The following is a 288358-nucleotide window of genomic DNA, read 5'->3' as shown; positions in this document are numbered from 1 at the left end:
AGAGGTTTTATCGAAATAGTTAGGAACCAGTTGCTCAAGAGAAATTTTATTTCATTTCCGTAGTGCCTGTATAAAAATGGTATAAAGAAACCAAACAACAAGTGTACCTGTTGTTTTCCTTCTTTATGCCAGTTTTGGAAAGGTATTGTGAACCACGTGGCAACGCGTGAATACGCCTGGAAAGACAACGTCGATTTTGATCCGATGACGACATATGCCACCTGGAGGATAGTAGATGTAACGATAATGGTTTCACCGTCGTCCGCCAACAGATAGCGTAGTAGCATAGCTACCAGAGCGCCATCTGCTTGTACCCTTTAATAGGGAATGCTCACGACCAGAAGGCTCAGTGTGGTGCAAGCGTGTGAAGCAAGCAGGCAACCATACCATGGAGACGCGACCGTGCTTCCCAAGCCAACTGAGAGAGTCTGAAACGGGTCAAATTGTGGCCTTCCGCGTGGCGAGATGGTCCTTCCGGAGCATTGCGACAAGTTAGAAGTGGTTCAAAAATGGTTCAAATGGCTCTGAGCACTATGGGACTAAACATGTGAGGTCATCAGTTCCCAGACTTAGAACTACTTAAACATAACTAACGTAAGGACATCACAAATATCCATGCCCGAGGCAGGATTCGAACCTGCGACCGTAGCAGCAGCGCGGTTCCGGACTGAAGCGCCTAGAACCGCTCGGCCACAACGGCCAGCTGGACGTGGTTCGTCAGTTGGACAACGATGCTGGTATCAGTGGTCACGTGAACATTCTGACACCCGTGGACGAGGTCCTGGACGTCCACGTAGCTCAGACGCCCACCAGAGTGTTGTATTGTAAGGGTAGCAATGAAAGATCTTACAGTTATCACAGCACAAGTAAGAGAGCTTTGAGATCCCCTGCTACACCCGCAGGACAGGACAGAGAGTTTAATTTGTGCAAAGGGGCCAAAATGAGTGGCTGTCAGTTGCACTCGAACATACTACTTTATTCATTTGACAAACATTACAAGAGTAAATAAAACATTAAAAACAGAGCAAACTAAACACTAATTTTAGAACTTAATTCCCGCCCAAATGCGCCATTCAATCTCACGCCTCAAGCGCAAAACAAATTTAATTTAAAACCGGCTGAAGGGCAATCACTTAAGACTCAAAAACAAGAATTTGAATTTTAAAAGGCACAACGCCTCACCTTAAAACATTTCTCTAAATTAGGCTGAAGGACCAAACAATCTCACGCATTAAGGGCAAAACAACTTTAATTTAAAATCGGCTAGAAGCCATATATAAACAAACAACAAGGACAAATAAGAAAAGGCAGCACATCAAACGGCGCTCAGAAGTTTCCAAGGGTCGGCCTGGAATTCAAATATTAACCCTCGCTTAGGTGAGACAGGCAGTCGGCCCAACAATTCTCAATCCGACGGCAACCCAACTGGCAGACAGTCAACGGACCAAGTGACAGGATTACTTCGCTTCACCCGACGAGCACACAACGGGGAGTTCAATGAAACAGTGCAGAAGGTATCGAGGCCCACAACGAATTACACATTCGGCTGTGAAACTACACGCCGTGCTGGACAGCCACAACACGACGAGGAAAATACACTGCCTGAATTTACGTCAACGGCCAGGGCGGGTAACCGGAACGTTAACGGCCATTAGGCAGAAGATTCCACTGGTGCGCTTCAGTTCAAAAATAATCAAGTTAAGTTAAACTCCACAGGAGGGCGGCTACAATTTCGCCAACTTGAAAACACACGTTGCTGCTCGTGGGAATGTCCCAACAGCCCACAACGAAATTCAAACGACACAGTGTGAACAGTTGGGGCTGGCTAGTAGATTAAGTAAAGACTCAACTTTCGCGTCCGGGATCGGTGAGCCACGGATCTCGTAGCGATGGGAACAGCACCCCACACTGCGACCGCGCGTGGACGCTGCCAGCAGGCCCGGCCAGACGTGCGCCACGGAGACTTCCTCGCTGCTCCACGCCAATCGACCAACTGCCCACACACAGCACAGCCGGAAACTATAAGCGCGAGGCCAAAGATAGTACAAGAGTGTGAATATCGATAGACGCTGCTGCTGCGACTCGCGGAGAGAGAGGATATCAGCATAATCGCGATAACCATGGGAGACTAATGACAGAATAGCAACCAAGGTTTAATGCAAAGCATAACACGAGCCAGTCACGGCTCAGGTCTTGTGAGCCCAGACGTGTCAACACGAACTGTTGCGAACCGGTTATTAGCAGTGGGACTACGGGCACGCACACCTCTAGCCCGTTTTCCAATCACGCCACAGCATCGATGGGCGCGGCTCGACTGATACTGTCGTAGCATCACTTGAAAGATCGGATGGCGCGCCATGGTCTTGAACTATGAAAGTAGGTTCTGCCTGCATGCAAGTGATGGTCGTTTCTGCGTGCGACGAAGAGCTAGTGAGTGCTGTCTCCTAAAGTGCATTCGTCCAAGACACACTGGCCCCACCCCGGACTTCACTGCCTGGGCTGCGATAAGTTACAACTCTGGTTCACGTCTAGTGTTTCTGGACGAGACGCTGACAAATGTTTGGTAGGTGCGGAATGTTGTTAGACCCGTTCTATTGCCGTTCTTGCAACAGGAAGGTGATCTGTTGTTCCAGCAGGATAATGCTCGCCCACACACTGCCCGTGAAGCTCAATTGCTCTGCAAGACGCGCAGCAACTTCCCTGGCCAGCACAATCTCCTGATTGTCTCCAATCAAGCACGTGTGGGATATAATGGGACGAGAAGTGACTCGTGCTTCGTCAACAGACAACTCTAATAGGCATAAATGAACAGGTCGAGCAGGAGTGGCATAACGTATCCCAGGACAGTATCTGTCATCTTTACGATCGAATGGATGCCAGAGTCAGCGACTGCGTTGCCGCCTGTGGAGGCACTAATATGGGTGTTACAACATGGCTCGATACCTGGCACCTTAGAGCCTCTTGTGCTAATGATTTGTAAAAGCAATCATTTCATATGCTCTATATGCACTGTTGAAACAAGAAGTCTTGAGTTAATTGGAAACCCCTAAAAGGGTGTACTATTTTTTTTTTCGGCAGTATATGTTGGACTTAGTGCGTTCTGTGTTTAGGATTCTGTACCTCAATCGACGAAGCCGGCCGCTGTGGCCGAGCGGTTCTAGGCGCTTCAGTCCGCAGCTCGTGATCGTGCTGTAGCGTTCTCGCTTCCCACGCACGGGTTCCCGGGTTCGATTCCCGGCGGGGTCAGGGATTTTCTCTGCCTCGTGATTACTGGGTGTTGTGTGATGTCCTTAGGTTAGTTAGGTTTAAGTAGTTCTAAGTTCTAGGGGACTGATGACCATAGATGTTAAGTCCCATAGTGCCCAAAACCATTTGAACCATTTTTTTAGGCGCTTCAGTCCGGAACCGCGCGGCTGCTACGGTCACGAGTTCGAATCCTACCTCGGGCATGGATGAGTGTGATGTCCTTAGGTTAGTTAGGTTTACGTAGTTCTAAGTCTAGGGGACTGATGACCTCAGATGTTAAGTCCCATAGTGCTTAGAGCTATTTGAACCATCCCAATTGACGAAAACGGAACCCTTATACAATCACTTTGCTGTCCGTTTGTCTGTCTCTGACCGACTGTTAAAACTGCTTTTTCTCAGGAACGGGTGGACGTGCCAAGCTGACATTTATGTCATATAATGTTTACAAAACGTCCTCGTTCCTGGATTAGAACCCCGCCACCGCTTACATTTTGGATAAAAATCATCAGCGTTGCGGCCGAAGACTTCCGGCATAAGAAATCATCCTCATTCTGCCAACGGCCTCGTCAAAGAGGGCGGAGGAGTGGAGAGAGAGACAGGGCACACTCCTGCCGTAGTGGTAGGAAACTGCCCCTAAAGCCGGAAGAATAAGCAATGATAAACGGCATGAGCATTCAGAAGGCAATGGAAACATCTACACCACAGACACATAATTTGTATCCACAGGACATATTGCCTGTAACTAAAAAAGTGTCATGATGGGTTGGGTTGATTTTGGGGAGGAGACCAAACAGCGAGGTTCAAATGCTTCAGATGGCTCTGACCACTATGGGACTTAACTTCTGAGGTCGTCAGTCCCCTAGAACTTAGTACTACTAAACATCTACACCACAGACACATAATTTGTATCCACAGGACATATTGCCTGTAATTGAAAAAGTGTCATGATGGGTTGGGTTGATTTTGGGGAGGAGACCAAACAGCGAGGTTCAAATGCTTCAGATGGCTCTGACCACTGTGGGACTTAACTTCTGAGGTTGTCAGTCCCCTAGAACTTAGTACTACTAAAACCTAACTAACCTAAGGATATCACACCCATCCATGCCCGAGGCAGGATTCGAACCTACGACCGTACCGGTCGCGCGGGTCCAGACTGTAGCGCCTAGAACCGCTCGGACACTTCGGCCGGCAACAGCTAGGTCATCGGTCTCATCTGATTAGGGAAGGATGGGGAAGGAAGTCGGCGGTGCCCTTTCAAAGGAACCATACCGGCATTTGCCTGAAGCGATTTAGGGAAAACACGGAAAACCTAAATCAGGATGACCGGACGCTGGATTGAACCGTCGTCCTCCCGAATGCGAGTCCAGTGTGCTAACCACTGCGCCAACTCGCTCGGTAGTGTTATGATGATGTCTCCACTGGCAAAAGAGTCCGGAACAGTCCCCCCATTTAGATCTCCGGGAGTGGACGGCTAAGGAAGAGGTGACCATGAGAAAAAGATTGAATGACCAACGAAAGGGTAACGTTCTACGAGTCGGGCCGAGGAAAGTCAGAAATTTAAACGTGGTAGGGAATCTAGGAAAGCTGTAAAGGGCAACGCAAAATCTCAGCCAGATATAGTGTGTGTCAGTGAAGTGACATGGAAAGAAGACAACGATTTCTGGTTAGATGGCTATAGAGTAATATCAGTATCAGCATAAAATGGTAGAACGGAGTAGGATGCGTTATGAATATTGTTGTGTGTTTATCACTGGAATCTTCCACCATAGAGTCTCGTTACATCTGGGGTGGATCCTGTTACACTTATTTCAACCGTTCTTGAGTCAAAAAATGGATTTCTGATCCGCAATGAAATGCGCTATTCTTGCACCAGATAAAGCACCTTCGACTTGTAGGGCAAAGATTGAGTTACTGCGAACAGTTTAGTGATAGAGTTGTTCCCGTCAGGGTCGACAGCAAACCAATACTGACAACGGTTGTTCAGGTATACATGACGAAGTCACAAGCTGAAGATGAAGAGGTAGAGAAAATATATGAGGATACTGAGCGGGTGATTCAGAACGTAAACGGAGATGAACATCTAATAGTCATGGGGGACCGGAATGCGGTCGAATTAGAAGGAGAAGAAAAGGTTCCGGGAGAATATGTGCTCTGTAGTAGGAATGAGATAGGAGAGAGACTAATTCAGTTCTGCAATAAATTTCAGCTAGTAATAGCGAATACTCTGTTCAAGATTCACAAGAGGAGGAGGTATACTTGGAAAAGACAGGGAGATACGAGACAATTTCAGTTAGATTACATCATGGTCAGACAGATTCCGATATCAGACACTGGATTGTAAGGCATACCCGGAAGCTTGAACTCTGGTAGGGACACTTTCAGTGAGGTGTGTGAATGTCTGTGGAGCTCCGAATTTGCCGAAAAGTTTCAACAGTTTTAGGGTACGTTATGGTCGCCATTGTCGAATATATCATCCGTTCTGTCAGACTGGCTCTAGAGTTTTAAGTAGAGCAGCGGCCCTGCAAGTCGACGACTCAAGAACGGTTGAAATAAGTGTAACAGGATCCACCCAGATGTAACGAGACTCTATGGTGGAAGATTCCAGTGATAAACACACAGCAATATTATATGGCCAAACAAAACGCAATAACAGCTTTAGAAAGAAGGGCAGGGGAAAATGGAGCGGCTAGGCAAGGTTCAAGTAAAACATCTTTCACCCTTTATTGTACATACTTTATGTAAATCAGACCCAAGATTTTTCAGTTAAAAAGATTCCCAGTTTTTTAATAAATATAATTTAAATAAAAAGACGTAGCATAACGCACAGCCTAACTCAAGCGCTTGAGAAAGATTCACAATTACCCAATTCTTAAGAAAAATGTTAACCATCAAAATTCACTTTTCTGTCAGTTAAAAGCAACATTTAAAAAAAAGTTTTAATCATTTAAGAAAAACAACCATTTAAGGGACACAGCCAACACACTTTCAAGGCAAGCTACGAATTACGTATGATTGCTTAAAAATATTAAAGTCTACATGATACCACCATACTTGATAAAATCTTACAATTTCTTTCAGTTAAGAAGCAACAAGAAAACTCTTAAAGTATCAATGATTTGAGAAAAGAGAAAATATATTTGAGAGCCCCTGCCCAAGGTGCACCTTCAAGGCAAGGTTTCCATTACGTATAATTGCTTTACGCAACTCTTGATTCCGTGAGCCGTCTGCCCAGAACGGCGTCCCTCGGTTGCCGCAGGTCCGGCCGTCCTTCCACGCCGTCAGACCGGCGTCGTCTTCTACAAGGCGTGGCCCTCACGCCGGAAAAACTACAACACACTAAGGCATGTGTCAACGGCAGTTTGCATACCACTAGTTGAGAAATAGTTTCAATAAGCACGCAGGGGAGAGAAATATAAGTCGAGTGCGAAACAACACAGTGCCTTTGTAAAGACACAGTCAAGATGGAAACGCCGAACTACCAGGGGCTCAAAAGGCAACGGGCAGAAACCAAGGCCTGCGATTCAACACGGCCGTATTGAACCAAAACATCAGAGAGTTTTTATGGAGATCCAGAACAACTCAAGAGGTGGCTGACAGCTGCAGAAGTTAAAACAAACAGCCGCCCAACTTAGGTCAACTCGGAGGAGGCAGCAACTTGCTGGAGTTACTGATACACACCCACTATCCCAGAGATGTCGGGAAGCATCTGGAGTAGAACACCGAGTGGGCCTTCAGGTTAACTGGATAAATATAACACAACCGCTAGCAAAGCGACACTATACAGGCTCATTCTTTCAGGAATTTACATAAGCAAACAGCTAAGCCGTGAGTCAGAATTTGTAACAAGGATCAAAATTCCGTCCGGGGTCACAGCACTACAGCCAGTCCAGCAGATAACGAAAGTTAAAGAAGATCGCTAAGTAACAGAAAAACGGCCGGCCGGAGTGGCCGAGCGGTTAAAGGCGCTACAGTCTGAAACCGCACGACCACTACGGTCGCAGGTTCGAATCCTGCCTCGGGCATGGATGTGTGTGATGTCCTTAGGTTAGTTAGGTTTAATTAGTTCTAAGTTCTAGGGGACTTATGACCACAGCAGTTGAGTCCCATAGTGCTCAGAGCCATTTGAACAGAAAAACGACCAGGGCGGGCGATGATCCCCTTCAAACGGACGCAAACACCTGTGGCCCTCTTGTCCTGGAAAACGATGGGGCTGTCTTCTGTCTGTTTTGGAGGTCGCCTCCTAACTGCTGCTGCCTCTTCCCTCCGTCCACAACCGCTCCACCAGACTGCCCTGCATCGATCCTTCCATCCGCCGTACTGCCTCGATCGCGCCCTCTCTCGGCCACCGTCGCTGAAATCGAGACGAGAGCTACCACCAGAACAAGAACATCTCAGAAGCGAAAAACAGAAAACAGAAAGCCACCGGGAATCCGAAGGAATCTGAGGCGCACGGCTCAGAATACACAATACATTTATACCAAATAATCAACCACATACAACTGAAACACAGTATGAGAACAAAACTATATGTATACAAAGTAAGCTGAATCATATTGTCTGTATGATTTTCTTTTAAGTTGCTAATTCAGAGCAATACCGTTGTAGGCGCCAACAGTAGTCTCGCATCAATCTCGTCAGTCAGTCCCAGCTACCTTGGTACCTTCTCTCCATAACTTTTATGTCCACGTGGAACCTCTCGCCTTATTCCTCACTGTTATCACACAGGTTCTCAGGAAATCTGTCAAGCTGGCTGTGGAGAAAGTGTACTTTGATGCTCATATTGCAACCCAAATTTTTAAAGTGCAATAACATGATGTGCAGCAATAATTATTTGCTTGCCTGTTATCCAATAAGTTTCTGACAACCGCAACGAATGCACACCAGACAGAAACTTTAACTTCACTCATAGATCGTGTGAAATTTGAATCTTTTACACGTCTCCAAATTTGAAGACCATCAAAGATATCAGCCTTTTGTATTGCTTACACCAGTGTATGATTTACAAATGTATCTGAAGCAAAATTAGAATTATATATTAATACCTTCAGCAGCTGACGGGCGTTGTAACACATCAACGGGGACAGGTGAAAATGTGTGCCCCGACTGGGACTCGAACCCGGGATCTCCTGCTTACATGGTAGACGCTCTATCCATATTTTCTTTTTTTTAATCTCATTTTGTTCGTTTCATCTGCACGGGGCGGACGTCGCAAGACCCCCGTTTCAGTTCGTCGTTGATCCATTAACTCAGCAGCTAACCCTCTGACAGAACACGCTGAGCTGGTAAAGCAGTGAAACAGTAACAGTGACAGTGGCCGTGACAACTCAATATATAGTGTTTGACAGTGATGAAGATGATTAAAAGGAAAATGTATAAGTGGTTGCAGATGACAAACTGTGCAACAAAACGGTCACTGTAGAAACACAACACATCAGAAAAACCACACCATGTGCTAAAAAGCAAAGAACACTCTTTATCTTTAACAGATGGAAAATAAAAGCCCACTGAAGATGCTGCAACTGCAGCGAAACATGTTTGGGTTAAAAAACAAAATTGTGTTTTGCTAAAGGCGGACCCTATCCAAAACCATACGTATGATTAAAAACTGCTTCGTCACTCCTAACTTGATATGAAGAGCTGGGAGAATAAGGTAACTTCTGTCAACTAATGGCTCGTTGATGATGTTCCCTGCAACCACAGTTATATTTTCCCTTGAGGGCTACGTCACTTTCTCCCAGCGATCTTGGGTTGCCCTGCTATCCAATACGCAGATGATACAAAGGATTTTGTGTGTGTGATAAAATTTACCATCTTGAGGTCAACGCACCTACACCACTGCTGCTCCTGGTAACAGAGTTTCTTCGGGACCATGTCGATGTTTTCATATGTTTAGTAAGTATTGTTGAGTGTGCAATTGCCACAGACGCAGTAAAACGTATTTTAACCTTGTGGTGGACCTATCTATAACAAGTTGCCCATGTTCCGGTCGATACTCCAGTAATCTCAATAGGTGGAGAAGTTCCGAAATATTATTCCAGAATAAAAGTTCGTCGTCTTGGCCGAAGTACTGCACACGTTGCAGACGTTGCTCTTCTCTTGTCCGACAAGCTGTTATCTTAACGTCTTGTTTCAGACAGTCCTTTTCTTTTAGGCTTGAAGTTAACACTTCAGCTGCTTGCTTTGACAGACTGAGGTCTCGTACCAACTAGTTCAGTTCTTGCTAGCAGAAAGCAGAGGTGTTACACATTCGTCACATTCACTTCCACCGATCCCATATGTGTATTGCATTTATTCACTGCCCGATAGGGGTACAAAAGTGCAGTAAACAGTAGTACAGGAACATCTTCGCTGTGTGTTGTCTTGCTGATTCCTATATGGATATTCCCACATATGTTTTTTGTACCTGTTGAAACCTTTCACTATAACTGCATAAAAATAAATCTTCGTGGCTGTCTGTGGGTTCTTTCCACACCATAAGACCACCAAAATGTAAACCACTTTTTGCTAGATTTTTATACTGTCGCAAACACCCCTCACACATTTTTCATGCCTTATGGGAAGACCACTGCTTGTCTTGGCCCCTATTCTGTATACTTAAATAAGCGAGATATGCCTGTTTGAGTCACATATGGTTTTCTTGCGCTTTTGCATTTTGTTGTATATGTAACAGAAGGCATCTGGGGGCTTTACGCAGGCTCTGCGGGACGATCTCATTTTTTACCTCCGCAAAGAAGACAACACTAATTTGTGTTTATTTCTATGTGTGTATTTTCTAATGAAAAGTACAATAAACAATCACATACACTTTACATGATAAAAATATCAGTGCTGATGAGTATATAGACAGAAAACGCCTTCTTGTCATATGTCTGCGCCTACACACAACACTAAAGGGATGCTAAATCAAATCTCACAAACCAGAGCTAATTAGATAAAACTAACGTCGCATTTGGATTCAGCTGCCACAGAATACCCTTAAAGTGTTGAAAACTGCAGGCAAAGGAAAAAAAATCATTTGTTGACCAGCTTTTCACTTCTTGCATTACTTTGACGTTCGTAATTTTTGTGCTAAGCAAGTAGTTGTCCTCCTCTCTGCTATTCTTTGTCAGCTTCGTGTTTGCTTTACCTTTATCCTTAAGGCATATTACAAGCTATGTATGTTGTCCATGTCCTTTAGCAGTTCCAGTTCTTCCTCGTACATGGCCAGAATAACAATTTCGTCTGTGAACCTTAACGTTGGTGTCTGTTACCGAAATTTTCTTTCAATTACTGTATTGTCTTCGACAAATTGAAGAGCAGTAGTGATAAGGTGGGTTTTCGGATGTGTCTTTCTATCCTCGGTTCATGCGTGCAGGCACCATCTACAAATTCTTAAGTTTTATTCATATCATTTTGTAACGTCACCTGCAGGCTGATTCAGAAGTATCTCTAGGGTTTCACAAAACAGACACACATTTCAGTGGTTGGAGCATCTCTCCTCCAAGTTTCTAATTCACATTACAGGTGTTCGGTATGGGCACCGTTTGTGACGCGGTAACGACAGTACAGGCTGAAGAGAACCAGCGTGTAGTTCACTGAAGTCGCACCGAAAGCATCCCGCTTTTGAAATCTGTTCGTTGGGTTGCCTATCTGCAGAAGCAAACTACACTACTGGCCATTAAAATTGCTACACCACGAAGATGACGTGCTACAGACGCGAAATTTGGCCGACGGAAAGAAGATGCTGTGATATGCAAATGATTAGCTTTTCAGAGCATTCACACAAGGTTGGCGCCGGTGGCGACACCTACAACGTGTTGACATGAGAAAGTTTCCAACCGATTTCTCATACACAAACAGCAGTTGACCGGCGTTGCCTGGTGAAACGTTGTTGTGATGCCTCGTGTAAGGAGGAGAAATGCGTATCATCACGTTTCCGACTTTGATAAAGGTCGGATTGTAGCCTATCGCGATGGCGGTTTATCGTATCGTGACATTGGTGCTCGCGATGGTCGAGATCCTGACCTAAGTCTTCACTTTCTGTGTTAAGTTCCTTCTTAGCGTAGTTCCTGCGATCTCTACTAGAACTTTCCCTTCCACATAACGCTACTTCGTTTTCTAAAGAAATAAATTGCTTCTCAGTGCCATTCCCCTCTGCCTTTCTGATTTCATTATCATTACATTCAATACATTGTTTAGTAGGTGCATTCTTTACAAAGGGCGTTGCTACCGGCTTTAGTCTGTACGGTTTCAATCTGTAAACGCTAGCGTCCTCACACAACGCTACGCGTTTCCCTGCCGTGCGAGGTCGTTGCCTCTGATGTTTCTATCACCAGACAACTGACGCTCATCCATTATGTCATCGGCTCGCAGCTGATTGCAATCAAAATACTGTACTCTGTTATTGTACCTGCCTCCAGCAGTACCTCCTCTTCCACTGTACCTACCCCGGTAACCATTACCTCTTTGTATGTCTATTCTATTCACATTGACCTTCGTTCTTTGTCAATGGGTCTAGCGGGAGGCCTATATTCTCTCCTGTTACTTTCCTCCTCTTTCAGAATGTTTTCTACTCTTTCTAAATAATGGACAAACCGGTCAATGTCATCCTTGAAAGCAGAAATGATCTTTTTTCGCCAATATAATGGCAACTTGTTTTCTGTTCCCATAATTATAAGCTCGGTTTCTACTTCAGAGTTCAAATACGACGAAGTTGTAACCCACTTTTACACAAACTTTTTAATGCTATCTTTCTTAGGGTCATACCTCTCCCCAGATCAAAACTTATTCAGAACCTCCATCTGCTTCCTCTTTCCCCAGTATTCTTCGAAAAAAACCTGTTTGAAATCTACTAGTCTATCGTATTTTTTTGAAGCTAAATTACCCCAGATTCTAGCTTCACCCATTAGATTCGAGGTTATGAATCCAATCTTTTGTTTGTCACTCCACACTTTAGGTAAAACGTCTTCAAAGTCACTCCAGAATTCTTTCGGATGAACGTTCTTATTTGGATCAAATTTCAGAAATTGACGATGCGTAACATAGGCAATTTTTGAAGATTCCACAACTCCATTAGACACTACACAAACGTTATTGTTATTACCATTTTGTTCAACTTTTGTTAGTCTACTTTCATGGTTACACAGTTGCTCATTCACACTAGTACTAAATTGCTGGATATTAGTTCCAACGTTAGTAATCTTACTAGCAGCTTGCATACCAAACTTATCACACACATCTTAAACTTTTTTGATTTTATTTTCTAATACAATGTGACTTTCCTCACAGCAATTTTCTATCTTGTGAATCTGTTCCTGAACTTTACTTATTTCTGAATGTAATTGTTGCTCTACCTGCTGGTTGTTCTCAGAAACTTGCCCAATTTGTGAAGTTAGTTCACTTTTCACTGTTACAATAGCAGCACTACATTCGATTTTTACTTGATTAATTTCTTCTTTAATATTATTACAAAACAAAGTCAGGTCATTTTTCCACGAATCCCTCAAATTCGAAATTTTACTTTCCATTTTGGATTCCATTTCGACAACTTCAGTGTGTAACTCGTTTATTTCCAACCCTAAATTATTCATTTTAGCATCAAGGTTAGTACCCATTTTATTTATTTTATCGTCAGTATCAGAACTTAATGACGTTTTAATTTCGGAACCCAAACTATACATCTTACTATCAATATCCGACTCCATTTTACACATGTTAGCATTTATTTGTCCCATATGTTGCAAGATATTTGCCGACACATCTGACACATTGTCCTTCTGATCCCTAGCAGCTGACATTGGCTCCTGCTTTATTTCTTTAACATTACCAGGTGTAATTGGTTCCGATATATTGTGCTCACTATCCGTTCCATAATTAGCATACATTGAATCTGTCAAACTGTTAATCGTATTAGCTTGTGACACATCAAAACTCAAATATATGTGACATTGATTATGTACCCGTCTTCTATTTCACGTAGATCTGCATTACATTACCTTAAGTTTCACTACATCCGACTCGTGGCATTGCCAATGTTTTTCTTGTACTAGTGTATGTATTGCCAACATACAGATAGATGTCACTCGTTAACACTGTATGTCTGATCGAAAAATTACTATTACTTACATTTTAATTATGAGCATGGTGTGTGGCCTCCTCACTGGTCAATTAATAATGTGACTTGACCTTGACACGATTTGAATGACTGGAAATTTTTCTAATTGCTGGCATGGATTGGCTTTTGGTTTTGTGTGTGTGTGAAATCTTATGGGACTTAACGGCTAACGTCATCAGTCCCTTTTTGGTTTTAATGCCATCGAAAGACGGAAGTGTGTACTAGTTACAATGCATTCATTCATAACTATATATTTCATTTTTCAGTTAGTTCCTCGTGATAACTTATGTTTAACACACATGAGTACTTTTCAAGCGGTGTGCTACTCAGTAAGCTGTTCTGGTTTCTTGCATGTATGAATATGTACTGTTGTCATCTTTCATGAGACACTGCATCCTTGCGGGCTACTTAATATCCCTGTGTGTGATTGTTTCATGGCAATACATGATGTACGATGCATTCGCATATGAATATTTGCATCATGAACAGTTTCCTTGTGGGTATGTTTCATACGTTCTATGTATGTGGCTCCTAAATTCGGTTTATACCACGTCCCGGAAAAAAATGGCTCTGAGCACTATGGGACTCAACATCTTAGGTCATAAGTCCCCTAGAACTTAGAAATACTTAAATCTAACTAACCTAAGGACATCACACACATCCATGCCCGAGGCAGGATTCGAACCTGCGACCGTAGCAGTCCCGCGGTTCCGGACTGCAGCGCCAGAACCGCACGGCCACCGCGGTCGGCCACGTCTCGGACGTTCATTTTATAGATATGACATAGTGTATGCCCCTCATTTGTGTACACTTAAGCATTTGATACTTTGACACGACACATAGGTCATGTTCCTTCTTTTTAATTCTGTGTGAGGTACTGTTTCCTTCCATTCATCATCTTTTACAATTATTTTGTCTTACAGTAAGTTATTTCAAGGTTGTGCAGATAATGGGTGTTCGACTGTCAAATAAAAATCATGAATAGTATTTAAAGAAGTTTTAATAAATAGTATAATTGTACAATGTATTGAGTGGAAATTCGTGATGGTACATTTTAGATATGTGACAATGGGTGTATCCGTTCTTTCTGTCAAAACGTTCGGCGTAAATTCAGAGTCTTGCCTTTTGTTCTCATTCCATTTTAATCTGCTTCTATGTAACTTGACCGATAAGTTGATAGTGCTGTCTTTAATGTTTTATGCATACAGGCCTGAAGATGATGCAATGAAGCGTCGAAACTGGTAGCGACAAAATAAAATAAAATCAGAATGACGGCTGTAGGTGTTCTTATTTTTTGTCAAGATAGTAAACGGCCGTCGTCCCAGAGACGTCCTGCTAAAAGGATGAACACACAAAAGCTTTTTACTGTCTTGTGTGAGGTGATAGCGAGGAAAAGTTTCGAAAATTATGGGAACGTTTGTTGCAAATCGCTCTCATTCTTTATTTTTGGATGAATACATTCTGGGTAATTTTCACACTGACAAGGGAACCTCCCCATCGCACCCCCTCAGATTTAGTTATAAGTTGGCACAGTGGATAGGCCTTGAAAAACTGAACACACATCAATCGAGAAAACAGGAAGAAGTTGTGTGGAACCATGAAAAAAATAAGCAAAATATACAAACTGAGTAGTCCATGTGCAACATAGGCAACATCAAGGATAATGTGAGCTCAGGAGCGCCTTGGTCGCGTGGCTAGCGTGAACAGCTGCGGAACGGTCGCAAAACACAGGCACTAAACTTATTACAGTGAACAGAGACGTCAATGAACGAACGGACAGATCATAACTTTGCCGAAATAAAGCAAGTAAACATATAACTCGAGGGAAGACTTGAACCAAGGACCTCTCGTTTCGCAGCTGCTCACGCTAACCACGGGACCACGGCGCTCCTGAGCTCAGATTCTCCTTGATGTTGCCTATCTTGCGCATGGACTACTCAGTTTGTATATTTTGCTTATTTTTTTCATAGTTCCACACAACTTCTTCCTGTTTTCTCGATTGATCTGTGTTCAGTTTTTCAAGGCCTATCCACTGTGCCAACGTATAACTAAATCTGAGGGGGGTGCGATCGGAAGGTTCCCTTGTGAGCTACGCTGATTCAAGCTATATACAGTTTCTAACGATAATACACGTTTCATTTTGTTAAACCTTTACTGTAATATTATACCCCTTAATAAGCAGGTTATGACAGCGTTTTAAATTTGTAAATTCGGTCAATCATATGAAACTCTCTAAATCCTTTTTTTCCCTTGGAAGTCTTTAGATTGGCAACCAGCAACGGGCACAGTCCTCCGTGTACTGCCTTAGCTGTTTGGTGATACAGATTATGGTCAAAATGTTTATCTGGACGAGCTATGGACGCCGCCTGTGACCAAACAGGCAGCTGCTGCGTGGCGGTTGGAACAACTTCCTGGTTCGTATTAGCAGTACACGAAGGATACGTGCAAGTAAAACTGTGTCGTAGTTGCTTGTCGATAGAAGCCAAGTAGCGCTACCAACCAAACCCAGAGGAAGTACAGCGTTTCCAAAGTTATGATCCTCTTTTGCTTGGTTCACTGCTGAAACTTTTCGTGTATTTTGCAACGAATATGATGTGCTTAGATGAAGCATTTCCAAGAAATCTGTATAACAATCATTTAGTTTTATCTTCTTTCGGCTTGTTTTACGGTAGTAGTAGTGATAGATATTGATTTGTGTGAAAACCGGTACAGAACTTTTCAGTTCCTTTCAGAATTATCTGTACTTCATTAGATATTCAGATTCACCCTGTATACAGTACTTTGTGCTCTATCACTAATTTTCCGTCATAGCAACTGAGAAATATAGTTTGAAAGTTAAGAGTAACGTAATCAGCCTAGGAGAACGGGAATAAGGGCAAGTAAAAAACAAATCTTATTTTATATAGATAATATATTTCAGTTCAAGTCCTTAATACAAAATTTGTGGTGATAAACCTCATGCAGATTTAAATACTCAATCGTATGCGGTCGGCAGATCCATGTACAGTGCAGACTGGTTGTCATGTCCTGAACAAGATGGCGACGGAAGCGCGCCACTTTAGCTAGCTGAGTTCCTTTGGTCCCTTCTGAAGCTCACTCGTATTTGCTACATAAAGCTTATCAAGTCTCTCGTGCTGAAACGATTCGCTGATATCATGTAGCTAACGCCTCCGAGAAGCGATTACTGTACAATTTCTAGTAGTACAGTACGAAAAAATGATTGTGCGTCGATTTTGTTATATTATGAAGTTAATACTGGATATGTTCGTTGTTGGGACGACGTGTTTTCTGTTGTTAAGCGGCAACAGCATTGTCAGTTGAGGTGACTTTCTGTAAAGAAACAAAACAAAAACAGTTAAGCTAGAGCATTACAACAGCTCATGAGTCTTATTGTAAGTTCTGATATGTGAGTATTAAACGCAGCTGTCCGTGATGAATGCAAGAATAGTGAATGACGAGGACGTCAGGTGTGGCTCCAGAACTACTCTGAACAGAAATGATTTTACACAGTACAACAAAACGATGCTAACAAACTTGGAGGAGTTTGGTGAGTAGCTTGAGGAACAAACTGAGAACGTGAACTCATCTCAAGAGTTGTCATCAACGGCGTAATACGTCGACGAAGTTACAGACGTCAGTGAGTTCCTTCATAAATTTGAACGTTGACGCCTCCGCACTTAGAAGTCTCTACAGTGCCTTTGTGATAACTGTGGACATGTTTAAGGCCATTAACGTCCTGAATGCTGTGATACTCATTTGGAGGATTTCACCTGCAGTGCGTGAGTCTACAAGCTTGCTTGTCCTACTAAAGGGCGACCTACCGACAGGTACTGATCCCTACAACTCTGAAGAATTGTAATGTCTTTCGATGAGATTTTCGAAGCAATAGCATGGTGACCAGACTGGGGTTTCCGTCCTCCATTTGTTCCTCTATATACTGTTTGTAACCCTTCTAAGTTTCTAGGTATCGTTTTTATTTTACACCCTGTGTTATCAAATGCTCTGTTTCCACCGGCTGCAGATAACAAGTACCTGCGAGTGTCTGTAACGTGCGGCTACACTTGTGCTCTTCTGATACATGACGTGACGTGACGCGGGTGAGTTGTGACACAGGGGAGCATGACTCACAATGAAGTAGCGACTGGAGCTGTCTGCTAGGTAGCAGACGGCACTTCGACCTCTCCAGTTCGCGGAACGAGAGGCTGCGAAGTAAGTCGGCTAACAGAAGGATAGCAGGTGCTCTGCCGAGTTACTTCGAGTCGGGTTTGTTCCGTGCACTTATCTGTTACTGGACGCTTCTGGGGTGAGGTGCCACGTGGTCAGAGGCCAAAAATTCATTCCACGGCCACGAAATACAGAAAGACCGTAAAATAAAAATGGGACAAGGAAGAGCGTCTAAACCTCCATTCTGTAGACAGACTTATGCTTATTATATTGAAGATGTAAGATTTGAAAATACCTATTGTCTTAAGGAATATGTAACTTCTAAACTTCTTAAGCGATTTTAAAGGACCAATTATCCCCTCCCCGCAGATAGCGCTTGAACTGCACTATCGAAATACAGTTTCAAAATGTTTATTAATAATATACGTTTCGAACTATGAGCCAGAATGTTAATTCAGAGAATTAAAAAACTTATTTTAATGCGAAACAAATTATCAAACCTTTAAATGTAGCGACAGTGTGAATAAGTAGACTGCCATAGCTATCTGTAGTTGGCTCTGAGCACTACGGGACTCAACATCTGAGCTCATCAGTCCCCTAGAACTTAGAACTACTTAAACCTAACTAAGGACATCACACACATCCATGCCCGAGGCAGGATTCGAACCTGCGACTGTAGCGGTCGCGCGGTTCCAGACTGTAGCGCCTAGAACCGCTCGGCCACTCCGGCCGGCTATCTGTAGTTCTCCAACTTTCATTATGTTTAATAATAAGTAATAGCAGGTAATGCTATCTCACTGAAAAAAAATGTAAACAGTAAGGAAAAAATCTAATGACACCACGGGAAAGCTGGAAAAATTCGTGCCGGCCGAAGTGGCCGTGCGGTTAAAGGCGCTGCAGTCTGGAACCGCAAGACCGCTACGGTCGCAGGTTCGAATCCTGCCTCGGGCATGGATGTTTGTGATGTCCTTAGGTTAGTTAGGTCTAACTAGTTCTAAGTTCTAGGGGACTAATGACCTCAGCAGTTGAGTCCCATAGTGCTCAGAGCCATTTTAACCATTTTTGGAAAAATTCGTCTAAATTCGCATGTCATATTTGTAATGGAATAAGTTGAATGTAAATCTGAGAATTTCGCAACAACAGGTCTCGTCTATTTAAGGGCGGCGGCCACATTTTCTGGGGACAAATTCCTTTGAGAGCTATACAAGGACGGGCGTCTGACTGAATGAGCGGTGTGTCATTTCAGCCGCTGAGAATTTTTCCGGGTTGTGTGGTCGTGGTCCATGGAACTCTTCAATCCCTGACGTTTCGTCCAAGGCTACGTTGGACATCTTCGGAGGTGCTCCTGATTGTGCTGAGTGTTGCACAACCAGGAGCACCCCCGACGATGTCCAACGTAGCCTTGGACGAAACTTCAGGGATTGAAGAGTTCCATGGACCACGGCCATTCAACCCGGAAAAATTCACAGCAGCTGAAACATCCGGTCGTGAAAGCCTTCATTGTATGGTGTGTCATTTGTTTTTGCTAGTGAGTCGAACTTTTGAGGCAAAAGTTTCGCGGCCGTGTGTAAAAATTTGTGCAGGAGTTCTGAAAACAGTTTCGGCAGTTGGTTTCATGGATGAACTCTAAACAGAATCGCACTTGTAAAATTTTATGATAGTTACCTGCATGATATTAACTTTAAGCAGAACCGGATTTTGGCTTGTGAACTTTTTACAGTTAGCCTCAGGAACTTGAACTCTGAACAGTGCGATAGCGTGCCGGAATCATCACTTTCGTAATATCGTTCGGGTGAACCAATAGGCATCAACGTAGCCAACAAGCACTACATCGGTCACGCACTTAATCCTTTTACTTGGGAAAACGCTGAAGGTTTTAGGACAGGCAAGTATGTGGCAAATGGATACGGAGTAGCTGATGATAACAGTGCTAAATATTACGAATTCTTATGTAACGTGGAGCCTGGAGAGACTTGGAAAACGAAAGAGCAGCTACAGGAACCACCCAGCTTTGGCCCATCAGGTAAAACCATGGTTGTAGACATCACACTTAACCGCTACAACTGGAAATTGCGATCAACAGGCTGTTACCGCCGAGACTCCAGGCTGACTGCATACGTACCGTGACGGTGACCTTCGGTGACTTGACACCGACCCAGAATTCGGAATAGCTCTTCACGAATGTGGCCCTGTAACAGAAGGAAGATGACGTGAAGAACATCCGAATAACTACTATACCACACTATAATGAGTGGCAACACACTGAAAGTTGGGTCTGAGTAAAAAATGTATCCACAGCAGTAATACTCTCTCTTCTTAGACGCACATCATAACTTAAAACTGTGCGAAAGCATATCTTCGCTTATTCGCCATTCACTTGCTCTTTACTCCCATAGTCAAACAATAAAAACCAAAGAGCGTGGAAAGAAATCGAACTTCCTGTTATGTTGCTGCGTAGCATGTCTTACGGTATTAAAAAGTAGAATGAAGAAACTAAAAAAATATTAGAATATAAGAAGCTTGATTCTACCTCTTTGCGAACAAGCCGCTACGCGTAACATATATTTCATTTTGAATGGTCATGCACCGTATTTATTCGACACTGCCAAGCAGACTAACGTGAACTACGTTTAAATTTTCCTGCAAGCAGGAAAGCAAATTAGGACCTGTCATTAGTTTTACTGTTAAGCTGCACAGTTGTTGTCGTTTCAAGATTTTGGAGGAGGGAGGGAGGGGTTTTAGATAATTTTTTTAAGAAGTGGCAACATAACAGTTAGTCAGTGGTTACATTCACTCCACGTCCATGTCCGTCACGTTTAAATTGTATCATTACCGATAGGGAGGCCTCAGCCACTTTCATTAAGAAAAATGCAACTTGGGTGACGTAGTCCAGCGACGTCTCTATTTAGAGAAAAAAATGTGTAACTACAAAGTTGAATTTCTTCTCAAGCTAATCACGTCTCCGTCCTCGTAAATTTATGAATCTTATTTACGGTTAGTTCAACAGTTGTTGTCATCTGTACTACGAAAAAGTGTGCAGCGCAATAAATCATGTCGCACCTCATTTGCTTCTTGTATGGAATGGAAACGAGGCAACAGCACAGAACTGTCTCGTGCTTGGTTCCGGGAGCCGCCGTGAGTAACGCTGTAACCAGATGGGCCTTATTCACAATTCACTAGTCGCATCAGCAGATCGGCTTACGTTCTGCGCTACCGTCTATGAACGCGTTTAACGACCAGTGAATCAACAGTTACAACAGACATACAGAACCCGGATGTGTAGACGCTACTTCCCCATACGCCAGGATTATTTATTACGTACAACAATCAACGAGAGAATCCAGGCATCTATACATATAAAGAATAGTTTCTGTTTGTTTGTAATTCATGCAAATCTACAGTTTTATTCCGATCTTGATGAAATTTAGCACATTTTACCTTCAAGACAAGAGAAAGGTCACTGTCTATATACGACTTCGTAATCTAACTTGATACATATATGTATGTAAGATATAAAGGGGGAAGATTATGACCAAACGTCTCCAAAAGTTCTTGGCTGATTTACGTCATATTTCTAAACGATCCTCTAATGAACATTTGGGCGTATGATTTACTTCAAAATTCCTGGTCGATTTACTTCCAATGAAGAAAATAAACAAAAATTAAATGCCTAACAAACGAAACGTATCGTGATCAACTGACTGTAATTCCTATCGGAGATTAAATTACAGTGGAAATGCCCGTCTTGCTGATAGTATGATCAGACGTCACTAGTTCACTGGACTAGCGAAAGTTCGAGAATCTGACAGAAACACGATTGAAAACTTTTATGTATTGATTAGTTACCGTTGTTACATACGCAGTGGAACAAGGCTGGCTGTGAAGAACCTATTGCCAAACGTAACAGAGGCCACCATCATCACGGGTTACGCAGCAGGCGAAGACATATTCATTCCCCGCATTCCGCTGATAACGTGACTTAAATATGTCCTTACATTTGAAGATGTTAAACATGCCGGGCACTGCAGCTGCTCTCGAAAAATTTTGTACTGCCACAATGCTCGTAAATTTTCTTCAGTAACTTGAAATTGCAGTTAATATCTGTATATCATTTATCTTCATGAATCATTAGAGTAGGATAAACATTACAAGACCAGGATTACCCGAACAGGGACATTCGCTTCCTAACTGTGATGCGGATATGTAGTAACAGCAAAGCAAGTGTTGTTCCCAGTCGGCTACTAAAGCTACCGGAAAACTTACGTGAAAACTATTTCACCGCCGTCGTTTGGTGCCTTCCAGTCGATATCCAGCGTGCTGAGTGGGGTCGTGTACGAGATGTACGAGTAGGCGTTCTGAAACAACAAAAGCAAAGAGTTACACAGCGGCGCACGCTATTTATCTGGTGAAGTTCTCAGAGCAATTTACAGTGTTTAGTACACGTACGAAGTGTATTTAGCACAACGGACCATTTGTGGAGCAAGGACCAAAGTATAGAAAGAACAGTACATACGGATTGCCATTTTGTCTGGGGTTTCGAGAAAGCTGTTTCAACAAAATCTTTTCTAACAACTCTTGAGAAGGAAATCGTATATTCAACCAGTGTTAGCAAGATGAAGAGATGTACCAGTACCGGTATTAGCAGTACGCGTCAGCGCTACAGTTGCGTACACTCCATGAGGAAGGATAGTTCAGACCTGAAAGAGGAGACACCTAGGAGGAAACTACCGTCTGCAGTTCACAAGGAAGTTTTCAGATCCCTAAACTGAAAAAAAGCTATGGAGCAATATGTGTTACTGAAACATTTTTGAAGGTTCTATGCTCTTTCCCTCAACTGCAGTCAAACCTTTTCAGTAACGAACAGAACAACTGTGGACAATTCTTAAAGGCCATTTGAAAATCAGTTATAATAAGACTAACCTATTGTCGATTGAGCACATCAAAAATAAGATAGTTGGGGAGAGTATTCTACCAAGAGTGTAGTGTACCTAGGAACACAAGATGTTGCCAAGTCGGTATTCAGTCTAGTGAATGATTTTAATATCACATGAAAGAATGCGCAGTAGAGACTACCGCATCCATTGTCTGGCACTTTGTACCGTTATTGTATCTGTGGGATATGAGATCGTCATTTGAGCAGCCGTTGCAAGTATTTTTACTTCTACACATTCTAATCAAGTATAACATCCCAGAATGAAAAATGCTCCTATATAGCCCAAAAAGGCGACTATGTCCTTGGCAGAGTTAGGGACGTAAAATAAGGGAATTAGCTTGTCGACTTATCTAGTAGCTTCAAAGACATTGAAAACATTTTAACATATTCGTGCATTTTTACTTGTTGGTATTGGTATCCAAGACATGTAATATAGTGTATCGTGTCAAGTAAAGTAAAATAATACATGATTTCATGTCTTATAACATAACATATGTCATTATGTCATCCAATATGACATTTGTCACGCCGTTTCATTAAAGTTTAGACTGCGAGCATCCACACTCTGGGATATTTCATATTACAGATGCGCCCTTACTCTCTGATACTTATTGTAGATGCATCCCGCTGTCTAGAAGCATACCATTTTGTGCCTTTTGGTTCTTACCTCCCTCACCACACATGTAATACGGGGGGAGGGGAGATCAATCCTCCCGAACCACAAATCAAAAAGTTAAATTGCTCAAGCGTCCCACCAGGAACTTCTTTTAGCTATTGTATGATATTATACATTGTTTATTACAGAATTTCTTCTTCATGTAGAAGACAACCCGGCGAAGACTGCTCGAAATATTGCCCATGTCATGGCACATTGTCACCGCTGTTCGTAGCGTGAAGCGGGAGACATGAAAAAGCGATCCGATTTGCAAATCTATTTTACATCTTGACGTGCTAAGTCCACTCTACAACTCCTACAAGTCTATAAAGGGAATTGTATAACACACTGCATAGGGTGACTTTTCAATTGTGCAGTTATGTCACCTGCAAAAAGAACGGATAATTTACAGACTGAAATTCCAGCCATTTTTCCGTTTTGCCATCCGTAGCCAGTAACTCACATTACAGTTATTTGTATACAAGAATAATTGTCAGAAACTTCTTGTAGTGGAAACAGGCAGCAGTTGTTGGAACAAGTGTCCGTAAGGATGACTGCAAGATAAATTATGTTACACTTGCTCGGCGGACCTCGCCAAGTGGTTCTGCTTACCAAGTCCAGATAAAGTACCGGTACTTTTTTCCCAAAGTTAGTACCATCTTTTGATTCAGCTGCAACTGAAACTTTTCGTGCGTTTTGCGATCAGTGTGCAACGTTTAGGTGAAGCAGCTCCACGAATCTGAATAATGTGATCACTTTACGTGTGGATTCTTCTTCTTGTTTACGAGTATGGCAGAAGAAAAATACCGATAGGTCCGTGTGTATTGGACTGCGTGAAAAATGTTACATAACTTTACCATTTGTTTAAACATTATCTGTAGGTCGTTTGTTTCTCGAAGCTTGAATAAATCACCTGTGTGTATCCACCTGCCTCGGTCCAAAAAGGCAATACTCACTTTGTGTCCGGGCGGGCAGTCGGTCAGGGCGATTTCCTTAGTTTCGCCGCTGGGCAGCACGAACTCGCCTACCGGCTCCTCTCCTCGACGAGCCTGCAGGTAGACGCCTAAGAACTCATCGACGCCCGATATGTGCACTGCAAGAAAAATATTGACGGTAACCAAATGTAACAAAAACTGCAGCAAATCACTTACAGAATAAGGATGTTGTGTCGAGTGGCAAAGAAGCCAAGCACAAACGCAAGGTGTATGTGAAGCATGTTAGCGGCAAGAAACAATCAATGTCTTCTCTGCACGATAGCAATGGAGACACTATCGAAGATAGTGCTGCCAAAGCAGAGTTACTAAACACAGCCTTCCGAAATGCATTCACAAAAGAAGACGAAGTAAATATTCCAGAATTCGAATCGAGAACAGCTGCCAACATGAGCAACGTAGAAGTAAATATCCTCGGAGTAGTGAACTAACTTAAATCACTTAACAAAAGCAAGTCTTCTGGTATAATGTATACCAATTCGGTTCCTTTCGGAGTATGCTGATACATTAGGTCTATACTTAACAATTATACACAACCGTTCGCTCGACGAAAGATCCGTACCCAAAGACTGGAAAGTTGCACAGGTCACACCAATATTCAAGAAAGGTAGTGGGAGTAATCCACTAAATTACAGGCCCATATCGTTAACGTCGATATGCAGCAGCCGGCCGAAGTGGCCGTGCGGTTAAAGGCGCTGCAGTCTGGAACCGCAAGACCGCTACGGTTGCAGGTTCGAATCCTGCCTCGGGCATGGATGTTTGTGATGTCCTTAGGTTAGTTAGGTTTAACTAGTTCTAAGTTGTAGGGGACTAATGACCTCAGCAGTTGAGTCCCATAGTGCTCAGAGCCATTTGAACCATTTGATATGCAGCAGGATTTTAGAACATATATCGTGTTCGAAAATTATGAATTAGCTCGGAGAAAACGGTCTATTGACACACAGTCAACATGGGTTTAGAAAACATCGTTCCTGTGAAACACAACTATCTCTTTATTCACATGAAGTGTTGAGTGCTATTGACAAGGGATTTCAGATGGATTCCGTATTTCTGGATTTCCGGAAGGCTTTTGACACTGTACCACACAAGCGGCTCGTAGAGAAATTGCGTGCTTATGGAATATCGTCTCAGTTATGTGACTGGATTTGTGGTTTCTTGTCAGAGAGGTCACAGTTGGTAGTAATTGACGGAAAGTCATAGAGTAAAACAGAAGTGATTTCAGGCGTTCTTCAAGGTAGTGTTATAGGCCATTTGCAGTTCCCTGTCTATATAAACGATTTTGTAGACAATCTGAGCAGCCGTCTTCGGTTGTTTGCAGATGATGCTGTCGTTTACCGACTAATAAAGTCATCAGAAGACCAATACAAACTGCAAAACGATTTAGAAAAGATATCTGAATGGTGCGAAAAGTGGCAGTTGACCATAAATAACGAAAAGTGTGAGGTCGTCCACATGAGTGTTAAACGGAGCTCGTTAAACTTCGGTTACACGATAAATCAGTCTAATCTAAAAGCCGTAAATTCAACTAAATACCTAAGTATAGGAGAGTGTGTCACTGACATTATACAGGATTTGGGGTGGACACCATTAAAACAATGGCGTTTTTCGTTGCGGCGGAATCTTCTCACGAAATTCCAATCACCAAATTTCTCCTCCGAATGCGAAAATATTTTGTTGACACCGACCTACATAGGGAGGAACGATCACCAAGATAAAATAAGGGAAGTCAGAGCTCGCACGGAAAGATACAGGTGTTCATTCTTTCCGCGCGCTATACGGGATTGCAATAACAGAGAATTGTGAAGGTGGTTCGATGAACCTCTGCCAGGCATTTAAATGTGATCTGCAGAGTATCCATATAGATGTAGATGTAGAAGGTGCATAATTGTAAAAAAAAAAGGAAGATTAGGTTTTGGCGTCGCGTAGACGACGAAGTCATTAGAGGTGGAGCACGTGCCATTTACAGAAAACGTTGTGAAGCCAAATCTTGATGGTAGACGGGGCTTGAACCGCTGTCCTTCTGAATGGGGTCCAGTGTCTTAGAACTTCGCCACTTCGATCGTGCATTAACTGCAGTCAATGCTGTTTGGTTGTTAATAGGGTTCAGTGAGAGAAAGTATCTCTTAATAACGTCCGAATCCGTACAGGGGTTGGACAAAAATAAGGAAACATCGGCAGAAATGCATGTTTAAACATGAAAGCAGATGTGCTGTTGAACTGACGACGAATGGTACTTCTGTAATGGGCTTCAATACGTTGCAAGTGTCATTCGTGGTCAGAACAGTGTTCTGCGTAATTGTGAGTGTATTTTGTCACAGCTAAGTGAATTCGAACGTGGGAAAATTGCTGGTGTTCGTATGGTGCTTCCGTAAACGAGGACACGGAAGTGTTTGGTGTTTCAAGAGGCAACGTATCGAAGATTTGTACAGATTTGGACAGCCATATAATGGAATTCCACGGTACCTATTGTTACTTTGCAAGGTCGCATACTGCCAAGGATTACATGAGTATTTCTGCTGACCGGGTCCATCCTATGGTGGAATGTTTATTCGCCAACGGTGATGCTGTGCCCCAAGATGACACGGCCCCTCCTGACACAGCCCGCATCATTCAGGACTGGTTTTGTGAGCTCGAGGATTAATTTTCGTATCTTCCCTGGCCACCACGGCCACCAGAGCTCAATATTACTGAGCCGTTTTCGTCTACTTCGTAGAGGAGGGCGATTGATTGCTATTCATCTCCGTTACACGAATGTGCCACTATTTTGCGGGAAGAATGGTTTAATAGTTGCTTGAAAAGCACATAGGACTCTTATTTATCCATCCTGAGATGAGTGGAAGCTCTTCTGACTGCCAACAGGTTTCCTACACCGCCCTACGCATAGTAATGCGTTCCGTTTTTGGTGTTTCCATAATTTTGTCTAACTCTTATACATTTGGTTACTGACTCGTCAGGGAGGAGAACGTTCATCTGGAAAAGGTGCTGACATGCCATCCAGAGTGGATTCTTTGCGGCCGGCCGGTGTGGCCGAGCGGTTCTAGGCGCTTCAGTCTGGAACCGCGCGACCGCTACGGTCGCAGGTTCGAATCCTGCCTCGGGCATGGATGTGTCTGATGTCCTTAGGTTGGTTAGGTTTAAGTAGTTCTAAGTTCTAGGTGACTGATGACCTGAGATGTTAAGTCCCATAGTGCTCAGAGCCATTTGAACCATTTGATTCTTTGCGATGGTCGACGTCAGAATTGTGGTTCAAATGGCTCTGGGCGGACTTAACTGCTGAGGTCATCAGTCCCCTAGAACTTAGAACTACTTAAACCTATCTAACCTAAGGACAACACACACGTCCATGCCCGAGGCAGGATTCGAACCTGCGACCGTAGCAGTCGCGCGGCTCCAGACTGCAGCGCCTAGAACCGCTCGGCCACTCCGGCCGGCATCAGAATTATCTTCAGTTGCGATCTTATTAAAAAAAAAAAAACGCCGGTGAACCAAAACCACCGCTGTAGCAGTTTCGTAAACTACATAGGGTGTCGTACGATGTACTCATAAATGCAGCAAGATTGCGAAACGATGAAGTAATTTCAACAATGGCAGAAATTCTAGTGTGTGTAAGAAAACTTGAAAACAAACATGGCATTTTGCTACAGAATAACAACATTATTGAAATCTCGGACGGGTGTGATTACTTATTAAGTAAACGTGACGATAAATAAATTAAAATGCTAAACGTAATATTAACTAACGTAACGTGTTAACATGTAAGCGCTCGACATTTTCGGCTTTGTCGGATTAGAAACAATTGTAGCTTCAGCAGAACCTACACAGTCGCTCCAGTCGCAATACAGTCACATGCGTTACACATGTGCAGCGTTAGAAAAGCTTATAGTGCTTCAAGGTATCAAACATTGAAAACGTGGTTTACGACAGAGTCGATATAAACACAGTCTAAAGCACGAGGAAATGGTGAATACCTAAAGCGCGACTTCACTGTTGATGTATTAAGTGAATTGTAAATACTTATCTCTCCGGTTCCAACACAAATGAGCCTACATGTTCAGCCAACTCTACATATTTTATTCACTCAATAAGCTTCGACTCCCCCCTGTTCTAATGTTTAAAATATTTTGTGGCTGGAAAAGGTTTTCAGTCGAATGAAGGGGTTTTCGTGGTCGCAGATGGGTATTTTGCATACCTTCGAGAATTGCTTCAAACGACAGCGAAACTACCCACTTTTTATATAAATTTAATGATGGCAAGAAACATTTCGGGATTTCGCCTATCTTCAGTTGGAATAATATAGTTCGGTCTTCATCATTATTATATTTATGTCGACTGCATTTTGAAGAACGCTACAGCTTCCTTTACCAAAGTTCCTACTTCATATGTATATTTATATGAAATTTGCAGTTAGAAGCACTTCATTCTGTATTATAAATGTACGACTTGGAAAATGGAATAGATAAAGGGAACGAAGTTTTGTAAACGCCTTCTGCAATGTTAGTTATATAGTCAAGCACAATTATGATAATAATCGTGTTGCACCAATTGTAGACAGACGAAATCACAAAGCCTTTATTGGCGTAAATTAAGTCATAAGTATCTCCAGCGTTTGAGAGTACGATTGCGTGAAAACTGAAAGTCATACAGAAAGTAGGAACATATCGCTGGATAGAGCATCCCTCCAAGTTTTTAATGCTTACTACAGGTGTTCAGTTTGGACACCATTGGTCACGCGGTAAACGTCAGCACTTGAGTGAAATTCATTTAAGTCGCTGACATGAAATGCCCGGAAAAGTGAGACAGCAAACCGCTTTGGAGCGCTATTCACTGGCCTGCTTATCTGTAGGCGCAAGCTAATTCGATACGACAATAAGGGGAGGATTATTTGTCTACATGTTCTGTCTCGCTTGTCACCTGTGCAGCTGTGCCAGGAGGCGTATTACAAACCGAAACTAGGAGAAATTCTCTCCTCTTATATTTGTCATTTTTCGGTGTGTCTTTCAGTTTTCACGAAGTGGTGTTCTACAGCCAGTATGTACTGATCAGTACCACGTGTGTCTGCTTTCTTAGCTGAGTGGTCAGAGTATCTGACCAATCAAAACGGCCCAAGTTCGATTCCCGGCCGGGTCAGAGGTTCCTGCACTCGGAAGCCGAGTGTTATCATCGACAAGCAAGTCGCCCAATGTTGCGTCAACTGCAAAGACATGCAACTCGGCGGCCGAACTTCCTCGGCGAGGAAATCGTTAGGGAATTCAATATTCTGAGATCCACAGTGTCAGGTGGGGACTCCCGATCATCAGTTCCACCGATCAATTCATTTTTTCAGTAGCACTCTATAAAAGTGAATGGTTGGTTGCTATATTTCTGCACGTAACAGGTAATTCAATCCACAGCCACGGAGGTTCGCCACAAGTATGACGGATAAATTAATCATTCCAGAACTGCGTTACAGACACGGAGTATATTAGAGGAATAAAATGGGCGGATTGAATTTACCTGAAACAGGAACTACGTTGAACATGAGCGGATATTTTAACTCTTTCTCTGTCAGGGTGAAAAATTAGGTCTTTGTGCTTCTGGAGCACACACAGTAAAATATGGCGTGGGAGTGTCACAATACCAACTTCTTTAGGAACTGCTGCGTCTTACCTTTGACGGTGTCTCCGCCATTGACAGATGTCGGCGCCGCCGTGATGGTGTAGGGTGAAGGGTCTGTGCTGGGCTGCGCGTTGCCGTGGAGAGGCGTCATGGTTTGGCACACGCTGGGCAGTACAGGCCGGTGGTCAAACCGCGGAGTTGCAGGAGCGGCCAACGCCGCCGACGCCATCAGGAGTACAGTAGCCACCACCAGCTTCATCCTGCTGGAACCACATGCAAACGTTTCAGTGTACGCTGCTCTGCTAGCCCTGCGCGCCTACACTGAGGTGCAAAGCGATATGCACGTATACAAAGGGCGCTAGTGTCGTGTACGCAAGGTATAAAAGGGCAGTGCATTGGCGCAGCTGTCATTTGTACACAAGTGATTACTGTGAAAAGGTTTTGGACTTGATTCTGGCCCCAAGACGGGAATTAACAAATTCTGAACGTGGAGTGGTAGTTGGAGCTACATGAATGGGACATTCTATTTCGGAAATCGTTAGTGAATTCAATATTCCGAAATCCACAGGGTCAAGAGCGTGCTGAGAATACCAAAAATACCTCTCATCACGTGGCCGATATCCTTCACTTAACGACCGAGAGCAGCGACGTTCGCGTAGCGTTGTCAGTGCAAACAGACAAGCAACGATCAATGTTGAATTTTCGACGAACGTATCTGTTAGGAGAGTGCAGCGAAATTTGGGCTTTAAGGGGTATGGCGACAGACCACCGACGCGATTGTCTTTGCTAACAGCACTATATCACCAGCAGCGCTTTCCCTGCGTTCGTGACCATATCGGCTGGACCCTGGACGAGTGGAAAATCGTGGTCTGATCAAATGGGTTCCGATTTCAGATGATAAGAGCTGATAGTAGGGATTGAACCTGGCTCAGACCCCACGAAGCCATTGACTCAAGCTGGTGGTGGCTCCATAACGTTGTGGACTGTGTTTACATGGAATGGACTGAGTCCTCTGATCCAACTCAACTGACCATTCACTGTAAACGGTTATCTTGGGCTACTTGGAGATCATTTGCAGCCATTCGTGGACTTCATGTTCTCAAACGACGATGAAATTTCTATGGGTGCCAAATCGCCATGTCACCGGGCCCCAGGTGTTCGTGATTTTTATGGACAGTTCGAGAGAATGAACGGACACCTCCCAGATCATCCGACATGGATCCCATCGAACATTTATGGGACCTAATCGAGAGATGAGTTCGAGCATAAAATCCTTTATCGGAAACACTTTAGCAATTGTGGACGGCTATGGAGGAAGTGTGGCACAATATTTCTGCAGGTGACTTGCAACGACTTGTTGAGACCATACCATGTCGAGTCGCTGCACTAAGCCGGGCGAAAGGAGGTCCGACACGATATTAGCAGATATCCCATGACTTTTGTCACGTCAGTGCAAAGCGCACTGCTTCTCTGGCACGAACAACCGAGACGTCTGCCGTAATAACTGAACCTATTTTAAGGAAATTAGAGGTGTACCGTTTCATTTTGTGGCAGTCCTCTCCCGTCGCTTTCTGGATGATGTTAATTAAGTCCATGGTTCATTAACCACTTTGACGACTGTGCCTGCGTAGCTCATTCGGATGAATGGACGACAGACGGTCGTCAGGATTAATGTTGCTCGGCGGTTCCTCGGCAAGTGTAACAGCTCACATTACTCAAGATATTGTTAGTCGTTATCGGTTCGATCCTACTTGCAGGTTTGAACAGCAATATGGTGACAGTTGAGGGATTCCATAGCTGCAAGATGGTTGAGGATAGCACCACACAATGTTATTTGCGGTGATTGCGGAAAAGACTTTTTGAACATACGAATCCTGGAAATAACTGGGTAATTAGTTAGTTACACGTTCCACAAATCATTTGAACGATTCATTTATCAAAGCGTTGTGTAACGAGTCTATGTACAGGATATGTGTACTTCATTAGTGTTAACATTAACGAACATATTTTTTAGTCCTACTCATGCACACTACTAGTTTTTAAACAAAAATTTATCCATAGAATGGAAGGAGCTCTCTAGAATAAATGATTTAAAGTGCGATTCTAAACTTATTTTGCTGTCAGAACACGTTGTTGGACATAAGATGAACAAAAAATTTGTTGCTACATATTGAACACCATTCAGAGCCACTGACGGATTTAATAATGGGTAGTAAAGGTCATTTTTTCCTCAAGTGGTGTAGGTAGGTACGGACACTACTATTCTCAAATTTTGATGGATTTTTGTGACTAATTTCATTATCGACTATAGGTATTGTGATGGTACAGTTAAAATGTATGACTACCGCTGGTAAATACCGCATACTATTCTTACTGCTCGCTTTTGTTCAATCATTACCTTCTTTATAAGTAATCAGTTACCTCAGAAAATTATTCCAGAAGACACTACTGAGTGAAAATAAGCAAAATAAGTCAGAGATTGATTCGTTTGTTTCCAAGACTACCAGTTGTGCGGAGAGCAAAAGTAAATGAACTGAACTGTTTTAGCAGCTAAGTAATAGGCTTTTTCTGGTTAACTTTTCATCAATAGCTACACTAAAAAACTTGAAGCATTCTGCCCTGTTTACTAACTCCTGTTTATGTGCTATATCAATTGTTGGTATGACTTTATTTGTCCTACACAACAGAATACAGTGTGTTTTCTCCAAAATTCGTAATGATTCTCTTATGAACACACTGTGACGAAAAAGACTGAATATAATTCAGTTGGTTCTAACGTCACACTCTTCTAGCCTTTGCAGATGACTTAAAAATATTTTCGGAAACATCGCTACAGCAGTTGAGCAAATCAACGTGTTGAAAGATGCCGTAGAAAAAGCTGGATTGCAGATCTTTCCAAGGGAATAGAATTCCTAAAGAGCATTAAAAAGGCTCCAAAATTCATAAGCACAAGATATGGTAGAATTAAGAAAGTGAATAAATTTAACTACCTGGGGAAAACAGTAAATCCAAACGGTATAGGTAGAGAAGTGGACAAAAGTGGGGCGCAAATAATGGAAATAACTTGTCAATTAACGAAGAAAATTTATTATAAAAATCACCCTTAGCAAAAAAAAAACAAAAAAAAACGTACAATGCTTTCATAAAACCGGAGTGCCTTTATGCAGCGCAATGCTGACTCCTCAACAAAAGGGGAGAAATTGAAGAGTTGGTGATAAATTAAAGGAATTTACTGTGGAAAATACTTGGGTTAAGAAAAGGTGGGAGCACATGAGCCATGAGTGAGAAGAAGTAATGAAGAGTTCTACATGGAAACTGAAAAACTATGTGCTGCTCTCAGGAAAAGGAGAATTTCATGTTACGGTCTCTTGGTTCCAATGAGCCGGGGAAGACTGACTAAAGAAATATTTGACAAAAACCGCAAAACGCAAGTCAGTTGGTTCTGAAAATTGGAAGAGGAATCGGAAAAAATTAACGTTACGAAAGCAGAAATTCTAGACAGGCCAACTTTTCGAAACAAGGTTAGGAAGTCAAAGGCTTTTTAGGAAACGGCCAGAAAGCGTTTCATTGAATGGACAGATGAAATAAGAAAAGGTGGAAGAATGAAGAAATACTGAAAAGATAGAATCAGCAAAGAAGACAAGTTCATGAGGACGCAGTGTGGTCCATAGACGGCTGAAATCGAAGAAAGAAGAATATAAGAACGGCCACAGCCAGCCTTAAGTCGATTGCAAGCACGCAAAAACTGGTTGACGCACGAAGTTTTGCAACCAGAAATAGTGATTTCTGACCGCGATACAAGATCAAGCCATAGAGACGAGGAATTGCCAGAAGTCTTGCTGCAGAAGCAAGTAATAGATGACAACTGCGGGAAGTGTGGGACTCAGAAGAGACCATATCACACATTACATTTGTTTGTAAATCTCTGGCAACCACGGAATATTTGTTAAGGCAGGATGAGTCACCAAAATAATGGGACAGAAATACTACTTAATGAAAGGCTTTCTCGCATGCTACGGACATGATCCTCTCACTGTTCTAGAAAATTACAGTACTAACTGGAACCACAGAACAGCATCTGATAAGGCGATCACATGCAGTTGATCTGACGTAAAAATGATCTTGAAAGCTGAACAAGATGCCTTCCTCATAATGCAGTCAGACGTTGCCCAATTGTATCTGGCAGAAGAGATAAAAGGCATGTGGGAAAAGAAGTCAGTGGACATCGTTCCACTGCTAAATTGAACACCAGTGTTATCCCAAATGAACTGTGAACCGTCTACAGGGTCTAAAAATGCATCCTTCGCTCTGAGGGCAGCTGCAAAAGTACAGTTCTACTGAATACCTGCAGAATATTTCGTCGGGTTCTGGGAGTACACAGTCAAACCACTGAAAACTTATTTTTAAGTCATCATCATTAGGTCAGTACAGTGTAAAAATGATTTAGGCAATAAATAATAACATTAATATAAAAACATAAAACTTTTACATGCATTTTAAAGTGTAAGAGTAACCTATAAGCTCGTCGGGATAGAGATACTTGAAAGATGGCTTATTAAAAAAGTTCAAAATGTTCAAATGTGTGTGGAATCTTATGGGACTTAACTGCGAAGGTCATCAGTCCCTAAACTTACACACTATTTAACCTAAATTATCCTAAGGACAAACACACACACCCATGCCCGAGGGAGGACTCAAACCTCCGCCGGGACCAGCCGCACAGTCCACGACTGCAGCGCCCCGACCGCTCGGCTAATCCCGCGCGGCATTAAAAAAGTAATTGGTGCAATACAAACTAAATATGTTTGGAAGATGAGAAGTAACGAGGAGATATACAGAAAATATTCGAAACAGTGGCAAAGCGAAGGTTAATCTGCTTTGCGCACCTCTACAGAATAAAGGAGAACAGCTTAACGAAATTGATATTCCTGCAGTTTAGGAAAAAGATGTCAGCGACAGCGTTGATTACAGGAAAGGAACTAGAAAGAAACAGTATCGTCAGAAATAAGAGAAACTTCTTTTAACACTAAAATACGAAATGTAAAAGCTTTCAAGAAAGAAAAAAAGTAAGAAATAAGGAAGAATGAGTGTGGAAGAAAGGTTAAGCTATGGAAAGGCGACGAAGTGTAGACCAGAAACAGGAGAAGAAAACACGGGAAAACGCTGGAGTACTGGAAACAACGGAGATAGGAGTAGCAAGTAGCAGCAGTTTAGTGATCCCATCAAATAATTATAGTTCACTTCGGCAATTCATGCACAGATATAGTGACCTTCCACGTTACTAAAACATAACGCATTGTAAAACTCTAAATCGTGGAGTGGCCCTGAACTAGGAAACATTGATCCTCAAGTGAAATTCTAAGCTGTTGAAAAAAGTGACATACTATGCTGCTGAAAAAAGAAGAAAACGTACATAAGACATGCGGAAAGAAAAACTACGCTCAAGCAATAAGTGCCCAGTACGTGGACCAGAATGGCACGAAGCTCAGCCAGCAGAACAGCAGCGGGGACTGACCTGTTAGCGAGTGAGTCGAGTGCGTAGTGCGAACAGAGGCAGATGGTGCAGCCGGTGTGCATGCTGTCCGCTGCGGCGGCGGGGCTTTTATACAGCGCGAGGGCCTCCGGTACTTCCTCGGTGACCCACACGCACCGCTCCGCTGACTTCGCCGATAACAGCCTACCCCCTCCGTCCGCTACTTCCCCCCCCCCCCTCCCAGCTCGCCTTCCGCAGTGTGACCCTGTCAGTCTCTGAATCGCCTCTCGTGAACTTCTCATTACAGTTGCGGCAGTACGCGCTGCAACATTCGGATAAGCCACTTTGCGTGGAAAGTGCCAACCGCTGAAGATTTGATTTCGGCCACATTTAATCAATATGGTGGAGAAACAGTACGGTACCAGTTTAACGTGCTATTCTGTTTGAGGGCGGCTTGGTCAACGGCGATGTATCATTTCTTATTGGGTTACCAGTAGGCTTTTTGTAGAATACTACCTCCATGTCTCCTGCGTTAAAAAAATGGCTCTGAGCACTATGGGACTTAACTTCGAAGGTCATCAGTCCCCTAGAACCTAGAACTACTTCAACCTAACTAACCTAAGGACATCACACACATCCGTGCCTGAGGCAGCATTCGAACCTGCGACCGTAGCGGTCGCGCGGTTCCAGACTGTAGCGCCTAGAACCGCTCGGCAATTCCGGCCGGCTCCTGTTTTACATTTTCGTCTAGTTTACGAATTCCTCTCCTGTGCCAGCCTCTTCGAGTAGCACTTTCAACCAACACCCACAATTATTTGCTGGATGTAATCTCTGTTTTCCACTACTACAGTTTTTACCCTCTAAATCTGCCCCAAGTACCATGGAAGTCGTTCAAAATAGTTCAAATGGCTCCACTATGGGACTTAACATCTGAGGTCGTCAGTCCCCTAGACTTAGAACCACTTAAACCTAACTAACCTAAGGACATCACACCCACCCATGCCCGAGGCAGGATTCGAACCTGCGAGCGTAGCAGCAGCGCGGTTCCAGACTGAAGCGCCTAGAACCGCTCGGTCACAGCGGCCGGCGGAAGTCATTCCCAGACGTCTTAACAGACGTCCTAACCAATTCTCCGGAGAATCTCGTCATTCCTTACCTTATCAGCCCACCTAATTTTCAACACTCTTCTGTAGCATCACATGTCAATTGCTTCGATTCTCTTCTTTTCTGTGTTTCCCTCAGTTCATGTTTCACTACCATACAATGCTGTGGTCCAAACTAACGTTGTCAGACATTTGTTCCTCAAATTAAGCTCTATGTTTGATACTAGCAAACTTCTCTTGTCTTGTAATGTCCTTTCTGCCAGTGCTAGTCTGCTTGTTATGTCCTCTTTGTTCCATCCATCATGGGTTATTTAGCTGTCTAGAAGAAGAATTCCTTAACTTCATCTACTTCGTGATCACCAATCCTGAAGTTAAGTTTTTCACTGGTATTTCTGCAAATCTCGTTATTTCCGTCTTTCCTCCACTTACTCCCAGTCTTCATTCTGTACTCATTAGACTGTTCATTCCATTTTCTTCAGCATCGCTATTACCTTGATATTTTAAGAGTAAGTCCTTCTACAATGTTGAGCATCTCTCATACAATTTCGGTCCACTTATACAAGCATGTAACGTATTTTGCAGCTCTTCTCCCTTACAAAACCTACGGTACTATAAACATCTGCTACTTTCCATGCGACAGGCAGAGAAATACGCAGTTAGAAGGATGGACATATTATTATGCCTGATCAATGTATAAAACTGTGTGAGATAGTAAAATTTTGATATACGAGTAATTTGCTGCTAAAGAAAAGGCTGGTAAATGAATATTACAAGTTTTGTCATTCTAGTGTAAAATACACAATGTGATCAATAGTATCCGGACACCCCCAAAAACATACGTTTTTCATATTAGGTGTATTGTGCTGCCACCTACTGCCAGGTACTCCATATCATGAAAGTAGTCATTAGACGTCGTGACAGAGCAGAATGGGGGGCTCCGCGGAACTCATAGACTTCGAACGTGGTCAGGTGACTGGGTGTCACTTGTGTCATACGGCTGTACGCGAGAATTCCACGCTCCTAAACATCCCTAGGTCCACTGTTTCCGATTTGATATTGAAGTGGAAACGTGAAAGGACACGTACAGCACAAAAGCGTACAGGCAAACCCCGTCTGTTGACTGACAGACCGCCGACAGTTGAAGAGAGTCGTAATGTGTAATAGGCAGACATCTAGCCAGATCATTACAAAGGAATTCCAAACTGCATCAGGATCCACTGCAAGTACTATGGAAGTTAGGCGGGAGGTTGCTCATAAGCCACACATCACGCTGGGAATTGCTAAATGACTCGTCGCTTGGTGTAAGGAGCGTAAACATTCGACGATCGAACAGTGGAAAAACAATGCGTAGAGTGATGAATCACGGCACACAATGTGGCGATGCGATGGCAGGGTGTCGGTATGGCGAATGCCCGGTGAACGTCATCTGCCAGCGTGTGTAGTGCCAACAGTAAAATTCGGAGGCGGTGGTGTTATGGTGTGGTCGGGTTTTTCGTGAAGGGGGCTTGCACCCCTTGTTGTTCTGCGTGGCACCATCACAGCACCGGCCTACATTGAAGTTTTAAGCACCTTCTTGCTTCCCACTGTTGAAGTGCAATTCGGGGATGGCGATTGCATCTTTCAACACCATCGGGCACCAGTTCATAATGCACGGCCTGTGGCGGAGTGGTTACATGACAATAACACCTCTGTAACGGACTGACCTGTACAGAGTCCTGACCTTAATCCTATAGAACATCTCTGGCATTTTTTCGAACGCCGACTTCGTGCCAGGCCTCACCGACCGACATCGATACCGCTCCTCAGTACATCACTCCGTGAAGAATGTGCTATCATTCCACAAAAAACCTTATAGCACCTGATTGAACGTATGCCTGCGAGAGTCTAAGCTCTCATTAAGGCTAAGAGTGGGCCGAAGCCATATTGAATTCCGGCATTACCGATGAAGGGCGCCACGAACCTGTAAGTCATTTTCAGCCAGGTTTCCGGATACTTTTGATCACATAGTGTACGCTGGTCAATGCCAATACTGTCACAGTATGGCTAATACTGAATAATTCTTTGCAGAAGGAGTCAGGATCAAATGCTGATGAAACCATACTGAGGTTTTCCAAGTTTTGAATAAATTTGCGCTTAGAAACAAAGCGTCTCTTACTGCAGTATCTGCCAAATGACTCCAGTTGCGTTTCGTCTTTTATGTGAAACTGATCTGCACTGGATGGTCTGAAGTGCTACGCAGCTTTACATATCGGTAATTAATCATAGGTCTAAAACTGTGTGTTATTCCAGATAACCCTCTGCAGAAGCCTTTCATGTGAAAGGCTAAACGCGTCTGAGAAATCAGATACCAATCTCGCAGCAAGAGAAAAGAGTTTTCTTTATAAATGAACATCTATACAGGGTGTTACAGAAAGGTACGGCCAAACTTTCAGGAAACATTCCTTACACACAAAGAAAGAAAATATGTTATGTGCACATGTGTCCGGAAACGCTTACTTTCTATGTTAGAGCTCATTTTATTACTTCTCTTCAAATCACATTAATCATGGAATGGAAACACACAGCAACAGAACGTACCAGCGTGACTTCAAACACTTTGTTACAGGAAATGTTCAAAATGTCCTCCGTTAGCGAGGATACATGCATCCACCCTCCGTCGCATGGAATCCCTGATGCGCTGATGCAGCCCTGGAGAATGGCGTATTGTATCACAGCCGTCCACTATACGAGCACGAAGAGTCTCTACATTTAGTACCGGGGCTGCGTAGACTAGAGCTTTCAAATGCCCCCATAAATGAAAGTCAAGAGGGTTGAGGTCAAGAGAGCGTGGAGGCCATAGAATTGGTCCGCCTCTACCAATCCATCGGTCACCGAATCTATTGTTGAGAAACGTACGAACACTTCGACTGAAATGTGCAGGAGCTCCATCGTGCATGAACCACATGTTGTGTCGTACTTGTAAAGGCACATGTTCTAGCAGCACAGGTAGAGTATCCCGTATGAAATCATGATAACGTGCTCCATTGAGCGTAGGTGGAAGAACATGGGGCCCAATCAACACATCACCAACAATGCCTGCCCAAACGTTCACAGAAAATCTGTGTTGATGACGTGATTGCACAATTGCGTGCGGATTCTCGTCAGCCCACACATGTTGATTGTGAAAATTTACAATTTGATCACGTTGGAATGAAGCCTCATCCGTAAAGACAACATCTGCACGAAAATGAGGATTGACACATTGTTGGATGAACCATTCGCAGAAGTGTACCCGTGGAGGCCAATCAGCTGCTGATAGTGCCTGCACACGCTGTACATGGTACGGAAACAACTGGTTCTCCCGTAGCACTCTCCATACAGTGACGTGGTCAACGTTACCTTGTACAGCAGCAACTTCTCTGACGCTGACATTAGGGTTATCGTCAACTGCACGAAGAATTGCCTCGTCCATTGCAGGTGTCCTCGTCGTTCTAGGTCTTCCCCAGTCGCGAGTCATAGGCTGGAATGTACCGTGCTCCCTAAGACGCCGACCAATTGCTTCGAACGTCTTCCTGTCGGGGCACCTTCTTTCTGGAAATCTGTCTCGATACAAACGTACCGCGCCACGGCTATTGCCCCGTGCTAATCCATACATCAAATGGGCATCTGCCAACTCCGCATTTGTAAACATTGCACTGACTGCAAAACCATTTTCGTGATGAACACTAACCTGTTGATGCTACGTACTGATGTGCTTGATGCTAGTACTGTAGAGCAATGAGTCGCATGTCAACACAAGCACCGAAGTCAACATTACCTTCCTTCAATTGGGCCAACTGGCGGTGAATCGAGGAAGTACACTACATACTGACGAAACTAAAATGAGCTCTAACATGGAAATTAAGCGTTTCCGGATACATGTCCACATAATATCTTTTCTTTATTTGTGTGTGAGGAATGTTTCCTGAAAGTTTGGCCGTACCTTTTTCTAACACCCTGTGTAGTTCCCACAGAAAATACCCATGTAAAAATAATTGTTTAGCGAAATTGCTCTATCGGTGCTAACTTTTCTTCGTTATTGGCACTGCCAATACATTCTCTTAATCTGAACTGTGTGGATAGACGTCTTTTTACGGGATACACGATTCTCAGCAAAACTGACGAATTTACGATAGTTATAATGAAATTATGCACAAGCCCTTTAGAGCACTTAATGTTCGTGATTCGCGAAGCTTCATACTGGCTTAGATCCTGTTCAGAACACAGAGAGTAATACGAGTTGAATGTTCCGTAAGGCAAGCCCTTTTTTCGTTCATTTGTAAACGGATCTTTTGTAAGAGAACAGAGTGAGGGAAGGTAGTGCAAAGATATTACATACCTATTCTGAAGTCCGCCCCCGGTAGCTGAGTGGTCAGTGCGACAGAATGTCAGTCCTAAGGGCCGGGGTTCGATTTCCGGCCGCGTCGGAGATTTTCTCCGGTCAGGGACTGGGTGTTGTGTTGTCCTGATCATTATCATTTCATCCCCATCAACGCTAAATTCGCCGAAGTAGCGTCAAATCGAAAGACTTGACCCCGGCGAACGGTCTACCCGAAGGGAGGCCCTAGTCACACGACATTTACGTTTATTTACCTATTCTGGAGAAGTAAGTCTAGATCTGACCATCCGAGTCAAGATTTGCCAATGTCCGTGACTCAACTACAGCTATGTTCAAAACAGTTTCTTCATCGATGTCGCAGCCAGCTCTTCCTAACATTGTCTTCCGTGTATGACTGTCTTCCGCCTTTAACAGACTGACCCCTGAAAGTCTAGCTGTAAAGCCCATGCTAGCAACAGCGAGGTCGCGGTTTCGAGTCTCGGTCGTTCAACGGGTTTTCCAGTTTCCGTTTTAACCTAGCCTTCACCTCTCAACGCTGTGAGGCGTCGTCAGAAACGGCACGTGGTTCGTTTTCCACGTTAAACTGTAGGTCCTCTTTCTCTAGTTGGAAAGATGGCGCAAGTTCGAGACATGCAAGTCGCCGAAGTGGGGTCCAACAGAAAGATTTACACTGGGCTACTGAGCCACACGAAATTGTTATTGTGACTGACTCGTCAACGCGACATCAAACCTCAGCAAAGAAACGATTTTGTTAGTGCCATTAAACTCTTTCTGTATTATTTGCGCAGACGATATGCAAATGGTTTCGATTGATTTTCACGCTGTAATAGACTATACGCGTCCATCCAAGGGATATTTACGTACATTTAGCTTTCAAACATATTGCTCGTCCACATAAGATTTTAAAGCGACGAACACGTGTTTTACGTGCTCGTAGCTTTTTGCAAGTCGCCTTTGTAGAGCAGATTACCAGCGCAGTTAAATGATTGCCCATATACAGCCAGCACTCCAATAAATTTTCGTCATTGCTATTTGATCGGCTGGGGAAGGAATGTAGCGACGTCTAGTACTTGCTCCTCTAGGACTTGATCGCTCTAGTACTTGATCACCAGGCAGGAAACGCTAAATCCCGAATTAAATTAGAGCATGTTGATCTGTTTGCAGTGATGCCTACGATGAATGGTTACTTTGAATAATGCAGCCCGTTTGGTACTATCCAGCCAGATCATACACTGGCACCAGTATTCGTCATGACATTCTCCCACCACCATCACCAGCTCTACGGACTTGCCATCGTAATCTGTCCACACCAGTGAAAGTCATGCAATTTTGAACACTTGGACACGTCATTGACGTCTTTTCACGAAAGATTTTTGAGTCGCGATAGAGTGAAAACTGTTGCAGCGCGGTGTCCTGTCACCAAAGAGATTGTCTCATAACTCTTTGTCTTGCCAACATGTAGATCGTGCGAGCAATCAGCATTTCAAAACGATTTCGGCGATATGCAAGTAAATTATATTTGTCTATCGATTTTAAGCAGCTAAAAAAACAACGCATATCATGGAAGTGGCACGTCAGCGAAATGCCGTTCATGCAAAATTTCAGACAAGTGAAGTAACATCTACTAAGAGAAGGAGTTCCTGTCACTGTTCATAGTATAAAAATTCTCGTTCTCGAACAACAGTGAACCAAAACACGTGAAGTTTTAGAGCGCCAGTGGAGGTAGCGTTAAGGATGTTCAGCGATCATTCGAAAGATTCGTCCGGAAGTCACAATGTATACTTACTTACTAACGCCCCCACTTCTGAATTCACGTGCCGACCTGTTTGTATGTCACACACATATATTTTTTATTTTATTATGATGATGATCGTTTCTCCCTATTTAGATCGGCGTCAACAATTTTCCAATTTGGAGGAGAAAGTTGGTGATTGAAATTTTGTGAGAAGATTCTGCCGCAACGAAAAACGCCTTTGTTTTAATGGTGTCCACCCCAAATCCTGTATAATGTCAGTGACACTCTCTCCCATATTTCACGATAATACAAAACGTACTGCTCTTCTTTGAACTTTCTCGATGTACTCCGTTAATCCTATCTGATAAGGATCCAAGACCGCGCAGCAGTAATCCAAAAGAGGACGGACAAGCGTAGTGCAGGCAGTCTCTTTAGCAGATCTGTTACATTTTCTAAGTGTCCTGCCAGTAAAACGCAGTCTTCGGTTAGCCTTCCCCACAAAATTTTCTATTTGTTCCTTCCAAATCAAATTGCTCATAATTGTAATTCCTAGGTATTTAGCTGAATTTACCGTCTTTCGATTAGACTAATTTATCATGTAACCGAAGTTAACCGGATTCCTTTTAACACTCATGTGGATGGCCTCACACTTGTCATTATTTATGGTCAATTGCCAATATTCACACCATTCAGATGTCTTTTCTAAATCGTTTTTCAATTTTTTTTGAACATCTGATGAGTTTACTGGACGATAAACAACACCATCATCCGCAAACAACCTAAGACGGCTGTTCAAATTGTCTCCTAAATCGTTTATATAGACAAGGAACAGCAGATGGCATATAACACTACCTTGTGGCACGCCAGAAATCACTCGATGACTTTCCTTCAATTACTACGAAATGTGGCCTCTCTGACAGGATATCAAGAATCCAGTCACATAACTCAGACGAACTACAAGCCACTTGTGTGGTACAGTGTCAAAAGCCTTCTGGAAATCTAGAAACATGGAATCAGTTTCAAAACCCTTGTCAATAGCACTTAGTACTTCGTGTGTCTAAAGAACTAGTTGTGTTTCACAATAACGACATTTTCTAAATCCGTGTTGACTGTGTGTCAATAGACCGTTCTTCTCGAGGTGTGTTCACCTTTCGCCTTCATTCGGCTTGAACTCTGCTGGGAACACTTTCAATGAGGTATCTGAATGTCTACGTAGGAATGGTAGCCCATTCTCCCTCAAGAGCCTAAACCAAAGAAATTAGTGATGTTGGACCCTGTTCCATGTCATCCCAAGGACGTTCCGTTGGGTGCAGGACTCTAGATAGGTCAGTCCATTTCAGAAATGTTACTGTTCACAAACCATTGTTTCGCAGCTGTTGCTTCATGACAGGGAGCATCGTCATAAAAATGCAAATAATCGTGTCCGACCTGTTTCGCTACTGTACACAGTACACAATGTTCCACTCGATAGCTGAGTGGTCAACGCGGCACTGTGCTCTAGCCAAGGGGCCCGGGTTCGATTCCCGGCTGGGTCGGAGATTTTCTCCGCTCGGGAAGTGGATGTTGTGTTGTCTTCATCGTCATTTCGTCCTTATCGACACCCAGGTCGCCGCAGAGGCGTCACCTAAAAAAGACCTGCACCAGGCGACTTGTCTACTTGACGGGAGGCCTTCGCCACACGACATTTCATTTCATTTCAGTACAGAATGCTGTAACTTGTGTTCAAAATCTTCCGCATTTAGCAATTTCTTAAGAACAGATTAATCGCAGTTGGCACTGAGGCAGTTAAACAGTATTTCCCTTGCGCTCCATACGTGAATGGAACCGGAAGAAGTCCTAATTAATGGCGCAATAGAAAGTACCCTTCGCCATGTACTTCACAGTGGTTTGTGTAGTATGGATGTATATGTAGTAGATTTAGATAAGAGACAACAAACATGATGTGACGATCAACGTTCTTCGTAGCTGCTATATTACTATCTCGAACAACAAAGTAAATTTTCATTTAAAAATTTATTCACCATATGTCATTATAGATTGTAGTCACATACGCACTATTAGCTCTCATTAGTCAAACGCGGAACGTATCTATCTCTTAGACATCCTTGGAATCAATTACAGTCGTTTGACCTGGGTCCCTCGCTCGTAACGTTCAGACAACGGTCCGTCTGCACAAGTGCCCGCCACTCCGACGTCGTTTAAGTAGTTATTAACATCCCATTTTGATATCAGCTTGTTATTCGAAAGCAACTATCCAGACATTGTATCAACGTCGTTGAAGTTAATTGCATAAATCAGGAGGAAATTACGAAAGCGAATAACGTAGAAAATATGAATAACTGAGAGCTTACACATCCCTCAAGGCTAGCTACTACAGGGAACTTCAACTGTGGACGCGTATTTCACATATAATTTTCTTGTCATCAAGCCGATGGCGTAATTTTGTAATACACCGCTGAATTTTTAGCCCCAATCATACATTTATGCCGAATGTTCAAGAAAAAGAAGAGTCTGATCTTCAGTTGTGTCACTTTCGGAAATCTCTCGCGTATTCGCACTAATATACACACACATTTTTTAGCTTTCCGCCAGGTAACCCTTGTTGGGACCCTTACTGTTCACGCTGCATCTTAATGAACCTACGGTCAATATTAATAGTAACCTCGAACTTTTTGCAGATGACGACGTTATCTACACTCCTGGAAATTGAAATAAGAACACCGTGAATTCATTGTCCCAGGAAGGGGAAACTTTATTGACACATTCCTGGGGTCAGATACATCACATGATCACACTGACAGAACCACAGGCACATAGACACAGGCAACAGAGCATGCACAATGTCGGCACTAGTACAGTGTATATCCACCTTTCGCAGCAATGCAGGCTGCTATTCTCCCATGGAGACGATCGTAGAGATGCTGGATGTAGTCCTGTGGAACGGCTTGCCATGCCATTTCCACCTGGCGCCTCAGTTGGACCAGCGTTCGTGCTGAACGTGCAGACCGCGTGAGACGACGCTTCATCCAGTCCCAAACATGCTCAATGGGGGACAGATCCCGAGATCTTGCTGGCCAGGGTAGTTGACTTACACCTTCTAGAGCACGTTGGGTGGCACGGGATACATGCGGACGTGCATTGTCCTGTTGGAACAGCAAGTTCCCTTGCCGGTCTAGGAATGGTAGAACGATGGGTTCGATGACGGTTTGGATGTACCGTGCACTATTCAGTGTCCCCTCGACGATCACCAGTGGTGTACGGCCAGTGTAGGAGATCGCTCCCCACACCATGATGCCGGGTGTTGGCCCTGTGTGCCTCGGTCGTATGCAGTCCTGATTGTGGCACTCACCTGCACGGCGCCAAACACGCATACGACCATCATTGGCACCAAGGCAGAAGCGACTCTCATCGCTGAAGACGACACGTCTCCATTCGTCCCTCCATTCACGCCTGTCGCGACACCACTGGAGGCGGGCTGCACGATGTTGGGGCGTGAGCGGAAGACGGCCTAACGGTGTGCGGGACCGTAGCCCAGCTTCATGGAGACGGTTGCGAATGGTCCTCGCCGATACCCCAGGAGCAACAGTGTCCCTAATTTGCTGGGAAGTGGCGGTGCGGTCCCCTACGGCACTGCGTAGGATCCTACGGTCTTGGCGTGCATCCGTGCGTCGCTGCGGTCCGGTCCCAGGTCGACGGGCACGTGCACCTTCCGCCGACCACTGGCGACAACATCGATGTACTGTGGAGACCTCACGCCCCACGTGTTGAGCAATTCGGCGGTACGTCCACCCGGCCTCCCGCATGCCCACTATACGCCCTCGCTCAAAGTCCGTCAACTGCACATACGGTTCACGTCCACGCTGTCGCGGCATGCTACCAGTGTTAAAGACTGCGATGGAGCTCCGTATGCCACGGCAAACTGGCTGATACTGACGGCGGCGGTGCACAAATGCTGCGCACCTAGCGCCATTCGACGGCCAACACCGCGGTTCCTGGTGTGTCCGCTGTGCCGTGCGTATGATCATTGCTTGTACAGCCCTCTCTCAGTGTCCGGAGCAAGTATGGTGGGTCTGACACACCGGTGTCAATGTGTTCTTTTTTCCATTTCCAGGAGTGTATAATGGAGTAGCGTCTGAATAAAGGTGCACAGGTATACAGTCATATCTTGATAAGATTTAGAAGTGACGCAAAGAATGGCAACTTGCTTTAAATGTTCAAAATTATAAAATTATGCACTTCACACGTTGAACAATTGTACTGGCCTATGACTACGATATCAACGAGCCGCAATTGGAACCGGACAACGTATACAATTACCTGGGTGTCAAATCGAACGATATGCTTCTGCTCAGCGTCTTCACTGAAACCATTAAAAAAATACTATACTATAACAAAATATTCAGCTACATTAGTAGTAATAAAAGGGTCAGTCCTTTTCTGTAATACTCACCAGGATATAAGATCTTTTTATTCTTATTTAATCTGCATGCTGGAAACAGCGACTTACTAGTGAGTAGAAAAATTTCCGACTTAGCAGTATAATGTTTTAAAAGATAATGATACTAATTTTGGTCTTCCTCTGTGAGACTGAAGTGAGTGAGTAAAAGTATATGCGGTGGCAGAGATTTAAATTACCCGCATTTTCTCTCTTGTGTAGCTAGGATACATTGCCAGACCAGAGACACAGTTTACTTTCTCATAAAATACTGTGTTTAAAATACTGTTTGAGACGCTAATTACACGCGTTTGGATTCCCGCGCAACACCGTTCACAGCGGTTTCGTTGTAAGTGAAAGACGCTGTCCGTGTTCATTTCTCATCTGAAAGGTAAACTATGTTTGCACCGATGTGAATGGCAGCTATCTAATGGTTACGTTTTATTTATAGCTGATTCAGTTCTGGTTAAGCTAAATGACAGCTCATCTTTTAATCTCATGATCTGTTTCAAAACTTTGGTTCAAGGACCGGGGGTAAAGGGGGGAGCAAAACAGAATATAGTAATATAGAGACATAGTCTGACAACAGTTTTTAATATACACATACTAGCAACAAAATGGCAACACTATGAGCAGAATTAGTCGACTCATGCACACCTAGTGGAAAATAGTTAATTGGCACTGCCCAAGTCACGGGAAAGCAAAATAGCCTTTCGTCTTCCAGTTTACACAGTTATTGTTCATCGTGACAATGAAACAAGGAATTGGGAAAAGGCTATTGTCACCCGTTCACTTCTTCCAAAGCGAGCAAATGAAAGTGTTTCACGACCTGTCCTCATGTTGTCATCTTGTTCAGAAACCGGTGCTGTCCTCGTCTTTTGGTAATGGAAGTGTGCCATTACCTCATTACCGTAATTAATGTCCCGAAGAGAAACGAATTAGTCATAAACGAGAGAGTGCGACCCAAATGTAGGGTCAGCAGACATGAAAGCTTCTCTCGCTGACATTATCCTTTCACAAACCCAAAGCTGTTCCAAATAATACAAGGTTTGGCCAGTACAGTGCTGCAGCGGATCAAAGATTTGTCTACATTTGCAAATTTATCCCCAACCCCTATACAGCGGACCGCGGAGGGTATATCGGACCAGTATTATCGACTGCTTTCTATTCCACTGGAGTATTCACTGGAGTATTAAAGGAGGGAAAAATAATTTTCCATATGCCTCTGCACGTCCCTTATTCCTCTGGTCTTGACCTCGTTGTCAACAGGCGAGATATACGATGGTGGCACAGAACAGTCGCAAAATGGCCTTCGAATACAGGTTCTCTAAATTAACCCAGCATGGTTCCGCGAGCACTACGTCGTACACTGAAGCACCAAAGACACTGGTATAGGCATGCGTATTCAAATACAGAGATCTGTATACAGGCAGAATACGGCGCTGCGGTCGGCAACGCCTATATAAGACAGCAAGTGTCTAGCACAGTTGTTAGATCGGCTACGACTGCTACAATGGCAGGTTATCAAGATTTAAGTGAGTTTGAACGAGGTGTTATAGTCGGTGCATTAGCGATGGGACACAGTATCTTCGAGGTGGCGATAAAGTGGGGAATTTTCCCGTACGACCATTTTACGAGTCTACATCAAATCTCCGACATCGCTGCGGCCGGAAAATGATACTGCAAGAACGGGACCAACGACGATTGAAGAGAATCGGTCAGCATGACAGAAGTGCAACCCTTCCACAAATTGCTGCAGATTTCAATGCTGAGCCATCAACAAGAGTCATCGTGCGAACCACTCAACGAAACATCATCGATATGGGCTTTCGGAGCAGAAGGCAAACTCGTGTACCCTTGATGACTGCACGACACAAAGCTTTACCTCACGCCTGGGCCCGCCAACACTGACATTGGACCGTCGATGACTGGAAACAAGTTGTCTGGTCAGACGAGACTAATTTCAGATTGTATCGAGCGGATGTACTTGTGCAGGTACGGAGACATTCTCACGAATCCATGGACCCTGGCTTCAACTGATGGAGGCTCTGTAACAGTGTGAGGCGTGTGCAGTTGGAGTGATATGGGACGCCTGATACGTCTAGATAGGACTTACACATTTGTAAGAATCCTGTCTGATCACCTGCAACCATTCATGTCCATTGTGCATTCCGACGGACTTGGACAATTCCAGCAGGACAATGCGACATCCCACACGTCCAAAATTGCTACAGAGTGGCTCCAGGCACACTCTTCTAAGTTTAAACACTTCGCTGGCCACCAGAATTCCCAGACATGAGCATTATTGAGCATATCTTGGATGCCTTGCAACGTGCTGTTCAGAAGAGATCTCCACCACTCGTACGCTTACGGATTTATAGACAACCCTGCAGCACTACTTTAGACATTAGTTGAGTTTATGCTGCGCCGTCCTGTGGCAGTTCTGCGTGCAAGCTGGGACCCTACAAGACATTAGGCAGGTGTACCAGTTTCTTTGGCTCTTCAGTGTATTTCTTCCAAGGATTCCCATTTAATCTGCTCGATGATTTCTTTTACTCTTCTATATAGGCTGCGGCTATCGTAACATCGTGTACCTGAATACGTTCGATGCCTGTTGTCATACCTTCTGTTAAATACTCCGAACAATGGTGTTATACTCGAACATTTCTTATACGATTTCGTTTGCATCTGCATTGCATTTTCTCAGGATCCCAACCAATCCAAGTCTACCATTCGACTTCGGTCACACTCATTTTACGTGCTGGTCCCATTCCAATTGTCCGCCTCGTAGCTGACTACCAAATGGGGCACCCGGGTTCGATCCAGCTTTTGCCAGGGATTTTTCCCTGGTAGGAGTTCTGGAAGGGGCCAGTTGAGGAGCTTCTCGATCCAACAGTGGTGGTAGTAGTAGCTGTTGTTGGTGGTGGTGGTGTTGTAGCAGCAGCAATTCCAAGGTCAAAAAATCCACAATGACCGGGAGAGCGGTGTGCTGACCACATGTCTCTCCGTACCGCATGCAATGACGCCTATGTCAACTGGGGATCGGTCAGGCCACGGGACTTTATCTTACCCATTTCATATCTCTTGTTAGCACTCCCCATAAATACGTAACGTGCTCAAGACGTTCATCACACACTAAATACTACTGTATTCGTTCTCATTGTCATACGCAATATTTGACACTGAACCACATGTAAATGGGAGCTGCAATTCATTAAATCAAGGAAAATTTTTTCCGTGTGTTTCTGCAATTCTTAAACATTGTCCAACGACGATGCTATCCTGTACACTTCCTCTGACGACATAACTGTAATATATCCAGTTTTTGTATTCACCAAATACTTTGGCGCCAAACAGAAAGGTAGCAGGAAGCGACTCTCTACCACAGGAAAGTATTTCCTGTATTGACGTGGCATGATTGCATGCGGCAGTTAGCAGTGTTCTAAAACACACATTACTTGACGACATTATGAGAAACAATTAACAAACTTACATTAAAAGCTCTTTAGTTTGATGAGAACGCTTGGCACTGAAGTACAAGTTCTAAGCACTGGTCTGACCTAACTCAGTGAATGATAGCTGACTAATCTAATAGAATTTCAGTCTGGACAGCTGTGGGCGACAGTGTCTAAGTACATGTTGGTAATAGAATACGCTTCAACACTCAGCTTGGCCGTTCAATAGCTGCTGATGGTAGTTCGTTGGTAACTGTGGGGAACCGCTGGATGGTAACTGACCAAGTGAAGGCGTGCGGCCACTTGAATCTGAAGTGGAGGGAAGAATTTTCATCTGTGAACAATTTGGCAAATGAAGGAAGTAGTCCCTGGTATCAGCGCCGTCTGTGGCAACAGACATAACTATAAGCAGATACAGGCACTGGACGACAGTATGGAAACATTAGAAAAACACAACACATTACCATGTCTAATACGGTGTAGGAAACCTGTTGGCATTCATAACACATTTCAATCGTCTCGCAACTGGCAAATACTGGTCCAGTATGTTTTTTCAAGAGAACTGTTGTGGACTGACAAGGCAGCCAGTCCACAGTGACGGGTAGCCGAAAGGGCACACGTACACACACGCCGACTGGCGCGAAGTCTGGAACAGGATTCGTAATGAATGCAATAAAGAAAAGAACGTAGCTACTAGAACACTTAACTTTTATATCGTCCTTTGGTATACAGCATTCTTGATAATACAAGTGAGACTATCTTGAGATAGATGCAATGGTACAAATGGCGCCTTGCTAGGTCGTAGCCATTAACTTAGCTGAAGGCTATTCTAACTGTCTCTCGGCAAATGAGAGAAAGGCTTCGTCAGTGTAGTCGCTAGAAACGTCGTCGTACAACTGGGGCGAGTGCTAGTAAGTCTCTCGAGACCTGCCGTGTGGTGGCGCTCGGTCTGCGATCACTCAGTGGCGACACGCGGGTCCGACATGTACTAATGGACCGCGGCCGATTTAAGCTACCACCTAGCAAGTGTGGTGTCTGGCGGTGACACCACAAGAACAGTCGTTCTTCCTGCAAAGTAGTGGCAATTTCAGGCTACGACGATGGAGGTGAATAGCGGTCATGCACCCTTTGTGGTGTATAAGATATAAAAAGTTGTGGTAAGATGTTTGAGATGATAGACGTGCAGAGTCGGTGTTGTGCTGTATGCGTTGTTCGTATTAATGTCGCCTGCAAGTTGTGAAAATTCGCAGTAATGTCAAACTAACAGACTAAATCGTTCTTACTTGTTAGCATCTAATAAAAAAAATCACTTGACATACGCGTGTTCTGTGAGTAGGGTGTCACAAAAAGGTACGGCCAAACTTTCAGGAAACATTCCTCACACACAAAGAAAGAAAATATGTTATGTGGACATGTGTCCGGAAACGCTTACTTTCCATGTTACAGCTCATTTTATTACTTCTCTTCAAATCACATTAATCATGGAATGGAAACACACAGGAACAGAACGTACCAGCGTGACTGCAAACACTTTGTTACAGGAAATGTTCAAAATGTCCTCCGTTAGCGAGGATACATGCATCCACCCTCCGTCGCATGGAATCCCTGATGCGCTGCTGCAGCCCTGGAGAATGGCGTATTGTATCACAGCCGTCCACTATACGAGCACGAAGAGTCTCTACATTTGGTACCGGGGTTGCGTAGACAAGAGCTTTCAAATGCCCCCGTAAATGAAAGTCAAGAGGGTTGAGGTCAGGAGAGCGTGGAGGCCATGGAATTGGTCGGCCTCTACCAGTCCATCGGTCACCGAATCTGTTGTTGAGAAGCGTCGGGATACCTTCGTTCTGGAAATCTGTCTCGATACAAACGTACCGCGCCACGGCTATTGCCCCGTGCTTATCCATACATCAAATGGGCATCTGCCAACTCCGCATTTGTAAACATTGCAGTGACTGCAAAACCACGTTCGTGATGAACACTAACCTGTTGATGCTACGTACTGATGTGCTTGATGCTAGTACTGTAGAGCAATGAGTCGCATGTCAACACAAGCACCGAAGTCAACATTACCTTCCTTCAATTGGGCCAACTGGCGGTGAATCGAGGAAGTACACTACATACTGACGAAACTAAAATGAGCTCTAACATGGAAATTATGCGTTTCCGGACACATGTCCGCATAACATCTTTTCTTTATTTGTGTGTGAGGAATGTTTCCTGAAAGTTTGGCCGTACCTTTTTGTAACACCCTGTATATATATATATATATATATATATATATATATATATATATATATATATATATATATATATCACCACAAAACATATCTACTTATGAGACAATAAAATGATTTTCAAGAAATGTCGTAAAATGAATCACTCCTTACTACCAGTACACTTGGAAATTCAATGTCAATTACTTATTCAGTTTCATACAGTCAAGCTAGGATAGTACATTTTACCTTTTCTCCTGGTATTTAAAACAAAGTTTTTGTATTTAAGAACTCGCCAGAATAATTTATTCCATAATTTAAGCATTTGTTGCGCTTTTGAGTGCGCTGTTGGTTTTAAATATTCTGAAATTTAAAAAGTCCTCGTAATGGCGGGTCAAATGACGGTCAGCGATAATACATAATTAAATTCATTCCGCTGTAAACATTGCCTAATAGGTTAAGATTGTAGAGCTTGATGTGCTGATCCTAAACAATCTGTTTTTCTGTAGGTTTTCATGAATAGAAGTCAGTGTATTTGAAATGAATCAAACTTCACTGGTAAACACATTTCTGCTTTTAAATATTTTTTTAAAAGTCGTATATCATTTTATTTATTATCATCCGGAAGATCTGATTTTCGTCAAAGTTAAATGATGATGCAGTTTCTATTGACCTGAAACTGCATAGGATTTTTTAAATCCCCACTGCAATTTTCTTCGTAGGACACGCGCAGGCCTTAAGACACAGGGTTCCGTCTGCCTCGATAGCTGAGCGGTCAGCGCGGTGGTTTGCTAGCCTGGAATCGATTCCCGGCCGGGTCGAGGATTTTCTCCGCTCGCGGACTGGGTGTTGCGTTGTCCTCACGTTCGTATCGTCGTCGTTGATATTCCACAAATTAGATGGCTGTATCGCCACGTCCTGAAAACCAACAACAAAAAATAAAAATTGGCGTTCAAAGGCCGTACAGTCCGGAATCGGTATACCAATGAGGCACAGTCACCGTGGGCACCACGTTGAAGATACCCCTTGGGTATACCATCGTGTCTTGCTACGTTAAGAAGTCGGAAGTACCTGCTGCACATCCCTTCAAGGCGCTTTTTTAGGGACGGATGGGGTGATAATCGCATGGGCAGAGATCAGGACTGTGGGGGCGGGTGCTCGAGTGTTTCCCACTTACTTTTGCATCACGACATTTGCGATATGAGGACGTGCGTTACCATGAAGGCCGCGCGGGATTAGCAGAGCGGTCTAAGGCGATGCAGTCATGGACTGTGCGGCTGGTCCTTGCGGAGGTTCGAGTCCTCCCTCGGGCATGGGTGTGTGTGTTTGTGCTTAGGATAAGTGGTGTGTAAGCTTAGGGACTGATGACCTTAGCAGTTCAGTCCCATAAGATTTCACACACATTTTAACATTTGTTACCATGAAGCAGCAGTACCTCTTGTCGCAGATTTCCCGGACGTTTCGTCTTAATTGCAAGCCGTAATTTCCCCCCAGTGAAGACACCACGTTCTTTGAAATGAATAAGCAATGGGTCCCGGCAGTCAAAGAACAGGGTGAGCAACACATTTCCATTAGATGGCTGGCCCTTGAACTTCTTAGGAGAGGGCACATTCCACAACGGTGATTTTGGACAGACATGCTGCCCCATACACATTCTTCATCCTCCAGTGAATGTCTACCGGTGCTTTTACTTCGGCAGTTAAGAATAACACCACGTTGATCCTGTTTGGATGTATTTGGTAATGACGTCGCCATAATTCACGTTTACACATTTACCTCAAGCACGTCGGGAAGCCACGAATGCCACACTTATCTCTTTCCTACACGTCTGTACTTACAGACCCGCATCGGAGTTGCGCTGGGTTGCACACAAGCTGCAGCAATGCTATCAAACGGAAACTTTCTGATCACCCTTTATTGGAACGGAGACTATTCTTTTTCGTACCGCCGGAAAAAATTTGTAAAACTGTGTGTTCCACTCACACGGGACTTCTAGGAAACCACCTCTACGAAGTGGTACACCAGCTGAGATGGCTTCGCTGTTTAGTAAGTCTTACTTTGCTATGTTGTTAGTTTTAATGAACTGTAAAAAACTTCATTACTTTGGCGTTTTTGCACTGTAAGTGCATGGATTCCCTCGCGTGCCTGGCACGTTCTAATCCCTGTGCGAGGTCGCGACGTAATGAGCTACGATAGCACCATGCTGCGGAAGGTTATTACGACGAGTCGTTCCGAGTAAATGGTAAGTTAAAGAGTCCCGCCCGCAGACCCCCCGCAGGCGGCCATTTGTGGTTACCGGCAGTGACCGCGGTTACAGCTGAGCCACAGAAGACACTGCAAGCACGTAAACAGATTCCAAAGCGTCTCACTACAACATTTCGTGTGTGTATGTTGAGGATTCACCGAGAGACTCTGAGGAAGCGTCGCTGTTTGTACGAGAATAGCTTACAGAACCATATGACAGAGAGTGAACAAAGTTAGAGTACACGTAATTTTTGCTCCAATAGATCCATAGTGACGACATCCTCCAGAATGTAGAACGTGTACAGGAAACAAGAAAGCACAATAAGTAAGAAAACAATATATGCTAATATACACTACAGGCCATTAAAATAGCAGATGATAAACGGGTATTCATTGGATAAATATATCATACTAGAACTAACATGTGATTACATTTTCACGCAATTTGGTTGCATAGATCCTGAGAAATCAGTACCTAGAACAACCACCTCTGGCCGTAATAACGGCCTTGATACGCCTGGGTATTGAGTCAAACAGAGCTTGGATGGCGTGTACAGGTACATGCAGCTTCAACACGATACCACAGTTCATCAATAGTAGTGACTGGCGTATTGCGACGAGCCAGTTGCTCGGCCTCCATTCACCAGACGTTTTCAGTTGGTGAGAGATCTGCACAATGTGCTGGTCAGGGCAGCAGTCGAACATTTTCTGCATCCAGAAAGGCCCTCACAGGACCTGCAATATGCGGTCGTGCGTTATCCTGCTGAAATTTAGGGTTTCGCAGGGATCGAATGAAGGGTAGAGCCGCGGGTCGTAACACATCTGAAATGTAACGTCCACTGTTCAAAGTGCCGTCAATGCGAACAAGAGGTGACCGAGACGTGTAACCAATGGCACCCCATACCATCACGCCAGGTGATACGCCAGTGTCACGATGACGATTACACGCTTCCAATGTGCGTTCACCGCGATGTCGCCAAACACGGATCGACCATCATGATACTGTAAACAGAACCTGTATTCATCTGGAAAAATGACGTTTTACCATTCTTGCACCCAGGTTCGTCGTTGAGTACACCATCGCAGGCGCTCCTGTCTGTGATGCACCGTCAAGGGTAACCGCAGCCATGGTCTCCGAGCTGATAATCCACGCTGTTGCAAACGTCGTCGAACTGTTCGTGCAGATGGTTGTTGTCTTGCAAACGTCCCCATCTGTTGACTCAGGGATCGAGACGTGGCTGCACGATCCGTTACAGCCATGCGGATAAGATGCCTCTCATCTCGACTGCTAGTGATACGAGGCCATTGGGATCCAGCATGGCGTTCCGTATTACCTTCCTACACCGACCGATTCCATATTCTGCTAACAGTCATTGGATCTCGACCAACGCGAGCAGCAATGTCGCGATACAATAAACCGCAATCTCGATAGGCTAAATCCGACCTTTATCAAAGTCGGAAACGTGATGGTACGCATTTCTCCTCCTTACACGAGGCATCACAAGAATGTTTCACCAGGCAACGCCGGTCAACTGCTGTTTGTGTATGAGAAATCGGTTGGAAACTTTCCTCATGTCAGCACGTTGTAGGTGTCGCCACCGGCGCCAACCTTGTGTGAATGCTCTGAAACGCTAATCATTTGCATATCACAGCATAATCTTCCTGTCGGTTAAATTTCGAGTCTGTAGCACGTCATCTTCGTGGTGTAGCAATTTTAATGGCCAGTAGTGTACCTTCCACAAAGTCTAAGTGAAATGGTCCACATGAATGTGGAATCGGGCGAAAAAATCTTAAATGTGTATTCGTTTAGAAGGTAATAAATAAATTGTCACAAACGATAAATGTTCAATACACTGAGGTGCTTATGATAATTCGTAGACTGCTGTAGTCCCTTGGTGGCTAAGAGCTCCAGGCGCCATGTTTTTTTACCTGTATTGTTTGCTTCTGCCAGTGTAATGCATGACCTGCTTCTGTAGCAGGCTCGCCTTTTAAGTTTTCAGTCACGCAGGTTCTAAATTCTCCACTTGTTACTCTTCAAAAACTTTAGTTTGTTTACAGGGCTGTGAGCACTAACGTTCCCCTCCTCCCCCATCCACCCCACTGATGAAGTTGGGTCAGCTAATCCAACCCTATAATTCATAAAACACTACACACACAATTTTCACCAACAAGATTATAAAATGAAGATGTTGTTTTCAGATGATCAAGGTACTTCATCTGGGGACGCCACATGTTCAACATTTCTCATCGACTTTTAGGGTATTCCCCGACATCTGCGACCCGATGTATCTTATATTAAATTACGTGTCTCGGCGTCATGTAAGTCACTTTAGAGGTTTTTAAACGTTAATGAGAATCACCCTGTACAGCACGCCAATATCAATGCGAAAAGAAACAAAAGCCATTGCATTCTGTAGGAAAATCTTAGTAAGGACAAAAATAGTAGTCGAAAACAAGATCACATAGCAACTAGATACATTTAAAATTTTGTGGACCATAATAACGTACAGAGGAGACTTAGATCAAAAAGAAAATTGAGAAGTTCAATTACGTAAACAGTTCTATTAGAAGATCGCTCCAAAAGCAACTAAGAAGTGAAAATTAGAATTTTAAAAAGTTATGTCAGTACCAATATTGCTACAGGGGAGTGAACCTCAAGTAACGAAGATAAAATACACTGAAGCGCCAAAGAAACTGGTATAGACATACGTATTCAAATACAGAAAAATGCAAACAGGCAGAATAGGGCGCTGCGGTCGGCAACGCCTATATAAGACAACGAGTGTTGCAGTTTGGTTACTGCTGGTACAATGGCAGGTTATTAAGATTTAAGTGAGTCTGAACGTGGAGTTATAGTCGGCGCACGTGCGGTGGGGCACAGCATCTCCGGGGTAGCGATGAAGTGGAGATATTACCGTACGACCATTTCACGAGGAATATCAGGAATTCGGTAAAACGTCAAATCTCCGAGATTGCTGCGGCCGGAAGAAGATCCTGCAAGAACGGGATCAACGATGGCTGAAGAGAATTGTTCAGCGTGACAGAAGTGCAACCCTTTTGCAAATTGCTGCATATTTCAGTGGTGGGCCATCAACAAGTGTCAGCGTGCGAACCAGTCAACGAAACATAATCGATATGGGCTTTCGGAGCCGAAGGCCCACTCTTTTACCCTTGATGGCTGCACGACACGCCTGGACCCATCGACACCGACAATGGACTGTTGATGACTGGAAACATGTTGCCTGGTCGGACGAGTCTCGTTTCAAATTGTGTCGAGCGGATGGACGTGTACGGGTACGGAGACAACCTCATGAATCCAAGGACGCTGCATGTCAGCAGGGGACTGTTCAAGCTGGTGGAGGCTCTGTAATGGTGTGGGGCATGCGCAATTGGAGTGATATATGACCCCTGACTCATCTAGATACGACTGTGACAGGTGACACGTATGTAAGCATACTGTCTGATCACCTGCATCCATTCAGTCTCTGTCGGTCCATTATGGCCTGGGGGACATCGACTGGTACGTAATTCTTGATTCAAAAAACTTTACCAACAGCCGTATGTTTTGTTTTATTTTATTTTACATCTCAGACGCCACCAGTTTCGGCAACTAAATCTTGCCATCTTCAGGCCCCTTACGGTATTATCGTATTAACAATCTTATCGAATGGTGCCAAAAAAGTGGAATAGTAAATCTTATCGTTGTGTAACAGATTCCAGGAATCTGCATTGCCCCCGCATCCCTCTCAAGTGACCATATAACCTTCAAGCTGGCGCCCGGGTGTGGTGCACCCCTTGCACGGCTGAGTTCTCATACCGTCTGTATTTAGAGTGTGCATTTAAGGAACCAGAAAGTTTTCATTGCATAATTCTTTTCCGTCATCTTCAGGTGAACTGTCACCTGACGGTGACGAGCAGAATATTTGATCAATTAAATTCGACGAGAAAGCCTAGGATCCCAATTTTCACCGTTTCCGTGAAAGCCTAAGTCAACAATAATACCTCTGTGAATTTAGTGACAGTCGACCAAAATCGGTTGCTGTTCCAAAAACATCGATGCTGCGCGGAGCGTGATGGAGAATATTTGTACGTTACTTGTGGTGGGCCGGCCGGTGTGGCCGAGCGGTTCTAGGCGCTACAGTCTGGTACCGCGCGACAGCTACGGTCGCAGGTTCGAATCCTGCCTCGGGCATGGATGTGTGTGATGCCCTTAGGTTAGTTAGGTTTAAGTAGTTCTAAGTTCTAGGGGACTGGTGACCTCAGAAGTTAAGTGCTCAGAGCCATTTGAACCATTTGAACTTGTCGTGGGATAGAGGCTTCCTTAGCCATGTCGAAGATTGAGCTATATTCGTTTCGGCATGAATGTTTCTCTACAGAAAACACCTGCTCTCGATGGATTCCGTACAATTTAATCGAAGGTGAGCAACAGACTCGTGTCAATAGTCTTCGTATATGGATCCACGGCCGCTGTGAAATTCTTGAAGTGAAATCATTTTCCTGCGTAGGCTTTTTTATTTTGAAATAATCACTTTATTTCGTGATTTAGCTATATATAAATTCGACACTGTTGACATTATAATCCTCCTCTGTTACTTGCAACATAGTAAAAAACTGTAAGCGTATACCGTCTTATATTCTACGCAACTGTCTGGAGGAAGCAACATGTGACTGCGACCTTAATGACGGTTTCTCACAATCATGGTAGCTAAGAGCACAACTCTGTCATACGTGATGTTCGTGTGTTAACAAAGAAAACTACAACCCTTACGCGAGTTTTGTTACTGACCACCGGACAACACATTTAAATACGTTAGCGCACCATTTAAAATTAAACTACCTATTTTAAGACGTTGACCTCGAGATGTGCATTTTCATTATAATGTTGCGCTAACTGATTTCAATTTGTTTAACGGTGGCACAGTGACAAAACTTTCAAAAGGATCGTAATTTTCTCCTTTAACATACGAACTTCACATATGAGATAGCTGTGCCAGTAACTACCATGACTGTGAGGAACCGTCGTTAACGACGCTACCGGATGTTGAGTCCTCCACACAGATGTGTGGAATATAAAATGCTACGAGCTGACAATTTTTAGCTGTGATTCAAAATCTCAAGGGGGTGAAATTAGCCAGTAGCTAAATCGTGAAATAAATTAAGTAAAGTCGTACGACGTTGGTGGTTGGTAACACCGAAGGGGAGGCTCAGCAGCCTAACTGTAAAGATGTTTCTGTCCTTCGGGCACAGTGGCCCTTCTACGCCGTGTGTAAGAGTTCTGTGCTTTTAAGTGTTCCTGATAAGTGTAGGTGAGTGTAACTGTTGCGCGTAGTGTGGTGTCATATTTGCGTTTTATGGTGATGAGAGAAGGGAGAGGATGAATCCCGGCGCCTACTTCTGTCGACGGACACCATGCTCCCATGACCTCATTTCTTGAGACACTACGGAGAGGTTTGGAATTTAATACAGGACAATGGCGCAAAGTCTCGTGGTTAGGAACATTACGCCGCCACCCGTCCTCCCCTTTCCCCTAATGGCAAAGAGAAAGCACCCAACAGCACCTGGCGTACCCAGGCTGTTGCCCACCCAAGTACTGACCACGCCCGATGCCGCTTAACTCCAGTTACCTGCAAGCGTCGCTGTTTGCAAGTAGACAAGGCCACTGACAATAAAGGGATTATTTCGAAATAAAATAGCCTACGCAGGAAAATGAATTCCTTCAAAGTGCTCGAGTCTCTTGCTTAAGGAAATGCTCAAAAAAATTGACTGGGTGAAAGGAAAATCTGTATTACACATTGTTAGAGGAAAAGATACTCGAATGTATTCGTACGAGTTGGAAACTAAGCAGCAGTCAACTGTTTGGGTGTTCCAACACGAATTCAAGCCAGCGAAAGTGCCTCGTTAGCGAAGCATTTCCAAGAAAATGATCGTCTGTTTGTTTGGTTACAGAGGACACGTCGCGACCATTACTTCAATAGAACGAATAATACTTAATTTTAAATGATATACACCAATTTCTTTGTCAGAAATCTTCCATGAAATCAGGGTAAACAACCGAAAACGCAGCTGTATTCTTCATAATGGCAATGTTAGCTGTCACACAGCACATCAAACTGTTAGCTGCTTGACGAAGAAAAACATAGAATTGATCTCTCATTGCCGTATTCACCTGGCTTATCGTCAAACAACTTGTTTGTATTCTCTTTTGTCAGATAAAAATTGCGCGAACAGTGATTTTCAATACCTCAAGAAGCTACTGAATATTTAGAAAACAGGTTTTTGTGGTACCACGATGATTTACTGCTTATATTTAATATGGATTACGTAATTATGAACTAATATTCAGTCCCACGTCACGTTTCTCCACCGTTGGCTTTAAACCTACATTATGACGTCATAATCTAGTGTTTCCAGGAACTAAAAACGTAGACCATAGACAACGGTAGTTAACCGGGTACACGGAAATGGTATAGCCGCACCGTGGAAAAAGAGAAGTAGTTACTTTCTGCATTAAGTAAGTATTTCGTCCTGTGATGTGGCATTTCTAATGTCCAACCTATAATACACACTAGGACGAAAAAATAACGACGTACTACGAAGGTATTATCTGAAAGGGACGAGAATCTGTAGATATTATGTACACGTAGAGACAAACAAATGATTACAATTTCAGATAAATTGGATGGTTTGGGAGCATTACGAGCACGGCCTTCTAGCCATCACGGAATTTTGACGATCTAACGCTCCAGTTACACAGAATTTGACTCAATATCCCTCAGTAGGATATCCAACAACAACTTTCAACCAATGCCAAGCCGAATAACTGCTTGCGTAAGGGCCAGAGGTGAAACAACGCGTTGTTGATTTGCACAGTTTGTGAAGCCCTTTCTCTTAATTAATCAAATGGTTCAAATGGCTCTGAGCACTATGGGACTCAACAGCTGTGGTTATCAGTCCCCTAGAACTCAGAACTACTTAAACCTAACCAACCTAAGGACATCACACACATCCATGCCCGAGGCAGGATTCGAACCTGCGACCGTAGCAGTCGCACGGTTCCGGACTGCGCGCCTAGAACCGCGAGACCACCGCAGCCGGCTCTTAATTAATCACCCAGTCTTTCTGAAATTGTAATAATTTGTTTTTCTGTACATGTACATCACATCTACTGATTTCCGTTCCATTCGGATAATTCCTTAGTGGTGCGTCTTTCTTTTTCCTATCCCATAGACGGCATTTCCTAGTGTCTGTTGTTCAATAACTTGTTAGAACTGCAGTATACAAATTTCATATTCTTAATAGAAGAACAAACAGCGTTACATATTTTTACTAGCCAACAGTCGTCATACTGTAAGCTCATTGAGTACCCAGGTCGTTAAAATCATTTCTCATTTACTACATAGCGTACTACAGCCCACGGGTAATGCTATGCTGCACAATATTGCAAATCGACCTTAGTTAGTTTTTCTATGGACAATATGTTAACATTAGTTAAATTCCTATAGCTCAAGGAAGGAAAGAAATATCAAGTCGACATAAAGGACGTAAGGACAGAATGATGTTAGTAGTCACCTGAAGTGATTTAGATCGTTTATTTATTGTACTCGCACCTATGACAAGCAAAAGAAGTCACGCTGATACAATCATCTACATCGTCCTAGCTCGCGAAAACGAGATATCCCTCACCGCGCAGCTATAAATATTTCCGGACTCGCTCCACTCATAATATTAATAATGACATTCGTGAACTACATGGACTTTCCCGCACTCATGTACTAAATTGGATATAACTGAAACCAAAACACATATGCACTACATGTACAAATGTCAGTGAGAATAGCCGAGACATGTTTAATAGTTTAGGCCCTGCCTGTGGGACTATAGATCAGAAGAGTGCAAAACCCGTATTCCATTCCGAAGCGATATTCGACGACGGCCGTGATGGGTCGCCAATGCCCTGATTCAATTACCCACTCCTCACATTTGCTTCGACTACTTCAGTTTTACATTTTTCGTTACTGTTCTTCATAATAAATGTTAGTATTCATGCAAAGTACGTATTCTAATATGTAAAACATATTAACCACAAAATGCTACGTCAGTTTGAGTTTTGACTGAAGTAGTGGTGTCGATAAGGTGTGGGAGAGGAGCAAGACACTAGTTCCGTGTAAGGTGGAGGAAAAATAGGCAAAATTTTTTACAAAATAAAATTTAAATTTATTGAAAAACTGTGTTTATTAATCAGTAACCATAGTAATGTTAACTGGGAGAGCCTAGTTTGCTTGAGATTTGCTCATATTTTTTTGCTATCAAATAGGTAACGTTGCGATACAAGCGAATACTTTCTGCATTTACGCTTGTGGTACATTTTCACATTGGACAGTAAAACAAGAGAAAACATAGCGAGTTCGATGTAAAATACTGCTGGAAGCCTTTAGAACCCACAGCCATCTGGCATTTTGAATTCTGAGATTTTATGCAAAGTAACTCTGGATACTTGCTGCTAACTTCAAGTATTTACTGAACTGATACGTCTTTCTGTGAGCCAGAACAAGATTTGGGTTCCTTGCGAAGATCAAATGGCTCTGAGCACATGGGACTTAATTTCTGAGGTCCTCTGTCCCCTAGAACTTAAAACTACTCAAACCTAACTAACCTAAGGACATCACACACACCCATGCCAGAGGCAGGATTCGAACCTGCGACCGTAGCGGTCGCGCGGTTCCAGACTGTAGCGCCTAGAACCGCTCGGCCACACCGGCCGGCTTGCGAAGATCCTAACTATTGTTTCTGCACCCTCACTGCGAATGCCCTTGTGCTTAGGTGCAACTGAATATTTTTTAAGCACGATCTGTGTTAGTTGATGGTAAACTACGTGTAAATGCTAGCAAAATAAATCTACAGATGACGGAAAATGTCTGAATGGACATTTGATCCTAAATCCTCTCTCATACGAGTCCGCTATCTTAACTGCTGCGTCATCTTCCTGGATGCGAAAGAAAAAGATCTACGTTCTAATCCCGAACAGCGTAAGTGTCAAATCCGGCAGTAGCGTTCATTGCAACGTACATTTCACTGGTGGCTGGAAGGTTTCCTTTCACTCCTTCCAGAATGCTTTTCCTGTCGGACCCGTCACTAGTTGGCCTCATGTAGTCCGCCCAGATAGATGCGGGGTCAGTGTGGTAGATGTCTTAACTGCAGGGGCCTGGGTTTGATCCCGGTCGGATCGGATTTTTTTTTTTTTTTTTTTTGCGCTCTGGAATTGGGTGCTGCGTTGTTTTTATCTTCGTTTCGTCATAACTGGCACGAAAATCTCCAGCAAGGTGCCACATGATGTGTTAAAACGTATTTAACTTCGAACGAGGATACGGCTTAACCTCACTGAATCTTCTGAGGTGTTGCAACACCCTTTCGTATCTTCTTTCCACTGTTGTGATGGCTGTATAGGTATGTCCTGAAAGCAACTTTTTTTATATTAAAAAAAGCCTGATATAGGTAAAACAGAGTGCGATAGTGATCTGTGATTCGTGTAAGCTTTGCTCTGACAATCTTGGATGCTTAGTGCTCCAAAGCTTCCTTTTGTTAAAAGACTTCTTAATGTACGTCACGAACTGCATTTAAATATTTAATTGTCAGATCGGTGCTGGGGCGTGGAGCCCAGTGTCAGTGGCATGTATTAAGTACGTCCTTACAAAACTCTATGACGCCAAAACTGATGTGGTCGTCAGAGTACAGAGGTTGTCGTGGGTGCATGCTACCGCTTCCAAATGCTATACGGTCACACCTCCTTGTCACACCGGATAATTACTGTCAAGGAAGTGTGGCCGTTAAGAGTTTGAGGCTGTAACATGTACTCACGACGACCTGTGTACTGTGAGGTCCGCTTCAATTTTCACATCACAGAAATTTTATAACAGATACCCATGTTATTTGACACAGAGGTGTATAATACAGGGTGTCAAAAAGTTATTTCGTATTCTGAGACGTGTTGGTATGAATGAAAACAACATAAAAATGTCCAATAAATATGGATCTAAAATGCATATCTTATTCATCTTCCCTACTGTGAAACATCTCTTCCGCTGCAAGCTCTTTGCTGTCATGAAAGACCTACAGAATCCAGTACAGAAATGAGGACGTATTCCTCTATTATTTTCCATAGATATAGCATATAGCAAACATCCGTTAGCATTGTTACCGTAAACCGTACCCAGGGTTCTGGGTGAGTAGAAGAGATGTTTTTCACAATAACGAAGACGAATACGTGTTGCCCTTAAGGTATGCAATTTATAAACCATGTTTGTTGGACTTTTTTCTTGTTTGCTCTACCTCTCAAAATATGGAATACTGTTTTCTAACATGTATATGCCATTGATGATGGGCTTTGTTGTGAATTGGCCAGAGCCAATTCACGGGGTTTGGAGGAAGCCGAAGGGCACGCGTTTAAGCTCACGCAGGCTGGCGTGAGGTCTGGAACAGGTAAAGTAATTATACTATCAAGAAAAGTACGTAGCTGCTGGAAGACTTAACTTTAATCCATAATTGGTGAACATCGATCTGACGGTACAGGCATCACAATATAAATAGCAAATGATAATGACGCCTTGCTAGGTCGTAGCAAATGACGTAGCTGAAGGCTATGCTAACTATCGTCTCGGCTAATGAGAGCGTAATTTGTCAGTGAACCATTGCTAGCAAAGTCGGCTGTACAACTGGGGCGAGTGCTAGGACGTCTCTCTAGACCTGCCGTGTGGCGGCGCTCGGTCTGCAATCACTGATAGTGGCGACACGCGGGTCCGACGTATATTAGCGGACCGCGGCCGATTTAAAGGCTACCACCTAGCAAGTGTGGTGCCTGGCGGTGACACCACAGGCTTCATGTCCAAATACCAGTCGGCCAATTGAATATCATAAATGCAGCTCATGGTGCACAGCAATATGTCTTAACAAACCTTGTTTGGCCGGCCAGGGTGGCCGAGCGGTTCTAGGCGCTACAGTCTGGAACCGCGCGACCGCTCCGGTCGCCGGTTCGAATCCGGCCTCGGGCATGGATGTGTGTGATGTCCTTAGGTTAGTTAGGTTTAAGTAGTTCTAAGTTCTAGGGGACTAATGACCTCAGAAGTTAAGTCCCATAGTGCTCAGACCCATTTGAACCATTTTTTGAAACCTTGTTTTGTTTTTCATTGTACGAGGCACTTTCAGAAGGTAAGTGTGCTAGATTCACATCTTTTTTTTAAGAGTATTTGGGAAAAAATAGAGGATGATGTTCAAACACTTGGTGACTATTTTTCCACATGATAACCAACCCGTTCAATGCACTGGTGAGTCGTGGCACAAGCTTCTTTACTCCCTCCTCGGAGAACTCTCCCGCCAGCTTGTTCCTCCTCTTCAGAACCTCTTTCTGCACCTGCTCATCGATTGAAAATTTAATTCGATTCATGTGTGCCTTCAACCAGGTGAAGAGACTGTAATATGAAGCCCCCAAGTAGGGGGAATGCGGGAAAGGTCCAAAACATCCCACGCCTGTGTGGCTAAAGCTGTGTGGGGAACGGCTTTGCCATGCAATAAGCACACGTCTCTCGTCAGCATTCCCCTCCTCTTGCTTTGCACATGCGTTTTCAGTTTTTTTACGATCTCTCAGTAACGTAGTGCATTGATAGTCTCCTGAGTCAGAAATTCGAGCCCAATGATGCCTTTTCGGTCCCAAAACACTGAGGCCATGATTTTTTGCCTGAAATTGTATTTTTCAATTTTTGGCAGATAGAGAATTGATGTGACCCCACTGTGACGATTGTCTTTTTGCCTCAGGCGTGTTATGAGTCACCTACTTTTCTTCTCCAGTCACAAGAGTGTTCATAAAATCCCCACATTCCCCCAAAGTCGCCCAAGAAACACGCGGATGCTATTAACCAGATTTTTCTTGTGTTGCTCCGTCAGCTGTTCTGGGACCCATCTTGCTCACAGTTTCCGGTCCCCCAGAGTTTCTCTGAGCAACTCGTATAAAATAGTTCTGCGGAGCTGTGGAAAAATCGTTGAAATTTCTTTCACAGTCTATCGGCGGTTTTCGCGAACAGTTCCCTCGACGTTTATCACCAACTCATCAATCAAAACGGAACGTCTTCCACTCCGCTGTTCCTCATGAACATTTGTTCTACCTCCACTAAACTCCCTACCCCCACTTAAATACACTCGTTCTGTTCGTAATAAATTCATCGTTACGGTTTTGTTTCGCGAGAAAATTTCAGTAAATGTTATTCCTTACGCGACTAGAAAGCGGATCACAGCACGTGGCTTACACATGGCGGGATTTCTTACCGCCGTCTTTCACCCAACTGCACACTGCAGTGAGAGTTTACGTGCTATCGTATTCCTGCGATACCCATTATGGTCACGGCATCCCCTCTATAACTCAGTGTGGCCAACCCTCAAAACACAAGGAAACCACAGTCCATTAAGGTCACAGTACACTGACTTTCTGAACATATCTCACATTTTAATTGTTAGTGTATCGCATTTTATGAGGCGAAAATTGAGTTCCAGCCCAGAATTTCCCTCAACGAGCTTGGAAAACCACCTAAAGACCACGCTGAATCCGGCCGCTGTGGCCGAGCGATTCTAGGTGCTTCAGTCTGAAACCGCGCGACCGCTACGATCGCAGGTTCGAATCCTGCCTCGTGCATGGATGTGTGTGACGTCCTTAGGTTAGTTAGGTTTAATTAGTTCTAAGTTCTAGGGGACTGATGACCTCCAATATTAAGTCCCATAGTGCTCGGAGACATTTGAACCACGCTGAAAACGAACGGTGCACAAGACCAACGGTCGTTAATCAAAGGGCTCTGAGCACTATGGGACTCAACATCTGTCATCAGTCCCCTAGAACTTAGAACTACTTAAACCTAACTAACCTAAGGACATCACACACATCCATGCCCGAGGCAGGATTCGAACCTGCGAACGTAGCGGTCGCGCGGAAGGTATCACTGTTCACTGTTTGTGCAGGTGACTTCCAACGATTTGTTGAGTCTATGCCAAGTCGAGTTGCTGTCTAGGCCGGGTAAAAGCAGGTCCGAGGCGATGTTAGTAGGTATCTCATGACTTTTGTCACCTCACAACGAAACTCCCCCTCCCATTCTCCTCAGATTTAGTGGTAAGAGGGTCCAATGCACAGTCCGTCAAAAACTGAACGCAGATCACGCAAGGAAACAGAAAGAAGGTGTACTGAACTGTAAATAAAAGCAAAATAGAAACAGTCAACGGTGCAAGCACAGGAAGTGCACCATAAAGAAAGCTGAAACAACCAAGGCCTCGTGGTTAAGTAGCTGGCACGTTAGCTCAGTGTGTTCGGTCAGAGGGTTATTTGTCGTCTGTAACAAAAAAAGCTGAGTGAACCGATCAACGATGAACTTAAGCGGTTGTCACGGGACGTCCGCCCCGAACGAATGCGACGAACAATATCAGACCAACAAAAAATAAATAAATAAATAAAACAGTGCTCACGGTGTTTGACTACAAAGCGTACGAGCCGTGTTCTGTTTGTTGTATTCACATTTGTGTCTGCGTCGTGCTGTAATGTCCGTTTGCAAGAACGGGGCGTAAGGAAGGGACCTATAATGAAAGCTGATTCTGCACAACTACTGTATTAGCAGCGGAAAGGAAGTGGCTTTCGAACGGGAAACGCAAACGTTTGATGACAAGGCGACAAAACCGAATCCTCCACTGGGAAACACGTCTGTTGTGTTATACACGCCAACGTGTGTCTTCTGATAGGAATCTCTTTAGACGCACCTAATTTGCACGCCTGGTGAGTGAGGTGTGCCTCCTTGCCCGAATTAGGTGTTCGTATGAATGTGAATGTGAACACTACGAAGGAAATGATGAACACATGATAGTTTGTCACATAAGCTGCAACAAATAAACGTATCAGTTTCACAATCACAGTCTCTCTATGCTCTGTCAAATCAGATGTTTTTGACGTTTTTGAAGTTGCCTTCTGTTTTGGAAGTTTTGACTCTTGAATTCCTTTGTTGTAACACAATTCACACCCGTTTATTTGTTGTTTTCATTTCTGTGACACGTCTATGTGATATGTCGCCCGCTCTCACTATTCAACACATTTACTAGCGACGGTAACGTATTCTTACCACATGACTCATAGTCTATAACCAATGCCTAGTATTACAACTGCCAAAACTACAGAAAGAAAGCATACATATCAATGATCTGACGGGCAGTTCATAGTGTTGTGAAAAAAAATTCAACTAAGTGACAGCGGGGAGCTTAGAACACAACTCGTCTGTTTTGTAATCCAACGCCGTGATCACTTAACCACGACGCCATTGCTCTTCCATTGCACTCGATCTACATCTACATCTACATGTACATGATTACTCTGCTATTCACAATAAAGTGCCTGGCAGAGGGTTCAATGAACCACTTTCATGCTGTCTCTCTACCGTTCCACTCTCGAACGGCACGCGGGAAAAACGAGCATTTAAATTTTTCCGTGCGAGCCTTGATTTATTTTATTTTATCGTGATGATCATTCCTCCCTACGTAGGTAGGTGCGAACAGAATGTTTTTGTAGTCGGAGGAGAAAACGGGTGATTGAAATTCCATGAGAAGATCCCGTCGCAAAAAAAAAAAAAAAAAAAAAAAAACGCCTTTGTTTTAATGTTTGCCACTCGAATTCACGTATCTGTGGCACTATCTCCCCTATTTCGCGATAATACAAAACGAGCTGCCCTTCTTTGTACTTTTTCGATGTCATCCGCCAGTCCCACCTGAAGCGGATCCCACACCGCACAGCAGTACTCCAGAATAGGGCGGACAAGCGTAGTGTAAGCAGACTCTTTGGTAGACCTGTTGCACCTTCTAAGTGTTCTGCCAATGATTCGCAGTCTTTGGTTTGCTCTACCCACAATATTATCTATGTCGTCGTTCCAATTTAGGTTATTTTTAATTGTAATCCCTAAGTATTTAGTTGAATTTACAGCCCTCAGATTTGTGTGACTTATCGCGTAATCGAAATTTAGCTGATTTCTTTTAGTAGTCACGTGAATAACTTCGCACTTTTTTTTATTCAGGGTCAATTGCCACTTTTCGCACCATACAGACATCTTATCTAAATCACTTTGCAAGTCGTTTTGATCATCTGATGACTTTACAAGACGGTAAATGACAGCATGATCTGCAAACAATCTAAGACGGCTACTCAGATTGTCTCCTATGTCGTTAATATAGATCAGGAACAATAGAGGGCCTATAACACTTCCTTGGGGAACGCCGGATATTACTTCTGTTTTACTCGATGACTTTCCGTCTATTACTCCGAACTGTGACCTTTCTGACAGGAAATCACTAATCCAGTCGCACAACTGAGGCGATACTCCGTAGGCACGCTTGTGAGGAACGGTGTCGAAAGCCTTCAGGAAATCTAAAAATATGGAATCAATTTGACATCCCCTGTCGATAGCACTTGTTACTTCCTGAGTAAAAAGAGCTAGTTGTGTCTCACAAGAACGATATTTTCTGAACCCGTGCTGACTCTGTGTCAATAAATCGTTTTCTTCGAGGTACTTCATAATGTTCGAATACAGTATATGTTCTAAAACCCTACTGCAAATCGACATTCGTGATGTAGGCCTGTAATTCAGCGGATTACTCCTACTTCCCTTTTTGGGTATTGGTGTGACTTGAGCAATTTTCCAGTCGTTAGGTACGTATCTTTCTGTGAGCGAGTGGTTGTATATAATTGCTAAATATGGAGCTATTTTATCAGCATACTCTGAGAGGAACCTGACTGGTATACAGTCTGGACCGGAGGCCTTGCCTTTATTAAGCGATTTAAGCTGTTTTGTTACACCGAGGATGTTCCACTTGTTAACGCTGGACCGTTCACTGTCTCTATTTTGCATTCTTTTTCGCAGTTCAGTTCACCTGCTTACCAATAAATCTAAGGGGGGGGGGGGGAGGGGTGCAATGGGCAGATTTCCTTGTCAGTGTATGATGAGAGCTCCCGAGCGGGCTGTGTGCTGATGTGAATGTAGTACCTAACAGAGAGCACTTCGATCGCAGTTTCTTTGTTCCACGAGTGCTCGTCGTATGGAAACGATGGACTGGGTGCCGTGCTGAGATAGCGGGTTCTGCGAAGCCGGCCCTCTGCTGGCGGCCAGCGCCGCGGGGAAGCACTGCGGGCAGAAGGTGTGACGCAAGCGGGCGGTGATGCGGCCGTCGCGAGGTCAGCAGCCGCGGGGGCCCGCATCCAACGTACGGCCGCTGGACCTTTCCTCGTGTGGCGCACGGGGAACAAGAGCAGGGCAGTACACGCAGATTTCGACACCGCTGAGACTATGACGCAACCTCGCTGACCAGGGCACTCGCTGACTACGCTGCGCAGGGCTCTGCTTACAGTACCCTCACTTTGTACGAGGTCGTTTCCTGCTAGACGCCGAAAACGCACCATCGTGTTTACAAACCGGTATCTGGAAGGCGAGGTATTTTGCGGCAAAGCGGACTGAATGTATGACCAGGGTTTATGCCCGAGTTACTTGCTCCACTTCACCACTCCTGATCTGGTGTTTGATATTGATTTTACATCTCTCCGGGCGAATATTTTGCAGGTTAGACATCGAGGGAGACACAGCGTACACTCACTTGTGCAGAGTGATACCGTGATGATGTTACAAACTTAAAAACTTTCAGGTTCAAGTGGCTCTGATCACTATGGGACTTAACAGCTGAGGTCATCAGCCCCCTAGAACTTAGAACTACTTAAACCTAACTAACCTAAGAACATCACACACATCCATTCCCCAGGCAGGATTCGAACCTGCGACGGTAGCGGGCGCGCGGTTCCAGACTGAAGCGCCTAGAACCGCTCGGCCACTCCGGCCGGCAGAAACTTTCAGGGATGATTTAGAAGATAAATGTATCGATTTGAGATAAGGGACTCTGGTGCAGAAACGACTGAGTTGGAAGTTACACCCTAAGACAAAAGAGAAAACGACGCACCACGAAGGAGCTATGCAGATTGGTCACAAACCAATATTCATACAAATATCGACAACTCTGGTAGCCGATGGATGCCGCAATTTCACCGCGCAGCTGGCAAGGATAGTAAAGAGGGGACACGGAGAAACCAGGGTATAAAGTCTCCGCGAACTTCATTCCGTGTACTCAGTTGGACAACATCCATGCCTCGCAGACAGGCACGGGAACCATATACGCAGATGTCAGCATTTGAGAGAGGACGCGCAGCTGGTCTCAAAGAAGCTGTTTGGAGTAATCGGCCAATCGTTCGACATTTGAACAGGTGTGTTGTCATTATTCAACGATGTTGGCAATAATGAGTGAAACATCGCCGAATACAGCGTCAAGGAAGAGGTAGACCTAGTGAGTGGTTCAACTGGCTCTGAGGACTATGGGACTTAACATCTGAGGTCATCAGTCCCCTATAACTTAGAACTACTTAAACCGAACTAACCTAAGGACATCACACACATCCATGCCCGAGGCAGGATTCGAACCTGCGACCGTAGCAGTCGCGCAGTTCCGGATCTGAAGCGCCTAGAACCGCTCGGCCACAACGGCCGGTGGTAGACCTAGAGAGAAGACAGGAAGTGATGACCAAGTTATCGTTAGAGAGGCAATAAGAGCCCCAGATTCGTCATTATCTTCGATCCGACGTGCTACTGGTGCTTCAGTGACCGTAAGGACCATTAATAGGCGACTCACAGAAAGGAGGCTGAGCTCACGGTGCCCCTTGCCACCGACTACCATTCACCTCTGTGTACTAACAAGCCTGTTTGCAGTGGTGTCGGGCACAGTCGGCCTGTAATCTCATTGACTGGAAAAGAATTGTCTTCAGTGATGAGTTTCGCTTCGAAGCGAGCCCCCAGGACCAGCGAAGACATGTCTGGAGACTCCCCGGTCAGCAGTGGGATACCAACCTGATTGTCGCTCACCATACTGCCCGACAACCAATAGTGAGTGACTGGGGTGCCATTTCATTTCATAGCAGGACGCCCTCGGTTGTCATCTGTGGCACTCTTACATCGCAACGGCAAGTTGACGATATTCTACGCACCGTTTTGTTGCCCTTCGTGGCAAGCCAGCCTAGGCTTACATTTCAGCAACATAGTGCCCGCCCGCACATGGTGCGAGTTTCTGCTGCTTGTCTTCGCGCTTGCAGACCCTACCTTCGCCAGCAAGGTCTCCGGATCTCTCCCCAATTGAGAAAATTTGGAGCATTATGGACAGGGTCCTCTCACCAGACTGGGATTTTGAGGCTCTAATGCGACGATTGGACAGAATTTGGAAAGATATCCCGCAGAAGGGCATTCAGCAAGTCTGTCAATCAATGCTAAGCCGAATAACTGCTTGCACAAGGCCCAGATGCGGATAACGCGTGCGCGTTATGACTTGCTCAGTTCATGAAACACTTTCTCTTGAATAAATCACTCAATTTACGTAAACTGTTTGACTGTACAGGTACATCACGTCTACCGATTTCGCTCCATTCGGACAATTCCTTTGTGGTGCGTCTATTTGTTTACCTTGGAGTGTATAAGTGAAAATCGTTCTGATACCTCTGACAGTAAAATACATGCCTTAAGAGGTGTGAACACTTGTTGATCTTCGCTACAGCAAAATATCTCTTCGACTGAACAACTGCTCAGAGCTTTTAAGGTATGCATTTTAGATTCCATCTTTACTATACTTTTTTTCTTTTTTTTGTCCGTAATGCCACCTCTGAAAGCTGCCTACCCCAGAATCTTGGCAACAACAGCAGCGGTACATACACTCCACTGTCAGTGGTATCACAATGATTTCCCCTTGCAATTTTCGAGGCTGTTGCTTCTGGACCAAGATACCTTACCTTAAAAATTGATACAATTACTCTTCTCCATCACCTCTGAAAGTTAATAACATGACCACTGAATCACCCTGTACTTGTAAGGGTACGCTGTCACACTCTGCACCTCTAGAGACCAAATGCCCTGCATAGCAACAATTAATTGTTGACAGGCACTCTGACAGCATTTATTTACCTCTATGACTCCATGTTTATCTAAATTTAATGCCCTTTTTGCAGCTATGTCGTATCGTTCGCACCCATGACGTTTTGTGACACCTTTTAAAACTTCGAGATAACAAAGTGCACTACTTTGGATTGGCACCTGGATGTACCTAGTCGCGTGAATAAGTCACTTCCCGCCACACCCGGGCCTGTCTACGGTGCGCCTTGTCGATTGACAACACAGGTTATATTCATTACGTTCCAAGTTACGAAATTTCTGTTAACCAGAGTTCCTATTGTCTGCGCGGCAGCGACCTTTCGCTCTCAGCGCTTATTGTTCTCTCTGCTGCCAGCCTGTTGTTCGTTATCCATTAGCTAATGAATGAATGAAATATTAAAGATTCTGTATCGATTCATGCTAAATTTGGCCACGGAGTTAGCCATACAGACTTGTGGAATATAGTTGAAGATACCAATATAACTACATACCTGCTACTGGTAAGACTTCAACCTGCTTTACAGTGAATTTATTCTTAGATTGGCTGATTACCTCATTTTTCTCCTTTCAAAAATAAATTGTGTTTTGTGGTTGATACTGGCAGTTCATGGTGCGGCGGTATAAAGAGACTGCAGTTCGCTCACAAGATAATCCCATTATTACTACAAATTATTTCGAAATTTTATCCACGCCAATCATTACCTGCACAATCAAGCGAACATTGTACTACAAGCCGATACATGCAAGACATTCAAAAGCAATAAATTAATCAAGATAATAAATATAATTTCAATGTTCAAAGTACAAAGAAAGTTCCCTTAACTTCAAGTCAAAGTATTATTCTGTATTGCTGACAAAATATTGTTAATATTCTTTAATAGTCACGAGGAGTCGGCTGTATCATTTAGGTTCTCCGTGGGTTTCCTAACTCATTTTGTATCAATGCTGGGAACGTGCTTTCTACCAGACGGTAGTATATTCGCACCTTCATTCTTTTCCAAATCAGCAAGTGATCCATCTATAACGACCCCGATATCGATTTGGAGCGACATCGGTGTAGCTCTGTCGTTTATCAGCTACAGTAACAAAAAATGTTCAAATGTGTGTGAAATCTTATGGGACTTAACTACTAAGGTCATCAGTCCCTAAGCTTACACACTACTTAACCTAAATTATCCTAAGGATAAACACACACACCCATGCCCGAGGAGAAGGAGGAGGAGGATATTAGTGTTTAACGTCCCGTCGACAACGAGGTCATTAGAGACGGAGCGCAAGCTCGGGTGAGGGAAGGATGGGGAAGGAAATCGGCCATGCCCTTTCAAAGGAACCATCCCGGCAATTGCCTGAAGCGATTTAGGGAAATCACGGAAAACCTAAATCAGGATGGCCGGAGACGGGATTGAACCGTCGTCCTCCCGAATGCGAGTCCCCATGCCCGAGAGAGGAACCTCCGCCGGGACCAGTCGCACAGTCCACAACCACAGCGCTTAGACCGTACAATAACAAACAGACGCTATCAAATTATGGAAAAACTGTTACTAAGTAAAAAGAAATAGCCGTTATATCCCTAAAGACAACTTGATTTCTAAATTTGTACTTATTCTTAATATCATACATATTGTTTCACAAGTCAGCCTCCTGTTTTCGTCAACGCATACTAATCGTACAAGGATGAATGACATATCGTTATAAAGTTTTTTTTAACCGATGCGCTTTGTCGAGTGACAACACAGATTATATTAATTATATTCCAAGTTACGATATTTGGATACCGATTTTGCGCTAAAACTCAAGATTTGTGGAAACTTTTAACATAAAACAGACTTAAAACTATCAACAAGCAAAAGGGTGTCTTTGATGCCCGGCTTCATATCTGTATCGTATGAAGATAACTTATTAATCACGAATAAGAGAGACCCTTTTCGTATTATCGCCAACACCATTTTATTTGTTTTAATGTACTTACTAACTGGATAATTTGTATTCAGCATTGTCATAGGCAATAACTGTGACAACTTTGACAGTCGATTATCTCTCCCCTGTCCCTTAAAGAAAATAAGTGCTTTGGTTGCATAAAAGTGCATAAGTTGGGCGATCAGAAATTTTTATTACTTATAAAATGCAATTTATATTATGTAAGGACATAAAACACGCAATCAATGATATACGGTTCTAATTATGTGCAAAACAAACAAACAAAGAAAAGTCGTCGGCTACCAGTTTCTCTGTTGCACACTCATTTAAGTTTCTTTCCCTAGCAACGCTAAGAATACAACCGGCAATCCTACTATTTACTACGCCATTTCCGTACTCTACCAAAACTACTGAACCGTAGATTTTGTTCAGCGGAACTCTATTCTAGAGGAATAGTCTACGCGCTAGCGCCCGTTCACTCCTCTTGCTGTTCTCAGCAATACTATCACTGCAGTCAGTACGAATCTAGCTAGGCCCCACTAATTTTGAACTCTACATCAGATCATCTTTAGACCGAATTCCTGTAAGAGCTTGTGTACCACAAACAGTAGGTACTCATATTCATGTCATGTATAACGAGACATTACTTGGCCTACAGTCTGAGACACACTAAACTTACGGACACTGAGTCTGAAGACGATCCGCTGTTCGGATCGTCCCTAGTTATCAACTGTAGTGATCTAGACTGAAATAAATTCAAGAAATGCAGTGATCGGTATTTCACTATGACATTAAGACTTAATTTGACGTGTAGGTTATCCCCACTGAGCTGTTAGTCACTATGCCATAGTCCACACATTTAAATGGTAAAGTGATGATAAAAGCACAAATTAGGCGGCTGAAATATCCTCTTCGTCTCCCATCGACGTGCGGCAACCGTCTCTGTATGATTTGTGTACAATATCCTTTGCTTTCGTCGATGCATTCGATAGGCAATGAAAGTTTTCTCTTCTTATGTAAGTTTTATATATTTTGTTGTCCTTTTCTTTTGTTGTTTAGATATAAGTGAAAACGAAGAAGAATGGCACTCAAAATGTGTAACTGGTATATGGTGCAGCTAAGTACTTATTTTTACATCCAACTAGAAACGTTATTCGAGTTTTTAATGTATTCGAAGTGTACGAAGAGCACAAAGCAAACCATACCAACCGGCTCGCTCAAAACTATTACTACAACAGAAACTATTACTACAATCTGCAATCCGACAAATTCTCGAAGAAAGACGCAGGTGCCCTCATAAAATTTTCTTTCAAAGTACAGAAACATGAATGCGACGGAGGGAGCTATGTACCTTACGCGTCGCGTATGCTGTGTAACACAAGATGCATCATAACTCTCGAGGAAGAATTTAAATGGAAGTTCCAAAAACAGGAGAGTTTTATTATTTTGCTGTATACGACAGAACGTCTAAAAGGATTTCAGTTTTATGCATCTCAATAGTACAAACAATGTCACAGTGTTTGCAATCTCCAGTGTTTTTATTTGTCGGCACAGTTTCATCTCCGAACCAAAAATACTTAAGTATCCGAATATTTTTACACCTCTGAATCTGTGAATGTGTCCTTGGTACGTGTTGTCGGATAAGTAACTCTCAGAATCTTGCTGTTACTCCTAAAAGAATGAGACGCTGGTGATAACTTCTGTTTTTTAAAGGTAGTAAACAAATCTTACGAAATGCCTTTCGTGGAAGAGACTCTTGCGTAGCTCAACCTTATGAGTCGCTCTCAGAATCCACACAGCGTGTACAATTCCTCAAACCGACAGCAGCGAATCCGGAATAAGGAAATGTGGGCCAGCACTGTCTTAGCCTTCGAGAGCGGTGGCTTAGCAGGCCGATGTGTACAGCAAACAGAGCTACAAAAGACAAAAGAGCTCGCAAAGCCACTTGCGTGATTCACTTGCGGGAGCACGCCAGCTACTTCCTTAGAGTGTTGTGACAGCCTTTCAAGCCACGAGTCTCGTGGTATGTGTTGCAACACGGCTGATTCCAGCGAGACTATGACAAACCGTGTCACGCACCTGCACTACTCGGAAGGTTGCAAACTTTTTTCTTTTCAGTTATTTAAGCTTCATTCTTCGTATTCTGTCGAAGAGGTGCATTTGGCGACAATAATATCAAAATACTTAGGCGGACGAAAGTAACTATCACAAGATCTTTCACTGCCAAGTAACATACGGGGGTTGCCCAGAAGGCAACGCACTGCATTTTTTTTTCTCAGCCGAAAACAATGCTACGAATGCGAAACGTTACGTATGTATTATTTGAAGTCTCCTGAATGAGCGAGCCAAGTATCCGTCACTTCCGACAAATAGAGTAACTCCACGACAGTTTCAAAATGGCGTCTGTAGGTGATGTACATTACAAGCAACGTGCCGTCATTGAATTTCTCACTGTAGAGAAACAAACTGTGGGGAATATTCACAAACGCTTGTGAAAAATCTATGGAACATCTACAGTTAATCACTGGGCACGGAGGGTTGGGTCATCAGAAGGCGGTTCGGCGGAGCTCCACGATTTGCAGCGGTAGAGGAGACCATCCACGGCTGTCACACCTGCATGTCGCAGCGAGTTGATGTTGTCATTCCCGAGGACAGACGCATCACGACTCGGCAGTCGGCACTACATCCGTCAATCAACAAAGGAAGTGTGGATGCAATTATTCGCACTCTTGGATGTTCAAAATTGTGTGCAAGATGGGTCCTGCGGTATCTAACGGTGGATCACAAATCGTACAGAAAAACATTTTTCTTGATTTGTTGCAACGTTTTGAAGCCTGGAGGGAGGGGGGAGGGGGGGGAGGCTTTCTTGTGCAGGACTGTGACAGGTGATAAAACCGGAGTTCTCTATTTTTAACCCGAAACAAAACGACAATCGATAGAATGGCGCCATTCCCACTCCCCACAGATGAAAAAATACAAAGCAACTGCTTCGGCGGTACGGTCGTGATCACCGTGTTCTGGGACTGTGAGGGTGGGATTCTCATTGATGTGATGCCAAGAGGCGGTACCATTAATTCAGAAGCGTATGTCAACACATTAAAAAAACTCAAGATGCGTTTCTATCGACTTCGGGGCCACAGCAACCCAGGAGACGTTTTGCTGCAACACGATAACTCTCTGCACCAAACACGTCTAGCCGGCCCCTGTGGCCGAGCGGTTCTAGGCACTTTAGTCGGAACCGCGCTGTTGCTACGGTCGCAGGTTCGAATCCTGCCTCGGGCATGGATTTGTGTCATGTCCTTACGTTAGTTAGGTTTAAGTAGTTCTACGTCTAGGGGACTGATGATCTGAGATATTAAGTCCCATAATGCTTAGAGCCATTTGAACCAAACAAGTCTGAGGACTGCTGAACACATCGCAAAACAGGGTTGGAAACAAAACAGGGCTGGATGGGGTAGCATCCACCCTACAGCCCTGACCTAGCTCCCTCGGACTTCCACTTGTTTGGGCCATTAAAGGATGCCATTCGCGGAAGACATTTTGAGGGCGATGAGGAGGTGATTCATACAGTGAAGCACTGGCTCCGCCACCTGGACAAGGATTGGTGCCGACAGGGCATACACATCCTTGCTTCGCACTGGAGAAAGGCAATGCAACGGGATGGAGATTACGTGGAAAGGTAGGGTGTGTAGATAACACTATTCTTTTGTGTATGTAATTCTCATTATGTTCAATAATGAATTGTTGAAACAAGAATTCGGTGCATTACTTTCTGGGCAACCCTCGTACACCCGTGAAACGTTGACCGTAGAGAAGAGCAACTGCTACAGTATATTACAGAAGGTAACAAAGAATACGCCATGATAAGACCAGAAATTACGCTATAATCAAAGACAATAATTACACTGAAGTCACCACGATTCGTGATGATCCCCTGGACATGGTTCTTAATAGGGTGTGTGTTCACCACGGTCGGCAACGCATGCTCTTCAAAGTGCTTCCATGCTAGCCACAAGATTTGAAGAGTTTGTGGCCAGGTGTCCTTCCATCAGCGCTCTTAAGAACTGCTGGATGGTCGTTGCTGCATGTGGATGTGCTACAACACGAGTCCACAACGTGTTCCAAACGGGCTCGGTGGAATTTAAGTCGGGGGAATGGACAGGCCAGTTCATTCACCGAATATCCTCTCATTCCAAGAGCTGCTCCACCTGCACTGTTCGATGCGATAGCGCATTGCCCTCCATAAAAATGAAGTCCACCCCAGAAAAGACACACATGTGGAAGGAGTACAGTGTCACAGTGATGCTGACCAGGGAGTGCACCGTGTTCAAAGGTTTGGAGGTCAGTGAGCCCATGCAACATTATGCCTCCCCACACTATAAAACCTGGACTACCAAAACAATCGTATTCGACAATGGTCCTGCATGCACTACATACTCTTATGTGACGAGAGGGGGGAACATGCGGTGCACACAGGAGCATTGTGCATCATAATCTTGTTTGCACTGCCGTCCGTGGTGAACACATACCCTATTAAAACCCCGGTAATGTCTAGGGGACCATGAAGAGTCGTGGTGACTTCAGGTAGTTATTATTTTTCAATAAAAGTGTCATTTCTGTTTGTCTCATTGCGTATTTCCTTCATTTATCTTCTGCAGTATACCGTAGCATTTCTTTCTACGTATGGTCCAAGTTTCATCGAGTTATGATACTTGGCAGTGACTTACCATGTGAAAGTTACTTTCGTCCTTTAGTTTCGCAGACTAGTCGAAGATACGATCATAAGTCTTCGCAACTTTGTGATGGCTTGAGAAAAAAACAGAATCCATAGAAACATAGGTACAGAGAAGGTATCTGCGAAGAAACGATGGTTGACAGAAGGAATACTTCAGCTGATGGCGAAAGAAGGAATTACAAAAATGTTCAGGGAATTCGGAAATACAGAAATATAAGTCAGTTAGGAACGAAATAAACAAAGTGCAGGTAAGCAAAGGCGAAATGGCCGCATGAGAAATGTAAAGAAATCGAAAAAGAAATGATCGTCGGAAGGACTGATTCAGCATGCAAAATTGGTTCAAATGGCTCTGAGCACTATGGGACTTATCATCTGAGGTCATCAGTCACCTAGAACTTAGAACTACTTAAACCTAACTAACCTAAGGACATCACACACATCCATGCCCAAGGCAGGATTCGAACCTGCGACCGAAGCGGTCGCGCGGTTCCAGACTGAAGCGCCTAGAACTGCTCTGCCACAGCGGCCGGCCTCAGCATGCAGAAAAGTCAAAACAACTGTTGGTGAAAATAATAGCAATGGCGTTAACATTAAGAGTGCAATGGGAATTCCATTGTTAAATCAAGATGAGAGAGCTGACAAGTGGAAAGAGTACACGGAAGGCCTCTATTGGATGGAGGACTTGTCTGATGCCTTGGTCGAAGAAGAAACGGAAGTTTACTGGGCAGTGACAGTAGATTCAGTATTAGAATCAGAATTTAAAAGAACTTTGGACGACTTAAGGTCAAATAAGGCAGAACAGATTGATAACATTCTATGGAAATTTCTAAAAATTTTTAGTGAAGTGGTAACAAGACTATTCACATTGGTGTGTACAACACATTTTCGGAAAAAATCACCCACACAATTCCCAAGATAGCAACAGGTGCGAGAATTGTCGCACTATCGGCTTAACAGCTCTTGTATCCAAGTTACTGACAAGAGCAATATACAGAACAATGGAAAACGAAACTAAGGATGTGTTCGACGGCGATCAGTTCGGCTTCAGGAAAGTTAAAGGCACCAGAGGGGAAGTTATGACGTTGCGGTTGGTAAAGGAAGCAAGACTAAAAAAAATTGCTATCCTCAGTGAAAGTGAAGAGAATTACAGGATCTGTTGAACGGTATGAGCAGTCTAATGAGCACAAACACTGACTGAGAGTAAAAGGAAGAAAGACGAAAGTAATCAGAAGTAGCAGAAATGAGAACAGCAAGAAACTTAATTGGCATTCACGAAGTAGATGAAGTTAAGGAATTCTGCTACCTAGGTAGCAAAGTAAGCTATGACGCACGGAACAGTGATGACTACCACTGGCAAAGAGGTCACTCCTGTCCAAGAGTTGTCTAATAGTATCAAACAAAGGCCTTAATCTGAGAAAGAAATTTCTGCTACAGCATTGTATGGTAGTGAAACATGGACTGTGGGAGAACGTATCAGAAGAGAATCGAAGCATATGAGATGTTCTACGTAATGAATGAGAAGGTTCTCCGCAGAATCGATGAGAAAAAGAAGATATGGAAAACACCGACAAGAAGAAGGGACAGGCTGATCAGACATCTGTTAAGACGTCAGGGAATAACAAAGGGCAAGATGTTGAGAGTAAAAAAAAATGGCTCTAAGCATTATGGGAATTAACTTCTGAGGTCATCAGTCCCCTAGAACTTAGAACTACGAGGTGCATTCAAGTTCTAAGGCCTCCGATTTTTTTTTTCTCCGGACTGGAAAGAGATAGAAACATGCGCATTGTTTTAAAATGAGGCCGCGTTCATTGTCAATACGTCCCAGAGATGGCAGCACTGTACGGCAGATGGAATTTTACCGCCAGCGGCGAGAATGAGAACTGTTTTAAATACTTAAAATGGCGACGTTTTCCTTACTTGAACAGCTTGCAATCATTCGTTTTCTGAATTTGCGTGGTGTGAAACCAATTGAAATTCATCGACAGTTGAAGGAGACATGTGGTGATGGAGTTATGGATGTGTCAAAAGTGCGTTCGTGGGTGCGACAGTTTAATGAAGGCAGAACATCGTGTGACAACAAACCGAAACAACCTCGGGCTCACACAAGCCGGTCTGACGACATGATCGAGAAAGTGGAGAGAATTGTTTTGGGGGATCGCCGAATGACTGTTGAACAGATCGCCTCCAGAGTTGGCATTTCTGTGGGTTCTGTGCACACAATCCTGCATGACGACCTGAAAATGCGAAAAGTGTCATCCAGGTGGGTGCCACGAATGGTGACGGACGACCACATGGCTGCTCGTGTGGCATGTTGACGCGCAACGACAGCATGAATGGGACTTTCTTTTCGTCGGTTCTGACAATGGATGAGACGTGGATGCCATTTTTCAATCCAGAAACAAAGCGCCAGTCAGCTCAATGGAAGCACACATATTCACCGCCACCAAAAAAATTTCGGGTAACCGCCAGTGCTGAAAAAATAATGGTGTCCATGTTCTGGGACAGCGAGGGCGTAATACTTACCCAATGCGTTCCAAAGGGCACTACGGTAACAGGTGCATCCTACGAAAATGTTTTGAAGAACAAATTCCTTGCTGCACTGCAACAAAAACGTCCGGGAAGGGCTGCGCGTGTGCTGTTTCACCAAGACAACGCACCCGCACATCGAGCTAACGTTACGCAACAGTTTCTTCGTGATAACAACTTTGAAGTGATTCCTCATGCTCCCTACTCACCTGACCTGGCTCCTAGTGACTTTTGGCTTTTTCCAACAATGAAAGACACTCTCCGTGGCCGCACATTCACCAGCCGTGCTGCTATTGCCTCAGCGATTTTCCAGTGGTCAAAACAGACTCCTAAAGAAGCCTTCGCCGCTGCCAAGGAATCAGGGCGTCAGCGTTGTGAAAAATGTGTACGTCTGCAGGGCTACTACGTCGAGAAGAAACGCCAGTTTCATCGATTTCGGGTGAGTAGTTAATTAGAAAAAAATCGGAGGCCTTAGAACTTGAATGCACCTCGTACTTAAACCTAACTAACCTAAGGACATCACACACATCCATGTCCGAGGCAGGATTCGAACCTGCGACCGTACGGTCGCGCGGTTCCAGACTGAAGCGCCTAGAACCGCTCGGCCACTCCGGCTGAGAGTAAAAACTGTAAAGGAAAACAGATGGTGTGTTACATTAAGCAAATAATTTAGGACGTAGCTCGCAGTTGCTGCTCTGAGATGAAAAGGTTGGCACACGGGAGGAATTCGCGGCGGGCTGCATCAGACGAATCAGAATACTGAGGACAAAAAAAGTATCCATTTGTGACACTCGACGACGACAAATACTCCACTGGACCAAAAGCAGCATCGGATAAACCAGAAGTAGGCGTAATATGTTATCAGTATACATACACGATTTGTCAGATAGAGTCGGCAGTATTGTAAGAGTGTTCGCTGACGATGTAATTGTGTACAGGGAAGTATCTTCACCGGAAGATTTTAAGAAAGGTTCGGACGTAATTTTTGTCTAGATTAAATATATTCGCATTTGCGAATATGGGCAACCATCAGCTGTAGCGTGGAATGACGACAGTGAAAATTTGTACCGGACCGGGACTCGAACCCAGATTTCACGCTTACCGCCAGCGGTCGCTTTTCAGTTTGACTCTCCGTGCACCACTCACGACCAGACCCAAACTTCCATATGTCGTCATCCACGCGTCTACAGCCTGTGCTCGATACATCCATTACGTATATTCCTATACAGGTGGAACATTACTTGAAAGCCGCCTCCCCGTTATCGGCGGACAAATACGGTATTGCAGTGCCTATGTTATTCTGGATTACGATGCAAAGTTCCTTTGGACATGCATGCATGACGTTAACACATTTGAAAACAACGTTAATTTACGATAAATACACCAATATACTCTCCTGCCGAAAGGGAAAACTAAATGTTGCAAGATACATTAACTACAATACGCAGAACTGTAATTTTAAATCACTAATGCTGGTTTACTACGAAGCGAGCTATGCACAACACTCGTAACTTCCCAAACTTTCGAAAAATTTAAGATTATTCGCGTTGATATAACGTGAAACTTGGAATGGACCATTCCTCGAAACAGGATGCTACTGGTAAAATTGTATAAAGCACAAATGTTGATTAAAAAAAAAAAAACAAAGTACTTTTTTCGCTTCACTCTGTGCACGAAAATACGCTATATGTGGCGTCGAACGTACGGCTTTTGATACACTTTATATGAAAAGTGGGTTTAAGTTTTACATGGAATTTTGGATGTAAGTTTTCAAGGTGAATTTACCTGACATACGTCAGAGGAAGTAAGCCTGCATACTCGTATAGTCGCCTTAAATGCCTAAGTAAAACGAACGTACAAATTACAAGGATTTTTCACTTAGCTGGTTTCGTGATACTTTTTACACTATCGTGCCAAAGACAACATTGTAGCGACAGTATACCTCACGAGAATCACGCAAAATGAGGAGCACAGCAAAGCACTACTTCCGCTTGGGGCAATATAGTTGATGATATAACAGAAATACTAGGGAAGAAAGTCGATGTAGTTACTGTGTCGGCAGGAGGAAACAGTATGGTTATATACTTATATGAATAAAACACAGTCTAAATAACGGTTCTTTTTAACTGGAATGACCGATTTCGTACGTATTTAGAAATATTGCATTACAGTCTATAATGTCAGTTTACAGAATTTCCTGTATGCAACCTCTGAATATAAGTTATTACGGAGGAAGAGTTATTGGTAATCATTTAAGTTTTTCCTAACAGTTTTTCATTCTACATGTTCCATTTCCATCAATCAACATATTTAATAAGCTACATATAGCAAACATAAAAGTTTTCTCTAAATAGATTATCAGTTTAAATAGCAATACACAATGCACTGATCAGCCACAACATTACAACCTTCCTAATGTGGATATAAACCCACGATAGCAACAGCATCTAGCGAGGAATGAATGCTAATCAGACATACGCACGATGGGTGTAGTAATAGTGGGCGTGCTCTCCGTGTGTAGAATGGGGAAGGCGCGCGATCTATCTGAATTTGATGGAGGGCAGACTGTGATGGCACGGGGGCTCGGCGAGAGTATTTCAGAAACAGTATGACTTTTCGGGTGTTCGAGGAGTGCTGTGGTGAGTTTCTTCAACACTTGGCAAAACCAAGGTGAAACCAGGTGTAGACGTCGTGGGTTTGGGCGGCCATCTCTCATTATAGATGTCGGACGTCGTAGGCTGAGCAGACTGGTAAAACAGGACAGGCGGCGTACTGTGGCGGAACTAACATCAGGCTTTAATGCTGAGCAGTGTGCAAGTGTGTGTGAACACACAGTGCATCGAATACTCCTAACAATGGGCCCCCGCAACCGACGACCCATGCATGTGCCATATGTTAACAACATGACATCGATAACTACGACTGAAATGGGCATGTGACCATCGGCATTGGACGTTGGAGCAGTGGCAGAGCGTTTCATATCGTAATAAATCCCGATACCTTCTTCATCATGCCGATAGGAGGCCGCGATTCCGTCGTCTTCCAGGGGAACAGCTCGTTCACACTTGTACTGCGCAACGCAGACAAGCTGGTGGCAGCTCCAATATGCTCGGGACAACATTCAAGTGGGTATCCATGGGTCCAGTGGAGCTCCTGCAAGGCACTACGATGGCCAAGGAGTATCGTACACCACTTCATGACGATCATGTTTCCTCACGGCAGTGGCATCATTCAACAAGATAATGCGCCATGTGACAAGATCAGGAGTGTGATGGAGTGGTTTGAGGAACACAGTGTCGAGTATCAATTGATGTGCTGCCCCTCTTTCCCAAACTCGCCAGATCTGAACCCTATCGAACACATCTGGGATATGACTGAACGTGGCGTCATTGTTCATCTCCCCCCTTCACAGAATTTACGGGAATCAGGTGACTTGTGTGTGCAGATGGATTCCCAGCTCGCTCCAGCGACCTACCAAGGCCTCATTGCTTCCATGCCGCGACGCTTCGCTGCTGTTATGGCTATTTCTTAGATGGTCATAATGTCCTGGCTGATCAGTGTATATTATCACTGGTTTTGGCTGTGAACAACGATCTTTAAGTCTGTAATAGTATTACTTGCCTGCAGCTAGGAGACAAGGACGGCTGCGCTAGGTGTCGAAACACTTGTGCGGAATGACACCTTTGCAGAGAGACATTTCTGCAGAGTGTGGGGCTCCTGATGGGATAAGCAACTTTTCGCAGGTAGCTTACAGATACATTATGCTCGAGGCAACATTCAAGTGGGCATCCATGCGTCCGGTGGAGCTCATCCAAGGCACCATGGTGGCCAAGGAGTATTGGACGCAGGTTGCGGACCACGTACACCCTTTATCATGTTTCCTGACGGCTGTGGCATTTTTCAGTAAGATAATGCGCCATGTCATAAGACCAGGTGGCAGGGGTACAACACAGGGAGCGAAAGGCTATTTACAAACTGTTCAGGAACCAGACGGCACTTATAAGAGTCGAGGGGCATGAAAGGGAAGCAGTGGTTGGGAAGGGAGTGGGACAAGGTTGTAGCCTATCCCCGATGTTATTCGATGTGTATATTGAGAAAGCAGAAATTGAACCAAAAGAAAAATTTGGAATAGGAATTAAAATGCATGGAGAAGAAATAAAAATTGAGGTTTGCTGATGACTGTAATTCTGTCAGAGACAGCAAAGGACCTGGAAGAGCAGTTGAACGGAATGGACAGTGTCTTGAAAGGAGGATATAAGATGAACATCAACAATAGCAAAACGAGGATAATGGAATATGGTCGAATGAAATCAGGTGATGCTGAGGATATTAGATTCGGAAATGAGACAAAGTAGTAGATGAGCTTTGCTATGTCACGGATTGCGCGGCCCCTCCTGTCGGAGGTTCGAGTCCTCCCTCGGGCATGGGTGTGTGTGTTGTTCTTAGTGTTCTCAGCATAAGTTAGTTTAAGTAGTGTGTAAGTCTGGGGACCGATGACCTTAGCAGTTTGGTCCCTTAGGAATTCCCACACATTTGGACATTTTTGGACAGACTGAACTCTAGCTTAGCGCGAAGTCCAGGTTAGGATGGAATGTGGCAGTTTGTTTGCGAATTATCAAAGCCAACGAATGTGAAAGCAAAAAATCTGTATGTGGTGACTGATCTGTAGCTTAGCCTGAGGTCTAGGTTAGTTTGCCGGCCGCGGTGGTCTAGAGGTTCTAGGCGCTCAGTCCGGAACCGCGGGACTGCTACGGTCGCAGGTTCGAATCCTGCCTCGGCCATGGATGTGTGTGATGTCCTTAGGTTAGTTAGGTTTAAGTAGTTCTAAGTTCTAGGGGACTGATGACCAGAGATGTTAAGTCCCATAGTGCTCAGAGCCATTTGAATCTAGGTTAGTTTGAAATTGGAGAGTTTGAACGTGGGGTCAAGGCTAACGAATGTGAAAGCAGACTATCTAGATGTGGTGACAGATTGAACTAAGTTAGGTTGGATTGTGACAGACTGGTTGTGAGTTGGTGAAGGCAAAGGGTTTGAAAGAAAAAAAAAAAAAGCTACCTGAAGTCTCTTGGCTCTGCAGAAATGTCGACATATATCGTCTCCACACAAGAGTGGCTTTGGACAACTATAACAAACTGGCTATGTTACTCCTACCCCTTTCCCACCCTTCACCAACATCTTCTACTTTGAGGAAATCAAGAACGTGTAATAAACATTGACTGGCAGCAAGTGTACTCAGAGCCATGTGTTGTGAAATCCAAAAGCGTCAGATGGCTCTGGGGTCCAAGAATTTTTAGTAACGTTATACCTTCTACTCGCGATGTGTGTGTGTGTGTGTATTTTTTGTGTTACTGGCCAAAGTTGAACAATTAAAAATGTGAAAGTAGGTAGTTTTGGTGTACATCTGAAATCTGCCTGCCTCACAACAAAATTATATGTACTAATCGCTTACAAACATTTTGTACCCATGTACCATCAAAAAGCTACTACAAAATTTTATTTTGCTACAACTAGTAATGTTCTGGCAGACTCTAAAGATTAAAATGATCTGACAGAAGATGACGAAATAGTTGAGATTAAATGAAGAAAAATGAGTTTCCAAACAGCTCTTCGGTGTATACATAAATCTTTCATGAAAGCTGTGGAGCTCAAGAATGTTTTGCTTCGTACAAACTATATTCACTGAAGCACCTTACAGATAGAAGGTACCTGTTACAAAGTGGCAGCATTAATGTGTTTGGTGATTAGTAAACACCTTTTTTTCAATAGTTTAGAGTTCTGCTCGGTAAGTAATTGTCCCTGGTCTCCTCCACTTCCCCCCCTTTCACAGACTTATATGAGTAGTCTCCCCCTCTCGCACGGCTCCCCCTCCCCCCCGCCCTCTTTCTCAGTTCCTGGTCAAGCTTACGCTTGCATCTCTAATCCGTCACCAAGTTCAACATCGCGCATGTTCCATTATAACCATTATGGTCTTCTACAACATACGCTGCGGTAATACAGTTAGTAGCGAGCTACTCATGCGATTGCGATAAATGACTATTACTAGGTAAACCTAGAAGTAAAGCGATCTAGACGATTATTAATGTATTTTAAGCCTAAAAAGTAATGCGGTTGTTTCTCACAGACATAATCTCCGATCATAAGAAATAAACTTTCATATTCCATTCATTCGTAACTATGATAAGAAGAAGCATAAGCAGAAACCCAGTTCGCTATTGCCTGTATTCAAAAGCTCGCAATCATTCCAGCAAGTTTTATTAATGTCGATCTGAAGACTTTATGCAGGTTTCTCATTGGCTTTAGAACAGCAACCTCAGCGCTTATTTTAGACAGTCTGCCACACACAATCTCTGCTCTTAATCTAACAGTGTTCGTCTTACTGCTCGGTATTTGCTGCAATATTAAGTCCGTCGGCGTCTTGTAAATTTCCTGTTTTGTTGTTAAGCAGCATCCACACGTCACTCACGTTTATCTTTCTGTTCTGACTACAGAAGTGGGAAATGTTGCAAGAACTGTTGGTTAGGGGAGTCCCTGCGGTTTGGCGGTCATGCGACCGTCGGCTGTTTATTCTTTCGGCGTACACCTGCAGCTGTTATTGCCTCAATTCCGGGAGTTGCAGTGCAGCACTTCCTTTCTGGGAAGCGTCATATGCCGCTACACTTATCTCTCTTCCTCCATTGTATGCACAACCAAGGTCAACCCACCTGCAAAGTTAGCGGAGGTCCACCATTACCCATACGATGAACAGAATATTACCTGTAAAGGACTTGTGTGTGTGTCTGTCATCATCATCAATTTCATCATTATTATTAGCCATTTGTCATTTGAGCCATAGTCATGTATTGTGCTAAGAGATCACGAGAATCATCGAGCACCCAATATCTTAAAACGTGGTAACCCTGTTTTTCTCCAATATTCTGTAAACTGAATCCATTCTACGACTTACTAAACAGGCTAAAATCATTGATATCCTAGAAACCGGTAAACTCAACAACAAGCCTCGAAGTTACCATCAGTTGCCTTTCTGAGTACGATGTACAGATTACTTCAGAGGCCGCTGTAGAAAAGAATGCGTATCGAAGTGCCTTGAAAGATTCCTGTTGAACGGTCTAGATTTCGACCAAACCGAAGTGGTGTGCGTCAAGTACTCTCATTTACAACTTACATAAAACCTGGCTTCCAGAAATAAGTAAAGAGCTCTGCTGTATTTAGTGATCTCTCTGAACCTTATGATACCATATGGAGGCAGGGTGTTCACTATGAACTGCTCCCTGTCGAAGAATAGCACAACTTCTCAACAATGTGCTGACTGGGAGATGGGAATGGCTACCATTGCAGAGTGCAGCTGTGGGTCTCCAATACAGACATATTGCTGAAGAATGCCCTCCAAATTGGTAATGCCAGGTAAAATAAATGCATAAATAAATAAATAATCTGGAAACCCCTCGGATTTCTTAGACACTAATCTATATACATAAAAATCAGTTGCTGCATGTATGAATGATCATCACATCAGAACGGCTCGACCGATTTGACTGTTCTGTGTGTGTGTGCGTGTGTGTGTGTGTGTGTGTGTGTGTGTGTGTGTGTGTGTGTTCGTAATTGTCAGGACAAGGTTTGTGTGAAACAAATTTTTCGAAAATCCACCGGAAAAGTTGGGTGATCATTTTGTGTGAAAATCTCAATGAAAGAAATGTGACAGTCGGTTCGACAGCAAAATCTCGAAAAGTTCTCAACCATTTTACTTCATAATTTTAAACTACATTCTAATAAACATTTGGACAGACAAATCCTATATATTTTAATATATATTGTAATTATTTTACAGGATGCTCTAATAAATGTTCCGATGGACGTATATTGTATCTTTAAACAACAAATCACATGTTTTCTCTTAAAATCGACTGCAAGAATGAAAATGTGCTGCACCGTGCTGTGAAATGTGCACTTTCGTTTTCTTCCCCGCAGTCAGTGTTAACTACAATAGCAGGGCACATAAACATTAGAACATTGCTTCTCTCATAAATATTATTTCGACTTATAAAGTTAAACAAAACTTGTATACACTAATATGTGCTGTTTTTTTTTTTCTTCCTCGTTGTCGATTTTAATAGAAAGCAGGAACGTCGTATTTACGGCTTATCGAATTTTAGTTAGAATATTACCGTGGAATACAAATCGTTCGCCGGCCGGTGTGGCCGAGCGGTTTTAGGCGCTTCAGTCTGGAACCGCGCGGTCGCGGGTTCGAATCCTGCCTCGGGCATGGATGTGTGTGATGTCCTTAGGTTAGTTAGGTTTAAGTAGTTCTAAGTTCTAGGGGGCTGATGACCTCCGAAGTTAAGTCCCATAGTGCTCAGAGCCATTTGAACCATTTGAAACTCATAATATGTCAACACAGTTAGTGTTGATGGTGAATTACTTTCATTTTAGAATCAGTTTAGGACTTTCGTACAATCTTCAGGTGCAAAAAAATTGTCATTGTGTACACCTGAGCACATTAAGATTTCATACATGTTTATCAAGTCAACATGCATAAAATTTCCTTACAATCTCATGTTAAGATAAATTTCGTTCTGTATATCTTAATGGCCGATACGAACGGCTCATACACGTTTCACTATACCTTCGTAATTGTCCCATGAAACATATAATGTCGAAAAGCCGTATCTTTTAACCTGTTGTTACGAATTATGTTCTGTAACTCTTCATCAACGTTCGACACATTACTAGTTGGAGTGATAGAACGTTATTCGTCCCTAACAATATGTTATATGATATACATTTTCGATATTGTGTGTTGGGTAGCACAGTTACAAAGGTATTCTCAAAGGAATATGAGCAGATGATCTAGCCCACTGAAGATACTTCGCGTAATGTTTTTTTTCAAATGGGATTTTAAGAAACTTTTCACACAGATTTACGTGATAAATATGTTTGGAAACCGTAATGTGAACATGTGTGCACACGATAATGGTTTCGTACCTGACGATTTTGTGAGAAACCGAAACTAAATGTAAAATGAAAGCAATTTTCTCAGCAACAGTTAAAGTGTGTATAAAACTTGAGTAATACATTAAAATCAAATACAGGAAATCTAAAATTGCACAAATAATGGTTACAATGGTAATGAAGACTTATAACGTTCATTACTCGAGTAGCAGCACACCTCAGTTGACGGTATGAGTTCCGTAATTTAAAGAAAACAGTTGCAGGTCGTGTCTGAGCAGAACGTTCAAACGGCTGATACATGGTTGTCCGTGAAACAGCTGCAGCACGATATGTAATCTCCTCAATGTCAACGGACGTAAAACCCCAGAGAAACGGGAGACACAGAATGCTGTAACACAGTATCGAAGCTATTAAAAAACCATTTTTTAATTAAACCAGTGAACTGCGTTATTCGTGGCGAACTTGAAGATAAGAGGGAGTCGCCAAAGGTTACGCTATTGCGTACATACAATGCATGGACTCCGTTACGATCGCTTGCAAGCAACATAGTGAAGTCCCTAAACGCTGACCTTTCGCCCCAGAAAATCCCAACAGCTTCCTCGTCCTGATAACTGTTTCACCAATGTTCTTTTTTATGGCCATCCAAACACGTGCCCCTACTCATGTATTATCAATACAGCGATATATGTAAATATAAAATAACGACACCGCTATTAATTATCTGATAGTATCGATTTAAAAAATCTTATCTTTTTAAGTAGTAATAAAACTTAAATTACAGCTTCTGTAAAACAGCGAATATGTTTTGTTCTACCTTATTGTTACATTCTTTGCCATTTACTACACGTAAAATATAGCAACACTTGGTGTTGCAAATATTGGTGTATTTTAAATATCTGCATTATGAAGGTCTCATTAATTATATTAACACAGAAGGCATAATTGTTTAAATATTTTTCAGGTGCATTTACTGCATTGAAGAGCCAAAAATACTGGTGCATCTGTCTAATATCGTATAGGGCCCCCGCGAGCATGCACAAGTGTCCAACACGACGTGGCATGGACTCCACTAATGTCTGAAGTAGTGCTGGAGGTAACAGACATCATGAATCTTGCAAGGCTGTCCATAAATCCGTAAGAATACGAGGGAGTGGAGATCTCTTCTAACCAGCACGTTGCAAGGCATCCCAGATATGCTCAATAATGTTCATGTCTGGGGAGTCAGCGAAAGTGTTTAAACTCAGAAGAGTGTTCCTGGAGCCACTCTGTAGCAATTATGGACGTTTGGAGTGTCGCATTGTCCTGCTGAAATTGCCCAAGACCGTCGGAATGCGCAATGGATGTGAATGGATGCAGGTGATCAGACAGTATGCTTACGTACGTGTCATCTGTCAGAATCTTACCTAGACATTTCACGGGTCCCATATCACTCCAACTGCACACGTCCCACACCATTACAGAGCCTCCAGCAGCTTGAAGTCCCCTGCTGACATGCAGGGTCCATGGATTCATGAGACTATCTTCGTACCCGTGCGCGTCCATCCACTCGATAGAATTTGAAATGAGACTCGTCCGACCAGGCAACATGTTTCCAATCATCAACAGTCCAATGTTGGTGTTGACAGGCCCAGGCGAGGCGTAAAGCTTTGTGTCGTGCAGTCATCGATGGTACACGAGTGGGCCTTCGGCTCCGAAAGCCCATATCGATGATATTTTGTTGAATGGTTCGCACGCTGACACTTGTTGATGGCCCAGAATTGAAATCTCCAACAGTTTGCCGAAGGGTTGCACTTCTGTCACATTGAATGATTCTCTTCAGTCGTCCTTGGTCCCGTTCTCGCAGGATCGTTTTCCGGCCGCAGCGATGTCGGAGATTTGATGTTTTACCCCGGATTCCTGATATTCGCATTAGACTCGTAAAATGGTCGTAACGGAAAATCCCCACTTCATCGCTACCTAGGATATGCTATGTCCCATCTCTCTTGCGCCGACTATAACACCACGTTTAGACGCACTTCATTCTTGTAGCAGCAGTAACCAGTCTAAAAACTGCATCAGACACTTGTCTTATATAGGCGTTGCCGACCGCAGCGCCGTATTCTGCCTGTTTATTTATCTCTGTATTTTGATACGCATGACTGTACCACTTTCTTTGACTCTTATGTGTACATCGAAGAGGCCCAGAAATATGCCTGACTGAAAACAGAAGAATTGTGTTTCTTTCCAATATGCGAATCACTTTATCACATATTATCTGCATTTATATCTACATATATACTAGGCAAACCACTGAACACTACTTGGCAGAGGGTTCTTTGTACCAACATGAGAGACTTTATAGTTCCAGTCGCGTACGCAACAATGTAAAAAACATTACCATCCATCTTAAAGAAAGTAAGTGTAGTTATCGATTAGATAAGCTAGTTCCTTCTGCAGCCAGAACACCACCAAATAAGTATTCAGAAACCAGTAGGAAAGTCATCAAAAGTCTGTGGACAATAATATCTAATATATACCTAGAAAAAAAACATGTATCAGACATAAAAAATGGTTCAAATGGTTCTAAGCACTATGGGACTTAACATCTGAGGTCATCAGTCCCCTAGACGTAGAACTACTTACCTCACTAACCGAAGGACATCACACACATCCATGCCCGAGGCAGGATTCGAACTGCGGCCGTAGCAGCAACGCGGTTCCGGACTGAAGAATCAGACATAATATTTATTGAACTGATTAGCCACATTACTTGTACACAACTGTCCTCATATCCGAAATCGATGGGTGACGCACAAACTGAAAAAAATTCCTGGAACGGGAAATTATTGCACCGGAAAAGAGTATAAAGGGAGACAAAGACAAAACCGTAAGCGAAGTACAACAGTACTGATAAACAACAATTACATTAATAATATACAAGACATGAGAAAATCTGACATGAGGTAACCGACCTCACGAACGTTTTTTTCTGAGGGATCATAGTTTTGGCGCAACAATTACAACAACGACCAGTAAACAAGAATTGCATTCCTTAGGCAACAAAGGATATTTTCAACCTAGTATACTGTGTTCTGGAAGATTTCTAATTCCTTAGTAAACACTTTCATAGTCGAACACAAAATCCAAACAAAACAGGTAATAACGTCTTCTAGAACAGAGTGGTAATTTTTTTTTTTGGGGGGGGGGGGGGGGGAGGGTGGTGAAAACGTTTGAAGGGGGTGCTGATGCTGTTGTGAGGTTTTTTTTTTTTCAGTGAATGTTATGGATGTTTTTGGTATTCTTTGACTGTGGAAATGCTTTTCGTTCAGCACCATAAAATTTGTACTAAGGATAATACGTTCGTATGGAATGTCTAAACGAGTTTGCAACAGGATTAATTTTGTGACAGACAGGACAGTGTGGTTCAAATGGCTCTGAGTACTATGGGACTTAACATCTGAGGTCATCAGTCCCCTAGAACTTAGAACTACTTAAACCTAACTAACCTAAGGACATCACTCACATCCATGCCCGAGGCAGTATACAGAACAGTGTGTTATTGTGTTATCCTGAGTGGAGAGCCATCTACGGACACCGAGGTAATGTTTGGCCTGCCTCAAAGAAGTGGAGTAGGGGCGTTATTACACATTTTACGTAGTGTTTACTTAGCGAGTAGTATTAGATTTCACACTTTTCGAAGATGATGCAGTCATCCATGACTAAGTTTTAAATGACAAATATTTCCTGATGTTTCCTGCACGACCGTAACTGCACCACTAAGTGGAGTACACCTGTCAATATAGACTAACTGTTTTGCGTCCACACATCAACACCTGTCCTGCATCCCTGCTGACCCAGCAGTGATGTGATAAACTGCTTAAATTTTGTTATTATACCCAAAAATACTCCCTTTTTGTGAGAAAACCTGACGTGAGAGAAAAAATGAATTGCATTTTTGAAATCAGCGCTGGAAAGTACATAAAAGTCAGTTATCAAATTTCAAACAACTTTCAAAAAATATTTTTTGCAGACCTGTGTAGTTACAGCTATTACGAGTTTTATGTTTTTAGGTTGGTAGGTAGTTCAGGGTACATGCGGCAAGAGCAAGCCATTAAGCTGGGTCAGCAGGGATGCAGGACAGGTGTTGATGTGTGGACGCAAAACAGTTAGTCTATATTGACAGGTGTACTCCACTTAGTGGTGCAGTTACGGTCGTGCAGGAAACATCAGGTAGTACATTATGAGACGTGTTTGTAGGAAGACTGTTCGACGCAGGGGAAAAACAACCAACACACCTGTTCTGTTTACATTTTGAGGTACTGCATACAAAAATATCTGCTCACACACACGTTACACCCTGCTTACAGAAAATTAAGTGGATCGTATTCTTACTGTCGTTAACTCTATCTAAAGATGGCTGACCGTGGCTGCGAACTATGGCAGACACAAATGAAATGTGTACTTACATTATGTGATCAAAAGTGTCCCGACACCCCCAAAACATCCGTTTTTCATATTAGGTGTATTGTGCTGCCACCTACTGCCAGGTACTCCATATCAGCGACCTCGGTAGTCAGTAGACATAGTGAGAGAGCAGAATGGGGCGCTCCGCGGAACTCACGGCCTTCGAACGTGGTCAGGTGATTGAGTGTCACTTATGTCACACGTCTGTTTCCGTTGTGATGGTGAAGTGGAAACGTGAAGGGACACGTACAGCACAAAAGCGTTCAGGCCGACCTCGTCTGTTGACTGACAAAGACCGCCGACAGTAATGTGTAATAGGCAGACATCTATCTAGACCATCACACATGAATTCCAGACTGCATCAAGATCCACTGCACGTACTATGACACTTAGGCGGGAGGTGAGAAAACTTGGATTTCATGGTCGAGCGGCTGCTAATAAGCTACACATCGCGCCGGTAAATGCCAAACGAAGCCTTGCTGGTGTAAGAAGCGTAAAAATTGGACGATTGGAGAGTGGAAAAGCGTTGTGTGGAGAGACGAATACGGTACACAATGTGGCGATCCGATGGCAGGGTGTGGATATGGCGAATTCGCGATGAACGTCATCTGCGAACGTGTGTAGCGCCAAAAGTAAAATTCGGAGGCGGTGGTGTTATGGTGTGGTCGTGTTTTTCACGAAGGGCCTTGCACCCCTTGTTGTTTTGCGTGGCACTATCACGGTACAGATCGACATTGACGTTTTAAGCACCTTGCTTCCAACTGTTGAAGATCAATGGTGATTGCATCTTTCAACACGATCGAGCACGTGTTCATAACACACGGCCTGTGGCGGAGTGGTTACACGACAATAATGGACTGGCGTGTGCAGAGTCCTGACCTGAATCCTATCGAACACCTCTGGGATGTTTTGAAACGCCGACTTAGAGCCAGGCCTCACCGACCGACATCAACACCACACCTCAGTGCATTACTCCGTGAAGAATGGGCTGCCATTCCCCAAGAACCCTTCCAGCACCTGATTGAACTATGCCTGCTAGAGTGGAAACTGTCATCAAGGCTAAGGGTTGGCCAACACCATATTGAATTCCAGCATTACCGATGGAGGGCGCCACGAACTTGTAAGTTATTTTCAGCCAGGTGTCCGGACACTTCCGATCACATAGTGTATCTTACAGAAAGAGTAATTTGTAAGAACAGGAAGATGAATGATATAATTAGTGTGACTGAAAGACTGCAGATTAAGAGCGCTACCACAGTGGTACCCATGGTCTAGGGATAGCGCCTTTGGGTAGTAATCAAAACGTCTTCAGTCCCGGGTTCGATCCCCGCCACTGCCTAAATTTTGATAAATAATCAGCATTGGCGGCCGAAGACTTCCGGCATAAGAAGTCAGCCTCATTCTGTCAACGGCCTTGTCAAAGAGGGCGGAGGAGCGGATAGAGGTTCAGGGCACTCTCTTGTCCTAGGGGTGGGAAATTGCCCCAAAATGCGGAAGAATCAGCAATGATCAACGACATGAGGATGCAGAAGGCAATGGAAACCACTGCATTAAAGACACGTAACGTGTATCCACAGGACATGTGGCCTGTAATTGAAGAAGTGTCATGATGATCTCTCCATTGGCAAAAGATTCCGGAATAGTCCCCCATTCGGATCTCCGGGAGGGGACTGCCAAGGGGGAGTTGGTCATCGGAAAAAGATTGGATAAAAAACGAAAGGACAACCTTCTACAAGTCGGGGTGTGGAAAGGAGAAGCTTGAACGTGGTAGGGAAGCTAGAAAATCTGAAAAGGGAAATGCAAAGTCTCAATCTAGATATAGTAGGCCTCAGTGAAGTGAAATAGAAGGAAGATGAGTGTAGGATAATATCAACAACAGCAGAAAATGATATAGCGGGCGTAGGATTCGTTATGAATAGGAAGGTAGAGAAAAGAGAGTGCAACTGTGAATAGTTCAGTGATAGGATCGTTCTTATCAGAATCGACAGCGAACCAACACCGACAACGATAGTTCAGGTATACATGCCGACGTCACAGGCTGAGGATGAAGAGATAGAGAAAGTATATGAGGATACGGAAAGAGTAATACAGTACGTAAATGGAAACGAAAATCCAATAGTCATGGGGGAGTGGAATGCAGTTGTCGGTGAAGGAGTAGAAGAAAAGTTTACAGAAGAAATGAGAGTAATTGAGTTCTGTAATAAATTTCAGCTAGTAATAGCGAATATTCTGTTCAAGAATCACAAGAGGAAGAGGTATACTCGGAACAGGAAGGTGATACGGGTAGATTTCAGTTAGATTACGTCATGGTCGAACAGAGATTCCGAAATCAGATACTGGTTTGTAAAGCGTACCCAGGAGCAGATACAGTCTCAGATCACAATGTGGTAGTGAAGGAGAGTAGGCTGAATTTTAAGAGATTAGTGAAGAAGAATCAATACTCAAAGAAATGGGTTACGGAAGTACTAAGGAATGACGAGATACGCTTGAAGTTACCTAAGGCTACAGATACAATAATAAGGAATGGCTCAACAGGCAGTACGGTTGAAGAGGAACGGACATCACTAAAAAGAGCAATCACAGATGTTGGAAAGAAAAGGATAGGCATAAAGAAGATAACTGCGAAGAACCTAGGATATCAAAAGAAATGCTTCAGCTGATCCATGAAAGAAGGAAGTACAAAAATGCACAGAGAAATTCAGGAATAGAAAAATACAATCGCTGAGGAATGAAATACAGGGTGTTTCAAAAATGACCGGTATATTTGAAACGGCAATAAAAACTAAATGAGCACCGATAGAAATACACCGTTTGTTGCAATATGCTTGGGACAACAGTACATTTTCAGGCGGACAAACTTTCGAAATTACAGTAGTTACAATTTTCAACAACAGATGGCGCTGCAAGTGATGTGAACGATATAGAAGACAACGCAGTCTGTGGGTGCGCCATTCTGTACGTCGTCTTTCTGCTGTAAGCGTGTGCTGTTCACAACGTGCAAGTGTGCTGTAGACAACATGGTTTATTCCTTAGAACAGAGGATTTTTCTGGTGTTGGAATTCCACCGCCTAGAACACAGTGTTGTTGCAACAAGACGAAGTTTTCAACGGAGGTTTAATGTAACCAAAGGACCGAAAAGCGATACAATAAAGGATCTGTTTGAAAAATTTCTACGGACTGGGAACGTGACGGATGAACGTGCTGGAAAGGTAGGGCGACCGCGTACGGCAACCACAGAGGGCAACGCGCAGCTAGTGCAGCAGGTGATCCAACAGCGGCCTCGGGTTTCCGTTCGCCGTGTTGCAGCTGCGGTCCAAATGACGCCAACGTCCACGTATCGTCTCATGCGCCAGAGTTTACACCTCTATCCATACAAAATTCAAACGCGGCAACCCCTCAGCGCCGCTACCATTGCTGCACGAGAGACATTCGCTAACGATATAGTGCACAGGATTGATGACGGCGATATGCATGTGGGCAGCATTTGGTTTACTGACGAAGCTTATTTTTACCTGGACGGCTTCGTCAATAAACAGAACTGGCGCATATGGGGAACCGAAAAGCCCCATGTTGCAGTCCCATCGTCCCTGCATCCTCAAAAAGTACTGGTCTGGGCCGCCATTTCTTCCAAAGGAATCATTGGCCCATTTTTCAGATCCGAAACGATTACTGCATCACGCTATCTGGACACTCTTCGTGAATTTGTGGCGGTACAAACTGCCTTAGACGACACTGCGAACACCTCGTGGTTTATGCAAGATGGTGCCCGGCCACATCGCACGGCCGACGTCTTTAATTTCCTGAATGAATATTTCGACGATCGTGTGATTGCTTTGGGCTATCCGAAACGTACAGGAGGCGGCGTGGATTGGCCTCCCTATTCGCCAGACTTGAACCCCTGTGACTTCTTTCTGTGGGGACACTTGAAAGACCAGGTGTACCGCCAGAATCCAGAAACAATTGAACAGCTGAAGCAGTACATCTCATCTGCATGTGAAGCCATTCCGCCAGACACGTTGTCAAAGGTTTCGGGTAATTTCATTCAGAGACTACGCCATATTATTGCTACGCATGGTGGATATGTGGAAAATATCGTACTATAGAGCTTCCCAGACCGCAGCGCCATCTGTTGTTGAAAATTGTAACTACTGTAATTTCGAAAGTTTGTCTGCCTGAAAATGTACTGTTGTCCCAAGCATATTGCAACAAACGGTGTATTTCTATCACTGCTCGTTTAGTTTTTATTGCCGTTTCAAATATACCGGTCATTTTTGAAACACCCTGTACATAGTAAGTGCACGGAAGCTAAGACGAAATAGCTCCAAGAAAAATGTGGAGAAATCGAAAAAGAAATGACCGTCGGAAGCATATAGGAAAGTGAAAACAGCCTTCGATGAAATTAAAAGCAAGGGTGGTAACATTCAGAGTACAAATGGAATTCTACTGTTAAATGCAGAGGAGAGAGCAGATAGGTGGAAATAGTTCATTGAAGGCCTTTATGAGGGTGAAGATTTATCTGAAGTGATAGAAGAAGAAACAGGAGTCAATTTAGAAGAGATAGAGGATCCGAATTGGAATCAGTATTTTAGAGAGTTTTGGAGGACTCAAGATCAAATAAGGCAAAAGAGATAGATCACATTCCATCAGAGTTTCTAAAATCATTGGGGGAAGTGGCAACAAAACGACTATTCACGCTGGTGTGTAGAAAGTATGAGTTTGACGACACACCATCTGGCTTTCGGAAAAATATAATTCACACAATTCCGAAGACTGCAAGAGCTGACAAGTGCGAGAATTATCGCACAAACAGCTTAACAGCTCGTGAATCCAAGTTGCTCACAAGAATAATATACAGAAGAATGGAAAAGAAAAATTGATGATGTGCTACATGACGATCAGTTACACTTTACGAAAGGTAAAGGAACCAAACAGGCAATTCTGACGTAGTGGTCGATAATGGAAGCAAGGCTAATGGAAAATCAAGACACATTCACAGAACTTATCGAGCTGCAAAAGCGTTCGACAGTGTAAAATGGTGCAATATATTCGAAATTCTGAGAAAAATAGAGGTAAGCTATAGGAAGAGACGGGTAATACACAATATTTACAAGAGCTAAGAGGAAATAATAAGAGTGAACGACCAAGAACGAAGTGCTCGGATTAAGAAGGGTGTAAGACGGGAACATAGTCTTTCGCTCCTACTATTCAATGTGTACATCGAAGTAGCAATGATGGAAATAAAAGAAAGGTTCAGGAGTGGAATTAAAATTCAAGGTGAAAGGGTATCAAAGGTACGATTCACTGATGACATTGTCATCCTGAGTGAAAATGAAGAAGAATCACGCGAACTGCTGAATGGAACGAACGGCCGAATGATTACAGAATATGGACTGAGAGTAAATGGAGGAAAGAAAAAAGAATGTAGTAGTAGTTAGTGTTAGAGCTGCACCTTTTTTAGACTGAAGTCAGCTGATAGGTATACCTGCTTAAAGGAAGTGCCTCTAACTAAGGGCTCACCTCCAGAGGATGTAATGTTTCCAAGTAGAGAAGGAATTAGCATATTTCATCAAAATATAAGAGGTATTAGAGATAAAGTTAGTTAACTGCTAATAGATGTTAACTCTGAAATTATTGGTATATCAGAGCACCACTTAAATAGTTTGATAATTCAGAGGCTTCCTTTACCAGGCTACAGATTAGCTGGCTGTTTCTTAAGGAGTTCCTCGTGGAGTGGGGGAGTGGCTCTGTACGTAAAAAACAGTATTTCATTTGAGTCCATAGACATATCACGACACTGCACTGAACAGATATTTGAACGTTGTGCAGCATTAGTTGAATTTAATGAAACTAAACTTCTAATTGCTGTTGTTTATAGGTCCCCTAACTCCGACTTCAGAGCATTTTTGCTTAAGCTAGAGAGGGTTCTTGATTCACTTTGTAGGAAGTACCAGAAAGTAGTTATATGTGGTGACTTCAATATTAATTTTGTATATGATTGTGCAAGAAAAAGGATGTTGGTAGATCTCCTAAATTCCTATGATCTGATGCAAACTGTGTTTTTTCCGACTAGGGTGCAGGCGAACAGTAGCACAGTCATAGACAATATTTTTATTCATTCTTCATTACTAGATGGGCATTCTGTTAGTAAAAGGGTGAATGGCCTTTCAGACCATGATGCACAAATTTGAACACTAAACTGTTCTTGTACTCAAACCAATGTCGTATATAATTACAAACTACGTAGGAAAGTTAATCCGACAGCAATAGAGAGTTTTTCAAAACTTGTCAAGGAACAAGAGTGGCAAGATGTTTATAGTGCCGATAATATAGATGATAAATACAATGCTTTCCATAACACATTTCTCATGTTGTTTGAGAGTTGCTTTCCATTGGAACATTTCTAAACGGGGTACTAGCAGTAATGGACAGCCCGGTTGGCTGACTAGTGGGATAAGGATATCATGTAGAACAAAGCGGGAATTATATCAAAATGTTAGAAGTAGTCACAATCAAGCTACAGTAGCCCATTACAAACAGTATTGTAAGGTGCTTAAAAATGCTATTAGCAAGGCAAAGAGTATGTGGTATCCAAATAGAATAGCTAATTCACAGGATAAAATTAAAGCCATATGGTCAGTTGTGAAGGAAGTGTCTGGTCAGCAGCACAAGGTTGATGATATAAAGTCAGTTCGCAGTAATAATATTTCTGTTACTGATAAATCAGATATATGTACAGTATTTAACAACCATTTTCTGAGCATTGCTGGTGAATTAAATAAAAATTTAGTTTCTACAGGAAATCATATAAAGTTCTTAGCAAATGCCTTTCCGAGATTGACGTCTGAAATACTCCTCTGTGATACAGACAAGAGGGAGATTAAGTCAATAATTAAATCACTGAAGACTAAGGACTCTCATGGTTATGATGGAGTGTCTAGTAGAATATTAAAGTACTGTGCTGCACATGTTAGCCCTGTATTTAGCCATATTTGTAATTTTTCCTTTAGGAATGGTCAGTTTCCTGAGCGATTAAAGTACTCAATAGTAAAGACGCTTTATAAAGAGGAAGAAAGGGTTAATGTAGATAATTTTAGACCTATTTCCATGCCATCAGTGTTTGCAAAATTTATCGAAAAGGCTCTGTATGTAAGGTTAATTGATCATTTTATATCACACGATTTGCTATCAAATGTACAGTTTGGCTTTAGAAGTCGTTTAACAACTGAGAATGCTATATTCTCTTTTCTCTGTGAGGTACTGGATGGGCTAAACAAAAAGTTTCGAACGCTTGGCGTATTTTCTGATTTAACAAAGGCATTTGACAATGTTGATCTGACAATATTGCTCCAGAAGTTGGACCATTACGGAATAATGGGAGTAGCTCACAATTGGTTCACCTCTTACTTTAGCAACAGTCAGCAAAAGGTCATTGTTCACAATGTTGATAACGGCTGTGATGTGGGATCTGAGTGGGGTACTGTCAAGTGGGGGGGGGGGGGGTGCCCCAGGGATCCTGTTCCTTATTTATATTAATGATATGCCCTCTAGTATTATGGGTAACTCTAAAATATTTCTGTTTGCTGATGACACTAGCTTGGTAGTAAAGGATGTTGCGTGCAACATTGACTCGGTTTCAAGTAGTACAGTACATGACCTTAGTTCATGGCTTGTAGAAAATAAACTAACGTTAAATCACAGTAAGACTCAGTTTTAATCTCACAGAACGGGCATATGATTAGTGAAACTGAACAGTTCAAATTCCTAGGTGTTCAGATTGATAGTAAGCTGTCGTGGAAAGCCCACGTTCAGGATCTTGTTCAAAGACTTAATACTGCCATTTTCACTATTCGAACGGTATCGAAAGTGAGTGATACTTCGACACGTAAATTAGTCTACTTTGCTTACTTTCATTCACTTATGTCGTATGGTATTATGTTTTGGGGTAACTCTTCCCATTCTAGAAGGATATTTTTGGCTCAGAAACGGGCGGTTCGGGCAATAAGTGGTGTGAGTTCACGAACCTCTTGTCGACCTCTGTTCACGAGTCTGGGTATTTTGACATTGGTCTCTCAATATGTATATTCCTTATTGTCGTTTCTTGTTACCAATATTAGTTTATTTCCAACAGTAAGCAGCTTTCACTCGGTTAATACTCGGCAGAAATCAAACCTCCATTTGGATCGGACTTCCTTAACTCTTGTGCAAAAAGGTGTACAGTATACTGCTGCATCCATTTTCAATAAGCTGCCACTCGAATTCAAAAATCTTAGCAGTAATCCACGCGCTTTCAAATCGAAACTGAAGAGTTTCCTCATGGGTCACTCCTTCTATTCTGTCGAGGAGTTCCTTGAAAAATTAAGCTGATTCTCATTGTATTGCTGATAGCGTTTGCTTAAACTTATGGACTGATTTTCTTTCAGGTTCATGAACATTTATTTTTATCTGTTATTACTTTTATGTTGTAATTTCATGTACTGACACGTTCCATGACCTTGGAGATTTGCTCCTCAATTTGGTCCTACGGAACTTGACATGTAAATAAAATAAATAAATAACAAGAGTAATGAGAAGTGGCAGATATGAGAACAACCTGAAACTTAACATCAGGATTGACGGACACGAAATAGATGAAGTTAAGGAATTCTGCTACATGGCCAGCAAAATATCTAATGACGGAAGGAGCAAGAAGGACATCAAAAGCAGACTAGCGGTGGCAAAAAGGGCATTCCTGGCCAAGAGAGGTCTTCTAGTATCAAACAAAGGCCTTAACGTGATGAAGAAATCTATGAGAATATACGTTTCGAGCACAGTATTGTGTGAGAGCGAAACATGGACTGTGGGAAAACCGGAACAGAAGAGAATCGAATCATTTGAGTTGTAGTGTTACAGGCGAATATTGAAAATTATGTGGACTGATAAAGTAAGGAATGTGGAGGCGCTGTGCAGAATCGGAGAGCAAAGGAATATGTGGAAAACACTGACAAGGAGAAGGGACAGCATGATAGGACATCTGTTAAGACGTGATGGAATGGCTTCCATGGTACCAGAGGGAGCTGTAGAGGGCAAAAACTGTAGAGGGTTACAAAGATTGGAACACATCCAGCAAATAATTGAGGCCGCAAGTTGCAAGTACTACTCTGAGATGAAGAGGTTGGAACAGGATAGGAATTTGTGGCGGGCCGCATCAAACCAGTCAAAAGACAGATTACTCAAAAAAATAAATAAATAAAACTCTGTGAGAAACCTATGGCTGCTTCTTGTGTTTTACTTAACCGTAGCCGCCATTTGAATAAGACCTCTGTTCGTTGGGTACGGTTTTAATATATAATAAAACGTCCGTGGCACAAGCTCGTGTGTGGGCTATCGGGCTGACTCTAGGTGGAATAGTGTTCCTCCGCCGCAAAATTGGGACAGGAGGCAAGATTACCTCCCAGGCCGCGATTTTATCCTCGAAATAGCCCGTTACTCATTTACTTGCAGACTGAATAGACCAGGGGCCGTCCTGCAGGGACTGGAACGAGGAAAAACCCCGGCCCTATCCGGGATCGAACCCAGGACCTCCAGTGCCGAGGTACAGCGCTGGTCACGAGCCCAAGAGATGCGCTGCAACAGATGTCGTGCTGTTAGTACAGGCACTCGCGTCGGTCGTCTACTGCCATTGCCCCTTAAAGCCAAATTTCGCTATACTGTCCTAACGGATACATTCGACGTACATCCCACATCTATTTCTACGCTTATTGCAGGGTTTATTGCTTGTCTGTTAGCACTGACAACTATATTCAAACGCCATTGCTCTCGGTCGTTTACTGAAGACCGTCGGTCACTGCTTTGTCTGTCGTGAGAGGTAATGCATACTCTTGACGCTGTGGATCTCGGAATATTGAATTGCCTAACGAATTTCGAAATGGAACTTCCCATGCATCTAGCTCCAACTATCATTCCACGTTCAAAGCCTGTTATTTCTCATCGAGTGGCCGTAATCACTTAGGAAACCTTTTAATATCAATCATCTGAGTAAAAACGCTAGCTCCGCCAATGCATTGCCTTTCTATATCTTGTGTACGCGATACTACCGCCGTCTGTATCTGTGCATATCGTTATTCCATTACTTTTGTCACCTCAGTATATACCATTTTTAAAAATCCATTTCGATAGTTGCTTCCATTACATTCCTTAAGTTCATAATTACATCCAGTTATTATTTTAGCCAAAGAATTGCACCGAGATTGTTCCATGACTTAGATTAACATTCGGAAAGTATTTCAAATGGTTGAAATGGCTCTAAGCACTATGTGACTTAACATCTGAGGTCATCAGTCCCCTAGACTTAGAACTACCTAAACCTAACTAACCTAAGGACGTCACACACATCCATGCCCGAGGCAGGATTCGAGCCTGCAACTGTAGCAGCAGCACGCTTCCAGACTGAAGCGCCTAGAACCGCTCGGCTACAGCGGCCGGCGGAAAGTACTTCATATGTTATTTTAACATACTTTTCTGCTACTTCATGCTTATGTATCTTCACTTAATTCTTGTAGTCATGGATGATACAGCCAAATTTAAGTTGAGGCAAACATCTAATAAGTTTGATTATATCCACAGTTATTAATCAGGAAACAGAAAGTTACCCTTACATAGACCTTTATACATTTTCTAAACGATGATCTTATTAGTTGTGAGCCTTTTATATCATTGGTACATATTTGGTTGAAATTATTCTATTTGTAAGAACGACACTGTACAGAAATGTGGGGAAATAACGCAGACAGAGTAAAAAAAAAAAAAAAAAAAAAAAAACAGAGAAAGAGGCTAATTAGTATTTCAGCTAATGACAGATACCACAGAATCTCAGATTTTTACTAAACGTTGATGTTTTCAAACGCCCTGAAAGGAACTCTGTAAATAAATCTCTTGTTTTGATCCTGATGCCTCGACGATAAGCAGTTGTTGTCTGCTGTCTGTTTCTACAAATAGTTGCATTCTTACGTAAAATAAGTGTTTCGTAGATGGGAGCGAAAGGTGATGACAACACGTTGCAGTTCATTACTGGGAGATGCGGGGAGCAACAGATACGGCAAAAAGCTATTGCGTATAGATTTACCGGAAATAAAATTTAAAGAATCTCTCTCAGTTCTGAGATAATGTTGAATCTTATTGTCGTTACACTTTTCCGAGATGCAAACACAGCATCAGGTTTGTCGCAGTTGTTATGTACATCGACTGTTTGTTCAGGGCGGGCAGCAATAGATATGATAGGGCATGAGACAACGGAAGACGCTAGATTATATTTCTAAGAACGGGAAATAATGTTATCTACCTGCTGTGAGTTATCAGCGTTTACACATTATCGACGAAGAAGCAGAAAGCGTCATCCAGCTGTGTGGAAATATAGGTGTTTATCGCTTCGGAATGTAGGTGGTAACAGTTTTCTTTTTATTTGGATTGCAGTGACTGCACACCACAGAAAATGTTTTTGCCTCACTAAAATAAGGAATATAGTGGAACTAATTTGAATGTCAGGGGGCCGTGCTCGTTTGACAGGCAGATAATGATCTTCGCTTTGTCAAGGAAAAGACTATTCAGGCACTAAGGAGACCACAATTTACGCACTGAGATGAAACTTTCATTCGTAGCAGAGCATTTGCTAGGTTCAGTATTTGCGATATTTTAAAATTGTGTTTGAGGTTAGGATTATAGTTTTACTTTTTAATTTTTTCCTGCAGTAATCTTCTAACTAATCCTTTTGAGAAGAATCCCCATGCTTCAACTGTCACGTTGCTAGTTAATTGGCACAGGAGAAACAGTCCTTGTTAGGAGATAAAATAAACACGGTTTTTGAAAACTTCTCCAGCAGGGAAGGGGCCACCCCATAAAGTTTACTGGCATGCACGCTCACATTAATCAGTCAGTTTTATGTCGGAAACCCGTTGGAAGATGATACTGAAGAAGCATCATCTACTCTCAGTAATTCAGTTAGAGGCAAGGAGTGCTATTATTCTGACTGTATGACTGAATCAGCTCTCAGTTGTTTCTCAATTTAGACGGGAGGTCGCAATTCCTTTTCCTTTTTTAGGCGCTTAAAAGGATAATAACGGCTCAATATCAAAGTCGTTTTAACACAAAGAGCAGTGGTAAATAAAGCATTTCTGTGAACTAAACTTGGGAGATTAATTGTGGACACACTTCTTGCGCTGGAGGCTCATTAAGAGTTTTCATTCTGCTCTGTCACTGTATACACTGCGGCCGGGTTGGGGATTTTCTCTGCCCGGGGACTGGGTGTTTGTGTTGTTCTCATCATTTCATCATCATCATCATCATCATCATTCGTGACAGTGGCTCGATTGGACCGTGGGAAAAAATGGACTGTGGAAAAATTGGGACTTTGTACGGGCGCTGATGACCGCGCAGTTCAGCGCTCCACAATCCAAACATCATCATCATCGCTGTATACACTAACTCATCAGAAATATTCTGACACCTATTAATGGACATTAGTACAGGGCTTGAAATCTGTTGGGGCTACTTTCATTGAGTATCTGAACGTCTGTCGACGAAAGGCAGCCCATTCTTCCTTAAGAGAAGAAACCAGAGAGGGTAGTGTTATTGGTCTCTGGGATCTGGAGCGAAGTCTACGTTCTAACTCATCCCAAAAATGTTCTCTTCAGTTCAGGTCGGAACTCTGGGCAGGCAAATCCATTTCATTGTTCACAAACGATTGCCTCATAGATGCTGCTTTATGACACGGTGTACTGTCACGCTGATACAAACAGTCATTGTCTCCAAACTGTTCTTCTAGTGTACGCATCACACAATGCTTAAAATACGTCCATATCCTTCCGCATTTAGCGTTTCCTTAAGCGCAAGAAGAAGATAGCTCCCAGCGTGGAGGGTAAAAATCGTTGAGGGAAACCAAGAGATGAATACGCTACGCAGGTTCAGAAGGATGTAGGCTGCAGTACGTACTGGGAGATGAAGCAGCTTGCACAGGATAGAGTAGCATGGAGAGCTGCATGAAACCAGTCTCAGGACTGAAGACCACAACAACAACAAACGTTCCACAGATAAAATTAAATTAAATTTGACAGTGCAATAAGTCATCCGTCGACAACATTTTTTACGTAAATTAAGCGCTGCACAAATGCATCGGTTGTTCTGCAGTCAGAAGAAGGCTTAATTTTGAGAGCATCCATACCTTGCATTTGTCAGCTTCGTGATGCTGTATTATACAGTTTCCATTAGGTTAACACTGTCACACCGTCGACGCCATTTTAAACAACGGCTCAAGTAAGATTCGCCCTTGAATGCAAGAACAGTAGTTGAATACAAAAATACCGGCCGTTGTGACCGAGCGGTTCTAGGCGCTTCAGTCCGGAACCGCGCGACCGCTACACTCGTAGGTTCGAACCCTGACACGGGCATGGTTGTGTGTGATGTCCTTAGGTTAGTTACGTTTAAGTAGTTGTAAGCCTAGGGGACTGATGACCTCAGATGTTAAGTCCCATAGTGCTTAGAGCCATTTGAACCATCTGAATACAAAAATGAGATTAGATACACGATCTGGATGTAATAACAATGTAAAGAATTAAATCAGCATCAGCTTTTATTGCCAAGTTCATTAAGTGATTTCATTACAAGAAAAATAAAACTGCGATTGATATAATTCGGTGTTTGATCAAATTGACAACACTCAATTTGTTAGGATATCTTTGTCTCGGCAAGTTTATTCTTTAAAGCTTTGAGATGTAACTTCCGAATATGGAAGTTCTTTCAAACTGTCTATATTTTCTAAAAAATTGAGATTAAAACAAAATCTATCTATTATTGTTTATGGCAGCTACTGTATTTTTGGATGATGTGCAATTGACAATAGATTTATTTCCTCCTCAAAACGTATTAATGCATATAAAACGTGAGTAACAATAACACCACTGAACATTCTATACGCATTCAAATTAGCATAAAAATTATAACAATTAAAAAGACAAGAATGATGAGGTGTTTGCATATTACTCGCCAAATATCAAGTGACAGCTGCTATGGCTATATCCCGCAAATGTACAATGGTTATCTCTTGGCAGTCCAGTGGTTTGAAGTGTCCGACGCTTATCACAGTAATGCTGATATCAAAGTTTCTCTATTTGAAGTACTCAGAACTGAATATCTAGTAACATCGTCGTGAATACCGCCACAGAATTCTTGATTCCAGTAACTGAAGTGTTCTTTCTTTTCCACTAACGAGCGGCAAAAGCTCTTTGTTTGTCTTTTTCCGATTTAACAGCCAGTTCCTTTGAGTTCACTAACCCATACGTTTCTTTTTTTTTTTTTTTTAATGCGTTTTATCTTGCGGCTTGGAATGCTAACTGCATCTCATTTTCATTAGGGTTAAAGTGCTCACCGGACAATATCTTCATCACCCTCTTAAAAGAGCAGACTAGCCGCTTTATAACGTTGCAAATGGTTATGGTTGCCCACCACAGAGCCGCACCGAGGTGATGCGCCCTTGGCAGAAGAATTGCCGAAGCTGCGTCCCTCCCACTCCCCCCCCCCCCCCCACACACACACACACACTCCCCGAAAACTAATTTTCTGAAATTTTTTTCTACACATATTTAGGAAAATTTTGTAGTTTATAAGTTACGATAAGTTTCATAAAATGAATCGTTCTTGAAAGATATTACTTAAATGCTATATAACAAATTCCAAACTGTATAAAGTTTTAAAAAGTAAAAATTAAAACCATATGTATGTTTTATTGTTTATGGCAGCCACTGACTTTTGGATCATTTATGACAGGGGACATCAACGGCCTCGCCGCAGTAGTAGCACCAGTTCCCGTCAGATCACTGAAGTTAAACGCTATCGGGCTGAGCTAGCACTTGGATGGGTGACCGTCCCGTCTCCCGAAGCTCGGTGCACCCAGCCCTTGTGAGGCAAACTGAGGAGCTACTTGATTGAAAAGTAGCGGCTCCGGTCACGGAAACTGACAACGGCCGGGAGAGCGGTGTGCTGATCTCACGCCCCTCCATATCCGCATCCAGTGATGCCTATAAGCTGAGGATGACACGGCGGCCGGTCAATACTGTTGGGTCTTGTGAGACCTGTTCGGGCGGAGTTTAGAGTTTACAATAGGTCTTAATGCGTAGAAAATGCGAGTAACACCCCCCCCCCCTCCCCCACCCTAACACCACTCGACAATGACCATTCAAAGCATCATAAAAATTATGACAATTGAAAAGTCAGGAATGATGAGGTGTTTCCAAAAACCGCATAGCCGTATGAAGGTGCTTTATTCTCAGCTACCTGTTTCACGTCATTATAGACGTATCTTCAGGTTTAAAATAGTTATATTTGCATAATGTCGTTGGACAATCACTGAGTCCCAGGCTTCGGGAAGTTATCCACCTTAAGAGTCAAGTCACACTTGCGGGTTGTCATTATAAAGTTGACTACACCCAAAAGATGCTTGCCAAAATGTACAAAGCATGACTGCTGAACGGGCCAGGCCGCATAACACCATGTAGGATATTAGCTACGGTAAACACCAGCAGTATAAAAACAAGGACGTAAAACTTAAAATCCCTGTGAAGTGCGCACTTCCGCCATATTACTAACAGACTTATGTGAGGCAAGCAGCCCGTGAAGACCAGCAAAGCAATCAGCCCGCGAAGACTAGCAAAGCGATGTGTATAAGTTGTTACTTCAACATAAAGCAAAAGGAGCAATAATTAAGTGTTCAGAATACATTTCTTTCCAAGAACTGAGATTTTAGTATAATTTTTCTTTCCATTTCCATCCTTTGAGGACAGTAAACTCCTTGATTATGGCACTGTTGTCAAATTTGGAAGTTGTGTCGTAGACTATCAACAATATAACTGAATTTGACTGTCTACTTCACCTAATTTGTCCTCTAGTAGCTAGTTGAAAAGATGCTTCAGTCACTGGATCTGTCATAAACATTCTCAAAGCTATTTCGTTGTTTAGATAATCAACTCGTAACCCATATTTTCAGTAAAAAACTCGACAGTGTCCAAAAGGGGAAGCTGTAACTGTGCTTCGTGAGCTCTTTTTACTAGAATTCGAAAGCCGCTATTTCGTTAACTCAGTTGTGTCGATATTTCTGCTGTCACACCAATATCCAAGTAAGGAAACAGGGATAATCCGCTGAATTGCAGATCCATATCGCTAGCTAACGTTGATTTGCGATAAGATTTTGGAACACCGTGTTCGAACATTATAGGTTACCTCGAAGAAAACATTTATTGACAAACGCCAGCACGGATTCAGAAAATACCATTTCTTGTGAATATCTTTGTTCTCACGAAGTAATGAGTGCTATCAACAGGGGATGGCAAACTGATCCTATAATTTTAGATTTTCAGAAGGCTTTTGACACCGTTCCTCGCAACCGACTTCTAATCAAATTGTATGCCTGTGGAGTATCGTCTCAGTTGTGCGACTGGATTCGTGGTTTCCTGTCAGAAAGGTCACAGCTCCTAGTAACTGACGGAAAGCCATCGAGTGACTTACGCATGGAAGTGTTACAGGCCCTGTGGTGTTCCTTCTATATATAAACGATTTAGGAGATAATCTGAGCAACCATCTTAGATTGTCTGCAGATGATGCTGTCATATACCATCTCATAAGGCCATCAGATGCTCAAAAACGATTTAGACAACATACCTGTATGGTGCGAAAAGTGGAAATTGACTATAAATAATGAAAATTGTAAAGTCGTCCACAACAGTACTAAAAGGAATCTGTTGTAAGATAAAATGCACAAATCTAAAGGCTGTAAGTTCAACTAAGTACTTAGGGATTACAATTACGAATAACTTAAATTGGAACGGTCACATAGATAGTGTTATGGAGAAAGCAAACCAAAGACTGTGATTTATTGGCAGAACACCTAGAAAATGTAACACGTGTACTAAAGAGACTGCTTACATTACACTTGTTCGCCCTTCTCTGGAGTATTGCTGTGTAGTGTGAGATCCGCAACAAATAGTATTCACGGAGGACATAGAGGCCGTGCGGTTCTGGCGCTGCAGTCCGGAACCGCGGGGCTGCTACGGTCGCAGGTTCGAATCCTGCCTCGGGCATGGATGTGTGTGATGTCCTTAGGTTAGTTAGGTTTAAGTAGTTCTAAGTTCTAGGGGACTTATGACCTAAGATGTTGAGTCCCATAGTGCTCAGAGCCATTTGAACCATTTTTGGAGGACATAGAGAAAGTTCAAAGAACAGCATCTCGTTGTGATAGAATCTCCTCACGAAATTTCAAACAGCAACTTTGTCCTCAGAGTCTGAAAATTTTTGTTGGCGCCCACCTACACGGGGAGAATTGATCATCATAATAAAATAAGAGAAAACAGAGGTGACACGGAAAATTTAAGCGTTCGTTTTTCCAGCGCGTTGTTCTATAGTGGAATGGTAAAGAAATAGCTTGAAAGGTAGTTCGATAAACCCTCTGCCAGGAACTTAATTGTGAATTGCAGAGTAATGATGTAGATGTAGATGTATATCTCCAAAATCTGCTGCATATTTTTCAAAATGGGATACAGAGCTCTCATTACAGGGGTTCCTCACAGGAAATTAATGTAAGATGAGATCTGTTTCCCATTTCACTTACTAATTTATCAAATGCTTTGAAGCACTCCGGTTTAAAGATTTTCCCTCCATTCCTCAGTTGGCAGAAATCGGCAAAAATCGGAAGTCTTCCGTCAACTTGTACATTTCCTTCAGCAGTTACTCGTCAGATTGACAATACTGCAGCGAACTTGCAGTAAAAGCCCCATTGTTGAAGATGAGGTAGCTATGTGGGCGGCAGCTATATCAGCCGAGCGCACTCTTGACACGTAACCATTGTTAACGCCCGTTCGGTAGTGGTCGTTTCTTTATGATGCTGCTTCGACAATGATACTATCTCAACAGCGTGTTTTTTCAGTCTCGCGCCGTGGGAAAGGTTTCTTCTCTCGGCCACAAGATAGGAACATAAAAGAGGTAGGAGAACTCAACGTTTGTCTGCCGGGTGAATCTTAAATGGCCTTTCTGGTTTTTGATAAATTTTTGTGCCCCCTCTGCGCCTGCGCCCTCGGCGGGGACCTACTTCGTTGTGGCCTAGGTAGGACCTACGCTGCCATGGCCACGGTACGCACTTGGAGGCTTGATAGAATCACAGAAAGGGACTATCGTGTTTGGAGGAGACCGCAGCCAAATCGTGAGTGAAGTTGGCTGATTGGTTTGGTGTATAGGCGGACTGTCAAACTCATCTACATAGAATGGTGAACTACGAGCAGCCATTTAACGCGCCACAAGAAGAGTGAACATAAAAACATCCTAACCCACAGGAGGCCGAGACGTGTGTTACGCCTTTACAATGACAATCCCTTTCAGACCAGACAGGAATTACTGATATCAGTGGTGCTTGGTCCGTCTCAACAAGTTTCCGAGCAAATTTTGCGAAGCGACCTGCATGTAGTGAACATGTCGAGTCGGGTACTTCGCGGAAGGCTCACAGTGGCATATAACAGTGCACATCTTCCACCGACAACGTAACACAGAAACTTCACAGTAGCTTCCTGGAGACGACGAGCCGCTAGTTTGTTTTTCGAAGGAAGCAAGGCGTCGAGTGTCCAGATGGCCTAATGAAAGGTTTAACCTGCTGTGTGTTGAGGGGGTAGTTCAGTTACAGTCAGAAGACGGGTAGTTTCTGCAGGTATATAACTGCAAGAGTTCTGTCACCTGTCACCCAAGGCCCTACATCATGAGCAAATGAGGGAGCTCTGCCTCCGAGGGTTTCCGTTCGCAGGTCAACCGACCGAAAGACTTTCACTGAGATTGACACCATGATTCAGCTGATAACTTACACGCATTGTCGACCAGTCGAGGGACTTGTATCGCAGCGCGGACCACCAAGGTACGTGGCTGTAATATTCTGGACAGCCTAGCGAACATTATCCTCTCGGGCGCTAGTTGCGTGGAGTCATTGTTACCCTGTATTGAATTGAGATTAAACCCTCCTGAACCTACCGACTCCATAAGAACTTCTGACCACCTACCTATCTGTACAAAGAATTTAAAGACAAACTGACTGAAATCATATCTGCTCGACAACATCTACTGCCTCACAGAAGAACTTCTCAATATTTTGTAGTAGTGTGTGTGTGTGTGTGTGTGTGTGTGTGTGTGTGTGTGTACTTACTTACGCCACAACTTCCCCTGGGGCGAAATTTGCGTATCTAATGTATATGCGCCTTGAGTAAACCTCATGTTCAAGGTGTGAGCAAATGTTTGCAAAGCGTATTTACCTAGTTTCATATGGAAAACTTTATGAAACGACATCCAGGTTGGCCGGATCACCATCCCTTGTTGGTAATCCGCGAGGAGGATTCGAACCGAAACAAGGTTCGCCTCTCCGAATCGCGGCAGCGGCTCGTTAACGCGCTCGACTATCCGGGCGGTTTATAAGTCACTGTATACACGTAAAAATAATAAGAATAAAACACTTACCGAATCACATCCGTAAATTTCCCGTTCAGAAGATGCACTATAATTGTAAAACCGACTAGTTCCACATAATAGCGAGATGTTGCAGTTATAATCTACGGAACGTAACTAGCTGACGAATTAACTAAATACTTGCATGACAGTCCTAGAGTCCCGTTCACCGCGAGCAGTAAAATTGCGGAACGATAGTGTTCAGTTTCGTTAGGCCACGAACGTATTACCATTGAATCTTCTCACAAGAGAACAACATTCAAATATGTTTTCTAGGTAGAAAACTCGATGGGTATTTTTTCCTTATATAGGGTGTTTCACAGTTCCTATTACAGAGCTCTAGGGACTGTAGAGACCACTTGGTAGATAACGTGTTGGTAAAGAAGCCATGTCTGGAAAAGTACTGTTTCGATATAACATAAATTTGAAGCTATGATCGCTTGCACATCTCTCGCTTGACGACACGCGTACAAACTAAAAAGAGGGCGTCTTCGTCAGTTCCTGTTGTAGTTAATGACATCACACACCTCTTTCGTCTGACTACAACAGTGGCTGCGAGAAACTGGTACATTCGCAACTAGGTGGGTAGACCGTGGTGCTCCACGAACGAGCCGGACTCTCGACTTTGAAGTGGACGTCCTGCGTTACATAGAAGAGAGCCCGACGATGAGTACTCGAAACATTCCCCTTGTCGTGGGCTCCTGTGGAGCACACATTTATGAGTTCATTCTATCTGCTGTGTGCGTATCGAAAAGCTGGAGATCTGAAAAAGTGATCCCTTCATCAAACTTCGTTTTTATCCAAAACATAAATTTTCAGACATGGGTTCCCTCTCAAAACTTTTTCTGCTAAGTTTCCTGCACAACCCCTAGCGCCTGTAATATGAACTGTGAAACGACGTATATATACAGTGGAACCTCTCTTAACGAGCACCTCCCGGAAAGCTTAGTTCGCATAACGAGCAAAACAAAGTGTAAAAAAAAAAAGGACTCGCCTAACGAGCCATGTTTCGCGTAACGAGTGACGTAGATTTAGTGTGACGTCACCAGCGGTTCGCGCGCGGCTGGGGAAACATTCAACAATATGAACACCTTGCATTGTTGGCAACAGCATATGAACAATGTCTTTAGTACGTACTGCAATCTAAACTTAGCGCTCTTTCTGCTACCATCTTAGTGCAGCTTGTGATCACACATTTTTCTAACTTGTGGTCGCACAGTGTTCTTTTGCGTGCAAATTTTAATATCCTTCGTAGAAATGTCCCCGAAGATAAAGGCGCAAGAAGACGACCATAAGACAAAGAAAATTACCTCGGAAATGAAACTTAAAATCATAAAAAAACGCGAATATGGCGTTAGCGTTGCTCATTAAGCACGCACATACAATCAGTCTACATCAACTATTTGCACTATCCTCAAGAACAAGGACAAGCTTGAAGAGATAGATGCTTTAAAAAGTGTGACAAGAGTATCTAAACAACGGTTTCCTATTCTGGACGATGTCGAAAGGTTTCTCCTTATATGGATAAATGAGAGGCAATTGCAAGACGCCAGTATTAACGAGAACATCAGTTGTGAGAAGGCGAGAATGATTTTCGCCGACCTCGTTAAGAGGACTCCGGGATCATCAGCGGCCAAAGAAGTGTTTAAGGGAAGCCGTGGTTAGAGAAGAACCGGAACCGGCATCCACAAAGTTGTGAGACACGGCAAGCAGCCACCTCCGACACAAAGGCAGCAGAGAACTTGCATCAGCAACTTCAAGATGCTCGTAGATTCTGAGCCTTATCCACCGCAACAGGTTTTTAATTGTGACGAGACGGGCCCACTCTGGAAAAAGATGCCGAAGCGTACATTTGTAACAGCAGAGGAGAATGCATAGCCAGGTCACAAGCCAGTGAAAGACTCTCTCACACCGCTATTCTGTGTCAATGCGAGCGGCAATTTGAAAATTAAACCACTGCTTGTTTACCATTCAGAAACTCCACGAGCCTTCAACAAGCGTGAAGTTCAGAAGCGCAGTTTAAATGTGATGTTGAGGTCCAACAACAAGGCTTGGGTGACACCTGATCTTTTTTTTGTAAATGGATCAATGAAGTGTTTGGTCCTTCAGTGAAAAAATATTTGCTTGAGATGGATCTGCCACTCCCTGTCCTGCTTGTTAGGACAACGCTCCTGCCCATTCTCGAGGCCTACAAGACCACCTCCTTGAAGAATTTCCAGTCATCAAGATCCAGTTTCGCCTTCCAGCACCGTCCTGTTACTCCAGCCTACGAACCAGCAGATTATTTCTTCGAGCATTGCTTTGAGTTGACTGAAGCTACCGATCTCACTCTCAGAAAGTCTTAGAAATAGTACTTCGCCATCGTTGCCTGCGTCAGGATGACCGAAAAGGAGTGGGAAGTGGTTACCAAGAGAGCTCTCACTTCTGCCTGGAAGAAGCTTTGGCTGGAGTGCATTGTCAAATGTGCCTGAGGCATTTGAGTTAGTACCTGTGGAGCCTGTAGTCAACGAGATTGTGTCTTTGGCCAAGAGAATGGGACTAGAAGTGGATAACAATGATATCAATGAGCTTGTGGAAGAGCACAGCCAAGAAATGATCACGAAAGAGCTTATGGAGTTGAAGTGTGTTTCATAGCAGGAAGTTGTGGTGAGGAGTTCTTCAGAGGAGGAGCTCCTAACAGCAAAGCAGCAATACTTTGGCGCAAGATAAATGCTGAAAGCGTGGGAATCAGTTGCATCGTACATTGAAAATCATCACCCCAATAAAGCCGTAGCTATGCGCACTACAAATTTATTCGACGATAATGCTGTGCCACATTTTCGCCAAGTGTTGAAGCGTCGGTAGAAACAAATAACTGTACATAGCTTCCTAGTAAAAAAGAATTAGTTATGTATCGTGAATAATAAAGTACATAATACTGTATGTATAATTTTTTTGAATAAACGGCATGAATAAGTTAAACTTTTAGTCCATTCCCTGCATGGAACGCATTATCGTGTTTTACATTAATTTATATGGGATAAATTGTTTCACTTAACGAGTGTTTCGCACTACGAGTAAGATTCTGGAACGAATTATTCTCCCTATGCCAGGTTCCACTGTAATGTAGAGCGCATTACTCCTATCTACTTGGTGCGGTCGAGGTAAAGTGCTAATAGACTACTGGCCATTAAAATTGCTACACCAAGAAGAAATGCAGATGATAAACGGGTATTCATTTTCACGCAATTTGGGTGCGTAGATCCTGAGAAATCAGTACCCAGAACAACCACCTCTGGCCGTAATAACGGCCTTGATACGCCTAAGCATTGAGTCAGAGCTTGGATGGCGTGTACAGATACAGCTGCCCATGCAGCTTCAACACGATACCACAGTTCATCAAAAGTAGTGACTGGAGTACTGTGACGAGCCAGTTGCTCGGCCACCATTGACCAGACGTTTTCAATTGGTGAGACATCTGGAGAATGTGCTGGCCAGGGCAGCAGTCGAACATTTTCTGTATCCAGAAAGGCCCGTACAGGACCTGCAACATGCGGTCGTGCATTATCCTGCTGAGATGTAGGGTTTCGCAGGGATCGAATGAAGTGTAGAGCCACGGGTCGTAACACATCTGAAATGTAACGTCCACTGTTCAAAGTGCCGTCAATGTGAACAAGAGGTGACCCAGACGTGTAACTGATGGCACCCCATATCATCACGCCGTGTGATACGCCAGTATGGCGATGACGATGACGAATACACGCTTCCAATGTGCGTTCACCGCGATGTCGCCAAACACGGATGCGACCATCGTGATGGCGTAAACAGAACCTGGATTCATCCGAAAAAATGACGTTTTGCCATTCGTGCACGCATGTTCGTCGTTGAGTACACCATCGCAGGCGCTCCTGTCTGTGATGCAGCGTCAAGGGTAACCGCAGCCATGGTCTCCGAGCTGCTGTAAACGTCGTCGAACTGTTCGTGCAGATGGTTGTTGTCTTGCAAACGTCCCCATCTGTTGACTCATGGATCGAGACGTGGCTGCACGATCCGTTACAGCCATGCGGATAAGATGCCTGTCATCTCGACTGCTAGTGATACGAGGCTGTTGGGATCCAGCACGGCGTTCCATATTACCTTCCTGAACCCACCGATTCCATATTCTGCTAACAGTCACTGGATCTCGACCAACGCGAGCAGCAGTGTCGCGATACGATAAACCGCAATCGTGCCGACCTTTATCAAAGTCGGAAACGTGATGGTACACATTTCTCCTCCTTGCACGAGGCGTCACGACAACGTTTCACCAGCTAACGCTGGTCAACTGCTGTTTGTGTATGAGAAATCGGTTGGAAACTTTCCTCATGTCAGCACGTTGTAGGTGTCGCCACCGGCGCCAACCTTGTGTGAATGCTCTGAAAATCTAATCATTTGCATATCACAACACCTTCTTCTTGTCGGTTCAATTTCGAGTCTGTAGCACGTCATCTTCGTGGTGTAACAATTTCAATGGCCAGTAGCGTAACTTGCATATCCAAGCATGTAGTACAGTTCAAGTCAATTTGACGTTTGCGGCTGTCATTTTCATGCTGCTGTAATTTTAATGGCGTGCCGTATATAAAGTCTTCTCTGTTCCTCGGTTCCGGTATAAGCTACAGAATACTGGATCAGGCTGCGGATGACATGCGACGCCACCAGCACTCGTGCTGCGCAGTTCCGCTGGGAGAACAGCCCTGGATCGCGTCGCTGTGTACCACGACTTGCGAGAAGCCAGCGCTGCAGCTGTCACGGCGGAAACCGCGCTGATGGCGGAGCGCTGTTGCGGCAGGTTCGCTTCACTTCCCGCTTCCTGCAGGCCCCGACGAACTGTGTCTGTCTGTCTGTCTGTCCGTTTTCTGTCACGCTACTTTGAGCTGACCTCGCAGGGAACCGGCTCCCAGAGCCGCAACATCCTGCACCCTGTTCGAACGATCCCTTCTTTCTTCGTTTGAGCAGATACAACAGACCGTAAAAAAAATCAAGTTGTTTTATGTTGCGTTAATTCCAGAATGAAAATTGTTTACAGTGATTCGTCACTCCATACAACGTTTTTCCACTGTTCAATCGTCTAATGTTTACGCTCCTTACACCAAGCGACGTGTCGGTTGGCATTTACCGGCTTAGGAGCAGCCGCTCGACCATGAAATCCAAGTTTTCTCACTTCCCGCCTAACTGTCATAGTACTTGCAGAGGATACTGATGCAGTTTGGAATTCCTGTGTGATGGTCTGGATAGATGTCTGCCTATTACACATTACGACCCTCTTCGACTGTCGGCGGTCTCTGTCAGTCAACAGACGAGGTCGGCCTGTACGCTTTTGTGCTGTACGTGTCCCTTCACGTTTCCGCTTCACTATCACATCGGAAACAGTGGACATAGGGATATTTAGGAGTGTGGAAATCTCAAGGTACAGACGTATGACACAAGTGACACCCAATCACCTTATCACGTTGGAAGTCCATGAGTTCAGCGGAGCGCCCCATTCTGCTCTCTCACGATGTCCAATGACTACTGAGGTTGCTGATATGGAGTACCTGGCAGTAGGTGGCAGCGCAATGCACCTAATATGAAAAATGTATGTTTTGGGGGATGTCCGGATACTTTTGATCACAGAGTGTATATTTGCAAACAGTTACAATATTTTATTTTTCAAATTGAAATACTGATTTTTGAATGGACGTGAATCTCAATTATTTGTTCTTTTTCCACTAAGTTATTCTTAGTGGTTTTAATTAATTGTGTTGAATACCTTAGTGCCTTCAATTCTTTTCAGCTTTTTAATCTCATCCATCAATAAGGTAAAAATTATATGGAAAAAATTTCGTGTATCTATACCTTCTATAAGATGAAGTCCACAAATGCGTTTTTCTGTCTGTATGTCATGCATAATATGAGGACCTACTGTAGGGATTTTAATATGACTTTCACTCATAGACTGAGTCACGAGGAAGGCTTGTTTATATCACTACATATTATAAACATTTCGTCCGGCGGTAGAAACTTGGTGCTACACATGCTAGTTGAATAACAAGCCTTAAATGCTGTGTTGAAGGCTTTTAATTAAAAAATTGCTTTAAAGAGCTATTTCTATGGATTAGTTACCCGCATCACAGGTTCAGGCTAGATTCTGTAAATTCTAAATACACTATGTGTCCAAAAGTATCCCGACACCCCAATACAGCGCGGAATTGACAAATAGATGTCAAGGGAAGAGGAGCTGTCAGTATAAAAAGAGGCGGAGGGTCTATTATTGTCAGTAGAGAAGCAGTATCAGCAGAATGGGTCTGTCAGGAGAGCTCAATGACTTCGAACATTGACTGGTCATTGATACATCTGAGTAACAAACCCATCAGAGGCTTGTCAATCTTTCTGAAACTGCCCAAGTCACCTTTTGGTGACGCAATTGCAAAGTGAAAAAGAGGAAGGAAGAACCACAGCTAAACCAAGACACAGCACACCTCATGTTATGACGGGCATAGAGCATGGAGCATTGCAGAGGGTGGTAGTAAAAAATGGCATGGAATCAGCGGAAGGAATCACAAATTTCAAAGTGCTACCAGCAGTCCACGTATTGCAATGACTGTGCATACCGAGTTGAAAAGAATGACGTATAATGGTCGAGCAGCTCCTCAAAAGCTACACATTTCTGTATTCGATGCTTAGGATTGCTCCATACGGCGTAAAGAGCGACGCCGCCGTGTGTAGTGACAGCAGTGGAGTATGGGGCACTTGGTGTTACGTTACGGGGTTGTTTTTCATTGTTAGGATGTGGCCTCTTATTGCGCTTAAGAAAAAGGTTAATTGCGGAAGCGTATGAACGGATTTCAGAGCATTGTGTACTGCATAGATGAAAATGGAAATGAGCGTTTGGCGTCATTGGCCGGGATGCCCCTTGCGGGGCAGGTCCGGCCGTCTTGGTGCGGGTCTTAATACAGTCAACGCCACAATGGGCGACCAGCGGGCCAGATGGGCATGAAAATGATGAAAAGACAGCACAACACCTAGTCCCTGAGCGGAAAAAATCCCCGACCCAGCCGGGAATCGAACCCGGGCCCGTAGGACGGCACTCCGTCACGCTGACCGCTCAGCTATCGGGGCGGACACTCCATAGATTAGAGGACCAGTTGGAAGATGATGGTTGTTTGTATCTGCATGACAGGTGACTGTCATAAATCGGCATCTGTGAGGCAATGGTTTGTAGGCAATAACTTTCCTGAAACGGACTGGCCTGCCTAAAGTCCTGAGCTGAATCCAATAGATCACCTTTGGGACGAGCTAGAACGCCGACTTCGCTCCAGACTCCAGCATCCAACATCACTACCTTCTCGTAGGCTCTTGAGGAAGAACCGACTGGTGTTCCTCGAGAGACATACAGACCCTTCAATGGAAGTGTCCCCAGCAGAATTTAAGCAATCAGTGAGGCCAACGGTGGACACATCCAATATTAATGGCACTGATAGGTGTGTGGATACTTTTGATCAGATAGTGTATGGAGCTGGTTGGCAGACTGCTGACGCACGAAGGACGGCAGGTGAGACAGGGAGAGAGAGATGTGAGTGACGGCGTGGTGTGGGGTGCGTGTTGCAGGCAGCTCGTCCATCTGGCTGACGGTGTCGTTCACGGTGGAGCGCTACATCGCGGTGTGCCACCCGCTGCGCGGCAAGGTGCTGTGCACGGAGGCGCGCGCGCGCAGAGTCACGCTGCTCGTCGTCGTCGCCTGCCTGCTGGCCACCGCCACCACGCCCTACGAGTGGCGCATCACGCAGGTACTGCACGCAACTACAGCGTCCGCGCGGCTGCTTGGAGGCGCCAATGTTGGCGCCGACGCTACAGCCTCAACTACCAACATTGACCCACTCACCGCACTAACAATGAGATGTCTAATGTCTTTGCAGGAAACATTTCACTACTCGTGATGAGCATGTGCCAAGTGCACGGGGGACTTACCTCTTTCTCGTTGCCCTCTCCTCCGCGACATCTAGCTTCTCGTGGCACGACCCGAGAACAACACAGCAACTGGACAGTGGCTCATTGAAAGAATTTGCTGCAATCCGACGAGTCGTGATTCGATTCTTTGCAAATGAAGCACACTTAGAAGATGCAACAGCTCTGCTAAAGAGACTGCTTACACTACACGTGTCCGTCCTCTAGTAGAGTGTTGCTGTACGGTTTGGGATCGTTAACAGATATGATTGACGGAGGAGATTGAAAAAGTCCATAGAAGAGCAGCCGTTATTATCTACATTAACTTTCTACATCTACATCACAATCCGCAGATCACCTAACGATGTGTGACGTAGTGTTATCACGAACTAAGGGAGAGGGCGTCACAGATATCACAAGCGAGTTGAGGTGGTCATCATTAGATGCGGCAAGATCTTTTCACGAAATTTCTATCACTAGCTTTCTCCTCTGAATGCGAAAATATTTTACTGATGTCAAATTCCATAGGGAGAAATGATCATAGTAATAAAATAAGAAAGATCAGAGCTAGCACGGAAAGATTTAAGTTTTCATTCTCCTCGCGCACTGTTCGAGAGTGGAACCACAGAGAAATAGTCTGTATGTGGTTCGATGAACCGACACTTATTTGTGAATTGCAGAGTACTTATGTTCAAATGGCTCTGAGCACTATGGGACTTAACAGCTGTGGTCATCAGTCCCCTAGAACTAAGAACTACTTAAACCTAACTAACCTAAGGACATCACACACATCCATGCCCGAGGCAGGATTCGAACCTGCGACCGCAGCAGTCGCACGGCTCCGGACTGCGCGCCTAGAACCACGAGACCACCGCGGCCGGCAGAGTACTTATGTAAATGTAGGTGTAATTGTAGATGTAGACGCAGATGCAAGGCGCTGAGTGCACCGGTGCCCCAATGAGGTGTTTCAGCCGTAGTGAGCCGAGGTTGTAGATCAGGTGGGAGATGGTATTCTGAGGCTTCGGGGATGTTTTTCGTGCTCTTGACCCCATTCATCAAGGCTGCTGCGAACATGAACTACGATGCTTATATCAATAACGTCGGTGACCAAGTGTTACCATTTCTTGTACATTTTGATGATGAGTCTGCTGTGAACACTCGATTCTTCCAAAATGACAGCAGCCATATTCACAGAGCTGCACGTGTACATTCCTGGTTTGAGAATATTCACGCACTCCTTTTCCACCTCGATTGGTCCACTGAATCACCGGATCTTAATCACGTAGAAAGTATGAAGGACTATTTCAAACAACGGGTGAAACATAGCAGTTTGGTTGTTCTGCGGGATCTAATCATCAATGAGCGGCATCAGATGCATATGGTATATCTGAATAAAGATTTGGATTCTTTCCTCGTCGAACTGAGACCATTGTCAAAGTTAGAGCCGGTCATTGATAGTACACTCCTGGAAATTGAAATAAGAACACCGTGAATTCATTGTCCCAGGAAGGGGAAACTTTATTGACACATTCCTGGGGTCAGATACATCACATGATCACACTGACAGAACCACAGGCACATAGACACAGGCAACAGAGCATGCACAATGTCGGCACTAGTACAGTGTATATCCACCTTTCGCAGCAATGCAGGCTGCTATTCTCCCATGGAGACGATCGTAGAGATGCTGGATGTAGTCCTGTGGAACGGCTTGCCATGCCATTTCCACCTGGCGCCTCAGTTGGACCAGCGTTCGTGCTGGACGTGCAGACCGCGTGAGACGACGCTTCATCCAGTCCCAAACATGCTCAATGGGGGACAGATCCGGAGATCTTGCTGGCCAGGGTAGTTGACTTACACCTTCTACAGCACGTTGGGTGGCACGGGATACATGCGGACGTGCATTGTCCTGTTGGAACAGCAAGTTCCCTTGCCGGTCTAGGAATGGTAGAACGATGGGTTCGATGACGGTTTGGATGTACCGTGCACTATTCAGTGTCCCCTCGACGATCACCAGTGGTGTACGGCCAGTGTAGGGGATCGCTCCCCACACCATGATGCCGGGTGTTGGCCCTGTGTGCCTCGGTCGTATGCAGTCCTGATTGTGGCGCTCACCTGCACGGCGCCAATCTCGCATACGACCATCATTGGCACCAAGGCAGAAGCGACTCTCATCGCTGAAGACGACACGTCTCCATTCGTCCCTCCATTCACGCCTGTCGCGACACCACTGGAGGCGGGCTGCACGATGTTGGGGCGTGAGCGGAAGACGGCCTAACGGTGTGCGGGACCGTAGCCCAGCTTCATGGAGACGGTTGCGAATGGTCCTCGCCGATACCCCAGGAGCAACAGTGTCCCTAATTTGCTGGGAAGTGGCGGTGCGGTCCCCTACGGCACTGCGTAGGATCCTACGGTCTTGGCGTGCATCCGTGCGTCGCTGCGGTCCGGTCCCAGGTCGACGGGCACGTGCACCTTCCGCCGACCACTGGCGACAACATCGATGTACTGTGGAGACCTCCCGCCCCACGTGTTGAGCAATTCGGCGGTACGTCCACCCGGCCTCCCGCATGCCCACTATACGCCCTCGCTCAAAGTCCGTCAACTGCACATACGGTTCACGTCCACGCTGTCGCGGCATGCTACCAGTGTTAAAGACTGCGATGGAGCTCCGTATGCCACGGCAAACTGGCTGACACTGACGGCGGCGGTGCACAAATGCTGCGCAGCTAGCGCCATTCGACGGCCAACACCGCGGTTCCTGGTGTGTCCGCTGTGCCGTGCGTGTGATCATTGCTTGTACAGCCCTCTCGCAGTGTCCGGAGCAAGTATGGTGGGTCTGACACACCGGTGTCAATGTGTTCTTTTTTCCATTTCCAGGAGTGTATTAGACTCATGTCTGGTGCGAGTGCGTAATTTTTTTTTTTTTTTTGTTATTGTGCACAAATTCCGAATCAGTCACTGTCTTAGTACCATGACGCTCTGATGGTGACACGAGACACCGAAAGCAGTGGTAATCTACCCTCGTCTGTGACCTTCCAACAACCGCCCTCAGCTCGCGCGGACTGGTCACAGCTGGGTCCTAGGCTGCCTAGATGCGGTCATAGGACTCACGTCTATGACTTGTGGAGACACCAAGCATATTCGTCTCCGTGGAATATTCGTCAAATCATTCACATCTAGAGAAACATCTAACCCTTCACTGTCCTCTTGTAGGTTTAAATAGCTTCCAGGAGACCAAACGAGTAAAATAACTACACTTAAATTGCAGGTACTCACGGAGGTCCTGTGCGAGCTGTAATTATCGTAAGGCAGCGAAACATGGCAGATATGCTAATGCGTCAATGCTGAACCGATTTGCACTGGAAAACAAATTAGTTCCAATTATCGCCACCAGGTGCAAATCTAGGGCTGTACAGTGTTTGTTTGACGGTATGACATCCACGCTGTCTTATGACAAACTATAATGTGAATGAACAGTTCGGCTACAGAGTAGAGAGACCGTGCGCTGTTAGTGAAACTGTTTTATGTAAACGGCAGCAAGTACAGTGCTCCGTTGAGAGAATATCGCCGAGGGAAGGTCTGAGTAGAGGTCAGATATGGTTAAATGGTTTAAAAAAGATGGTAATGAAATTTGAAAAGACAAGTGAGCTTATGTGGCACCTGAAAGAGGAAGCAATCTTATCACGGTGGGAGTTATTGACGAGGCTGCTGTTGATGTAAGTGATCACGCAGCACGTGTTCCCGGCAGCGCTAGTCCTCGTGCTCGTGCACTGTCTCGAGAACTGTCCATCACCTGGTCAACAGCGCGGAAAGTTTTGCGGCCTATATTACACTGATAATCGTACATAATCCAGATAGTGCGGCAAATGAAACCTCACAATCTGCAGCAATGACCTGAATTTGCTCTTCGGTTTCTGACACGGATCGAAGTTGATGACATGTGGCCTGACAATATTCTATGCAGTGACGAGGCTCATTTTACTCTACAGCGTCCAGAGAATACACAGAGCTACCGAATTTGGGCTGCTGTGAAAGTGGGTATTGTGCACGAAGAGCCATTGTACGCGTCATATGTGACTGTGTGACATTGATTCACAAGCACCTTTATTCTCGGTCCTTTCTTTTTCTAAGAAAATACGCTCAGGAGACCTGTTAAGCGTACCGTGTCGTCGGCAAGTTATCGAGACCTCCTTGTACAGCATATGATTCCTGCTTTTGAAAAGCGCAACTGCGTCGAAACCACAGTTTTCCCGCAAGATCTCAAGTCGCTTACCAGTGAAAGATTTGCTTAATGAAGTCTTCCACGAATGTATTATCTTCAGAACTGTTTCAGATGCATGCCCTTCAATATCTACATCTCCATCTACATCTACATGACTACTCTGCAATTCACATTTAAGTGCTTGGCAGAGGGTTCATCGAACCACAATCATACTATCTCTCTACCATTCCACTCCCGAACAGCGCGCGGGAAAAACGAACACCTAAACCTTTCTGTTCGAGCTCTGATTTCTCTTATTTTATTTTGATGATCATTCCTACATATGTAGGTTGGGCTCAACAAAATATTTTCGCATTCGGAAGAGAAAGTTGGTGACCGAAATTTCATAAATAGATCTCGCCACGACCAAAAACCTCTTTGCTGTAATGACTTCCATCCCAATTCGCGTTTCGTATCTGCCACATTCTCTCCCCTACTACGTGATAATACAAAACGAGCTGCCCTTTTTTGCACCCTTTCGATGTCCTCCGTCAATCCCACCTGGTAAGGATCCCACACCGCGCAGCAAAATTCTAACTGAGGACGAACGAGTGTAGTGTAAGCTGTCTCTTTAGTGGACTTGTTGCATCTTGTAAGTGTCCTGCCAATGAAACGCAACCTTTTGCTCGCCTTCCCCACAATATTATCTATGTGGTCTTTCCAACTGAAGTTGTTCGTAATTTTAACACCCATGTACTTAGTTGAATTGACAGCCTTGAGAATTGTACTATTTATCGAGTAATCGAATTCCAACGGACTTCTTTTGGAACTCATGTGGATCACCTCACACTTTTCGTTATTTAGCGTCAACTGCCACCTGCCACACCATACAGCAATCTTTTCTAAATCGCTTTGCAACTGATACTGGTCTTCGGATGACCTTACTAGACGGTACATTACAGTATCATCTGCGAATAACCTAAGAGAGCTGCTCAGATTGTCACCCAGGTCATTTATATAAATCAGGAACAGCAGAGGTCCCAGGACGCTTCCCTGGGGAACACCTGATATCACTTCAGTTTTACTCGATGATTTGCCGTCTATTACTACGAACTGCGACCTTCCTGACAGGAAATCACGAATCCAGTCGCACAACTGAGAAGATACCCCATAGGCCCGCAGCTTGATTAGAAGTCGCTTGTGAGGAACGGTGTCAAAAGCTTTCCGGAAATCTAGAAATACGGAATCAACTTGAGATCCCCTGTCGATAGCGGCCATTACTTCGTGCGAATAAAGAGCTAGCTGCGTTGCACAAGAACAATGTTTTCTGAAACCATGCTGATTACGTATCAATAGATCGTTCCCTTCGAGGTGATTCATAATGTTTGAATACAGTATATGCTCCAAAACCCTACTGCAAACCGACGTCAATGATATAGGTCTGTAGCTCGATGGATTACTCCTACTATCCTTCTTAAACACTGGTGCGACCTGCGCAATTTTCCAGTCTCTAGGTACAGATCTATCGGCGAGCGAGCGGTTGTATATGAGTGCTAAGTAGGGAGCTATTGTATCAGCGTAATCTGAAAGGAACCTAATCGGTATACAATCTGGACCTGAAGACTTGCCCGTATCAAGCGATTTGAGTTGCTTCGCAACCCCTAAGGTATCTACTTCTAAGAAACTCATGCTAGCAGCTGTTCGTGTTTAAAATTCTGGAATATTACATTCGTCTTCCCTGGTGAAGGAATTTCGGAAAACTGCGTTCAATAACTCCGCCTTAGCGGCACAGTCGTCGGTAACAGTACCATCGGCACTGCGCAGCGAAGATATTGACTGCGTCTTGCTGCTTGTGTACTTTACATACGACCAGAATTTCTTCGGATTTTCTACCAAATTTCGAGACAATGTTTCGTTGTGGAACCTATTAAAGGCATCTCGCATTGAAGTCCGTGCCAAATTTCGCGCGTCTGTAAATTTTAGCCAATCTTCGGGATTTCGCGTTCTTCTGTACTTCGCATGCTTTTTCCGTTGCCTCTGCAACAGAGTTCGGACCTGTTTTGTGTACCACGGGGGATCAGTTCCATCTCTTACCAATTTATGAGGTATGAATCTCTCAATTGCTGTTGCTACTATATCTTTGACTTTGAGCCACATCTCGTCTACATTTGCATAGTCAGTTCGTAAGGAATGGAAGGAATGGAAATTGTCTCTTAGGAAGGCTTCTAGTGACACTTTATCCGCTTTTTTAAATAAAATTATTTTGCGTTTGTTTCTGGTGGATTTGGAAGAAACGGTATTGAGCCTAGCTACAACGACCTTGTGATCACTAATCCCTGTATCAGTCATGATACTCTCTATCAGCTCTGAATTGTTTGTGGCTAAGAGGTCAAGTGTGTTTTCGCAACCATTTACAATTCGCGTGGGTTCGTGGACTAACTGCTCGAAATAATTTACGGAGAAAGCATTTAGGACAATTTCGGAAGATGTTTTCTGCCTACCACCGGTTTTGAACAAGTATTTTTGCCAACATATCGAGGGAAGGTTGAAGTCCCCACCAACTATAACCGTATGAGTGGGGTATTTATTTGTTACGAGACTCAAATTTTCTCTGAACTGTTCAGCAACTATATCATCGGAGTCTGCGGGTCTGTAGAAGGAGCCAATTATTAACTTAGTTCGCCTGTTAAGTATAACCTCCACCCATACCAATTCGCACGGAGTATCTACTTCGACTTCACTACAAGATAAACCACTACTGACAGACACAAACACTCCACCACCAATTCTGCCTAATCTATCTTTCCTGAACACCGTCTGAGACTTCGTAAAAATTTCTGCAGAACTTATTTCAGGCTTTAGCCAGCTTTCTGTACCTATAACGATTTCAGCTTCTGTGCTTTCTATTAGCGCTTGAAGCTCAGGGACTTTCCCAGCACAACTACAACAGTTTACAACTACAATTCCGACTGTTCCTTGATCCAAGCACGTCCTGTATTTGCCATGCACCCTTTGAGATTGCAGCCCACCCCGTACTTTCCCGAGGCCTTCTAACCTAAAAAACCGCCCAGTCCACGCCACACAGCCTCCGCTACACGTGTAGCCGCCAGCTGAGTGTAGTGAACTCCTGACCTATTCAGCAGAACCCAAAACCCCACCACCCTATGGCGCAAGTCAAGGAATCTGTAGCCAACACGGTCGCAAAACCGTCTGAGCCTCTGATTCAGACCCTCCACCCGGCTCTGCACCAAAGGTCCGCAGTCGGTTCTGTCAACGATGCTGCAGAAAGTGAGCTCTGCCTTCATCTCGTAAGCAAGACCGGCAGCCTTCACCAAATCAGATAGCCGTTGGAATCCAGAGAGAATTTCCTCAGATCCAAAGCGACGCACGTCATTAGTGCCGACATGTGCCACCACCTGCAGCTGGCTGCACCCTGTGCTGTTCATGGCATCCGGAAGGACCCTTTCCACATCAGGAATGACTCCACCCGGAATGCACACGGAGTGCACACTGGATTTCTTCCCCTCCTTAGCCGCCATGCCCCTGAGGGGCCCCATTACGCGCTTAACATTGGAGCTCCCAACTACCAATAAGCCCACCCTCTGTGATTGCCCGGACCTTGAAGGCTGAGAATCATCCTCTGAAACAGGGCAGGCTGGTTCAGCCAGAGACAGAGCCTGAAACCTATTTGTCAGACGCACCGGGGAGGCTTTCTGATCAGCCTCCGGGGACGTCTTTCGCTGCCTGCCACGCCTTGAAACGACCTCCCAATCAACCACAGGCGAGGGCTCAGCCCCACTGCGTGCAGCAACCGGGGCAACCACAGCGGCAGACCGATCTGGGGACAGACGGGACGAGGTTGACATCCCCGTGATACCCAAGTCCGGCTCCCCAAAGTGGTGCCCATTGGCAACAGCCTCAAGCTGCGCGACCGAAGTCAGCGCCGCTTGCAGCTGTGAGCGAAGGGATGCCAACTCAGCCCTCATCCGAACACAGCAATCACCTGATCTGGATCCATACGACTTTTGGCTAGGCAGAAATGTAAAAGAAAGCGTTTACCAGGGACACGTTCAGTCTCTACCTTACCTGGAGGCCAGTATATAGGAACACATTGCTCAGATTCCATCGGAACTGCTGCGAGAAATTGTTGATCACTTCCGTTTGCGGATGCAGTATCTCGCCGATATCTCCAGGGCTCGTATTGAACAAGCTGTGTAAGCGGCGGCTAATAATAAAATCAACATTACACCTTTCTCACTTCTTCGGCCTTTCGACCTTTCATGCCCACGTTCCGTTCCTAAGCCAGTACGTATGGAAACATTTCTGTGCGTCTTTCTTAAATTCACATTGCCAGATTTGGACTTGGTGGCTAAAATTGGAACTAAGTTTTTGAGCGTATATCAGTTCCACATTAACAGATTAGCACGTCTATCGAGTTTCGCCGCCACGCGATTATTACAGTCCACATGGACCTCCGTGAGTAGGTGCACTTTAATTATAGCTACCTGGTTGACGGGCGGTTTCTTTATCTTTCCGTAGTGACGGACGATGACAGACGCATCAAGAGCCACATTTCATACACTGTAAACATCATTAACGCGTAAATACCGCAACAGTCACCACCTCCTTGAACAGTGCTCTCTTGGAAAGTAGGTTGCATACTGTCAGGTGGTTTCGACCTACTCGTAACCTGTCATGGGTATGTACCAACGTATACTGCGACTCATAAATTCAGGCGGTCTTTCCAGATATTTCGAGCGTGTTCCTGTGCTTATTCTAATCTCGACCCTCGTGACATGTGCTGAGCAAAATATCCACATGTGGGACGGTGGCTCCTGTATCCCATAGCGACGAGGTGGCTTCCAGCTAACAGCGACGTAGAAATGGATCTAATCCAGCCCTATTTTTTATATATATATATATATATATATATATATATATATATATATATATACAACAGATTTCCTAGTACAACAGAGCTCGTGTTCCCTCTAGATGAGAACTCTGAGTCTGAAGTGAGCAGCCTTCCAACAGTACCGCTACTCTATTCCTCTTTGCTGTGATGAAGGTGATAATCTTGTTGACTGGTGAACCAGCCTCTTCGTGAACTTCTGTGCACTAAACACTTGAAGGTCGCTGACCTCTCGCGCCTCTTGGAACTTGTTCGCCGCTTTTGTAGGTGACAGATTGCCTGTCAACATCTCAACTCCTTAGCCACTTTGCGCTAAGAGGTCTCGGTCCGTTCGTTCGTGTTCGGAGCTCATATTCAGTACTGTGGAAATACTCAAAAACAAATTAAAACCCGAACAATTTTACATCATAAGGCCTTACTGGAAGAAAGTAATTTAGGTTTTACGAAATATACATTATTGTTTACTTTGTTAAATTTGTTCACTAATAGAATGTAGGACAAATCGTCATAGACAAAGTTATGTGTTTTGCGGTACGTGAAGCAAATGTTGTTCCTCGGAACTGTTTGCTGAAGTCCAGAATTTCTTTCACTATTTCCATTTTTTTACTTGCTTCTTCTTTCAGTCTTTGAGAATGTTTCTCTTTCTCTTCTTATGTCCACTTTCTTCCGTTCTTGAATTTTCCCTGTCCTGACAGACTGTCTTTTCTGTTCCTTCCTTAAAAAATGTCGTAATTCTTATTGTGTCCATGTCGACAGCCACATACCTCTCCCTACTTCTCTCAGTCATTGGATTATGGATTTTTATCCGTTTAGTAATCAAAGTTTTCTTTAGTTATTCTGTCGTACTCATCCTGCGTATGTGTCCTTAGGATTTTATTCTTCTTTTTCCCATTACCTCTGTTAATTTTTGGACTTTCATTTCAAATATACTGTATGTCCGTATTACATCTTAATCTGTATTGTGATTCACTGCTGCTTTTGGGCCTTAGTATTATTCTTAAGCCGGCCAGGGTGGCCGAGCGGTTCTAGGCGCTACAGTCTGGAACCGCGCGACCGCTACGGTCGCAGGTTCGAATCCTGCCTCGGGCATGGATGTGTGTGTGACGTCCTTAGGTTAGTTAGGTTTAAGTAGTTCTAAGTTCTAGGGGACTGATGACCTCTGATGTTAAGTCCCATAGTGCTCAGAGTCATTTGAACCATTTTTTATTATTCTTAGCATTTTTCTTTTAGTTTTTCTAATTTTTTCAAGTTCTCCCTTCGTAACCAGTTTAAGAGTTTTCACTATCAAGAGTATTTCCGATTTGATCACTGTTTCATAGAGTTATACTTTTGAGTTCCGATATAAGGATTTGTTAGTATGTATGTTTCTTGTTATTTGAAAGGTCCAAGCCATTTTGCGTATTCCAGTCTATTTCTGTCTTTGTTTCTTTTGGTCACATTTATTATTATTATTATTATTATTATTATTTTATTATTATTATTATTACAATCTGTAATACATTAACACATGTTTTACCTTCTTTAACAAATAGTACGCTTTACATACTCAAAACTGGGCATTACATTACATTGTTTAAGTATTACTAAGATCTGAATGAAAAGAAAGTAATTTAGTAAACGAGGATGTATTGAACGGAATAAGAAAATGAGGCCTAGACAAGGGAATAAAGAGAAAAGTAAGGGAGTACCTAATTTAAAATATTAATAATGTATTAAATAATAAAAAAAGATGGTACCATTAATAGTTTCAATACACAAAAAAAAGTTCGTAACCGCTTGCCATGGCCGTGTATCCGAAGCACTGCAGAACTCGGCGTCGAACTCTGGAAACGTGGCCTCAATCAGTCTGGCAGGAGTTCACGTCGCTTTTCAAGCTGCCTGGTAGATGACTGCTGTCCACTCTTTTCAGCTGTGGCCCTCTCCTTGGCTGGCGCTTCTGATCTCGCTGACGTGCTGTCTTCCCTTCCTTTGTTGGTGGCACACACCGCGTAAGCTCTGGTCTCGAACTGTGCATCAAGCTGGAACCGCTGCTGTTCTTCAGAACTCAAGAGTAGTGAATCCTGGTAGATCCACTGAAACCGATGCCTGCGTGCCAAGTGAGCCAGAGACAGAGGGTTAGTAGTACCGTAGTTTCCTTGCACTTTCTCACCTGATTCTGCATCTTCAATGACGCAGTGCTGTTCGTCAAGGCCGACCTCCACGTTCCCTCCCTCTCTGAAGATTCAAACATTTTTGCAGTTTTTTCCGGTAGTAAGCATATGATAATCTATTCAGGACTGCACACGCATCTTTGTCGTGTATTATATCGCACAAAGTACAATATTTTGAAAGACCCATCTCTGTATCGGCTGTGATGTTTTAGACTCTTTCGGTAATACCGAATCCTGAAGTGCAGTGGTTATTACACTGGGATCACATTTGGAAGTAGTGAAGTGCAGATTTCCATCTGGCCACACTACCTTAGATTTTTCCCTAAATAATTTCAGGGGCTGCGCTGATGAATCCTTAAACAGTACCAGGACAAGTTTTCGAAACCATTGGTATCTAATCCAAGTACTCCGTCTCACATGCGCACCTCGTCAGCAGATCATTAAGCCTTGCTCCTCTTTTTAGTGTGATGTTCTACCTAATCCAGATTGTGTTCATGTTAGGATACGGTTATCAAGTTGCAAACTGTTTGACACATAGATTGATCATGCGTAACTGCATGAAAATTCTGAAAAATTATATAGCCTAATTTGTGTAATTTTGAAATTTCGTGAGATCTCTTTCTCTACGAACGCTGATGGGTATTTTATGATTTTTTTTCAACACCCTACCAGTTAAAATGAAAAGAATTGGAGCACAAGTCAGCGACTAAAGTCAACCAAGAGTCACTTTCATGATCCGAACACGAGTTCTATTATTACGTGCAGTGATATAGGATTACTCTCAAGACGTAGTAGTTTCAGAAAGTTTTTCCTCTTAAAATATTATACTGCCTGACAAAAACGTTAGTCATGCAGGATAAGTGGAGTAAACGATATGAAAGTTCATGGATTGAGAGGTGGATGTTATGTGATGACAAAATCGAGTCAAATTTATAAATAAGTTGGCAGTATGAGCCCATTTATCAGTACGACGTTGCGCACTCTCTGGCCTGGTAGGTTGGACTTATTCGGTAGAGAAACGTGTCATAAAACTGATCTATCCTCGCCAGAGGCAAGCTGGTCCACAACCGTTGGACATAGTCCTTGATATTCTGGATACTAGCAATGGGACAGAGCCGATTCTCACGCTGGTCGAACAAATGCTGGGGACAGATATGAGAAATTTGTTGGCCACCGGAGTACATCAACATCACGTAGATACTTTGTAGAGATACGTGTGCCTAGTGCGGACGACCATTGTCCAATTGAAAAATGGCACGACACCCACGCTGTCCGCGACATACCGTTGTGCCGTCAGAGTCCCCTCAATAACCGCCAGCCATAACGTTACAAAGTGTCATGGTGGGAAGATAATTGGCGTTACCTATAAACTTCTACCCCGGAACATTCTATGGCCCAGAACCACGCTTCAGGTGCATCACTGTCAAACTGTGCATAATAGATTATTTAAAGGCAAATGATTGATTCGGAGCCCTAGCAGTGAACTTCAGTTGACACTCTGTACTACACTCCAAACCAACTTCTATTATCTACCACAGGGGCGGGCAGGAATTCTGCACGTGTGCGGTGCACATGCACGTGTGCAGTTAATAGGTGTTCTGCGTGCACACAGGGGCAAGCTGGCCACCCGCTTCTCTCCCCTCCCCTCCCTACCATACCGTCTCTCCGCTTCTTCCTCTGTAATGCGTTTTGTTTCCTGGCCTGCTTTATTGAATGAAGGAATAAGGGTAGTAGGAGTGCTTGAAAGTAATCATCGTTTGAAAGATTACCTTTTACCTACGATACGTTTTATTTAATTATCACAGGTGGAGTTTACAATACGTTTAATGTCTGGAACAAAATTTCTACGTACAGACAAACGCAAACAGTTACGCAAATTTTGATTACTGATGTTTGCTCTTAACCGAGACTTATTAATTTTCATAACAGAAAAAAATCTCTCACAAGCGTATGTCGAGCCAAACATTGACATTATCACCGCGGCTTCACGATGGAGACGAGGAAACGTGCTGTGGAAAGTCGTGATAAAAATCTATCACACGTCTTGCCAAAAGGAACCTGTCTCTCAGACGAGAATTACGCTGTAGACCTATTAATTCCATTTGCAAACTGGGATGAATATCATCTACAGAAACAGCAGATTGTCTCGAGAACTATTCAAAACTTTGGGATAAGTAAGATATATCCCCAAATCGCTTGAGAAATTCCTCTTTTATTGCACTAAGAACGGCAACATACTGAAATGTATTATAATGGCGTTCAATATTAAACTTCCGCTGACCAGCGAGAATACTGTCACATATTATACATTTCCAATTTTCACGTTTTTGCACAGAGAAAAAATGATTCTCCCATTCCTTTTTAAAAGATAGCATATCTCCAATTCTCCGTTTCCTTGATTCACTCTGCATTTTCCAGTTACTGAAATTCGTTACGTAGTGGTCGCTTCGCTTCAACGTCCGCAGCTTAGCCTGGAACTACACTGCGGCAACCTGCCGGCTGTCGCCACTGCTCCTCTGCGACGATTGCATGCGAGCAGCACACGTGCAGCGATGTGTGATCATGAGCCGCGTGCAACGTTTGCCCGCCCCTGATCTACCACATGAATGAACAAAATTAATAAGTTATCAAAGTATGCTGTTCACTGGAATAAAAGACGAAATTCAAGATAACGATAGATTTGCAACGACCCGGCCTATTCCATTCCGCTAGGCATGGGCGAGAGTAATGGCGAGGGAGAGGACAGATTCACGGCGAGGCGTGCAGTTAAGCAGTGACAGTGTTGACAGGTGTTTACTGAAGCAGCCTTATACAGCACTCTGTCCAGCCACGGGGCCGCACTGCGTGCGTGCAGAGGCAGCCGACTGCGGAATGCACTGACGCTCCGATCACGCCGGTGACGTCCGTTGTCTTGGGTGGCGGAGGCAGCTGCCACGGCGACGAGTGGGTCGCTAGCACGCGAAGACGGGCGCACCCCGCCCAGGCCCTCTGGAGGCGAGTCGACTAACAAGGGGAGGCCACGACGTTTGGAACACGGATTTACTATAAACTTCGTACACTCGTACTACTACATGAGGACAACGAAATGTGTAAGCAGTAGCGCGTACTTCTCAAACGTTACTGAGAAAATCGCAAGATGATTTCGGTCGTCAAATATACACTCCTGGAAATTGAAATAAGAACACCGTGAATTCATTGTCCCAGGAAGGGGAAACTTTATTGACACATTCCTGGGGTCAGATACATCACATGATCACACTGACAGAACCACAGGCCATAGACACAGGCAACAGAGCATGCACAATGTCGGCACTAGTACAGTGTATGCCGGCCGGTGTGGCCGTGCGGTTAAAGGCGCTTCAGTCTGGAACCGCGTGACCGCTACGGTCGCAGGTTCGAATCCTGCCTCGGGCATGGATGTGTGTGATGTCCTTAGGTTAGTTAGGTTTAATTAGTTCTAAGTTCTAGGCGACTGATGACCTCAGAAGTTAAGTCGCATAGTGCTCAGAGCCATTTGAACCATTTGAAGTACAGTGTATATCCACCTTTCGCAGCAATGCAGGCTGCTATTCTCCCATGGAGACGATCGTAGAGATGCTGGATGTAGTCCTGTGGAACGGCTTGCCATGCTATTTCCACCTGGCGCCTCAGTAGGACCAGCGTTCGTGCTGGACGTGCAGACCGCGTGAGACGACGCTTCATCCAGTCCCAAACATGCTCAATGGGGGACAGATCCGGAGATCTTGCTGGCCAGGGTAGTTGACTTACACCTTCTAGAGCACGTTGGGTGGCACGGGATACATGCGGACGTGCATTGTCCTGTTGGAACAGCAAGTTCCCTTGCCGGTCTAGGAATGGTAGAACGATGGGTTCGATGACGGTTTGGATGTACCGTGCAGTATTCAGTGTCCCCTCGACGATCACCAGTGGTGTACGGCCAGTGTAGGAGATCGCTCCCCACACCATGATGCCGGGTGTTGGCCCTGTGTGCCTCGGTCGTATGCAGCCCTGATTGTGGCGCTCACCTGCACGGCGCCAAACACGCATACGACCATCATTGGCACCAAGGCAGAAGCGACTCTCATCGCTGAAGACGACACGTCTCCATTCGTCCCTCCATTCACGCCTGTCGCGACACCACTGGAGGCGGGCTGCACGATGTTGGGGCGTGAGCGGAAGACGGCCTAACGGTGTGCGGGACCGTAGCCCAGCTTCATGGAGACGGTTGCGAATGGTCCTCGCCGATACCCCAGGAGCAACAGTGTCCCTAATTTGCTGGGAAGTGGCGGTGCGGTCCCCTACGGCACTGCGTAGGATCCTACGGTCTTGGCGTGCATCCGTGCGTCGCTGCGGTCCGGTCCCAGGTCGACGGGCACGTGCACCTTCCGCCGACCACTGGCGACAACATCGATGTACTGTGGAGACCTCACGCCCCACGTGTTGAGCAATTCGGCGGTACGTCCACCCGGCCTCCCGCATGCCCACTATACGCCCTCGCTCAAAGTCCGTCAACTGCACATACGGTTCACGTCCACGCTGTCGCGGCATGCTACCAGTGTTAAAGACTGCGATGGAGCTCCGTATGCCACGGCAAACTGGCTGACACTGACGGCGGCGGTGCACAAATGCTGCGCAGCTAGCGCCATTCGACGGCCAACACCGCGGTTCCTGGTGTGTCCGCTGTGCCGTGCGTGTGATCATTGCTTGTACAGCCCTCTCGCAGTGTTCGGAGCAAGTATGGTGGGTCTGACACACCGGTGGCAATGTGTTCTTTTTTCCATTTCCAGGAGTGTATATCTGTGCGTGGCCATTTTAACCATGAAGCGGCTGCAACCAAATGGTGCCGGCACGGTAACTCAGCGTGTTCGGTCAGAGGGTTAGGAGCCCTCTGTAACAAAAAAACTGAGTTCATCGATCAACAACGAACTTAAACGGATGTCTTACGACGTCCGCCCCGAGAAGATACAACGAACGAAATCGAACTAAATGAGATTAAAAAAAAAGGCGTGGGGGGTTAGCTGCCCTTTCTAATAAAAAACTGAGCGAACGAATCAACGAACAAATTGAATGGGTGTCATCGGACCTCCGGCCTGAACAAATTCAACGAACAATGTAGAACAATTTAAGAAAAAAGAAAAGGTTGGCGTTCAAGCCGCTGGATCGCTGGATCGCTGGATCGAGTTCCGTTCGTCAGTATTTTTATTTTCAACACAGTCATTTTCTTTACTATGTATATTACAATTGATATAATGGCAAAATACGTGTAATCGGTTGAACTTTTATTAAATTTACAATGTTATTTGGCAGTCTACTAATTTTTATTATCACAAATAATATAAAATTCATAGCTATCGACTAGTAAACGACCAAACGCATAAAGTGATACTGAAAATGAAACTTGATCCGATTACACGTATTTTCCCCCTTATATCAATTGCAATATAAATAGTAAAGAAAGTGACTGTGTTGAAAATAAATAATAATACGCTACGGTCGCAGGTTCGAATCCTGCCTCGGGCATGGATGTGTGTGATGTCCTAAGGTTAGTTAGGTTTAATTAGTTCTAAGTTCTAGGCGACTGATGACCTCAGAAGTTAAGTCGCATAGTACTCAGAGCCATTTGAACCAAGCCAAATAATAATTTAAAAAGAACAACAGACGAACGGGTCTCGATCCAGTGATTACGGGACTTGATCGCTAACCACTCGGTTGCCTTCACTTCATGGTAAAAACGGCCACGCACAGGTATATATTTGACGACCGAAATTTTCTTGCGATTTTCTCAGCAACGCTTGAGAAGTACGCGCTACTGCTTACACATTTTGTTGTCCTCATGGAGTACTACGAGTGTACAAATTTTGCAGTAAATCCGCGTTCCAAACGTCGTGGCCTCCCCTTGTAAGCACCCCTGCAAGTACTCATTGTTTTCACGTCGTGCGCTTGGGTGCAATAACCGACGCTAGATATCCCAATGCCTAGCAGCAATGCCCCGGTCATCGCCCAGGGGTAGACCACGACAGTGGCTGATGACGTCTAGGTGACCTGGAGGCTGTCTCTCCCCAAGCCGAATAGTAGACAGCTTGCAGTCCATTGGCCGAAGGGCTTCAGAGGGTGTAGACTGACAAGACACCAGCTCTCCGTATCGGCGAAGTTTCCCCCAAGTCTTGCAGCCGCCAAGCCACAGGTATGGCGCGCTTTCCGCCAGAACTCGATGAGTTGATTAGCGGACTGGTAAACAGCCAATCTTCATCGCCCAGTGGTAGCCTTGGTTTCTCTGAAGCTCAAAAGCTTGTCGTATCTCCGGTTGAAGTTGCAGACAGAATGGTGGCACGAGTGAATACCTTTACAGCCACGTTTCTGACGTAGTCCTACTGTGTGTGTGTGTGGGGGGGGGGGGGGGGGGGGGTGCCATATTACTTGTACTATCAGCTTTTCCTAGCTCGTCTGCGTCGATCACAGCTTACTAGGCCCGATTAAATTTGCATCTTCTGAGTTTATCGGGCATGCAAGCGCTCTGACAATGAGTCAGAAAGTATTAGTTCACTCTTGGTCACACATGTTGCGGCGTTCGCGGTTCTTCACACCTCAGCTATGACCCGTGTAGCAGCTTCGTCTGGCCGGAATGTTTTGACGTAAGGTCAGCAGTATTTCACAGTGTTTTACTTGATCAGCACATTGCCTGAGTTGACCTCTACTGTCTGGCCACAGATGAAATTAAATTGTAAAAATTGACAATTCGCGCGCCGAACTTTTTCGGGTTGCAACAGATTTATTATAAAAAACGAGTGATTTCAAAGATAAACAGAAATAAACAAACATTAGTTAAATTCAAGAACCTGTTTAAGGCAATAAAGTGTATACTGATGTATGGTTGACAAAGCTGGGGAATCGGTGGAATAATTTACACTACACCTCCCACGTTGACGCGATCTGATTGAATCTACTTTGGTTGACAACGATTATGAATCAGTAGGCTGCGAGCTAGCACGATACTCATAAATTAAAGTCAGTGCTGCTCATTGAAAGGGCACGACGCGGACGCTTAAAGTTTCCTAATACGCCGCAGCTGCAAAATGCTCACCAAGAAACGGCAGGAGTCTACAATGCTGCGACCAGCGCGCCTCTGCGTCGACTTAAACGGGATACGCTACCGCATCTCTAGCTAAAACCTAAATCTACGATCTAATGTCAATAAGGGCTCTTGCCCGAATATCCGGTTAGACTCGCCTCAGTCTCTTCACTATCATTTCCAAAAAAACACAGCATTTGAAATACTTTAGAAAAACAAAAACCACCATCTGAAATCGAAGGATTCGCAATCGGAATTCTGTTTCTCTGCTCTTGCGGGAAACCACTTCTCATGGGTGCCTATGTGACTTCTAAGAAACGTAATGGCTATCTTGGCGACATTGTACAGGTGTTCTGACGTACTGGCCCATTTCAGTCGTTAAGGCAAAATGTTTTCACGATCCTTAAGAGTACAGATCTTACAGGAAGGTTCACAGGAAACATCGTACAGATACCTGCAGAATCTGAAGAATGCACTCTCCTCGACAGGAATTAGTTATCAGGACGCCTGTTTGTCGCGACTCGGCTAAAGAAGTTGTAAAAGACTCGGCCGCAGGCCCCTGGGACAATGTAGTGTAGCCCACCAAGAGCACTCCTCTGCACTTGACTGCTGATCGGTGATCTCCTGCTGTTCGGGCCACGTCCGCCAGCCCGCCACCTGCGCAAAAGCACCGGCCGAGTCTCACAGGGCCGGCTAATCTATCAGAATCTGCATCCCTTCCTTGTTACCATAACTGAAACCAAAATTGGCCTCTTTGCTATCTACGACCGGTGAAAAATGGCTCTGAGCACTATGCGACTTAACTTCTGAGGTCATCAGTCGCCAAGAACTTAGAACTAATTAAACCTAACTAACCTAAGGACATCACACACATCCATGCTCGAGGCAGGATTCGAACCTGCGACCGTAGCGGTCGCTCGGCTCCAGACTGTAGCGCCTAGAACCGCACGGCCACTCCGGCCGGCTCGGCCGGTGAAGTTCCCTTCGCCCAGGTACAGCCGAAACTGTCCAACACAACATTCTACCAAACACAAATTTAGTCCCGTCTTCTCATAATTACTCCGTGCCATCAGTTAGCAATGAACTCAGTATCCAACCATAGTCAACCCTCTTTAGAAAGCATCATATCACTCACAGTGCCTTCCTAACTACATGCAAGTGCCCTAATTCCATCCACATGAACAGAATAATTAATGTGAATGAAAGACGAGCCCAAAGAACTTGCTGTCTTTCAACGTGAAATCATATCCGATGGCCGGCCGAAGTGGCCGTGCGGTTAAAGGCGCTGCAGTCTGGAACCGCAGGACCGCTACGGTCGCAGGTTCGAATCCTGCCTCGGGCATGGATGTTTGTGATGTCCTTAGGTTAGTTAGGTTTAACTAGTTCTAAGTTCTAGGGGACTAATGACCTCAGCAGTTGAGTCCCATAGTGCTCAGAGCCATTTTTTTTTTTCATATCCGATGACTCCCCACATCATGACTCCAGGACTAACACCGCTGTGTCTCTCCAAAATACTGGAAGAATGGGACATTTCTCCAGGTCGCCACCACACTCGGGCACTATGGATGTCTGGGACAGTGTAGCACCACGATTCATCGCTGATCACAACATGACGCTATTTATTGGCAATCCATTTTGCTTCTGTTTCATAGTATCACTCTAAACGCAGAGGTCTGTGTTGCGGCGTTAACGATAGCTAATGCGTGGGACGGTAATTCCTTGATCTGGCTGTTGCTAATCTCCGACCAATGATGCAGAATGACGGAGAATGTTGCAGGGAGTCCATTAATTGTTCTCGGATGGTAGGCGTTGATGAGACAGGGTTAAGACGTGCTTGGTGCACAGTACGGTGGTCCTGCCTTTTGGTGTTCAGTCATGGTCAAATGGAACTTTGACGACGAGTATGCCTGCTCTGAGGTTCACGTGTTGTCTAACTTCGGACCGACGTCACATCCGAATGCCCCGCAAATCTGCAGATTGCACGCTTCAGCCATCCAGACAAACGGAAACCCTTAATGAGGTACCTTTCAAAGTCTGCCAGGTGCTGATAACGCTCTCATATTTGTACGCGGCCCCTCTGTGCGCTTCACAGTGATCACTTAACATCTGCCACTGTTCATGCCACATATCTACCCACCCAGGCCTGGTAACAACACCATAAACGAACAATACTAATGTCATATGATGCTGTTCAACTGTCATCGACAATTGAAAAGTGGTTCAAATGGCTCTAAGCACTTTTGGACTTGCCATTTGAGGTCATCAGTCCCACAGACGTAGAACTACTTAAACCTAACTAACCTAAGGACATCATACACATTCATGCCCGAGGCAGGATTCGAACCTGCGACCGTAGCAGCAGCGCGGTTCCAGACTGAAGTGCCTAGAACCGCTCGGGCACACCGGCCGGCGACAATTGCAACTCTAATCATTTCCATGCCCGCTGTTGCCATCTGTACGTGTACGAAGTTACATTGACATCCGACCATATCTTCTGGGTGCTTCAGGTTTCTGGTCAGACTGTGGATATACGTTTAGTTCTGTTAAGTGATATTTTAGGAGCACCAGCTTTACGTTTAACCAGTATTTCCCACATGTGCAATGATTACGTCCTATGAATGTTTCCACCGTAAAAATACAATCATTAGGTTTACTTTTGTAATAGGTCAATAGGAGCTGTCCTGCCATCTCTTAGGCGTACATCAATTCCACTGAGCTACCGAGCAACACTGGGTACAAATAAAAGAGCATCCCGTTATCCTGTTGTATGCGAGTGCTGCGTGGTTCCTTCAACAAAGCCACAATCCACATTTTCTACCATTCTTTCTCATACGAGCAACGGGTTCGTATCTAACAAAATCATTGCCAGGTGGCTGGAGTACCATTAACTTCTCTGCCCCTTTACACTAAAGTTAAATTATTATGACTGAATAATATCTAGTTACTTGAATGGAAATTTTTGGGGGAGAGAAGTCGCTTCCTCAGTATTTTAACACAATTATCTTCCACACTTCCAGGTATAAAATTAATTCCTAATTTAATTCTCAAGTCTATGAAACAAAATGATTAAAAATTACAGTTCATAATCATACTCTGTGTCCCTTTCGATGTCAAAGTCAGCAACTGGAATAAAATTTCTTTGGCTCTGTAGATTTGCAGCAATCGTAGACTCTGAAGTTTCTTAAAATAGTCAGAGGCATAACTGTGCGCTGTGGGGAAACTGTCTTGGCTGCTATGACGTTCTCTCTCCGCGGCAATGAAATCAGTGTGGCAGTTATGTAACAATTTTGATAAAAATCCAAAAATTAATGTCTCAAAATAGAGCATAAACGACCGTGGTGCAGACTTTACCGATTTCCCAGGGTACAAAGTTGCCTATTAATTACGACACTTCGAGTCCTACCTCGCTCATAGGTGTGTGTCTTTGTCCATAGGATAATTTAGGTTAAGTAGTGTGTAAGCTTAGGGACTGATGACCTTAGCAGTTAAGTCCCATAAGATTTCACACACATAATTACGACACACCAAATAATGTTCCGAGCCACAGACAAGGGAGAAATTAAAGTACTCAAAGAATTAAACGTACATTTTCCATTCATTAAATTATACTTTTCCATAAACGATCCATACAGCTACATTTCAGAATACATCATCCTGTTGTATGAGATGAAATGTTGTGATAATTAATCAAATTACATTCAGTATCCAAAATGCCAGCTTACAACAATGCCTCTAATTACAGTTCCGCCGCAATCCTAGTCTCCGCAATTGTAGATCAGAACTAAGTCCATAGTACACGTAACGTTCCACATTCTACCCACACAGCTTTTATATCACGAGTCAGAGAAAATCTCTTTGAGCCATATAAATCAGTTGTACAGTTACACATAAACATTTCCGCTACGCGAGAAAAAAAATCGGAAAAGGATGATAGTACTACCCTTCTGTTCTACACGTTATTCTAATTTCTTGTGTGGGCTTCTCCTGCTCCTTTCATTCATCTCACGTTCCATTATCAACATGACAGGCAGGAACATCTTCCTTTTCCACCGAGGGAGGTGGCGCAGTGGTTAGCACACTGGACTCGCTTTCGGGAGGACGACGGTTCAATCCCGCGTCCGGCCATCCTGATTTAGGTTTTCCGTGATTTCCCTAAATCGCTTCAGGCAAATGCCGGAATGGTTCCTTTGGAAGGGCACGGCCGACTTCCTTCCTCGTCCTTCCCTAATCCGACGAGACCGATGACCTCGCTGTTTGGTCTCTTCCCCCAAACAACCCAACCCAACCCAATCTTCCTTTTCTGTTTAGCCTCATTATAGTCATCAAGGCGCAAGTTTTGAAGTTGCTAGAACTAAAGCTAAATTATACTCTACAAAAAGACCTTGTATTACATGTTTTTGTCGAGAACATGAAACGACGATCACATCACTGTTCGTAAGCCGCCCGTGTCCAAGTGTTGCCTAACTGTGCTGGCCAACTCCAACTCCTAAATTTAACACACTAAAAATTTCTTTTTCAACTCATTTCCGCAACGCTAAAATCTTTCAACTGATACTACGACGGTTTCGCGCATCGCATGTCCCATCTCCTGACTGTACGCTAAAGCCGAGCTCTTTCTACATGTATACCTATACTCCGCAAGTCAACGTAAGACGTGTGCGATAGGTACTTCTTGCACCACTACCTGCCCCCTTCCCCTGTTTTTTTTCTGTTCCATTCACAAATAACGATCGGTGGAAAGGACTCTCGATAAAGATCCATATGATGATTTCTCGTGAGTGCCGAAATGTTTGAGGCTGAATGCAGAACGAAGGTGTACAGTCTGGCGATGAGCAACTGTACACCAGCACCTCTCCTCCCATTGCCAACCAATTGACAGAGATGAAACTTTCCTCAGTATTCTGACCGGTTACCTCCAAATTGGATATCTCCACAATTGCGAGCATCAACGTACTTTTCTGTGAAGGCACATGGAGTGTGTACAACGCCTCATTTGCTGCCTCTAAAATCCGCGAAGCACGAATCCGTGTCTCCAAGACCTTATCAAAGAACGTCGTCAACATTTCCCCGAACTCTCGTTTTTTTCAGTTTTTAGTTCCCGTTAGCGTCATTGGTCTGCAGTTTTAAGGCAGTTTTAGTTATTTTAAAGTGAATTCTGGGTGGTTTAAGCCCTTATTTATGTTGCTACTTTTTTTCCCCCATGAACCATGGACCTTGCCGTTGGAGGGGAGGCTTGCGTGCCTCAACGATACAGATAGCCGTACCGTAGGAGCAGCCACAACGGAGGGGTATCTGTTGAGAGCCAGACAAACACGTGGTTCCTGAAGAGGGGCAGCAGCCTTTTCAGTAGTTGCAGGGGCAACAGTCTGGATGATTGACTGATCTGGCCTTGTAACACTAACCAAAACGGCCTTGCTGTGCTGGTACTGCGAACATCTGAAAGCAAGGGGAAACTACGGCCGTAATTTTTCCCGAGGGCATTCAGCTTTATTGTATGATTAAATGATGATGGCGTCCTCTTGGGTAAAATATTCCGGGCGGGGACTACTCAAGAGGACGTCGTTATCAGGAGAAAGAAAACTGGCGTTCTACGAATCGGAGCGTGGAATGTCAGAACCCTTAATCGGGAAGGCAGGTTAGAAAATTTAAAAAGGGAAATGAATAGGTTAAAGTTAGATATAGTGGGAATTAGTGAAGTTCGGTGGCAGGAGGAACAATACTTTTGGTCAGGTGAATACAGGGTTATAAATACAAAATCAAATAGGTGTAATGCAGCAGTAGGTTTAATAATGAATAAAAAAAATAGGAGTGTCGGTAAGCTACTACAAACAGCATAGTGAACGCATTATTGTGGCCAAGATAGACATGAAGCCCATGCCTACTACAGTAGTACAAGTTTATATGTCAACTAGCTCTGCAGATGATGAAGAAAGTCATGAAATGTATGATGAGATAAAAGAAATTATTCAGGTAGTGAAGGGAGACGAAAATTTAATAATTATGGGTGACTGGAATTTGACAGCAGGAATAGGAAGAGAACGAAATGTAGTAGGTGAATCTGGATTGGGGCTAAGAAATGAAAGAGGAAGCCGCCTGGTAGAATTTTGCACAGAGTACAACTTAATCATAGCTAACACTTGGTTCAAGAATTATTAAAGAAGGTTGTATACATGGAAGATCACTGGAGATACTAGAAGGTCTCAGATAGATTATATAATGGTAAGACAGAGATTTAGGAACCAGGTTTTAAATTGTAAGACATTTTCAGGGGCAGATGTGGACACTGACCACAATCTATTGGTTATGAACTGTAGATTAAAACTGAAGAAACTGCAAAAAGGTGAGAATTTAAGGAGATGGGACCTGGATAAACTGAAAGAACCAGAGGTTGTACAGAGTTTCAGGGAGAGCATAAGGGAACAATTGACGGGAATGGGGGAAAGAAATACAGTAGAAGATGAATGGGTAGCTCTGAGGGATGAAGTAGTAAAGGCAGCAGAGGATCAAGTAGGAAAAAGACGAGGGCTAGTAAAAATCCTTGGGTAACAGAAGAAATATTGAATTTAATTGATGAAAGGAGAAAATATAAAAATGCAGTAAATGAAGCAGGCAAAAAGGAATACAAACGTCTCAAAAATGAGATCGATAGGAAGTGCAAAATAGCTAAGCAGGGATGGCTGGAGGACAAATGTAAGGATGTAGAGGCTTATCTCACGAGGGGTAAGATGGATACTGCCTACAGGAAAATTAAAGAGACCTTTGGAGAAAAGAGAACCACTTGCATAAATATCAAGGGCTCAGATGGAAACCCAGTTCTAAGCAAAGAAGAGAAAGCAGAAAGGTGGAAGGAGTGTATAGAGGGTCTATACAAGGGCGATGTAGTTGAGGACAATATTATGGAAATGGAAGAGAATGTAGATGAAGATGAAATGGGAGATATGATACTGCGTGAAGAGTTTGACAGAGCACTGAAAGACCTAAGTCGAAACAAGGCCCCGGGAGTAGACAACATTCCATTAGGACTACTGACAGCCTTGGGAAAGCCAGTCCTGACAAAACTCTACCATCTGGTGAGCAAGATGTATGAGACAGGCGAAATTCCCTCAGACTTCAAGAAGAATATAATAATTCCAATCCCAAAGAAAGCAGATGTTGAGAGGCGTGAAAATTACCGAACTATCAGTTTAATAAGTCACAGCTGCAAAATACTAACGCGAATTCTTTACAGACGAATGGAAAAACTGGTAGAAGCCGACCTCGTGGAAGATCAGTTTGGATTCCGTGGAAATGTTGGAACACGTGAGGCAATACTGATCCTACGACTTATCTTAGAAGAAAGATTAAGGAAAGGCAAACCTACGTTTCTAGCATTTGTAGATTTAGAGAAAGCTTTTGACAATGTTGACTGGAATACTCTCTTTCCAATACTGAAGGTGGCCGGGGTAAAATACATGGAGCGAAAGGCCATTTACAATTTGTACAGAAAGCAGATGGCAGTTATCAGAGTCGAGGGACATGAAAGGGAAGCAGTGGTTGGGAAGGGAGTGAGACAGGGTTGTAGCCTCTCCCCGATGCTATTCAATCTGTATATTGAGCAAGCAGTAAAGGAAACAAAAGAAAAGTTCGGAGTAGGTATTAAAATCCATGGAGAAGATATAAAAACTTTGAGGTTCGCCGATGACATTGTAATTCTGTCAGAGACAGCAAAGGACTTGGAAGATCTGTTGAACGGAATGGACAGTGTCTTGAAAGGAGGATATAAGGTGAACATCAACAAAAGCAAAATGAGGATAATGGAATGTACTCGAATTAAGTCGGGTGATGCTGAGGGAATTAGATTAGGAAATGAGACGCTTAAAGTAGTAAGGAGTTTTGCTATTTGGGGAGCAAAATAACTGATGATGGTCTAAGTAGAGAGGATATAAAATGTAGACTGACAATGGCAAGAAAAGCGTTTCTGAAGAAGAGAAATTTGTTAACATCGAGCTTTGATTTAAGTGTCAGGAAGTCGTTTCTGAAAGTATTTGTATGGATTGTAGCCATGTGTGGAAGTGAAATATGGGCAAGACAAGAAGAGAATAGAAGCTTTCGTATTGTGGTGCTACAGAAGAATGCTGAAGATTAGATGGGTAGATCACATAACTAATGAGGAGATATTGAATAGAATTGGGGAGAAGAGGAGTTTGTGGCACAACTTGACTAGAAGAAGGGATCGGTTGGTAGGACATGTGTTGAGGCATCAAGGGATCACAAATTTAGTACTGGAGGGCAGGGTGGAGGGTAAAAATCGTAGAGGGAGACCAAGAGATGAATACACTAAGCAGATTCAGAAGGATGTAGGGTGCAGTAAGTACTGGGAGATGAAGAAGCTTGCACAGGATAGAGTAGCATGGAGAGCTGTATCAAACCAGTCTCAGGACTGAAGACCACAACAACAACAACAACTTGTTTTTTGTAATATAATGGTGGCCATGGTCAGACGTCACGTCCAAAGTCGTAATAGCCACCTGAGAATAGCGTCCGGCCGCACCGCACTTTTCAGGGGCCGACCATGTACGGTCAAACGCCGGATGCCCAGATACGCTCCAGCCACCACTGCACATCATGAAGTAAAAGTTCTTGGCACCCTGCGAGCGATCCATCTACTGTGAGGAGTATGGGAGTAGTTTCCGACTAAGACACATTGTCAAACTGAAGATAAGAAGAGGTATATGCTGTTTGCCAAGCGAAGTAACGCTTGCTACTAATCTCTCTGCTGCTACAAGTGTGGAGACGATCGGCGATCTAGACACACATCATCAAAGTGGGCTGAAATCAGACTTTAGCGGGTGCAGTGGAGAAGGTAAAAATGGAAGAGTCGACAGGACACAGGAAATCCATTCTTAAATGGCGATATTTAGCTTGCCCAGCGAAGGAATACCAGCTACAATAAAGCCTGCGTGTGGTCTTCCTTACCTATCGTGAGATTTGTGAGCAGTACGAAATATTTCACAAGAATATTGAACAATAACTTGATTTTTTTTGTAGAAATATGGAATACCAAAAGCCTTACTTTCATAAAACATAATAATTACGTGACCAGTTTCGACACTACATTAGTGTCATCTTCAGGTTCGTACGCCATCGTCGACGCGTTAGGACAGGTACCATGATATTCACTGGTCTCTATTTACACTATGTGCGGGTCTGAGCACTATTTGACTCGACATCTGAAGTCATAAGTCGCCTAGAACTTAGAACTACTTAAACCTAATTTACCTAAGGACATCACACACACCCATGCCGAGGCAGGATTCGAACCTGCGACCGTAGCGGTCGCGCGGTTCCAGGCTGAAGCGCCTAGAACGGCTCGTACACTATGTGTGCGCACCATCCATCTAACAACAGCTGTTCAGTTTGCATATGGGCTGCTGATGACACTAATATAGTGCCGAAACTGGTCGCATACTTAATATACTTTGTAAAAATTGCAGCTGTTAATATTCCTCCTTTATACACGTTTATGACCAGCCGCAATCCCACGTCCTCTTCAATGGATCAGCTAATAATTTGACTGGACAGAAGAAGAATATAAGTTCGCTAATCGGGTGTTTGACCACGCGCAGGGAGAGAGGTCTACCACATCAACTCCATGACCGCTGCCGGGAGAGATGGCCAGCCGATCCCAGTGCCCTGCCGGCTTCTCCGACAACGGCCCATTCAGTAAATAAAATGTACTCAGCTCTCTCATCATAGTCCACTGCATAACCTTGATCCAAAACACTTTTGTTCCCAAAAATAAATGCTTATGCCTAATCTCCTTACATTTTCGTAACTAGAGCTCCTAATACTTCTATTTAATATGCAAATACCGCACTCAAGTGCAATTTAATATACTGTAATTATCAAATTATTTAGCAACTACACATCTGAAGGCACTTCAAGCCAGGGTGGAACCCAGATACGACGTATCTGACTTTGCCGATTACTGTTAACAACGTTTCTCAACGAAAAGAACCGCTGAACACTTGGTTCGCATTATGTTGTGGCAGACGAAGTGCATCTCAGTCAATTACTTGCAGGGAATTATCCATTAAAGCACATGTGGATACAAACTGTACAAGATTCAAGTCTGTGTGAATGTATTGAAAATCAGTAGTATCGATGCGTTTTGTGGCCAGCAGCTTGTTCACTGTTCCAGGAAGTAGAAGGGATAAGTATTCGAGTGCAGTTTGTATGAGTCGTGATCATTACCTCAAGTGGTCACGCACTAGTGAGTCCGTTTTGATGCATCATTTGTCGGAAAAAACTGGAGGCATCAGGACAAAGTGTGATGTCAACAGCTGATATGTTTCGATATGGTGTTGAGTCCTTGTAGGCGATATATCATTTAGAATAATTACGCTGTTGTTGTCGATAGGCTGCAACAAAGTCATTCAATTTGCATTCGCAACGATTTAGCCTCAAGCTTGATTGTAAGAGTTAAAGTCTCCGCAGATTATATATGGTGATGGAGGCTGCTTAAATATGTTGTCCCAAGTACTGCTATGGACTCTACAGCGAGGAGGCTTGCACATCGAAGCGATGCAGAATTCTGTAGTTGGAGTCGCTACCTTAACGGCTGTCGCCTAAATTTCCGTCGAAAGGATATTTATATGATGTCGCTGGAAAGGAATCGGAGAGCTCATTAAAAAGTTACAGCACCTTGCCGACTTCTCGATCCTGGCGTGTTAGCGCGTAACTTCGGAAGTGGGTGTTGCCTTTGGGTTTTAACCATGTCTCACTCAGAGCAACTGCAAAATAACTTTACTGGGAAAGTTCATTCTGAAAAGCCTCTGGATTACGCAGAATAGAACGGGTATTCGATTGAAGAGCGTAACTAGTCATTGTAGTTGTTGAGAAAAGTACTTATGATGTTTCGTTGTTTTCAAATTTTCCTTGTTTTAAATGCGCAATCCAGCGACCTTTTGAATGACACTGATAACCGGTGTGATGATTCAGTATGTTACCAAGCAAATACCTGATACGCTACAGAGAGACTGATGCTCCTACTCTTGTTTGTTCCACGAAACCTATAATGACATTTATTTGTTTCTCAGTAATCGAGCTGTTACTCCTGGCGTACCACTTGCGGTTTGTGGAAATTATGCTGTCATCGATGAATATGGGTTGCTTACTGTAGTAGTATTTAAGCTAGGGACCTAAGTAAAGGCAAGGGAGTTGTGTGACTTGGAAGAAATCAGTTGACTTATGCCCGATTATACACACGTAAAAAAAGTTTTACATCACCTCGGTTCCGAGAGTTCCAGAACCTGAACAGAAAATTGGAATAGAGATCGACATAAACATCATTTCGGCCCTTTTTATTGCTCATGAAAACCACACATTGCATGTTGTACCACCATACAGCGAGACCTTCACAGGTGGTGGTCCAGACTGCTGTACACACCGGTACCTCTAATACCCACTAGCACGTCCTCTTGCATTGATGCATGCCTGTATTCGTCGTGGCATACTATCCACACTGTTGGCGCAGATTGTCCCTCAACGGTGATTCGGCTTGGTGGTGAGTCACGTCGTCCGTCAAAAGCCCTTTTCAATCTATCCCTGGCATGTTCGTTAGGGTTCATGTCTGGAGAACATGCTGGCCACTTTAGTCGAGCGATGTTGTTGTCCTGATGGAAGTCATTCACAAGATGTGCACGATGTGGGCGCGAATTGTCGTCCATGAAGATGAATGCCAATATGCTGCCGATATGGTTGCACTATCTGTCGGAGGATGGCATTCACCTACCGTAACGGCGCCTTCCCTGGCCACCAGCGGCGTACGTCGGCCCCACGTAATGCTAACCCAAAACAGCAGGGAACCTCCACCTTGCTGCACTCGCTGGACAGTGTGTCTAAGGCGTTCAGACTGACCAGATTGCCTCCAAACACGTCTCCGATGATTGTCTGGTTGAAGGCATATGCGATACTCATCGGCGAAGAGAACGTGCAGCCAATCCAGAGCGGTCCATTCGGCATGTTGTTGGGCCCATCTGCACCGTGCTGCATGTTGTCGTGGTTACAAAGATGGATCTCGCCATGGACGTCGGGAGTGAAGTTGCGCATCATGCTGCCTATCGCGCACAGTTTGAGTCGTAATACGACGTCCTGTGGCTGCATGAAAAGCATTATTCAACATAGTGTCGATGCTGTCAGGGCTCCCCCCGAGCCATAATCTGAAGGTAGCGGCCATCCGCTGGAGTATTAGCCCTTGGGCGGCCTGATCGAGGCATGCCATCTTCTCCATGTCCGAATAACATCGCTTTGGTTCACTCCGAGACGCCTGGACACTTCCCTTGTTGAGAACCCTTCCTGACACAAAGTAACAATGCGGAAGCGATCGAACTGCGGTATTGACCCTCTAGACATGGTTGAACAACAGACAATACGAGCCGTGTACCTCATTCCTGGTGGAATGACTGGAACTGATCAGCTGTCGGACCCCCTTCGTCTAATAGGCGCTGCTCATGCATGGTAGTTTACACCTTTGGGCGGGTTTAGTGACATCTCTGAAGAGTCAAGGGACTGTCTCTGTGATACAACATCCACAGTCAACGTCTATCTTCAGGAGTTCTGGGAAACGGGGTGATGCAAAACTTTTTTAGAAGCGTGTAGTGCACCTTTGGCCGTGGTACATTACATATTTGGTGTTCAGCTGTTGTGTGGCTGTTCTGATCCTTCCTTTGATTAGTTCCAACAAGAGGTGCACGTCTCGTAGATGAGTCCTGCGTTGCAGTACCACCAGCTGGTGACAACATCATCAGTTCGCTAGAGTATGAACGATCTGCCGAGAGGTGGCTGGCAAGTAAGTCCCTGGCAAACACGCTCTCGCCCTATTTCAACGAAAATTTGACGTTTGGAGCATTTTCTGTCCATTCATAAATCCTTTCCTTGACAAAGTAGACAACACAATTCGTCCTGTCGTCCAGTGACTTACACTGGCTGCAGAGTTACAGGCCTGAACAGTTAGAGGATTTTGGGCTGGTCACCAGAGAGTGAAATTTTATGATTAAATAGTAAACAACTGAAGCACTAAATCTGGGGGAGAACATAAGGTCCACCGCCATTTTATCCTATACAAATAGACAAATTATGGAAACCTTTGTTATCTGAAAGTTAAATCACAAACTGGCTGTCGGGAAATCTGTTCTGACCCTTCATGTTAACTTTCTTTGGTTACTGTTAATATTTGAGATTTTATTTTAACAATTTATTTTCTACCTGATGTATTCATCGCTCAGTGAGACGTCAACATTCCTAAGACTCTTTGCTTTATAGTCATGGGACTGTGCATGTAATTATCCGTGTAATTATCAGGGAAAGCTACGGTTCCCTAAATATTTGCAGCTGACCCCAAACGCATTTCCATTCTAACTCTACTTCTTCATGCACTGATTATATCCTCCTTCATAAGAGCACTTCCACAGTACAGCGGCTTGCCGAGGGGTCATAGGATGAAGTGTGCCAATGTTAGAATTACAGATTCCTACAAACACAATATCTAGGTTCTTGCCTCCTGTGCGACGCAGTATTCAGTGGATTCTTGCCTTGGTTCCTATTATGCCGTCTCCTGTCCTTTAAGAAGATGCTCTTTACCGCTGATTTGCAGCGGCATTGGTCAAAAATGCCACAGGATGTATGTAATCTTTGTTAGGTACCTCCGTGATCTTATTGTTATTCTACTATTAGTAGCCTTTACTGCTAGGTTACGGTCGCGTGATTCAAAGTTGGAGGTGTGGTTCAAATGGTTCAAATGGCTCTGAGCACTATGGGACTCAACCTCTGAGGTCGTTAGTCCCCTAGAACTTAGAACTAGTTAAAACCAACTAACCTAAGGACATCACACACATCCATGCCCGAGGAAGGATTCGAACCTGCGACCGTAGCGAAATCGCGGTTCCAGACTGCAGCGCCTAGAACCGCACGGCCACTTCGGCCGGCTTGGAGGTGTGAGAATTGGGCCCTGTGTCTGACATTCATTCATTAATCACCTTCCAGAATAATGAACTAAGATTTAAACTTTTACTAAATAAAACAAGAATCACAATTAATTCAGTTTATTCCACTAAAGAAAACATTAGACAAGCAATGATAAAATTATTATAGTAAAACCTTGGCACAGATGATAAAATGGTATGGGGCAAGATTCAATAACCACGTAAATGAAACAATGACAATTTTGAAGGTGTAATTTGATTGTTATGATGTTAGTAGAAAAGGCAAATAGTACTAAACAAGGGAAAACGTTGAACCTGTGGTCAGAGCTGAAAGCGAGCTGGTCATTCATTCTGAATGCAAGTCTTCGAAGTGAAGCTTGAAATTACATAAAACGTTTTTAATGTCTCTACGCTTTCTGTCGTGGTCATGGTCAATCTCACCATAGGAAACTATAGGTAAAGGCTTAAGTAGCTGTAGAATCTCGGCGCACCAGCTCTGACAGTGGACCCTGGCAGTGAAGACTCTCACCGAAGAACCAGTAAGAAGTAGTTTTAAACGCTCTCTCCAAACAAGTAATTTTGTATTGAGTGTTCACTAAAAGGAAAACTCATATTTCTGCATTTACGCTCTTTGCTCTCTTCGGATTGGCTGGGACAAACCTTCCGGGCGCCGTCAGGTAAAAATGTTCCTAAAAAAAACTCTTCTCCCCTTCCCTGGGCTATTCTGTAGCTGGTAATGCACGTACTACCATTTAATACCGAAAAATGGCATCCCAGTCTCTTTCCATCTCTCTCTGTGGGCATTGAGGTAGGTCCTCATTGGCACAGTCGAGTTTCTCTGTGTAACCTCGTAGTTTATTCGTATTAGCCAATCCCAGCAGTTCTCATTTTGGAGAAACATTTGTTTTTGTAAAGCCAACGTCCAGCAGCATCTCATACCTTCAGGACATCCCAAAACTGCAGGTCTCCTTTCAATTTTCGAGTAACGTCTATACTATCTGGCACTTTACGCGGAAAACACAACTTTCTACGTTTTGTACACAATTCTGCCTTCTAGGACTTCGATAAAAATGGCGTTCCTTTTCATTCCACTTCTAGGTTGTAAAAGCGGTCACATCTGGAGACCTTACGCCATAGGGGATCTTATCTGTGTTTGTCTGCAATGGCACTACAAAAGATTGTCCGTCGTCATTAACCGTACACCTCCTGGTACTCTCTTCCGAGATATTCTCCAGCGGTGTTGGCCTAAGTGATTCCACGACTCTGTCGCCTCATCCCAATCTGTTTTCAACGTCCTCTTATTTAAATAAGGCATGCAAATTCGAATAGAAAGTTAACAAACAGTAAAGTAAGCTTTATCATTAGTACATTTATGTATCAAATCTCTCGGTATTAATTAATTATTCCGATCGAAGGAACTTTACGTTACGATTTTACATATGTTGCGGGACTGTTTCCGTAAAAATGATAATGTAACACTACCACCTGACCAGTGTCAGATGGTTCACCTGTGTCCATGTTCATGTCGTTTCTCAGCTAATGCTGAATCTTGGTTTTCCATTCCACCTATCAACACTGTTTAGTTATTTACTTATGACGCTTACGATAGAAGTAAATAGGTCACGTGAAGCTGTTATTCACACTCTTCGAATGCCGCGGTGCACACAAGGAAGTAGGTCTGTACTCGACAGCGGGTTGAATGGGACTGAAGGAATCTCTTAACAGAAGATGTCTACTAATGGAGATTGTGTAGTAAACATGGCAATGGAATACAATTAGCAAGCCAAATGAGGTGTAGCTTTAAAGGGTTGCAGTTCAAATTCACATTTCGCCTTTTTAAAGGGTATTTCTGGGGGTTTTCTAAATTACTTCTGGTTAATACGAAGAAGCGAATGAGGTGGCACAGTGATAAAGCAATGGATTTGCATTTGGGGGACAGCGGTTCAATTCCTTACCCCACCATTCAGATTTATGTTAGTCCTGGTTCCGCTAAATCATTTAAGATGAATCCGGGATGGTTCTTTTGCAAGCGACACAGCCTATTTCCCTTCCCACCCCTCCCCAATCTCAAGCTGTGCTTCATCTCTATGACCTCATCGTCAATGGGACATTAAACCCTCGTTCTTATAAAAAATAAAAAACTAATAAAAAAACAGCTATAGTTCCTTCAGAAATGCTAAAGCCAATCACTTCACTCTTCCGTTTGTCATTCCTCCAATATGCAGATATTGCTGGGACAGTAAGCTCTAGTGACAAAGAAAAGGAGAGGAGAGATAGATAGGGGAAAGTCCCCATACCTTTGACGGATGGGAAACTCTTTGGGAAGGTCGTGTTTAAAATACATATTTTCCTGAACCTTCGCAGGAGCGCTTCTGTAAAGTTTGGAAGGTAGGCGACGAGGTACTGGCAGAAGTAAAGCTGTGAGGACGGTGCGTGAGTCGTGCTTGGGTTAACTCAGTTGGTAGAGCACTTGCCCGCGAAAGGCAAAGGTCCCGAGTTCGAGTCTCGGTCCGGCACACAGTTTTAATCTGCCAGGAAGTTTAACATATTTTCCTCATAACATGAACATACCTCACTTCACGAGTAGCAGTCGAGCAGTGGAATGATATGTAATGATTGCATGTGACTTGAGTTAGGTACTTGTCGTTTATTATTGTGATGGCAGAACCCACAGTAATATAACCACCTTACACCAGCTTCAATAGCGTTCTCATCCAATAGGGTTCTTATACAATGAACGGATCACCACCATCAATAAGATCCACTTTACTCTGTTAAATCTGTGTGGACACAGTTGGAATCTTCTGCTTTTAGTGATCTAGTATAGGCGCAAGCAAAGAAGGTACCTTACATTTAGTCGATATTGATGCGTAATTAGGCGCTTGGGAACCGTATGTCAGTCATTTCGACAGCAAATAAAAGAACTTTTCAAGGTCATTTTTCAGCTAAATTTGGGTTGAGTGCCACCATCAACTGGTGGAGCACCAGGAGATCAGTAGAAGAACGTAGATAAGATACACTACTGGCCATTAAAATTGCTACACCAAAAAGAAATGCAGATGATACACGGGTATTCATTGGACAAATATATTATACTAGAACTAACATGTGATTACATTTTCACGCAATTTGGGTGCATAGATCCTGAGAAATCAATACCCAGAACAACCACCTCTGGTCGTAATAACGGCCTTGATACGCCTGGGCATTGAGTCAAACATAGCTTGGATGGTGTGTACAGGTACAGCTAGCTGCCCATGCAGCTTCAACACGATACCACAGTTCATCAAGAGTAGTGACTGGCGTATTGTGGCGAGCCAGTTGCTCGACCACCATTGACCAGACGTTTTCAATTGGTGAGAGATTTGGAGAATGTGCTCGCCAGGGCAGCAGTCGAACATTTTCTGTATCCAGAAAGGCCCGTACAGGACCTGCAACATGCAGTCGTGCATTATCCTGCTGAATTGAAGGTTTTCGCAGGGTTGGTTGGTTGGTTGTTTTGGGGAAGGAGACCAGACAGCGTAGTCATCGGTCTCATCGGATTAGGGAAGGATGGGGAAGGAAGTCGGCCGTGCCCTTTCAGAGGAACCATCCCGGCATTTGCCTGGTGTGATTTAGGGAAATCACGGAAAACCTAAATCAGGATGGCCGGACGCGGGATTGAACCGTCGTCCTCCCGAATGCGAGTCCAGTGTCTAACCACTGCGCCACCTCGCTCGGTCTTTTCGCAGGGATCTAATGAAGGGTAGAGCCATGGGTCGTAACACATCTGAAATGTAACGTCCACTGTTCAAAGTGCCGTCAATTCGAACAAGAGGTGACCGAGACGTGTAACCAATGGCACCCCATACCATCACGCCGGCTGATACGCCAGTATGGCGATGGCGAATACACGCTTCCAATGTGCGTTCACTGCGATGTCGCCAAACACGGATGCGACCATCATGATTCTGTAAACAGAACCTGGATTCATCTGAAAAAATCACGTTTTGCCATTCGTACACCCAGATTCGTCGTTGAGTACACCATCGCAGGGGCTCCTGTCTGTGATGCAGCGTCAAGGGTAACCGCAGCCACGGTCTCCGAGCTGATAGTCCATGTTGCTGCAAACGACGTCGAACTGTTCGTGCAGATGGTTGTTGTCTTGCAAACGTCCCCATCTGGTGGCTCAGAGATCGAGACGTGGCTGCACGATCCGTTACAGTCATGCAGATAAGATGCCTGTCATCTCGACTGCTAGTGATACGAGGCCATTGAGATCCAGCACGGCGTTCCGTATTACCCTCCTGAACCCACCGATTCCATATTCCGCTAACAGTCATAGGATCTCGACCAACGCGAGCAGCAATGTCGCTATACGATAAACCACATTGTCGATAGGTTACAATCCGACCTTTATGAAAGTCGGAAACGTGATGGTACGCATTTCTCCTCCTTACACGAGGCATCACGACAACGTTTCACCAGGCAACGCCGGTCAACTGCTGTTTGTGTATGAGAAATCGGTTGGAAACTTTCCTCATGTCAGCACGTTGTAGGTGTCGCCAGCAGCGCCAACCTTGTGTGAATGTTCTGAAAAGCTAATCATTTGCATATCACATCATCTTCTTCCTGTCGGTTAAATTTTGCGTCTGTAGCACGTTATCTTCGTGGTGTAGCAATTTTAATGGCCAGTAGTGTACATCAGCAGATGAAGATACATTAACCGATCAAAAGTATCCGGACACCAATATATAATGCGGAACTGACCACTAGACGTCACGAGATGAGGACTCAGTAATACAGTAGAAGGGAATAGGGTATTGTTTTCTCAGCAGAGAAGCAGTAATAGCAGAATGGATCAGTCAGGAGAGCTCAGTGACTTTGAAATGGGCTAGTCACTGGATGAGACCTGAGTAATGAATCAGTCCTTCTGAAGCTGCCATCTCGAGTACTGGTGCCGTGACTATGAAGTCGAAACACGAAGAAAAAACCACAGCCAAACCAAGCCCGGGCAGACGGCATCTACTGCAAACAGGGACCTTTGACCACTGCAGAGGGTGGCTTTAAAAAGTCAATCGAAATTAGCGGAAGGAATTACTCGTGAGTTCCAAAGTACGAATAGCAGTCTAGCGAGCACAATGACTATGCGTCAGGGGTTAAAGTGAATGGGGTACAACGGTCCTCAAAAGCCACACACTTATGTTGTCAATGCTGCACGACACTTGATGTGGTATAGAGCGACGCCATTGGCAGTGGATGACTGGGAACGAGTGATTTGCAGTGATGAACCACGTTATATCGTTTGGCAATCCAATGGAGGGGTTTGGGTTTGGCGAGTGCCTGGAGAACGTTACTTGCCATAACGTGTAGTAGCTACAGTGAAGTATGGAGGAAATGGTGATATTGTATGGGGACGTTTTTGTGTTTATGGTGTGGTCCCCTTATTGCATTTTAGAAAATGCTAAATGTGGAAGGATAGAGATATGTTTTACAGTGTGGTTTAGTTTGGAGGCCATGATTGTACCAGCATGGCAATGCGCCCTGTCATGAAGCAGCATCTGTGAGGCAGAGGTTTGTGGAGAACAGCATTCCTAAATTGGACTGGCCTGCCCAGTGTCCCAACTTGAACCCAATGGAACACCTGCTTGATGGGTTAGAACGTCGACTTCGCTCCAGACACCAATGTTCAAAATCACTACCTTCTCCAGTTTCGTCTCTTGAGAATGAATGGGCTGCCATTCCTCCACAGACATTCAGACACCTCATTGAAAGTGTCCTCAGCAGTGTTCAAGCCTTCATAAAGGCACACTCCTTATTAATGTCCACTAACAGGTGCCCAGATACTTTTCCTCAGATTGTGTACGTTGTCACGCGGTAGATGCACGCTCAAGGATGCGTCTGCATCGCTTGAATAGCCATTGTATCGAGCTTTCTTGTTAATGCACCGACTGTTCACGTTCCTTTGTTTCCACAGACAGAAGATGGGCTCATGGACATGGTGTCGTCGGATTTCGGCAAGCACCCCACGTACCACTCGGTGTTCTACTGGTTCTCGTCCGTCATGTTCGTGCTGCTGCCCGTGGTACTGCTCGCCATCTTCAACTCGTTCCTCGTCATGGCCGTGCACCGCAGCCGCCGCCAGCGCAACCGGATGACGCAGGTAACTGCGCAACAGTACGCGACCTTAATGAGGGCGGCTGTGCGTCAGCTGCGCGTAGCAATAGAATCACTGTATGACTTATTGTTTGCTTTGTGTGTCTAGCATAGAATGTATACAGGGTGAGTCACTTACTATTGTCACCAAGAATAATTCCGAAAGTATGATAGGAGCTGAGAAGTTTGTGGCACAAAAGTTGCACATGGGACAACTGGGACGTTAATATGACGTTGGTTTTTTGTTGCTAGGTGGGATCGCATCAGAGATATGAAGGTCAACTTTTTTTTTTTTTAATGGGATGCTATAGTTTGATACTTACTTTCTGATAGTGGCTATCGAGACGAATCCAGTGATGTGTAACAGTAAGGTCTTTGAAGATCAACGAAGGTCAGAAAGGTTGCATGAACGTCCATTTACAGAAGGTGTTCGAGGTGATGACCATCGGTATCAATGCAGTGCTCCAGTCTTCTTACTGTGCGGCTGGTCCCGGCGGAGGTTCGAGTCCTCCCTCGGGCATGTGTGTGTGTTTGTCCTTAGGATAATTTAGGTTAAGTAGTGTGTAAGCTTAGGGACTGATAACCTTAGCAGTTAAGTCCCATAGGATTTCACACACATTTGAACAATCTTCTTATCATGGATTGAACAGTGTTTCTTGTCACATCAGCACTTATATAAGCACATGCTCTGACAATTCTCTCTCGAATATCTTCAGGTGTAGTTGGAACATCTTTATAAACAATCTCTTTTACGAATCCCCACAAGAAAAAATCCAGAGCCGCCAAGTCTGTCGAACGAGCCGGCCACGACACATCTCCTCCGCGTCAAATCCATGGATATGGGAATTGTCTCTGCAAAGTTGTCTAATGTTTCTTGCAGGAATGTGGTGTACTTCCTACCATTAAGATTTCCTTCGATGAAATAGGCGCCTATAATTCTGTCCTCCAGAATCCCACACCATACATTCATCGACCACAGTTTCTTGTGTGCAGCTTGCCGCAGCCAACATCGGAAACTACAAGGATTAATTATGAAGTTTCAATTATCAGCTAGAAATATCGTAAGCTGTACATATACAAAGTCTCTGGAGGGTATTTCAGGACTCAAACATCAATTACATTTTAATAGTGGCTGTCCTAAATTTGTGTAATGGTTTAATATCAAAAACATAAATTGGTAACAGATACTCTTGAATGGTTTGTATCAAGGCAGTTGTGTGCAATCTACTTTGTTTAAAATTTGTGTAGCTAAAGTTCTAAATCAGTGGAAAAGGAAATGAAGAAGAATGGGTGAAACCTGCTTGTGAACACTGTAATTTATGGACGATCAACTCGTGATTGTCAACGAAAACTATAGGACACGTATGAATGATGTGGCTTAGAACTTAACAACCAGAAAACAAAATATCTTCCAGTAGGAGCAGAATTATCCTGTATCCAACTTGATACAGAGGAACTTGCAGCTTGCATTAGTTCCACATATCTAGGAGTAGAATTTGAACTTTTTTGAGTCATCAGTCTTCTGACTGGTTTGATGTGGCCCGCAACGAATTCATCTTCTGCGCCACAGTGCAAACCTTTTCATCTCAGATTAGCACATGCAATCTGTTTTCTCGATTATTTGCTGGATGTGTTCCAATGTCTGTCTTCCCCTACAGTTTTCACCCTCTACGGCTCCATCTAGTACCGCAGAGGAAACTCGCTGATATGACACATGTCCGGTCATCCTGTCCCTTCTTTTTGTCCCTGTTCCCCATACATTCCTTTCCTCACCGATTCTGAGGAGAACCTCCTTATACCTTGCCTTATCAGTCCACCTAATTTTCAACATTCTCCTGTAGCACCGTATTTCGAATGTTACGATCCTCTTTGTTCTTGTTTTCCCACTACTATACAATGCTGTGCTTCAAACGTACATTCTCAGGAACTTATTTCTCAAATTAAGGCCTATGTTTGATACTAGCAGACTTCTCATGGCCAGGAATGCCCTTTTTGCCGTTGCTAGTCTGCTTTTAATGTTCTACTTGCACTGTCCGTCATGGGTTCTTTTGCTTGCTACGTAGCAGAATTCCTTAACTTCATCTACCTCGTGATCAACAAACTTGATGTTAAGTTTCTCGTTGATCTCATTTCTGCTACTTCTCATTACTTTTTCCTTTCTTCGATTTACTCTCAATCCATATTCTGTACTCATTATACTGTTCATTCCATACAGGAGATCCTGTAATTCTTCCTCACTTTCACGAGGATAGAAAAGTTCTCAGCCAATCTTATCATTGATATCCTTTCATCCTGAATTTTAATCCCACTCTTGAACCTTTCTTTTACTTCCATCATTTCTTCTTCGATGTATAGATTGAAGTGTAGGAGCGAAAGACTACATCGCCCTTTATAATCCGTGCACTCATGGTTCTTGTACATATTCTATGTTATCCGTCTATCCCTATAGCTTCCCCAATTTTTTTCAGGATTTCGGATATCTTGCGGTATTTTAGATTGTCGAACTCATTTTCTAGGACAACCAATTCTATGAACGCGTCCTGAATTTTCTTCAGTCTTGTTCCTTACCACTCACATCAGAGCTGCCTCTCTGGTACGTTTACCTTTCCTAAACCCAACATGATCGTCATCTAACTCTAGAATTTGATGCCAGAGGCGAAGAGATTACAAAAGGAATAACGCAAGCTAGAAGGCTGACCTCTTGTTTAAACGGAATCCTTCGGAACAATGAAGCAGGAAAGAAACGGAAATAGTACATTACCTGTGAAACTCTGATTAAAAGTTCCTTGTTGTATGAGGCAGAGACGTGGAGAGCTACGGAGAATAAAAGAGGAGGTTGGAGGTCACCAAATTCGATGTGTCCTCATGGTCGTCGGGAATACCTAAAAGGTATAAAATGCCTAACGAAAAGATTCGATTACGAATGGGTGTAGAAGAGTGATAACAGCTGACATTGAACGGAAACAGTTAATATGGTATGGTCATGTCCAATCGATAGATGAATCCAGCTTACCTAAGACGGATATCCCGTGGATACCACCGTAGCGCAGAATACGTGAAAGGCAGAGGAAAATTTGAGAGAGAGAATTGTAAAAGCAGTGAGATTCATCTCTGCAGTCCCGACCTGCAATGGAATCCCAGAACCACAGCACGGCCGCACGGCGCTAGAGGGTCCAAGACGGAATGGCGCAACCCCCTGATAAGTCGAAGTATCTTGCGGTAATTCGCTTTCTGCATTTGAAGGAGGACAACGCCGTAACAATCCCTGGTGAGTAGGCAGAGCCATGCAACAACAAAGCACCAACATACACTGAAGAGCCAAAGAAACAGGTACATCTTCCCAATATCGTATAGGGCCCCGCGAACACGCAGAAATGCCGCAACACGACGTGGCTTGGACTCGACTGATGTCTCGAGTAGTACTGGAAGGAACTGACACTATGATACCTGCAGGGCTGTCCATAAATCCTAACAGTACAATGGAGGTGGGAATGGAGATCTCTTCTGAACAACACGTTGCAAGTCATCCCAGATATGCCCTATAATGTATATGTCTAGGGAGTTTGGTGACCAGCGGAAGTGTTTAAACTCAGAAGAGCGTTCCTGGAGCCACTCTGTAGCAATTCTGGACGGGTGGGATGTCGCCTTGTCCTGCTGGAGCTGCCCAAGTCCGTCGGAATGCACAATGGAACCGAGCGAGGTGGCGCAGTGGTTAGACACTGGACTCGCATTCGGGAGGACGACGGTTCAATCCCGCGTCCGGCCATCCTGATTTAGGTTTTCCGTGATTTCCCTAAATCACTCCAGGCAAATGCCGGGATGGTTCCTCTGAAAGGGCACGGCCGACTTCCTTCCCCATCCTTCCTTAATCCGATGAGACCGATGACCTCGCTGTCTGGTCTCCTTCCCCAAACAACCCAACCCAACCCAATGCACAATGAACACAGATGGATGCAGATGACCAGACGGAAGGCTTACGTACATGTCACCAGTCAGAGTGGTATCTAGGCGTATGAGGAGACGCATATCACTCCAACTGCACACGCCACACACAATTACAGAGCCTTCACCAGCTTGAACAGTCTCCTGATGACATGCAGGGCCAGTGGATTCATGAGGTTGTCTCCATACCCGCACACGTCCATCCGCTCGGTACAGTTTGAAACAAGACTCGCCCGAGCAGGTGGACTCAACAGTCCAATGTCGGTGTTGACAGGCCCAGACGAGGCGTAAAGCTTTCTGTCGTGCAGTCATCAAGGGTACACGAGTGGGCTTTCAGCTCCGAAAGCCCATACCGACGATGATGCTTCGTTCAATGGTTTGCACGCTGACACTTATTGATGGCCCAGTTTCAAATCTGCAGCAATTTACAAAAGGGTTACACCTTGAACGAATCTCAGTCGTCGTTGGTCCCGTTCTTGCAGCATCTTTTTCTGGCCGCAAGCGATATCTGAGATTTCAGGTTTTGCAGGATTCCTGATATTCACAGTACAGTCGTGAAATGATAGTACGAGAAAATCCCTACTTCATCGCTGCCTCGGAGATGCTGTGTCCCATTTCTCGTGCGCCGACTATAACATCACGTTCAAACTTTCTCAAATCTTGATAACAAGCCATTGTAGCAGCAGTAACCGATCTAAGAACTGCGCCGGACACTTGCCTTATACAGGCGTTGCCGACCGCAGCGCCGTATTCTGTTTACGTATCTCTGTATTTGAATACGCATGCCTGTGCCAGTTTCTTTGGCGCTTCAGTGTACGATACAATGCTTGGTGGCACAGACGCTTCCAGTGTCGTGAAAAATATCTTAGTGACGAAAAACAAAGTTTCAGACCATGTATCGGTTAAGAACTGGGTATCGAAGACGGGCGAATCACAATCGAGGCTATCGTGGAAAAAGTAAAAATCTGTTATGAATCGTTTATCAACATGTTGTACGGTATTTTGAACATGACGGAAATCTCCAGAATGAGATTTTCACTCTGCAGCGGAGTGTGCGCTGATATGAAACTTCCTGGCAGATTAAAACTGTGTGCCGGACCGAGACTCGAACTCAGGACCTTTGCCTTTCGCGGGCAAGTGCTCTACCATCTGAGCTACCGAAGCACGACTCACGCCCGGTACTCACAGCTTTACTTCTGCCAGTATCTCGTCTCCTACCTTCCAAACTTTACAGAAGCTCTCCTGCGAATCTTGCAGAACTAGCACTCCTGAAAGAAAGGATATAGCGGAGACATGACCTAGCCACAGCCTGGGGGATGTTTCCAGAATGAGATTTTCACTCTGCAGCGGAGTGTGCGCTGATATGAAACTTCCTGGCAGATTAAAACTGTGTGCCCGACCGAGACTCGAACTCGGGACCTTTTCCTTTCGCGGGCAAGTGCTCTACCATCTGAGCTACCGAAGCACGACTCACGCCCGGTACTCACAGCTTTACTTCTGCCAGTATCTCGTCTCCTACCTTCCAAACTTTACAGAAGCTCTCCTGCGAACCTTGCAGAACTAGCACTCCTGAAAGAAAGGATATAGCGGAGACATGGCCTAGCCACAGCCATTGCGTGGCAGGCATTTCCCGAACGACGACGACATGATTTTCGAGGAAAAAACTTTTTCTAGAGAGGCAAAATGTGCTTCTTCTACAACCAAGGTGCCCGACAACTCATCCATCGTTAGAAAATACGTCGAATTGAGGGTGAATAGATCGGGAAGTACTAACGCCATCGGTAAGTTTCACGGTCGCGTGTTGATTTCTTCGACGTCATAAATAAAACTCCTTGACTAGGTCTTGTACATCTATTAACCTCGATTTCAAAGCACGTTCCCCATTCTACCATGCTACTTAAATTATTTTTAATTGATTTCGCTGTAAAATTTATTTTATCAGTACTATTTAGTGCTGTAGTCTCCAATCTGTAGACTGCTTTGATGGAGCTCTTCATGCTACTTTAGTCTGTGAAAGCTACCTGGATAAGAAGCTGAAAAAGATCAGTGATATACGACGTCGACGCAAAAGAAACGAGACTGTTCACATTACTACGAAAGTATTTGTTTTGGTGTGGATACTATCTCCTGTACAAGCAGCACAGAATCTGCCAGTGCTCGTCCTCTCGACCCGAGTGGAGTGTCAATTGTAGCTCTATGCGCCTAAGGTTGAGAACTGTGGAGTCCATTCAATGGGTCAGGTGTGCACTACACGTCATAGACTGCTACCCAGGGAAGTGACTGTGTGTGGGGTGCACACGAGGATACTTTAGATCAGGCGGCACACCATCCTGCCCAGATAATGATAGCTGTAGGAGACCCGGAAGTATCATCGTAAGATCCAAGGACCCCCTCCCCCACCTACAGGGGAGAGTAATGAAAACCTAGTGTTTAATTACAGAAGTAATCACAACAAAGTGCCAAAGTTTGAAGCATTCCTACAAAGTAGTGGAGCTCCTGTAATACTAGGAATAGAGAGATGGTTAGAACTCAAAATTAATAGCAGTGCGTTTTTTGAGGGAAATTAAACGTATATCGAAAGGATAAAATTATGGGAAAGGGAGGTGATGTATTTGTTGTAGTAGACAAGAAACTGAAATTCAGCAAGCTAGGAACTGAAGCGACTCATTAAGAGAGACTCAGTATCATGTGTGGATATAAACTGATAATTGGATCCTTCTAGTGACAACCAGACTCATTACGTGAGGTCGAAAACTTTAGAGAAACCCTCGATTCGCTATTACCCCAAGTTCCCCAACCACACTGCCGTCATTAGAAGAGACTTTACGTATCCAAAAATGAAATGGGAAAATTAGTTTTGTAAGCGGTGGGCGTGACAAGACAGCCTGCGAATCATTACCAGATGCTTTCTCAGAGAACTTCTTAGAGCAGGTTGTTCAGAAGCCCAATTATCATGAAAAATAGATCTAATAGCAACAAATACATCTAACCTCTTTGATGATTTCCAACTAGAATCACCATGAGGCAGTTGTAACAACAAAGATTACCAAAGTACAAAAGGCAACTAAAAGAAGTTGAAAGATTTATATTTTCAGTGATACACTCGTAGATAAACAGGCAGCAGTGTTATATCTGTATGAGGAACCTGAAACCTTTAGTTCAAGACAGGAGCGCGTAAAGCAATTATGACCCAAGTTTAAAAGAATAGTTGACAATGCACTGGATGGAATATAACTGTAGAACAGTTCATGATGGGAGTGACCCTCTATGGTATACAGTCACTCCAAAGAAAAAAGAGAGACAGAGAAACACAGACTACTGCATAACAGGCTTAAAACAAATCACAGGCCTATATATAGAGAGATAGTCAATGAAATGCGTTCGGCTGTCAAGAGGGCAATGAGTGAAGTCTTAAACAATTGTAGTAGCAGAATATTATCGAAAGATCCCTCTTAAAAACCGGAGAAATTCTTGTCGTATATGAAGCCTGTTAGTGATAAGAACGTTACTGTTCAGTAAGTCGCGGACGAGATAGGAACTGAAACTGAGGATAGCAAAGCAGAAATGCTTAACTTGGTTTTCAAATACTCCTTAACAAAGGAAAAACGAGGAGTATTGCCTCAATTAAATCCTCATGTCACTGAAAAGGCGCAAGACACGCAATTTAGTGTCTGTGGAGTGCGAAACAGCTGAAATCGTTAAAACTGAACCGAGTTCCACAAAACGTTGGAATCTCTGTCAAATTCTATACGAAATTGCGGTCGAGTTACCCCTCTGCTAACCATAATGTACCGAAAATCCCTCAAACAGAAAACTTGTTCCAGTGGTTGGAAGAAAAATGGTTGGTTCAAATGGCTCTGAGCACTATGGGACTCAACTGCTGAGGTCATTAGTCCCCTAGAACTTAGAACTAGTTAAACCTAACTAACCTAAGGACATCACAAACATCCATGCCCGAGGCAGGATTCGAACCTGCGACCGTAGCGGTCTTGCGGTTCCAGACTGCAGCGCCTTTAACCGCACGGCCACTTCGGCCGGCGCTGGTTGGAAGAAAGCAAAGGTCACATCCATCTACAAGAAGGGCAGCAGAAGTAAGAACTACCGTCCAGTCTCATTGACCTCCATTTGTTGTGGAATCGTAGAACGTATGATGAGCTCAAACGTAAGGAGGTATCCCGAACAGAGTGACTTCCTTCGTGCCATCCAGCATACATTCGGAACACATCGATCATGTGAAACCCAACTGGCGCTTTGTTCACTTGACAACCTGAAGGCTACGGATCAAGAAAGTCAGGTAAATTAAGTGTTTTTTGATTTCCGAAAGGCATTTGACTGAGTGCCACACATATACATACTATTGAATCTACGACCATTTTTTTTTTTTTTCATCAGTCTACTGACTGGTTTGATGCGGCCCGCCACGAATTCCTTTCCTGTGCTAACCTCTTCATCTCAGAGTAGCACTTGCAACCTACATCCTCAATTATTTGCTTGACGTATTCCAATCTCTGTCTTCCTCTACAGTTTTTGCCCTCTACAGCTCCCTCTAGTACCATGGAAGTCATTCCCTCATGTCTTAGCAGATGTCCTATCATCCTGTCCCTTCTCCTTATCAGTGTTTTCCACATATTCCTTTCCTCTCCGATTCTGCGTAGAACCTCCTCATTCCTTACCTTATCAGTCCACCTAATTTTCAACATTCGTCTATAGCACCACATCTCAAATGATTCGATTCTCTTCTGTTCCGGTTTTCCCACAGTCCATGTTTCACTACCATACAATGCTGTACTCCAGACGTACATCCTCAGATATTTCTTCCTCAAATTAAGGCCGGTATTTGATATTAGTAGACTTCTCTTGGCCAGAAATGCCTTTTTTGCCATAGCGAGTCTGCTTTTGATGTCCTCCTTGCTCCGTCCGTCATTGGTTATTTTACTGCCTAGGTAGCAGAATTCCTTAACTTCATTGACTTCGTGACCGTCAATCCTGATGTTAAGTTTCTCGCTGTTCTCATTTCTACTACTTCTCATTACCTTCGTCTTTCTCCGATTTACTCTCAAACCATACTGTGTACTCATTAGACTGTTCATTCCGTTCAGCAGATCATTTAATTCTTCTTCACTTTCACTCAGGATAGCAATGTCATCAGCGAATCGTATCATTGACATCCTTTCACCTTGTATTTTAATTCCACTCCTGAACCTTTCTTTTATTTCCATCATTGCTTCCTCGATGTACAGATTGAAGAGTAGGGGCGAAAGGCTACAGCCTTGTCTTACACCCTTCATAATACGAGCACTTCGTTCTTGATCGTCCACTCTTATTATTCCCTCTTGGTTGTTGTACATATTGTATATGACCCGTCTCTCCCTATAGCTTACCCGTACTTTTTTCAGAATCTCGAACAGCTTGCACCATTTTATACTGTCGAACGCTTTTTCCAGGTCGACAAATCCTATGAAAGTGTCTTGATTTTTCTTTAGCCTTGCTTCCATTATTAGCCGTAACGTCAGAATTGCCTCTCTCGTCCCTTTACTTTTCCTAAAGCCAAACTGATCGTCACCTAGCGCATTCTCAATTTTCTTTTCCATTCTTCTGTATATTATTCTTGTAAGCAGCTTCGATGCATGAGCTGTTAAGCTGATTGTACGATAATTCTCGCACTTGTCAGCTCTTGCCGTCTTCGGAATTGTGTGGATGATGCTTTTCCGAAAGTCAGATGGTATGTCGCCAGACTCATATATTCTACATACCAACGTGAATAGTCGTTTTGTTGCCACTTCCCCCAATGATTTTAGAAATTCTGATGGAATGTTATGTATCCCTTCTGCCTTATTTGACCGTAAGTCCTCCAAAGCTCTTTTAAATTCCGATTCTAATACGGGATCCCCTATCTCTTCTAAATCGACTCCTGTTTCTTCTTCTATCACATCAGACAAATCTTCACCCTCATAGAGGCTTTCAATGTATTCTTTCCACCTATCTGCTCTCTCCTCTGCATTTAACAGTGGAATTCCCGTTGCACTCTTAATGTTACCACCGTTGCTTTTAATGTCACCAAAGGTTGTTTTGACTTTCCTGTATGCTGAGTCTGTCCTTCCGACAATCATATCTTTTTCGATGTCTTCACATTTTTCCTGCAGCCATTTCGTCTTAGCTTCCTTGCACTTCCTATTTATTTCATTCCTCAGCGACTTGTATTTCTGTATTCCTGATTTTCCCGGAACATGTTTGTACTTCCTTCTTTCATCAATCAACTGAAGTATTTCTTCTGTTACCCATGGTTTCTTCGCAGCTACCTTCTTTGTACCTATGTTTTCCTTCCCAACTTCTGTGATGGCCCTTTTTAGAGATGTCCATTCCTCTTCAACTGTACTGCCTACTGCGCTATTCCTTATTGCTGTATCTATAGCGTTAGAGAACTTCAAACGTATGTCGTCATTGCTTAGTACTTCCGTATCCCACTTCTTTGCGTATTGATTCTTCCTGACTAATGTCTTGAACTTTAGCCTACTCTTCATCACTACTATATTGTGATCTGAGTCTATATCTGCTCCTGGGTACGCCTTACAATCCAGTATCTGATTTCGGAATCTCTGTCTGACCATGATGTAATCTAATTGAAATCTTCCCGTATCTCCAGGCCTTTTCCAAGTATACCTACTCCTCATGTGATTCTTGAACAGGGTATTCGCTATTACTAGCTGAAACTTGTGACAGAACTCAATTAGTCTTTCTCCTCTTTCATTCCTTGTCCCAAGCCCATATTCTCCTGTAACCTTTTCTTCTACTCCTTCCCCTACAACTGCATTCCAGTCGCCCATGACTATTAGATTTTCGTCCCCCTTTACATACTGCATTACCCTTTCAATATTATCATACACTTTCTCTATCTGTTCATCTTCAGCTTGCGACGTCGGCATGTATACCTGAACTATCGTTGTCGGTGTTGGTCTGCTGTCGATTCTGATTAGAACAACCCGGTCATTGAACTGTTCACAGTAACAAACCCTCTGCCCTACCTTCCTATTCATAACGAATCCTACACCTGTTATACCATTTTCTGCTGCTGTTGATATTACCCGATACTCATCTGACCAGAAATCCTTGTCTTCCTTCCACTTCACTTCACTGACCCCTACTATATCTAGATTGAGCCTTTGCATTTCCCTTTTCAGATTTTCTAGTTTCCCTACCACGTTCAAGCTTCTGGCATTCCATGCCCCGACTCATACAACGTTATCCTTTCGTTGATTATTCAATCTTTTTCTCATGGTAACCTCCCCCTTGGCAGTCCCCTCCCTACGACGATATAGAGTATCAAACGAGAGTTTTGGATTTGTTGACACATCACTATCTTTAGAATGGAGGGTCATTAACAGATGCAGAAGTAACTTCAATTGTGCCCCAGGGAACGGTGTCGGGGCTCTTGTTGATCATGTTGTATTCTAATGACCTTGCAAACAATATTGATAGAAACTTCAGACTTTTCGCAAATGATAATCGTTATCTATAACAAAATATTGCCTGAAAGCAGCTGCACGAATATTCAGTTATATCTTGATAAGATTTCAAAGTTGTGCAAAGCTTGACCACTTGTTTCAGATGTTCAGATATGTAAAATTTTGCACTTCACAAAACGGGAAAACGTAGTATCATATGGCTATAATATCAATGAGTCACAACTGGAATCGATCAACTCAATCAAATACGTGGGTGGAACGGAACGTGGGGATATCAGGTGGAACGATCACATAAGCTCAGTTGTAGATAAAGCAGGTAGCAGGTTTCGGTTCATTGGTAGAATACAAGGGAAATGCAGTCAGTCTCCGACTAGTCCACCCTAGACTACTAATTAAGTGTATAGGATCGGTACCAAATAGGACTATGAAGGGGTATTAAACATATACAAAGAAGGGCAGCACGAACAGTCAAAGGTTTGTTTGAGCCATGCGAGAGAGTCACAGAGGTGCTACAGCAGGGCTTCACAACATGCGTGCTCGCGGAGCAAGCTGTGAGCAGCAAGGCGCGAGCACGGAGCAGCGCGAGCACGCTACCCCCACTACCGGACCAGAGCGGAGAGTGGAGAGAGTCACGTGGGGTACACAACAGCTGCCGCCAGTCGACGTAAATCCGCGGCCACCTGCAGGGATATCACTCACGAATTATTACTGCGACAAATAAAACAAATAAAGGAGAATGTAGATGTGCCACATAATTTTACTAGCTTAGTGTATGCCTCTACCATCTGTAGACACTGAAACTAAAGAATTCCACGAAAATCCCATATTTTCAACACTTTCTTCAACGCCACTTAAAATATCACCTCCGGTTGTAGTGTTCTTCATGGCTACTACATCGAGGAGCTCCTCCCTCACCTGAAGATCTCCATTAACACCTCTAATAAATATGGCAAGCTGCGCTGTTCCAGTGATATCAACACTTTCGTCCAGAGCTAGAGAATACGCCATAAAATCTTTACAGATATTTGCAAGCTGGCTCTGGACGTCGTCTGCCATGTCCTGTATGCGACGCATAATGGTCATGTTAGATAATGGCACAATCCGAAATTGCTCAACTTGAGATGGACACAAATGCTCCGCTGCAACTACCAAACAGTCTTTTATTAAATCGCCATCAGTTAAGGGGCGCAGGGATTTTGCTAAAAGCAAAGCAATTTTGTAACCCACTCTGGGAGCTGGCTCAGTTGATTTTTCTTCGTCGTCCAGAACTTCTTCCGATAGCTTCCTTTTAAGTTTAATAAGTTCCTGTGCACGATCTGGTCAATCACATTTTCCACGTCCGTAGTCTTTCGTGTGGTACGACATATAATGTCGCTGCAAATTAAATTTCGTAAAAGAATTCAGCGTTTTGTGACATACTAAACATTTTGCAACTCCATCTTTTTCTGTAAACAGATATAATTCCTCCCAATGGGGGTTGAACTGCGAAAGCATGGTTGGGGTTACACAACGGCGACTTCACATGATTCTTAACCAGCGAAGTGACTGTTAAGAGCTGATCGTAGTACTTTAAACGTTACACAGTCGGCGCGAATTCAATTGGCACGCTGCGGCCCTATTCAATCGTGCGCGCGCATTTCCCCTCCCTCCCCTCCCTCCCTACTCCGCGACCTTGCAGCTGCTCGCGAGCACGTGCCTGAGCAGACGCGAGTACTCGCGCTCAAAACCGGCCAGTTGTTAAGCCCTGTGCTACAGTAACTGAAATGGCAGAAGACACACGCAAATTATGCTGCGTAAGCATACCTAAAAAGTTTCTAGAACCACCTTTAAGTGACGAATCTAGGAATATCTCTCCCACATTGTAGTTATGCTCTTCAGTCCGAAAACTGGTTTGATGCACCTCTCCATGATACTCTACGCCATGCAAGCCTCTTCATCTCTGCATAACTACTGCATCAATTCACATGAACTTGATTTCTGTATTCGTCTCTTGGTCTCCCTCTGCAATTTTTATTCCCCACATTTCCCTCTAATACCAAACTGACAATTCCGCGAGGTCTCATAATGTACTCGTACATTAGCAACCGACTCCTTCTTTTAGTCAAGTTATCCTATAAATTTTTTACCTCGAATTCGATTCAGTGCCTCCTCATTAATTATTACATCCACCCATCCAATTTTCAGCATCCTTGTGAGCACCATATTTCAAAAGCTCATGTTATCTTCTTGTCTGAACTACTTATAGTACAGGGTTGCAATCAACACAAATACCTACAGAAAAGATTTCATAACACTTAAATTTATATTCAGTGTTAAAAAATTCCTGTTTTTTCAGATCTGCTTTTCGAGCTATATCCAGTACGCATTTTATATGTTTTCTACATCTGTCATTAGTTATTTTGTACCAAATAGCAAAACTCATCTATTACGTTTAGCATCTCATTTCCTAATCTAATTCCCTCAGCGCCACCTAATTTAATTCGACAACATTCCATTTTTTTTACTTTTGTTGATGATCATATTATGACCTCCTTTCAAGACCTTTTGCTATTCGTTCAACTGTTCTTCGATATCCTTTGCTGTTTCTCATAATTACAATGTCTTTGGCAAATCTCAAAGTTCCTCCTTGAACTTTAAATCATTCTTCAAATTTTCCTATGGCTTCCTTTGATGATTGCTCAGTGTACAGACTGAATAACATCGAGGATACGCTACAACCCTATCTAGCTCCCTTCTCAATTAAGGCTTCTGTTTCGTGTCCTTCAGCTCTTATAACGGCAGTCAGATTTCTTTACAAGCTGTTCATAACCTTTCGCTCCCTGTATTTAACTTTGCTCCTTTAGAATTTAAAAGAGTTTATTCCAATCAGTGTTGTCAAAAGCTTCGTCTGTCTCTACAAATGCTATAAACGTAGGCTTCCCTCTCTTGTACCTATCTTCTGACAAAAGTCGCAGGGGCAGTAATGCTTCAAGTGTTTGTACATGCCTCCAGAAGCCAAACAGATCTTCAACGAAGTCGGTTTCCACCAGTTTTTTCATTCTTCTGTAAATAATTTGTGTCAATATTTTGCACCATCAATTGTTAAACTTACAACACCTGCTTTCTTTGTAATTGGTACTGTCACATTGTTTCGCCTGTCTCATATATCTTGCACACCAGATGGAACAGTTATGTTATGGTTGGTTCTCCTAGGGATATCAATAATTCTGATGGATTGTCATCGATACTAGGGGTCTTGTTTTCACTTAGACCTTTCAGAGCTCCTTCAAGTACTTCACGCAATATTATATCTCCCATCTCATCTTCACCGGCTGTCTCTTTTCTTCTGTTAATATTGCCTTCACGTTCATTTCCGCCGGTATCGCTACCATAAGGAATGCGAACTCAAGATTAGTCTAATTACAAAACGCGCAGAGGTATTGAAGCAATTATTCTTCTCGCGCTCCATATTTGAATAGAACTGGAAGACGGTCTAGTAACTGGTACCCTTTGGCCATAGGCCTACTTTACAATGGTTTGTATAGATGTAGATGTAGTCAAGCTCACATTAAGCTGTAACTTAATTTTAAAAAATGGTTCAAATGGCTCTGAGCACTATGGGACTCAACATCTTAGGTCATAAGTCCCCTAGAACTTAGAACTACTTAAACCTAACTAACCTAAGGACATCACACACACCCATGCCCGAGGCAGGATTCGAACCTGCGACCGTAGCGGTTGCGCGGTTCCAGACTGTAGCGCCTAGAACCGCTCGGCCACACCGGCCAGCTCTTACTGTAAAACATTCATGGTTTCCGGCGGGTGCAGTGCATACGTTAGCTCTAATGGAAGGAGTCTGTGTTTTGATAAGCTTGTGAAACGTGTTTACGTTACAGTATTATCTTTGTCCTTGCCAGCATAATAGAAGCGTAATATTCCACACCATACTGAGCATCTCCTTTAGCAGTGGCAGTTCGTGTGTAGTAGCAACCAAATTACATTATACGCTCTGGTGAATAATGCATTCTATAGGTGGCAGTAGAAGAGATTTATTTCACTCTAGCGACGATGAACAAGTGCTCACAGCTTTTTACTGGACTTTTTTTCATGTTTTGGTCCTTACTCAAGATATAGAATACTTTTGTTTAATACACCGTATTTCAGAAGAGGTTTCGTAATAATATCAAACTATGTTCAAACAGTGCAATAGTATGTTAAGGAACATACTCTCTTAACATTTGTGCATCCACATTAGAAATAGTTTGAGATAAAGGGAGTGAATGAAACTTGTTAACTTCCTAGAGTCCTGATCTTCCTGTAAGGAAAGGGGTACCTATTCAGTTGAGAGCAGGCTGTCGTATAGCGGAAGTAATGGAGGAAAAACCCTGAAGTCAAGTTGGATAATTTGGAAATTTGTGGTAAGATCCTATGGGACCAAACTGCTGAGGTCATCAGTCCCTAAGTTTACTCACTGCTTAACCTAACTTAAACTAAATTACGCTAAGGACAACACACACACCCAGGCCCGAGGGAGGACTCGAACCTCCGACATGGAGCGGCCGCGCAATCCGTGACATGGCGCCTCTAACCGCGCGGCCACTCCGCGCGGCCTTGCAGTCAAGTTCTTAGTGGAAAGCGTTTATGTGAAATCAGAGGCTTTGTAAAACTTAACTTACCAGTATCGTGCTGCCATTATCAGAGACTCGGATAATCAATTTCGCATACGTGTACAGCCAGTAGCCGATGTGTGTGCAGTCATTAACGGCGATGTACCGTGCGTGATTGAACAGCTGCGTAGCCGTTGGCTGTTGACAACCGGGAGCCCTGCACCGTGCACGCCCTGCCTCTCGTGCAGTGTTTCTGCTTCGGCGCTGAGGCGCTACTAGAGTCGTTATGACAGTTGCACTGCAACAAAACCACGGTTCGGTAATTTTGCTTCACTACATAAGTGACGTAGTAAACCGTAGGATTACCGGCAGCATTGGTAGAACTGGTAGGGAAAGAAACATAAATAAATGTGTGGATTTGTTTTGCACGTAATTAGAACCACACATCATTCGGTATTAGTCCATTGTGTATTTTTATATCGTTGCAGAATATCAAATGCATTTTGTAAGTAATAAAAAGTAGTTTATCACGTAACTTTTGCACTTTTATGCAACGAAAGCAGTTACTTTTGATGCTACTACTGTTTGCATGCAGAAACATAAAAACATATACGTAATTATTGTTGACATCTTGTACTCAACAGAACATTCTTCATCACGATCATAGGCAAGAGTTTCCTGTTACTATCAATAAATGCAAAAGTTGTTTATGAATAAGAGAAACATGTTTGATACAGATTCGTCGAAGTATTGAAGCAATGTTTGATGTATTTTTGTTTTATTTTTTTCTACAGAAGCCCTCTGTTTCACATTACAAATCTATAGTTTTCTAATAAAAACTGAATTAAACATCGATAATTTCAGTTTTGCTGTAAATAGTTTCCTCTTACGTAACAGAGAGGAAGACGACTACGTAAGACAAAAATGTTCCGCACGTTACACGGCCCATTATATATCCTAACACAGTTTCTAGATGGCTCACTACTTCTGGTTTTTAAGGCAATCTAAGACACTGATCGCATATGTAAAGAAAGCGATTGTTACGAGTTAACGCCCGATAAATACGCCACACGCATAACATACAAGTGATGCGGGTATGACCTTAACTGAGTAAAGCTACTAGGAAACTTACCGTAGTCCACGCTTGCTTATGGTAGTCTGCGGTAGCAAATGGTTCAAATGGCTCTGAGCACTATGGGACTTAACATCTATGGTCATCAGGCCCCTAGAACTTAGAACTACTTAAACCTTACTAACCTAAGGACATCACACAACACCCAATCATCACGAGGCAGAGAAAATCCCTAACCCCGCCGGGAATCGAACCCGGGACCCCGTGCTCAGGAAGCGAGAACGCTACCGCGAGACCACGAGCTGCGGACAGTCTGCGGTAGCCTACGGCAGTTTTACAATTCTATTTGTGATCAATGCTGAAACACTGCATAGATAAATACTTGTAAATACGAAATTAGAAAATAAAGCTTAACAAAATACCAATGGTGGTGTAATGGTACCATTTGGAGAATGTAGCGGAACTGATTATTACACACTGTCGCTATACCTATAGCTAAACCCTGCAAGCGGAGGGTACTTACCAGGGCTCAGTCACTTTGATCTTTTCCTATTACAGTCGCTATTAGTTTACGTGAAGAACCGTTGTTGGTAAAACGCTGTGTGGGCTCGTATCTCTCCAGTTTTACTTTCATGAGCTTTCGCGAGACGTAGAGGAAATAATATATTGGTTGACTCTTGTAGAAAAGTATGCTCTCTCGCAGTGTCTGTCATTGGAATTGAATGAGCATTACTGTGGCAATTTCGGCTTACTAAATGAACCTGCAACGAAACACACTGCTGCTCTTTCGAACTTCTCTATTTCCTCTATCAGTCCTCCCTGTTACGGACCTCAATGTTCAGCTACTGGTCGAACGAGGGTTTTGTAAGCCACCTCCTTTATGGCTTCGCTACACTCCTTGATGATTTTTCCAGTGAATGCGAGTCTTACCTACCATTACTTTCAGAGATCGTTCCAGTTTAAATCTCTCTGTACGCATGCTTCTAGATATTTTATTGGTTCCACTGCTCCCACTGATTGTTCTGTAATGGGGTAATCATACATTAATTAGTATTTCTGCCTATTTATGCACAGTAGACCAAATTTGTTTATGTTCAAGATCAACTGATAATCCCTGCACCAAGCGTCGATCCTCCGCAGTTCTTCCTGCATTGCGCTACAACTTTCTTGCGTTGCGACTTTTTTGTGTACGACATCATCATCTGTGAAAATCCTCATTGATCTTAACGTTATCCACTAGAATATTTATATATATGAGGGTTGTTTGATAAGTATTGTAAAAAATCGTTTCGAAAACAACTTACCTTACTTCTCGATATAGTCTCCTTTGAGGAATATATACATGGTCCAGCGATTTTCCAGCTCTTTCATCCCGCCGGAAATACAGATTCGTTCAAACTCTGCAAATTACTCGTTGCCTGCAACTATCACTTCCTCATTTGACGAAAATTTCTTCCCAGAAAACCAAAGTTTCAAGTTAGCAAGCAGGAAGATGTCACTTAGGGCTAAGTTTGTTGAAAATGGTGGGTGAAGAACTAATTCAAAGCCCAGTTCTTACACTTTTGCAATTGTAATCGCTGGTCTGTGGTATGGTGCATTATCCTAGTAAAAGAACACTTTTTTGCCGATCAACCTTGGATTTTTTGCCAGCAAATTCAAGTTTCAAACGATCCAACAATGAAGCGTAATAGCGTACAGTTGCGGTTCTGCCTTCTTCCAAGTAATCTATGAGATTACTTCTTGGGAACTCCTAAAAACGGTGGCCAGTACCTTACCAGCTGACAAAAGGGTCTTTGCCTTTACGCACTTTCATCAGCCTTTGGCCATTGTTTTGACTGCCGTTTTGACTTGAGTGTGTTGTGATGAACCCAAGTTTCGTCAACAGTTATAAATCGGCGCAAAAATCTTTCGGACTGCGATTAAACGACGCCAGACATTGTCTTAAAATGCTGTACCAGATGCGTTCATGCCCAACTGTGAGCAAACGCGGCACCCATCTCGCACACAGCTTCTACATAGTCAATTCTCCGTGCAGGATGTTACGCACTCGGTCAGTTGAGATGCTTACAGTCTCAGTAATCTAACGAATTTTTATTCGGCCGTCTTGCACTACCATATCACGGATTTTGTCAGTGGGGTTCCTTTATGGTAACCTCAATTGGACGGCCAGAACGTCCTTCGTCTTCGGAGCTTGTCCGACCACGTTCGAATTCAGTAACCCAAAAGTAAATGGTCTTCAGTGTTGGTGGAAATTCCGCGTAAAGTTCATTCAGTTCTGTTTTGACCTGTGTGGCAGTCCAACCCTTCAAATGAAAACATTTAATAACAGCACGAAACTCGGTTTTCTCAGTTTTCAATCGCAGTCGACACACTGACCAAATCAGACAGGTATCAACAATAGACTGTGCACTGTACATTGTTGGAGTTATTTATACGATCCTTATAATAATCAAGCTTACCAACCATGAAGGCGCAACAGAAATCTTCCATTCTTTCATAGAAATTTACCACACTTATCAAACCACCCTCGTATTCTGAAAAGTAATAGTCCTATAACACTCCCTCGGGGCACACCTGAAATTACTTTTTATGTTTCAAGATTTCTCTCCATTGAGAGTGAGCTACTGTGTGCTGCTTGTTAGAATTCCTCAGTAAAATCACACAGGCGGGCATGCGAAACTGTACAGTACGCCTTCCGGGAGTGAAGGAACACAGCATCAATCTAGCCGCCGATATCTACTGCTTTCTGAGTCTCGTTGACGAACAGAACAAGCTGGGTTTCAAACAATCGTTGTTTGAGGGGGAAGGCCATAGGCATAAATACTGGACCAGGTCCACTCGAGGAGCAGTCTCAGGTCGCACCTGATGAAGGTTACGAGCTACGTGACCGAAATATCGTGCAAGTACGACGCTGATATCCGGCAGAACACCCGACAACCCAAGATGTCAAAAAGGACTCTTGTTTGACCGATTCTCGAGTATCGCTCAACAGTTTGTGACCCTTACCGGGATGGATTAATAGGAGAAGTCGATAACATCCAACGATGAGCGGCGCATTTCGTCGCGGGATCGTCTAGTTGATGCGAGAGCGCTACGGGGATACTCAACAAACCCCAGTGGCAGGTGTTGCAAGAGAGGCGTTACGCGTTTCGGAGAGGTTTAGTACTGGAATTTCGAGAGTGTATCCAACAACGAAACTCTGTTTCGAAAGCTGGCAGAAAACCCCAAGAGTTTCTGATCATATGTGAACTACACCAGTGGAAATGTGCAACCAATAGCTTCACTGCGCGATGACAGTGATGATGTTATTGATGACAGTGCCACTATAGCAGAGTTACTAAAGACAGTTTTCCGAAATACCTTCACGAAAAAGACGAACTAAATATTCCAGAATTCAAATCAAGAACAACTGCCAAGATGAGTAGCTTAGAAGTAGATATACTCGGTGTAGCGAAGCAGCTTAAAACACTTAAAGGCAACGCCTCCGTTTCAGATTGTATACCAGTCAAGATCCTTTCAGAGTCTGATGATCTAATAGCTACATACTTAGCAATCATATACAACCACTCGCTCGTCGAAACATCCGTACCCAGCGACTGGAAAGTAGCACAAGTCACACAGATACCCAAGGAAGGAAATGTAAATAATCCGCTGAATTACAGAACCATATTACTAACGCCGATTTGCAGTAGGATTTTGGGACATATACTGTGTTGGAACATTATGAATCACCTCGAAGCCGTCCGCTGTGGCCGAGCGGTTCTAGGCGCTTCAGTCCGGAACCGCGCTGCTGCTACGGTCGCAGGTTCGAATCCTACCTCGGGCATGGATGTGTATTATGTCCTTAGATTAGTTAGGTTTAAGTAGTTCTACGTCTAGGGGACTGATGACCTCAGATGTTAAGCCCCATAGTGCTTAGAGCCATTTGAACCATTCTTGAATCCGCTCGAAGAAAATGATTTATTGACAAATAGCCAACACAGATTCAGAAAATGTCGTTCTCGTGAAACACAACTAGCTCTTTATTCTCACGAAATGTTGTGTGCTATCGACAAGGGATATCAAATTGGCTCCATATTTCTAGATTTCCAGAAGGCTTTTTATACCGTTCCTCACAACAGACTTGCCAGAGGGATTTAGACAAGATACCTGTATGGTGCAAAAAGCGCAATCGACTCTAAATAAAGAAAAATGTAAAGTCATCCTCATAAACACAAAAATAAATCCGCTAAATTTCAGTTATACGATAAATCACACACATCTGAAAGCTGTAAACTCAACTAAATACTAAAGGATCAGAGTTACTAATAACTTCAATTACGTGGACAATGCTGTGGGGAAAGCAAATACTGCTGGGCGGTGTGGAAACCACATCAGATAGAATTGAAGGAAGACATCGAAAAAGTTCAAAGAAAGGCAGCTCGATTTGTATTATCGTGAAATAGAGGAGAGAGTGCCACGGGTATGGTACATGAATTGCGATGGCAGTCATTAAAAGAAAGGCGTTTTCCGTTGCGGCAAGATCTTCTCATGAAATTTCAATCACCGACTGTCTCCGCAGAGTATGAAAATATCTCATTGGTTCCCATCTACACAGGGAGAAATGATAATCATAATAAAATAAGAGAAATCAGAGCTCGCACGGAAAGATCTCTGTTCATTTCTTTTCTGCGCGCTGTTCGAGAGCTTAAAGGTGGTTCGATGAACGCTGCCAGGCACTTAATTGCTAAATGCTCAATAATCATGTAGATGTAGATGTCGCACAACATATTACTCACACCCAGATGACCACAACGAGAATATCAGTGGAATTAGAGGTAATACAGAGGGTTATCAACAAGCATTCTTGCCACACGACATTCGCGAATGGAACAAGGAAGTATCCTTCGCCGCACACCATATGGTGGTCCATTGAATGCAGGTGTAGATGTAGACGAAGAGTTGTTCCTTTCACACTTGCTTCTCACTTCCTTTACGTATTTCCCCTGACGAGTTGTGTAGCACGCTGCACTGTCGGCGGGTGGACAAGTGCGACAGCAACCAGTGTCAGGAGAACCACGTCGCGATGTTCTTCCCACATACACTATGTGATCAAAAGTATCCGGACACCCCCAAAAACATAAGATTTTTGTATTAGGTGTATTGTGCTGCCACCTACTGCCAGGTACTCCATATCAGCGGCCTCAGTAGTCATTAGATATCGTAAGAGAGCAGAATGGGGCTCTCCACGGAACTCACAGACTTCGAACGTGGTCAGGTGACTGGGTGTCACTTTTGTCATACGTCTGTACGCGAGATTTCCACACTCTTAAACATCCCTAGGTCCACTGTTTCCGATATGATAGTGAAGTGGAAACGTGGAGGGACACTTACAGCACAAAAGGGTACAGGTCGACCTCGTCTTCTGACTGACAGAGACCGCCGACAGTTGAAGAGGGTGGTAATGTATAATAAGCAGACATCTATCCGGACCATCACACAGGAATTCCAAACTGCATCATTATCCACTGCAAGTACTATGACAGATAGGCGGGAGGTGAGAAAAGTTGGATTTCATGGCCGAGCGGCTGCTCATAAGTCACACATCACAGCGGTAAATGCCAAACGACGCCTCGCTTGGTGTAAGGTGGGTAAACATTGGACGATTTAACAGTAGAAAAACGTTGTGTGGAGTGACGAAACACGGTACACAACGTGGCGACACGATGACAGGGTATAGGTATGGCGAATGCACGATGAACGTCATCTGTAGTGCCAACAGTAAAATTCGGAGGCGGTGGTGTTATGGCGTGGTCGTGTTTTCAATGGAGGGGGCTTGCACCCCTTGTTGTTTTGCGTGGCACTATGACAGCACAAGCCTACATTGATGTTTTAAGTACCTTCTTGCTTTCCACTGTTGAAGAGCAATTCTGGGATGGTGATTGCATCTTTCAACACGATCGAGCACCAGTTCATAATACACAGCCTGTGGACTGGCACAGAGTCCTGACCTGAATCCTATAGAACACCTTTGGGATGTTTTGGAATGTTGACTTCGTGCCATGCCTCACCGACCGACACCAATACCTCTCCTCAGTGCAGCACTCCGTGAAGAATCTGCTGCCAATCCCCAAGAAACCTTCCAGCACCTGATGAACATATGCCTGCGAGAGTGGAAGCTGTAATCAAGGCTAAGGATGGGCCAACAGCATATTGAATTCCAGCATTGCCGCTGGAGCTCGCCATGGACTTGTAAGTCATTTTCAGCCAGGTGTCCGGATATTTTTGATCACACAGTGTACATCTCGTGAAATGACCACAACGAGAAAATCAGGAAATCAGAGCTAATACAGAGAGACTCCATTAATTTCCTGGCAAGCATCAAACATTCTCTAAAGCCGTCGGCACACGGGCCGTGCTGTCGAACGTCAACGTTGAGCGTGCCAAGTTCAACGTGCTGCTGAACGCTCAGGAACGATGCGACTCGTGCATACGGTACGTGGGCCCCAACGTGGTACACGCGATCGCAACGCACTCCAGCGGCCGTTGAGGGATGTTTCTAGTTCGTAAATCACTCTGTTTACTCAACGGGCGCGCGTAAAATTCCCACGTTAGCTCTATTAAAACGCACATTTCCTCCATCGTCCACGAAAAGGAAAGTACCATGTCCGATCAATAAGGACACAGGCTTATAGAAGTTCCATTACAAACAGTGTGGTACAAATTTGGAATACTTCTCCGCATAAGATAAACATTATTTCATCATTCCCAAATTTTAGTAAAACCCCAAGGTCAGTCTTACTTGATCACTGTTCCTACCCAGTAGCAGAACCTTTGCAACGTGTGAATTACGAAGCGTAAAAGAAAAAGGAGCAAAATATCTTTATACAAGTAGCGCAAGCTGTCCTGTAGATTAATTCAATCGAACAGTCACCCCTCAAAACAAGGTGAGCTGACGCTACTCATTACGCTACACTAACAACAAACTTATTGGGCTTAGGCATATTCTCTTACCCCTTTGCTAAAAACATTAATCGTAGATAATTATGTTACTAATTCAAATTTAACTATAACAAATTGTACCAAGAACAATGCGTTTTGGGTGGATCTCAGTGTATCGCTGCCTTCAAATAGCCTACTCTCATAATACGCAAGTTACAATAATTCTTTTGCCACCAATGTGATGTTTCTCATTATTTTATTGGGACGAATAACACAGTGAACAACTGGTTTTCCAGTGATTCTCAATTCTCTGGTGCTCAGAAACGGCGTATATACATATAGGCTTTAAATGGATGCCAATATGGCGCCTCACAACTCTGTACGGAAGGGAGACGGCGTCCATGTGACGTAGGTGCCGTTGTGCCATCTCATTGGTCAACGCTCAGACGCACGCTCAGAATATCTGACATGCCAGATACTGCTCTGCACGTTCGGAAAGACTCCCGAACGAACATCCTATTCCACGCTATGACGTCAGAAACTCGGCACGCTCAACGTTCGGATGCACGGTCCATGTGCCGACGGCTTAAGACGCAGTACCAGAAGTACCGTTCCTCCGATCACCGTAGAGTGGCCCACGGAATGTAGATGCAGATTTGTTCCTTTCATACTTGTTTCTCACTTCGTTTACTTTTTTCCCCTGACGGGATGAGCAGCACGCTGCACTGTCGACAGGTGGACCAGTGCGACAGCAACCAGCGCCAGGAGAACCGCATCACGGTGACGCTGATCGCGGTCGTGGTGCTGTTCATGGTGTGCCAGACGCCGACGGCCGCGATGCTGCTGTACACGGTGTTCCGCGGCGGGCAGCCGGGCGAGACGGAGAACAACGTGCGCCTGGCGCTGGGCAACATCTTCAACTTCATGGCGGCCGTGCACTCGGCGTGCAACTTCCTGCTGTACTGCGCGCTCTCGGACAAGTACCGGCGCACGTTCGTGCTGACGTTCGTGCCGCAGCGCTGCCGCCGCGGCCGCCTCGCCGCGCAGCCGTCGTCGCGGACCGCCGTCTCCTCCACGGCGACCAACTACACGTCCGTGGCGCTCCACAGCTCCTTCTCGCGGGGCGTGTCCATGCACGAGGCGCTCAACGGCCACCACCCGCACGCCCACGGCCCGCTCAAGTGGCAGCCGTCTGTGCAGTCGGAAGCTACTCTCTGACCTGCCGTCTCTCGCAGCGCGCAGCACACCGTTACGACCTCGCGAGGTCCTCTTTTCTAGAGCACCTCCACAACACACTGATGGCGGTTTCGAGGTGTACCTTTCGGTACCGAGAAAGTCACCTTAATTTCCTGGCAAGGACCAAACGTTCTCGCAGGCGCAGATGGCAGATGGCGTGCCTGCCAAGAGATCTAGTGGTCCTGAGGTCAGAATGAGTTTCAGATATGAACGTGTTGGCTTCATAGAATAGTATAAAACAAGCAGACTACGCCAAGAAATGATCAACGGACTGTGAAGTGCGTTTCCATTGACTGGCATGTTGTGATGGCGGATTGTCAGTCTCCACATTATTTACACACACGGTTTCTTAGACGCAGAGCTGTGGACTAACAGACTCTTCTTTTGATGTAGGTCTCCAGGCTTTCCCGACGAGGAGTTGTCATTTTTGAAAATAGGATTTTCTACCGGTAATCCGCGTCGTACTTGCACGATATTTCGGTCGTGTATCTCGCAATTTTCTTCAGGTGCGCCCTACGCTGAATCCAGTCTGGAACGAGTCCTGACTCCAGACTGGACCCGTTCCACACTGGATTCAGCATAGGTCGCACCTGACGAAGATTGCAACTTACGCGACCGAAATATCGTGCAAGTACGACGTGGATTATTGGCAGAAAATCCAATTTTTCACGATGTCTTCTTTTGTCACTTAAGGAAGGAAAGATATTTGGAGAGCCCAATCAAAAGTGTTCCATAACTCTAAATGGTTCCGGCAAGGATAATTTTTCAGAATGTGAATTGGTCATTACTGTAGCGTCCTAATGGATCAACAGTTCCCCTAAGAGAAAAGAATCAAAAATGGGCCTCTGAGCACCTTGACAGAAAAGATGGTAGTTTAAAATTCGCACTTTTAAAGACGTATAAAATTGGAATGACTGCCTCAGTTGAAGCAGTACTTTCACGAGCCAATAAATCCTAGTCGCTTACAAGCCCAGCAGTAAGATGACTGTGGTTGCGCGGTAACCAAGGCGTTTCGAAACTCTTCTCAAAAAAATGTTACACGCGTAAGTGGAGCATTCAGCGAAAACAGTCATGTCATAACCCTGTGAATATACTCTTTAGCACTTACCTGGTAAGTAAAGAATCATTCAGCATAAACGCATTGTCTTGAGCTACAAAACTTTTCAGACTGTGCTCGTGATATGATTCTATGAGTACAGAACGTGAGACAAGATTTTAGTAATCGTTCAACAAGCAAATTAGTGAATATGAATAGCGAGATGTATTAGCTACTGCTAGGAACACGTTTCCTACACTGTAGAGAAATTAACTGCTCTGCGATGGTAAGCCGTTCAGGCTTAGCACAACGGCTTAGCACATTCATGGATGGGGAATAACGTTGCACTCCAACTGAATGTTTTAGTCGTTGGATACGAACACTGAAAGTAGTACGTAATCTGTACACATTGAAGTATAATGGAGTACTGCATTTTAGCCTGCTGCTTTACCTTAGTATGTAAGTCAGTTAAAATCCAATCGAAATTTTACGAGGATAAATAAGTTACGGCTTTGGCTACAGCTGCAGTGGAAATTAATGTTAAAGTGCAGGCTAACTTTAACCCCATTCATGGCAAATTTTCACTTGTCCAGAAATTTTGCCATTAAAATTGTACAATTTTTGACAGTATTTGAGTGAAAAGGAGAGGGGAAGTTGCAGCACAAAATGTTTGTTGACTAGACTTTATGGTAATGCCGTAGGTCAAACTCGAAACCTTTTCACAGTGTCTCATAGAGCTAAGGCACGTAACACCTAACATTGTGAGAAACGAAGGTGGCAGGCGAGTGAAACAAGTGGACTGTTACTACATAACCTTAATGCTAGAGACAGTCTGTGAACTTCGACTCTTTGGCCTTCTTGGGCTACTCAGAAGGAGAAGGCTATGTGCTAGCACTAGATTTCATCCCTTCCAGTCTCATCATCATTATCATCAACAACAACAACAACTACTACTACTACTACTACTACTACTACTACTACTACTACTACTTCCACTACTACCACCATTACTACTACTGATTCAATCCCAGACTAGGCTTATACTGCCATATTATAGACTGCAAATAGTGATTAGGCATTTGCATACGTTTTAACCCTGTTCCAAGTACATTCCTTCTCTTTTTTTTAAAACCATGAGTAACAGAATTTGGTTTATGATGCGACTAGGACGAAATGACACTGTGAGAACAGCGCGCGTTTAAAGTCGCAGGCTGAGGATAAAGGCCCCTTTAAGCCCTCAGATATCTGCATTACCTTGGCTGTACGTACGGATAAATCGTTGCGTGTGAATGAATCGCGGACTAAAAAATGTGTCTTTGTTAATGTCTGTGTTTGGCTTGTGCCAAATCTGACTGCGATCGAATTTACGCAGACCAGCTGTGCGGACCAGATTAAGTGCTTTAGTACTTCATACATGACACGACATGTTTCTGGAATGATGTGTCTCAACGCTTACTGTGATATCACAGCAGAAAATTTCAGATAAACTTAGTTTTTGCCAGTTACCAAGTATCTCAACGTTACTGTAAGTCTTTCACAAGCGCTTAGCGAATTCCCCATTACAGTTTCATTGCACCGTATACAGTGTGTTTCAAAAATACTTTTACAAACTCTGGGGACAGGTTCCTTACACCAAAGCAAGAAAAAAATCTGTAATAAAGGGGGTTTAGAGTCACGGTGACGTATATTTTGACATATCTGCTTCACCAGTGTCTTAATTTTAAAGCTGGGAAATTGTTGAATGAACCAGGAAGTGCCACGATTATCAGCAACGTGAACTTAGGTGGCAGCAGTGATAGTGTTTCTCTTGTTGCAAAATTTATTTAGCGTTCATCTCAAAACACCGTTATGACTCTAAACCTTCGCTCTAAAATGCATATCTTAAGAGCTATGAAGACTTGTTCATCTTCGCTACTGTGAAATACATGTCTTCTGTGAAACAAGTGCTAATAGTTCTTAAGGTATGCAGTTTAAAACCCATGTTTACTGGACTTTTTTTATTGTTTTGGTGTGAGGAACCTGTCCCCAAGTTTGTAATAGTATTTTCGAAACACCCTGTATAAGGCGTAACATACTGCGACAACACAAAGAATGACTCTTCGTCCTACGTACTTAAGGATTGGTTTCTTTTTTCTGCTAGATTAATATGCAAAAGCGTTACACGTTTTAAAAGCCACTCTTCTGCGTACTGGGGTGTCTCTTTTTATAACTGTAAATAATAGCAATAGAGAGAATAATTATCTTCTAAGCAAATTTTCTTAATTTCGTCATTGCCAGAACATACTCTGCACTCGCAGGATACTGATTCAGGATTGGGAGAAAGCTACATTGTTGTTTAAAGGTGTAAATTCGTATTGAATACTACAGACGAGATGCGCAAACGGTCGTCGCAAACATTGCCTGCTCAGGCAGACTTGAGCGTGTAAAGGGCCGTAAAGGCTCCTCCTTGTTAATTCAAGACAGCAAAACAAGGACTAGGATAGCTCACGTAACTCTCCCGGTTACTTACACCGTCTTCCTTGTATTTTCTTTATCTAATAGGTTTCCCGCCCTAGGTGGTGGCCCGTCTCGCCATGCCACGCCCTCGATATAGCCGCAGAAGGCATTTTTCTTTTGGTCTTCCATTCTTACGCCTTGCTGAATAACAAAGTCGAAAACGAGTCTCCGCCGTCATCGGGCGGGGAAGATGACTCTTTTTCTCGCTTCTGAGGGGCAGGTGCTGTCCGGCTAAGAACTGCGCCGACGTGAGTGCAGCGGATCAAACTAGATTACACCTGCGCTTTTAAAGTGAGGCAGCTGCCGTGCGTAAAGTAGGGGCCAAGTAGGCCGTCTGCCGGCCGGCGACCTGTGACGTCACGCCAGCCTCGGAATTGGCAGGCAGCGCTGGCCCGCGTCCACCGCACTTCGCGCCTCCCAAACGGCGCCACTAAAAGGCTCCTGCACACGCACCAATAGCGTGGCCAACAAACTGGACGTGTGTAGGCGTTTCGACCGATGTCGGAAAGGGGACCACCCGACAGCCGACCCCCCCCCCCCCCCCCCGACACCACTGCACCCAACAAATTGTGTATTGTTTGCGCTGTCATGCCAATCGCCTGACAAAAATTCATGTTTTGCCATTGTGTTGTATAACAGGGTGCGAGGTAGGCGAAACTGTAAGGACAGAGTTTCTGAAGAAATTAAAAAGACTGCAGATGTTTCTGGGAGACGTAGTGTGGGGAGTATAACATATAAATGCGAGAAATGAAGCGCTTATTTCATTTTTCTAACGAATCCATAATGGTTTCGTGCAGGATATAGAAAGAATAAAAAAGTCAGTTACCTTAAGTAGTTATATTTTTAGGTTTTATTTCCGATGTATTGGATGGACGTTAATTCAATAAACTAGCTTGGTTCATTGGTGCAAGTGTTAAAAAAAATCCAGTCTATATGCAAACTCTCTGCTATGAAGAGCTAAGTATAGTTCCGACAGCTGCTAAGTGCTTCATTCTTTATGTATCTGTTGTATTTATTAGATGATGTGCGCCACCAACGTTTGTAGTCTTTCTTCTTTGAATTTGAAATGAGTTTCTTAAACCCATAGGTCATCCTTCATGCTACATATAGATAAAACAATAACGTTTACTTGGACATCTTTTGTTTTATTGATTTTGGTTTACCACTATGTATTTCCTCAGTCAACTATAAATCACGACGCAGGTTTCAGGAAACATTTTAATTGATGGGATGCAGCAGCATTGAATTTGAGATCCCCGTAACTTCTACCACTAACTAGAAATTGTAATGTAGCTAACAGTCTCTCCTTGCAGCTTACAGCCTCTCGCTTGACTGTACACTTGATCGTTAAAAATGTTCAGCAGCGCCGAAATGCATGTTTCATCCTTTCTTAGATAATTACGAAAATCATCGGGTCCCAACTGCTTAAGTCACAGAACGTGGGTAAATTTGTTTTCTTGCTCTAGCCAGTTCTTCGCTCACAGCTTCCTATCGGCCTTTTTGGCCTTGGTACCTCTAAACCAAGCAAGGCAAACCTCCCTTTTTTCTGTGCAAAACCAAGCAGGATCTCGTAGAATATAAGCAATGATGATGATGTTTGATTTGTGGGGCGCTCAACTGCGCGGTTATCAGCGCCCTTACAAAGTCTTAATTGTTACACAGTCACAACACAAACACCCAGTCCCCCGGCAGAGAAAATCCACAAACCGTCCGGGAATAGAACGCGGTACCCCGTGATCCAGAGGCAGCAACGCTAGCCACTAGACCACGAGCTGCGGACAGAATATAAAGAATGAACGAGATAAACAAATTACAATAATAGGGCGGCATTGCAATCGCTAAGTGCAGTCGGTCGGGACGTATGTAGAGTGCCACGAAATTGTTCGGTCGGTCGGCCGATAAATTATTGCGTGTGTAGGAGCCTTTTAAGCGCGGCCACATTACGGTTGGGGATAGTAGGATAGCCGCTTCCTATTGATGCCCCAAAAGCAGTACAAATATAGCTTGCATCTTTCTAAGCAGATACAGATCCATATTATTTTACTGTGATATGCCTACACACCTGAATGTATCGATAAATAAATGTTCATTTCATCACCATTCTATATTGTACTGCACCACAAACGTACCACTTGATGATGAGAATTATTATTATTATTATTATTCCTTTTCAAAGAAACAGCAGTTAAGCTGTTTGCTGAAAGCTAAGGAAAAGTTTTAAAAAATGAGGAGAGTCAAATGCAGTGCATCTACATATACACCAATGTACAGACCCCACAACCACTGTACAGTGCCTGACAGAGGTACCCTGTACCACTACCAGTCGTTTCCTTTCCTGTTCCAATCACAGATATGCCTAATTTCTCGTATCTTATCTTCGTGGTCCCTAAGTGTAATGTATGTTGGCGGTAGTAGAATCGCTCTACAGTCAGCTGCAAATGCCAGTTCTCTGAATTTTCGCAATGGTATTCCTCGAAAACAATGTCGTCTTCCCTCCAGGTATTCCCATTTGAGTTCCCAAAGCATTTCCATAATACTTGTTTGTTGGTCAGACCTACAGGTAACAAATCTAGCAGCCCACCTCTGAATTGCTTCAATGTCTTCCTTTAATATGACCTGATGCAGATCCCAAACACTCAAGCAGACTCAAGAATAGGCCCACTAGTGTCCTATATGTGGTCTCCTTTACAGATGAACCACACTGTCCTAAAATTCTCCCAATAAACCAAAGTGGACCATGCCAATTCCATTTCATATCACTTTGCAACATTACACCCAGATACTTATATTATGTGACTGTGTCAAGCAGAACATTACTAATTCTGCAACCGAACAATACACTTTTTTCCCTACTCATCTTAATTAACTTATGTTTTTTCTACATTTAGAACTAGCTGCCATTCATCACACCAACTAGAAATTTTGTCTGAGTTATCTTACATCATTCTACAGTCACTCATCTTCACCACCTTCCTGTACACCACAACATTATTAGCTAACAACTGCACATTGCTGCCCACCCTGTTCCCCAGATCATTTATGTATATAGAAAATAGTAGTGATCTTACCACAATTCCCTGCAGTGCTTTTGACAGTACACTTGCGTCTGATGAACACTCACCGTCAAGAACAATGTATTACGATCTATTACTTAAGAAGTCTTCCAGCCACTCACATATCCGGGTCGTACTTTTTTTAACAGTCTGCAGTGGGGTACCAGGTACAGACAGACTTCTAGTCTGCTGCCATAAGATAGTTTTTCTGATGCCACTGCTTGATGGCTGACAGTATCATGGGGTTTCCTATGGGCTCATAAAGTTTTCCATCTCAGTTTCTCACAAATACTTTTGAAGTGCATTGTATCAGAGTAGCATTTGTTACACCAAAGTATGCACTACAATCGTAACAAGATGAGGAAAATCAGTGACCCACAGGGTGCATGCTCCCTTGTCAGTGGGAAACTGATGGCAATGTGGACAGTTCTGAGGAGAAAAACTGGGAAATTGTTGAAAATGGAGGGATGCAGATCATAGTAAATTAATGGAATTGTACTTGCAACCAATGGTGGGACACAGTTGATAGTAAAACAATAGCCAATACTTTGACTGAGCTATGTAGGCATGCTACTCTGTCTGCCAAACAGGTTCAGGTCACCAGACATCATTCCTACAATATAAAATTCCTCAGGTCTACTGATAGCTTACCAAACTAAAGATTTTGGGTTCACCTCATATGCTGGCACATTATTTCAAACTTTCTGGCAGTTTTGTAATGATAAGCACACTCCTTTGAAGTGAAGGAGAAATTCTAAATAAAAACTTGTTGTCTACTACTATCACTATACAATCTCTGTTCCAAAATGGTAAAACTACTTCAATGCATTTAATAAATTGTGTGACAGATTGTGTGCTGCTAGTTGGAGATAGTGCCCACATTCTTCTTTGACATGCACAGAAACATTTGAACTACAATCAGATAATTTGTCTCTTGTTTGTACTTTCTCCCAAGGATTTATGTCAGTAACCAACCTCACAAACAATGTTGCCCATCATGAATCCATAAATAATAAACTAATGGACAGAGTTCAAGTGACATTGGTGGCTTACAAAAGCACTTCTCATTACCAGTTATAGGATAGATTTAATTAAAGTACTATACTCAAAGCACTTAATTTATACATTCTGCAGAAACTGCAAATAACATTTATCAATAAGATAGTTAACTAGGACTTTGAGTTGGTTGTCAGATATCCTGTACCACATGCTAACTGTACTCATCAACATAGATGAGGCCACTAATGAATGCTTGTATGGTGGCACTTGACTTGGAGAAAGCCAGTTTGAACCCAGGTGGTGAAAAATAAAAGGAAGCCAGTATTTGGATGACAAGTAGACAAGAAGATGCTCAAACTCAAAACCTCTCTCATGGAGTGAGGGCACATAACACTGTAGATTGTGAACTTCAGCTCAGTAATGCCCTTGTGCTGCTCAAGAGGAGAATGCTATGGGCTGGCAATAGATTTCATTCTTTCCTATCTCATCATCATTATAATCATCATCAACTACTACTACTACTATTACTACTACTACTATTATTCATGATTCAGTACCCAGGATAGGCTTATATTGTCATATTATATCACTGATGATTAGGAATGTGTGTGGGTTTAATCCTGTTGCAAGTACATTCCTTCCCTTAAAAAGGCAAATGCAAAGGCCCTCAGCAAAATGTTCTGCTGGAATTTCAGACAGCATGCCTCATTAAAACAATCATCAACAAAAACTAGAGACATGAGTTGCTTATCAATACCACATGATATGAATAAAAGTTATCACTAACTTCACTTACTAAGCAGATCAAGACAACAGTTGTTACAATTTATTGATAAAATCATGTTGCATTTCAGGGACTAAATTCGTATCATCAGTAATAATAATTAATATTTCAGGTATGATCTTCACCAAAATCAGCCACACTAATTAATAGGTGGTCACATTGAACAGCTGTAAAGTTGCTGTTTTTTTTAAGGAAATCAATGAAGCAGCAGTATATAGTATTTGGTCACAATTTCCTTAATGAATGCCACCCAGCTGTGAGTCAGGTGAAGCCGACAGCAGTTGGTTGACTTTGGGTCATGACTGTTTTCTGTCTGGCCACTGCCAACATTGGCAATCTAACAATATAGTACTTGTACATACCATAGTCATTACAAAGTGATTGTTGAGCCTTGCCATATCAGTAAGCACATGTGTAGTGACAGTTCTGCGAGATGAAAGTGCAGCATGTTCTCATCCACACGACCTCTTCCACCTTGATAGCCAATGTCTTGGAAATTGGATGGGTGGAGTTTGCTTCCTCTGCAACCCCCTCTCCCTCTCTCTCTCTCCCTCTCTCTCTCTTTTTTTTTTTTATTTGTTACAAACCGTACATTGCACTTAGTTGCAATTTAACTGGCAAAAAAATATATCACATTTGACAACAATTGCAGTAATCAATCCCAAGTATCTCCTTCTGTGGATGAAGAGCAAAAAGTAAGAAAAAGAAACAAAGAGTGACTCCAGAAACTCTATATAGGTGATATAGCAAAATAGCTATTGGTATTGAAAAATGCAATAAAATGAGTTATTCAGCACTGATTATTTAATTTCTATAGTGAAGCAGCTAATTAACAAAATTTATTTCACAACAGCCAAGTGTATCTATGAATTTTAAGTCCCCATCTATATAGTTCATAGGCACCATTAGTAAGGTTAAAAAAAACACCAAACATACATATATACATTACCTGTACCCTATCATTCCACTTTCTAGAACAGTTGCCACTGCACAGCAACAAGCATTTATTTTAGATTGTTCTTTTGGTTGTTCAACTGAGTTACTGATTTCAGTTTTCTGAACAATATTTTGATGACCAATCCAGTTGTCTTCTTCAGGTGTTGTTAGGTGCGTTATTGAGTGTACTCCAACCAGGTAATATGCATAATGACACAGGTCACAGAAACTGGAGAAAACCACTGTCAATCTTTACAATACTGTACAAGAAAATGGAATCAGTAACTTGCATGAACAGCCAAAACCACAACATTTATCAAGCATCACAACTATTTATTTCTCTGGCTATATACAGAAGCATTCAAATATTTTTGCCAATGTGTAAAGAGGAGAATAAACTGCTCACTTATCTTGTTTCTGACATATATCTTAAATATACTTTCTACATGTTGTTGAAAGTAACTTTAATGGTAACTTGTGCATTTTGTGGAATTCTTTCTGGGCTCTCATGTGTACACATAATTTCAAAATTTATTAGCTAGCCATCAGTCACTAAATATTTCACAGAAAAAGTACACACCTAATGTTACACCAAGCTGATACGACATTAAAGCAGTGTTTAAAAACTCAACTATCCAAAAGAGTATGTTTCTTACTTGACTGAAGTCATAAAAAGAGAGGTGTTGCCAGTACACACACACAGACATGAGAGAAAACAGAGAAGTGAAACTGTGTCTGGTAAAGTCTTTTCTGTTGAACAGAAAAACAGAATTTAAAAAGAAAACTTTTAAACTTTTGTACATGATTATTTCATTACATGTTATAGTTACCAGTCCATCAGGCAAGTTTTACCTATTCACTCCACCAAGTTGTGGTTTTAATTCCCACAAGTCTCAAAGTTTATTTTCTTTCATAGGTTTTACTTTACAACAGCAATCTTATGAGACAGAAAATATTCTATTAAACAGTGATGAAAATCTTGTGTGATGGTATACGAGTTATTACATAGTGATGATACTGATTGAAAACATTTTTAGAATGAATTAATGTAAACCTAAATGCATGTGTTAAGTAGTGTTAAAATAATGTATGTTCAGTATCAGACCTTATCAATACAAACTCTGAGACATGTACAGCTTACTGTTTTACTTTATGCGAATTGTGAGTGACATAGGCAAGAGTATTGCATTTTCACAGTCTTGTTACATTCAAGTCACACACTCTCTTCAGAATCAAAGAGAAATGCAAATTTTATTTGCACAGATAACTAAAATAAACCATACTAGAATACTATATGATTTCATGAAGTTTGAACTGTTTGTCAATAACATTTTATTTGATGTAAAACACTAGTCTGTCAACAGGCTTAGGTGGATATATCTTATCTGAAGTATAGCATGAATATGAATCATATTATACATAAGAACTCTTAAAATTTTGTCTAATGATAGTGTAAATCATCTCTTTCTAGTCAATTTAAACTGTATGTATTTTATTTCTATATGTATAATTTTTTGTATTTATGTACATCTGAAAATAAAACATCAAAATATAACTACCCAAACAAAAAGCAACAAGACTGTTATAAATAAAGATACCAAATTATCCCATAAATGAACTTCTGGATTTCAGAAAATGTTTATGTGGTATAGTCCATGTAAAAGCCTATGAAAATGGAAGCAATCAGTGTTTCCACAGATATATGTAACTGTTTGTTCATCAGCATTTCACAAGGAAAGTGCAAGACCTCTATGAAGAATAGTGTGCACTGTCACTATCAAACATATCTGGGATACATTTAATTGGCAAGTCATCGTCATGTTTCTCAGGTAACAACTGCTGATGCTTTGTGATGTGAAAACAAAGTGCATGGAGGGAGATTCACTAGTAACATATTCAAATGTTGTTTGATTTCATGCTCGACATTTAGAAAGCCTGATGGCAGCATGTCGGCACTTCACAGTGGACTGGACTGTGCTTAAACATACATAGTTCTTTAATTCTAATCATTTGTGTGTCTTTTCATGAATCTAATATGTAGTATATAGCTTTAGTAATCATTCTTGGTGCTGCAATTATCACAAATATTAGTGTATTGCTGTGACTTGTTGCCATTCTAGTTGGACATATACCTTATTTTATGGACTATAAGATGCTACAGACTATCACACGCACCTTAATTTTTAAACATTTTTTAGATAGCATTGTTATTTTTTTATTATTTGATTTGCAAAGCCCAACTAAAAAAATTCTTAGTTTATAAAACTGAACTGACATTTAAAATCTCTGAAAATCATCATTTGAACTTTCTTCTTCTCCTTCCTCTTCGTTGTCATCATTGTCCTCTTTATATATAATATGGTCTTCACTTACATTGAGAGTGATACTTATGCCCAACTTCTTGAAAGATTGAACAATAATGTCTTTGCTCACTATAGACTACGACTGTTTTATCCACTGACACACTTGTTTGATTATAGGTCGTTTTAAAGCTCCCTTTGGCTGAATTAATGGTGGGTTTCATCCATTAACCATTTGTTCCATTCCTCTCTCATATACACTTTAAATGCCTTATTTATCAAGACATCAAGAGGTTGCAGTTGTGAAGTAAGTCCTCCTGAAATAAGAGCAAGCTCAGTATTTTCCTGTCTCGGTTTCTCTTTCACAGAGCTTTTCACATGGCTACTAAATTGATCTGGCACAAGAAGAGAACTCTCCTTCAATGAAGTGGCTTTTTTTATCTTCCTCACTCTGTTAATCAATAATTTCACACCAGCCTCATCCATCCAACCCATCATGGACATGGACAACACCACCTAGCAGTATTTCAGAAGGTTTTGGCATTGTTTTCTGATTGAAAACAATCATTGTATTAAGTTTAGTTCTGTCAGCACTGTAGTGCATTTTTTCATGTTCATGTTTAGCACCTTTCATGGCAACAGTTCTATTAGCCACCACATTACATCAAATGTCAGAGGAGTTTCGTCCAGTTCGCTATTGATTTAGTTACTCACTGGTTTTCTTTCAATGTTGAATAACAAAGTAATGGAAATATAATATTTTTCTTCATACTCTTGTGGCATTTTCTGAGATAATTTGGTTTTGCTTCGCATGCCTCAGGATATGTCTTTATCAACCAATCCATTTCTTTTATTCATGTACTGCCATAAACTTTTTTTCTCCAGTTCGATTCAGTAGCACTTCTTTAGTTACCTGATCTACTCATCTAATCTCAACTTCTGTAGCACCACATTTCAGTAGCTTCTATGCCCTCCTGGTCTACACTGTCTATGCTCCTCATGTTACTTCCATATAAGGTTACACTCCAGTCAAATATCTTCAGAAGAAGACTTTTTAACACATAATTTTATATTGGATATTAAAATATTTTCTCCTTCAGAAATGCTTCTGTTGCTATTGCTAGTCTGATTTTATATACACTCTACTTACAACATTGTCAGTTGTTTTGTTCCCCAAAAAACTCATCTACTACTTTAGTGTCTCATTTCCTGATCTAAATTGCACAGTTCCACCTGATTTAATTTCACTACAATGCATTACATTACAATGACTAAATACCCTTACCACACACACTGAAACATGAAAATCAATACCAAATGTTCAATGCCCGGCATTAGCCGGACAACCTCAGGAGATGTCTCCTGCAGATGGAGACGAAACGTCAGGTGGAAATTTTATACATCAACCACGGCCTCTCAGACCAGAAGATTCAACTGAGGAATTCAATAAGATTGATATCAAGAACCAGACGGATTTCAGGAAAAGTATATGCAACTGGTTCTTGGCCAAAGTCAGATTGAGTTTTCTGAATTGGAGATGAATGGGCAAGTATTCATTCTGACAGATTTGGGGAAAATGTTTGGTAAGAGAGGTATATAAATTTTAAAAGAAAGGTAATAACAGAAACATTATTTATTTTCTGGTACCATATTTTATAGACCCAGATGCTACACTACGGACTATAACATGCACCAAAATTTTTAAGTCTTTCCACTCCCGGGATTGGAATGACTCCTTACCCTCTCCCTTAAAACCCACATCCTTTCGTCTTTCCCTCTCCTTCCCTCTTCCCTGATGAGGCAACAGTTTGTTGCGAAAGCTTGAATTTTGTGTGTATGTTTGTGTGTCTATCGACCTGCCAGCGCTTTCGTCTGGTAAGTCACATCATCTTTGTTTTTAAAAATGATGTGACTTACCGAACGAAAGCGCTGGCAGGTCGATAGACACACAAACAAACACACGTGGAATGTTTCCCTATATAGACGGAAACATTCCACGTGGGAAAAATATATCTAAAAACAAAGATGATGTGACTTACCGAACAAAAGTGCTGGCAGGTTGATAGACACACAAACAAACACATAAAATTCAAGCTTTGGCTACAAACTGTTGCCTCATCAGGAAAGAGTGGAAGGAGAGGGAAAGACGAAAGGATGTGGGTTTTAAGGGAGAGGGTAAGGAGTCATTCCAATCCTGGGAGCGGAAAGACTTACCTTAGGGGGAAAAAAGGACAGGTATACACTCGCACACACACACATATCCCATGTGTGGATGGATATGTGTGTGTGCGCGAGTGTATACCCGTCCTTCTTTCCCCCTAAGGTAAGTCTTTCCGCTCCCGGGATTGGAATGACTCCTTACCCTCTCCCTTAAAACCCACATCCTTTCGTCTTTCCCTCTCCTTCCCTCTTACCTGATGAGGCAACAGTTTGTTGCGAAAGCTTGAATTCTGTGTGTATGTTTGTGTTTTGTGTGTCTGTCGACCTGCCAGCACTTTCATTTGGTAAGTCACATCATCTTCGTTTTTAGATATATTTTTCCTACGTGGAATGTTTCCCTCTATTATATATCTAAAAACAAAGATGATGTGACTTTCCAAACGAAAGCGCTGGCACGTCGAGAGACACACAAACAAATACAAACATACACACAAAATTCAAGCTTTCGCAACAAACTGTTGCCTCATCAGGAAAGAGGGAAGGAGAGGGAAAGACGAAAGGATGTGGGTTTTAAGGGAGAGGGTAAGGAGTCATTCCAATCCCGGGAGCGGAAAGACTTACCTTAGGGGGAAAAAAGGACGGGTATACACTCGCACACACACACATATCCATCCACACATATGCAGACACAAGCAGACATATTTAAAGACAAAGAGTTTGGGCAGAGATGTCAGTTGAGGCGGAAGTGCAGAGGCAAAGATGTTGTTGAAGGGCAGGTGAGGTATACCTATCCGAACTCTGGAGATGGGAACTTGCCCTTCAATATATCCACTCTTCCCGTTATCCACCAGGCCTCAATCTCCGCTAATTTCAAGTTTCCGCCACTCATACCTCACCTACCATTCAACAACATCTTTGCCTCTGCACTTCCGCCTCGACTGACATCTCTGCCCAAACTCTTTGTCTTTAAATATGTCTGCTTGTGTCTGTATATGTGTGGATGGATATGTGTGTGTGTGCGCGAGTGTATACCTGTCCTTTTTTTCCCCCTAAGGTAAGTCTTTCCACTCCCGGGATTGGATGACTCCTTACCCTCTCCCTTAAAACCCACATCCTTTCATCTTTCCCTCTCCTTCCCTCTTTCCTGACGAAGCAACCGGGGGTTGCGAAAGCTCGAAATTTTGTGTGTGTGTTTGTGTGTTTTTTATTGTGCCTATCTACCAGCGCTTTCCCGTTTGGTAAGTCATGGAATCTCTGTTTTTAATATATTTTTCCCATGTGGAATGTTTCTTTCTATTTTATATATATGCAACCCACACACGCACGACCACAGTCGCTGACAGATGGAACCAGACTCGTATTTCCCTGCCTGAATTTCTCTTTCACAGAATTTTTCAAATGACTACTAAACTGGTCTGGCACAAGAAGAGAACTCTTCTTCAATAAAGCACCCTTCCTTCTCTTTCTCACTCTGTTAATCCATAACTTCATACCAGTCTCATCCATCCAAACCTTGTCATGGACATGAACAACACCTGGTGGTATTTCAGAAGGTTCTGGCACTGTTTTGCACTTGAAAATGATCACTGGATTGAATTTAGCACAATGTGAAAGGACAAGACTGTAGTGCATTTTTTCATGTCCCCTTGTTTTTATAGTTACAGCTTTAGTACCTTTCACAGCAACATTTCTATTATTCAGCGCATCAAATGTCACGTGTTTCATCCATATTCGCTATTTCGCTTAGTTCCACACTGGTTTTCTTTCACTGTTGAATAATAAAGTGATGGAAATATATTAATTTCTCTTTGTGCACTTTTCTGAGATATTTTGGTTTTGGTTTGCATGCTAAGCCCACAGCACTTTATAATTCTGTAGCAGCAGCCAACTCCACCCTTAACGTCTATAGACTCTGTAGTGCTGGCTTACGAGCATGTATTTGAATCTTTTTTGTGTTAACTCCATTGCCATTTTGATGGTATCCTTGAATCCATTTCAATATGTCCTCTTCTAGTTTTGGCAATTTTGCATACAATCTTCTATTTGCACATTTAGTCTTCCTCATTTTTTTCAGTTCTTCTTTACTAGCCCGCCAATTGCATATGGTTTTATCTGTTGGTGGAAGGCCGAAATGCTGCTCAGCTGCTCTGTTTCCATGTTCTGCATATGCTATTATTTTCAGTTTATATCCCACATCATATGAACACCTTTTTTTTTCATGACGAAACTAGCTATTAACATAAACATTATACTGTTATTGATAACACAAATCACTCTCAATTTAAGTTCACTGGCACTATAGACTGCAACGTCACATCATAGGCTAGACAGTGGTCTGGTTGTGTGATGGCAGGGCAGGAGGGAGACAGTGTTAGCAAGCTTGTGAATCACCGCAACTCATGTTCATTGCATCAGTGCACTGCTGCTGCCAATTGAATCCAATGTTTACCAAACAGAGATAGGTTTCCTGCGGCATCGAATATATCACCATTTTTGAGACTGGCAGGAATTTTAAGTCAAACACTGGTCATTTTTGAGTTAATTTTGGAGTTGGAAGTTATTCTACAAAAATATTACCACAACCATAGTGCCCACCCCATTAGCTGAACGGTCAGCACGTTGCAATGCCACACATGGGGGCCCGGATTTGATTCCCGACTGGGGTGGGACATTTTCTCTCTTCAAGGACTGGGTGTTGTGCTGTCCTCACCATCATTTCATCCCCATTGTTGAAGACTTGCACTTGGTGGCCGAACTTCCTGCCTGGGAACTTCAAGCCACTGACGCCATACGCTCATTTCCATTTTCCATATCCCAACCATAGTGACTGGTAAATGAAGAATCAATTTTTGGCAAAATTCACATCTATTTTTATTATTTTTTTGTGTTTGTAAATGATTAGATGCACCAATATAAAAGATTATCATGCTACATGAATGAAAACGAACAAAGCCTTAGTTCTTTCAAATTGACTGTTAACAAAATCACTGATTGGGAACTTTTTGACTGGATTGTTTGCTTTTGCAAAAATTTCAACACCTTTTTGTTCCAAAATGGTCTTTGTTTTCTTGGTTTGGCACTATTTAATCTTTCAAGAATGAATGTTCTGTTGAAAAGCAGGAGCGTTTTCCCATCAGTGAACTGAATGTGTCACCAAATTTTGGTGTTTCTGGACTTAACTTGTCTTTTCCTGCCCAATTCAATGATTACAAAATGTGCAGGCTATTAATTTTGGCCTTCTGTGGGCATTCATTGCTGCAAGACCCATGCTTGACAATGGTACAAATTGAACTGACAAGCTATTTAGCAGAGATGTAGAACCAAAGATACAGTAATTCTATTTTTACGTTAGGAGAAGGATTTTGGCGCAGTCGAAAAAAGTTACACATTTCGTTTTCCAGTCACTATAGCACAGAGTCCAGGCATTTTTGCTGTAGCGGCAGATAACAGTGAGTGTAAACAAGCTAGAATTTTGATTGCCAGACAGGAGAGGAGAGGTGCAGGAAAACAAGCCCATTTCCCTTTAGCAGGGCAGCAGCCTACAGCAGGACTGGCACATTGTTACAGGGATGTCAATCTCTCCTGGTGTTGTAAGGTTGGTAATCAAAATCTGTGATACACCACATCTGTACAAATAAGAAAACCATGAGCAGTACACAATACTAAACATATGGGGATGGCTACCGTGCAGTTGCTTGTTGAGGTTAGCAGAGTATTGTTAACGACGTAGTTCAGATCCGACCTCTATTGGGATTCGATATGATCACAGTTCTAAACATCTGCCACCTAATTTACCATGCTAAACGTTTTCGCATTATACCATGTTTTGAGCTTTGGCTAACAAACAAATGTATGCATTTATCTGTTGTAAAATGCTAGGTCCAATGGCTGAGCACTACTACATTGGATTACATGGTGTGTACCTTAAATAGACCATTCAACGATCCACAGCTGGCATGGCACCAGCTCATTGTGCGCATTGATATGTCATTGCTTTCATACCCTTTTTATTTTGTAAACAGGTCCTTATGTCATTATCTTTTCAAACTGAAATTCACCAGATGATGTACAATTCTAATAATTGAAAATTTGTTACATTTTCAAAATTGAAGCTATTTAACTATCTGATAAAATAGTTCATATGGATACAATTCACTATGAAATAAGGTCTATTAAGTAATTTCACTTTTTCACATTTTGAGGCAGAATCCACACCTATTTTGCATTTACCGAAAAATGTGAATTTTTGGAGTCTCTACCCATTCATTACCCACTAAAATTACACAGTAATTTGGTCCATCCATATGCCCTTTATATTACCAATCCTAAACTACAGTTCAGTCACCTGTGAACGATTCTGGTAAAAAATCTGTTACACATGACCACTCACAATCTCCCAAAGCAGTCGTATCACCATGGATGAAAGCATCTATGTCATATACCAGTTGCAGTTCAGTTTCTGCACAAAGTTTTATTTATATATGACAGCTAACCAGTTGTCTACTCACATAAATGGTCACTGTCAATATGCTGTTAACTATAAACTTGATCACCTCGTTGTGGAACATGCTGCGCACAACACACAAATGAGAATCCCAGCACCAGCTTACTCTCTCTCTCTCTCTCTCTCTCTCTCTCTCTCTCTCTCTCTCACACACACACACACACACACACACACACACACACACACTCAACGCACACACACCATCCCCTCAGTGTTACTACCACAAGAAATCCCTTTCCCTGTCCCACGTCTTCGCCCTCCACCATGACGCCTCTGCCTGGGCAACCACCCGTAAAATCATGTTACTCATACTGTGCTAGTTTGGATGTTTAGTGATACAATGCAAGCTGGTGTAATAAGTCTGCTTCCAAGGAGTAAAGAAACGAAATGCTTGGCAATAGCAGAGCACATCTGACTATCAAGGAGGCAGCAGCTACACATGCTGACCAAGCAATTGCATGAAAGGCTTTTCTATTATTATCATTTTTGGGTAATTTTATTATTTTACTTGATTAAACATTCAGTTCTTGGTGAAAGACTGAAATTACCAAAAAATAGCTTTAACAATAATAACACTACAAAGTGTACCTGAAATCTGAACCAGGGCCATTTAAAATACAAAGTTATGAAACATAAGCAAAAAGTGTGTTTTCTTTTGTAGTAATATTATGACATGTAATATCACATTTTAATGTCAAAACAATGAAGATTGTTTGTGTTTTATGTTGGAGGGAATGTCAGTTTGTTACAATGAGTCACAAATGAAACACATCTCACTGTAACTATAGGAGGCAATAAACAGGAGATATATGTAACTGGGTTCTTGTAGCACTTTGTTACCTACAATAAGCAGTATAAAGTAATACGATATCTCAATTTAAATCTAAGTTGCTTCTAATTATAATTTTGTACAACTTTGTGAAATTTATTTCTACCAATGTGTAGTCTATTGATAAATAGTATATTTCTACACACTTTTTTAGGGTGGGGAGGCAGGAGGGGGGGGGGGGGGGGAAAGACAACATGACACATTTACAGAATGTGCTCATAGCTTCATAAAAATGATTTAATTTTTTATGGATATTTGAAGAATGAGTGACATAAAAGTAAGTATTCTTCTTTATGAGTCATATTTTTAATATTTATGATTCATCTGAGGGTGAAAATTACAGTTTCCTATATGCATCAGCAAACTTTGGTCATCTTGGGACTATTTGTACAATAAGGTTACAAAAGTTAACAAATGTATATAAACAGTCAAACTGGTTATTTAATTATCCATCTTGACTGGAACATACATTACAGTTCCACATCTGCAGTGATTGATGTAATAAAACTATGTACACTTTACATAACTCTTGATGGCTAGGAGATACTCCACAGAAGCACTGAAAAAAAGTTAACTCCTGCCATAAAATTCCTAAAAAACAAAAAAACAAAAAAAGGTATATATACAGTGCACCACAGTACATCACAATATAAAATTAAGATGAATATAAATTGTTGCTATCACATTCTTTAGGTGCTTAAATGTGACCACAATTTTTTTTAAATAAAACTATACACCACAATGACTGTGTGGCATTGAAATTAATATGTTGGAATTTGCTACAAAAAGATGAATGATGTTTTCAAGAACATCTTTGAGGAGTGTGGTTAATGGTAATTTACAGAAAGACAAATACTGCTCTCATACAAATGAGATCGCATAAGCATGTACACAACTTAAACACATTACAACACACAATAAAACATTATGTTTATTCCAAATGAACATTATATATGCTATGTGATTGTTTAGTAATCACTTTTGAAATATGTTAATGTTCTGAGCACTTCATTTACAGCCAGAAATAATACGTGTATAGCCCTGAATGAGAGGTCACCATGTAACACACACACACACACACACACACACACACACACACACACACAATTATTCATGCCAAAAAAAGGGGCAAGTGTAGACACAGAAAACACTAAAGACACAACTTTCTTGTTTTCTTTCAACTCACAATATATACTGACACATGTAGGTCACATGAGAACATACATAAATATTACAATGTTTTATACAGCATTACTCACTCACTTAAGTGAACTACTGTTATTTACACAGGAATGGGAAGATCCTTTGCAACAAGACGCAAGATTTGTTCTGTATTGAACCGCCAATTACGAATGTCCTTTGAAACCTTACACCAAGCTTCACCGTGATGAGGCTCTGCAGCAATACATCTCTTCTTAACCTCCTCTTGTTGCTCCTACACAAAAATGAGATAAATATGTATATAAAAATGATACAGTACAATTGAGTCACAAAAGACCAGAAGGCACTAAAATAATACTTGGTATGTTTTACCCTTGCATCAATAACTGGCCCACTGCAAAAAGTTCTACATAAAAAACTGTATCATCACTACATTATATAAATAATAATTATGGAGTTCAAAAGCTAGACAAAATACACACAAACAACAATATATTTAAGTCAGTGGGCACCAAAACTGGAACTGCTGTAATTATTCTGCTTCACAAGACAGGAGACAGATTAGACAAAAAAGGTGCACCTTTCATATCAGTTTTCTCTTTGTAACGGACAACATGAGTTTATAAGTCCTGCTAGCTTTCAGTATGGCCTGGGAGAGTAATGCAGCAATGATGTGATTCCATAGATTTTCTCGGCACAGCAATGAGTTGGAACAGCTAAGGTATGGCAGGTGCTGAGTGCCAAGGACAAAAGGCAGCCACAGATAAAAGAATAGGAAATCCTGGAAGCAACTGACGTGTGAGCAAGTGGCAGATACATTGTCAAACTGTCAAAAGTGTTGCTTTAGAGCTGTGAAATATTACTCCCAAGTATTACCGGGAAAATTACAAATATTGCGGACAGTGAACCTACATAATAAATGCATATATCAAATTGTGTGATTTAATGTTAGGAGTTCAATGCAGTATTGCATGCTGTTGTATGTTTTGAGTGACACTGATTTTTATAAACAGTGATTAAATAAATACTTTAAATTATACAATTGGCAAACCAATGCTGCTACACTCACAAAAAAAAATGTCAAACTGAAGCTGAACTGCATAGTAAACCCATACTAACATATTTTACCAGGAACTCAACTGGGTCTACAGCACTGGTTCTTAAACTGTTTTTTGTTCACAGCTGTAGCACTGTAGCAAGTTCCCACAGAACACTGACACGAGTTGGCAATAGTAAACGGGGAGACAATGTTTGAGTCGGCAACAATATGAGAGCCTCCATCTAGCATGTGCACAGCTTGTCTCCACCAATCAAGTTGTTTGTAGGCTCACAGTCCTAACGCAATCCTTGTTGAGGCATACTTTGAGGTGGATTTTTAGTTACACGCATGCATGCACTGTCCAGTTAATGTGCTGATTTTTGACTAAAAGGAAAAAAATTTTAAGATGAGTCAGTGACAGAAACAAATAACAATAACAAAAGTGAGAGTGATAGATTTCAAATGTAAGTCTTGTGAAAACAGTGAAACCTAATGGAACAGTGTGTAAGTACCAAGAGAGTTATTTAAACTTGGATTTACATTCAGTGGACCTGAAAACTGTCTGGTACCAGAATGCATCATTCTTAGAAAAACTAACCAATTAATTTATGATCCCTAGCAAACTGAAAAGACTGTTGAATAGCAACCATGGTCGCCACTTATCTGGGAATGAAAAGAATTATTTAGCCAACTGATTTCATCAGCAGAAAAGCAAGCCATAGCTATAGTATGGAGAGCAATTATTTCTGAAAAAGTACAAGTGGCCAGTTATAAGATTGCTGACATAGTAGCAAGAAAATGCAACCCCATACTACTGCAGAGGATGTAATTTTTCCTGCATGTTAAGAAATGGGGAAATCGATGTTATGTGATGGTGCTAAAAAGAAAATGTCTTTGGTTCCACTGTCAAATGATTAATCTTCTGATACTATTTCCTGGAAAACTAATGCTACGTCTTCAGATATCTAGTACAATGTCCACAAAAAGCGAAGCGATGGTCATGTATTTTCACTACAGCTCGATGAGTCAACTGGTATAAGTAAGGAATGTAGACACTGTCATGAGAGAAATTGAAAAAAACATAAAAAGATAACACACCTCATGAGACAACAAATACAAAACACAAACATTAACCATAAACAATCAAAATACACACATCAATTTTACCATAGACTGATGAAAATTATATGTTGAAAACAAGGATTGAAATATAATGAGGATATAAAAGTAGATGAAGAATACATAGAAAACCTCATAACATAGTCAGAAACTGTTCTGAAACAATAGGAGAAAAATGGAAATAGCAATACGAACACTAGGCTAACATGAGAACTGATAAAAAATGAAATACACAACATTATAAGATACATGAAAAAGCAGAACGACAAAAACAATAAAAACACGAATCAATAATGCTCAAAAACCTCAGACAGATACTCCAAAATGAACACACCATCAAATCTAAAAAAAAAAAAAAAAAAAAAAAAAAAGGAAATACAGCTGTTTTTATGGATGAACAACAACAGATTGACAAGACACAAGATTTCATTTCACAAAATGGTGTAGCAATTTTAATGGCCAGTAGTGTACTTTATTTATGATGCTGCCAATTGCAGCAAGCAATTGTGCCATTACTGTTGTATTTTACCAAATACTTTGTGTACTCTGCTTTGCTTTCTGTTGTGTATTGCTAATTGTTTTCTTTTCTTATTTTGAAATGAGTGAAGAGACTAATACTGGTCCATCACAGGTTTCAAGTACAGCTCTCAAAATACCAGGAGGGCTTGCCTTCCCTATGATCATGTGTTAGGTCTGCTTTCACAGAAGCACAAATGATTGTCAAAGACTACAAATCCTGTGAGAGGGAGAGTGTGTTTGTACCACCGCACGAGTCCTCATCCTTCAGGTGGTCGAAGTTTTCAATTGCTTATGATTGCTGCCGAATGTCATCTTAATCATGTTGGTAGTAGAGCAACCAGAAAACAACAGTGTTGAACATATTTCAATCTTGCCAAGGAGAAAATGCTGCTGATTTTCAAAATAAAGTATCACTTGTTGAAAGCTTAAACAGAGTCAAAAGAAGAAAATGGGCAACGATCATTTCGGAAATGGAAAAAAAACTGTATACGATTTTGTGAAATATTCCACTCAGAAGTTCTTATTATGGAGAGCAAAGATCATTTCGGAAAGATAAGCTGTGTAGGATTTTGCACATTCCATTCAGAAGCTCTTATTATGGAGAATAAAAAGTATTTATTCTCTTTTATTATTATTTTATCCCCAATCACAAGTTTTTAAATTTTTTGTGATCAACTTCCTCTACTAATTTCATAAAAAATTGATGCTAATTTTGTCCAAGACAGATTCTAATTTCGCCCAAAATGTATTCTAATTTTGTCAAAAATAGATGCCACATTTTCAGGTCCATATTTAAATTTTTAATTGCAATAACTCACTTCAGAGGGCAGTAAAGCTAACTTTAATTGCTTGGAATTCATTTAGGGAAAAATTACCTACACTGAAAAGTACGTCCCTTACGTGCTTCACGTGGAACATTAATCAGGATTGTGTGCTGGAAATTCTCACCCATAGCAGTGAGGCATGGGCCTTAAATGTAAAGATTATTAGAATAGTGAGAACTTCTTGGAAGAATTTTGTTGGTTATGTCAAGAAGAGACCCAAATCAAATACAGAGAAATAAAAAGTGATTTCTGGATGTAGCGATGACTGTCAAGAAATTAAGAAACTAAGTTGTATTAATATTTTGGGCACCAAGGTTTTTCTTCTGCAGCACCACAAAAAAATGACTGCACAATAACTATAAATGAGTTCTTAGTGTATGTAGCAAATTTAGTAGCAAAGGTTGAACAATACTGACCAACATTTTCACAATAAACTGGTATTTAATACTGATGTACTTTGGTTTAGAGCAAAATTTTTGTATTTATTAAATATAATTTCATTCAGCTGTGACTGATTCATCAGGCCATGGTCAAGATAATCAAACAAAATCTTTAAGACCTGAAGAAGATGTTTTTACAATAATATACATGTCCATTTTTTTAAAAGTTGCCACTCTTTACTAATAAAATATACTAAGGAAATGTTCAATTCATTACACTTATCATATGGTAACACATGAATGTCATATGCCTGTTTTTCTGATCTTTTTTTCTTTTTTTTCAAATTCTAAAATCCAATATTTCTTGACCTCCAGACTAGTTTTGTTATATAATAAGCTTCTTTTATCAGGATTCTTATTCTTTTTAATAGATACATGTATTTTTTTATAATTTTATCTCTTGGTAATTCCTTACAGTACAGCAGAACAAAATTTCTTAACTAAAAAGACTACATGAGGCATGTTACAAAGTATTGAGAATTTTGTAAATTCATGTTTGTATAATTCTGATTCGCACGATTTTCAATATTGTGTTGGTACCCGTGCCTCAAAAGTATTTGTACAGTGTTATCCATATCAGATGTTTAGTCTGTTGTCAGTTCTCAAAAATGTTGTGCACGTTTTGGTAATTTTGGTAATTATTTATTTAATATAAAAATGGGTCACAGAATATGTATCAAATTTTGTTATAAGAATGGAATAAAGTGCAGCAAAGTTTTAGAAATGTTAAATATGGCTTCTGGTTAGACTGTTATTAGTAAATCAAGGGTTTATTAATGGTACTAATGTTTCGAAGAAAGCCATGAAGATGTTGAATATAACAAATGCCCTCTACACACTAGCAAATCATCAACCAATCAAATCATGGAAAAAGTGGAAGAAGTTATTATGGATGATCACCAAATCACTAACAGATGGTGTTGACAAATCAATTGGCTGATGCAATGAATTTTTTTTCCAATGTTTTGGTTAGGAAATAGCTGCAAGTGCGAGCACCTCAGATGTTGCTAAATGTATTCAACAACGATGTCAAACTACTAAACAAGTCACAAAAGATGACAAAACATGGTCTTAAGGATAGTACCTTGAAACTAAGACCCAGTGACCCCATGGGAAGTATTCTGGATTGCCAAGATTGAAAACAAGTGTTGCCCAATGTGAAAGTTCATGCAAGTAATTTTTCAACTGACTTGTGAAACTAAAATGGTCAAAGTAAATTCTACTTTATTATTTGCATGTAAGTACTCACATTAGATTAACTTAAAATTCATAGGAATATAGAAAAGTAACTGAAGTATTTATAGTAAAATATGATAACACTGTATTTAATAATAAGTACAGCTGCAGATTAGTTATATTGTGACTATTACTTGCCTCTGTTCCATTGAGTAATTCAAACTTGTAGAAATATGCCCATGCATCACCGAGATCTGAGTCAATCTTCACAGTCCTGTTGAACCACTCACGACATTTCTGAAGTTTCCTCTCTGACCAAAACAACCTTTTTCAAAGAAAAACATGACAATAGAATGATTAATGAATGAAGAGATTGTGCATGAAAATATAAAAAATTAAAAATAAGTGTAACCAATCACATTTCAGTGACAATTATTCTTAATTTACAATTATTGTTACATGGAGTTGTGCAGCAGCAGATGTGCATAACAATTATCTACGAAACTACTGAATCACATGAAGACTTAAAAGCTTCTGCTGTAATGATAAGTCACTTCTTTAAAATGATTTATGTTATGGTTTGAAACCAGAGTCAATCGAAATAAAGAAAAAGAAAGCAGCACTCTTCCAAAAGAGCTTTACATGGAAACTTCCAGTCTGAACTACAGTCCCCTACCATTAAATCAAATGGACCATCAAGCCACACTGAAGAATGCATATTGAAAAAAAATTAACAGATAATTATGCTTTAAGCTTCAAGTACATCAAAAAATTAATAACTATTGTTACAATAACCATTATGTGATGCCAAAAGCAATGCTGTTTCGATCATCACCAATATTTAAGCTTCTTTTACTTTTGTTTACAGAGGTGAGAGAAGAAAGAGAACACGAAGATGGAACCAGGATAGGGTAGAAAGAAGAATTTGATATCCAAATCTCGCCAGAAAGATTTTTTCATTGGAATTCTATTATTTACAAATAATCATCAATCATCAACCTGAAATCATCATAATAATGGAAGATATAACAGTGGAAGAGAGTGATTTACGTGTGACAACATAATGTTTACATTTCTATGCCTCTCCAACAGTTTGCTTCCCTTAACAAAGGGTTCTTATGATGACAAAAGTTGCACTGTGTGTAATCAGAGAGTAAGTATATAACAGACACTTACTTAGAGACAGCAAGGAGTACATGAGGGTCATGCTCGCATCTCTTCAGTGCATCCACACTTTTTGTCTTTCTCTGAGGTCTCTGTTCAAGGAAAATAGCTTCTGCCCATAAAATGCCAGATGTTGGGCATTCTTGCAGTGCTGTAAAATTTGTTCAGTAATAAGTTTTTATTACTGGAAATAGAACAAGTCTATCTGCCTGAATTATCATCAGTGTTGCAGATGAGTCTCTTATTTTGCACAAATCTAATTACAGATTAAAGATTCATATTCCTCATCAAATTTATAATGGTGTTACTCAAAACCAGTTTCGTAATAAATTGGGGGTCTCTTGTTAAACAGCTCTTGCAACATGCTATTAAAGAGTTAATATCAAAATTCAAACAATATTGTAACAGTGAAACACATGACATTCCTTAAAAATAGACAAAAACTTTTAGGTAAAGAACAAAAGTTTCTTTCAAGGTAAAAATTTCAGCCATCACAACTGGTCATACATTCCACGCATACCTTTAGCCATTAGAGTATTGGCTATGTCTCGTAATCCACCACGAAATTCAACACGTATAGCCTCCAACCACAGTTCAGCACATTTTGGATTGCGCAATCGGCCTTTCTCCAGTACTGAACGTGCTTTTGTTAACAGACCACGACGTTCTTCCAAGGATGACAACAATCGCCATAATGGAATTGAAGTAGGACACTTCTTAATCTATATAACAAAACAGATAAACAAAAAATAAACAATTTTTTTTGCACTTTCTGGATGATTATGAAGCAGTCAAAGACATATATGAATCTATCTAAAAACAAAGATGATGTGACTTACCAAACGAAAGTGCTGGCAGGTCGATAGACACACAAACAAACACAAATGTAAACACAAAATTCAAGCTTTCACAACCAATGGTTGCTTCATCAGGAAAGAGCGAAGGAGAGGGAAAGACGAAAGGACGTGGGTTTTAAGGGAGAGGGTAAGGAGTCATTCCAATCCCGGGAGCGGAAAGACTTACCTTAGACTTACCTTACCCCTAAGGGTCTTTCTGCTCCCGGGAGCATATATTATATGGCATATATTCTCCACCAATTAGCACTTGGTCAATTCTAGTGATCAGCTGATTCTTGTTCAAGGCCAGTTCATAACTAACGCTGAGTATTGGCATGTTAAGGGGTGGTCACATTTTTGGCTGTTGACTGTGTGAAGTCTGAAACTATTTTTCATCTCAACACATTCACTTTGAGTTTCAAATTCAGGATGCTGTGCCTCTCATTTCCAACTCCATCCCATTCCAGATGTTGGATGACCTCTGCTGTGAGTTCAGGTTTCTGCTGCTTCGAGGACTGGGTGCTGCAAAAGACTGTGATGCCCACATTGCCCTTAAACTGAAAGCAGTTCTCAAATTTTGTTATGCTCAGCCTATTCCATTTGCTCTACAGCTGACTATCAAGAAAGAACTGGACAAGATGCAAGGCCTGGGCGTCATCAATCTCATGCCTTCCAGCCAGTGGGCTACAACTCAAGTGTTTATCCATAACTCTGCAGGGGCACTTCACTTGTGCGGGTTTTTTAAATCCATCATTAACGTTGAATGAATAGTGGACTGCTATCCTATTCTTTACCCTGAAGAAATATTCGTGACGCTGGAGGGCAGTGAGTGTTTTTCGAAAACTGATTTGGCACAGGTATACGTCCAGCTTCAGCTTGATTCTGGTTCTTAATAAATTATGGTAATCAACACTCCCTTTGGGTTTTACTGTAATACATGCCTGCCATTTGGCACTGTGAGCTCCAACAATTTACCTTACCAAAGAGTTAATGCAAGGTGTTCCACACTGTACAAGCTATCTTGAAGACATTAATTTCACGAGTTCCTCATGGCACAAACATATCACTAATGTCTGGGTCTGTTCACTAAATTGCAAGAGGCGGGCTTTAAGTGCAATCTGCTGAAATGGAAGTTTTCTCAGGCAAAAATCAATAATTTGGGCCACCTTCTTTCAAAGGACAGCATCAAACATATGAAGCACCATGTAGCGGCCACTGACAATCTACGTAAGCTGCAGAATCTGAAGGAACTACAGTCATTCCTGCGTTAAGTCAGTTATTATTCAAAATTTTTCAGGATTGTGGTGGATATCATTCATCCATTGATCACATTGCATAAAAAAGGATATTCTTCATTTGTTTGGGGGACTGCGAGAGATGGGCCAAAGTTGCTGCTGAAGTCATTGTGGTGCCTTGGTCCCTTCACACTGGGTAAACAGCTTGTCCTTGCAGCAATGCGCACCTTCCAATATGGGGTTGGGGCAGTACTGGCTCACAGAAATGCTGACAGCTCTGAACAGCCTATTGCATATGCCTCGAAGATGTTGACAGCTATTCAGTGCAATAACTCACAGTTAGAAAGGAATCTTTAGCCATAAGGTACAGAGATGGAAAGTTCCATGTTTTGTTCTACGACAAGTTCCATGTCATCACTGACCATAAGTCACTTGTGGCACGCTTTAGTCCCCACTCGCAATTTGCCGACAAGATCGCAGAATGACTCCAGCATTAGGCTTTGTTTTTGTGTGTGTATCACTATGAAATTCATCACAAATCCATGGTACACCATGCTAATGCAGACGCATTGTCTCACCTGCTAATGTGACCCGACCTGTCGTTCGCAAAAGCCTAAGTTTTCTACTTCTAAATTAATGCTCATTGGCAGCACATGGTGGGTACTCTTCCAGTGAAAGTCCATCACATAAAACAGGCCACCCGGAAAGATCCTATGCTCTGACAGGTAGTGGATTCTGTTTAAAATGGTTGGCTCAAGTGGCTGCCCACCAAAGTGTTCGGTCTGCTCCCCCTATTTCCTCCCTTGTTAGGGCAGTCGATGGCACTCTCCTCCTTAGCAATGACTCAGATAGCCCTGCATCATCATCCTTCCAATACTACAGGCTCACATCCTGGCTCCCATACCCTGTGCCCATTGGCGTATGACCCATACGATAGTCCTAGTGCAGTGTTTTGTCTACTGGCCTTGAATCAATTTGGCAATCGAGAAGATCGTCCACGATTGCAAACAGTGCACCGAGCAGTAGGCGGCATTACCGAGAGCTTTTGCTTCCTGTCCCGTGTCGAGTGAGCCACTGGACAGCATCCACATTGACTTTGCAGGGCCCTTCTGCAATTCTATGTGGGTAGTGATGCTCGACAAGCTGTCCAACTATCTGTATGTCCTGTGCATGTGCCCTATCAGAACAGAGGAGACTATCTGAGGTCCCACTCAGTTTTTCATGACTGCAGGACTGTCCCTGATGATTGTCTCTGATAATGGCCACAGTTCACATCAGCATTGTTTCACAATTTCTACATCTGCAATGGCATTATCCACTTCACTTCGGCAATGGTGTTATCCATTTTACATCTGCATCATTTCACCCACAATCAAATGGAGAGGCAAAGCGTATGGTGTGCATCTTTAAAACAGTGTTAAAAAAGTGCTCGGCAGACTCATCGTAAGACTCGAGATTGCGTTGTTTCTCAGCACCTACACGAACACACCACTGAATCCCTGAAGACTGGAAGATATCCTTCACGGCCTGCAGCTCTTGACTCTGCTGAACCTGTTCTGCCTGGTGCTGTTGCCAGACAGGTGTGCTCGTGCCCTTCACGGTATGCCCTGAGTGCCCCTATCTGGCAGCATACTTTTGGTAGGCAGCCTGACGAGTGCTGGTGACAATACGAGTGATGCACAGTTATTGCACGTTCACCACGGCACTGGTACGGTATCACTGTCCCACCAAGAATCAGCTGCAACCTGGTTAGGGCACCTACCTACCTGCCGCCGCCACAGCCCCAAGAAGACCCCCGCAGGGAGTTGGCCTGCAAGCACCCTCCACTCCAGGGGCCAGGCGCCACGGGAGCACTGCTGCTTGAGGCACTGTTAGGAGCTGGTGACATTGACTTGCGGTTGCTGGCAGCACTGAGCTCTCAGTCGGTGTTTGACAGCAGCTGCCTGGAAGCTGCCCTCTCACAGACGCATCCGGTGGCCCTTCCCTTGTCATCGTGACGACTACCTCTCACTGCCAATGGCACATTTTTCTCATCACCAGTGAGTGCAGTGTTGTTGCCGTGTCTCCGAGTCACTTCCAATCGACTTCCAATCGTATGCCCTGCTGGGCCGCAGACTGCCCAGGCTCACGATGATGACATCCCTTCGGACACCGACAAGCTGACGGAGGTGATCATCGTGGCGTACAGTGGCTGCCACTGCCGTGCAGTCGTCTGAGTGAACCCTGTGGTCTCCTGAGCTATGCCAGTTCATCTCCGGCAGCAGACCCACCCACCCGGTACGTCTTCTACCTCCTTCCAGTGATGTCAGCTCAACAGAGAAGGGGAAGCACGTGGTGGTGCGCAGACTTAAGACGTCACCACAACCGTGGAGTATGTATGTGATGTAGCTGGCAAAAGACTGAAACAAAGGCACGCATTTCGCTTGTTGCCAGCACTATTGTGGACCGCATGGAGCCAGTGCACATCGACAGTGCAGCCTACTCTCTCTTGCTTCAGTCGTGCTCAGTGAAGTTTCTACTTGACAACTAGAAGTATTCCATGATTTTCCTGTAACAAACTTTGCCTGTTATCAGGTTCAGCATGGACTGTTCTTTTCCTTAGTCAATGTTCACATGCATGTGTAACTCTCATGCTCTGTCACTGCTGTTCTACTTCCGGTGTTTTTGGTTGTTGTAACAAAACTGCAGATGCTACAAATGCTCTCAAATCAGCAAGTCACTATGTGCAAGACACTGACAAACTAAAACATTTATTTCCCACTAGTACCTTCATTATCTTCTTATTAGAAACTGCAATAAGGTACATAATAGTCATGGACTTTTTAACTGGTTGTTGCCTGCAAATATTATTGAACCTATTTTCTTGTGCCTGAACTTTGTACTGTATATCCTTACTTTTATATTACGTCTTCTGTTTGATGCATGGTATGTGAGCCAAATGCAACAGATAAAAAAGTGAGATTTGAAACATATATATTGCCACATTTGACCACATTTAAGATAAATTTCTTCTAAATGATTTGAAAATAAAGGAGATAGTCACAAATCTAACCACAATGTAATGTTGCTTTAGTTCCATAGCAACACATATTAGATGACAAGAAATAGTTGTGGAATCACTTCTGTAACATATTATGACAATAAAGCTTTCTGTTAAGATTTAGAATTATAGGGCATCTATTGTTCAAACACAAATACATAGTACACATAAAACACCTCTATTATTGAACTTTCAACAACTGCTGTAATAATTATGATGACATTCAATAATCATATTTGAGCTGGTGAAGCAACATGACTGGCAACAAATGGTGATAATGACGAAACTGTGTTTACACTCACCCCCATGTTATATGTGTCCCATGCCTTATCAACTTTCCCTTGCTGCTCTTCTATTTGACCTTTCATCAGCCAGAGTTTAGGAAATTCTGGAAACACTTTAATAGCTTCTTCCAAGAGCATAAGTGCTTGCTCTAGATTGTCCAAAGCCCATTCAAGCTTTGCAGATTTCATCATTACCCTACAAGATTGAGAATTTTAGTGTAAAGAAAAACAATTTAAATAATCAATGAATGACAGAATTCTAAACACTTTTTATTTTTTTTATTTTATTTTTTTTAATAGCATATATGTAATATTGTTCAATAAATGTAGTATGGCAATCATAACAGAATACAGAAATAAATTTAGGGAATCAAACATTCCTAATGAAGGCGCAGCAACATCCACATTAAAGCAAAAATGTTTAAAAGCTTTATTAGTTTCAAGCACTTTAAACTAAACCAAATGAAAATATGCACTCAAATGTATTAGCTAGAACTTCTGAAAAAGCTTACATTATTGCTGAAAATGTTTAATGCATACTGAATGTGCTAATAAAACAAGAGTTCTGGCTGAGATAAATGTACAGAATTTATAAACACTCTGATTATTGACAGAATTTCCCAGAAGTTGCATATTACTGGTTAACAAAACCCATGAAAATATCAAAGGAGATACATAAAAGTTGATAATACAAACAGAACATCAAATCTGAGGAAACACTAAGAAAGTTTGTCAAGAGTGGCATGCAAAGTGATAATATTATTTGAATGTGATAATCTTTCTCAATCACAGGTTTCTAAAGACTGAGATTCATTACTCTGATATCCCTACCATCACTGTAAAAGATTAATGAAAAAAATTGCTTGTGACTCTTTGAATACAGTAAACCTATATGTTTTACTTTCTGTTTAACTTCAGATTTACTAACTTTCTTTTGACTAATTACAAGCACATTCATAAAAATGTAGCACTGACCTTACATCTTAACAAAAGAGCATGGAAAATATGATGTCATGTAGTCCTGTGATTGAAGAAGCATCGACAACATTTTCCCTGATTTCAAATTTTATGTCAATAACAGATTACAGTTACCTTGGGGTTGGTGCAGATGCACGAGCCTTAGCCAGCAGACGACGAGCACGTTCATACTCAGAGTTCTCCGATTCAAGTTTGACAGCAGCAAGCCAGATTTCTTCTGAGTTTGGGTTAGCTTGAAAGGCAAGCGATAATATTCCTCTTGCAGCAGGTACGTCACCCTGAAACAGAAAATCTGATAACACCAGATTACATCCAGAGCAATTTGCAATAAACTGGAAGCTAGCTGTCAGGTTGCTGTGTTAGGACACAAAAGCGCTCTCTCTCTCTCTCTCTCTCTCTCTCTCTCTCTCTCTCTCTCTCTCTCTCTCAGCTCCAATGCTGATGATTTAGCTAAATATACAAGGAATACTGTAAAATATTTTTTTAAAAAAGTAATTCAGACATCTAAACAAATGCACTACAAGAAGAAGATAGCAATGTCAGGGAACAAAATAAAAACAATATGAGACATTGTGAAAGAGGAGACTGGTAGAACCAGAAAGGAACAGGAGCAAATAGCACTAAGGGTAGATGACACATTAGTAACCAATGGGCAATGGGCATAGTGTGGCAAATCTATTTAACAAGTACTTTATATCTGTTACTGATAGAATGGGATTGTCAGGATCAGTAAATAATGCCCTTGAATATCTGAAACTAGCCTTTACAAATAGCTTCAGGTACATGAATATGTCACTCACTTCACCAAAAGAAATAACTTCCATAATAAAATCTTTAAAAACAAAGCATTCTAGTGGTTACAATGAAATATCAACAAAGTTAATTAAGGCATGTTCTTGTGAGTTTTGTACAATTCTAAGTTACTTGTGTAACCAGTCAATTATAACTGGGACATTTCCTGACTGGCTAAAATATGCAGATGTTAAGCCTCTATTCAAGAAAGGGGATAAAGAGATACCATCAAACTACAGACCGATTTCACTTTTGCCAGCATTCTCAAAAATTTTAGAAACAGTAATGTACAGGCAGCTTCACAACCATCTGAGCACAAATAACATATTATCAAGAACACAGTTTGGATTTCTGAACGGTTCTGATATCGAGAAGGCTATTTACACCTACAGTGAAAATGTACTTAATTCATTAAATAACTAGTTACAAGCAGCAGGTATTTTCTGTGATTTGTCAGAGGCATTCGATTGTGTGCACCACAACATCCTTTTAAATAAATTGGATTCTATGGTGTCATGGGCAGTGCTGCAAAATGGTTCAAGTCATACCTCACTAACAGGAAGCAAAGGGTGTCAGTGCAAGGGACTAGTGAATTAAGTCATCAGTCATCATCAGAATGGGAAGAAATTACATGTGGTGTCCCACAAGGATCCATCTTAGGGCCATTGCTTTTTCTTGTGTACATTAATGATATCTCATCAGTTACACCGGCAGAAGCAGAGTTCATTTAGTTTGCAGATGACACAAGTATTGCAATAAATAGTATGTCGAGTGTAGTTCTAGAAAGATCTGCTAATGATATTTTCATGGATATTAATAAATGGTTTAAAGCCAATTCAATGGCATTAAACTTAGGAAAGACTTACTACATGCAATTCAGAACCTGTAAGAGGTTTCCACCCAGCGTATGCATAAAGTATGAAGAAGAGCAGACAGAAGAGGTTGACGGTCTTAAATTCCTGGAATTACAACTTGATAATAAATTCAGTTGGGAGGAGCACACCACAGAACTGCAGAAACGCCTTAACAAATCTGTATTTGCAATTCGAGTGTTAGCAGACATAGGCGACATAAAAATGAAAAAGCTTGCATATTTTGCCTACTTTCATTCCATAATGTCATATGGTATAATATTTTGGGGTAACTCTTTAAGTCAAACAAAAGTTTTCAGAGTCCAAAAGCGTGTAATATGTATTATTTGTGGAGTACATTCACGGACGTCCTGTAGAAACCTCTTCAAAGAACTGGGTATACTAACTACTGCCTCTCAGTATATTTACTCCTTAATGAAATTTGTCATAAATAATATATCTCTTTTTCCAACAAACAGCTCAGTTCATACATACAATACCAGGAACAAAAATGATCTGCACAAGGACTTAAAAGCACTTACTTTAGTTCAAGAAGGGGACCACTACTCAGGAACACTCATCTTCAATAATTTGCCAGCAAACATAAAAAATTTAGTTACAAATAAAGATCCTTCTACTCCATTGACGAATTTTTTAATAGAAACAAATGATGTCTTGTATATATTCATACTATTAGTATTGTTATTTCAGCTTAAAAAAAAAAAAATTGACATGTTCTACATCCACGAGGATCTCCTCAGCACGGATCTATGGAACGAAAACTAATCTAATCTAAATCTAATCTCTCTCTCTCTCTCTCTCTCTCTGTGTGTGTGTGTGTGTGTGTGTATTGTTAACTTTGAAGAAAGGGGTTATTGGAAACCTTCATCTGCAAGTTCAGTCTTGTTTATGTGTCACTTAGGACTATCCAGTATCTGGTTAATGTTGCCATTGTTACTTTACATCATCTATCCTTTGTTGATGTCTCATGTTCTGTTTTCTACCTCTCACTGCCTGTCAGCATCTTTACCTGTGTTTTATTTCTCACCTTTGTTTACAAAAATGAATTAGTCTCTCTCATTATAAAAGTTGTCGTGAATTTGTACAGCACAATGTAGTAGCAATGTCAGCCACTTTCTAGACAGTTTTTCTAATTACCCCACAACCACTGGAGTTCTGTTTAATGTTATTTAATTATGGCATTATTTCACTTTAACTTGTGACCTGTCCATCGATCCTCTACATAGCATTTTCATTAGTATTTCAGATGTAATTCACAACAATATGGCCAACCATGCCATATTTTGTCTGCATTCTACAATCAACTATGCTTAATGAAATATTTTCACACTACAGAATTAAAATACAATACACAGAGTAACTTCTGTTTTTCATTTTGCAATACCTCAAATAATTTTAATGTTGTATGTATAATCACTTCACATTTCTATTCATTTATTTATTTCATCATGCATTTATTTTGCATTTTTACTTAAAGCATTTACCTCTCATTTGTTTGGGTATGTGTGTGTGTGTGTGTGTGTGTGTGTGTGTGTGTGTGTGTGAGTGTGTTTTAGCTTTCACAAAAAAAACATTAACTTCATAGCTAAGTTTCTGGACAATCTCGTTTATGTTCCTGTCTATTACTTAACACTTCAATAGTGTGGTGTGTGGTTACCTGCAGAGCTCCATTGTTTAATGATAAACATTATTAGATAGTAAGTATCATTCACAAAAGGATGATGTTATGTGTCAACTCACTATTCACTAATTAAATACATACAATGACTGACTTTATGGGTTTTAGTGAAATCAGCAACATACATGATGCATCATTTCTCAGACGAGCATTGTTAAGAACAGATTATTTAGTTGTGTAAGAGCTAGAGGTGCAGTCTGTTTGCAGTTGCCTTTTTTGTCTGAATTTTGTACTGTGTCAAGTAGTAGACATACGATATTTGCATTATTTAACAGGGGAGTGTCTAGAAGAAATTAAAAGCAGAGCTAAAAATACAATGTTTTGAACCTCATTGGTTACTGATAGACAACTCATGTTACCCTGATCCATTTCCAGAAGTTATCTGAGCATCTGATATGCTGGGAGAAGCTCAAGTTTCACACTGCTGATGTACTATTACAATATTGTACCAAAACCATTGTCATAAGCTTGTACAATACTCTACTTGTATTATTCTATCCAGTTTGTGAAATAAGATTTTACGCACACTGAAACATGGACTGAAAACACTTGCTTTTCTTGCGGGTATTAAGAGTGCAGATGGCAAATGTATACTAAACTAAGAAGGGAAGACCAACAGGTATTACTGCGAATTGGCAGAAATACATAAGTTCATACATAAAGGCAACATAAAAGAAGTGCTGTTAATATCAAGTCTCGATTCTGCATAAATGGGTATTTCATAGTCTTGTAGTCTTTCACGAATCAGCCCAGTTAGGCTCAGGATTGCATAGAAGTAGTAATTTCACACTGCAAATAAGGACAGCACAGATTTGAATCTGTTACCAATGATATTTTTGACTATCTATACACTTATCTTCCCATCAAGTTCTACAAAGGTCCAAAAAACATTGACTGCCACTTGGAAAATCCAGGACAGCATATGGCAATATTATGAAAAGACTAGATTGCTACTCACCACATAGCTCTCTGCTATGTGATTAATAGCAACCTATGCCACTGGTCGTGTGTGTGTGTGTGTGTGTGTGTGTGTGTGTGTGTATTTTGTCTGTTTCTGAAGAATACATAGCGACCAAAAGCTCCTTTCTGACAGTCTTTTTGTCATGCCTATCTGTGACTCAGCAGCTCCATCTAATGGTGAGTAGCAACTATCCTTTTTATAATACTGTTAAAGCATAATGAAGAAAATAAAGAGCATCACGAGGCACCTGACTTGACACCTCTCTCTCTCTCTCTCTCTCTCTCTCTCTCTCTCTCAGACACACACACACACACACACACACACACACACACACACACACACACACATCACTCTCTCACTCTCTCTCTCTCTCTCTCTCTCACACACACACACACACACACACACACACACACACCAAGAATCTCTGATAGTATGGTCTTCTACAAACATCCTTAATCGGTGTACAACTGTGAAATGCACAATGCTAGATCAGATAAAGGATTCAGACAGTTTGGATGGAAGAACAAAGTGCCCACAGAGTTAAAGTAGGTTTGCCCCTTGAAAACATCTCATGGAAACTCTAAGTAATGGGATAGAACTTTAAATATTTTTGTATAATTTCCTTGGTGCACAAAATGGGAGTACAAAACTTGATGTTGAGAGAAATCTTGGATTCATATCATATGTTGGAAACAAGTACAATGATGATGCTTATAGCAGATCACAGTTTCTTGTATCAAAATCCAAGTTGGTAACATAAGACTTCAAGAGATCTGCAAGTTTAGAAAGCAATATAACAAATAGGAAGATGGGTCTGTACAATAACTGTTACCTGACTGTAAATAAGAGGAATTTAATGTGACAGTTTGAATAGGTCATGGGAATATGCCCAGGTAAAATATTAAAACACAGTTAATGTTTCGACAGGTAACCTTCCAATCATGAACTACTATGTGATCTGCTTCTGCTTTCCAGTTTGAACTTGTGGACAGAGCTATGGCCAGCATGTTCTCCAGACATGAACCCTATCAAACATGCCTGGAATAGATTGAAAAGGTCTGTTTATGGACGATGTGACACACCAACCACTCTGAAGTATCTGCGCCGAATCACCATTGAGGAGTGGGGTAATCTGGACCAACAGTGCCTTGATGAACTTGTGAATAGTATGCCATGATGAATACAGGCATGCATCAATGCAAGAGGATGTCCTACTGTGTATTAGAGGTACCAGTGTGTACAGCAATCTGGACCACCACCTCTGTAGGTCTCGCTGTGTGGTGGTACAACATGCAATGTGTGGTTTTCATGAGCAATACAAAAGGGCAGAAATGATGTTTATGTAGATGTCTATTCCAATTTTCTGTACATATTCCGGAACTCTCGGAATTGAGGTGATCCAAATTTTTTTTTGATGTGTGTATGAAGCATAGCCATATTCTTAATTATTAAAATATTCTCAAACAACAATTAAAGTAAAGAAACATTAGTGGTTGATCAATCAAGATAGATTTACTGTGGCAACCTACATCTCCAATGATTTAACAAGCAAAGCCATTTCATTACTAAAATTACATGAACTGCAAACAATTAAGCAACTCATTTCAAATGATGGCAGAAGAAAGCACAATATTAAGCATCTCACTCCATGTGATTCCAGATGGGAGAAAGATGGGTCTTTAGCATCCTACTGATGATGAGGTCATTGAAGACAGAGCACAAGCTTGGACTGGCGAATGAAACTGAGTGTGTCCTTTTCAAAGGAACCTTCTCAGCATTTTTCTTAAGTGACTTCATGAAACCATTAAAAATCTAAATCTTATTGGCAGGACGCATAGAGATGAGTATGTTACGTTCAATTTAAGTGGGAGTACACAAAGATCCATTGACGAAACTTTGCTTTGTAAACTGAAAGTTATAACAGAACATAAAAAGTCTGGTCTAAAGCAGTAGATTCTGGAAAGTTGTTCATTTTTTATTTAAAGTAAACTCTACTAGTCTCTCAGATTCAAAATTAACTGTTCAAGACAAAGCTTTGTATATTTCTTTCAATAACACATATTTTGTTTTTGCAACACTCCTTTTCTAGTAAAGTGACACAAAACAAGCACTAACACTACTGTAGATTAAGTTTTCATAAGGATAATCAACTTCTTGTGCCAACACTGTGCCACTGATTGACAATACTCCTATTATATTTATCCTTGAGACAGCGAAGTGAAATTTCTGGATAAAGCTCTTAATTTTACACATAATAAGACTACTTATACACAACTGTTGTACAAACACAATTACATGTGATAAAGGACTTAGTCCTACTATTTATAATTATCTAGCAGTCTTCATTTGATTGCCTACCTGTCACTCAGTGCTTCCTATATGTGATACGTAGCAATCTTTGTTCTTTTCATACTACTGTACAAAGAAATATTTATGTCAGATTCTAATATAACTGATCTCAAATGTACCATATAGAATTTTTCTGACACTAAAAACATTTAAACACATTTTTCTCAATACAAAGAACTGACACATAACCACATAATTCATACAGCCACCAAATGTGTAACCTTTCTAACAAACTAAAACTGCAAACCAATTTTCTACCTAGACAGACACTCTACCAATGACTGAGATTACCTCTAAACCTGACTCAAACATTCAATATGCCAGTACTTCTATCCTTTCATCTACAAATTCTACCTTTTGCTTGGATACTAATTTTTCCCACAGCAATTTATAATACTTTGGATAGTACTGACAACATTTTCATATATCTTATAAAAGAGGGAAGGCAAACACATTCTTGCTTGGGATGATGTATGAGACACATAATGAACAATATGAACAATAGTACACTTACAGCCATCCACTTAGATTTGGCACCCATTAACCAAAGAACTTCTGACTTTGGACAATGTGCTACTGCTCTCTGTAGTAGTGCTTCCAGAGAATCCCTGGTGCCATGATTCTTTTCAAAATATGCAGCACGGAGCCAGATTGATTTTTTACTAGGAAAAGTTGCAAGTGCATGGGCGTAAATGGCACGAGCACATTCATATGCTCCCTGTTGTGCACACTGAAACATAAAACAGTAAAATCAGTAAAGAAACAGGACATGTGCAACAGTTTATAACATCACAACATTACATCTACATCTGTTCATCACAAGCTACCACACAGCATGCAGCAGAGAGTAAACCACAATCACTTTCCCTTCTTCCAGTTGCAATGGTGTAAAGGAAGGAATGCAGTCAGTACCTGCCATACAGAGGGCTACAGTCTCCTTTTTCTGATTTTTTCTTTCTTTTTATGTGATATGTAAATTTGAGGAAGCACTGTGTTCCTTGAATCATATTGGAACATAGGCCCTTGTAATTTTAAGAACAAGTATTTCTCTGATGTGCAGTGCCTTTCCATAATATCACCCACTGGAGACTACTGAACATTTCTGTACTGTGTTCTTGCTACCTATACAAACCCATGACAAAATATTCAGCAATCTTTGAATCTTTTCTGTTTCCCATTATTAAAACATGGTAAGGGACCCATATGGATTAACAATGGTCAAGAATTGGCGAAATAAGAGTTTTGTAAGCAACCTCCTTCTTGGGAAAATTACAGTCCCCCATGATTTGCATCTGCCTTTCCCAAAGGCACATTTATGTGATCATTCCTTGAAAGTTGACTGATTGCCAATCAAACAACACCAGGTCTTTTCATTTATCTATGCACATTGCATTACACTTAATGATCTTAAGGACTACTCATCTTCTTCTTGTATTTCATGTATTTCACCAAACTTTTTGAATGATTCTGGAATTAAGAATCACAGTACCAACCTGGAGTCTGCTACCTCAGCCTTTTGGATCTCACATATGATCAGAGTAAACACTGTTTCACGTGACTGGTGCTTGTGACATTTATGTTGTTGATTCTGTTCCAAAAAATCAAGTACAAGAATGAAATATAATCCATGATTCTACAATTGCCGTACACCAATGAGGTAGGTCTGTAATGCTATGCAATTATCTCGTAACGCTAAGACTGGAATGAGCTGTGACTTTTTCCTATCACGAGGTATGCTTCATTGTTTCAAATAACCACCTGACTTTTACCAGAAAAGGGACGAGTTCTTTTACATTTTCAATACAGAGTATAAAATTATCTCAAATTCTGACACTATGTATCTCATCACACTTTAATGAGTTTTTAAAAGCAATAAATATGCTTAATGGCAAGCTTTTTGGGTGCCGTAGAACTGTTGATTCCATTTCATGTAAAATATTTTGATAACTGCCAAGTGCTCTTCTTCAGGTATTGTAACTTGTGTTATTATGCGTACTCACTGCCTAGACTCCAACCAGATTTGTTGAAAAGCACCAGCTACTCCAAGAACACCTGGCAGATCACCACAAATATATTGCTACCATTAGCATCAAACCTTCATTTCCAGGTTGTATTCCAATTGCAGTTTTAGATTTTGCTGTTATCTTAGTCACATTTCTTTTCTAAATACAATGATGCATTACAATTGTTAATAACTAAAAGTAATTTTGGCACCTTATACTCAACAGTGTTAGATTTACATTTTATTTTTCTGGTCTGTAAGGATATATACTAATGAGACAACTTGAACAATGAGAAAAAGTTAAGAATTACTTAAAAATTTAAATTCATTCCCCGTTTATCTATCACCAACAATGTGTTCTTGTGAAGTTTCACTTATAAGTTTGAAGTCATTCTACCAAGCAGCAAAGTGGAATCTAAATAATTTGTTTAAAAAAATGGGAAAAATACAGTATAGAATAATGACAGTATTATGAAAAGGATAACTGCTACTCACCATATAGTGGAGATGCTGAGTTGCAAATAGGCACAATAACAAAACTGTCAAACAAGTAAACTTTTAACCAAAAAGGCCTTCTTCAGAAGTAGACAACACACACATACACACTCATGCAAATGCAACTCACAAAGACAGAACCTGCCGACGCTAGTCTGACCTCGGCAGCTAGAGACTTTGGACATGTGAGTGTGTGAGTTGCACTTGCAAGTGTGTTTGTGCATGTATGTTCTCGAATTAAGATTAAGGCCTTTTGGTTGAAGGATTACTTGTCTGACAGTCTTTCTGCGAAACGGCATTTCTGCTATACAGTGAGTAGCAACTATCCTTTCCCAATACTGTCACTAAAAAATTAGTTTAATTTTTAAAATGCTATAAATTTTATTGTTTTAAAGTGGTTCCTTACAGACTCTGCATCATCCATCCAAGTGTGTTTCCTGTCTTCCTCTTCAACACCATGTCCAATTATGGTTCTGATCAATACTTGACAGCAGTGAACAGAACCTGATTTTTCAGCTTCTATTGCTTCTTTAATCCAGTGCTCACGATTGATTTCTACACCATTTGAGCTCAGCGATGTTATTGCTGCAAAAAGAGGAAAATATATGATAATGTGAGAAAATATGGCAGTGGAGGGAAATGTGAGAGATGAATATTGTAGGCGGAGACAAAGGTTTGACTACAGAGAGCACATTCAAATGGGTGTAGGTTGCAGCAGTTATCCAGAAATGAAGTGACTCACACGGGATAGACTATCATGCAAAGCTGCACTGCACTGAACCATTCTTTGGACTGAAGCCCACAACAACAACAAAAATGTGGGCAACACAAGGAGAATATTTTCATTAAATTACAACTGGCTTATTTGTCTCATAAAACTTTCATTGTTACTGTGAAATAATATTTTAAAGTGGACCATTTCTAGCCATAGGCATTTTGCAATGAATCTGCTTACCTCTCTCAATGATCTTTTCCACCATATGATTATTCCCATTGGCCTCCTCAAGTTTGGCAGCAGTTGTCCAAATCTGTCTGTCAGTAGGTATATTTTCTCTTGCTTTATTGAGGACCTTACGAGCATTTTCGTATGTCTCTAATCTGTGACAAATACAAGACACAACATTCAGACACAGAAAGGAAGAACACCATTAAAAAATTGTTATACAAGAAAGTTTCCTGACCTACAATATTTATGGATAAATGCACATCAATGCAAATAAATGCTTGGAAATAATCTAATTAAATAAATGGCAAAATGATGAAAATCAAAAAAATATGGCAAAGTCCATTAAAAAAAGTGTTATGATGAGATTATGTATATAGTAAGTGGAACACGAGTAAAAAGTGACATACTAGAATAATACTGGAGACAGTACAATTAAATCCTTGTGTGCTGAAGTTTTCTTCAGTTCTTGCTTCAGCATACAACCAATCCATAAAGATATTTTGAAATCAGGCACAACAGCAATAACAAATAGCATGCTACGGTACCATCCCTCTTATTCCAAAACCACGATGTGCTAAAATGATTTTGACTTATGTGCATTGATGAGATGCATTTCTCATGTCCTCTGTTATGGAAGAAGAGAGTTGACAGCGACGTCATTAGAGATGGAGCACAAGCTCAGTTAACGAAAGGATCACAAAGGAAATCAGCTGTACCCTTTTCACAAGAACCACCCCAACATTTGCCTGGAGTAATTTTGCAAAATCGCAGAAAACTTTATCCTTTGTAATGGAAACACCTCAAATGTGATGCTGTGACAGGGTAGGATAAAACGCAACATCTGCTATAACAGAAGTTTAAAAAAGTGTACTTTGTAATGCCACAACAATGAAAGTCACACATTCATAATTTTGGTATGTTGGCATAATGCCAGAAGAGCGAATAACACATATTTGCATTCTTGACAATCCGTTAAATGTCCTGAGATCATTGTGTAAGCAAAGATGTATTAAATATATTGACAAGATGTCATGACAAATTTTCTTATATATGATTACAACCTTGAATTTCATCATTATTTATCTCACTTGATGTGTAATGATGTGACAACATTATAGTTGTTCACTTATGTGAAGAGTTCGTTACAGACAGCATTACAGTTAGGCAAAGACAGCTCAAAAGCGTAGCCGGAAATAAGGTTGTGTATATTTTACTTCACTTTTGGTGAGTTCAATTTCCGTACAGTACGACTGAAAGAGCGAGAACAACTCTCCGGATGGCACAGATGATGTTTAAGCAAAATGAAAACAAAATGCATCCTATATCTTGTTACATTAGATTCTTTGTTCTTTAAATTTCCAAGCTCCCTAGGCCCAGAATCAGATCTTCAGGATTCATTTAACGAATTCCAGCCTTCCAGCTGTACTGAGATCACCAGTTTTAATAATGACTGCGTTATTAATCGTAATAACAATACCAGCAATACAAATGATCACAACTTGATAAAGGTATCCAAAGCAAAATGTAGTAAACCTTCTTTAGGAACTCACCTTAATTATATCACTGTGATTTTCATCACAGAACCTAAATGTCATTTTAATACCTGAAAATCATTCATTTTGCAGTCATTAAGAAATGGATAAAATGTGAAGAAAATACACAGACAAAAAATATGGTGGAACGAAATATGGTACGCTGGATCTACACCCGGAACAAAATAATAAAGAGACTGACAGTGAAGCACAGCTGAGCGTGGAAGGGATGATGATGTCAGTTTGCCAATGCGTGCAGGTGCATTATGGCTTTAGCAGCAACAGCTGTGTGGTTACTTACTGGACTACCTTCTCACGCCGCCTTTTAATGTGCAGTTTTAAATTCACTTTACAGGACCATTATATCCATGTGGCTTATCAAATGCACTCCCATGTATAAAATGATACTGTGTCCCTATTATTTGTATATCTCAACAAAAGCAACAGGAAGCGCACTGTTTTTACAATAATTTGAATAAATCACACTCAGCTGTCACACTCAGTATGTAAGGGGTGTTGAAATGGATCTGAATCATTCACATAAATACAATAACTAACAACATTAAAACAATACAAACTGCTTGTGTTCTTACCAATCACTGTAGTGTGCATGCAGAGAGTCATACATGTGCAGAGGAAAATTCCTTAATAATGAGATTTATTGTGCAATTACAATATGCACCACTCAGTAAAAAATATGAAATACAAACACAAAAATAAAGATGAATTAAGGTAAAAGGTAAATGCCACTTAGTTCAGAATCTCTTTCTCCCTCGACAATGTCATTATCTGAGCTCTGGTCTGTGGACGAGCCACTGGAATTGCCCAAGGATATAATTATATTTTCTATATTACTCTTGACATTCACTTCACTTTTCCATGCTTCTTTAAAAACCGTTTCTGTGTGGCGTACAACATTTTTCCACTTCTGAAGCATTATTTGTTCCCTAACAGTCTTTGAATTTCTGCCACAATGAAGCTTTTGTTATTTTTTTCCTGGTAATTTTTAATTTGAGCCTAAATCATTTTGATAGTGTTAAAGTGGCAGTGCTATGGTGGAAGCCTAAGAACCCAGTGGCCATGTTCTTTAACTACCTCATCCACAACATACTGTTGAAACTGTGGCTTACTCTTTTTACTATTTCCACGAGCTCCACCTTACATAAATCATCTTAAATTTTCACATTGCAGCATTTCAACCATTCAACAACATCATCCTACATCAGCCTTTTTTGTTGCCATCGTTGGAGCTTTATCTTTAATAACTGAATGGCATGGGGCATTATTCATTACAATGACAGATGGGTGATTTAAGCTATTGAACTGCTTCAGAAAACTGTTGTAGTTCATTTCCTCATGCAGTTGTTTGTTTTCTTCAATTTGTAAACAAGGAGACAGTTAGGTATGAAACCAGATGCAGTTTCAGCACACAACACAATGATTCTTGCACCCTTTGCCACAGGAACAGCACTACTTTCCACATATGCTGTCAACTGTCCAGACTTTTCTGACAGAACGATCAGCATTTATTCAGGTTTTGTCAAGTCACACAATGTCTTCAAATGGCACTTTAACAATTGTTCTTCAAAATCGACAAAGCCATGCTACGATGCCACCTCTCTCCATTATAATTTTCAGTCGATTAATTTTTTATTCTGAAAACTGAGGGCTCTGACAACTATTAACAAAGAAGTTTTGCTGCCACTGAATCACTCTGCCTTGCAAAGAGTAACACATAGCTTTTTTTATAGATGGATGTTCTTTTCTTTCAAAATATCCATATATATGGCAATGAATAGCATCTTGTTAAAAAGAGTCCAAGTTTGTTACACATGGTTCTGTCCTCTTCTTTCCAGTTGTCCACAGTTTGGATGAACTATTCTGCACAGTATTTCTCCATACAAATTTTGATGACAGTACTTTTGTGTATCTTTAAGGCATCTGCAGTTCTTTCGACTACCTACATTAGAGGCAATAGAGTTGCAGCACTGTCTCTCTCTTTCTCAAAATAGTCCCACACCAAACAAACAAATTCACATGTCTGACCACACGAAACATGAGTAGATAGCTGAACTTTCCATTCTGCACACTTTCACTACAAGTTTCAGACATTCTGAAGCAAAATAAACTTGCCACACTGAGAAACAAAGCACACAATGAAACGGACCACAACTGTTTATGTTGCCGACCGTGAGCATCGTCTACAAGTGGCTACAGTGGCTGCTACCTGCAGTAGCAGAGAGATTTTACAACATTGAACAAAGGTTTGACAATGGTGAGCAGAACAGGAGGCACGGCCAAGCGTGTTCTCTGACTGTCGCTATAGTAGCAGCACTGTGAACAGCTAGATGTCAATCTCTTTGTTATTCTGATCCAGGTTTACATAGGCAGTGTGTGGGGCAACCTGACCATCTGCAGCATGACAGAGTAAATAAACACAAAAATGTCTTGTATTATTTGATACAGATGCCCAACTCAAGAAACCCCATGCTTTTAGGAACACAGAAAATTCAGACCGACAACGCCATTTTATTGAAGGACATACCCAATAGAGTCTGAGAAAGACTGAACAACACAGACTACACTATACAGCCAAAGGCATTTGGCCACTAGTAACAAAGCATTTAGAATGGAGAGAAGCAACAAAGGCAGGTGTGTTACGCATTCTGCACACAGAGAGAGGGAAGATACGTTGCGACACTGTCAATTTCCTTCTGTCAATTCGCGCACTGAGACAGCTGACGGCACGCAAGCATAAACATCGTTCCCCAGTGAACTTTAAGAATTGCATTCTTAGTAATGAGAATCCTTAAACGTGTGCACACACAACCTTCCACATAGAATTAATTGATGTTGAACTCAATCACAACATTCCCAACGTATAAAATATCGAGATAGATAATTTCTCTACATTAAGTTCTATATGGTTGAAGATGACAGTCTCTGAAAGTAAAATAGCTGTAAAGAAAAACATAAAAAAATCAAGAAAACCACTGTATGAGGTAGCAAGGTATATATGCAAAACTTTGTGCTGTTTTCAGATTTGTAAAAACTTTCTTAAAAACTCTAATTTATATATATGTAAGTAATAACAAATATTTTTGCTATTGTATAACAGAAAGCAAATGAAAGCCCAGTGATGATGCTGAGACCTCAACGAAACGTCTCTGGTTGATAGCACAAAAAAAAAAAACAATTGTGTTTTGCTCAAGGCGGATCCCTTCCAAAAGTACAGTTTATTTGTAAAGCAAAGACAGACAGAAGAGCTCCAATCTCAAGACAATATATACACTATTTTGTCAGTAATCATGATGTAGATTCATTATTTCAATGTTTACTGTCAATGTTTAATGTTCTGTCTTTTGAACGACAACAATTTGTTTCGTTAATCAAATGAATTTTTGCATTACTTACATTAGGCACCCACAGTGATCAAATACATTTAAAAGCATTTTCAAGTTTTAATAATTTGTGACCATAAGGATATCAGAAATAGATCATTTAATGTGTTACAAAAAGCTAATTTCCTTTCATTGTGCAACCTGCTGTGGTGTTACAGTATGTCTACTTAACTGAACGAAATATGTTTTATGAAGAAAACGGCATTGTTATGAAGTCAAAGATGAAACTTGAGCTTCTATTAATTTTTTATGCTGCTGCAGGCACGGTCACACAACATCATAAGTAGCAGTAATTGGTTCTTAGATACATCACATCAAGAAATCCACGCCATCGTCTTCGCAGTCTGACGTAGATGAATCAGACTCAGCAAGATTTATGATGATTGGTTCCATAACTGTGTCCCTGCCAATTTCCCTGTTGTAATTTTCATCTTGCAGTTTGTTTGCATGTCTTATGCAAGCTGCCCATGCAGATGTTGAGATGCGGTCTATTGCCTCATGTGTAAGTGTCTCAACATCTGCAATTTTGAATGTATTGTTCTTTTCCGCAATATATGCTTTCACCTGAGCCCATACCAGCTCGATTGGGTTGTAAGGGCAATGGTATGGGGGTAATCTAATGATACTGTGTCCATACTGTTTTGCAATTTCATCTATCTCATAAACTCTGTATGCAGGCTTGTGTTGATTGACAAGAACCAGCAATTCTGCTCTGGTATGCGAAGAGTTATGGGGTATTCTGTTAGATGACAGTCATGCAATAACTTCTGCCTTTCTGGAGTTCGTATTTGGAGCTTTGTTCACTTGCACTGAGTGGATGCTCGCATTATCCATGACTATAACTGAAAACACAGGAATATGTGGCAATAATTGTCATGTAAACCACCTTTTGAAGAGTTTGTACGTCATTTCAGAGTGGTAATCTTCAGAATTATTAGCTATAGATGCCTTAAAAATCAGCTTACCCAGGGGAATAAAGCCAGTATTTGCTGATCAGACACGAAGCACTATAATTCTATTGATTGGTGACTCCATGGAGTGTCCTGTGCACCACGACCAGATAATGGATATACTTGGAAGGAGAGACAGCATTGGTCGTATTTTTTTGTTTTATTAACCGCAAAATCGATTTTCGGTCACTTAGTGACCATCGCCAGTGCTGTAATATACAATTTAAATTGGTAGGCACTGGTGTCAACAAGCTTAGAGCAATCACAAAACAGGCTCCCAGTTTATGTGATCGCTCTAAGCTTGTTGACACTAGTGCCTACCAATTTAAATTGTATATTACAGCACTGAGGATGGTCACTAAGTGACCGAAAATTGATTTTGCGGTTAATAAAACATACTACCAATGCTGTCTCTCCTTCCAAGTATTTCCAACTATAATTCTGTTACCCTTAGCCCTTGTGTGGTTCTGATTAATGAAAGTTTCAGCTAAGTAATAAATTCAAGATGTGCCAGCTTCTCTGATCTCCTGCATTGTTCTCAAAAACATAGTTCTTGCAGCTGCAATATCGCTTCATTCCATTAATAATTTCCTAACATCATTCGTTTTCCGATACCTGAACCCCATGTCTTTCAGTCTCCTCAACATGGTCCACTTGCTTCCGTTAAAATTTTCAGCTTCTTTCATACACGAAACTAGTTTCTCTGCTGTTGGATACTCGCCTTCAGCATACATGCTGAACACTATGCGCCACAAAACATTTTTCGCGAAATCGTCTAGTTCACCCTCTTCTCTTTTGCGGTTGTGTTACTTCCCTGGTGATTTGAAAACAGCTGAGCCGCAGGCTTGCGTAGACGTCTTAGCATCACTGGATATTTTCTGAACGGTCCTCAAACCAACACCACAGACTTCAGCTGTCTGTTCCTGGCATTTGGCAACAGCGTGACCCGTGCCTTGTGCCGGCATGGATTAAAGTACGGGTACACACAGAACACTATTCCTCTTGCCTGTTTGTGTAGTACTTGGCGTGATTGCCTACCATCACCCATAATGAACACTATGAAGGCAGTCAGCACTCAGCACGGAACACAATGACTGAAATAAACAGTTAGAACTTCCGAACACAGCATGACCCGCACAGAACGAAGATAAGAATATCACTGATGAGGGATTGGCTGTAAGTAACGTGGTACACTTCCACATGCTTCTGCGCATCTGACCCTCACCCACCTTCGTAGCTGCTCTCCACTCTAGCAGTTATTTCTCCAACATGGCAGCAGAGAGAGTCACTAAGGACCACTACTCATTATTTCCCTTAAGTGCATCCGTATGGCTAAATGGGATACGAATCTCTCTTAAAATTCTAATTCAAAATTAAGAAAAAAAGACAAAAATTGAGAAAAAATTTAAGCAGCTATGTAAAATCCTCTGTTTGAGATTGCAACAAATGATCAGTTTCGTATTTCGTAGAATTTCTTCCATACTTTTTCCTGTCAAGTTCTCTCCCTCTTCCCTTTTTACTATTTAAAGTGATTTATTTCTTCTGGCATACTAAACATCAAAACTGATCATCAAAATACCTACTGCACTTTCTGTAGAGCTCAATCAGATTATTACTACACAGTGGTACTAATCTGAGTCAATCTTTCACACATTGCATTCAACAGATCCATATTAAAAAGAAATTCCACTAATGTCAATAAAAAGCATGTATACAATAGCACAAAGAAGCAATTAGCAGCTTCTTCACAGTACTTCAACAACTAAAAATGGCCTAATTAATTATAGCACAATTTGTGATTTTAGCTAAGCCATTTGCACACTATTTATCCATACAGCAGTCACAAATGAGCATCTCATTACTGTACAGAAAAAATAAAAAAACTACCACTATTAAAAAGACAGCTCCTCATCTATTTATACTACTCAGACAATGTTTATCTATGATTTCTAAAAGGGGTGCGTTATATGGTGCTGCTTCAAATATATCTGTCAAAGGTTATTTGACAACTACAAAAAAAAAATAAATAAATAAAAATAAAATATATAAAGGGCATGAGGAATTAAGGAACAGAGCAAAACAATACAGGCTGATGTGTAACAGCTACACAAATGTAAGAACATACTCTTATATTTAAATAGGAGAGAATAGGATAAGACACAACAAATGGCTCTGAGCACTATGGGACTTAACATCTATGGTCATCAGTCCCCTAGAACTTAGAACTACTTAAACCTAACTAACCTAAGGACATCACGCAACACCCAGCCATCACGAGGCAGAGAAAATCCCTGACCCCGCCGGGAATCGAACCCGGGCGTGGGAAGCGAGAACGCTACCGCACGACCACGAGATGCGGGCTAAGACACAACAGATGGAAATATGGCATATTCTATAGCCAACATCAAGTCTCTTGTTTGGTACTCTTTAACAATTTCAAGCATACATTTCTCAATGTGTCAGTCCAACAGACTCCATAAAATCCTTTTTTGTAACTGGCAGATATACAATAATTTTATATTATCGAAGTTTTTTACATAATTACCAGTCACAAAGCACAAAGATGAGTTTCACTCTTAACTGAAAGAATAGTTTTAATTTCTGTCAATGAACATGTTGGCTAAGAGGTAATATTTTGCTTGAACTTGCACATTCCACAAATACCAACAGAGGTACCAATGTCGCATCACAGACTAACACATTATACACAGCTATGTATACAGCTATCATGGAACTGAGTTTAATAATTGAACAATAAGTTTTCAGTAAGTAAAACTGTTGGTCTCACTGGTCTGATGACAGTTAACATGTTGGAAAGAAGGCAGGCTATAACTAAAAAGGCAAAATATTGCTACAGAATAATACAGATATAGCCGACTCACCTAGCAAGTGCAAGCCAGAGATCAACACTAGTTGGACAGCATTCTACAGCACGACTGAGCAAAATCCTTGCATCTTCTGGATCTTCAAGCTCTACAGCAGCTTTCCAAAGTCGAACTGAATTAGGTATATGTTCAAGAGCCTGGAATAATCCATTTAACCATTTTGAGAAAGGATGACACGACGTATACTACAAAACTTAACAACACACGTAAAGCTGAAATACTAAACACCTTTTTCCAAAGTTGTTTCACAGAGGAAGACCACACTGCAGTTCCTTCTCTAAATACTCACACAAAAGAAAAAATGGCTGACACTGAAATAAGTGTCCAAGGAATAGAAAAGCAACTGGAATCACTCAACAGAGGAAAGTCCACTGGACCTGACGGGATACCAATTCGATTCTACACAGAGTACGCGAAAGAACTTGCCCCCCTTCTAACAGTCATGTACCGCAAGTCTCTAGAGGAACGGAAGGTTCCAAATGATTGGAAAACAGCGCAGGTAGTCCCAGTCTTCAAGAAGGGTCGTCGAGCAGATGCGCAAAACTATAGACTTATATCTCTGACATCGATCTGTTGTAGAATTTTAGAACATGTTTTTTGCTCACGTATCATGTCATTTTTGGAAACCCAGAATCTACTCTGTAGGAATCAACATGGATTCCGGAAACAGCGATCGTGTGAGACCCAACTCGCTTTATTTGTTCATGAGACCCAGAAAATATTAGATACAGGCTCCCAGGTAGATGCTATTTTCCTTGACTTCCGGAAGGTGTTCGATACAGTTCCGCACTGTCGCCTGATAAACAAAGTAAGAGCCTACGGAATATCAGACCAGCTGTGTGGCTGGATTGAAGAGTTTTTAGCAAACAGAACACAGCATGTTGTTATTAATGGAGAGACGTCTACAGACGTTAAAGTAACCTCTGGCGTGCCACAGGGGAGTGTTATGGGACCATTGCTTTTCACAATATATATAAATGACCTAGTAGATAGTGTCGGAAGTTCCATGCGGCTTTTTGGGGATGATGCTGTAGTATAGAGAGAAGTTGTAGCATTAGAAAATTGCAGCGAAATGCAGGAAGATCTGCAGCGGATAGGCACTTGGTGCAGGGAGTGGCAACTGACCCTTAACATAGACAAATGTAATGTATTGCCAATACATAGAAAGAAGGATCCTTTATTGTATGATTATATGATAGCGGAACAAACACTCGTAGCAGTTACTTCTGTAAAATATCTGGGAGTATGCGTGCGGAACGATTTGAAGTGGAATGATCATATAAAATTAATTTTTGGTAAGGCGGGTACCAGGTTGAGATTCAATGGGAGAGTCCTTAGAAAATGTAGTCCATCAACAAAGGAGGTGGCTTACAAAACACTCGTTCAACCTATATTTGAGTATTGCTCATCAGTGTGGGATCCATACCAGGTCAGGTTGACAGAAGAGATACAGAAGATCCAAAGAAGAGCGGCGCGTTTCGTCACAGGGTTATTTGGTAAGCGTGATAGCGTTATGGAGATGTTTAGCAAACTCAAGTGGCAGACTCTGCAAGAGAGGCACTCTGCATCGCGGTGTAGCTTGCTCGCCAGGTCTCGAGAGGGTGCGTTTCTGGATGAGGTATCGAATATATTGCTTCCCCCTACTTATACCTCCCGAGGAGATCACGAATGTAAAATTAGAGAGATTAGAGCGCGCACGGAGGCTTTCAGACAGTCGTTCTTCCCGCAAACCATACGCGACTGAAACAGGAAAGGGAGGTAATGACAGTGGCACGTAAAGTGCCCTCCGCCACACACCGTTGGGTGGCTTGCGGAGTATAAATGTAGATGATGTAGATGTAGAACACAATAGCATGTCTGAGAAAAGCAGAGACAGATAAACATGACAGAACTGTATGGAATTACACAGAAATTATACCATACCTGGACATGTTATAATGCCTCCCTAACATGTTAATGATCTCCTCCTTTCTGCTCACAAAATCCTGGCAATTAAGACACTGCAGAAATGACATCATGAACACCTTTAGTTGCTGTTCAATTTAGTCTTTATAAGAAATAAAAAGAATGGCAGCTTAAGGTGTTATATAATGTCATTTTTGTGATTTATAAAAGCTGTGGACCACGCTCAACAAAAAATAACTAGAATTTGAAATGAAGGTCTCCTCCATGATGGAATCACATATTAATTATAGACATGAGACCTGATAACAGGACAGAAAAGTAAGAAGCTGTCAAACGACATAAATTTCCCTTCAGTGCAGACCCATTATAAAGTGCGAAGTTTCATCAACATTACATCAAAGACATGAATACTGCTCCCTAAACATTCATATAGTACATTTACAGCATACTCACAAAATATTTCAAAGTTATTACACCAACTCTGTCAGATCTGTGAATGTAATGTACTCAGAGCAGATGCAGCTCGTAATTAAAGGTCACCCCAAAATATATATTAAAATAAGTTTCTCTTAATGTATTACAGAATTTAAATTATCAGAACACATTTCACATATTTCCCACATTGACTTAAATAATGCTGGTCAATACTGACATGTGACATCATGCGATGTTTTTTGAACAAGTAATAGCTACTCCTAAGGCTGCGTTTAGAAATACCACTTAGCTCTGCATAGCAGAGGTTTGGGGGTGTGGCTTCCTTGAAGTACAGCTCTTATGGGCATCCTGAAGGCTCTGATGTTTGGACATCCTGAAGGCTCTGGTGTTTCAGCCTAAGGGTGTCCTACCAACCTACACACAATTTTCATGTTCCATTGCTCACATCAAAAGGGAATGAACAGAGTTGCTGAAACTCTGCTCTCGAATCCCTGTCTCTATATATATCTCTGCTATGCTTTGATGTACCATTATTTGACATACTGTTTTGATAGTTTTTTAGAGACTTTCCTGTTTCTGCCAATTCTGTCCATCATTGGAATTAGTTTGCGAACGTCTCATCAGAGTACACTAGAGTACAGTTAACATAAGAATCAGCACCCAACGAGAGATTTCACGAATGATCAGAGAGAAAAGTGCGTGAAATGTACCACTGTGCAAAATATGTCCTGTTACTTTAGTTTCCTTGTTAGCTGACTGCAGGTAACATGCATTATTAGCAAGTTTCTTTTTGGGTGTTATGCACGAGTATAGTGAGTTTTACTATCCCGCTAATAACAGCAGCATACCACAAGTTTGAAAACAGCGCAATTTGAATTCAATGTGCAATTTGTCAGATAAAATTTTGGAACATGTGATTAGGAAGGAAGTTAAGGAACTCGGTGCACCCAGACTTGATGTAAACATGAATCAAGAACAAAAATAGCATAAATCCAGGCAAGGGTATACACACAATTTTAACAGAGCAATGTACAATGCAACTGAGTTGTTGTGTGTGTTGTACCACCACCTAAAATACATATTTTTGCAGTACACAAGTATAAATATGATAAGTACAGTGCATAAATTACCATGCCGGTCGCTCGGGCTGCTCAAGTCAGCCAGTCATAGCACAAGACCTATGACATCAGGGAAACATCACTGTTTCATCACGTTCTTTTGACGAACTGATCTGTAGTGCAGCCCGAGGTCTAGGTTAGTTCCGATCAATAAATGTCACAGCCTTCCCCAGCATGCAAACCACACACTGCGCTTGATTCAGAGATATATAATATGAGAAGTGCACATAAAATGTGACAGGTATGAACAAATAATAGAAAAATTTTAAATGTACCTTAAAATGTGCCTGTCTGCTGCTCAGTGCCTCCTCTATATGGCGAGCAGCAATCTATACATAATTCACATTATTACACAGTAGGAACATATGGAGAGTGGAAGTGGAAAAAGTGTCAAATCTGGCAAACCTCACATTTGTCAGGAGACTCAAAAATCTATGCATCTTTTTGTGTACAGAACTTATTTGTATCCAAAAAAGCTGAAAAGCTTTTATGATTCCACAGAATTATACTGTCCACCTCATCACCAGACAAAATACTAAGACAAATTAGAAAATAAATAATTTATTAAGAATGTTCTACGTGCCGTACCATGAAACTGGTTCTAAGTGCCAATAAGAAAGTTTCTGTTTGAAGCATCACTAAAACAGAGGCACTTCATTTTATTTGCGATAATACAAGAACAGAAATACTGAAGAAAGATTTTAACTAGTAGAACTGTAGTCCACAAAAACCATTTCTCATTTCTTTAATCTCCCCCCCCCCCCTCCACCAAGGAAGAGAATAACAAAATTAAACACAGAAAAAAGTCTCAGTATTGACTTCTGTTTCTTACACAACTCCATTCTTGGGATCAGATGTTGCAAAGTGAAGTTTTGTGCCATGTTTTCAGATAGACTATTCATTCCACACCTTGTGTCAGAATATTGTGCTGGTGAAAATTGGGGACAAGACTACCACCTTGCTCAGCATCTGCCTTTTCTACTATGCTGTGTCTTTTCCCAGTACCAACCATGCTGGCGAGTGACACTGCCAGAACTTACGAATTCTGAGAGTATTTCGTTATGTTTCTTTGTAGTTGCGTAGTCGGGTATTAGATGTGTTCCTTGATCGTGTGTGAATGTAGTTCTTTTTGCCACACCTACCACACCTTACTCTTACTGTTTGGTAGTCGACTTACAAGGTACGTAAGGAAACATTCCTACAAAGCATACATTGACAACAGTGTTTCCGCAGCATCTTTAAAATCAAGGAAGTTAGCTGTACACACTATCTGATTGGCAACTGGACTTCTGAAGGAAGAACTGCTTGGCACAAAGACCATGCACCTTCTAGTTATGAATGTTTGAAACATTTATCCCATGCTTTGACACTTGGAAGAAATGCTGGGACACACAACAGAGTATCACAAATGTGACAGCACTAAAAACTTGTTTTTGAAAAAAACTGCACTTAGAATATTGTAATGGTTTCCTTTCTGGTGATTTTATTTTATACAGCAGGCTCAGTTTGGTTGGTTGGTTGGTTGGTTTTGGGGAAGGAGACCAGACAGCGTGGCTCAGTTTGAAAAAGGGCTGTTAACATGCGAAACAAATGTAATAACAACCTTTTTCACTGCTATGAAGTAAGATGCAATCCACTTATCTCTGCTGATATGTAATGTATTTTTCCATTTATATTACATTTTGTTCAAGTGACCTAATGTACAAGACTTGTTACTTTTTTGATAAACTTTACAACCAACCTCAAAAAATCAATTAACAGTAATTTATTGTCAAAGAGAACAATATTGATGAGATGTCATAGAAATCATCCTCTCATTACCTTTGGCTTGCATAACAGGCGCAACAGCAGCCAGTTTATACTACAAGGTAGACAAATCCCAGTCAGCCACAGCACTTGCTCATCTCAGGGGCAGTGAATTAAATTCTTCTGAAGAAGTTTAAACACATTAAAAACAATCCATTAAAGGAATAGTGAAATTAGGCATTTCCCCTGATTGTGGTAGCAGCAGGAGTACAAAATGTAAGCATCAACAATTTTGTGACATTATGTTTTCCATTTCCACTCCTCATATTTTTACTGTATACAGGTAGAAGGAATTCTGCTTACAAGAAATTATACATAGAATAAATGTGAAAAAGAAGTTCCACAAAGTGGAAGAGGAGGCTTCATTTAAGATACATATATAGTGAAAATATCTAATGACATACACACAAACGTAATTTATTAATGTGACTTTTCACTTATACAGTATTTGAAACAACTGAACATAACAGACTGCTTGTGTGAATGGTGTGGAATAAATGAGAAGTTGACAATGTGGTAACACCTGCTAAAAAGGAATTGAAAGGTGAAGGAAATGCAGCTTACTGCACATTGGCTTCTGTAATTGACACTGGTGTTATCCATGTTAGATACATGAAGTATGCATGTCAGATATGTCAGTGGCAAAGTGGGGAAGTGTCAGACTGCTCATCTAAAAGTTACATATTAAATCCTCAGTAGATGCTGTCTCCCCCCACCCCTCCCATCACCTTCTGCAACATATCATTTCCTTCACCCATGGTTGTGATACCAAGCTGTCTCATGTCTTTAAGAGCATTTTAAACTGCAGATTAACAACAGTGGAAATTCCTGGTTGAAAAAATACATAAAAATCTGTATATTCATGCACAACTGGCTAGGTAAGTTAACTGAAAGGTCAGAGGTAGAGCATATCAACTGCAATACAACCATATGTAATACAGCACAGAAGTGTTCAAAGCAGCTTTCACATAAAGGGCAGCTTTACTTTTACTTATCAAGATGGTTTCAAAACAGAATGATTGTAGTCCATCCCCCTCTAATAACAGAAACACTAGTTCTCTGCTAACAAACAGCAGCATGCTAACTCCTCAGTGATAAGGGCTCAGACATGTTTTAAGTGTATTATTAAAACAGAAAACAAACAATCAAAAACATAATATGGATATCATACCTTCCTGTAGACTTTTCGTTTTGCCTTTATTTCAGTCTCCAGATCAGCAGCTTTGATCCATATCCGCACAGAAGTGGGTATATGGCGAACAGCCTGGGCTATAACAGCTCGTGCAGTGTCTGGAGGTTGCAGTCGAGCTGCTTCCAGCCACAGATCTTCAGACTTTGGATTGACCTAAGAAAAAAACATAAATACCATCACAGCAAAACAATATTATATGGAATGGAATTACTGCTATGATTCAATGCATGTCTTTCTGGAAAGTGTGAGACCTGCCTGATGTGTGTAATGAAACAGAACATATTGATGGTAGTCGTGGCAGTAGATACATGATGTTGACAGCTGGTGTTTTTCTAACATAAAGTACAGCAACACTTTCAATTATTTATTGCACAAGAACTAAACATTGTACAGATGTAATACATATTGCATTTTGAAAAGAAACTCTGAAAGTTTTTTTTACAAACATTCGTTATGCGAACCATGAGTGGCCCAGCAGACATCAGTACGGTAATTGAATTCTTGCCATACCTGTCCCAGCATGGCATTGTTGACTGTGGCAGTCGCTTCCCATATTTTCTTCTGGAGCTCTGCTACATCACATGGTACAGGCGGTACATACTTCAGATCTTTAATGTGTCCCCACAGAAAAAAGTCACACGGAATGAGATCTGGTGATCGGAGAGGCTATTTCAAACTCCAACAAACAGAAAGCTTGCTCAGCACCTGAACTTGCCATGTTCATGTCCAGCACTGACTATCAGCAAATTACCAAAGTACGCTGTGGCGATATATACGAAAAGAAATTTTCAGGGTTTCTCTTCAAAGTAACAAATGTATGATATCTGTACAATGTTCGGTTCCTGTGCAATAAATAATTGAAAGTGTTCCCGGACTTTATGTACACCCGTACAACACAACGTTCATCAGTGCAGGCACAAAGTTATCACAACTCGGTTCATTGGGATTACAATATTTCATACTAAAATGCAATCAAGGTCAGTTAGTATGTGCGATGACTGCCACTTCATGTCTCAGCTGGATATGAGACGCAAAACAGTCCGAACAGTGGCAGCACTGTGTCCTGTTACGGCTACCTTGGGTGATCTGCCAAATGAATAAACAACAACTACAACACTAGCCATAGCATGCCAGCAAGACTCACCAGTTGGCCAGACAGGCCGATTTCAATATGTCTGATAGAGTGTGACCATTGCAACATGGATGCAAGTCTCGCCTTTGGCCACCAATCCTACTCACGCAGGTGCAAACACTATGTACAGCATGTAGGCCACTACAGGCAGTTCATGTCACTTCATTGTACTACACAGTTACCTATGCCAATGATCAAGAGTTAGGATCATGCTCCAAATTCTGGACTACTATTTCGGTATATTCTATAATTCTCTGTCAATGCTTGGTTGGACTAACTGGACACTGTTTATTGGAACAGATTTTGGTTTGTGAACTGGACCTGTATTTTCATGGTGTGTGAAATAAACACCTGTTAGTGATTGACAGTCTGTGTTCTTTCAGTCATAACAGTATGAGTGTAAATATAGATGAACATTACACATATTAAATGGTAACAGATAATGAGTTAAGAGAGAACAACCGATAATGTGTTCATTTCTTTTATAAGTTGTAAGCTGCCTGCATGTGAGAAAGAGTGGGGCTTGTCCCAGCAACCAATGTGCTATGACCCAATAGCAAGCTTTTGTCCCCTGCATCTTCCACTTAAGTGCCAAGTTAAAGCGAGTGATTAGTACGAGGATCATGGAAATACTTCAGGCTAAGTAGCAGTAGATGAGCTACAATGACAAGCAACCACTGCCACTCATTGGATCATAGTTCCTCATATACAATATTCTGTTTATTAATTGGAATTATCTTTCATGAGATCCTCCTCCTTAAAGGCTCCTGTGGTTTCAGAGGTGCTGCATCTTTCCTCTCTTCAGCAGCACTGTCATTTAGTGCAGTGATGAATGATATTTCATCCACGTTGCTGTGACCGTCAAGCACTTCCTTGAAAGACAGTTGATATGCTTGTGTTTGTGTCTGCTTTTGAATACCACAGTACTTTGTACTTCTGAAGCCTCACTGCCTGTCTCACCAGTCAACCAAACAGATCCTGCAGGCCAGTCAGTCTGCATAGAGAACGGTGGTCCATCACAATGGTGAATGGTTTGCAAAATAAATATGGCCAAAATTGTTGATGGCTCTAACAACCACAAGACACTCTTTCTCCATTGCAGAGTAGTTCATCTCAGACTTGGAGAGTAATCTGGAAGAATAAGCTATCATCTTCTCAGTACCCTTGTGGATTTGTAATAGAACTGTAACTCTCACTAAAAATGCTAGCACCAGTGCAGTTCTGTCTCAGCATTCTCGTCGCATGATGATAGGACTGGTGAGATGCCAGTGCCTTCATAAGGACAAGAACAGATCTTGCTTGCACCTCGTTACAGGGAAATTTTCCTATCCCTGCAGTAGTCCTTGCGAGGGTCGTACTTTGATACTGAGGTTCATTAGGAATCTCCAGTAGTACAAGCAGATACCACAGGAATGTCCCACATCATGAATGTGCCAAGGAGCCAGAAAATTTGTGATTGCTTTTTTTTCTCTGGATTGGTCAGACTCCACTACCATTCACTGAGTCCCAAAAATTTTTGTTTCCAGGGTGGTGAAGAGACATATTTTTGGATTAGGATGGACACCTGCAGTCTGAACATACTTGTCAGGCAGGTTAGATGTTCTTCAAAAACAATAATTTCATCCAGATAGCAAAGACGCATCATCCATTTAAGATGGGCACCTGCAGCCTGAACACGCTTCAACATTGTTGACGGGCAGGTTAGATGTTCTTCACATGCCTTTGAAAAACATTAATGTCATCCAGATAGTGAAAACACACATCCATTTAAGGTGTCAAAGCAGATCACCCTCCATATGCTCAAAAGATGACTGGAGTGTTACACAGCCCAAATGGCATAAATTTGAACTCATAGAGACTGTCAGATGTTCTGAAGGCAGTCTTTTCCTGGTCAGCCTTATTAACCTCAATTCGCCAGTACTCTGTCTGCATGTTCAAAGTTGAGAAATACTTTGCTCCTTTCAAGCAGTCTAAGGCATCAAAAAAGGAGCGGCAATGGGCAGCAATTTTCTTTGTAATTTTGTTCAGTTTTTGGCAGTCTACACTAAAACTGTTGAAACCGCGACAGGAATCGTCGCGGGGTTGCCGCTAACGAAAATGCAGCAGGACCGAACAGGAGCGGCCTGTAAACAAACAAGACAGACGAACAGGAATGGAAGTACAAGCACGACGATGGACAACATAGCAAGACACCAAGATCAACAACAAAGTATTAAGCAACAGGGTCACAAGAGATAACCACATAAAATTAAAACAACATCCACTCGTAAATGGGAAATAAGCACACGCAACGTAAACACGATGTCTGTAAGTGAGACATTAACTGATTCAATGCGAATACCAGACTGCCTCACTGAGTGAGAGGCAGCCACCTAAATACACGACAGGGTATGTCGCTATTGGCCACTGGGACCACGTGCTCCACAGTGGAGCCCTCACATTAGACTCAGGGCCAGGAGCGAGCGCAGCCACGGCGTACAGCACGACTGCTGCAGAGACCTCTAGTGGTGATCGAGTTCCATGCCGTCTGGCATGGATTCGAAACCTGCGGCGCTCGGAACCAGAAAAACACCACATGCCATCCTTCTTCTTCTTCTTCTTCTTCACAAGGACTACAGGAGAGCTTCAAGGACTCTCCGAAGGTAGAATAATGTCAACTTGCACCACCTTCTCCATTACCTCCTGAATTATGCGCTGTTCAGCCAACATTGGCAAAATGGGGCAGAATGGCTAACGCTCACTGACATTGTTTCTCAAGAAACCCAGAACCTATTGGCAGCTCAACAGCAGCTTCCTTCTTGCAGTGGTAGTGAGCGCAGTTCTTCTCCAATGGCATGCACACCTTTAGGGATGAGCTATGGCTGCTCACGACAATCAGTTATTTGAAGTTCTTCATGATCTCCTGCAATGTTTATGATCATTGCTGGTAGGTAGATTTCTTTTGTAAGCCTGAGTAGCTTTTTTTAACCAGCAAAAGCTTCACAGTTTTTACTAAGCACCACTAATGATGGCGAGGTAACAACATCTACACCAGCAAACAATTGCCCAGCCCAATCTCTGTTGTGTGTACTTGTTTGAATAGCTTCGTCAATCTGAAGCTCTGACCTTACACAATCTATGACTGCTAGTGACGCCAGCAAGAAGCCCCATCTGAGAATAACATCAAGACTACATACTGATAAAACAATAAATTCACAAAGCTGTGTTCTGTCACTGATAGTTATGATTACAATGCATGTCCCTGCTGACTGGACAATTTCCCATTTTCAGCCTTTGGCACAATTGCTTTCATATCATGGAACATAGTCATCTTTAACTGGTGACAACAAACATTCGACATTACAGGAAAAGAAGCCTATAAGTCAACTAGCACCCAGAGAGGATGGCCAGTGATGAGATTTCCTGACCTTTAATCAATGGTCAATTTTCATCTACGGCAGCCTCACCTTCAAAGATGGTCACCTGATTTAGTTTTCCTGAATTTGGTGGCTAAGTGAGCAGCTGGTATCTCTATACAATGATGGGGAGGAGCTATGGCATGATGAGAAGTGATCTTATCCAGGGTACAGCAATAGGGTTCATGCCGCAGGTCAACTGTAATCGTCTGCAGCTGACTGCCGCTAACCATACTGTTGTAATGATTGATGTCATGGAGTGTAATTGTTGTCAGCACTCATTGTCTTTCTCTGCAGTAGCATCTTGGACATCCACAGTGGAAACAGATCCCTGTATTGTCCTCTGTCCTCCAAATGTCTGTTCTTCTGTGATGTTTTATACTTGGCGAAGGAGTTGATTGTACCTGCACTAGTCAGATACTGAGTTGTCTTTTGACAGCTGCCGCATATGTTTGAGTCCATTGTTCATGGGGCATTCTACTGGTGGCTGAGATTAGATCTGCAGATTGATAAACCTCCTCTTCAACATACTCTATTACCCCCTGATGTGTAGGGACAACAGTCATGGCCGTTGTCTCTCGTGTACTCAATCTGATATTTCCAACTTCCATAAACTGCTGTACCCCGTCTCTTGCTACCTGATGTACAGGAGAGGCAAGATCATAGTGATCTTCAACGACTGACATAGGGGCCACATTCAGGAGTCAATCATACCTCCCCCCCCCCCCCCCGCAACATTTCCCTGACATGCTGAAATCACTTCATGAAGCCTTCTATTGTTGTGACATTCCTTACAGAAGAGCTTCGTGCATGTCTGCTGTGCTTCATCAAATGTGAGATTTTTTCATTTTATGTAATGTTCAGATTCACAATGTTTCATACGGCCAAAACATTCTGTACGTGAGTATGACTGTCTCATTTCACCCTGATACTGGGCTCCTTCCTTCAATTGTTCTTCTACTAAGTGTGTTTGCTGTAGATCACCACCAAACATTTTCTTCAGTTCAGCCTGGAATTTGTCCCAGCTATTGATTTTCTCATTTCTGTTCCTGAATCAATGCTGGGCTGTGCCATTCAAGTAAAAGTATACATTTGCCAAACACATCGTGTCATACCATCTGTTGTATTTGGCAACTCGGTTGAATTCTTTCAGTCATTTTGTTGGGTCTTGACCAGCTCTCCAAAAAACATTGATGGATGCTTGAAGTGTAGCTAAGTTACTGCTAACTCGGAATCCATTGGTCTCCCGTATATTCATACCTTTGGGATGATGTACTGTTTGTATTCTGGTTCCTGTTCATGTAGGTGATGGCTTTTAAATTGCTTAATTGGAGCCAAGGTTATATACAGTTTTGAGGTACCCAGCATTTCCATGTCATGGCATAACAAACATTAGAAGTCCTGAGAACCTTCCAAAAAGTATAAATACTAAATAACAAATATATGTTGGTGATTGGGACCTGCAACACTCCAGCCAATGATGCTAACCAATACTCCACAAGGGATGCACCACAGTTCACATGATTATTTCTACCTTGCAATGTTTTCAGTACCATACCAGATCTGAGTCAATTTTTTAGTCAGCATACACACTGAGAGACTTGCTACTCATATTTTATAAACCAACTGAGACGGTAAAAATCATAACAAAGTACTGCGAATGCGATCAATGGAAAATCCATAACTCATGAGTTCATAATCATTTTCACTTAGATTTAACTGGTGAGATTGTTCTCTTTTATCTGATTTATGAACTACCTTCACTTCAGCTGTGTTTCATTAATCTTCAGGTCTTCAAACCTGATACTCTGTAATGCACATTTTGCCCCTTCTTTTCCATACTGCTACAACATATTTATTATTTTTTTTTTCCTGTGTACCATGTCTTTCATGTTCTTCTTCTGTTAACCTACTGATGACAAACAAGTTAAAAATATTTAGGTTTTCTGTTAATCTTCAATTTTACCCAGTGTGGATTATGAGGAATTAATTCATGGTGGGTGGATCTCTGGTCCAATAGCCACAACATTTTGGCAAATAACAATGTTGCCACCTTCAGGTGTGTGATAAGTTCATCAGTACAAGTGATGACGGCAACATGATTGTTTGCATGTATAAAGCTTTTATGTGCATTCCATATCAAAGTCCCTACTTCTATCAAAACTCTGCCAACCTGCCAAGACTATATCTATTTCAACTTTCCATTTACACCCACTTCCAAGACTGTCTGAATGAAATCCTGCGTGTTTTCTGTCCTTTTTGCATGCTAAAGTTTTGTCAACTAAAAAATAGCAGCTTCAAAAATTATCAGATAATGGTTTCAAATTTCAGAAGGATGACATTAAGGAAAACAATAAATCCAGAGTATGCAAGATTTCAAAGCCATTACCTCACAACCTTTCATAATAAGGTTCCTTGCAGCTTGTACTTTTCCAGTAACCTCCTCCAGTCTGGCTGACGCTATCCAAGCAGGTGGGTGGTTTGGATTTGTCTCTCGCACAGACTTTAAGAGAAGTCGTGCCTTCTTTATGTCACTGAAAATAAAATGACTCAAGAGTGAAAAAATTGCATTCTGGTTCCATTCAATGGCAGAAATAAAAATATGCAGAAATCTGCTATTTTCCTGTGTAAAGCAAATCCACTAAATAAAAGATCACAGTTAAATTTTTGTTAGCAACAATAGTACATATACCCAATCAAAACTCACTTTATGTCTCCACCATATGATGGTATCATGCTCTGAAGATCTGTCAGGTATCCTTTAGGATCAACTACTGTCTGGCCCTCTACAGAGTCAGATACTTGGCTCAACTTCACATTCATCAATGTGTTGCGAGCTTGTCCAATTTTGCACAAGTCCAAATCTCCAGTAGGTGTTAACATTCCTTAAAGCACAAACAGAAAAAAACCTAAAACACTGTACAAAATACTGATGACTTTTCCTAGACAAAAGAATAATTACGTACATTTTACACATATTCATTAAAATAAAAGTATCCACAAACAAATTAAAAATATAAGTTTTCATAAGAGTTGTGTGATGAGTGGCTTGTCCCCACAATTGGCATCACCTTCCAGAAATATTTCTGAAAGAAAACTTGTAAAAATGGAACTTCCTTATGCTGTAAGTAAATCATTTGAAGGGTTTTGTCAATTAAACAACACAAGTTGATAGGGCTTCCTTCAAATCTTTTTATTAGTTTGCAGAACTTTTGTGATGCTTGTTAAAGACAAAACACATTGCCCACAAGTAATTGATTTTTTATTAAAAATTGACCATTGTTTAATTTGACCCTCATGTCTTTTTTACCGTTCAAATCGTGATTCAGTCAAACAACAGCAACTACTCGGTGCCCCATACAATAACATGTTCAGTCTATGTTCTACTAATTCACATGAACATACCTTTAGCAAATCTCAAGCCAAATGTTAAGTTCAAGCAAACTACAAATAAAAAATGTGGTGTCACCGCCAGACACCACACTTGCTAGGTGGTAGCCTTTAAATCGGCCGCGGTCCGGTAGTATACGTCGGACCCGCGTGTCGCCACTATCAGTGATTGCAGACCGAGCGCCGCCACACGGCAGGTCTAGAGAGACGTACTAGCACTCGTCCCCAGTTGTACAGCCGACTTTGCTAGCGATGGTTCACTGACAAATTATGCTCTCATTTGCCGAAACAATAGTTAGCATAGCCTTCAGCTACGTCATTTGCTACGACCTAGCAAGGCGCCATTATCAATTGCTACGAGGGCAGTTCAATAAGTAGTGCAACACATTTTTTTTCTCGGCCAATTTTGGTTGAAAAAACCGGAAATTTCTTGTGGAATATTTTCAAACATTCCCGCTTCATCTCATATAGTTTCATTGACTTCCGACAGGTGGCAGCGCTGTACGGAGCTGTTAAAATGGCGTCTGTAACGGATGTGCGTTGCAAACAACGGGCAGTGATCGAGTTTCTTTTGGCGGAAAACCAGGGCATCTCAGATATTCATAGGCGCTTGCAGAATGTCTACGGTGATCTGGCAGTAGACAAAAGCACGGTGAGTCGTTGGGCAAAGCATGTGTCATCATCGCCGCAAGGACAAGCAAGACTGTCTGATCTCCAGCGTGTGGGCAGGCCGTGCACAGCTGTGACTCCTGCAATGGCGGAGCGTGCGAACACACTCGTTCGAGATGATCGACGGATCACCATCAAACAACTCAGTGCTCAACTTGACATCTCTGTTGGTAGTGCTGTCACAATTGTTCACCAGTTGGGATATTCAAAGGTTTGTTCCCGCTGGGTCCCTCGTTGTCTAACCGAACACCATAAAGAGCAAAGGAGAACCATCTGTGCGGAATTGCTTGCTCGTCATGTGGCTGAGGGTGACAATTTCTTGTTAAAGATTGTTACAGGTGATGAAACATGGGTTCATCACTTCGAACCTGAAACAAAACGGCAATCAATGGAGTGGCGCCACACCCACTCCCCTACCAAGAAAAAGTTTAAAGCCATACCCTCAGCCGGTAAAGTAATGGTTACAGTCTTCTGGGACGCTGAAGGGGTTATTCTGTTCGATGTCCTTCCCCATGGTCAAACGATCAACTCTGAAGTGTATTGTGCTACTCTTCAGAAATTGAAGAAATGACTTCAGCGTGTTCGTACGCAAAAAAATCTGAACGAACTTCTCCTTCTTCATGACAACGCAAGACCTCACACAAGTCTTCGCACCCGAGAGGAGCTCACAAAACTTCAGTGGACTGTTCTTCCTCATGCACCCTACAGCCCCGATCTCGCACCGTCGGATTTCCATATGTTTGGCCCAATGAAGGACGCAATCCGTGGGAGGCACTACGCGGATGATGAAGAAGTTATTGATGCAGTACGACGTTGGCTCCGACATCGACCAGTGGAATGGTACCGTGCAGGCATACAGGCCCTCATTTCAAGATGGCGTAAGGCCGTAGCATTGAATGGAGATTACGTTGAAAAATAGTGTTGTGTAGCTAAAAGATTGGGGAATAACCTGGTGTATTTCAATGCTGAATAAAACAACCCCTGTTTCAAAAAAAAAATGTGTTGCATTACTTATTGAACTGCCCTCGTATTTATCTTGTGATGCCTGTACCGTCAGACTGATGTTCACCAATTATGGATTAAAGTTAAGTATTCCATAAGCTACGTACTATTTTTGCTACTATAAAGACCTTGTCATTTCCCAGACCTCACGCCAGCCTGCGTGAGCCTTAACGCGTGCCTTTCGGTTTCGCCTCATAGTGGCTTGGCTGTCTTGCCAAGTCACAACAAAAAACACTTTGTTAACTGAGTCCTGATAACAGGACATAGCTATAATAGTTATATTTACCTACCAACTTCAACACAACATACTCTCTTTTTCAGAAATTTTCAACCTAGGAATGACTACAAGTCTACAGAAATTTCTATCAACATTTTCAATTCTACAGTAATAACAGTTTCATATGTTACCATTTAATTTAATTTTTATAGTGATAGTCTCCCACAGCTTTGGATGTGATGAATGGAACATTTGGTCCAGCGCACTTCCTCCCATCAGCAAAATTATTAATCTAATGAATCTGAACACAAACACGCAATCAATTCAAATGTAATTTAAATCAATGGATCAGCTACCATGTAAGGCTGCAGGTATCACCCGTAGTGGGATTGACATTTTTTTAACACCTTAACAGGATAACCTCAAATCCACCTCACGTCCATATCTGCCCCTATGTCTCCATATCTGGCCCTACGTCACCTCTGAATGTGTCATCTAATACCAAAATTTTTTACCTGAAAATATTCATGGGAAAATGATGTTTTAGTAGCCCTATGCCACTATCACTCATGTATTATCACTGAAAGTGTCAAGAGGAGCGGTACATGAGAATATTTATGTTATCTTGATGAGAAGAAACAATATTTAATGGGCTTGGCTATAGCACAATGGTAATGATTAAATCTTTAAGGCAACCAGCCACAAATATGGTAATTTTTTAATTTTTTATTTTTTCAGAGTGTATACGCAGACAAGGAAAAAAATTCCCAGATTTTTGCCGGTTAAAAATACACTCTCTCCCAGATTAAAATACACTTTTTCCGTGTTATTAAATGACAGTATATTTTCCCTCGGAACTGTAAAACTTATCAATCCTTTGAATGGTTATGTATTTATACACGGGTGTAGAATTTCCCGGCACTTTAGAAGACGAAACTCAGGGCAGAAAACCCCTTTTGGAAAGATTTTAGATGTGCAGCAACATGTACGCTGCATATTTTCGTATTACGAAAGTATAAATTCGAATTCCACCAAACACCGCATGATACTTTCCGAACCATTGAAATCAAGATTGCGACGTGCTTTTGTAAGCCAGTAATAGCTCATGTCACGTGATCCCGCCAGACGATGACAGCGGTTATTCAGACCACAGGACACGTGATGTAGTCAGCTAATAGCAACATCAATGTTAAGTAGTGCGGACACACAAACAGGAAAACTTAATGTTTTAAATTAATATATATAGTGTTGCTATAAGAAAAGCAAAGCTTTCACATATAATATTGGTCTCTAAGGTTAACAAGCTGCAAGAGAAGCTAAGCTTTCACATATAATGTTGATCTTTTTTGTGCGTGTCACACTTTAAGATATATCACACAAATGTGCCAGTAAAATGTTTAGTCGAGTCCAGTGACTTGTCCTCAAAATTTTCCACAAATAAATTAGCTACCACAGAGGAGAGAAAGCTTCCCGTAGCACTACATCAATTTGGTCATAATAACAACATGAATGTCTGATCTTCTGGGCATGAAGTACTTCTAAATGGCTCATCATTAAACGTTCTGTGATTTCAGCAATTCATTGTACATTCTTGCACGTAGTTCAACTTGCGTAAAAGAAAATTTACTTTGATAGTAACGCTTTTCAAACCGCCATTCGCAATATTTTCCCGTGACCTGTTAGAAATAGGTTCGTTTCAGTAGTTGTCAGAGAGCATCAGATAACAAGTGCCACCGCATTGGCAGCTACTATGACGCAGGAAGCCCGTATGATCATTTGTGTAAAACATTAAAAGATCTTATGTTATGTCATAAAAGAAAAAATCCATCAGAGGATACTCCAAGAGAATCGGAATTTCGTGAGCCATACTAAAGTGGCACATTTAAAGTGCATACTTAAAGAGCACATTTGTATGTCCAGATTCCCAATGAAGTAGGCCATGACCTGATATTAAGCTTTTCAGTGTGGGTTTCGGGATGTAAATTTTCTTGGAGTACCAGTACTGTATGAAAACGTGCACTTAAAATGTAGTGAGCAGTTGCAATTAGCCAATAGTGTGGAACTAAACACTTCGTTTCAAATACATTGACTGCCTCATTGTAAAAGATTAATAAAAACCAAATTTCTTTAGCAAACCGACAAAAATAACTTCATTGTTCTACAAGGCGATAAATGAATGATTGTCAGAAAAGTGGAAATAAAATAAAATCTGAAACTAATAACATATATTAGCCTTCCGTAATCATGTGTATGTATTTTACTTCACTTGATAGCTCCCGGCCACAGAAATCCATTATTTTTTTTTTTTTCATGTGACGTGAGAGCAGTAAATGAAGAGGAAACAGCAAAATCACTAAATGTAAACGCGGGCCACATGGAGACTACACACTTCCCCACTATAACTCAGACTGCTCTGCACGCCAACCCTGGATCTACGAAATTTCAGAACCGGGGCAATACAAGAATGCGCCCCCCCCCCCCCCCCCTCTCCACTGAGCGTTTGAAATATGACGTAAAAATTTAAAAAAAATCGTATTTTCAATAATATGTTCATTTTGTAGTGCACATCTTTCTGAAGAGTCTGATACATAAAACATATATGTTTGAGGAAATGTAAGACATGTTATTTGGGCTTCACACAGCATTCTTCTATCACACGTCACTGTATTTCACTCCTTGCAGTTGAAACGTATATATTTTGCACTGGTTGCCATCAAACTATATTCAGGACAGTGGAAATTAAAATGTCCTGTGGTGCCTCTCCTGCTCCCAGTCGCCCAATTTGACATCCTACCCCCCCACTAAAAAAATCCACAATTAATACTGGGTGGGTCTCTTTGTGACTGGGAGAATAAGAACTCTTCAGAAAATTTGCACTCTTTATTGCCTGTTAGCTAATAACATTCTGTTTTGGGTGACATAAAATTAAATATAGGATACATAAAACCACTAAAGACAAGAGACAAGCAAGACAATACACATTTCTTCAATCTTTATCTCCTATCTTTGTTTTCTCTCTAATCTTGCTACAGCTTTACAGGGCATGCTTCCCTTTCTGTGAAAAAATCTATTACCTCATCAAAGATTGTTAAATGTTTTGCTACATGAAAAATCCAAATATCGTTGTCTAATACTGCGTAAGATGTTAATACAAATAGTACCCAAGACTGGTGCGGTTTCTCAATCTGATTAAGTCTATTTTGTCACCATCTGCTAGATAAAACAAAATAGGTCTTTCTATCATTGCAGCAATTGTAACACACACCAAATAAACAAGACTGTTTTGGCACAAATGGTCAGTTTTATAACATGACAGAATATAATTCACAAAGACCAACATAAAATGCCCATTAGGCCTACTACAAGCAAAAAGCTGTATGTTAGAAAATAGTTTCACATTTCATTCATACACTCCAGTTTCTCTAGCTTGAGATCGAGAAGTAGTAGTATGAGATTTTTATATAAATTTGGAATCATCATATTCTTCCATAATTCATGTGATGTCCCTGTTTCTTCTTCCTCTTTCTAACAAACAATCCTGTCATGACTAATTCTGGAACTATTCCTGCCTTTGTCAAAACTTATTCACCGGTTAACTTCACTAACCCTGCCAGAATCACTGGTTTAGTTATCCCTGTTTATTCTCCGGTTAGGCGTTGTTATGTTCGTACAAACCATTTTCCACACTACTTCCAGAATAGAACTTAAGCAGCTGCTAGACGGGAACTGTACAACTGGGCCTTACTAGTGTAGTGATCTGGGCAAAAATTTTCTCAAAATTTCATTTTCTTGGATACAATGAGAAGATAATACGTAAGCTTTCTTAGCTGTTATTCCTCTTAGTCGTTTACTTCCACTCTGGTAGTCTGAATCCATGGATTTTGCTAGTAATTATAACAATGCTGATCACTCGTAGAACCAATCAACCACATAATCAGACAACGATTGGCGTTCACTCGTTCGGCTTTACTCAGCTCAGCTCATATAGCTCGGTCCGCTTTTGCTTCCAGAAAAGTTTATTTCTAGATGCGAGAAGGATTCCCCTGACAGAGACATCATGTACACTATGCACATATTCAAAAATTAACTTATGATTCATTCAGAAATCAACTTACAGAGTGTGTTCAAAAACCAACAGGGACGTGTTTCAAAATCATATGAGTAATCGATAGACCAATGTGCGCTGGATGCTAGGTGCTTTGTGGAATTAGGTTTTTTCTCCTCAAGAGTATGAATTTGGTGCAGGGGCAATATTTACAGTACTCTTTATGCTTGTGTGATGTACAGGTGTGCAGTAAAGCATGTAAACAAGTCAGAATTTACCAAACTGGGCATACAGAAACATCCAATTACTCCATCAGTTTTTCCTTAAATTCCGCAATGTCATGTTCACTCAGAAAATTTTTGAAAGGAATAAAATTTCTACTGTTCCAAAAACTCATTTTCATATCTTCTCAAATGTACCTCCTTCAAGTTGGATTACCTGTTATGTCTTGTCAAACCACTTGGAAGAGTTTTCATAGCAGGTAAACTTGGAAAAAACTGTTTACTGCTGTTTAAAAGGTGGATAGACACTTTTCAAGAGCTTAAAATAATATCCACAAGAGTTACTTTAATGTTTGTGATATGAAACAAATCACATGGGTCTCGTTAAGTGTTATAAATGGATGGCTTTGAGAAATATCAGTATTTGGACTGTCCTTTGAGCAGGCACATTCATACCAACTTGTGACTACTGACCTACTTTATTCAATTGTGATAGCAGTTCTATAACCATACAGAGCAAAGACAATGTATCTTTTTCTTTCAGCCACTTTTACTCTCCTGTTACAATATTGGAGAGGGTCCAGTTCCATAACTGCTGATGTCTCTGGATCACATTCATACGGACCATGGACAGCAACCAACGATAATGTTGAATATTTACTGTCAGAATTAAAACACTACAACATCTGTACATAGAACTGCTAACATGGTCTTCTATTTCTGTTTTAGGCAGTGGTAAGGTCTAATGGGACCAAACTGCTGAGGTCATCAGTCCATTTCTGTTTTAAAAAATCCCATACTGATTACCTACAGTTCATCCAAATACAGGTGTTCATGTAAGGTATTAGAGATAGTCGCCAATACAGTCTTAACAGTACAATTCACATAATGAAAGAAGCACTGGGCACCCTGTTGAACCACTGTTTCTGCAACAATAGTTGGGTACATGTATAAACTTCCATTTTCAAGAGAACATATTTAGTCTTTGCTTTTGTTTGCACAACTAGTTACCATAACCACAGAAGCAGAAGAATATCCTAATTTTATTTTTCTCTTCAACCCAGCAGTTCCTTCCTCCCTTTTTGATGCTAGTCTCTCAATGCTCTCCAATCTACTGCCACTGTTAACTTTATCCATCAACTCCTTCTCGGTCATCTTTGCTGTCCTCTTCCCTCTACCATTTCCTCAATCAGAGTAGAGAACTAAAATGAATGGCAGAGTATGAGACTTCCCATATTGATCATCCTAACAGTGATTATTTTCAGCATGCTCCTTGCCCCTCCTGCTCTTCTCTGCACTTGTTTTACTGAAACTTTGTCAGAATGTGGCTAATCACGATGTTCCTCCTAACAGTGACTGTTTTGAGTAGGCTTTTTGTCTCTCCTGCTCTTATTAGCATTTCTTCATTTGAGTTGATGGTACCTTCAACACTCTCCTCTAACACCTCATCTCAAAAGTTTACTGTCTTTCTTTTCCTTCTTCCTCAGCTTCCAAGTTTCTGTCCAATATGTGCAGATTCTCTGAATGTAGCTCCTTAAGAATATGCTGTGCAGTGTCTTGACATATTGCACTTACAATTAATGGCAGCATTTAATTTAGAATGAATTCTCAAATTGAAATTATGGTTTCACATCAGCTGTCGAATATTTCAGAACAAATTAAAACTTGTGACGGACTGGAACTCAAGTCTAGATTACCCGTTTATCGTGAGGGGTACCTTACCACCTTCAGCCATCCAAGCATACTTCCAGGAGCAGCCCAAATCTCCATGCGTCATGGTGTCTACTTTCCCTTGTGCTCCCACTACATTCCGTGATTTCCACACAGCATGAGACACTATTTTCTCTTGTCATTGCCTTGCTATGGCATGAAATATGAAAGAATCAGTTGAAAGAGCGCTTTATGGGACATCATAGATCTGTCAATCTGGTAATAGAAGGATGTGTGGCAAATACAAATTGTGGGGTGGGGGATCAAGAGATTAATACAGTAAGCAGCTTCAAATGTATGTAGGTTGCAGTATTTGTGCAAAGTTAAAGGGGCTTGCGCAGGACAGGATAGCTTGGAGAACTGCATCAAACCAGCCTCCAGACTGAAAACAAAGGCAGCAACAACAATAACAATGAGTGATTTCAGTAATTCCCTGTGATGGCAGGGATGGTGCCAGTACTCGGACCTTTATGATCTTTCAGTCCCTTTAATTCTGTGTGAAATTCTTCCCTCAATACAAAAGTGTCAAGCTCATCTTCACAAACGGCATTAACATTTTCCAGGAGATTTTCATCCAAACTTTTCCCATAACACAGTTCCTCTATACACCTCTCCCACTCTCTACGTATTGCTCAGTAGGCTCCTTCTGTATTACTAAGTTTTCAACAATCAGTTTAAATTTATTTTGAGATAGAACTACTGGCCAGCATTCAGGAGAACTGGCAATACTGCTGATTGACATACTCATATTTAAAAGTACACACACTATTCTCGGTTTTTGAACTAACAGTTTCTTTCTTGGGAAGGAGGAAGGGTTGGACTGAGGAAAACTGGAAGACAAGATTAGGTCACTCAGACCCCATGATGCTTTGTCTCTCCTCATCCTCACAGCAGGTATTTCCCTTTGATCCTGTAGTCTCAATGACCTGTCCTTCCTTTTTAATCTCGCCCAATCCATCCCTCTCTCCTCTGTGAGGAAGGAACTAGTAGTTCTGAAAGTTATAATAGTCTATGCACTTTTATATGTGTCTTAGCAGCAGTACTAACAATTCACTTTAAGGTGAGTAAAGCCAGCAATTCTGCTCACAATCATATAGTTTCCTCGAGAGAATTTTCCTTTTCGTACATTTACTTGAAACCATTTTTTGTGCTTCCTCAATCTCTCTATTGATCTGCCGATATCCAGCTTGGTGTACTGCTATTTCACATTTTCTCCTTTCATTCATCATGTTTAGGACAATTTTTGTTACCCATGGGTTGTACGACACCTTCTTCCCCTTCCCAAAGGATCCTTATACTGTCTCGAGACACTAGTTCTTTCAACAATTTTCAATTTTCCTAAACACCAAATATGAACATTAAAGTCACTGAGCTACACTGATATCCACCTTGGGTTTGTGAAAAAAACAATGCATTAAAACAGTCTTGTATCAAATGCAGGGCAGAGAGTTGTAAAATATAATGTAGGGCACAACAAAGGAGGTTACTCAAGAATTTCTAATAATTACACATTTCTGAAACTTTCAACAACTCACTAGGTTACGTGATGCTATCCCACTACTTTTATTTGCTATTTCTTACATATGAGACAATTCAGGAGAATCCTGTTATTATTTCATGTTTTCAGTCTGATCCTTAGACAGCAAATTGTAACGCCCCTGAAAACCTCCCTAACCTGGAGTTATAGTAGTTAGTTACCTGGCACACCAAATAACAGCTATCTGGTTTGCTTTGTGGTAACCTGTGGCTTTCCTGTTTGGCCAGAGATAATGAAACATCTCATAAGGCACAGACCTGGAGGGATTACAATTACTGCAAACCAATGTCCACTCACAAATCACTGTACGATGACATCACTGTCAGGGAAGACATCAGACACAAAGGGATGCAGGTAATTCACAGCTGTCAGTGTCTCTTCGATTACTACCATTCATAAATACTTAATGCAATACATTGATGTCTTTTACATGAAATTCTTGAACGTACCTGGTGTGGAAAATCCGGGTGTAGTTGTGCCTGGGAAGGCACTAGCAATACCACTACTCGGATCCAGTGACGTAGTTGTTTCACCTCCCAAATTTCGTGCAAGTACAGAGTCGGGAAGAGGAGTAAATCTACAGCAAAAGAAACATCATAACTTCTTATACGCTATCTGCATAGCAATCAAATACAGTTCTCATTGCTGGAGCCACTGTTCTGTCAATTGGAAAACTAAATTATAAGTGTTCAATTCCACTGATAAAGAAAACAATGTATTTTCAAAACTGGTGTAATAATTATTTTACATTAATATGCATACAAATTCCACAACTACAAAACAGCAGTTGTTCTTTAAACTAACTAAATTAAGGAAAAAATCTTACTTTTCAGAGCGAGGGTTTCTCATCTTCCTGTTTCGAGCGTCTCCTACTTCAGGAACATTACGCCATTCATCCTCAGTCACATTTACTAAACCTCTTTTTAAATCACTGAATTGCTGCTGAATTTTTGGCCTCTCCTGTCGATAGCGCTCCAGTTCCTCTGTGTATCAGAGATTTGAAGTTAATACATTGTTGAAATAAATAATAAAAACAACTGTAATTGTATTTAATGAACTGGTTTCTTCCAATTTTATCTCTCATGTTAACCATCATAACTATTACACTCAGACCAAGTGAAAGGGTAATGCTGATTTAATTTCATATATATTATGCAATACTTACAAAGTGCAAAATTCATTTCAGAAGAGACCAGTTACTTTTGGGGTTAAAGTTTTACATTTATTAGAATGCAGCATGTAGCAAACAGTAAAACAAAACAAGTGTGAACAAACAAACACTGATAACTACTTAGAATAAAACTTCATGAGTAGGATGTTGTTTTCAATATGACAATCTACATCTCACTGAATAGCGAAGTATCCCAGAAGTAACAAATAAGAATTTTGTGTACAGACCTTTCAGTCTTTTTTCTCGGTATTCTTTCCTTTTCTCATCCATTCTCTTGTCAATTGCTTCATAAATAGCATCAGCTTCCTCATCATCTTTGTCATATGGATCTTTACTAAATAAGGACCCACCATAACCTGAAAACTGTAACATAGTATAAAGACAAAAGACTGTAAAACAAATATTAAATCAAATCACTGTAAGTGACTCTTTTGACTGCAGTGTCATAAGAGCTACTAACACAGGGCAGTAAATAAAATCATATTGAATGCCAAGTTATTAAATACCAAACACAATTCTTCAACAAGAGCTATTCCTTAAGTTCAGTATGTGGCTCAAAGGTTGGTCTTAGAGAATGATGAGACAAGGAAGGCAGTTTAAACCGTCCATCATGCAATAAGGGTAAGTCAGTGCCCCTGTACATCTGTGTTCAATGTAGAGCATGATTTTAGGGTTGCTGATATAGAATACATCTCTGTGGAAAACTCTACATAAATCTATGCACCATTGAGTCACCATTCACCATCTTAAACTCTATTCAATAGTACTTTAAGGATTGGTATTTGGCAGGAAATCATGAAAGTTTGGAGCAGAGTTGCCACACTCCAAGTTGAATGTCACATCAACATGTTCAAATTCATAAGCTGTTTGACGTATGTTGACAGTGAATGCATTAGTACATTCTAGAAGAGCTGTACTTTTTTTTTTTTAATTTTAAGTTTTAAATCCTGTGACAAGTTTTTGGGCCACAATTTAAAAACAAGTTTACTGGTAAAATAAACAATCGAAAGTCCAGGTTGGAATATCAATAATATTACAAAAAGGATAGACTGGTACTCACTGTAAACTTGACACAATGACAAGGCAGACAAACACAATGGAAAGACCGTTACACATTGAGCTTTCGGCCAAAGCCTTCTTCAGAAAAGAAAACACACACACACACACACACACACACACACACACACAGATATATATTCACACAGTTCACACAGCAAGCACACCTTATGCACACATGACCGCTATCTTCAGTTGCTCTCATCAGAATACAATGGTGTCATGTCAAATGCAAGGAGCAAATACGGGGTTGGGCAAGCAAGGGGGAGGGAAGCAGGGTAAACGTGGCGGGAAGAGGAGTCAGCACTGTCTGGTGGAACAAGCAGTTACTAGATGGTAGCTGGATGAGGCTGCCGGATAGAACATCAAGATGCTTTGAGGGATAACGCTGATGGGTGCATTGGTAGAGAGTGGAACACAATGAGGGTGAAGAGGTGTGAATTGGGAAGAGGTATTAGGACAATGAGGGTGAAAAGTGTTGCATGGGAGTGTGGGGATAGTCGTTTACAATACACTGAGGCATTGATGATTATGGGAGTGGAGAATATGTTGTAAGGATAGTTTTCATCTGCACAGTTCAGAAAAACTGGTGGTGGCACAGAGGATCCAAATGGCCAAGATTTCAAAGCAGCCACTGATATGAAGCATACTATGTTCAGATGCATGTTGTGCCACATGGTGATCCACTTTGCCTTGGGCTAAAGTTTGACAGGAGCCATTCATCGTGGTGGACAGCTAGCTGGTGATCATAACAATATAAAAAGCTGTCAGCTGCCATTTCCTTTATTTCCTGTATGATTGTACAATTTCGGCCTTAGACCATTTTCAAGTATGTTACAGATGATTGTTTGGTAACAGATTATGTCATATACATCGTTGCTCCAATTACATCATGTTATGCTCATAAATTAGTTCGAGGTGTTCACACTATTTTACGAGCACATGCATATGGAAGTTATCCTTACAACACATTCTCGATTACCATAATCATTAGGGCTCCACCTACTGTAACCTACTATCCTCACACCCTCCACCCAACAGTTCCCGGCTCCTTTGTCCTGTCACCTCCTCCCAATTCACACCCCTTCACCCTCAATGTGCTCTGTTCTCCTCTGCCAGTGCACTGACCGGTGTCTTTCCCTTCTCCAAAGGTCTCATTTACCATAACCCATTTCTGCCCCCCCTCCCTTCTGCACAGCATTCCAATGCTGCACCTAGCAGCCTTGTCTGACTGCCACCTAGTCCCCGGATGTTCCACCAGGCAGTGCTGATTCCACTTTAAACTGCACATCAGTTCATCCTCCCAAAACAAAAGACTATTCTGAAGGAATATGCGTAATAATTTTGGTAGCAACTTTTCATTTACAGACACACGGTATGCTTTAAAGCCTATACATAAATACCATCTGTAGAATAATTTGGTGAAAGCTGATAAGTCATGGACAAAATACAACAACAGATTCTTCTTTAAATAATAACCTAAAAGCTTTTTTTGAACAGAATTAACTTCGTGCATTATTGAAAAAGTAATGCAAGATAAGTATCACAATTCATTGCAACGAAAAAAAATCAAAATTCAGACCACTACATACCTCATCATAATTGGAATCATTTAAATCCTCATCATCATCTTCTTCTTCCTCTTTCTGATGACCTTTTTTTCTTTTACTTGGTGGAGCATGCCGATCATCTCTGCAAAATATATGGCACATTATTCAGTACATCTCCATCTCCCTCAACAAAGAGAAGATAATTTCACACACCACCAAAGTTCTTTAATTAAAAAAAGAAAAAAAGATTTTCTTGTCCTCCCATCTGACACTTAATCATCTTATCAACACTCATACAGAGTGAAGGAAGGCTCAATTTTCATAAAATCTTTTTGCAGCAATGCAGCCATAATACTGTCCCGAGCATAAGCTTTTTGTGTTAAAATCCATCTTAAGAAATCATTTTAAAGAAATCGAGATGGGAAAAAATGTCCATGCAGGACACTTTCTCACCAGAAAGATTTTACTTGAGCAATGATTAGCAAAAAGTGTTACAAAAATAATTACATTGATTGATTCATGAGTGCATTTATATGGCACAACCCTTAATTTTGTAACGAGCAAGTTAAATGACAGTGAACACTAGAGTTCACCACCTAATTCCAAAGGTTATTTCCATGTCAAGATAAGCTGGATGTGCAATTGCTCTGTGTTACTACTGATCAACTTCTGTTGGAGAGCAGCAGTCAGCTGCAAAATATACGAATTCCTGAAAACAGTGTCTCTGCTAAAACACGATTTTAATTGAGACGTGATTCCATAAAACCAGCACCATGTCAATATTTTACCATGTATTCTACTTCAAACTGTTTTGCACATTATAAGACCTAAATGTTTTTAGTGGGGATTGTGACTGAATTGGATGCCACTGAGGTACGTTCTAAACTGTATCTCTGCCTTCATTTTTGGATAAAAGCAAAAAGGGGTGTATTTGTTCAATTTCAAGTACAATGAGCACCTTGTATGATTTATATGTTGTCAATACTATAAGAAACTTGCAAGAAACAAATGGAAAAAACTATGTGAGATACATAACAACTGAAAAGGAAAGGTACAACATGCCTTTATGACAAGCCAACTTCGAAATACTGTATTTCATATTAGACACAAAGAGTAAATAATGTTATACATCAAATAAATAATAGAAAATACAAAGGGTACTTAATAAAGACAACAATAAGAATAACAGCAATAGTAATAACAACAATACTAATAATAATGTCTATGCAAGATGTAGTTTTCAGATTACTAGTAAATGGAAAGACTGATGGGCACTACTATGACATTTGTCTGGAATAATATGGTAAAACTAGGAAATTCAAGATGAAACAATCAAGTATTAATTCTGCCTGCTTTTAGCAACAATAAATTTTCTAGGTCTCATTAACTTTACACAGTTTTGATCAGCTGGGATAGATATTGTTACAGCCAATACAAACTGTGACATTTCTGTGGAGAATTAATTGCTCAAAAGCTAAAACACTTGACAAAATCCAAGAAGGGAACTCAAAAAGCTTGGTATTGCAATTTTGGCAATGTGTGAGGTACTTAATTGTGAATCAAAGTGGCACTTCCAGATTGCAGAACCTGGCCTGTGCATTTTGAGAGTCTTATGGCTGCAGATGGTGGAACTTGATTGATGGTAGTCAACAATATTCCTCTTATTTATTTGAGTGAGGCCCGATGTGCATGAGAATATCACAAAATAATCAGTGGCTTTGTACAGTTTAACATCTCTGACTTCATGCTGGAGCACAATATACAATTTCTGCTGTTCTTGAGAAGGACCAGTGTGTTTGTTGTCAGAGACGTTTTGTGTGTCTACAACAGGGTTTGGATTATGCCTGGGTAATTCTTAATGGCTTCCATCAAATCAGTAGGGAAATAGTAAATGAAATCAAACAAATTAAATATTAAAAGTAACTTGGCAAGTTATCAAATCTAAACTGTCAACACTGGTGAAAAGGTAAGTTAACAATCCATTTGTATCATTGCTTTAGACTTATGACAGTATGACAGCTGAAAATTGGCTTTTAATTTGAGAACCATGAAGTAATCAACAGTTGCGCAGAAAGCAATGGAGTGATGCAAGTTGGAGAATTACTAGGAGAGAGAGAGAAAAACAAAAATCAGTGGGCAGGCACGAGTGGTAGACGTAATATTATTTTAATGCATATTATATGCAGAAACAGAGACTGATAGGTCATGTAGCCAGGCTGATGGTGGTAGACGGACAAGGAAGTTCTTCACTGGATTCAATCACATCAAAGAAGGCTGTGACAACACCAAATGAAAGGTGGGTATATGAGATCAGGAAAAAAGAAAAACTGAAATCAACATGAATGCATACAGCTGAAGACCATAAATCACGGAAAGTTTAGAGAAGGATGTCAAATGCAGGATGACAAAATACAGGGAGGATAATGCTATTTAAAATTTGTACAGAAACCAGATGGCAGTTATAAGAGTCGAGGGGCATGAAAAGGAAGCAGTGGTTGGGAAGGAAGTGAGACAGGGTTGTAGCCTATCCCCATGTTATTCAACCTGTATATTGAGCAAGCAGTAAGAAAAATTCGGAGTTGGAATTAAAATCCATGGAGAAGAAATAAAAACTTTGAGGTTCGCCGAAGACATTGTAATTCTGTCAGAGACAGCAAAGGACCTCAAAGAGCAGTTGAATGGAATGGACATTGTCTTGAAAGGAGGATATAAGATGAACATCAACAAAAGCAAAATGAGGATAATGGAATATAGTCAAATTACACCGGGTGATGCTGAGGGAATTAGATTAGGAAATGAGGCACTTAAAGTAGTAAATCAGTTTTGCTATTTGGGGAGCAAAATAACTGATGACGGTCGAAGCAGAGAGGACATAAAATGTAGACTGGCAATGGCAAGGAAAGTGTTTCTGAAGAAGAGAAATTTGTTAACATTGAGTATAGGTTTAAGTGTCAGGAAGTCGTTTCTCAAAGTATTTGTATGGAGTGTAGCCATGTATGGAAGTGAAATGTGGACGATAAATAGTTTAAACAAGAAGACAATAGCTTTCGAAATGTGGTGCTATAGAAGAATGCTGAAGATTAGATGGGTAGATCACATAAATAATGAGGAGGTATTGAAAAGAATTAGGGAGAAGAGAAATTTGTGGCACAATTTGACTAGAAGAGGGGATCGGTTGGTAGGACGTATTCTGAGGCATCAAGGGATCACCAATTTAGTACTGGAGAGCAGTGTGGAGGGTAAAAATCATAGAGAGAGACCACGAGATGAATACACTAAACAGATCCAGAGGGATCTAGGTTGCAGATGGTGGGAGATGAAGAAGTTTGCACAGGATAGAGTAGCATGGAGAGCTGCATCAAACCAGTCTCTGGGCTGAAGACCACAACAACAACAACAATGAAGTTGCCTGCTAGCATCCATTAGTATATATAGGATAATCTCAGGAACTGCTGTAGGGGCTTTGATGTTGTTTTAACCAACAGATACACTAGTTCATGAGGAAGATTTTTCTTCATAAATATTTCATACAAACTGTCTGAATTATGATGAATGAAGGTTGAGTTGTGAAAACGATGCCACTGCCACCTAGAGAACAGCTGGAACAATTCAAGACAGCAGCATTGCTGGAGAATGCAGCAAGTAGGATCTGATTTGAATCTGGCGTGGTAGTCTAGTGGTACACTTTGTGGTTGGAAAGCAAAAGGATGTGGGATCAAATCCTACCAGGATCATATTATTTTCACTCTGTCTCTCACCTTGGATGTGAAGATACTTATTTCAAAATATGACAAAAACTTCAGACTGCCGAGTGCTGCTTTCCTAAGGTTAGCAATAGCAATCATACTCTTAATTCACTGTGATTTGAACAACAGGCAGTGAGTTACTCAACATTGAAGTATAAAACTTTGAAATATAAAAATTGCTAAAAAATTTATGATGGACCTGCTCTCTAATGTTAACCCTATATGAAAACAAGCCAGCCAGCTGATGACAAAATACATCTTCAAATAGAAATGCTGAAGCAAATGTGATGGTGGGTTATAAATCGTGTGTGGTAGTACAAAGGTTTCAATAAGTTTATATTTGGTATTATTCAATAGTTTCAAGAGAGTATTAGCTACTTTCTAAGAGTAGAATATTTAAGTACTTCAACCGCTACATCAAATAAATCATATAGGCATAACCTTATGGAAGTAGAGGCACTGCTATAACCATATAAGTACAATGAGCAAGAATCCAAGACGTGTAGACAATGTTATGTTTCATATACTTAGGTGAACGTATGGAATCTGTGAAATTACTTACGAAACATCATTTGCATCACGGGCAGGACCGATATCAGAACGTGTTGTGAAGCCAGTTGCACTGAAATCATAAAAACGGATTTCTATATATTAAAGCACCACCGACATACAGTTCCAGTCACTATACTGAAGAGTGCTGCAAACAGAATGTAAAGATGGCAGTTCATCTTCCAAACAATTTAGCTTCGCGTGATTACATATCAATTCCATAAGCAGAAATCAAAAGAAAATAACTCACCCTCGTCCAACACCAGCAACATATCCAAGAGGAGCAGGTACACCCATAAAATGTTTCTTATTTCGGTTCACCAACGCTGCTGGTGGAACTGCCATTGTACTATGTTTAATTTAAGTCCAACTAAGGTAAACTGTTTACCTACAAGCTGATGTAAACAAATTCTATAATGTTTTTGTTAGGTTAGCCACACAATAACAAATCTATCAACAAAGATACAGCTACAAACACTGATCGACCAAAGACATACATTACTATGTCTGTGAGATCGATGAACCTTACTGCAAAGTCGACGACTAGCCATCGACCAACACCACCGCTATACGGATATGCCTTGGTGCTGTTTTATCAACCCACAGAAAGTACAGAAAAAGAAGTTTATGCTTCTAAATAACAAAACATAAAAATTTGAATGTGGATCTAACACTTTTTACTAATATCTATGCAGTTCTTTGTTTAATATAAGGATATACTGGATGTAGTCAGATCAGTAAGCAACTCCAGAACTGAGGACATCCATGGTTTTTCTGATTTTACCATAAAGAAAATAATAGACACTATATGCATTCCACTGTCTTACTTAATCAATAGGATGTTTACAGAGGGAACATTTTCAGACTGCCTTAAACGGACAATTGTATTGCCCATATACAAAAAGGGTGACAGAAATTCACCCCAAAATTACAGACCTATAGCAATAGTACCAATATTATCTAAAATTATTGAAAAATTAATTAAAGACCAATTAAACGAATTTTTTGAGTGTCACAACCTTCTCAATAAGGCTCAGTGTGGGTTCCGAACTGGGCTATCAACAATAAAAGCAGTTCAGGAAGTTGTCTTATCAATATTACAAGGTTTTAAAAATAGGGAACATACCTATACAACTTTAGTTGATTTAACTATGACATTTGACACTGTCTCACATAGCATTTTAATCAAGAAACTAGAAAAATATGGAATAACTGAAACAGAACTATTACTGCTGAAATCATATGTGACATACGGAAACCAAATGGTCTATGTAAATTCAAACAACAAATCTGACCTTCTCAAGGTAAAATATGGAGTCCCACAAGGATCTGTACTAGGACCTTTCTTATTCATTGTGTATGTGAATGACCTACCCAACACATTACCATATAAATCTGTAATGTATGCTGACGACACAACTTTTATCACATCACATAATGATGTGAATGTTGTCAAACAAATGAACAAATCCATGATGGAAATGGCAGCTCACTGGTTCCATGAAAATAGGCTGTCATTAAACAAAAATAAAACTGAACACATCCTCTTTTCCCTTAGAGATATTAATGATGGGCCTAATGAACTCAGACATTCAGTAAAATTGCTAGGCATTTATCTTGATATCAAATTGTGCTGGAATATCCACACAGAAAAGCTGTGCAGTAAGTTGGCAAGAGTTCTATATCTCCTTAGGAAACCGAAGGATTGTGTCAGTAAGGAGTAGGCCTACATACCTATGGCATACCATGCCTTTTTTCATACTTATCTGCATTACGGAATACTTCTTTGGAGAAACTCTGCTGGGGCAAAAGATGTTTTCCTCTGGCAGAATAAAGCCATTAGATGTATTTTTGGTGTGAGCAATTTAACTTCTTGCAGACAGTACTTCATTGAGCACAAAATTCTGCCAGCTCCCAGTCTATACATACTTAAAGCACTTATGCATGCCAAAGAGAATGCCCACATGTATGAAAGCAGGTCAGACGTACACTCATATGAAACCAGAAATAGGAACTTATTAGACATTCCTTGGACACCTTTGAGTAAAATCCAAAATAATTTTTTACATGCAACAATACATCACATGGAATGAGGGAATTGCATGAGAATAGATTTAAAATGGTAGTAGAGACATGGTTAAAAGAGAAAGCTTTCTATAGCATAAGTGAATTCCTACATAATGAAAAAATATGATAAATGTGATTGTGATCAAAGAAACTGTAATTTATGTCATACAACCATACTGACCTTTTGTATAATCATATATCATATGTTAACTTTTGTGTAATCATTTGTACCACAATCTGTATAACTATGTAATTACTGACTTTATGTATGATCATTTGTATAACCATCTGACGATGCCTATACAACGCAACAGTTGTCTACAGGCAAATAAAATAAATATTAATTGTCAGAAGACTTATTGTTGTTGTCGTCTTCAGGCCAGAAACTGGTTTGATGCAGCTCTCCATGCTCTTCTTTCCTTTACAAGCTTCTTTATCTCCAAGTAACCACTGCAACCTACGTCCTTCTGAATCTGCATAGTGTATTCATGTCTTGGTCTCCCTCTACGATTTTTACCCTCCATGCTTGACTACAGTACTAAATTGGTGATCCCTTGATGCAATAGAACATGTCCTACCAACCGACCCCTTCTTCTACTCAAGCTGTGTCACAAATTCCTCTTCTCCCCAATTCTGTTCAGTACCTCCTCATTAGTTAGGTGATCTACCCATCTAATCTTCAGCATTCTTCTGTAGCGCCACACTTCGAAAGCTTCTATTCTCTTCTTGTCTAAACTATTTACCGTTCATGTTTCACTTCCATGCCTGGCTACACTCCATACTAATACTCTCAGAAAAGACTTCCTGACACTTGAATCTAGACTTACACCCATCACAGTTTTTATCACATTAGACATCCCATCACATCACAACACGTTCCAGCTCGTCATGAGACCGATGACCTCACTGTCTGGTCACCTCCCCCAACCAATCCAACCAGCTCGTCAAAACCTTCAGCAATGCGTTTCAAATGGTGGCACTCACGTTGGCCATCCCCTCCCCTCACGTCATGTCATGTCATGTAATGTCATAGAACCGTCAAGGTCTCTCGGGAAGAAATTTTGTGGTTGAATAGTCTTCAGTCCAAAAATGAAAAAAGTAAATAAATAGAAGGAAGTTTTGATGGTTGAAGTCATTCGTCTGTCATTGATCACATGACCCCCAAGCTCATTTCCTCCTGAGTCATGGCCATGAGCGTATTTACATATTTCATTTCGTCGTGGTTTTCGTGGTTGATATCAGTTGGTTGTTGTTCGTTATTTGTTATAAATTGTTTCGTTTCATTATTAATTTTGTTAAAATTTAAAAATGTAATGGGAATTGTGAGGTAGCAGTCTGAATTGTATGACATGAGCGAACTAAATTACTTGCTCTTTATTACATTTAAAAAATGGACTTTTATACATACCAGTACCGTATTTAATATTTTACAATGAAACTGACTGCAGTATGGTTGCAACTTGAAGTCAAAAAAGCACTATGGGTAGGATCAGATTGATTAATAAGTGGAATTTATTTTAATGTTGTCAGGCATTTGTGGTGTTTCATAAGGAAATGGAAGGAAACCTTCAGACACTGCATACCATTTATTTGAATCTGTGTTTTATGGCAGGCTTATTTATTGTTAGGTAGCTCTCTGGATTGTGTTCGTAACAGTTTTGCAAGCACCAGTAGTCAATATTTACGTGGTTTCACTAACTAACTCAAGTACAAATAAGGGATTTGAACTATTAAAAGCCAAATACAAGATATAAAGAAAACCTGTAACTCTTGAAGGACAAGCAGCTGAGGGAGTTATGACTATAGCACAGAAAGTTGAGGACATCCATGCCTGTTGAGATCACATGACTTGTATTGGCTTGGCATTCCTTAATGTAACAGATAATGTGAATACATCGTGACATGCGTTGCGATGATGTCATGATGCTGTGATGGTCAGTGTGGATAGGCCTTAACTGAGGAACCTAACAATCCACTCAATTCACTGTACATTTCTTTCTGTTGTCTTGCAGTTATAAAATTTATATAAACACATTGGAGTTAAGTCAGTACGGTTGGTGTAACTCGAAAGATGATGATGTTCACATTTACTGTTGTGGTTTTCAGTCTGAGCATTGATTTGTTGCAGCTCTCTATGTTATCTATCCTGTGCAGCCCTCTTCATCTCTGCATAATTTCTGTAATGCATATCCTTCTGAACCTGGTTACTGTTTGCGAGTTTTGGTGTCCCTCCATAATTTTTTCTCCCACACTTCTTCTGCATACCAAATTGATGACCCCATGATGCATCAAGAAGGATCCTATCAACTGATCACTTCTTTCAGTCAGATTTTACAATAATTTTTTTTCCTCACTTCCATTCACCAAGTGGAATAGTTTTGTCATGTCTGGCTCTCCCAAGCATCTCAATTGTTCTGTGGGAATTTTGTCTACTCCAGGGATCTTGCTTCTACTTACAAGGGAACCTCCCCATCGCACCCCCTTCAGATTTAGTTATAAGTTGGCACAGCGGATAGGCCTTGAAAAACTGAACACAGATCAATCGAGAAAACAGGAAGAAATTGTGTGGAACTATGAAAAAATAAGCAAAATATACAAACTGAGTAATCCATGTAAAAGGTAGACAACATCAGGGACAGCAGCAGCACAGCAAGGCCGTGGTCATGTGGTTAGCGTGTGCAGCTGCGGAACGAGAGGTCCCTGGTTCATGTCTCCCCTAATGTGAAAATTTTAATTTTTTATTTTCAGTTTACGTGACAAACTCTTATGTTTTCATCACTTTTTTGGGAGTGATTATCACATCCACAAGAAAACCTAAATCGGGTAAGGTAGAAGAATCTTTTTACCCATTCGCCAAGTGTACAAGCTAGGTGGGTGGACAACATATTACTGTCATGTGACGCACATGCCGTCACCAGTGTCGTATAGAATATATCAGACGTGTTTTCCTGTGGAGGAATCGGTTGACCTATTACCTTGCGATCAAATTTTTCGTTTCCCATTGGACAGGCACGTCCTTTCGTCTACGAATGGCATGGTTTTGAAGTGCGGTCGCAAAACACAGATTCTAAACTTATTATAGTAAACAGAGACGTCAATGAACGAATGGACAGATCATAATTTTGCGAAAATAAATAAAACAAACCTTTCACTCGAGGGAAGACTTGAACCAAGGACCTGTTGTCCACCCACATAAGTTGTACACCTGGCGAATGGGTAAAAAGATTCTTCTACCTTACCCGATTTAGGTTTCCTTGTGGATGTGATAATCACTCCCAAAAAAGTGATGAAAACATAACAGTTTGTCACATAAACCGAAAATAAAAAATTAAAATTTTCATGCGAGGGAAGACATGAACCAGGGACCTCTCATTCCGCAGCTGCACACGCTAACCACGGGACCACAGCGCTCCCTTGCTCAAATTATTCTTGACATTGCCTATGTTGCACATGGTCTACTGAGTATATATTTTGCTTGTATTTTTCCTAGTTCCACACAACTTCTTCCTGTTTTCTCGATTGATCTGTGTTCAGTTTTTCAAGGCCTATCCACTGTGCCAACTTATAACAAAACCTGAGGGGGGTGCGATGGGGAGGTTCCCTTGTTAGATCTTTCAGTGCTCTGTCAAATTCTTCTCTCAGCATCATATCGCCCATCTCATCAACACCACATCTTGTTCTCTTTCTATAATACTGTTCTCAAGTTTGTTTCTCATATTCAGAGGCTCTGTATTTTTTGTGCACCTTTCAGTTTTCCATTCTTTGTTTAGTACAGTTTGCTATCTGAGCTCTTAATATTCATACAGCTGCTTCTCTTTTCTTTGAAGATCTCTTTAATTTTCTTACAGGCGGCATCTGTCTTTCCCACAATCAGGCATGTTTCTGTAGCCACGCATTTGTTCTCTAGCCACTCTTGCATAACCATTTTGCATTTTCTGTCAGTTTGTCTTTTATAGAAGTCTGTATTTCATTTCGCGCATTTCATATGTTGCAGCTTTATATTTACTCCTTTCGTAAATTAAATTCAGTATCTTCTTTGTTATCCAAGAATTTCTAGCAGGCATTGTCTTTTTACCAATACAATTCTCTGCTGCCTTCACTACTCCATCTCTGAAAGCTATCCGTTAGTCTTCTGTTGTATTCATTTCCCGTTTTTCACTCCAACATTGCCTGGTGCTTTCTTTGAAACTCTCGACAGTCCCTGTTTCGTTCAATTTATCCATGCTGTATCTCCTTAATTTCCTACCTATCTCCAGTTTTAATCTGCTTTTCATAACCAATAATCTGTGATCAGAGTCCATATTTGCTCTTTTTCCTATTTTTTAAAATGTCTTGCAGTTTAATATCCAGTTTCGAACTTTCTGCCTTAACAATATATACTCAGTGTCAAACCTTCCAGTGTTCCCAAGTCTCTTCCACATGAACAACTATCTGTCATGACTCTTAAACCAAGTGAAGCAGAGATTAAATTATGCCCTGTGTAAAATGCTATCAGGTGGCTTCCTCTTTTATTCCTTTCCCTCAGTAAATGTTCTCCTCCTATTTTCCCTTCTATTCCTTTCATTATTATCGAATTTCAACCACATCCAACAATTGCTTCATCTCCCTTAACTACCTAAATAATTTCCTTCTTATCATATATTCTTTCAGTCTCTTTATCATATGCTAAACGGGTTGACATATAAACTTGTACTATTGTGTTGGCTTTATGCCTACCTTGGGTACAATACTGCATTCACTACGCTGCTTATCCACTTTCTTATTTTCTTATTCATTATTAGGCCTACTCCTGCATTACACTTTATTTATTTTGTGTTCATAAGCCTACACTGACCTGATCAAAAGTCCTTTTCTTTCCTGTTACCACACTTCATTAATTCCCACCATATCAAACTTCAACCTATTCAATCCTTTTTGAAATACTCTAACCTAGCTACTCGATTAAGGGATCTAACCTTATATGCTCTGACCCATAGAATGTGTGCAAATTTATGTACATATACATATAAATATCAATAATAAGTCCTTTTCTTTCCTGTTACCACACTTCATTAATTCCCACCATATCAAACTTCAACCTATTCAATCCTTTTTGAAATACTCTAACCTAGCTACTCGATTAAGGGATCTAACCTTATATGCTCTGACCCATAGAATGTGTGCAAATTTATGTACATATACATATAAATATCAATAATAATAATGAAGGGTACACCGGCCGGAGTGGCCGAGCGGTTCTAGGCGCTACAGTCTGGAGCCGCGTGACCGCTACGGTCGCAGGTTCGAATCCTGCCTCGGGCATGGATGTGTGTGATGTCCTTAGGTTAGTTAGGCTTAAGTGGTTCTAAGTGCTAGGGAACTTATGACCTCAGATGTTAAGTTCCATAGTGCTCAGAGCCATTTGAACCAATGAAGGCTTCATAAATAAAGAGATTAATAGAAATCAATCATTTTCAATTACTGCCCAAATTTTGGATTTTTATAGTTTCTTTCCTTTGAGTCCATTTAATGTGAACTTACTTCTGATGTCCTTTGTTATATTCATCTTTTTCCACCATGAATATTTATCTGCTGGCCGTGTCTATAACAGTTCATAATCGGGCTGCTTCTTCCGAAGGCAGGTCGCTTGTGAACCTGTCATTGAGATGATGTGCAGGAGAAAAGAAAACTTTCGTGGTTTTGCACAAATAATACTTATTATTCAAACAACACAAATGGCCACCACACAAATCTTATAACAATACATATTCTCCACTCGAGAACTAAAGACAGAGGCTCTCTATTAACCAAAAAAAAATTGAATGGAAATTTTTATCATTTGTTAACCGCCTTCTGGCGTAGCAAAACATATCTTTATCGGCGCTTACAGCGGCCGCGCAATGATTATTATCATTGGTTTTAATTTTTTGTCATAGCTTGTTGGGGCTTTTCCTTATGTACCTATACAAATGCCAGTTTAGCTTTTCCTGATTATGATAGTCTCCTGAGTGGGTCCCTGCCCATGTTTCTGAACAGGCTACTATTTTATTTCCAGAATATTTTACCCAAAAGGACGCCTTCATCAGTAAGCAATACAGTAGAGTTGTATGCCTTTAGTGAAAAAAATAATGTCTAGTTCCCCCTGCTTTCAGTGCTAGCACAAGTCAATGTTTGCTGATGTTACGAAACCAGGACAGTCGTCAATCATCCAGACCGTAGCCCCTGAAAATGGTGCTGCCCCTCATCAGGATCCAAGGGTTAGTCTGGCATCTCTATAGGCAGCCCTCCATTGTGGCTGCGCCTACTGTTTGTATCGTACAGGAACTCAAGACACCCACTTCAGAGAGGTCAATTGTTTATAAGAGGACAACGTAGATTATCATCTGTTTAAAGCAGGGGAGATGAGGCACAATAACACAACTACACATGAGCCATGAAGCTGGAAAACGTTTGCATCTCGTATGGCCAGTTAACATTCTTACAAGATAAGATACTCATCATAATACAAATTAAAATATGTAAACCATATGTGTTCTCTTTACCAGAACATGTAATAATCCTTAGCAGATGTGTTTTCGAGTTCTACACCACATGTGCAGCCATCATAGTACAAGATAATATTCTTAATGATACATATTTCTCAAAAATGGAAATATGATTCTCGATAGCAGTAGGAAATAAAATGACAGTTGACTGAATAAGACTTTAGCCTTTATGTCAGTACAACCATGATAAAAAAGTCACCACATAAGAATCACTTATCCTAATATACTTGTATGCACATGGTTTTAGAGGACTGAGTACAGCAACCCAACATGCATGCCTCTGAAAGAGGAGAAGTAATTTAAAAAATTGAAATAATCAAAGTGTGCTATCACCAGATTCGTACATACTGTTTCACAACACAGCTATTGTGTGACTGTTGTCAAAGTTTGCTGAATATCACTGTTACACTGATAACAGTCATTGTCATACAAGTATAGCACATTGCTTGCATGACATGAGGCAGTAAATCAAATGGTAATAAGGAAGAGTTTTGTGAATGATCAGTCCATACAAATGGCTATTTGCAGGGACAGAGCTGAAAAGTTACAGTGAAAATTTCAATGGTCTTCTCCCAATGACATTGCTATCCTTGAAATTGGTGCCAAGCACAAAGAGCAAGAGATTTAAAGTGGCGTTGTGCTGAGTCACAGCAATTTTCACCAATATATGGCTCAGCACACATGTTCTGCAGCCATTACATTGGGGGTATTTATCCATCTATCACGTAGTACTCTTCCTCATCTCTTACATTTGAAGTAAGTTCATTTGGCGCAATATTTTCTTTGTAACAGAAACATCCAGCTCGCTTTCATAGACTAGATCAGTTTCCAGGTCGAAGACTTCTGTGACAAAAGCACACATTTGCACAATATGATAAGTATTTCATTTCTGATGATTAATATTCACATAAAAATCCATCTTCAATTTTTTGTACTTTGCATTCAAGCATCACAACAATTTAGAAAAAAAATCTTAAAATTATTCATGCATTATGACTTTGAGTGAGATACACTAAATAAAACATAATTATTCATAAATTTCTTCAAGAGGATATGAGGAAGAGGTATGATGTAAGCGAAAAAGGAACTTTGGGTAGGCAACATAATTCATGAACTGAGATGGCACATGGTAAAATAACTAACATCAGAGATGGAATTATATAAGCAACTGACTTTTCATTTAGTATTCGTATAGTACACAACTCAACAGATATTAAACTGGAAGAAAGTTAGTCTTTCAAAATTGGTTTATAGTTGGGAAAGAAAGGTGTGTGGAGAAAGTCCCCAAGTGGACAACAGACAGTGTCTCAAAAATGTATGAGAGGTGTTATAACCAATTAAATATATTTTTTATTGAATTACGACATACAGAGACGTGTCTTACGTTAACATGACTCAGAACGCTCTTCAGCCTTTGGTCAAGTCACAAATATTCCATTTATAGCACATCCAGCAATGTGTATTGCAGTGAGTGTCCATACAGAAGAGGCCCCCACTCCTTAGTGCAGAGCACTGAAGGGAAGACAAAAGTAAGGTCAGTGATTGTGTCAGTGGTGGGTACTGATGTGAATGACTGGTCATGCTGTGGCTGGCACTTTCGAGAAACACGACTGGACCGTTTCTCGAAGCGATGCTGCACAGATGCACATGACCAGTCATGCTATAGCTGGCATTTTCATTAGAAATGGCTGGACCTTTTCATGAAGTTGTGGTGGGTATGATATGAGCGTTGAACAGGTAGTATGGCTATAGCTAATGTGAGAAGCACATAGTGTGTTTGCAAAGGACACTGGTGGTATGACTGAAGGTATGGGGGTGGGGTGTTAGTGGTGAGTGCATCAGCATGTGATGTGGAGGCCACACATGCCAGAACAACTTTGATCTGACCTAAGTAGTAGTGTACGTATAGGAGAAAGTGCAGTTGACATGAAGTGGTAATTTGTTTGCCAGAACGAACCTCTGGTTCAGTGTATCCACACGGGATGCCAGTTGTACCGACTGAAGAGGAGGGGGTGGGGAGACAGTAGTGAGGATGTTGGCACGTGAAGGACATGCATGCGAGAGAGACTTTGATAGGGTTAAAGAAGCAGCATATGTTGAAAGGGAAGTGCAGTTGATGTGAGCTGGCAATTTATTTGTCAGAACAAATTTGACGAGTGTGGTCTGCACAGTGGCCATTTGTGGCAGAGTCAGGACCATGGGGAGGCAGAAAGGCAAGGTATCAATGTGTACTGGATCATGGTCAAAGGCAATGTAGACAGAGGTGCAATTGTAGTTGTACTGAACTCAGGTCATGAAAGGGCATTGGAATTGTCATTGGTGGTTGACGGCGAATTGTGTGATTGAAAGTGGTGTTCGATTCCTCCTGTGTGTTTTCGGTGTGGCACTATAGAGCATGATCAACCTGTGATGGGTGTGTGGTAGTCGCTCGTGGAACCAGATGGATGTAGCAGGAGGTATCAGTGTTGTCATGTGAAGATCAGCAGAAGGTGATGATTGAGCTGTGTTGTGGTGATTCATGTGGAAGAGATGTAGCGACAGTGTGCTGTTCAGCCTGAGAGTCTGGTCACACCAATGGGAATGTGGCTGAGTGGTGAGGTGAAACACAGTTTACCAACTTGTTTGCTTTGCTGTTTGTCCTGGGTCTGTGACAATGTAGTTGCAGCGTAGAGTGAGAGTGCTCATGATTGGATATCGAGTGGGTGTGATTGGTTGGTGGGACTGGAGCCACAGTGTGTTCCCACTCTCATCATCATGATAGTTGTGTGTCAAGGCCATGAGCTACTCATGTGCCAAGGCGAGGGCAGTGGAGATATTACGTCGTGGGGTGCGTCCAATGGCCCATGGCAATCAGAATAGTGTTGGTGAATCATGAAGAGCTTGACAACTGAGGAGGCACACTGCTTGTGTGCGTTGATAGATGTACAGTTGTCCTCCTGTTGTTTGTCTTGAATGGCCAGTGTACTGGTAGGGTGGAGGGGCCATGGTGAAAGGTCCTGGGTTGCAGTGATCTGCGCCAAATCACAGGAGCTTGGCATGCTGTAAACCCAGGAGAGATGCAGTAGGCATAAAAAGTCCATTGCTAGGTCTGGTTTTATGAAGCCGTTAATATAGAATGTCCATGTGAGGTGACGAGATGGTAATAGTTGTAGAGTCCAGGGCATGGATCCATGCACTGTGATTGGCAAGCTGGTAGCTTCATGCAGTTTCAGACCTATAGGTCTGTCCTTTGTTGATGAGGTGTCGAGGGGTGGAGGGTGGATGCTGGAAGTGATGGCTACTGAAAGGTGGTTCATCGTAGGTGATGGAGCAGACAGCATCGTTGAAACCACAGTTATTAGAAGTGGGACCATTGGAAGCGTCACACAGCACTCATCAAAGTCCAGGTCGATGAGATCATGTTCATGAGCGCAGTGAGAGATGTGAAGTCCGGTAGCAGTCATTATCAGTGGAGTGAGAGAAGGTTTGCTGCTGTACGGAACGTTGAACGTTGAGGCGACTAGAATAATCTTCTCGGACAGATGAACTCATTAAAGGCCGAGTAGTCATGATACAGTCGAAAGTCACTTGCAGTGTCAGCAAACCCCTTCCTGTTGGACATGGTGTCATGTGGGGTGCGACTGCTCAGCTCACAGTAGTTTTTTTCACTGGATGGTCGCTGTGCCGATCGTCAGTGATGAGTATCTGGCATGATGCCGTCTGAAGTGAATCTGTCTGTGTGTGGCACAGTTGGTCACGTGGTGCAATTGTAGTATGGTTGATGATGTTCTGTGCAGGCGAGAGTACAGTGCACTTGGCAGCATTCTGTGCAGGCTTGGGCATGATGCAGAAGGCGATGAAGTAGGAGTTTGTTGATGTAGTGCGGAGGTCATCACTCAAGCTGGGCATAGTGATGCCAGAGTCAGAAGCAGCTGGGCGGAGATGGTAAAGCTCAGTCACTGTACGAAAGTATGCCAGTGTTATTTCCAACTGTATGGGTGCATTGCTGGTGATCGGTGAACATTCTTGATGTATTTTCGCATTTGTGACTTGAGTCGTTACAAATAAGTCGTCGACAACTGCGGACCAGGTTTGAGGTTGGTCTGGACGGAATCGACTATGCTCCATCTCTGTCCGTGGTATGATACAAAAGTTGGAAATCTGGACAAGCGGTGGTAACAAAGATGGGTCGAACGAAAGCGCACGTGGTACAGAAGAAGTGGCGCCCTTGGCAAACGAACGCAAATCCGAACAGCCAGAATGTTGCTAATCAGCCGTTGCCTGGTGTTTCTACAGGATGGGAACGCCGATGAGGGCCCACAGTGGATCGTTTGTTGCATTCGATTGTTTGGCACTGTTGTCGTACGTCGCAGCACAGTAGTGAAGCACGTCACTTTCACAACTGATAGCTATAGACGGTCAAAGAGTCAGTTGAGCATCAATGCACTGTCCAGAAAGAAAGCTGTCGACATGGCATGAGAATTTCGGCACACGACGATTACTCGATGGTCACATTTTGCTTATGCCATAACCGAATAGGGGCGAAAATAACATCGTATGCAGCCATCGTGGATTGTCAGGATCAGCACTGAGGACAAAGACACTACAGAGATAAAAGGGAGTGTTCCAATAGCGTTCGTGAGGCAGTTATAGTTAATTATACTTTACTGAGTCACGACATACAGACACACATCTTACACCCAACACAACTTGGGACACACTGCAGTTTCAAAACATTCCTGGTGGGAGTTTATTTTGGTAATGCGGGATACCACTCCTTACTTCTGTCTGTAATACTCCATGTGACAGAATCACCTTTCGTCTGTACCACTATAAAACTATACACAATGCAGATCCTACTATCTAATTAATATTTCAGTCCTAGGTGGATGTTATGTAATACATTTTCAACTACTTTAAGTATCTCACACATAAATTAATTGGAAAAGGGTTATAGGGTCTCATTAGTACTGAAATGTCCACCTTCGTAGCGTGGCGGCAGAGTTACCGCCTACCACGCAGGGGGTCCGGGTTCGATTCCCAGCAGGGGACTGGGTGTTGTGTGTCTTTCATCATCATTTTCATCATCATTAACTCGAAAGTCGCCGAAGTGGCGTCAACTAAAAAGGACTTGCAATACGGGGGCCGAACTCCCCCTAATGGGGCCTCCCAGGCAACAATGCCATACGATCATTTCATGTCATTGTACTGAAATTAAAGGTCTCCTTTGTGATTACAGATATTTATTCTCGAAAACCACAAGGATGAAATTCAGGGAGCAAACATAAATCACTCATAATTAGTTTCAATACAAAAAAATGGTGCAGTGCAATTGACAAAGTCGGAAATTGGTGGTGTCTCTACATCATGGTTCCCACTTAGAATGTGGATAACGCTATGTGACTGTAATTGTTAAATCCTGCCTAGTCGTCAAAGATGGGGTGTCTAGGAAACCTGCTTTCTCGGATCGCTAGACAACAATTCAAGCAAATCGTATTAATGAGTTTTATTACGAAAAGTAAATGACAATACTTATCTTTGAGAATTACATAGATGTGTCGTAAGCAAATGCGGGCCTACGAAATGAACAAGCCTCTTCAGTATATACAATTCCTAAGTCGCTGCTATACAAATGTCGAATCTTGATGCTGCTGTTCGACTGGCCGCAACCAGCCGGCCGCGGCGCTTATGTTCTCTTCACATAGGGGCCGCTGTTGTCGCATTGTCGTCCTGGAGAGAGGTCGGTCAGTGTGCAATTGGCTGACGTCTGCTCACCGCCCTGTATGCTCTATCGTTCCCGACTGGCGTACCGTAGCTTGACTTTACGCCGTAACGTTCCTCTCTCCCCCCCCCCCCCCCACCCCCCTCTAAAGCGACGGATCATCGTCGTAAAGAGAGCACGACAATGGGAGGGGAGGCAGGAGCGTGGACGCTGCGCGGACCGGAAGCTGTGGCTGCAGGGGACGTCAGGTTTCCAGTCGTACCCCGCCATCCGGCCTTTGCTCTGGAAGAAACGTCCTACGAAAAACGCCCAGGAGGGTACGCTCTTGAGGCCCAAACCAGATGTAGAAGTCGTCGGCTGCTGCGGCGTGGGCGGGTCCAGCTCTATCAGTAGGACGAGAGGAGGCGGAGGAGGAGAAGGTTGTGTCTCCATGGAGTTGTCCCGTAATGTCGTGATGACATCCTATGGCGGCTGCTGTGGCCGCGCTGTCCTGGGGATCAGTGAAACTGGGGGAAGAGATACAGAAGGATCACCGTGCACATGACAGTGGCGAATTTGATTGTTGGCGCTGCAGTCTGTCTGGACTTAAAATGAGATACATGCACTCGCCTGGTCGACGAAGGGTCTCGCCTCGTGCCCACCGTCTGCTGCCACTAAAAACCCTGAAAAACACAACATAATGTGGCGCAAAGCGATACTTGTGGCCTTCCTTCGGCGCCCGATGCTGAGGATGGTGGAGCAGGTGGAGCCGTGACCGATGGTGGAGGCCGTGAAGCAATTCCGCTGGCGATGGTCCATCGTGGATGCGAACGATAGGAGGTGAGAAACAGTTGCAATGCTTGATCCCTGGTGTGTGCGGTGCGAAGTTTGGCCATCTGCTGCTGGAATGTACTGACAAAATGTTCCACTGCGCCGTTTGACATTGGAAAGAACGGTGCGCTAGTTAGATGCTGTATCCATTGCGGTCACAGAATGTTTCAAACTCATTTGACGTGAACTGAGGGCCGCTGTCCGACACTATGACTTCAGGCAAATCTTCGAGGCAAAAAATAGAGAACACCAGAATCATGCTACGTGACGTTGTCGAGTTCATTGGCACAGCAAAAGGAAACTTGCCATAAGAATCTACCACAATCGACCAACGAGTGTTCCAAAAAGGTCGCGCAAAGTCTTGGTACACACGTTGCCATGGTGATTGCGACTTAGGCCAAGCAGAGAATTTTTGCGGCGGAGCGGACTGATTTTCCCCACACACGTAACACTGTGACGTCATCTGTTCTATTCGGGTGTCCATACCCTGCCAAGTACAGTGTCAACGTGCTAACTGTTTCGTACTTATAATCCCCCAGTGTCCTTGGTGAAGTAACTGCAACACTTCTGTCTGCAGAGCTTTGGGCATAAACACACGTGACTGGCCATTGTAATTTTGAACAAGAATCATACCGTGCTGTATAGCGATGCTATGCCAATGTGCAAAGTATTGGTGGACTGCAGAGTTCTTTACGCTACGCACTGAGCGGGGCCAAGATGTGGGAATGAAGTTTAGCAAAATTTTCAAATCGGAATCAGCTTCGGTGGCATGTGCAATTTTCCTGTAATTCAGAGGAAGGGATTGAAGCATTGAGCATCGATGTGCTAACAAGATGCAGCAGAAGCGTCAAAGTCTGTATCAGGGCCAATCGGAAAACGTGAAAGGGCGTCCGCATTACCATGTTGAGCTGTCGGACGATACACAATATCGTACTCTTATTGAGACAACAGCAGAGCCCATCTTTGTAATTTCTGGGCAGTTCGTACAGGAAACGGCTTCGTAGGATGAAACAAGGACTGTAATGGCTTGTGATTCGTTACTAAGTACAATTTTCTGCCGTACAAATAGTGGTGGAATGTGGTGACACCATACAAAATAGCCAATGCCTCTTTCGCAATTTGTGAGTAGTTACACTGAGCTTTGGACAACACTTTTGATACGAAAGCAATAGGCCCGTCTTAATCACCAAATCTGTGTGAAAGCACAGCACCGATTCTGTATGAGGAAGCGTCAACTTGCAACACTACTGGTTTGTCAGGATCAAAGTAAACCAAGCATCGATCACTGAGCAATGCATCTTCAAGTTTTTGAAAATCTGCTTGGCACTCAGCTGTCCAAACAAAGGGGACGTTCTTGCGACGCAAGCGGTGCAATGGAGCTGCGATTTATGCAGCATTCGGTATGAACCGAATATAATAGTTCATTTTGCTTAAGACTGACTGCAATTCTGTGACATTGCGAGGAACTGGCAGGTCTCGTATGGTTACAAATGTGACTAAAGGGGTGTACGTACACCTTGACTGTTTATGACATGACAAAGATACCACAACTCAGATTTTAAAAAAATCACACTTGTCCAGTCTACACTTTAGTCCTACATCAGATAACACACGAAACAAAGCATGAAAATTTGCAGTGTGTTCTTCAGTGTACAACCTGCTACGACAATATCGTCCAAATAGTTTGAACAGTTTGTTACTTGAGCAGTTAGCTGCTCTAAATACCGTTGGCAAATGGCAGTTGCGGAAGCAATGTCAAAAGACAAACGCGAATATTTAAGCAATCTCAAATGAGTGTTCACAACATGCACTTTTGAGATTCTTCATCTAGTGGTATCTGAAGATACGTGCCACTACAATCAATTTTTGAGAAGTAGCGAGCCGGCCGCGGTGGTCTCGCGGTTCTAGGCGCGCAGTCCGGAACCGTGCGACTGCTACGGTCGCAGGTTCGAATCCTGCCTCGGGCATGGATGTGTGTAATGTCCTTAGGTTAGTTAGGTTTAAGTAGTTCTAAGTTCTAGGGGACTGATGACCACAGCAATTGAGTCCCATAGTGCTCAGAGCCGTTTGAACCATTTTTTAGAAGTAGCGACCAGTGCCTAATCTGTCCATGAGATCCTCTGGGCGTGGCAATGGATAAGTATCAATCACAGTTTGTGGGTTGACAGTAGGCTTAAAGTCAAAACAGAGGCGAATGCGACTTCAAGGTTTGGGGAGCAAAACCAGTGGACTTGCCCATTGACTAGTTTCTATGGGAGCAAGAGCTCCGCTCTCTTGCA

The 288358-nt window shown here is 42.2% G+C and overlaps 3 protein-coding genes across 3 annotated transcripts; 1 reads left to right on the top strand and 2 right to left on the bottom strand.

Moving 5' to 3' along the window:
- Nucleotides 1–16232: 16232 nt before the first annotated feature.
- Nucleotides 16233–35316, bottom strand: LOC126260906 (putative defense protein). Its single transcript, XM_049958363.1, has 6 exons — nucleotides 35194–35316; nucleotides 29730–29941; nucleotides 24048–24184; nucleotides 21767–21858; nucleotides 19626–19692; nucleotides 16233–16669 (listed from the first exon to the last, which is right to left on the bottom strand). The coding sequence occupies exons 1-6, from the start codon at nucleotides 35253–35255 to the stop codon at nucleotides 16634–16636; spliced, it is 606 nt and encodes a 201-aa protein (XP_049814320.1). The 5' UTR covers nucleotides 35256–35316; the 3' UTR covers nucleotides 16233–16633.
- A 35595-nt stretch (nucleotides 35317–70911) lies between these two features.
- On the top strand, nucleotides 70912–190818 carry LOC126260407 (FMRFamide receptor-like). The gene is made up of 5 exons (XM_049957734.1): nucleotides 70912–70927; nucleotides 123373–123551; nucleotides 161958–162143; nucleotides 186856–187150; nucleotides 190760–190818. Exons 1-5 carry the CDS (start codon nucleotides 70912–70914, stop codon nucleotides 190816–190818), a joined length of 735 nt encoding a protein of 244 aa, XP_049813691.1.
- Nucleotides 190819–206672: 15854 nt separating this feature from the next.
- On the bottom strand, nucleotides 206673–271448 carry LOC126259249 (pre-mRNA-processing factor 6). Its single transcript, XM_049955874.1, has 19 exons — nucleotides 271228–271448; nucleotides 270991–271050; nucleotides 266725–266824; nucleotides 264304–264439; nucleotides 263732–263888; nucleotides 263355–263482; nucleotides 252822–252999; nucleotides 252504–252648; nucleotides 245567–245740; nucleotides 239129–239268; nucleotides 230373–230515; nucleotides 229824–230002; nucleotides 227435–227650; nucleotides 220383–220546; nucleotides 219309–219486; nucleotides 214416–214617; nucleotides 213908–214046; nucleotides 212930–213056; nucleotides 206673–207888 (listed from the first exon to the last, which is right to left on the bottom strand). Exons 1-19 carry the CDS (start codon nucleotides 271320–271322, stop codon nucleotides 207736–207738), a joined length of 2814 nt encoding a protein of 937 aa, XP_049811831.1. The 5' UTR covers nucleotides 271323–271448; the 3' UTR covers nucleotides 206673–207735.
- Nucleotides 271449–288358: the final 16910 nt, after the last annotated feature.

This window comes from Schistocerca nitens, chromosome 5, assembly GCF_023898315.1.
Source record: "Schistocerca nitens isolate TAMUIC-IGC-003100 chromosome 5, iqSchNite1.1, whole genome shotgun sequence".
Taxonomy (NCBI): Eukaryota; Metazoa; Arthropoda; class Insecta; order Orthoptera; family Acrididae; genus Schistocerca; species Schistocerca nitens.
Note: the sequence above shows the minus strand (reverse complement) of the source record. Positions and strands in the feature narration are given on the sequence as shown.

Coding starts and splice junctions, on each gene's coding strand:
- LOC126260906 (XM_049958363.1), bottom strand. CDS start 35,255: ATGCACACCGGCTGCACCATCTGCCTCTGTTCGCACTACGCACTCGAC. Junction 21,859..24,047: donor ACTGCCCGCCCGGACACAAA/GTGAGTATTGCC, acceptor TTGTTGTTTCAG/AACGCCTACTCGTACATCTC. Junction 16,670..19,625: donor CACCGAAGGTCACCGTCACG/GTACGTATGCAG, acceptor GTTTCTTTACAG/AAAGTCACCTCAACTGACAA.
- LOC126260407 (XM_049957734.1), top strand. Junction 162,144..186,855: donor AGCGCAACCGGATGACGCAG/GTAACTGCGCAA, acceptor CACTGTCGACAG/GTGGACCAGTGCGACAGCAA. Junction 187,151..190,759: donor GCCGCAGCGCTGCCGCCGCG/GCCGCCTCGCCG, acceptor TGAATACTACAG/ACGAGATGCGCAAACGGTCG.
- LOC126259249 (XM_049955874.1), bottom strand. CDS start 271,322: ATGGCAGTTCCACCAGCAGCGTTGGTGAACCGAAATAAGAAACATTTT. Junction 263,889..264,303: donor CCGAGAAAAAAGACTGAAAG/GTCTGTACACAA, acceptor TCTGATACACAG/AGGAACTGGAGCGCTATCGA. Junction 230,516..239,128: donor CTCTGGCTTGCACTTGCTAG/GTGAGTCGGCTA, acceptor TATTTGTCACAG/ATTAGAGACATACGAAAATG.